Raw genomic sequence first — 288,358 nt, 5'->3', positions numbered from 1 at the left:
ACTCCTTCCTACCGCCTTGTGAAGAAGGTGCCTTGCTCCCCCTTCATGTTCTTCCTGATTGTAAGTTTCCTGAGGCCTCCCCAGCCATGCTGAGTCAACTAAACCTCTTCCCTTTATAAATTACCCAGTCTCGAGCAGTTCTTTATACAAGTATGAAAATGGAGTAATACAACTATAGAGTATTTTTCAAGCTAAAATGACTAAAATGATCAATCAGCAACTAATGTATAGAAGTAATAAAAATATGTGTGGTGATCTATAATACCAAGAAAAATAAAACTTCAATAACAAAACTGAAACTTGAGACTAATTTTTGACAAGGTTTTTCTTGCAATAGGAAATTAAAAACTTAGGAAGAAATGTAAGTATCTCAGACTCCCAAGCACTGTTATTATGAAGTTTGATAGTAAGCCACAAAAATGAGATTAAATTTTTAAACAAACACTGGTTGAGCTACATCAAAATAATATGCTTTTTACAAAGCACTGAACAGAAGTGTGGTTAAGTAGTATGCCCTCAATTAACAGTGTTTATTATTACTAGTTACCTGGCACAGTTCTAGGCATAGACTTATGAGAAATATTCGAGTTAAAATCGCAGAGTCAACTAGAAATCACCTGGGAATTTTGTGAAAATTTAGTCTATCCTAAATTGTATACAGAACCATATCCAAATCATTTTAATTTACATAATCTAAATAATATAAATCATATAAATAATTATGTATTTTAATTCTGTTCAATTATGGAAAATATAATAATCATTTATATTCATTACTACATTCTTTATTAATATTTAACTTGTAGTCCATCTTATTTTTAAAAAATCAATACATTTCTTAAAATAATACATTTTTAAACTTCTAAAGAAGTATTATGTATACATGAGGCTGCAAGTTACATCAGTAATATTTAACTAAATCCTTAATTTAAATAAAATATAAAGATGCCATTCAGGTACATTAAATACATGACACAACTAACACACATGACTAAAAGCAGGAAAGAACAGATATAAATCAAATTAGAAAGCAATAAGTAACCTAAGTGTTATCTTTACAATGCTGAACAGAATAATAGCATACATTTGCAAAAGTCCTACATGTACTACAAAATTGATAATTTCTCTTACAATAGAGAACACAATCAGCGTTTCTCTTTGGGGCTGACTAATTCAAAACAATGTAGCACATTTCTTAAGAAAGTCTCATCATTATGTCTGTCTCATTTGGGCATTTTCCATCTTCACCTTTATTGGTCTTCAAATGCACATTTCTAAATTGAAATTAGACAGCAGCCATCATTATTAAAATATGGATATTTGATATCCCTTCTACCGATAGTCTTTTTTACTTGATTACAATGTATCCAAAGAAAAGCAGAAACAAAAAAAAAAGAACAATTTCTCTCATTTGTAACACAACATGATCTGAGAACTTTATTTAAGTTATTCTGGTCTTTCTTTCAGTGCCATGGTTTTGTTTCCTTAAAGGATTATACATGAACTCTAATTATCAAGACTGTTCCTCTTCAATCTTAGGCACAAAGATTTACCAGTCCTTAAAATAAGATTTATAGCAATAAAGAATTATTTATTTTAGCACATTTTATTTAATTTTTAGGTTTTGGTTTGTTAGTAAAAAGATAGATTGGTATTTGACACTTAAAATTAGAAAAATCAAATCATTATTTATTATACTGGAGATTCTTAAAATTTATTTCCACTGTATTCTCATAATAGGTGATATTTACAGACTCAACAGATTCTTACAGGCATATCTACTTTGATAAAACCAAAAATATTTTATTACAAAAGTATTTCTACCAGCCTTTTGAGATGTACTGGGCATAGGATTAATAAGTTATTTTGCAAAGATGTGAATAAAGAAATTTATTATTTAAAATATCAAAAACATGTTAATGTGCAATAAAAAATAATAGCTCTATCCTAACTTTTTTAAAAGTATGATGTTAGTTTAGAGAAGATTAGCAATTATTACTTACCAATATTGATAATAGAAATCATATATGTTAATTTTTTTCTAGGCATTTCTTCAATAGCAATTCAGTCACCAAATTAGGGCTTCTTAGCCAGAAATGTGAGGTCCTAAGACAATAATATATTCCTTTTAAAACTTCAAAAGTAATCATTTCTTTTCAAATTGTATACAACTTTAAAGGGAAACCACTAGACCGCAACTCATTTTCAGTTTAATTGAAGGGACATTCTCAAAAATCTTAAAAATTTTTTTTCTATTTTCTTTTTTTTTTGAGACGGAGTCTCACTGTCACCCAGGCTGGAGTGCAGTGGCACGATTTCGGCTCACTGCAGGCTCCCGCTCCCTGGGGTTCACGCCATTCTCCTGCCTTAGCCTCCCGAGTAGCTGGGACTACAGGCGCCCGCCACCTCGCGCGGCTAATTTTTTGTATTTTTAGTAGAGACAGGGTTTCACTGTGTTAGCCAGGATGGTCTCAATCTCCTGACCTCGTGATCCGCCCGCCTCGGCCTCCCAAAGTGCTGGGATTACAGGCGTGAGCCACTGCGCCCTGCCCTTTTTTTCTATTTTCAATTGTAGCAAAATATACATAAAATTTACCATCTTAATCATCTTTAAATTACAGCTCAGTGATATTAATTGCATTCATAATGTCCAAACATCACTACCCATCTATCTCCAGAATGCTTTTCATCTTGCCAAAGTGAAACACGATATACATTAAATAATAAATCCCCATTCCCCCATCTTCTGGCAACCACCAGTCTACTTTCTGTCTCTATGGTTTTGATGACTGAAAGTAGCTCACATAAGTGGAATCATACAATATTTGACATTTGCAACTGGCTTATATCACTTAGCATAATGCCCTCAAGGTTCATTCATGTTATAGCATATGTCAGAATTTTCTTCTTTTCTAAGGACTTCATTTATGTCATCTTTATATTTGTTTTTTACATGTCTTCCAGCTTTTTTGTCTCCAGTTTCTGCATTACTGTTTTATTTTGTGTTTGGTTAATTTTTTTCTAGCAAAACATTTAAATTCCTTTCCCATTTATTCCTGTGTATATTCTATAGCTATTTATTTGTGGTTATCATGGGTGTTGCATTTAACATCCTGAAGTTATAAAATTCTAATTTGAATTATACCAGCTTAACATCATTAACATACAAAAACTCTGTTCCATTACATCTCTGTACCTACTCTATTACTAATGTTACAAAATTACATCTTTATGCATTATGTGTTTGAAAACAATAAACCAATCATTTTAAATGTATTAGTTTCTTAAACTGTAAAAACAAAATGTGAAGTTACATACCATTTTTACAATAACAGTAGCTTTTTGACTGATAACTGTTTTTTTAAGTAAAAGTATTATCTTTTAAATTATGTAGAAAACAAAAAATGGAGTCACAAACCATTTTCACAATTCTAGATTTTATAATTGCCCATGTATTTACCTTTACTGAGATCTTTGTTTTTTCATATGGCTACTGGTTACTGTCTAGTGTCCTTTCATTTCAACCTGCAGGATTCCTTTTAGTATTTCTTCCAGAGCAGCCCTAGTAATAATAAACTCACTCAGCCTTTGTTTATCTAGGAATTTTTTTATTCTCCCTCACTTTTGGAGGACAGTTTTGTAAGACATAGGATTCTTGGTGGACAGTTTTTTTTTTCCTTTTAGCACTTGGAATGTATCAGCCCACTGTCTTCTGACCATCAAAATTTCTGATAGGAAATTTATTGATAATTCTGTTGAGGAATCCTTTTATGTGACAAGTTACTTCTCTCTTGCTACTTTTAAGATGCTCTCTTTGGCTTTGGCTTTTGACAATTTGATTAAAATTTGTCTTGATGTGGTTCTTTTTGAGTTTGTCCTAATTAGAGTTTGTTGAGTTTCTTGGATGTTTGCATTTTTCATCAAATTTGGCAAGCTTTTAGACATTATTTCCTTAAATATTCTCTTCCCACTTTTTCTCACTTTTCCTTCTGGGACTCCCATAATGTACATGTTGGTCTGATTGATTGTGCTCAACAGGTCCCTTACACTCTCTTCAGCTTTCCTTAATCTTTTTTCCTTCTGTTACTCAGATTCAATAATATCTATTGTCCTGTATTCAAGTTTATTGAGTCTTCTACATGCCCAAATATTCATTTAAATCCCTCGACTTTTTCATTTTAGTTATTGTACTTTTCACTTCCAGAATTTCTTGTGGCTTCTTTTTCTAGTTTTCTATCCCTTTACTGGTGTTTTTACTTTGTTTATTATTATTTTCTTGACTTTCTCCATGTCTCGCTTTAAGTATCTTCAAGACAGTTATTTTGAAGTCTTTGTGTAATAGATCCATCATCTGGCCCTTTTCACTGACAATTACTGTTAGTTTATTGTTTTTCATTGAATGGGCCACACTCCTGTTTCTTTGCATGCTTTGTGATTTTCTGCTGAAAACTAGACATTTAAATTTATTACCATGATAATTCTAGATATCATATTCTCCACCACCCTCATGGATTTGCTGGATGTGTTTGTGTCTGTGTGTGTGTTGTTTTGTTTTGATTGTTGTAAACTGTTTCTTTGCTGAGAATCAGACTAATGTGTTAAGTATAAGTGTTCTTGCGTCTTTTCTTAGCTTACATCTTTCTTTTGACATGCACAGTGACTTTAATTTCTCTGTATATGTGGTTGTTTTTGAATGTCCTTGTCTTTAATAGCTGGCTCTCATAAAGGGAAAAAGAAAAATGAAGGGAAAGAAAAAGGATATCCTTTAAGTCCTCTGGATGTAACTTTAGCTGGAAGATGAGACGCTTGTAACTAGGTGCAAAAACAACAGCCATTGTCTTGTTGTCTACATTTCTGTGATAAGAAGCAGCCATCAACTATCAGGACACAGATCCCCAGTATTTGGATAACAAGGTTCTTTTGCTTATGATGGCTCTTCCAAGCGGCATGCAAGTTGCCCCAGGAATGAATGCATAGCTTCCTGCCATATGGCATGGGTTGGGAGATGGGTAGTTACTACTGGGCTAAGCACTGAAATTGACTGAAATTAACCTCAATTTGCATCCAAGTTTTTCTTTGTAAGTTGCAAGCCTTTTATAGGCTCCAGAGTTCCCAAAATAGTTACAATAGACAGATTCTGCCACTGCAATTACTGTCTAGGTGAGAAGACAGAATACTGGTGCTTCCTACTCCGCCTTCCTCCCAGAATCCTCCCCTCAGATCTTAAATAATTTTGTGTGCTCTAACTCCTATGTAGATGCTGAGTACATAGTAGGATTTCAATAACTATTTACTGAGCAATTCTTGCTACTCAGCAAGTAAAATAAAATTCTTAATAGAAATTTTATTTACTTTGTCCCAAATTTGTCATTTGTGATAATATTAAATTCCTTTAATGGATGTGCCTAGCACAGTGCTTAATATACTACATATATTACTTATAATCCTCACAAAAATCTGGGGAGATACTTATTATTATTATTTTTTTAATAGATGGAGTTTTGCTCTTGTCACCCAGGCTGGAGTGCAATGGCACATCTTGGCTCACTGCAATCTTTGCCTCCCAGGTTCAAACGATTCTCCTGCCTCAGTCTCCCAAGTAGCTGGGACTACAGGCATGCACCACCACACTTGGCTAATTTTGTATTTTTGTAAGCAAAAACTCGGTTGTATGTAAGAAAAACCAATCCCCCCTGAGGAAGAGAAAGAGCTGAAGTCCTTCAAAAATTGACTGCCTGTTTTTCCGTGGCTAGTGAGCCTTATGTCTTCCTTTCCCAGGCATTGTGAAGACTCTGTTTTTCTAGTTGTGCAGCTGCAAGGTCACTAAACAGATAATCTCAAGTCATAAAACATGTTCCTTGAAGAGTAAGAAATAATGTAATGCATCTCTTAATTGAATAACTGCTTTTGTTTCTTACTTCTGTAATATGCTGCCCCCTGCACAGATCTCCCCCTGCCCCACAAAATGCTTAAAAGGTAACCAGATTCTTTGTTCGGGGCTCAGTCCTTTGGATGTTAATCCGACTGGGTCGGTGCACCTAAATAATTAAACAATTCCTCCTCAACCCCTCGGTCTCTCTGATTCCTTAATTATCCCGCTGCATTTTTAGTAGAGATGGGGTTTCACCATGTTGTCCAGGCTGGTCTCAAACTTCTGACCTCAGGTGATCCACCCGCCTTGGCCTCCCAAAGTGCTGGGATTACAGGCATGAGCCACTGCTCCAAGCCACTTATTATTATTCTTATTTTACTCAGAGAGAAATCAACTACATTTCTCAGGCTTGCACATCTAGTAAAGGTTTTCAAACACAGATCAGAGTTCTTGAATTTAAAATTTTTATTGGAAAGAATCACTATTCCAGGCTGAGATCTCAGGGTATTTCTACATTGTTCTTATTAATGTATCACAAAGTATTTTATAAGGAATAACTTTGCTTTTACCAATAAATTATTTAATTTTATCAACACAGGGAAGATATAACAGAGTAAAACACTTGGAAAATATAATCACTTTATTTTGCCACATCCCACTGATAATATCTGTATGCAACCTTGTCTATAAATCTCTCTTTAGAGTCCTAACCATTTACCAACTGCAAACAGTATTTAGTCTAAATTTGTAACTGAAATTTACAACATAAGTAATGGCTATACCAAAGCCAAGAATCACATTTTAGAGACAATGAATTCCAACTTCCACCTCACAAACACACCAACTACCCAACTTTGTATAAAAAAAGAATCACTATGAGTCATTTACGCATCCAAAATAAGTTTCAAACCTCTATTTTTAAATATTTTTTAAAAAGTCAAGAGTTAAGCCAGGAGACTTTCACTATGTCTGTATTTAGAAAGAATTATTAAATTAAATTTGCTAAAGAGCTGATAAAATTGGTGAATACAATCAGTCACAAACTAGATATTGAGCTTCAGTGGTCATCAAAAAAACCCTATGAACCACATAAACATAGCTGGATGTGTTAACTAATGTTCTTCCCATCATCACATTCATGGCACTTTTTCACCAGACTCTCATTGTATAGAATTTTTTCTCTCATAAAATTAGATATATAATGTTTATAATCAAATATTCTAAATTACTCATCAGCTCAATATGACCTTCTAAGGAATGATGAGTGTCTCAAATGTACTTTGTGTTCTAGACATCTACAAAATTAATCCTTTACAGCTCAGAATTTTTGTATTAATTTATTTAACAGCTATATGGGGAGAAGAAGAAAACATTATCTGTAGACAATTTGAGACACAAATGAAAACTGAACTGAAATTAGAATGGTAGTAAAAAATGATCTAAAAGTCTTCTTAATTCTTAGATTATCTATCAATACCTGTGGAATTTTTAATGTTTGCATAGTACCCAATAAATGAAAAAGTTAAATAAATGTTTTCTTTAAAAGGTTTTATTTATGCGACATTTAAAAAATTGAAAACGGGCTCCTAATGTACAAAGAGATTATTTCCCTTTCTTCTCTTTAGCATACCAGTAGGCATGCTTCTGTCCCAATCCATCTATAACTCTGGACTTGATTTCAACATTAAGCAACAAATTAGATATTTTTAAATATCTCCCCCTAAATGCCTAAGATGCATCTAAAACTTCATGTTCTGCAGCTATAAGTGTTCTTGGGTCTTATGTTCTGCAAAGGGAACTATTGATCTTCACCTTGCTTATAATCCTGCTTCCTTCAACCTTACATATCTCAGTAAATGGTACCAAACCAAGACCCATAATCCAAATTTAATTCTTCTCTTTCTTACAAGCCCCATATCCAAGCACATTGCTAAGATCTGTCAATTTTCACATTAAAATAGATTTGAATTTGCTCAGGCCTCTATCTCCATCTCTGCTACTCTCAAACTGGGCCGACACATTCTCAAATTCTTCAATTGTTTTTCTCTTCTTGTCTTGCACTACTCCACCACCCATTCTTCCTACAACAGCAAGTATGATATTCTTGAAATATACATTAGTTTCTATCACTCATGTCAATGAAGTTGAATACAACACAAACTCCCTACTATGTACTGTGAGGTCCTTTATACTGTGGTCCCTTTCATCCTCTCCAAATTCCTCTCAGCTACTTCCCTCCTCACTCGCTACACACAACCACCCTTTCCTTCTTTCAATTTCTTAAATATGTCAGACCTCTGCTACTTACTGTCTTTTTTATACTAGCTGATTTTCTGCTATTCACTGAAAAACATGCAGAAAACAGGACACTTACCTTAAAAAAAAAGAAGCATCAACAAGCTTGACGGCTAACCTGTCAAGAAATGGTGGAAGATAAAAGACAATGGAATGGCACCTTTAATGTGGTAAAAGAAAATAACTGCCAACATCGAATTCCACAACTAGAGAAAATATTATTCCAAAATGATGGTGAAAAAAGGCATTTTTATACAAAAACTGAAAGAACTTTTTCTTAGCAGACTTGCACTGAAAGACAATCTAAAAGCAGTTTATAAGGCAGAAAGAAAATGAGCTCATCTGGAAATATGAAAATGTAAGATAAAATAAGATGCAATAGGAAGGGTAAATGTGACTAATATTAACTACGTAGAATATGATAATAACATGGAATTTTAAATATATGTAGAATTAAAATGTGGAAAGAGTAAGCCAAAGTACCCTAAGGCATAGTAGCCTAAACACATTAACTAATGGAGTTAGTTAATAACTAACTAGTTAATAAAACACATTAACTAATGGAGTTAATGTGTTTTATTATTTTATTTTATTTTACAATGAGTACATGTGCAAGATACATTGCCTAATGGTAGGGTTTGAGGTAATATGTTTTAAAATCCTAGCATTTCCTGAATGGAACCTAACGATTTCATTCTTAGATAAATATCCAGTACATTTCTTCACCAAAAGACAGGTACAAAAATGTTTACTGCAGCTAATAACCAAATATTGCGAACAATCCAAATTGTAGAATTTCTATTTATTCTCCAATAAATTTAGTTCACTGTCAACAAATCTGGCAGACCCAGGTAAATGTTCCGACTATTTTTTAAAAGTCAAGCAAGGAAGGTTCTATTTTCGTGTCTCCTCTTTGTTTCTTCTCTGTTTATCTCTCTCTGGGCAACAAATCTTCCAATCACAGCTTTCTAAATCCTTGGGAAATATAGATTGCTCCCTGAAATTCCATATTGGTCTTGAAGATGTGATTCTCTCCTACCATAGGTTGGACACTTTTAATTAAATCCAAGCTTCATCTAGGTATGGAATCAGCCAAGTAGGTCTTTGGTTTAAAGAAAAACAAGCTAACAAAACTAAGTACTTTAAAGCACCTTTCTTACAGGAATATATACCGGACACTAGATTGTCTCTATCTAGATCTTGCTCCTGACCAAGGGGATCATAGATTTTTCTGTCCACGTTTGGCCTTAGCTCTTTGAAACCTATATCTATCACAAGGCAGAATTTGATGTCCCTGATCATCTAGTTTATCTCTCAATATTTTCCAATATTTTATTCTTTCTTTCCTTTTTAAAAATATTCTTTTCTTTCCTCCTTTTCCTTCAGTTTTGCCTTACCTCAAATCCCAAAGCCCTGTCAGGCTTGTCATTTACATACTACTTTTTTCCTTTATCTTAAAGTTCCTCATGGGAAATATGTTTATCTTACATAAAATGTACTACTTAAAATTTATGAAAAAATTTTATTTGCATGAGTATATAATCAAGACTCCATTTATGCTTTTTGGTTAAAAAGGCAATACCTTTTTTCCTTCACTAGTTAACACCTGAGTACTAAAGGGTACCAGCAAAAATTGTATTAGTACAAAAGATTGTGCTGGAATGGAATATTTTCCACATGAATACAATGGTAGAAAGCACATTAATAACATTTTCAGTCTGCTGAACTGAGAAGAAAATTGGTACCTTTAAAAGCCCCCAAAAGATTGAAATGTCAGATATACAATATTCTTGCCAATTCCCTTCTCCTCAGTGATTGTAAAATAATATGGGAAAAAAGTGTTGAGGAAAGCAGAATATTTTTGTAGGAGGTACTTTTTAAGCTGCATAGATATTCTAAAAATTCTAAACCACAGGTGGAGACCCCATTTAAGAACCTCTATGTGTAATGAAAAATATTACTGATGATAATGTGTTGCATTTGTCCATAGCCAAGAAGCAGACTAACGCTAAGAGTCGCTGTAGATTGCTATATCTTTGAGAGTATAATTTTGAGCAAGGCTAACCGTATACATAATAATGGCCATATATATATGGTCTATTATATACAAAATATGTATTATATATATAGAAGTTGTCTATTTACATATATATTTGTATAAATAGACAACTAATCAGGAAAAGGAAAAGTGTCTATTTACTTATATATATATGATGAGTTATTTTAATTAAAAAGTTCCCAGTTCTCCTGTTTACTACCCCAACCAATTTGCAGAAACCAGGACTCTCACAGTTTAAATTTTATCTCCTTTGGCTTAATTCAAAAGGGACACTGTCTTTTTTAAAAAAATAAAAGTTTCTGCAGAGTAATTACAATAAACTCTTAGCTTTCTACACCAGACTGTAAAATAAACCAAGAAAATTTTTCAAAGGAAGAGGTTTGATAAGATTGAGTGTGGCAGAATAAATAGAAAAGGTTATAAAAAAAGTAAATGAGGGCTATTGATTGAGAAGAGAATAAAGAAAGGAGAGTTGCCTGATGTCACTAATAACAAACTGCTTACCTCACAGCACTGCTAGCTTGTGCCACTGGGGACAGGCAGGAGGGTGCTCTGACTGAGACTGTAAGAAAAGGAGAAAATTACTAATATGGTTTGGATCTATGTCCCCACCACATGTCATGTCGAATTGTAATCCCCAATGTTGGAGGTGGGCCTGGTGGGAGATGATTGGATCTTGGGGGCAGATTTCTCATGATGGTTTAGCACCATCCCCTTGATGTTCTCATGATAAGTCCTCACAATATCTGGTTATTTAGAAATGTGCAGCACCTCCTCCTTCACTCTTACTCTTGCTCCTGCTCCTGCTGTATAGGACAAGACTTAATGGCTCCCCCTTCACTTCTACCATGATTGGAAGCTTCCTGAGGCCTCCTCAGAAGCCAAGCAGATGCCAGCACCATGCTTCCTGTACAGCCTGTAAAATTGTGAGCCAATTAAACCTCTTTTCTTTATAAATTGCCCAGTCTCAGGCATTTCTTTATAGCAATGTGAGAACAGAATAATACGATTGCTTTTCTGGTTCTATCTAAAAGTAATTTAAAAGACATGTGAAGAATAAAGAAAGATACTGATCCATTTGTACCATTTGTTTTATTGTAAACAGTTCACTCTGTAATTATAGTGACCTTGAGCTGGTTAATTTAATTGTATGAAATTGTTTATTTGTAAAAATAAGAATTAGAATGGTACCTGTTTTCCATCCAAAAATTAAATTATGTGGGACAAATACAGAGTGCACATTCCTAGCACATAGTAGGTGTTCAATAGATGCATGAAGTAATTAATTGAATAATTGGTATAGAAGATTGACTATCTGCTATAACCTATTAATGGTTGGGAAAAAAATTAATGTAGTATGATAGAACAAGCTTTAGATTAGAAATAGAAGGCTTGGTTTTACTCTATTTCATCATTATATAACTCTGTCTGTTTGGGCAAGATAACATCCATTATCAGTTTCTTGATCTGGAAAATAGACCAGATGATCTATATGATCAATTCCGGGTATCACACTATATGTTTCTGATCATACCAAATGTAAAATAGATCTATAAACTGACAAAGTAGACTTAGGAATACTAAAAATAAAATAAAAATACAGAACTTTATAGGAAGGATTAAGAGAGAAGTTAGGAAGGAAAGGTGTGAATCTCCAAGTTAGTTAGTGGAAACTAAAAATTTGAGATTTTAAGAGCAATTACAAAACAGAATTATGGTAGTAAATTAGCATCCAGAAAGAACAACAGAAAATAATTATCATCACAGGTGGCTTCTGTCCTAGGCATGGCTACTTTTGCTCAGAAATCATGTTTCAAATATGTTTAAACTGTTTTCTTAAAAAAAAAAAAAAGAATACTATTAAACAGATGGGTGAAGGATTAATAACCTATGCTTTGGGCCATCTAAATTACAAAGAAAACTAAAACTTATAATTTGTTTCCTACTAGCCACAAAGTCACAGGTACCATATTCAGTTTTCCTTTTACTCATGAGTTGTCTATTTACTTGTAAGTTCAAAATTGTGTTATAACATACTAGTATTAAAAGCTGAAAATGCAAACGGGACATGAAGAAGAGAGCCTGTGAGATAGATTAGGAGTCCAATGTGGCTCCTCCTTTACATATTCTTTTTTCTTCTTCTTTTCACAAAAACCACATCACTACCTTGCTGATCCTATACCACTAACACCAAGGCTTTAGTCAGACAAAGAAAATAGCCATTTTTCTGTGCTCTAATAATTGTTAACCATGCTTTTTACTTAACAAATTGAAGAAACTGGCTGTGGAGTCCCAATTAGGGGAAAAAAGGCTGGCAGGATCAAGGGAAAGCAGAAAGAGAAAGCAGATAAGTTATAAGTCTGCTTTTCTTTATGGTCCAGGATACAAACCCTCCTGCTCAAATAACTGACAATCTTTCTATGCCTAGCTATCACCAGATCCTCAGCTAATAGAAAAATGCAAGTTAGCCTAACTCACTGCAACCTTAGCGTTGTCAGTACTGCACGTAGCACTCTTCAGCACAAGCACCATTCTATAAAATCTCCAGCAAGACTTTGTCTCTTTGTAGTCACCTTCTGTCTTGCTGGCCTGCCCATTGCACCCTAACAACATATTTTCATACTTTCTCTAATAAATCTGCCTTTCTACACCCACACCACTGGCCTGGATTTTTGCTGATCACCTGTGTCACCGGCCTTAGGAGATTCAGAATTGAACCAAGGTTGCAGAGTGTCCTACCTTGGGAAGGAACCCTGGACAATTGGTTACAGTCTTATTGCCACAAGCCAGACCACCAGGTGGCCCATTACTCAAGATAACCATCACAGTCAGATATGCTGTCCTGCGTACCCTACCCCTCACTTGCTTTGCCCAGCCCAACCTGCGTACCCTACCCCTGATGTCAATTCTTATGCTCAGATTAAAAATTTTTTAAAAAATTACTGGTTTTTTTTCCAGAAAGTCAGCTGGAAGAGCTTTGTGCCTCATCTCCATTGTCTCCTTGTGATTGAGCGCAAGACCTGAAATAAAAGCCTTGTCTGGGAAATCTCCTTGGCCTTATGTCAGTTTCCATTACATGGAAAGGTAAAGAGCCTGTGGTCTGTAACAGATTCTCTCATGACCGTGGCAGGACCACAGGACATGGGGAGCATTTTCCTCCCCCATGTCCTAATAAGGGGCAGGCTTATGAGCCAGCAGAACTGCCGGACGTACATGCTTTGCAGCTGACAGGCAGCTACCTAAATCTTTGATTCAGCCTCTCGGCAACTGGAGAGTTTTCCTCTAGCCTCCCAGACACTCCTCACAAAGCTCCAACATGAAAACAGTGCATTTCTTTTCCTCCTGTCCCAAATTTGTTTTGTCTTTCTTTTTTCTTCTTCCTTCCTCCTCCCTTTTATTCACTTTTCATTAACTTCAGGCTCAACCTGAATAGACACCTGTGTAGGACTGGTCAATTGGCACAGCCTGATAGACATCCATGCAGGATGGATTGAAATGGCCCCTCAGTTCAGCTGGTAGGACTCTGTAATCTTTTTAAACCTTCTAGGTACTTTCCCCCTGTTTGCCATACCTTGTGGGGAAGGGAAGCCTGTGAACTTTACTGCCATCTGTCTGTTTGAGCATGAGAGCCTAATCACTCTGGGTATTATCTCTGTGAGGCAACACTTGATAGCACCTGGGTCCAGAGTTTGCCTTGCTCACATCCTGATCCATTTTTCCTTTTTGTGTGTTTAATTCAACACCTCATCCCCCCATGCAGCCCGTTGGGTGGCATGTTGAAAAAAAATGAGAGGCCTTTGCCTATAGTTCCATAAAATGGAGAAAGATGATGTTCTTTTATAATGCTGTTTGGCCCCCAGAACTATGGTACGGTGAGTAGGGTCACCAAAGCCGCTCAGAGAAAGAGAAGCCAGAAACCTGGCAAGCTGGCAAAAGGCTAAGAATTTCTTACCAGCCAGGCTTCTGGCCTCGCTCTCTCCATGCAAACCAGTTGAATGAACAGTAAAAATCACTCTTTGTCTCCTCTGCAAGGTTTTGATTAATGGGAAAAGGGATTTGGGTGACAAGTCTTAGGTTATAGTGCAAACCTGGTGTACTTTGTGCTATAAATTTGTCTGTTTGTGACATTCTGTCATAAAGAGGAGGGTTCTCTAGGATAGAACGCTAGCCTAGGTGCCTTGTAAGCCTGCTGTTCAAGCTGGCCCTGCAGACTGGTTGGTTACAAACTTTGCCTCAGGTCTGTGAAATAAAAACCAGAGGAAGTTTCCCTCCCATCTTGTTTTATGTCTTTGGGAGCTTGACCTTGTGACCTTCTGGGGGTACTCTTTTGGCATCCACCCATCCAGAGAGTGGGAATTTTCAGGTTCATGTCAGGCAGCCAGTCTGAAATGTCCAGGAGTCTGAAATGCAGCAGCGCACTCTTCATCCTGAATGTGTCAAGCCAGTAGGTGAGTTTTATCTTAAAAGGCCTCATCCCTATGGGCCTTTTGTTTATCTTTTGTTATCTTAAGCCCATTTCTGAGAATAGATTCTCATGGACCATGAAGATGCCTCCTCTACCACCTCTCTAGAAATACCTCTTGCTTGTATGTAAAAATCTGGAAAATTAACGTCTGGGCTTTAAATGGCTTGTAGATTGAGTAGCCCTTTTGGCTAAGCACAACATTAAAAGAAAAAGGACCAGACAACCCTACTGAAATTAAGTTCTTTTAGGAAGAAATGTTTAAATCTGTATTTGTTCTGAGGATTCAAGAGAGTTTATTTTGGTGAGCAATCAGAACCAGCAAACCTGACATAGACCATTCCACTTTATTGACACCTGGTCAAATGCCCTGAGATAGTCTCACCACTGCAAATCAGTAACCCCAGAAAGGAAGAAAAGCAATAGCCACCAGGGAAGAAAAGCTCATTTCCCAGCTTAAGTTTTGTTTTCAGATTTATAATAAAGTATCTCCAAGTTATTTTTTATCTATTAATAGTCTAAATTTTCAGCTTCTTTGTTCAGGATGCCACAACTTCTCTCTGTTTCCAAGATATTCTCCTTTTGTGTTTGTGGAGCACAAATCACATGAAACAATTAATCTTTATGGGAAATAAGACAATGGTAAAAAGTGTCCATGCTAAAATTCATGATCACATCAACAAATGTGAAAAAGCCTCCAGAGGGTGTTGACTGGGGGCTGGTATTATTAAGCGGGTCATTTCTGACTATTCAGGGGTTTAAGGAATTGCTGTGCTAACCAGGCACTTTGCTCCCTCGTACACTTACTGTGCAGCATCATTCAGTGTTCACAGGATTGGTGTCTTTAATGACAAACAAGTCAAACTTTACCAACTAGCAAACTCCAAATTCCAGACTAACACAAATTAAATACTGCTATGTTGTAATAACTATAAATCAGTCTCTGAACAAGTATTAGAAATCACAAGTGAATATCAACTCCTTCATGCTCTTTCTTAAATTGTAATTTTGTTCAGTTGAATCACTTTGATATTGGGGGAACCTGCCCCCAAGATTTCAACATAGGTTCTTTCTATTTTCCATAAGTGTCAGCCAGCTGAGAAATAAAGAGAGACAGTACAAAGAGACGAATTTTACAGCTGGGCCACCGGGGGTGACATCACATATTGGTAGGACTGGGATGCCTGCCTGAGGCTCAGACCAGCAAGTTTTTATTAAGGGTTTCAAAAGGGGAGGGGGTGTAAAAACAGAGAGTAGGTACAAAGATCACATGCTTCAAAGGGCAAAAAGCAGAACTACTAATAAGGGTCTAACAAAGATCACATGCTTCTGAGCGAACAGGACAAAGGGCAAAAGCAGAACTACTGATAAGTGTCCAACAAAGATCACAAGGCAAAGGGCAAAAGCAGAACTACTGATAAGGGTTTATGTTCAGTGGTGCATGTATTGTCTTGATAAGCATCTTAAACAACAGAAAACAGGGTTCGAGAGCAGAGAACCGATCTGACCACAAATTTACCAGGGCAGAGTTTCCCAACCCTAGTAAACCTGAGGGTACTGCAGGAGACCAGGGCATATCTCAGTCCTTATCTCAACTGCATAAGACAGACATTCCCAGAGTGGCCATTTGTAGACCTCCCCCCAGGAATGCATTCCTTCCCCAGGGTATTAATATTCCTTGCTAGGAAAAGAATTTAGCGATATCTTCCCTACCTGCACATCCGTTTATAGGCTCTCTGCAAGAAGAAAAATATGGCTCTTTTTGCCCGACCCTGCAGGCAGTCAGACCTTATGGTTGTCTTCCCTTGTTCCCTAAAAATCACTGTTATTCTGTTCTTTTTCAAGTGCACTGTTTCATATTGTTCAAACACACATGTTTTATAATCAATTTGTACAGTTAACACAAGTATCACAGTGGTCCTGTGGTGACGTACATCCTCCACTTATGAAGATAACAGGATTAAGAGATTAAAGTAAAGACAGGCATAAGAAGTTATAAAAGTATTATTTGGGAACTGATAAATGTCCATGAAATCTTCACAATTTATGTTCCTCTGCCATGGCTCCAGCCAGTCCCTCTGTTCGGGGTCCCTGACTTCCCACAACACTTTGACCTGAATTTGAATCCTCCTACAAATAGGCATAAAGCATGATTACAAATTAGAGAAAAATTAAACTTTCTGTAAATAAATTTGAACCTTTTCTTCTTACTTTAAGCCAGTAAGCCTAATTACTACTTTCCAAGGGATCAATGAACATTGATAAAAGCACTACTTAATTGTACCTAGCCAGTTAGCAAAATGATTAATACAATTGGGCAGACCTTCATGTCCACAGCAGAGAGGACTGCTGTCCTTCCTAGTATGTTAGGGATCTCTGTGAACTTGAATAAGTGTGATACACAAATACTGATCACATCTACCTATTCTTGGATTCCTCATCATTGTACCTAAATTCAATAACAGTGATGAAAGACACTAAGATAGGCTATTTTAGTGCATAGGCAAAATATAAGCCAGAAGCAGAGATACATTACAATCCAAATTTTGACACCAAAATTTTTTAAATGGCAGTATTGGTGTAATCTTGATAATGAAATAGAAAGTATGAATTTTAAGTGGTAAAGAATAATTGTCTTCTTAATATAGTGTACCTGAAAAGTAATAAAGACTCAACTATAGCTGTTACATACATTTTGAATAAATGAATAGTATTTCATTTTGATCTTTAGCCTGCCAGAGGCAGGGAACACTGTAGGCATAATTACTATGATGTGTCAATTCTAAAAAGTTAAATATTAGATTTCATACTCTATGTAGGTTGAAAAAAAGTCAATGATATAAAATACTACATAGAATAAAAATCATATTATTTATTTACATACTTTCAAAGAAAATCCTTCAAATGGTAACTTTGTAAAGTTTCTTGTTTGCAGCAACCAAATTAAATACTAATTAAATAATAACCTTCAACAAACTTTTTTATGTTCAACTTTATGAACATCCCTGAGATTTAAATATAAGGAATAGCTTAAGAATGAAGCAAACTCTACTAAAAATGCAAATATGTATATTTAATTTGAAAAACTAGATGGCAATAATAGTACATTTTGACATTGAATACTAAATGATAACTTGGTTGAGTGGCCACATAAAGTCTAAATAAGTAAGATTTTTGTGTTGGTTGCTATGTTGCATTAGAAATATAACATCAGGGGCATAGAAAGGTTTATTCAGGCAAGCAGACTTTCTCATTTGAGGCATCAAACACAATCCTTTACCCAGGTGCTGTGCTTTATGAAATGAGTAAATTAGATAAGAACATAGGCCCAAACTATATAATGAAATGATTGGCAGCCAACACTGAAGAATAATTCTAAATTATTTTCTGCATACAAAAAGCATTTGCTGAGCTTGACAATATTGACTGGCTTTTGCTGTGTTGCAGATGAGACAGCTGAAGGACACTAATGTGAAAGGAGACAGAAAGATTAAAGCAGAATATTTGGAAAAATCACTGTTAGAAAATCTCCTTGAAGCTTCTGTTGTTTTTATATTATTACCAATAATAGTTGACACTATAAATATGGGGATTTCTTTTGAGTTACAGTTTATCTAGAATCTTCAAGGGAAAGTTTTTGCTTTGTGTTGCTTTTACACCCTCCCCACCCCAAGCTGATTGTGTTGTTGTGTCTCTTTCATGCAGTTGGTAGAAACCACTGGGATCTGAACACCCCACAGAAATCCAGGATCCACATGTCACCAATCAAGTAAATGTGTCCTTATGCTTTTATTTACTGTTTTATTTTTATGTGACTACTCATTTATGAGGCATGTCCATTTCCCTGAAATTCAAGGGAACCCAATAGAATCACTATTGTTGGCTTAAATATAAAGGGCATGGGGAAGAAAAATGAATAGAGGAGCTTCGTATGTACAAACCAAAAGAACCTGACTTCGATTCCATAGGTTCTTACTCAGGGACTGGAAGCAATCATTCAGTAGGTTTGTTATTCTCCTCTAAGTGTGTGCAAACTTAGTGGCTAGTCATTTGTGGAGCTTTCTGAGTCATGAGTTCCTCAATTCAATACATTTTCAAAGGCAGCTATGCCCTACAAATAAACGTGATCCATATAAATAGAGAAAAAAAAAAAGAAGGAAATGAAGGCAGGCAGACAGGAAGAAAGGAGGGAGGGAGGGAGGGGAGTGGAGGGAGACAGGAAGAAAGGTACAAAGACACAAAGGCAACAACACAAATAAAAGAGAGAGTATGTGTACTCTGAGACACACTTATAACAAAAGAAAAAAGATGTGGTAGAACATATAAAAAGACCAATGAGGAATTAATTGTTACAATAGAAACATTAAAATAATGACAAAATCTATATGTATTTTTACAAAACACATGTTTTTACAAAATCTATAGGTGCAGGTATTTTACTATGATTCAATCATATAGAAACCACTAAGAATACTTTTAAGTCCTGTACCAAATTGTACATATATCATTCTGCTACAGATTGCACACTCTAAGGAATACAAAAATAAATGAATAAAAGTAGCAAAATAAATGTTTTAATTAAAATATTAATAATACTTTATTATGTAGTATTTCATCTGGTTATTGGATTTTATTTTATTTATCAGAAATAAATGTCTAACCTCTGTGTTACTGATCTCTCTTGAACATCTGAATATTGGCAGATTTCCAAGAGCTGTACCTAGCTGCCAATTGCAGAAATTGACCTTTCCCAGAGGTCTTACTACAAAATTAGTACTGTGAATTCTGTTGTGAATTAGTTCTGTTAAAGTTTTTCTCCATGAAGCTATAAAACAGTTATATTGAAATCAAGTACATTGAATTCCACTCTCAAAAGTGTTATGGACTGCTTATCTTGAGCCCTTCTACATTAATTTTTTAATGATGCATGAAGTAGTTTTTTAAAAAAGAATTTCAACTTTTATTTTAGATTCAGGGGGTACATGTGTAGGTTTGTTACATGGGTATATTGTGTGATGCTGAGATTTGAGATCTGATTGATCCCATCACTCAGGTAGTAAGCATAGTACTCAGTAATTAGTTTTTCAACCCTTGCCCCCTCACTCCTGTCTCCCTAAACAGTTCTAAAACACCCTTAAATACATAGATTGGCTCACAAGAAAATGTTCTGTGCTTAAAAATGGTAATTTGGGGAGATTGATAAGCACTAGGGGGACTTATTGGCTCAGGAAGGATAGGGAGCTTTTTTTTTTTTTTAATGATCACAAACGTGCAAGAAGATATGACACAATACCTTGCTTGTAATGGGGTAAGAATAAGATTGGAAGCCTCACATAATCAGGGGATCTTCAAAATATTTCCCGCTTACAAAAAGAGTCAGACAAACTACAATACAGAAAGGCAACTTTCAAGAAAACCTGTCTGTCTTGGCATTGCCTCTGAGTAGAAGGGAAATGTGTTTCTTTTGAGAATATGACCCCACAAGCTCACACAACTTGGGAAACTAAGTTCATGTTGTTTTTATGACTTTTAGTGTAAAAACTGAGTATTTTAATTTAAGCTGGAATTCTGTTTGCTTTAAATCTGAATACTGGCAGAAGCAAATACAAGTCCAGTCTGGAGAAAAAATTCCAAGTCAGTCCTCTGCGAACTCTGATAGAGTTTCAAGAATAAGCTCACAAACCCAAATTACAATGCACAAAAGATCTGAGGGAAAGCAAAGATGAGAAAGGAATGGAGGTCAAAGAGAAAGAAGGTATTGGTAAAACTCTTTTTAAAAATTATGGTTTAAACAGTAATGATATCATCTAATATATGGGATTAAATTTTTAAGATACAAATTTAAAAATGGGGGGCAGAAGGGGGAGCAGCATGCACTCTAGGAAAGGGATGACTAGAACCAAATATTCTAAGATCCTTATACTTCATGTTCTTTGGGACTAGGATGAGACACCACCAAAAGACACTTTTTAAAGTGTTTAACATCCAAATTATTAGAAAAATAAAATGAGCGTGGAAATAAATTTAGAAAAAGATCAGAAACAATAAAAAATATAAAAGAGAAAAAATAAAAATCACAATATATGATGGTAGAGATCAACTAAATGGATCAAAAAGCATAATTGTATAAATATTAAACTCTGTAAATAAATGGAGAGACAGCCTGGAAGATAAAATGTTAAGACGTCACTGCCAGGAGCGGTGGCTCACACCTGTAATCCCAGCACTTTGGGAGGCCAAAGCGGGCGGATTACCTGAGGTTGGGAGTTCAAGACCAACCTGACCAACATGGAGAAACCCCATCTCTACTAAAAATACAAAATTAGTCAGGCGTGGTGATACATGCCTGCAATCCCAGCTACTCAGGAGGCTGAGGCAAAAGAATCGTTTGAACCCGGGAGGCAGAGGTTTCCGTGAGCCAAGTTCACGCCATTGCACTCCAGCCTGGGCAACAAGAGCGAAACTCCGTCTCAAAAAAAAAACAACAAAAAAAGTCACTTCTCCGGTAGCTTCTCAGCCTTTTGGCTAAGATCAAGTGCCTGGTGGTTTCTGTTTTTAGTTTTTGGTTTTGTTTTGTTCATTTCACAACTACTATTAGAAGAAATGCAATTTTTATCTCCTTGTTAAATTTAAGTATTTTCTTTTCAAAAGGTAAGGGGAAGGAACGATGAGCAGAGTACTTTAGAGAAATACATGTTTTAAATATGCTTTTGCTGTTTACATTTATAATTCTGCTCAGATTCATCTTATTTAATAAAATATATTCATTTCTTAATGTGTTTCCCTCATTGCCATTCTAATTTCACAATATTCTCCAATTTTGTGGAGAATTGTGGAGAACCAGTATTCCACTGGTACCTCTGTAGTCTGAAGTGAATATAGGGATAATCCTTTTTTTGTCTTTCAAAGAATGACATGTATTACTGTTTTCTAGAATATTAAAGATGATTACTTTGCAGATTAATTGCCAGCTATTTCATATTTCCACTGTTTCCAAAAAAGTAAAAGAATAATGTTATTAAAATATATATTTAGATAAATATTATCAGAATAAAATTTTCAAAGCAATAAGATAAAATTTGGGAAGTGAGTATTTCTTTTTGGAAATCTCTATAATTATGATGCATGAATGCTTTCGAATAATTTATGTGAAATCCATTTGGAGTGAGAGGAGAGATAAACATGATTATTTACTGACTCCAAAAAGTAGCAATGTGGTAACATTTGTCATTATGGATGCTTACAGAAAATTCTTTTTTACAAATTTTGTAAAATTTAATAATTTTTATGAACAATTGATTTTTTAATAAATTAAAAATTAATTTTGTGGAAAAATCAATCATTCTGTTAGTACTTTAGGAGTGCATTTCTAATATTTAAGTTTTTCTTCATCTTTTCTCTTAATATATAGGTAACCACAAAATGATGCTTATGATACTTATGTGCATGAGTAATAGAGTGGAGATATTTGCTGCTGTTGTAGGACTTTCTTCTTAGTTCAGCTAAAACCCGGGTTCTGGTCACAAAACAAGGAAAGATTAGGCTCACAGACACTTCGAAGAGTGAAGGGAAATGGAATTTATTGGGCAAAAAGGCAAAAAGAAAATACAACACAGCAAAGTGAGATGAGGTCCTACTAACAGGCTCTCCACCTCACCAACCTGGAATCCCAGATCACCATCCAGGAACAGGAGAGGCCAGGCTCCTCCCCCTGCAAACAACATGAACTTTCAGAGGCTCCACCCACTCCTCCCAATGCACAGGTGGGCATTATTCAGAAAGAATCAGTCGAGAAAGGGTGGGCTTCATCTGGGATGGGTAGTCTGGTTTTTCTGCCTTCAGAATGTTTTAGACTTGAAGGCAGCAGGGTTCTGTTGAAGGGGTAGATGGTGGGGGCCTTGTCTCTATCACTGTCAAGCCATTTTTTCTCATTTCTTCATTTTTTTCTTTCTATACAATATGGTCAATTTATTAATCACTCACCAACTTGTGCACAGCAGCTCTTTTAATAGATTTTAGTCTTATGGAATAAATATTTTCTCTTTTGCATCTATGGGAACTGACAGATTCATAACAACAACAATAATGGTAATAAGAGAAGCTAGTATTTCTTGAGGATTTCCATAGTCCAGATGCTAATAACTATTTCATTCAATACTCACAACGGTCCTATTGTAATGATTATTATGATGATCTCATTATCTAAGTTTACCTGGGTAGTAAGTACAAGAGAAGCTATTTTTATTCCGGGCTATCTTACTTAGAGCTAACATACTTAACCACATTAATATATGTTGTCTCCCAAAGACATCATGAATAAACATCAATTGTGGAGAGCCTCTTATGGACAGCCATAGTCTGTGGTTTAGCAAGACCAGAAAATATATAACCTAGTACTGGATATGGAATACAAATATGATGCACAAATATCTGGAAGCCCAGTTAAGACTTCAGCACCAATGGATACCTTCTACATTTGTTTAGAATTTACATAGACATTACCAATCAATTTCAGATCCAAATTCAAATTGACTTCATTATTTTACAGATTCAAGAACATATATGGAATTCCCTTTTAGGTACTAAAATTCTCTAAGATACCCCATCATAATTTTACTTTCCAAAGGAAGCATAAATTAGACATGTAATAAAAATACATTTTTACTTGACTTCAAACATATTAATAGACAAATTAATGTATGTAAATAGATAGTTACATGCTCATAAGCAGGCCCTAGTGCCTGCTCAGTATACCATCATTTTGACTATGCACACTCTTTCAATTTCTTTTTAGAATCCTTCAAGGACATATAACAGAGCATGAAATTTCAAATAAAATAAATGGATAAACATAGTATTCAATATATGCACACTTAAGGTACCAGAATATTGCTTATTAACTAGTTCAGTGGAGATGTAAAAAATTAGACTAACTGTGACCACTTTTTAAATTTTTTTATTTTCTTAAAAAGGCCAAAAGTGATCTAAGTCATAAGAGTTTGATTTAAATGTGGAATTTTGATGCAGATAACCTACAGCATTTTGTACACAAGTTACCAGTAATTTTTAGTTCATTTGCATATTAACACTTTTGATATTGTTAAATAAAAAGACAGAGACAGAGAAATGTACTCGCTTGTCAAAAGGCTCAGATAGGAAGGATGGAAGTGCTCTGCCCAAATTCAAAAACATCATTGGGACTATTCAAATCCCTGATGGGATCTGGCAAGTTCTGTTATTCTTCAGAACTTTTCTTTTTAGTGAATCCATGTCCTTGAACAAAGAGGGTGTTTGGTGGGAATTCCAAATGAAACAGAAGAATAGAATTTAGTATATCTTCCCAAAGCTCACCCCAAACTATAAAATACTAGGTGGACAGATTACATGAATAGGAATGAAGATAATTTTCTAGCTATTACTTTATTTTATAACTTTAAGTTCTGGGATACATGTGCAGAATGTGCAGGTTTCTTACATAGGTATACATGTGCCATGGTGGTTTGCTGTATCCATCAACCCGTCATCTAGGTTTTAAGCCCTGTATGCATTAGGTATTTGTCCTAATGCTCTCCCTCCCCTTGTCCCTTAACCCCCAACAGGCCCTGGTGTGTGATGTTTCCTTCCCTGTGTCCATGTGTTCTCACTGTTCAACTCCTGCTATGAGTGAGAACATGCAGTGTTTGGTTTTCTGTTCCTGTGTTAGTTTACTGAGAATGATAGTTTCCAGCTTCATCCATGTCCCTGCAAAGGACAAGAACTCATTCTTTTTTATGGCTGTGTGGTATTCCGTGGTGTATATGTGCCACATTTTCTTTATCCAGTCTATCATTGATGGACATTTGGGTTGGTTCCAAGTCTTTGCTATTGTAAATAGTGCTGCAATAAACAAACATGTGCATGTGTCTTTATAGTAGAATGATTTATAATCCTTTGGGTATATACCCAGTAATGGGATTGCTGGGTCAAATGGTATTTCTAGTTCTAGATCCTTGAGTAATTGCCACACTGTCTTCCACAATGGTTTAACTAATTTACACTTTTAACAACAGTGTAAAAGCATTCCTATTTCTCCACATCGTCTCCAGCATCTGTTGTTTCCTGACTTTTAATGATCACTGTTCTACTGGCATGAGATGGTATCTCATTGTGGTATTGATTTGCATTTCTCTATTGACCAGTAATGATGAGCTTTTTTTCATATGTTTATTGGACACATAAATGTCTTCTTTTGAGAAGTGTCTGTTCATATCCTTTGACCACTTTTAGATAGAGTTGTTTGTTTTTTTCTTGTAAATTTGTTTAAGTTCCTTGTAGATTCTGGATATTAGCCCTTTGTCAGATGAATAGATTGCAAAATTTTTCTCCCATTCTCTAGGTTGCCTGTTCACTCTAATGATAGGTGTTTTTTTTTGTTTGTTTTTTTGTTTTTGCTGTGCAGAAGCTCTTTAGTTTAATTAGATCCCATTTGTCAATTTCGGCTTTTGTTGCAATTGCTTTTGGTGTTTTAATTATGAAGTCTCTGCCCATGCCTATGTCCTGAATGGTATTGCCTAGGTTTCTTCTAGGGATTTTATGGTTTTGGGTATTACATTTAAGTCTTTAATACAGCTTGAGTTAATTTTTGTATAAGGTGTAAGGAAGGGGTCTAGTTTCAGTTTTCTGCAAATGGCTAGTCAATATTCCCAGCACCATTTATTAAATAGGGAATACTTACCTCCTTGCTTGTTTTTGTTAGGTTTGTTGAAGATCAGATGGTTGTAGATGTGTGGTGTTATTTCTGAGTCATCTGTTCTGTTCCATTGGTCTGTATATCTGTTTTGGCACCAGGACCATGCTGTTTTGCTTACTGTAGCCTTGTAGTATAGTTTTAAGTTAGGTAGCATGATGCCTCTAGCTTTGTTCTTTTTGCTTAGGATTGTCTTGGCTATTTGGGCTCTTTTTTGATTCCATACAAAATTTAAAGTAGTTTTTTCTAATTTTGAGGAGAATGTCAATGGTAGTTTGATGGGAATACCAATGAATTTACAAATTACTTTACTTTGGGCAGTATGGCCATTTTCATGATATTGATTCTTCTTATCCATGAGGATGGAATGTTTTTCCTTTTGTTTGTACCCTCTCTTATTTCATTGAGCAGTGGTTTATAGTTCTCCTTGAAGAACTACACATCCCTTGTAAGTTGTATTCCTAGGTATTTTATTCTCTTTGTAGCAATTATGAATGTGAGTTCACTTGTGATTTGGTTCTCTGCTTGTCTATTATTGGTGTAAAGGAATGTTTGTGATTTTTGCACACTAATTTTGTCTCCTGATACTTGGCTGACATTGCTTATCAACTTAAGGAGTTTTTAGGCTGAGATGGTGGGGTTTTCTAAATATACAATAATGTCATCTGCAAACAGAGACAATTTGACTCCCTCTCTTCCCATTTGAATGTGCTTTCTTTCTTTCTCTTGTCTGATTGCCCTGGCCAGAACTTCCAATACTATGTGGAATAGGAGTGGTGAGAGACGGCATCCTTGTCTTGTGCCTGTTTTCAAAGGGAATACTTCCAGCTTTTACCCATTCAGTATGATATTGGCTATGAGTTTGTCATAAATAGCTCTTATTATTTTGAGATACGTTCCATCAATACCTAGTTTACTGAGAGTTTTTAGCATGAAAGGGTGTTGAATTTTATCAAAGATTTTATATGCATCTCTTGAGATGATCATGTGGTTTTTGCCATTAGTTCTGTTTATGTGATGGATTACATTTATTGATTTGTGAATGTTGAACCAGCCTTGCATCCCAGAGATGAAGCCAACTTGGTCATGGTGGATAAGCTTTTTGATGTGCTGCTGGATTCAGTTTGCCAGTATTTTACTGAGGATTTTTGCATCGATGTTTATCAGGAATATTGGCCTGAAATTTTATTTTTTCATTGTGTCTCTGCCAGGTTTTGGAAACAGGATGATACTGGCCTCATAAAATAAGTTAGGGAAGAGTCCTTCTTTTTCTGTTGTTTGGAATAGTTTCAGAAAGAATGGTACCAGCTCCTCTTTGCATCTCTGGTAGAACTCACCTGTGAATCCATCTGGTCCTGGGCTTTTTTTGGTTGGTAGGCTATTAGTTACAGCCTCAGTTTCAGAACTCATTATTGGTCTATTCAGGGGTTCGACTTCTTCCTGGTTTAGTCTTGATTTGATTTAGTTGATGTATGTGTCCAAGAGTTTATCGATTTCTTCTAGATTTTCTAGTTTATTTGCATAGAGGTGTTTATAGTATTCTCCGATGGTAGTTTATATTCCTGTGGGATCAGTAGTGATATCCCCTTTATCATATTTTATTGCATCTATTTGATTCTTCTCTGTTTTCTTCTTTTTTAGTTTACCTAGCAGTCTATCTATTTTGTTAATTTTTTCAAAAAACCAGCTCCTGGATTCATTGATTTTTGAAGGGTTTTTTTGTTTCTCTATCTCCTTCAGTTCTTCTCTGATCTTCTTTTTTGTGTTCTGCTAGCTTTTGAATTTATTTGCTTTTGCTTCTCTAGTTCTTTTAATTGTAATGTTAGGGTGCAGATTTTAGATCTTTCCCACTAGAATAACCAATATAGAAAAGAACATAAATGACCTGATGCAGCTGAAAAACACAGGACGAGAACTTCATGAAGCATACACAAAGAAGGGCATTTAGTGTGGTATTTAGTGCTATAAATTTCCCTCTTAACACTGTTTTAGCTGTGTCCCAGAGATTCTGGGATGTTGTCTGTTTGTTCTCCTTGGTTTCAAAGAACTTATTTATTTCTGTTTTAATTTTGTTATTTACTTAGTAGTGATTCAGGAGCACCATTGTTCAGTTTCCATATAGTTGTGTGGTTTTGCATGAGTTTCTTAATCCTTAGTTCTAATGTGATTGCACTACGATCTGAGAGACTGTTTCTTATGAATTCCATTCTTTTGTATTTACTGATGAGTGTTTTACTTCCAATTATGTGGACAATTTTAGAATAAGTGCTATGTAGTGCTGAGAAGAGTGTATATTCTGTTGATTTGGGGTGGAGAGTTCTGTAGATGTCTATTAAGTCTGCTTTGTCTAGAGCTGAGTTCAAGTCCTGAATATCCTTATTAATTTTCTGTCTCGTTGATCTGTCTGATATTGACACTGGGGTGTTAAAGTCTCCCACTATTATTGTGTGGGAGTCTAAGTCTCTTTGTAGGTCTCTAAGAACTTGATTTATGAATCTGGGTGCTCCTGTATTGGGTCCATGCATATTTAGGATAGTTAGCACCTCCTGTTGCATTGATCCCTTATACCAATATGTAATGCCCTTCTCTGTCTTTTTTGATCTTGTTGGTTTAAAGTCTGTTTTATCAGAGACTAGGATTGCAACCCATGCCTATTTTTGCTTTCCATTTGCTTGGTAAATATTCCTCCATCCCTTTATTTTGAGCCTATGTGTGTCTTTGCATGTGAGATGGGTCTCCTGAATACAGCACACCAATGGGTCTTGACTCTGTATCCAATTTGCCAGTCTGTGTCTTTTAATTGGGGTATTTAGCCCATTTATATTTAAGGTTAATATTGTTGTGTGTGAATTTGATCCTGTCATCATGATACTAGCTGGTTATTTTGCACATTGGTTAATGCAATTTCTTCATAGTGCCATTGGTCTTTGCAATTTGGTGTGTTTTTGGAGTAGCTGGTACTGGTTTTTCTTTTCCATATTTAGTGCTTCCTTCAGGAGCTCTTGTAAGGCTGTCCTGTTGGTGACAAAAATCCTTCAGCATTTGCTTGTCTGTAAAGGATTTCATTTTTCCTTCACTTATGAAGCTTTGTTTGGCTGGATATGAAATTCTGGGTTGAAATTTCCTTTCTTTAAGAATGTTGCATATTGGCCCCCCACTCTCTTCTGGCTTGTAGGGTTTCTGTAGAGAGATCCGCTGTTAGTTTGATGAGCTTCCCTTTGTAGGTTACCTGATCTTTCTCTCTGGCTGCCCTTAACATTTTTTCCTTTGTTTCAACCTTGGAGAATCTGATGATTATTTGTCTTGGGATTGTTCTTCTCAAGGAGTATCTTAGTAGTGTTTTCTGGACTTCCTGTATTTGAATGTTGGCCTGTCTTGCTAGGTTGGGGAAGTTCTCCTGGATAATATACTGAAGTGTGTTTTCCGACTTGGTTCCATTCTCCCCATCATTTTCAGGTACACCAATCAATGGAAGGTTTGTTTCTTTCACATTGTCCCATATTTCTTGGAGGCTTTCTTTGTTCCTTTTCATTATTTTTTCTCTAATCTTGTCTTCATGCCTTATTTCATTAAGTTGATCTTCAATCTCTGATATAGTTTGATACCTGTGTATGCTTCATGAAGTTCTCATGCTGTGTTTTTCAGCTGCATCAGGTCATTTATGTTCCTCTCTGTATTGGTTATTCCAGTTATCAGTTCCTGTAACATTTTATCAAGGTTCTTAGCTTCCTTGCATTGGGTTAAAACATGCTTCTTTAGCTCAGAGAAGTTTGTTATTGCTGACCTTCTGAACCCTACTTCTGTCAATTTGTCAAACTCATTCTCTGTCGAGTTTTGTGCCTGTGCTGGAGAGGAGTTGCAATCATTTGGAGAAGAGGCATTCTGGTTTTTGGAATATTCAGCACTTTTGTGTTGGTTTTTCCTCATCTTCATGGATTTATCTACCTTTGATCTTTGATGCTGATGGCTTTTGGATGGGGTGTTTTTGTGGGTATCCTTTTTCTTGCTGCTGATGTTACTGCTTTCTGTTAGCTAGTTTTTCCTCTAAGAGTCAGACCCCTCTTCTGCTGGTCTGATGGAGTTTGCTGGAGGTCCACTCCAGACCCTGTTCACCTGGGTATCACCAGCGGAGGCTATAGGACAGCAAAGATTGCTGCCTGCTCCCTCTCCTGGAAGCCTTGTCCCAGTGGGGCACCTGCCTGATTCCAGCCAGAGCTCTCCTGTATGAGGTGTCTGTCGACCCCTGCTGGGAGGTGTCTCCCAGTCAGGGAGGCACATGGGTCAGGGACCCACTTGAGGAGGCAGTCTGTTCCTTAGCAGAGCTCAAGTGCTTTGCCTGGAGATCCACTGCTCTCTTCAGAGCCGGCAGGCAGGAACACTTCAGTCTGCTGAAGCTGCACCCACAGCCACCCCTTTCCCCAGGTGCTCTGTCCCAGTGAAATGGGAGTTTTATCTATAAGCCTCTAACTGGGGCTGCTGCCTTTCTTTCAGAGATGCCCTGCCCAGTGAGAAGGAATCTAGAGAGGCAGTCTGGTGACAGTCACTTTGCTGCACTGTGGTGAGTTCTGCCCAGTCCAAACTTCCTAGCTTCCTTAACACTGTGGGGGGAAAACCACCTACTGAAGCCTCAGTAATGGTGGATGCTCCTCCCCCAACCAAGCTCAATCGTCCCAGGCCTACTTTAGACTACTGTGCTGGCAGCGAGAACAAGCCAGTGGTTCTTAATTTGCTGGGCTCTGTGGGAGTGGGACCCACTGAGCAAGACCATTTGGCTCCTTGGCTTCAGCCACCTTTCCATGGAAGTAAATGGTTCTGTCTCACTGGGATTCCAGATGCCACTGGGATATGAAAAAAATCCTCCTGCAGGTAGTTCAGTTCCTGCCCAAACAGCCACCAAGTTTTGTGCTTGAATCCCAAGGCCCTGGTGGTGTAGGCACACAAGGGGATCTCCTGGTCTGTGGGTTGTGAAAACCATGGGAAAATTGTAGTGTCTGGGTCAGAAAGCACAGTCCTTCACGCCTTCCTTTGGCAGGGGTAGTGAGGCCCCTGGCTGCTTGCAATTCCCAGGTGAGGCAATGTCCCACCCTGTTTCTGCTCACTCTACATGGGCTGCACCCACTGTCTAACTAGTCCCAATGAGAAGAACCAGGTACCTAAGTTAGAAATGCAGAAATCACTCACTTCTGGATTGGTCTCGCTGGCAGCAGCAGACCGGAGCTGTTCCTATTTTGCCACCTTGCCAGATCCTCAATTTCTACTTCTCCCATAGAAACTAAGTCAACACAAAAATGATCAAGAAACCTCTCTGATTAGAATTTACAGAGATAGAAATTCAAAATAAGTCCTGGTGTCAGGGAAAAATATTTCTCAATCCATTCTCAATGTTCCACAACTCTGTTTTAGCCAGCAACTCTGTAACTGAGTGGACCAAAGTATGACCTGTGTTTGATTCATCATTTGTACTTAATCTAAAGCTCACTATCTGATTTTGATACCCATAAAGGTATGTACCTTTCCCAGATCAGATACATATAGACATAGATTTGAGAATTAATGAAATACTTGAGAATTTGAAATATATATATTTGGAAATTAATTACTTTGATCAAGTTTAAGAAATTTTCCACTTCTGGCTTTTTGAAGCACTAAATCAAAATATTTCCTTCCTCTTGAAATCTTATAGCAATAGATGGATTGTGTTGAGTCAATTGAGATACAAACACAGACACACACACACACACACACACACACACAACTTTCTTCAAAACTAGCTCTTTTCTCAACCCAAGTTCTGACACATCACAAGTTTATGTCTCCCCCTTTACACATCCAGGAATGGAACAGTATCCTACAGGACATGAATGCCTTAAGATCTTATGATATGATAATGATCCCTCAATATAGTACTCCACAGTTCCCTCCAATCAGTTTTCTACTTAGTTTTAGTTATCTTAAATCTTTCTATTTCATTTCTATTTAGTTTCTAAAAACTAAGTAGAAAGATTTAGGCCTCAAAGACCTAAGTTGGCAAATTTCTTAAACTTGGATTCAAGTCACTAATTCTCAAGGTAATCGCAAGGGAACTCCCATGATACTTAGCGTTTTTCAAAAATGACAAAATAGTAACAGTAGAAATAGTAGTAATTTAGCCTTGACCTCTTCTCTCCCTAGCTTACCTCAAGAGTCAGGATTGTTTTTAGACTGACCAATGAGAGTGAATCCTCAATTTTGTTTACATTTTGAACTCATTACCTCACAAGACATCTTCATATTTGCTACAGAACAAATCTGATGTCCTAAGATAGTTTAGTAGTTTTCAACATGTTAGTGGTTTCAAAGAGTTCAATGGGTTCCCTAGAGGTAACTCGGAAATTATCTAAAGAGATAAGAAAAACCAGTTGGGGATTTCTTTACTTCTCCACTCCAGATTCAACCAGAAGAGTGCTTATCTTATCAGTTTTACATATCTACCTTTAGTTTAAGATTTTTGAAGAAAGCACAGTTTAAGAAAACTTAAACATTCTGGCTTTAGATAATGGAACTAAGACACATCAAACGGAACCTTAAATTTTTCACAAGTTGTCAAGTGAAGTTAGGCTTCATAATATTTATCTCTAAAATAAATACATGCAAAAGACACATCTACCTACCTGCTGATTCAGCAAAATGCACCTTAGGGGTAACAAAAGCAAAACAAAATAGTAACTATTTTTAAAGAAGAAACTGCATCCATCTCACCAATAAGACAGAAGGTCAGGCCATTCTATTTTACTATTTTCTTAACAATGTAACTGTTACTGCCCCATTTACCTTAACAGAGTTTTATAGAGAATGCGGAGTTCCTGAATTCCTACCAAAAACCAAACAAAAGAAAACAAAATGAAAAAAGAGCCACGGGTGTTGCAATTTATCATGTCTTTTTCAAAGGAGGATAAAATGAGTCATTTTTATACTATCTGGTCCACAGTGCAAGAAACTTCACTTGTTATCTTGAAATGAAAATGTGTCTCTCTTTTTTTTAACAATCTAATGATATTTTAAAACTTTAATGCCTAGAAGTTACTGGGATTAAATATAACAAAAGTTACACTGAGCCCAAAATGGTTATCAAAAATAATTAATCCTAAGCTGAACATATACTCACCATGTATGTTGAAAAAAGTTATTTTCAAAAACAAAAAAACATGTAATTTAAAAAGACCAAAAAGCAAAATAAGATGAAAACATTTTCAAGATCAATTGAACATAAATGTGTGGGTTTATTTTCAGGCTTTCCTTCCTATTCCATTGGTCTCTGTGTCCATTTTTATGCTAGTACCATACTATTTTGGCTACAATCACTTCATAATATGTTTTAAAAGGGAGTGTGATATCTCCAGCTTTGTTCCTTTTGCTCAAGATTGTTTTTAGCTATTCAGGGTCTTCTGAAGTTCCATACAAGTTTAAGATTATCTTTTCTATTGCTATGAAAAATGACATTGGAATTTTCATAGTGATTGCACTGAAACTGCAGGTTGCTTTAGGTAGTATGGACATTTTCACAATATTAATTCTTCTAATCCATGACCATAGGACATCTTTTCATCAATTTGTGTTTTCTTCATTTTCTTTTATCAGTGTTTTGTAGTTTTTAGTATATGGATCTTTTATCTCCCTGGTTAGATTTATACCTAAGTATTTAAATTGTATTTGGTTGCAATTATAAATGGTATTGTTTTCTTACTTTCCTTTCTTGATAGTTTATTATTGGTGATTACAAATACCAGTGATTCTTGTATGAATGTTGATTTTGTATCCTGCACCTTTACTGAATTCATTTTAATAAATGAATTCATTTTATATATTAATTCATTTTAATAAATTAATTAGTTCTAACAGTATTCATTTTAATAAATGAATTTAGTTCTAATAAATGAATTTAGTATTTTGCAGTCTTTAGGATTTTTCCATCTGTAAGATCATGTAGCCATCAAAGACAAGACAATTTTACCTTTTCTTTTCCCATTAGGATGACTTTTTTTCTTTTTTTTTTTTTTTTTTTGGCTATAATCCCAAAAGCATAGGCAACAAAAGCAAAACATAAAAATAAAAGAAAAGGCAAATGGGGTGACTTCAAACAAAAAGTTCCTGCAGAGCAAAGGAAACAATTAACAAAGTGAAGAGACAACCCACAGAATGGGAGAAATATTTACAAACCATACATCTGATAAGGGGTTAATATCCAAAATATATAAGTGATATGGTTTGGCTGTGTCTCCACCCAAATCTCATCTTGAATTGTAGTTCCCATAATCACCACATGTGGTGGGAGGGACCCAGTGGGAGATAATTGAATCGTGAGGGCAATTTTCCCCATGCTAGTCTCCTGATAGTAAGTTCTTGTGAGAGCTGATGGTTTTATAAGGGGTTTCCCTGTTCACTCAGTTCTCATTCTTCTACCTACTGCTACCATGTGAAGAAAGACCTGTTTGCTTCCCTTTCCACCAAGACTGTAACTTTCCTGAGGCCTCCCCAGCCATGCTGAACTGTGAGTCAATTAAACCTCTTTCCTTTATAAATTACTCAGTCTTGGGTATGTTTTTATTAGCACCATGAGAATAAATTAATACAGTAAAAAACTTAAACAACTTAATAGCAAGAAAGCAAATAACCTGATTCAAAAATGAGCAAAGGATCTGAACAAACACTTCTCAAAAGAAAATATACCAATGGCCAACAGAAATTTGAAAGAATGACCAGCATCACTATTACTAGGGAAATGCAAATTAAAACCACAATGTGATATCACCTCACACTTTTTAGAATGGTTTTTACCAACAAGACAAAAGATAATTGTTGACAGGATGTGGAGAAAAGGGAAACCTTGTACACTGTTGGTGGTAATGTAAATTAGTACAGTCAATATGAAAAATGGCATGAAGATTCCTCAAAAATCTGAAAATAGAACTACGCTATGATCCAATAATCCTACTTCTAGGTATATATCCAAAGGAACTGAAATCAGTTAGTTAAAGCAGTATCTGTACTCCTATGTTCATTGCAGTATTATTGACAACAGCAAAAATGTGGAATCGATCTGTCTCCATCAACAAATGAATGGATAAAGAAAATGTGGTATATGTGAATAGATATACACACACACATACTATATTTATACATACTATAGTATGTATATAGTACATATATGTATATGTATATATTATATATATAGTGTGTGTATATCTAGTCACATATACCACTATATACACATATATAGTGTGTGTATATATGTGTGTGTATATATGAAACAATTATAGTTATATATATGTGTACATATATATATAATACAAATCCACATGTATGTATATGTGCAGGGTACATTTGTAGATGAAATACTATTCAGTCTTTAAAAACAAAGAAATTCCATCATTTGCAACAATGTAGATGAACCTATAGGACATTTTGCTCAGTGAAATAAATCAGGCACAGAAAGACAAATGTCATGTGATCTCACTTACATATGGAATCTAAAAAAATTGAACTTGTAGTAGACAGTAGAATGGTGGTTACCAGAGGATGGGTGGAATGGGGGAGAGGAAATGAGGAGATGATCAAAAGGTACAAATTTGCAGATAGGAGATTAGGTCTTGAGATCCATTAAACAATAGGGTGACTATAGTCAATAATAATGTACTATGTATTTCCAAGTAACTAAAAGTGTAAATTTAAAACATCCTAACATTTTAAAAGATAGGTAAGGGAGATGATGGAGATGTTAATTAGCTTGATTTGATCATTCCACATTTTATACATATATCAAAATATCACATTGAACTCTATAAATATATATAATAATGATTTGTCGATCAGAAATAATAATAAAAATAATTTTTTTAAGTAACAATATTTTCTTGGATTATTCTACTGAAAATACTCTGGATTCAAAAGAGCTCCTATTTTATATATTCTCCATTTTTCTAATAACCTTTCATAATCTTTCCTATTAACTCAAAGGCTCAGAATCACAACTGTTAAATTGCATTATTATTTAGCTCCCTTATGTTCAAATTGATTATGATCATACAGAACTAGGATTAAGAAATGGTTTGTTATCGAAGCAGTAGCCGAGTCTCTCCAGAAGGAGTCTGGGTACACCTGGAGGTATGAGGACATAATTTTAGCAAACTGAGTTTTCTATAAAAATTTTAAATATATGTTTTCATCTCTGAGAGAACCCGAAAATTAAAAGAAGCATATTCTGAATCAGTTGGGTGACTTACAGATTACTGGACATTGCAGTGCCTCAGGTTGAATTTGATTTTAGCAATTGATCTACTACCAGACAATACTTCATTAATTTGTCCAGCTAACGAGAAAAGAACAAAGGAGATTACCACACAGAAGATGCATTTTGTGCTGAATGAAGGCTAATTGACTGCCACAGTGATTTAAAACAGCAAGTGATGACAGAATTGAGACATCACAAGGCACATGTTAAAAGGGGCGTGCTAACTTAAGATAAAACACAAGAAGAGATTTAATTTCAGAAAACAGCATCATGTATCACATCAAATATATATAATTTATTTGCCTGTTTTGGTTTTGTAGTCTTTGTTTGTATTTAATTTCGAAATTTGTTTAGATTTTATAGATTTACCAGAGATTTATAAATGTAAGGGAATCCTAATTAGTTCTGTTTATATATTTTTAAATAAATTACAGTAAAGTAACTTTTGCTATGTCTTTAATAAACCTTCATAAATTTTTCAATGCATAAATAAATATATTATGAAGATTCATAAACTTTTTTCTTTTAAAGAGATTTATCAATAGGTACACATGGATATAAAGATAAAAATAATATTCACTAGGAACTCCAAAAGGGGAAGAATGGAAGAGAGGTTGAGGGTTGAAAAATTACTTGCTGGTATGATATTCACTATTTGGGTGATGGGTACCCTGGAAGCCCAAACCTTGCCATTGTGCAATATATCCAGGTAACAAATCTGCACATGTACCCTGTGAATCTAAAGTAAATGTAGTGATAATAAAGAGGTTTGTGAATTTAATCATGCTTAAGAAACACCATTATAGGTGAATATCTTTTCATACAGGCCACAATATTTTAATCTTTTTCTTACCACGATGAATATAAGATCCATTTTCTTCCCTAAATCTGATAACACATAAAAATTAAATGATAACATTCATCTATAGCTTCTACAGCTTACTGTATGGTATTGACTTTGTGATGCATCAAAATGGTATATGAAGTCTTGCCTCAATACTTCTTTTGAGGTTCTGTGCAATTATCCTGCACTTCAGAGCCTCAGGATGTGGTGTGAAATATATTGAATGCTTGCTATGTGGTAGTCAGTGGAAATTCAACAACGGAAAGATGTAAACACTCCACTGTTAAAAACAACATCTAAGCAGAAAATGTATGAGAATCTGGTGTGGGATGCTGTAAACTGAGTAACCAGAAGTGTTATGCTGGGTAATCGCAGGAAGCACAGGTACAAGTAGCTCCTACTCAAACATAATAGATCACAGAGGACTTCTCATAGAAGATGGCATCTAAGTGTATATACGAAGAATATATGAAAGAGTTAGCCAGGCAAAGGGAGTTTGAATTGAATATGCACATTTAAAAGGACTCTTAAAGAGAAAGTGATCTTCACAGAGGTCTAATATGAAGCGATTATATACTTCCTAAATACCAATATGAAACTTCCTAAATACCAATATGAAATAAAATACCAATACTTCCTAAATACCAATATGAAAGTTCATACCAATATGAACTTTGTTAAGTTCTGGAAATATTTTTGGCTATTATCATTTCAAATACTATGCCAACTTTTTGTATTCTACTACTCCTTTTGTAGTTTCTACTTGATATTTGTCAGATGTTCTCATTCTGTCTTCCTTATCTCATAACTTCACATTCATGTTTTATATCACTCTATAGATTTGTTCGACGTTGTGTGTAATTTCCATACTACCTTATCTCAACACACTAGTTCTGTCTTTAGCTATGGCGAATTTGCTATTTAATTTGCCCACTATATACAGAGCCTTTTAAAATTTCAATACAATTTCTTATTGCTGGGCTGATCTGGTTCTTTGACAAATATGCCTTTTGTTAAAATGTACAACTTTCATATGGTTTTATGATTATTTATATTTTAAAATAACTCTAAACTTAATTATTTGTCACCTCTACAAGATTTATCTAACACCTTAGATTACTGGGGTAAAGGATGAATAATTCTTTGATCTACTATATATCCTATGTCTCTCTCATATTGGCATATTTTTCTATATTTGGTTTGTAATTTTTCAGTTTGGATCTCATTTTAGGGTAGTCTATTTTTGTGAAAGTCCTATATACTCCGGATTGTAATAAATATTCCTGCAGGGAGGTGTGGTGTTTGTTTGGTCAGTGTGAAATCTCACAACCCCAATTATACTGAAATCTTAAGGTCTCCATGGAAACAGAAAAACATATAAAAGGTCATCTACAAAAGAAAGAGAAATGTACAGGCATTATGCTCTTCTCATTCCAACACTATATGATGCAAGACAATGGAGCAATGTCTTTAAAGTTCTGAGAGAAAATTAGTTTGAATATAAAATTCCACATGTAAAACAAAATAAAAATATGTAAACACTCAAAGTTTACTACCAGTTTCACCCTTTTGAAGAATTTTCTTGAAAATTGATTCCCACCAGGCATGGTGGCTCATGCCTGTAATCCCAGCACTTTGGGAGGCTAAGGCAGGTGGCTCAGAAGGTCAAGAGATTGAGACCACCCTGGCCAACATGGTGAAACCCCATCTCCACCAAAAATGCAAAAATTGGCCAGGCATGGTGGCAGGTGCCTGTAGTCCCAGCTACTGAGGAAGCTGAGGCAGGAGAACTGCTTGAACCCCGGAGGCGGAGGTTGCAGATCGTGCCACTATACTCGCCTGGTGACAGAGCAAGACTCTGTCTCAAAAAAAAAAAAAGAGAGAAAGAGAAAAAGGAAAAAAGAAAAGAAATTAGATTCCCATAAATATATATGCAAGGAAGAAGAAAATATGTAGGATACAAGAAACCATGGCATTAAACCAAGACTTCCCATGGAAAAAAATATATTTATAAGAATAAGAGTTTAGCAGCGATCCTGAAAGCAATATCCAAATTAGAACAGAAATACAATAGGTTCCAAGATAGTCTTCAAGCAAAAGGATACGGATATGTTGTGGTCTAGTAATAGTTGTCATTAATAAAGAGATGCATAGTATTCTTGGTATTGTGAAGAAAGCATATATTTCCAGTCAGCAAGGAAAAAAAAATGAAATGCCAAGAAACAGAAATGATTGTAGTAAGGCAAAACAAAAAAGAAGGAAAGCATTCAGAAGTTATGGAGTAACCAAAGCAAGAAAGGATGATGGCCTGAACTGAGAGAGTGGCCTATATGGAGAAAACTCAAGAGAATAATGAGATAGCATCAATAGTTCTGTTATGGGAAAGGGGTCCCAGTCGAGCCCCCAAGAGAGAGTTCCTGGATCTCACCCAGGAAAGAATTCAGGGTGAGTCCACAGTACAAAGTAAAAGCAAGTTTATTAAGAAAATAAAGTGGTGAAAGGACGGCTAATTCACAGACAGAGAGGGACATTCCTGAAAGTAAGAACGCATCTGCCCTAGGTACAATGCATATATATATTATCATGTATATATACATATATATGCATTGGATATATATATGTATATATACATGATAAAAATAGATCTTAGGGAGATGTGCTCTGCTACAAGGGTTTGTGATAAAGGATTAATTTCCTTAATTAATATATTTTGCAAGAATCGATATCATGATCTTTAAAGTAAAATTAGGAATGCCCTTGTTCTCCAGATATCAGGATATCTGGACTCACCCAAGTCTGGGTCTGTTTCAGTAAGCATCATTAATTTGTTTCCTTAACCGTAAACATCTAGAGGCTAGGAATGCCTAATTTTCTGGAATGCGGCCTGGCAGGTCTCAGCCTTGTTTTCCTAGCCCTCACTCAAAGTGGAGTTGCTCTGGTTTGAACGCCTCTGACAGTTCCTAGTGACTGAATGTAGGGATATGGAGGAGTGACAGAAGAGAAATCAAGGACGATGCCAAGTTTCTGATTTTAACAACTAGAAATGATTATTTCATTCATTAAAGAGTATAAAAAGAGGGACATATTTGAAGGAGAAAATATTAAGCTGAGATTTGTTGGTATATCAGTTGTTATTGGCCCTCTTAGCAGCCATGGTAAGCACCTTATTTTGCCCCTATAATTCATTGTTCAAATCACAAAGAAATAACAGTGCACAAAATAAATCTTGGAGGTGGAGAGTAGAAAAGAATGGTCAAGCCTCTGTATTTCATTCCAAAAAGAAGAATAAGATGGTATATGTGTTAGTGCATTTTCTCTATGATCAGAGCTAAAATACATATTATTTCCTCTTGTGTCCTGGCTACAGCAAATAAATTGGTGTTCAACAATACGTATTGTAAAATTAAAATAAAATTTATTATAATAAATAAAATGTATTGCAGAATTAAATGTTGTTCAAATATAACAATTATCATTTTCATACCTTGCTCCTATGAGAGTCTACTTTTCTATTTAAATTTTATAAACCCAATACTATTTTTATAAAAAACTGGGCATGTATAGGGAAGTTTTAATTTTGAGTAGCAAAGGAGAGTACAATAATATAATCAATTGCTGTAATAGTCAAATGTTTTATTCACCTAGAAACGTGCCTGGTTCTTTCTAACCCAACAATTCATACCTGGCCAAAGAAAGTATCTCCTCCTTCCTGTCGTTGGTTTGTTCTTATGAAACTGCCACTCAAATGTAGATATGGTCATGAAAAGCCAGGGACAGAGGAGAAAATTAAGACCCTTTTTCTTATGAAATGAGCTCTTTGATTCTCATCAAATACTGATAGGATTTTTGACTGGTAGCAAAACTGCGTGTACAAACATAGTTATTGCCAACTATACAGGGAGCACCCTACAGACAGTTAGTTCTTTTTCTTATGTCTAGTTATAAAAGTAACATGCCTGAGAACTGGCATGTAAAGGGAGTGCTTGTTTCCTTCTACATGCATATGACGGCATTGCTGGGTATCTTTCCTACTTGGAAGAAGAAAGTTCAGCTCAACAATATTTTATTTTTATAGACCACTTTATTTTTAACCTGCAGCATTCAATTGTGAAAGAAAATTAAATTTGGGGACCCCAAACTCATTTAACCTAAGGGAAATGTCAAGCTGGGAACTGGGTCACTCAAACCTGCTTCCCCCTTTTGGTTCCTAAATGAGATGGCTACAAGACGAAAAGCTACAAGCCTCCCCCATATTTTCCCCACAAGGAAATTCCTAGTGAGCTGTTAAAACTTCACCATGGCAATGCAAATTGATAGCTTATCTTTACAGGTGCAGTCACCCCAGCCAACCAGACACAAATGCACATCTGATTGTTCCCCTACTCCATTTCGTCTGTGTTATCTTATGTAAAATGCAGATTCCCACATTTTCCCTCTGACCCTTTTGTTTGTGTCATCTTATGTAAAAAATGCAGATTCTCTGAGCCAGACAAAGGCATGAATGACTACTTTTCCCTAAGCCCCCTCTTACATGAAAACTGTGTACTTCTCAATATCCTGCCCTTTCCCCTTTAAATTTGGAGCCCTCAAAATCATCTTCAGAGAAAGGCATAGACCTGTCTTCCCAAGTGAGCCCATAACTTTGGCAAATAAATTTCCTAAAATGATTGAGACTTGTCATTTTACTCAATTGACACAATATATCTGCTCAAACAGTATCACATACATGTCTGCAGCAGGTCAGAGAGCACAGTTCTGAATCCTGACTTTTCTACTTGCTGGCTGTGAAACCCAACGCAAACTAACTTGAGCCTTTTGAGCATAAGGTTCCTAATCCATAAAATATAAGGTAACAATCACAGCTTTCCTTGCAGAACCTGAATTAACCTTCAAACTCAACTCTTATTCTACAATCAGCGCCAGTTAGGATAATGAATGTAAACTCAATTTTTTTTTTTTTGTCTTTTGTCTTTACCTGGGAATGTCTGATGCATCTATCTATTCATTTGTAAATCACGCTCTGTTGCCCTTTCTTATCCCAAGCTGCCTCTATGAAAAGTATATTTTTACTAAAATTAAATTTTTTCTTTCCTTAATGGACTTTAGCTTTGAAGCTAAAGGATTTTTTTTTATTTTTTATTTTTTATTTTTTTTTTTTTGAGACAGAGTCTTGCTCTGTCACCCAGGCTGGAGTGCAGTGGCGTGATCTCGGCTCACTGCAAGCTCCGCCTCCTGGGTTCAGGCCATTCTCCTGCCTCAGCCTCCCGAGTAGCTGGGACTACAGGAGCCCGCCACCACGCCCGGCTAATTTTTGTATTTTTAGTAGAGACGGGGTTTCACCGTGTTAACCAGGACGGTATCGATCTCCTGACCTCATGATCTGCCCGCCTCGGCCTCCCGAAGCTAAAGGATTTTAAATGAACTTCCCCAAATCACGTGTAGTTTTACATTCTTGTAGCTTCACTTCCAGAATGTGCTTTGGAATGTTTATGTGAGAGAAGTCTAATATTTGAGATTTGGCTTGTCAGTGTTTAATGTCTGTTAAAAAGTCTAACTATAAAGTAATAAAATAATCTTGTTTTGCTTGCACACTGGCTCTAAATTCCATTCAAAAAAGAGCATCAAGGGCATTTTGAGCAATTAAATACCTGCTGAAGTGTACAGGAGTCCATGATTAGAATTCTATACAACACTTTAGGGTATATCAGTGTGGACATATATGTGTGTGTGTGTGTGTGTGTGTGTGTGTGTGTTTATAAAGCCTCAGTACTTAATAATAGAAGAAATTCACATTTGCATGACAGTTTAAAAAAAGCTTTTACATATAAATATATGTATACATATATGTAGCGCCTCACAGCAATACTGTATAGTTTATCACAAGTAAAATTCGAAATAGAAGTTCAGAAAATCAGGTTTTTCAAAAAACAGAGTTTATGGAGAAGCCAGGACCTGACTGCAGGCACTGTGACTCCAAATCCAAGGCTATTTCCATCTAATATAATTGTAAATTGCTTCGGACACAGGTTGTTTCTAACTACAAATATTTTTATTATTACTTCGATTTTACAGTTAAGAAACTATGGTTCAAATAAGCTAAACTACTTGCTAAAGTCACACACTTACTTTTTAAGGAGAAGCTAGATGGAACCTCAGACTTCAAAAATTTTATTATAGATCTTAATTTCTGCAAGATAGTTACAAAAGTATTTTTTGGTAGTTCTAAAGAAAGATACCTTCATTTATATGATTACCCTCAAATAGTTCAAGAGATATAGTAAATCACTTGATATTCATATTCAATACAGCCACAGACTATATCTCAAAATTCCAAATACCTATAAAATTGCCAACAAATTGGTCATTTTTGTTATGGCGTCACTTTAATTTTATGAGCTGAATTGGAGATGATCAAAAATCAAAATATACTGGAAACAAAAATCTATGAACGGAAGGAAGGGAGGAAGGAAGGAAGGAAGGATGGAAGGAAGGAAGGAAAGAGGGATGGAAGGAAGGAAGGAGGGAAGGAAGGAAGGAAAGGAAAGGAATCAGCACAAACCCTAAACAAAGGGAGACCTCTATTTTTCTCTAACTGAACCTCTATACCCTAGTGTGGATTTATTACCACATTAAGGGCTTTTAAAAGTCAGCAGCTATTGTGAATAGTGCCGCAACGGACACAGGAAGGGGAACATCACACTCTGGGGACTGTTGTGGGGTGGGGGGAGGGGGGAGGGATAGCATTGGGAGATATACCTAATGCTAGGTGACGAGTTAGTGGGTGCAGCGCACCAGCATGGCACATGTATACATATGTAACTAACCTGCACATTGCGCACATGTACCCTAAAACCTAAAGTATAATAATAATAATTAAAAAAAAAAAGTCAGCATCAAGATGTAATTTACTGCCAAGGTTGTTGGTTGTATGCAAATTCAAGTCCAGGAGCATACATGTAAATTATTTCTTGAAGTTTGCCCCGTGTTTCTTGATGAAAGAAGCACACACAACTTGAAAGAGCTATTCCTCACTCTTTAGATCTGTTTTTAATCACCTATATTTTTAGCACTTAGTGCCTTTTCCTATAGTATTTCAGTTTCTAACTAAACATGATAATCTTTAAAATCAGAGAAAGCTATCTATTCCTTTCATACCCAGGAGCTATATTTTATTATCTCCAGAGTTCTTATGCCTTTGTCTACAACATGGACAAATTTATTCTAAAATTTAGTAGTAAGAAAAAAAATGGTACAAAGGCCCACATTCCATGTTTCCTTTCCTTTTTTTCTCTTGTCCAAACAATGAATATCTTACTTAGTCATGCAAATTACAGCAGACTAATAGGCCATGTGCATACACAACAATTGGGATATTCACACATACCACTAACATACCCCAGTCAGGGAGTAAAACAAATATGAAGATGGATAAAATTAAAATTCAGTTTAAATAAGCCACATGGTAGGTAACAAGCACCTGATTTGGAATCAGAAAATGAGAACTCAAGTTTTGGCTTTGATTCTTGCTTCCCATGTTCTCTCTTAGCCCCCCTTCCTTTGCCTGTAAATGAAGAGATTTGTCTAGTACCAAAAGCCCCTGGGATTCCAGTTCAAGGTGGCTGACTAGAGACATCAGACACTTGCCCTTTCCAGAAAGAAGACCCAAAATTACCATTAGTTTATTGTATCTTGAAGAGACCATCTTAGTGAGAACACTAGAGTCCAACAGAGAAGTATGAGAAACACCTGAGGCACAGAATGAGGAGGAAGCTAGCAGCCAGCTCAGCCAAGATTTGCTGGGAGCCCAGACAGGCTCTGTATTATGGGAAAGCAGTAAGTGAGGGAACTTCAGTGGTCCACATGCCCACCACAGACTGCTGCAATCCAAACCATGAGAGAGCTCTTCTACCTACATGAACCCTGACACTAGCATAGGCACTCATTTGGAGACCCCAAATCAGGAGAGCATTACACCAGACAGGAAACTTGAGCTGCTCACTCACATCCTTATGACCTAAGCAGCTGCAGCAGGTGCCATTGTGAGAGCACAGAGATTATTATGAACAACTACATGCTAACAAACTGGAAGACCTAGAGGCAATGGTTACATTCCTGGAAACATACAACCTACCAATATTGAATCACAAAGAACTAGAAAACCTGAACAGACCAACAATGGGTAGCAAGATTGAATCAGTAATAAAAGTCTCCCAACAAAGGAAAGCCCAGGACCAGATGGATTCACTGCGCAATTCTACCAAACATACGGAGAAAAACTAATACCAATCCCACTCAAACTATTCCAAAAAACTGAATAGAAGGGACTTGTCCCTAACTCATTCTATATCCAGCATTACCCTGATACCAAAATTAGATAAGGACACAAGAAATAAAGAAAACCTCAGCCAATATCCCTGATGAACATAGGTACAATGGATCTAGCAAACCAAATCCAAACATCAAAAAGACAATACACCATGAACAAGTAGAACTTGTACTAGAGATGCAAGGATGATTCAACATACACAAATCAATAAGCATGATACATCACATCAACAGAATGAAGGACAAAAACCATATGATCATCTTAATAGATGCAGAAAAAGCATTTGACAAAATTCAACACTGCCGTATGATAAAATCCTTCAACAAACTAGGCAAAGAAGGAACACATTTCAAAAGACCATATATGACAAACCAACAGCTAACATCATACTAAATGGTGAAAAGTTTAAAGTCTTTTCTCTAAGAACTGGAACAAGACAAGGATGCCCACTTTCACTTCTCCTATTCAGCATAGTACTGGAAGCCCTGGCCAGAACTAACAGGCAAAAAATAAAGGAAAGAAGGAAGGAAGGAAGGAAGGCAGGCAGGCAGGCAGGCAGGCAGACAAGGAAGGAAGGAAGGCAAGGAAGGAAAGGAAGGAAGGAAGGAAGACAAGGAAGGAGCGAAGGCAAGGAAGGAAAACAAGCAAGGAAGGAAGACAAGGAAGGAAGGGAGGGAGGAAGGAAGGGAAGAAGGGAGGGAGAGAGGGAGGAAGAAAGGAAGGGAGAGAAGAAAGGAAAGAAGGGAGGGAGGAAGGAAGGAAGGAAAGGAAGGAAGGAAGGAAGGGAGAGAACGAAGGAAAGAAGGGAGAGAAGGAAGGAAGGAACAAAGGAAGGAAGGAAGGGAGAGAAGGAAGGAAGGAAGGGAGAGAAGGAAGGAAGGAAGGGAGAGAAGGAAGGAAGGAAGGAAAGAAAATGTATTCAAATTGAAAACAGGAAGTCAAATTTTCACTCTTTGCAGATGTCATAATCTTATATCTAGGAAAGCCATAATCTTATATCTAGGATTCCACCAGAAAACTCTTACAACTGATGAATAAATTCAGTAAATTAGCAGGATACAAATTTAATACATAAAAATCCGTAAACTTTTGTATGCCAATAATGAAATAACTGAAAAAGAAAGCAATCACATTACAATAGCTACAAAAAATAAAATAAAATACCTACGAATACATTTAACCATGGCGGTGGAATATCTCTAAAATGAAAATTACAGAATACTGATGAAAAAACTGAAGAGGACAAATGAAAAGACATCCCATGCTCATGGATCAGGAGAATATCATTAAAATGACCATATTACCCAAAGCAATCTACAAATGTAATACAATCTCTATAAAAGTATCGACATCATTTTTCACACAAATAGAAAAAAAACCTGAAATGTATATGGAACAAACAAATAGCCTGAATAGCTGAAGCAATCCTTAGCAAAAAGGAACTATATTAAACTATAAAGCTCTGCACAGCAAAAGAAACAAACAGAATGAAGAGACAACGTCTTGAATGGGAAAAGATATTTGCAAAGTACTCATCTGACAAGAGACTAATATCCAGAATATACAATGAACTCAAACATCTCAACAGTGAAAAAAAAAAAGGAAAGAAAAGAAAAGAAATCCCATTAAAAATAGGCAAAGGACGTGAATAGACATTTCTCAAAAGAAGACATACAGATGGCCAACAAGTAAATTTTCAAAATGTTTTAGTCATGAATCATCATGGAAATGCAAGTCAAAACCACAATGAGATATTATCTCACCCCAGTTGGCATAACTATTATTAAAAAACAAAAAAATAACAAGTGAGGATAAGGAGGAAAGGAAGGGGAACTCTTATACACTGTTTGTGCAAATGTAAATTAGTACAATCACTATGGAAAACAGTATGGAGATTTTTCAGAAAACTAAAATTAGAGCTACCATAAGATCTAACAATCCCACTACTGTGTTATCTACCCAAACAAAAATAATCAGTATATCTAAAAGATACCTTTCATCCCTGACAGGTCTGATAAAACATTTTTTTTAAAAAACTAAAAAATTAAAAGAATAAAAAAAAGGATACCCACACTCATATGTTTATGGCAGCACTATTCACAATAACTAAGAGATAGAATCAACTTTAGTGCCCATCAACAGATAAATGGCAAAGAGAGTGTGGTATACATACACAATGAAACACTATTTGGCCATAAATTAGGAATCAAATCATGTCATTTCCAGCAACATGAATGGAACTGGAAGTCATTAAATGAAATAAACCAGGCACAGAAAGACAAATATTGCATGTTCTCACTCATTTATGAGATAAAAACCTTGATCCTGTAGACCCAATCCATACCAGAGACTGGGTAGGGGGTTAGTTGGGAATGGAGAGAGGTTGGTTATGGATACAAACATACAGTTAGTTAGAATAAATAAGTTCTAATGTTTGATTGCAGACCAGAGTGAATATACTTAGCTACAGTATTATGTATATTTCAAGGTAACCAGAAGAAATGAAACGTTACCAACACATAAACACGATAAACACTCAAGTTGATGAATACCTCAAACACCCTGACTTGATCATTACTTAGTCTATGCATGTAACAAACACTCTCATGCACACCATAAATATGTAAATTAGTATATATTTATAAAAGGGAAAAATAATTTATCTGCCTTACTACCTATCCCTCTTTCTCCATTGTTTTCTTCTACTGATACATTATACATATAGAAAATACAATGGCTAAAAAATTATATATGTCATGTTTTTTCTTAAAACCTACAGTAACACTGTATACTTTTGCTATAATATAATGGAAAAAAATAAGAGAAATAAATCTGATTTGCCAAAAAAAAGGGGGGGAGCCCTTATGCTACTAATGAGCTAACAGTCTATTTTCCTTGGTTATTGTGTGTTTCTGTTATTTTGCTGGTTTTTGAAACATGACCCACCACCACCATTTCCTTTGCTCATTGCTAACTATATTTAAGTTAATAGGGTTACAAACATAATGCCTGGTTATAGTTATATTTTTATTTTGGCTTTCCTTACAAAGCTATTGTTTTCCCTTTATCTTTTAATTTCTTTAGGATTTGAAAAGCTGTTAATCTCATATTCTTTTGTCACATTCTATTATAGTTTATTACATCTGACATTACATTCTATTAAACATTCTGGAAGGTACTATTTGTAAACTAAGTAGTTTGTAAATGGAGCTTTTCTTCTGTAGATTACAGTAAATCTGAGATGTGAAAAAGGTAGAATCAGGATATATGTTACAATGAATAGGAAAAGAATTTCAACACATCTTTGAGACACTCTTACAAATCTAGGACTGAATCTATAAATTCATTTTCTTTTTCAAGGAAGAGAGAAATGTGAGATGAAACAAAGAAGAGATCCTCAATGAATAATTAAATTAGCAATGAGTAGAAATTGAAACCACCTTGACTGGACTCTACTTGACAAATATACTTAGTTCATTCAAAATATAAACTGATTTTTTTTTCACAAATCACTGCAGTAAGCAGTAATTTCTCCTCCTGTTGCTAAGATACATTTATGTTACCTGAAGGCAAGCACTTACTTTCTGATTGAGGATATCAAAGGGTTTTATAGAAACTGTTGCTACAAAGAAGATAACTTTGAAAACAGCTGCATAACCACATATGGGCTAATCTTTATGCACAAAGAACATTATGTCACATGGGAGATCATCAGTGATCATCAAGGCATGTTAGACACCAAGATAATGACTTAAAGGCTTGAAGTAACTTGCCTGGGGCTTTTCCAAACCAAAGGACAAGTTACTGATTCCCTTGCTTGGCCTTTAATTTTTGACAATTTATTTCTGCTTCAGAGACTGCTTTGTACTTAACAAGTCCAGGATAAAAAGAACAATTAATGAGTGAATCAGATTGTAAGTAATCTGCACAGGAGAAATGAGCAAGACAAATTTGCTTTTAATTTTGGCCCATGCCAAAATTCTAACAGAATCAAGTTTATAAATGTGTTTCAAAGACCTTAGCAATATGTCATGATGGTGATAGTTCCATAAGACAAAGAACTCACGTATTCATAGAATTCCTGTCATTGAAATCAGCCTTTTCTTAGATTGCCAGAACAATTTGACATTCTGACTTGCATGAATTGAATCATCTACTCTGTCAAGTAAGAATAAAAATTAACTGATTCACTTACAACAAAATTCAACTAATACATTTATGGGTGAAAGCTTTTGTTAGTGGAGCAGGCATGCAGGGAACTCATAAATAAGATGTAGAGAGTCATTTATTTTTCCTATTTGAAGCCTGTAACTTCAAATCATTGCAACAGTATTTGGAATGACTTCTGTTTAAAGAGAAGTACTGTACTTTAAAACAGACAAAACTGCATACTATAATAAAAGCAAAATGGTTTTTGCATATAATGTTCACCAAGCTAAGAGCAGACATGGATAAATCACATGATCTAAACATGTACTTTGGAGGAGGTTTCCCAAAGGAATGAAGAGTGGTCATGACATAAACTGTAAAGAAAATGAGCACAGGAGAAGATGTATCTTGACTACTTTGGACAGAAAAAAAGATGCATTGACATGTAAACATTATGGGTCATAACTCAGTCACTCTGGCAAGGGTGACTTATCTCTGTGTCATGTAGGCCCCACATTCTGTAATCACACTGAAAATGGCAACAGAGAAAAACCCTGTACCATTTCAAAGAGAATATGTATCACGTTTATTGAAACTAAAATAGTCCAGTAATATTTACAAAACCATTATTTAAAAATAACGGGCCGGGCGCAGTGGCTCAAGCCTGTAAACCCAGGACTTCGGGAGGCCGAGGCGGGCAGATCACAAGGTCAGGAGACCGAGACCATCCTGGCTAACATGGTGAAACCCCGTCTCTACTAAAAATACAAAAAATTAGCCAGGCATAGTGGCGGGTGCCTGTAGTCCCAGCTACTCGGGAGGCTGAGGCAGGAGAATGGCGTGAACCCGGGAGGCAGAGAGCTTGCAGTGAGCCGAGATGGCACCACTGCACTCCAGCCTGGGCAACAGAGCAAGACTCCATCTCAAAAAAAAAAATATATATATATATGTATATATATATATACTTATTTGTTTCAACAAATGATACTAGAAAAAGTGGACATCTGAAAATAAGCAAAAAAGTAATAAATATATAGACTTTTTTTTTTTTTTGAGATGAAGTCTCACTCTGTTGCCCAGGCTGGAGTGCAGTGGTGCCATCTCGGCTCATGGCAAGCTCTGCCTCCCGGGTTCACAACATTCTCCTGCCTCAGCCTCCCGAGTAGCTGGGACTACAGGTGCCCATCACCATGCCTGGCTACATTTTTGCATTTTTAGTAGAGACAGGGTTTCACTATGTTAGCCAAGATGGTCTCCATCTCCTGACCTCGTGATCCGCCCGCCTTGGGCTCCCAAAGTGCTGGGATTACAGGCTTAAGCCACCACGCCCGGCCAATATATAGACTTAAATGTAAAATATATAAACTATTAATCTTTTTTAAAATATATAAAAGGAAAACTTCAGGATGTAGCTCTAGGCAAAGTGTTCTTAGTTTCGACACCAAAAGCACAATCTATAAAAGAAAACATTGATAAATTGGATCTCACCAAAATTAAAAACTTCTGCTCTGTGAACATGAAATGATGAAATGACAAGCTGGAGACACAGAGAAAATATTTGCAAACCACATATCTGGCAAAGGACTAGTATTTATAATATATCTTAAAGCTCTCGAAATTCAACAGTAAAAAAAGAATCCAATTAGAATGTTGGAAAAAGATGTGATAGACATTTCACTAAATATGATATACAGGAGGCAAATACGCACATTAAAAAATGTTCCATGTCATCAACCATTAGGAAAATGTAAATGAAAACCACAGTAAGATATTTCTATATACTTATCAGAACAACTAAAAAAAAAGTGATGACAACACCAAATACTACCAAGGATCCAAAGAAACTGAATCACTCACATATTGCTGGTAGAAACATAAAATGGCTCTGCCACTCAGAAAAAAATGTTTATGTAATGGTTAATTTTAGGGGTCAACTTGACTGGATTAAGGGATACCTAGATAGCTGGTAAAGCATTATTTCTGGGTAAAGTCTGTGAGTGTGTTTCTAGAGAAAACTGCTACATGAGTCAGCAGACTGAATAGAAAAGATCTGCCGTTAATGTGGGCAGGCACCATCCAATCAGTTTGGGTCCCACATAGAATGTTGTTTGGACATATGTTTCCTGTCCAAACAACAGGAAAAATATGAATTTGCTCTCTTTCTCTTGAAGCTGGGACAACCTTCTCCTGCCCTTCGACATCAAAAATCTAGATCTAAGTTTTCTGGCCTCTGGACTCTAGGACTTGTGCCAACACCACTCCCTCCAGTTTTCAGGTTTTCAATCTTAGACCAAGAGTTATGGCATCAGCTTCTGACTGAGTGGTTAAGTTAACCGCTGAAGAAGCCAATGCCCTTATACAAAGGCTGGAATGTAACAAAAGCCCACCGAGAGTTTCGCCCAGGCCCTTCCTAGGTCTTGAAGCATGAAAAGATAATGAAGGAATTCTTAACAGGACCCATTTAGGATTAAACAAGTTTTATTGGGGGTCTGAAGAAACTCCCCAGACCTCCACAAACAAGTTTATTGGGGTCTGAAGGAACTCCCCAAACCTCCATGATTTAGCAAGAGACAAGATAAGGGTAATCACCCCAGCACCTAGACCCATTTAGATTAAGTAAATTTACTGAGGCTCCAGAGGAACATCTTCAGGACTCAGATCTTAGTTACAGATTAGAAGTTAACCACTTATGTCTTTTGATGAATGCACACCTACACATAAACATATAGCATAGAGGGTACATAAGCTCTGAAAAACTTTGTAATTTTGAGTTGGTCTGGCAATATTTTCCAAGCCTTCTCCCTATACCCAGATACAGAAATAAACTCCTTTCTTTCCTAGTTCATCTGCATCTTGTTATTGGGTCACGAGAATAAGCAGCACAGTCCTCAGTTTGTCTGGGAAGACCCTGATTAATACAATTTTGAAGTTTCTTATAATATTCAACATTAAATTACTATGTATGCTAAAGGAAATTTGTTTCATACAACAAGCTAAAGTGTTGAAAGTAGCTTTATTTGTAATAGCCAAAAACCGTAAATAACCCAGATGTCCTTCAACAGGTAAATACTTAAACTGTGGTACATTCACGCCATGCAATACTAAATCACAATAAAAGAGAATAAATTATGGAATTGTTGATGAACTCATCAACATGAATGACTCTCCAGTGAAAAAGGTCAATTACAAAAGTGTACATACTATATAATTACACTTATATAAGATTTTTTTTTTAATGACAGAACTTTAGAAATAGAGGGAAGATTAGTGGTTGCCCGGGGTTAGGAATGAGGGAAGGATAAGAGGGAGATGAATGTGTTTATAAAAGGCTAACATGCAGAATTTTTGTGGTGTGAGAATTGTTCAGTATCTTGACTGTGGTGGCAAATACATGAACTTAGATAATAAAATCATATGGAATATAAAACACACTCCCACAAACACGAGTACAAAAAAAACTGAGGAAATCTGAGTAAGACTGGTGGATTGTATAAATGTCAATGTACTTATTGTAATATTATACTATAATTTTGCAAAATGTTACCATTGGGAAAAACTGGGCTAAGTGCACAAATGATTTCTCTGTACTATCTCTTTAAACTACATGTGAATCTACAATTATCTCAATACAAACTAAAATTTCAATTATAAAAATGTAAAAGAGATCAAGAACATGTGATCTAGAGTCAGCTCACTGGAGACAAATCATGGTTTTACTAGTCATGTTATCTTGTCTTTCAATTTCTCTGATAGTAAATAGGTCAGTAATAAAATTGCCAACCTCATAAGACTGCTGTTAGAATTAAATGAGATAATTCACATAAAGGGCTTAACATATTAAATGGTGGCTAATAAGCAATAAATAAAAAATTCTAATGCTTACTATGATTATTTTGTCATTAAAATATTATTACTACATAAAGCATCCTGTGAGGTGGAAAGATAAAAACAACCTGATCTTAAAATCAAACTTTAAGTCAAGTCTGCTTACCATCTGATTGCAGATCTCTTTTGGGGTACGACATTACCAAATATTAAGGGTCTTGTTGAACAGTATTTATGCCTGCTGCTTCACATAATGTCTTTTTTCTTCCTGTGTCAGAATCAGCCTCTATGGAGACATTTTTTTAAATTTTATAGCAAATTGAACATAGCAAATCAACAGCCACTCCCAACCCAAGTCACCTATAGCCACTAATTGTCCTTCACTTTAAATGATCAATGTCAGCCCTTCTGCTTTCCACAACTGCAATATTTAATAAGAATAAGGAGTAAATCACTGTATGTATTTCATACTTATTTACTTCTGCCACCGATTCATCTATTTTATTCAGAATTTAATTTCAACAGCTTTTTTATCATATATAGTTCTATATGTATTTAAGTCATATTTCATCTATTTGATTCCCTAGAAAGTGTCATTTTAGAAAGATTTCTCGATAAATTAAGTTTTCTGAAAAACTCATTTCTTCTTCATGATCTCATTTCTATGTCATCAAGATCTCTGAGGATAATGAGATATAAAGAAATAATATTCAACAGCTATAGGAAATAAAATATGATATTGGACTTATTTAAGTATTATACTTGGTATTCATTGAGGGAGTACATTTTTCATTGCCAAGGAGAGAAAGGATAAACAATTCAATGTTGATGCTGTTCACCAATATTTAAAGCTGATGATGTAAGTGGGAAAGTGATAGCCATGACTATGAGCACCTCAGACAAAGCCAATTACTGCAACACACCAGTCTCTCAAGAGTATAGACCATGAAGGGCTCAGTTTCAAATATAAGAAACATTTTTTATGGCCACAATATGATATAAATATACTGACATCTTTGGGGAAAAAACAGCAGAGAAAAACCAGACAGATTTTGGAATTTACACAAAAAAGACATAATTCTAAAACAGAATGTTTCAAAGTGAATTTTAAAATCAGCAGAAAAGGTATCCTAATTGTAAACTTTAGATATTTCTTTCTGTTATCTCTACTCTCATTCATTTTATTTAGTCCAAGTACATTATTAAATGTTGCAGTTTAAATAAGCCTTGAGAAAGGAAATAGAGTTTCTCAAGGCTGAGAAGTCCCAGGTCAGGCTGCCAGCATGGTCAAATTCTTGGTGAGGGCTTTCTTCCTGCTTTACAGATGGTCGCCTTCTCACTATATTCTCACATGGTGGAGAGCAGAGAGGAAACAAGCTCTCAAGTCTTTTCTTATAAGGACACAATTTGATTTTGACAGCTCTATCCTCAAGACTTAATAATCTCCCAAAGGCTCCAACTAACAAATGGTTGAATAATACCACATGCAAACAATTAAATTAAGGAAGTTACATTTTCTTTGCCAATACTTACTCATCTAAATTTAGGGTACAAAATTAGACTTTAATGCCAAAGGAAATGAAGCATTTTCAAAAGTTCAACTATAAAAATACAAAAAATGTCTAATTGCAATGGCAATATACTGAAACTCAAACATAAAAAATATGGTTTTTAAATAAATTTTTCTTTTTTTAAAAAAAAAGCAAAAAGATTTCCCTAAACTACACACACACATATATATTTTTTAATGAAGAGCTATGATTATGTGGTGTGGTAAATGGAAGGAAACTAAGCAACAGGACATTTTGTAGGATAAACTAGATCTAGAAATTGTGTTGCTGATCAAGAACACTTGCTCTTCCACCTGGAAGTGAGAATGACAAGAGTTGGCTATCCCATTGATCAACCCCACACCTGCCTTTTTTTTTTTTTTTTTTTTGGATGGAGTCTTCATCTATTACCCAGGCTGGAATGCAGTGGTACCATCTCAGCTCACTGCAACTTCCAAAACCTCCACTTCCTGGGCTCAAGCAATTCTTGTGTTGCAGCCACCTGAGTATCTGGGATTACAGGAGTGCACCACCACACCCAGCTAATTTTTGTATTTTTAGTAGAGACAGGGTTTCACCATGTTGGCCAGGCTGGTCTCAAACACCTGACCTCAAGTGACCCACCCACATCGGCCTCCCAAAGTGCTAGGATTACAGGTGTGAGCCACCACGCCTGGCCCCCATTGATCCTTTTTCTATCAAGCAAAGACTCCTGAACCACAGCAATGGACACACTGCCTGTCCTCTCCTCTAAGAGTTTCAGTGCTAATCTTACAGTACCATATACTTCTTGTGTATCTTAGGAACCACTGAGTCTCAATCATTAACTTTCTAACTTTTATTCTTACACTGCTTTATACTTTTGTTAATCTTATCCAATCCCCCTTCTCTCCCTCTGACTTAATCTGTTAGGGCTGCTATAACAATTACCATACACTGGGAGGCTTAAACAACAGATATTTATTTCTTAGAGTTCCAGAATCTGAGCAGTCTCAGGTCAGGCTGCCAGCATGGTCAAGTTCTTGTGAGGGCTTTCATCTTGGTTTACAGATGGCCATCTTCTCACTGTATTCTCACATGGTGGAGAACAGAGAGAGGAAGCAAGCTCCCTTAGGTCTCTTCCTTATAAGGGCACAATCTGATTATGTGGGTTCCACCCTCAAGACTTAATTACCTACCAAAGGCCCCATCTTCAGACTTTGGAGATTAGGGCTACAACATAAGAATTTTTAGAGGAAATAAACATCCAGTTCATGGCAACCTCACAGTCTGCTCTTAAACATTTATGTGGTAAGTATATTCCTGTGGCCCAACCCCTTCTCAGAATGTTATTTTCCCTTTGACTCAAATTAAAACTGACTGTTCTGTGTTTCATATAAATTTTCAAAAATACTACTTTTCTAATTATTTACACAGCAACTCATCTTTCAGTCCTCTCAAATGGAGGTGATGATGATTGTTTTCTTTATTTGGGCTTAGATGACTACTTGCTTTTTAAATAAGCTTAAAAGAGCATCAAAAGTTAACATGTTTATATTAACCTATATGATCATTTAATCAAAGTGATTGAAAAAGTTTGAGTATAAAACTAAATTGTATGAAACTTTTAGTTTCAATAGAATACCTTTGGCTTTAATGGACTTTAAAAAATCTGATAGTGTCTATTTTGTAAGCCAAAAATAAAAGTCTATGGCCTCCCAACCATCAAAATGGACTTCCTCCTAGGCCAGAGCACCCTAAAATTTAACCCTAAAGACTGCATCAGGCCAAGACAGGAAGTTGGAGTCAGACATGCCTAGTTATACCCTCTAGCATTAACATCAACACAGACCTTAAGTCTGATAAGAAACATTTACAACCTATTCCCTCTGAACCCTTTACCTGAAGCCTTCGTCTGCATAAGAACTTTGATCTCCACAATCTCTCATCTTACCCTACACATTTCCTTTCTATTGATCCCAAGTCTTTAGATTAACTCAACCGATTGTCAACCAGGAAATTTTCAAACCTACCAATAACCTGGAAACCATCTCCTCCCAGCTACTTTGAGTCATTCTGCTTTCTGAACTAAGCCAAACCAATATACATTTTAAATGTACTTAATTGATGTCTCTTGTCTCCCAAAAATGTATAAAACCAAGCTATGCCCCAACCAGCTTAGGCACATGTTCTCAGGACCTCTTGAGGGCTCTGTCATAGGTCACTTGTATGCCACTCAGAATAAATATAGGTCATAGGTCACTTATATTTGGCTCAGAATAAATCCTTACAAATATTTTACAGAGTTTGATTCTTTTCATCAACAATAATTTGGTGGCCAAACATGTGGGGCCTCAGAAAACACTTGGGACCCTGAAGAAGTTGCCCAAACTTGGAGCTAAAGTAACATCAGGCGCCCATTGAAAGCCTCCCTAACTTTGACCTTCTCCTCTGGTGGAACTGGTGAGTCCTCCTGAGCCCCAAACTTCCCTTTGATGGTCCTTGATTTATTCTGAGCTAGTTTTTTTTTTTTTCCCTAAGAAGTTGTTGTTTAGGATTCTCATTCTAGTTCACAGATGCATTCTAAAGGGTCTTCTCTATTGCTGTATCTCAATTTGTCTTGTGTGTGCATTTGCATGAGAAATTGAACTGTCATTTTCATATATAAATGAGAGACCGAGTTTTCTAAGCTCTGAAGAGAAAGGGCATTTTGATCCTCCAAGCTGAAAGTCACACCTGAGTGACCAGGGGTCGAGTGGGAGTGTCTGGGGGTTTGACCCCCATGATGCAGCAGTCCTACTGGGAGCCCCCAACAAAATTAGTTTAAAATTGCTTGTCTAGGAATCACAAATAGGAGCTGGTCACTCTGTGCTTTGAGCCCTTCTGGAGGTGCTTAGACCTCTGGAAAGAGAAACTGAAACACACAAGAGGGCAGGAATGACTCAGTGGTCACACATTGTGGAGTCCTACCTACAACCAGCATGCCTTGACCCAGTACACTAAAACCCTAGGCCACAGCTCAGTTACTCCCTTAAGAAAAAGTGGGAAACACTAAGAATGAGGAGAAAAAAAGGGAGAATAACCCTCTTTGGGGCACTCTGTTGGTTTTATGGCACCTCTACTTGCAAGTGTTTGTGTTAAATGTACATATTATGGTCTTTGTGCACATTTACATCAAGGAAAAGGAGGCTTAAGGTCAGCCTGCAACTATAGAGTTCCTAAATTCTCTTTTTCCCTATTTTATTTTCTGCCTGCTATAAATCTGCTGTTACTTTTCTACTGAGATAAAACCCACAGTTTTAATCTTTTTTTTTTTTGCAAGCCTATGAATCTATATGAATATCTTATGGCTAGAGTTCTGAAGTAAAAGCTGTAGGATGATTGTGTGTATGTATGTTTGTGTGTGAGTGTGTGTCTGTGTATGTATGTGTGTATATGCCAACACCAGCTCAGTCGTGAAGATCCTAACCCAGCGGCGCTAGAGGAATTAAAGACACATACACAGAAATATACGGTGTGGAGTGGGAAATCAGGGGTCTCACAGCCTTCAGAGCTGAGAGCCTCAAACAGAGATTTACCCACATATTTATTGACAGCAAGCCAGTGATAAGCATTGTTTCTATAGATTATAGATTTACTAAAAGTATTCCTTATGGGAAACAAAGGGATGGGGTGAAACAAAGGATGGGTCTGGCTAGTTATCTGCAGCAGGAACATGTCCTTAAGGCACAGATCGCTCATACTATTGTTTGTGGTTCAGGAACGCCTTTAAGTGGTTTTCCACCCTGGGTGGGCCAGGTGTTCCTTGCCCTCATTCCAGTAAATTCACAACCTTCAGCATGGGCATCATGGCCATCATGAACATGTCACAGTGCTGCAGAGATTTTGTTTATGGCCAGTTTTGGGGCCAGTTTATGGCCAGATTTGGGGTCCTGTTCCCAACATGTCCCCCTTATTTGTTTTGCAAAGTGATAAAAGCAAAGGCAGCTTTGTCACAGTGAGCTACTTCTCACAGGAGTCAGGATCCGCATCTGCAGACTATACAAAGACAAGCGACAGAGATTCAAAGCACAATCATCATTGAAATCACAGAGCTCCACATGTTTTTATCTATTTTAATGGGTTACTAGCTGCTAATCTGTCTGCAGCTCCTTAAAGCACTCCGGTTCCTGGCATTAAAGTCAGGTGTGCCTGGGATGCTTTAAATATTTGTTCTTTTAATTTTGCAATATCCAAAGACAAAGTTTGTAGAGTGTCCTTCTAGACCAAATAATAACAGTTCCATAGGAATCATTGCGCAGCACCTCTGCCTGCTCTGTAATGCAATCTTCCCAAAGAAGAACATTCATTTTTTCTGGCCAGGTTCAATTTTGTTTACAAATAGGTTTTTGAGGATGGTATGCCTTAATTATAAGAGCAGATTTATTATGGTAAATACTGAGATCAGAAAGCATGTGTAACTGGGTCATAGAGTGATTACATCCAGGCATTATTGCCAGCCAAGATTGATAAATATGCCCAATAGGTATAATTGTTCTCTGTGTCAGCCAGTTTATGGCCAGATTTGGGGGCCTGTTCCCAACATGTGTGTGTATATATATATATACACGGCCTTTATGTTTTTTGGTTTTTATTTCTCTCCTATGACCTTGTTATTCAGAAAGTTTTTCTTAAATAGTTTCTAACAGCCTGAGATTCCTTAAATAAAACAGAGAAGGCACCAGACACTTTTTTAGGGAGAAACTTCTTTTTCTTTATGGAATCCCAAGAGAAAACACACAAGTTTCCTCTCAGATTTTAACCTGCTTGCATTTGTAATGCGTTGTCTGCTTTTTTATACTTGGATGTTTAAAATAAGAAAGAGTGTAGCTTAGACACTTTGAGAAATGTCATCATTAAAAAAAAAGGGAAGGGAAACTGTAAAAGGATGGTCTAGCCTTATAATAATTCTCTATTTGGAGACCCAATACATAGTGTGGGTTCTCTGCAGAGCTCAGAAGTCCAGTTAAAAGATGGAGAGTAAAATTAGAACTACCTGTACAAAAAAATTGGTGTCCTTATACAATCCTATTATAGATTTCTAAATTTTATGTTTAACTTGACAATTACATCCATTTTAATTTCCCTCCAGCTGAGTTTACCTCTGTAATTTGAGATGTAAATTTTGCTATATGATTTTTCACCTAAGAGTTTTTACTTTAATATGCAAATTTAGGGCTACATAGCTGACAACTGCCTAAGGTAGTGAAACAGGTTATGGAGAATCTGGAAGTCTAAAACAGGAAATAAAAAGAGGTTTTATGAGTCTATAAGGTGTACTTCTATCAGCATGCCTAATATGTCTATGTATTTGTGTATTGTATACATAATGTTTCACTACTAAATATATATAAAAGAGCTCTAATTAATTGGCTTAAAGAAAAATAAAAATGCCTAAATAATTCATTAGAAAAAAGACTAAGTCAAATGCTTTTTTAAGTTCATATAACTTAAGTAAAATCTTTAATAAATAAGCTGGCTTTAAAATTATTGCTAAAATAATATTAGAAATGCCTTAAGAATTGTTAGCATTTTTGTTTGCATTTATTGATCAATCAATGGTTTCATACTTATCCTTGGAGAATACTATAAGGTGTCAAAATTTGTCATAAGGGTTATAAAACTATAAACCCAGCCCAAATTAGAATGATCTTTGCTGGTGTAATTTTTAATAAATAAATCATTTAATATTGCTTTAAATGAAAACAGCTAAATCCTGAGTTATTGGTAAAAAAAGTAATACCCTTCTACTTAACCATAAGTCTGTTTATTTAGATAAACACCTGAAATTTGTAGGTTATAAAAATGGTTAACAGCCAGCCATGGTGGCTCATGCCTGTAATCCCAGCACTTTGAGAGGCCGAGGTGGGTGGATTGCCTGAGGTCAAGAGTTTGAGACCAGCCTGACCAACATAGTAAAACCCCATCTCTACTAAAAATACAAAAAATTAGCCAGAACTGGTGGTGAGCACCTGTAATCCCAGCTGCTTGGGAGGCTGAGGCAGGAGAATCACTTGAACTGAGATCGCTTGCAGTGATCATGCCATTGCACTCCAGCCTAGGCAACAAGAGTGAAACTCTGTCTCAAAAAAACTAAATGGTTAACAGGGAGTTAACTTCCATAAATAATCTAGGTAAACTACTAAATGAAGTAATAAAGTAAACATAATAAAATAAATTATTGTAAACAAATTTGCCATATAATTTAGATACTAAGGTTATATTAATAGATATTATTTAAATGTCTGGGTAATTTCCAATTTAAAAATTATAAAAAGCATTTTTTTAAAACGTGTGTTCTTATTGAAAGGTGAATATTTTTGTCTAACTCAAAAGTTATTTAGAGGTTATATACAAAACAAGGTAAAAAGAACCAGGAAATAAGAGGGAGGTAAAGAAAGTTATAGATATAAAGAGGCATTTTTGATAACGAAAGTTAAAAGGAAAGTGATTTTATATGAGAATCCTGTACAATGATTTTTTGCCCTAAAATAAGATGACTGGTTCTTCAACAAGGAGGGATATTTAGGACAAAACAGAGAGTCCAAGCATGTCGTGGATGATCTATGTAAGTCATAAAAAGATTAGTAAAAGAGGTATTTTTTTTAAAAAAGGTAGTATAATTCAGTTGGCTATAATTAAAAGAAATTATCATAGACTTTCTAGAGATGGGTCTTTGATATTAAAAATACACAAATCAAAATGACAGAATTAGTTAAAACAAGATCTTATTAAAAACACTGAGTTACTTTTAATGCAAGAAGTTTTTAATTTTTAAATTCTATAATCTGTTTCTTTTTGACATTATTCAGATTAATATCTCTGGTCTACCCTGCTGCTTCAGCTCCTTTTTTACTTTATTTTATTTTATTTTATTTTATTTTATTTTATTTTATTTTTTGAGGTGGAGTTTCACTCTTTCAGCCTGGAGTGCAATGGTACAATCTCAGCTCACTGCAAACTCCGCCTCCCAGATTCAAGCAATTCTCCTGCCTCAGCCTCCCAAGTAGCTGAGATTACAAGTGGCCACCATGACACCCAGCTAATTTTTGTATTTTTAATAGAGACGGGATTTCACCATGTTGCCCAGCCTGATGTCGAACCCCTGACCTAAGATGACCTGCCCACCTTGGCCTCCCACAATGCTACTAATACAGGTGTAAGCCACCACACCCACCCCTCAGCTCCTCTCTTTTAAAAAGGCCTTGTATGGTAACTCTCCTTCATCTTTGGTTGGCTATTGTAACTTTTTAAAATTAATAATCTAAAGTAAGGGAGATAATATTTTTTGAAAACAGGCAAATTAAATATATTTTAGACCTCTCTTTTTTATTCTGCATACCTGTTATAGCTCTATCTTTATAATATGTCATGTGGAAGTGGTATTTCACTACTGAACTATATGAAAGAGCTAATCAATTGACTTAAAAAAAAAAAAGTAAGTGCTTATTAGACTGGTAGGCTAATAGGGCTAACTCAGATGCCTTTTAATTCACATGACCTTGGCAATATTTGATAAAATTAATTTGGTAAATTTGATCTCAAAATTCTCTCCAATAATTTAAAATCTTAAAAGTCATGTTATGGTAAATTAAGTAATCTTGTTTTTGTATTTTTTCCACCAAGATTTGGGTTACTAAGTTAAAATAGTAGGAGAGTAAAATGTGGTTTTTGGTGAGGTTTATAAAACACAAAGATATCAATTTTGCTAAAAAAATGTATTTTTTTCTAGTTAAGAAACTAAGAATTACTTTAAAATGAAGGAAAAATGATATAGCTAAAACTAAATGGATGAAAAGAAAAATTAAGCCAGGGCAACAATAGTTACCTCTGAGATCTGCAGTTACCAAGAAGGGGGAAGGGCAAAACCAAGTAACTATAAAAAACAGAAGGTATAACGTAAAAGAATTTTTCCATTTTTAAATTGGTATCATCAGCTTCTTGAAAAATCTTTACCATAGTTGATTGTAAAAATAACCACTTTAAGGACAAAATTCTTAATTTTAAATGCTACAGAATTTAAGAGATTGGGTTGATGAAGGACCCACAGCTCAGTATTTAACAGTGACTGATGAGTGTATGTGATCCAAATGCACAGGAGGTTATTCTTGGTTATTCCAACCAGCCTAGTGGACCAGATAAATGCCACTGTAAAATCTGTTTTCCTTGAGAAGGAGACTGCCCTATAAAATTCCAAGTGGAACACCCCATATGAAGCAGTTAATATGCCTCATTTGTGAGCCATGTGGGACTGGCTTTATGAGGACTGGGATATCCTCCCACTGAATATGCCTATTACCCAGGCCATGGTAAATTGGGGGGTTAAGAGGGCCCCTTGTACATGGGTGCCCACCTCCCCCCCCCACCCCATGGGATCATACAACTGTTTGAGAAGCCTTATCAAATTTGCTGTCCCTCATGGGTCCTACAGATGCAACTCCCTGCTGGGAACCCAAACCCTTTTTCACCAGAAAAGGCAAAATATTCTGGGGGGTAGGAAAAAAAAGTTCCTGAGACCAGGACATAAAAATATACATGTTAATAAAATTGTGAAATTTAAGATGTCTGAACAGAGTTTATGTAAGGTGGTTGTAACCCCTTTACCTAAATGTCTTATAAAAATGGGTTTTGTATCCCACAGGGAGATGTTTTGTCTATATAGTACTATAAAACTAAAGGCATGGAAATCTGCCCTTTGAGAAATGTTACTTGGACACACTAAATGGGAACTAGTAAGGTTGCCTGAGCTCACAGAATATAGGGTAGAAGCTGAAGTACAGTACTAGTCAGGACAAATTCTCTACCTCATAGCCCTTTGTGGAGCATGTATTGGAGGTTATGGCAAAAGACTGCAAGTATTTCCCAATGACAACTACTAGATTAGAGAATTTCCACTTGAGGAGTATTTATTATCTTGCTATGGAATGTTAACTGAAGCTACTCCTGTGCTAATGAAAATAACGGTGCCCAAAAGAGCTCCATGATAAAATAAAAATAGTTTACATGGGATCTTGCTACCTAGGAATACAAGGAGTAGACTCATGAGCAGGAAACTTTTTTTTTTCTCCCGAGGACTGTAAGGTTAGCTGAGAGAAAGGAAAAATAGACCCAAAGTCAGGCAAGCACGTTTTTATTAACCTGCCAGCTGCCCCCTTAACAGTCAGAGGAAGCAGCCCCAAGCTTACAGAACAAAGGGGTTTATATTGAGGAGGGGAGTTTGAGGGAGTTCTTTGGTATGGCCACATCCTGGGATTGTTTGCTGGTTAATTTTGCCTCATATCACCTTGAGACATTTATAGTAGCAGCTAGATGAACAGGAACTTACAGGAGGGTGTAGGTAAAGTTTGTTTATGCTTCCCAAGACCTCCCACTGTGCGGTCAGGTTGGTTTGTAATTGGGGTTAGCTTATCGCAGAAAGGCTGATAAGTGAAGTATGCTGGCTTCACTGCAGCGCCTAGATAAGGGCTTAGAAATGTAAAGAGGCTTGGAGGAAGGGTGGGCAGCATGGAGAAGAGTTGCAGAGTATTAGGGGGAGGGGTGGGCAGCACCAAGAAGCTTTCCTGAGGCAGTTTGTCCCTAACAAGGACTGTCTCTAACTATGCAAAGAGCTGCTAAATTCTACAGTGCCTGATAGCAGCTCTCCTGTAACAAGAGCTGTTTAGCACGTAAATGGCAGTTCCAAGGTGAACAAACTCTTGTTTGGAAGGCTGCTGCTCTGATTAAAGAAAGGTCAAAAAACTCTTTTTTTCTTTAGAGTTATTTGGGTGAAGTATATTTTCCATAAGCAAATTTACCTTTCTCTCTGAGTTCTGCAAAAATTTGGATTGTGATTTTATGACAATATAATTATTTGCATAAGTTGAATAAGAGATTTTAAAACAGAACAATTGGAGACACTGATTGTTTTACCAAGACTTTGACCAAAACATCATTTTTAGGTAAAGTTCCAGCAAAGCCAACTTAAAAGAAGCCTATATGGCCAATCAATTCTTGCTGCATTTTATGCAAATAATCAGGCTAAGTATAATAAACCTAAAACTTATTTTGCACACAAATTGCTCTTATTATAATTTCTCTTTAATAGAAAAGGAGGGCTAGAGAAAGAGAAATTGTTTCAAAGATAAAGTGTAACACTTGATACTAGATTTCAGCCCTAACTTTTGTTTGTTTGAGTGCAGATTGAATCATAAATTATTTCTTAGCTACAATAATCTCTAGAAAGTACCTGATTATAATTTTTGTTCATATTTTTAATTGGTGCCCTAATAGAATAGGTTCCTTTTTCTGTTTCTGACACACACATATTCTTTTGATTGTCAAAATATTAATGTTATTTATTTATCCTTGTTTTACTTCCAAGAAAACAAATAATCATTGTATTCTGAAGATCAGAGATTCAAATCTCCCTCATTTGGCATCCCACTATTTAGCAGCATCCCTGCTGCTAAAACCGTATAAGCACCCTCCCTTTGGGCTTAGGGACTGTCACAGAAGAGATGAGTGCATGAGATTGTAAAGCTGGCTTTGAGTAATAGAATTAGGTCAAGGTCCAAATCAAGGAGGGGTACAAAGATGCCTAAACAGCTCACAAAAGAAGAGATTTTTCCATCTAAGCTATTTTGTGGCACTCTTGCATTCAACCCAACCATAAAGAATTTTCTGCTTCCTGTAGAATTAAAAGAAAATATTTATTGGCAGGATAATGATACCTTGTGAGAAAGCCTCCTGGGTATAATACTCCCAGATATGAGTTGTAGAGAGAGACATATTGTTTTAAATGTCTTTTTCGGAACAGTGCTTATGTTTTTGTACAGCTCATTGCTATAAGTCTGTACTAAAACCAAGATTACTGTAGCTCAATGCATAGAAGTTAAGGATAAGTCAGTTTTTGCCTTTAGTTTTTGTTTGTTGGCTTTTTACTTAAAATAATAATTTTAAGAGGTATTAAATGCCTGTCTACATCTATTCCTATCTGGCCTAGAACAATTAATTGGCTAAAAGCCTTTAGACTCTAAGACCCTTGGCCATGGGAAGTCCCACCATATAATAGGATGGACCCAGAGCAGCAGCCATGACACACTAGCAACTTTATGGGACAAAATAAAGATTTGCTGGCCATTGATGTTGTCTCTGGCAAATCTTGCCAGAAGGAGGAGAATGTAACCAAAAATAAAATTCTAAGGCTTCCAACTATCTGAATGAACTTCCTCCTAGTCCAAGGCACTCTAAAATTTAACCCCAAAGACTGGTTTAGACCATGACAGGAAGCTGGGATCAGACATGCCTCATTATATCCTCCAGTATTAACATCAACACAGACCTTAGGTCTGATAAGAAACATTTACAATGCATTCTCTCTGAAGCCTGTTACCTGAAGTCTTCAGCTGCATAATAAGAACTTTCATCTCCACAACCCCTTATTTTAACCCAGATATTTCCTTTCTGTTGATCCCAAGTCTTTAGATTAACTCAACCAATTGTCAACCAGAAAATGTTTAAATCTACCTATAACCTGGAACCCCCACACCCCGCCTTCCCACTTCAAGTTGTCCTGCCTTTCTGAACCTAACCAAACCAGTATACATCCTAAATTTATTTGACTGATGTTTTATGTCTCCCAAAAATGTATAAAACTAACCACCTTCGGCACATGTTCTCAGGATCTCCTGAGGGCTGTGTCACAGGCCATGGTCACTCATATTTGGCTCAGAATAAATCTCTTCAAATATCTTACAGAGTTTGACTCTTTTTGTTGACAATTTGAAAATTAAGAAATTTGCTTTAGCAGTTTAAAAGTTCAAATGGACTAGATACCCTATAAAATACTTTGGGAAACCTTCATTAAAATTAATTCAGATTGTTTGAATCCAGTTGTCAGAATTGTTCAGAATAATTGCCACATTTACATGTTTATCTTTTTATGCACTTTCCTTTTTCTTTTTTCTAGGTTGGTGGGGCAGGGAAAGGCAGAGAAAAGGGATTTTTTTTTTTTTTTTTTCCTGAAACTCAAGTCTTCCTAGCATCATTTTCCTTTTTCTAAAGTATATTCCTAAAAATTTCTCTTAGTGAAGGAGGCTGTTAGTAGTAAATAATATCAGTTTCTGGAGGGGTGATATTCTTGAAATATGCAAGTATTCACCTTCTATCAACATTTCACTTAATAGTTTTAACACTGACTTTTTTATCCATTGCTGAATCAATTCTTTCATAAGAATTTTCAAAAATTGTACTTTTCTAATTACTTACTTTTTCATAATTTTTAGCTGGCATGATTCTTACATATATACACATAAACATGCAATATACATATATATACATATGTGTTTACACACATATACATTTGTATATCTTTTTATATATTTATAGTATATTTATATTTATTATATGTATAGTTTTCTTCATCTTCTGGTGGTATCTACTTCCCAGAAATGCCAATTTTCAGAATAAAGAATTGAATAATAATCTTAATTGAAGACAAAGGAGATAGTAACCTCAAATGAAGACAAATAATTTTTTGTTTATTGGTGTTTTCTCTCTCTCTCTCTCATATCATTAATGAATTTCTTGATTTTTATATATTAAATTCAGATTTCCTTATTCACTAATTAAATGAGTTCATAATGAACCTAGAATTTTCACTCCTTTGTGTCTAAAAGGAAAAGGCTTTTAAAAGACAGCTGATGGTAAGTTTGTTTTGACTAATAAATTATGGAATTTGTAGAAAAGGCCATCTTCCTCAGGTGTATAAACAAATAAGGAATTTATGTTCTGTGCTATAGCCTTTTAGTGAAAACTATTCTTCCTTACTCTTTCATTACATTTCCAAGAGCACTTGGAAATGTTCTATAGTATTAGACTAAAATCTATATCTATATCTACTTTATAGGTAGATTTTGAAAAGTGTATCCTTCTGGGACCAAATACTATACGTAGAATAACATAGAAACAGAACATTTACCAATCATTTGTATACATTCATTAAAAATAATATATTAGAGAAATTATTTATGTTAATGTCCTATACGTAATATAATTAGAATGGTTAATAGAGTTGCAGAGTTTTCCATATTTTTGACTAGGATTATACTCAGCCAATCTCATACTGTTACTATTAAAAGAATCTCTAAGAAACCATCTACATTCTGAAGACTATAGTGTTACATAAATTCTATATTACTTCAGGTCACATATATCTAACCTGTTTCATAACTGGGAAGGAATTGGCCAATTCAGATCAAATCCAGGTGGAGAGTGTAACTAGTAATTAGAGAAAAATTTCTTACCCTCCTCAGTCACATGGAAGCAAGACTGTCCACCATGGACAGTAAGAAAGTATTATTTAAGCAGCTCTGAAATATCACCGACTTACCAGAGAATGTGCTACAGAGTATTTCTTGTTTATGAATTGTAAATGTAAAATCTTTAAAGTAAAACCTTCTGTGCTTGGGTGAACAACATATTTAAAGAAGGAAGTTGGCACATATGCAAAAAACATTCTGTTGTGTATTTATTACTTAAATGGTTATAGTCTTCTTTCCTCAAGAGAATGATATTATTCCTACTGCAAACTATAGTTTGTTGAGAGAGTTCCTCTCCTTAAAGAGTCTCCTCATTCTTTTTAACTGTAGAACATTCTGTTTTTAATTGTATTTATCTTTTCTTTGATTTACAGTTATTTCCTAATATGTTATAGATTTGCCTGACATACTAATAAAGTCCATGTTTTAATCAAAAGACATAGAGTGGCTAAATGGATTTAAAAAAATCCAACTATATGCTGCCTATAAGATATATAAGATACTCATTTTAATTTAAAGACACACATAGGCAGAAAGTAAAGGGAGAGAAAAAGATGTTTCATGCAAATAATAATCAAAAGAGATTAAAAGTGGCTACACTTATATCAGAAAAAAGAATATAAGTCAAATACTGTCACAAGAGATAAAGGTAACTACATGATGGTAAAAGTGTCAATTAATCAGGAGAATACAGCAATTAAAAATATATCTGCACCCAGTGTTAGAGCATCAAAATATATACAGCCAATTTTAACATATATGAAGAAATAGACAACAATACAGTCATAGTAGGGACTTGAATACCCCACATTCAACAACGGGTAGATCATCCAGACAGAAGATCAATAAGAAAGTAACACACCCCAATAACACTATAGACCAAATGAACCTAACAGACATATATAAAACATTCTATCCAACAGCAGCAAAATACACATTTAACTCAAGTGCACAGAGAAAATACTCCAGTTCAGATAATAAGTTATGCCACAGGTTTTACACAATTTAAGAAGACTGAAATTGTATCAAGTATTTTTTCTGACCACAATGGTATAAAACTAGAAACTAATAACAAGAGGATAACCAGAAAATTCACATGTGGAAACTAAGCAACACACTCTTCAGCAACCAAAGAGACAAAGAAGAAATAAAAAGGGAAATTAAAGACATATTGAGACAAATGAAAATGAAAACACAACTACCAAAACTTATGAGTTGCAGCCAAAGTAGTTCTAAGAGGAAAGTTCATATGAATAAATGTCCACATGAAAGGGAAAAAAAACTCAGATAAACAACCTAACATTGCACCTCAAACAACTAGAAAAAGAAAAGCAAACCAAGCCCAAAATTAGTAAAAGGAAGGAAATAACAGAATCAGAGAATAAATAAATTAGAGGCCAGAAAAATAAGAGAAAATATCAATGAAACTAAGAGGTTTTTTTTTTTAATTAAACAAAATAGACAAATTTTAGGCTAGACTAAAAAAAAAAGGAAACACATAAAATCAGTAATGAAAGAGGAGCCATTACAACGGATTCAAAAGAAATCTGAAGGATTACAAGAGACTGCTCTGAATAATTATGTGTCAACAAATTGGATAATAAAATCCTACTTATTATATAATAATAAATAAGACCAATAATAAGTGAGAAGGTTGAATCAGTAGTTAAAAGTCTTCCATCAAAGGAAAGCACAGAATCACATGGATTTACTGCTTAAATCTACTAAAATTATAAAGGAGAATTAATGTGTCTCAAACTCTTCCCAAAAAATGAAGAAGAGGAAACACTTCCAAACTCATTTTATGAGGCCAGCATTTCCTTAATACCAAAGCCAGACAAGGATACTACAAGCAAGAAAATTTCAAGCCAATGCCGCTGATTAGCATAGATGAAAAAAATCTCAAGGAAATACTAGCCAACCAAATTTACCATCACACTCAAAGGATCACACACCATAATCTAGTGGGATTTATCCCTGGGATGCAAGGATAGTTCACTACATATATAAATCAATAATGTTGTACACACATTAACAGAATTAAGGACAAAAATTATATGATTAAATAAATGTAGAAAAGTAATTTGACAAAATTCGGTATCCTTTAGTGATTAAAAAAACTCTCAACAAATTAAGTATAGAAGGAATATAACTCAACACTGTAAAGCATATATGACAAGCCCCCAGATAACATTATACTCGATGAAAAGCTGACGCTTTTCCTCTAATATCAAGAACAAGTCATGCTGCTATGTCTGAATGTTCCCCCAAATTTATGTGATGAAATTTAATTCCCACTGTGGTGGTATTAGGAGGTGTGGCCTTTGGGGAAGTGATTAAGTCAGGAGGGCTCCACCCACGTGAGTGGATTAGTGCCTTAGAAAAGGGCTGGAGGAAACTAATTATGCCTTTTCCATCCCTTCGTCTATGTGAGGACACAGCATTTATCACCTCTGGAGGACTTAGCAAAAAGGCACCATCTTGAAAGAAGACTGGGTCTTCACCAGATACCAAACCTACCAGTGCTTTGATTTTGGACTTCCCATCCTCCAGAAGAGTCAGAAATAAATTAATATTATTTATAACTGCCTAGTTTCACTCAGGTACTTTGTGATAGCAGCACAAACGGATACAAACCCTTGCCACTTCTATTCAACATAATACTGGAAGTCCTTGTCAGAGAAATGAGGCAAGAAAAAGAAATAAAAGCCATCCAAATCAGAGAGAAAGTTGTAAAGTTGTTTCTGTTGGCAAATGAAATGGCCTTATTTATAGAAAAACCTAAGAGCACCACCAAAAAACAGTTAGAATTAATAAATGAATTCAGTAAAGTTGAAGAATATAAAATCAACATATGAAAATAAGTAGTATTTCCAGACAACAACAAACTATCCAAAAAGGAAATCAACAATGCCATTTACAATAGCATCAAAAAATAATAAATACATAGAAGTAAGTTTAACCAAGGAGGTGAAAAATCTCTACACTGAAAACTATAAAGCACTGATGAAAGAAATTGAAGAAGATACAAATAAATGGAAAGATATTTCATACTAATGATTTGGAAGAATTAATATTGTTAAAATGTTCATACACTCAGAGTGATCTACATACAGATTCAATGCAATCTCTATTAAAATTCCAATGTCTCTTTTCAGATAAATAGAAAAACAATCATAAAATTCATATGGAACCACAAAAGACCCCAAATAGCCAAACTTATCTTAAGCAGTAACAATTCTGGAGGTATCATGCTTCCTGATTTCAAAATATAGTTAAAAGTTATAGCTGTCAAAAGAGTACAGTAATGGCATAAAAACAGATACGTAAATCAGTGGAAAAGATTGATCTCAGAAATAAATACACACGTTTATGGTCAATTGATCCTCAACAAGTTGCTAAGAACACATAAGGTTGCTAAGGTCATGGTGTAGCCTATGGGGTGGTAGGAAACACATAATAGAGAAAGAATAGTCTCTTTAACAAATGTTGTTTGGATAACTGAATATATACATGGAGAAAAATGAAATTAGACCCTTATCTCATACCATATATAATAGTCAACTCAAAATGGATTAAAGACTTGAAGGTAAGACCTGAAAACGTAAAATACTAGAATAAATAATTGTGGAAAAGCTTTGTGACACTGGTATGAGCAATGATTTTGTTGGATGTGATCCCAAAAGCACAGACAACAAAGGCAAATAGCCAAGCAGATCGCATCAAATTAAAAAACGTCTACACACCAAAAGAATCAACTAATAGAGTGAAGAGAAAACTTACAAAATGGTAGAATATATTTGCAAACTACACATCTGATACTAATTTACAAAATATATAAGAAACTCAAACAACTCAATAGCAAAGAGAACAAATAATCAACAAGTAAATGGGTAAGTAAAATGTGAAATACACACACACACATGCATACTGTACCATTGTTCAGCTTTAAAAAAGAGAAAAGGATTCCTGCCATTTGTGACAACATGGATAAATCTAGAGGAAATTATGTTAAGTGAAATAAGCCAGGGACAGAAAGACAAATACTGCAAGATCTCACTTATATATGGAGTCTTAAAAACACAAACTTATAAAAGCAGAGTAGAATAGCAGTTGCCAGGGGTTGGGATGGGGTGTGGAGAAAATGGGAAGATGTTGATCCAAGGGTACAATTTCAGTTATGTGGAATGAATAAGTTCTGGAGATCTAATGTATAGCATGGTAACTATAATTAATAATACTGCATTATATACTTGAAAATTGCTAAGCAAGTCAATCGTAAGTGTTCTCACTGCAAAAAATAAACACCAAAAGATTAAGCAAATCATTTTCATTTCACAGTTATGTTTTTGGTTATTCCAAGTATCTATGCCACATTATTTGAATTTAAATGTTTTCTAAAAACTCAAAAATTCATATCTCAAAATAACCTGATTTGAAGTAAAAAATAATTGTCAGTGGTTAATAGAAGCTTCTGTGGTAGTTATCATTGTTCAGGAGAATACAAGTCAATAATACCTAGAATACTATGACATTCTTTTTCATTTAATCTTGCTTCAAGTTTGCAAAATATTAGTATCTTATAATGAGATCATCAGAGGAATTCAATTTAGTTAAAAAAAAGAGATATGAAAATATTCTACCAAAAGTTGTACAAGCCTCAAGCTAGAAGGAGAGTGTTTTGGAGAAAAAAATTATTCCATTGTATTTATAGTAAATGCTGAATAGAAAATGACTTCTCCACATATTCTAGGGATTTAAGATAATTTATCAGCCATGAGATAATCAATAGCATATGGAAGCTCCTAGAACTCTTTAGAAAACATACAAGTACATATATCTAAGAAAGATGATTCATATAAATTGCTACAGTTATAGGTGTCCCTTGGTAGCCATGGGGGATTGGTTCTAGGATACCCCACATATACCAAAATCTGCACATACTCAAGTCCTGCAGTAGGCCCTGCATAGCCTGTGAATATGCAAAAGTTGGCCATTCATATACACAGGCTTCTCATCCCAAGAATACTGTATTTTCTATCCACCTTTGACTGAAGAGACAGAATGGAGTGGGGGTGGGGTGGTCAGTGTGGACACTGAGGGCCAATTATATTTATTGGAAAATGTCTGCTTAGAAGTAGACCTGCACAGTTCACACCCATGTTATTCAAGGGTCAGTTGTAGATTTTAAAGGAGTACAGCCACAAAAATGGGAGATGGAACAGCTCAGAGAAATAATCTGAAGTTCAACAGATAAGTCTCACAGAACAACCAGAAAAATCAAGATGAAGACCTTTAAAAACTATAGGAAAACCTCATTTAAATATAAAAAAATTATTTTATGGATAGGAGGAAAGATTTCTGTTGTTTTTCTGTTTTTACTCTTTAAAAGCACATAAAGCAATAAATTCCATTTTTTCCAATAGCCTATGTATGAAAGAAAAGGACAAGTTTTGCCATTGTGAAACATGGATACATTTTTTTGTGTGTGTCCATGGCTTACATAGCCTATGAATAACTTTGCTGAAATCTTACACTGCAGTAAGTAACCAAAGCACCCCTAACCAGAAATGGTTCAGAATACTCTCATAGATTTTCTCTCACGACAATGTTAATTTGGTTTCTGCTAGGACCTAGAAATGAAGGCTAAATGATGCCTTCCCACAGTATGCAATAATTTTTAAGCAAACCCAGAAATAAAGCAGTCATTTTCACTTTGTATTTATTTTGATTTGGCAAAAGACAAATTCTACATTTTAGTAACAGCCAGGAAGTTCATTCTCTACATCTTTCATTTTCACTAGTCTTCAGAAACTGTTGGATACTTGAAATTTAGAACTTAATGATTTTTCAGTAAGAATATATTCAGGGGAAATCACCTAAACAAACATCATATTTACTCTTAATCACTTTATAATTTTCATTATATAAAAAAACCTTTCCACATCAAATTTACAAGGACATGATTGATTTTAAATATAGTAATTTGGAAAGAAAACTTTCTTCATGTAAGTTTAACTTAGCCCATTATATCTCATTGGCTATGGATGATTTTAGCATTTTCAATAATGCCTGTGATTGGCTTATTTGAGTGAGAACATGCTGTATCCATATAAAGATGAAGCAAATAAATGATATATTTTGAACCAAAATCTGACATTTTTAAGAAAGATATATTCAAGAATCAGCCAGAATACTCCTGTATAAACAAAAATATGCTTTTATTATGCACTTTCTGACAACATATCTAATTTCTTTTAAAATTAACCAAGAAAACTCAGAAAGGGTCTCATACCCTAGGCAAAAATATATTTGATTACTTAAATATGTATATATTGTTCTCACTGAGAAGAGGATGAATGGATCCACACTCACATACATCACACATACCCCAAAAGGGTATGAACATTTTATTACTCACATAATGAGGCTTTCTGGGGAGGATGAGACAGGTTCCCAAGCCTGCCCAAAAATGACATTAGAGGTCAGAGAGAGAAGACTAATTTGAAGTGTTATGGTTAAAAGATGGGGATGGGGTATGGGTTACTGCAAATGTGATTTGCTGGATTTGAACTTCCTGCCAACATAAAAGGAAGGAGCACCTGGGCTTTCTTATCAGATTGTTCAAATGTGGAACAAAAGGAGAAGAGAGAATGGTGAAGCTTGAAAACTGTTAGCAGACAAACATTAAAAATGAAGTTTGACTCTTTATTACAATTCACCCTTGATATCTAACTGATTACTAAAATGTGTCATTTGATTTAAATCAAATGAACTTATTTGAGTAAATCATTGTGACACTCTATAATGCCTATAGTGTGAGGCCAGTAAGAGTGGTGAAAGTTTTGTTGAATGACTGATTAAAGAATCCAGCATTACATATTTGGAAAAGCAAAATGAATGCCTTCATCACTATCAATAATGTCTGAAACTCTTAAGGAGTGTCTTGGTGAGCACTTGTATTGTGATTTTAGCATCTTTATAGACCCATTGAATATTCAATGGGTAGATAAAAGGAAATATAACATTATTATATCCCAACATCAGAGCATCTATGTACATAAAACAAATATTAAATCATGTGAAGGGAGAGATGGACTGCATACAATAATAGTAGAAGACATCAACACCCATTTTCAACAATTGTCAGATCACCCAGAGAGAAAATTAATAAGGGAACATAGAACTTGAACAACACTTTAGAACAAACAGACCTAACAAACATTTAGAGGACCGGGTGTAGTGCTCATATCTGTAATACCAGCACTTTGGGAGGCCAAGGCAGGCAGATCGTTGAGGCTCATGAGTTTGAGACCAGCCTGGGCAACATGGCAAAACCCTGTCTCTAAAAAAATACAAAAATTATCCAGGTGTGGTGGTGCATGCCTATAGTGTCAGCTACTCAGGAGTCTGAGGTGAAAGGACAGCTTGAGCCTGGGAGGCAGAGGTTTCAGTGAGCCAAGATCGCATGACTGCATTTCAGCCTGGGAGACAGGACAGCATGAGACCCCATCTCAAAAAAAGAAAGAAAAATTTAGAAAACATTCATCCATGTGCCACGTTGGTGTGCTGCACCCATTAACTCATCATTTATATTAGGTATATCTCCTAATGCTATCCCTCCCCCCTCCCCCCCACGTTGTGCACATGTACCCTAAAACTTAAAGTATAATTTTTTAAAAAAAGAAAGAAAACATTCATCCAACAACAACAGAATAAATATTCTTCTCACATGCACCTGGAACATACTCCATGATAGACCACATATTAGGGCACAAAACAAGCCTCAAAAAATTAAAGAAGAAATTGTATCAAGTATCCTTACTGACCACAATGGTAGAACAACAGGAGGGCCTTCAGAAATTCACAAATACATGTAAATTAAACAACGTACTCTTGAACATTCAATGGGTAAATGAAGAAATTAAAATGGAAATTTAAAAATACCTTGAGACAAACAAGAATGAAAAAAAATACCAAAATATATGGGATACAGCAAACGCAGTTATAAGAGGAACATTTATAGCAATAAATTTCTACAACAAAAAAGAAATATCTCACATTAACAGCCCAATGTTACAGCTCAATGAACTAGAAAAACAATAACAAACTAAGTCCAAAGTTAGCAAAAGGAAGGAAATAATAAGGATTACAGCATATATAAATGAAATAGAAACTAGAGGCTGGGCACAGTGGCTCATGCCTGTAATCCTAGAACTTTGAGAGGCCAAGGTGAATGGATCACCTGAAGTCAGAAGTTTGAGACTAGCTTGGCCAACATGGTGAAACCCCATCTCTACTAAAAATACAAAAATTAGCCAGGCATAGCAACACATACCTGTAATCCAGCTACTCTGGAGGCTGAGGCAGGAGAATCCCTTGAACCAAGAGATGGAGGTTGCAGTGAGTGGAGATGGCACAACTGCACTCCAGCCTAGGTGACAGAGTGGGACTCCAACTCAAAAAAAAAATGAGACTAGAAAAACAAAGGACAAAGGATTAATGAAAGTAAGAGGTTTTTTTTTTTTTTAAGATAAAATTGACAAAATTTAAGGTAGACTACTAAGGGAAGAAGAGAGGAGACTCAAATAAATAAAATTAGAAATGAAAGGTTAGTCATTACAACTGATACCTCAGAAATACAAAGGACTGTAAGAAACTACTATGAACAATTGTATTCCAATGTATTAGATAACCTAGAAGAAATGAATTCCTAGACAAATACAACCTACCAAGGCTGAATCATTAAGAAATAGAAAATTTGAACATAACAATATTGAGTAAGGAGATTGAATCAGTTATAAAAAGTCTCTCAACACAGAAAAGCCTAGGACCTCAAGGCTTCTTAAGTGAATCTTACCAATCATTTAAAGAAGAATTAATACCAGTCCTTCTCAAGATCTTTCCAAAAATTGCAGAGGAGGAAATATTTCCAAACTTTGTATGAGGCTAACATTACCCTGATATCAAAACCAGACAAGGACATTATAAGAAAATAAATTAGTAGGTCAATACCCTTGATGAACATAGATGCAAAAATTCTCAACAAAACACTACCAAACTGAATTTAACAACATATTAAAAATATCATCCACCATGATCAAGTAGGATTTATATCTTGGATGCAAGGATGCTTCAACATATACAAATCAAAAATTGTGATACCTCACATTAACAGAGTGAAATACAAAAACCATGTGTCCATTTTATCAACTGCAGAAAAATTATTTAATAAAATTCAACATTTTTTCATGATAAAAGCTCTCACCAAATTAGGTATAGAACAAACGTACCTCAACACAATAAAGGCCATTTATGAGCAGCCCACAGCTAAAATTATACTCAAGAATAAAAAATTAAAACCTGCCCCCTAAGATTTGGAAAAAAACAAAGATGCCCATTCTGGCCACTTCTACTCAATATAGTATTGGAAATCCTTCTAAGAGCAATTAGGTAACAAAAAGAAATAAAAGACATCCATTTGTTTGTATCCTCTTTTATTTCCTTGAGCAGTGGTTTGTAGTTCTCCTTGAAGAGGTCCTTCACATCCCTTGTAAGTTGGATTCCTAGGTATTTTATTCTCTTTGAAGCAATTGTGAATGGGAGTTCACTCATGATTTGGCTCTCTGTTTGTCTGTTATTGGTGTATAAGAATGCCAGTGATTTTTGTACATTGATTTTGTATCCTGAGACTTTGCTGAAGTTGCTTATCAGCTTAAGGAGATTTTGGGCTGAGACAATGGGGTTTTCTAGATATACAATCATGTCATCTGCAAACAGGGACAATTTGACTTCCTCTTTTCCTAATTGAATACCCATTATTTCCTTCTCCTGCCTAACTGCCCTGGCCAGAACTTCCAACACTATGTTGAATAGGAGTGGTGAGAGTGGGCATCCCTGTCTTGTCCAGTTTTCAAAGGGAATGCTTCCAGTTTTTGCCCATTCAGTATGATACTGGCTGTGGGTTTGTCATAGATATCTCTTATTATTTTGAGATACATCCCATCAATACCTAATTTCTTGAGAGTTTATAGCATGAAGTGTTGTTGAATTTTGTCAAAGGCCTTTTCTGCATCTATTGAGATAATCATGTGGTTTTTGTCTTTGGTTCTGTTTATCTGATGGATTACATTTATTGATTTGTGTATATTGAACCAGCCTTGCATCCCAGGGATGAAGCCAACTTGATCGTGGTGGATAAGCTTTTTGATGTGCTGCTGGATTTGATTTGCCAGTATTTTATTGAGGATTTTTGCATCAATCTTCATCAAGGATATTGGTCTAAAATTTTCTTTTTTTGTTGTGTCTCTGCCCAGCTTTGGTATCAGGATGATGCTGGCCTCATAAAATGAGTTAGGAAGGATTCCCTCTTTTTCTATTGATTGGAATAGTTTCAGTAGGAATGGTACCAGTTCCTCCTTGTACCTCTGGTAGAATTCGGCCGTGAATCCATCTGGTCCTGGACTCTTTTTGGTTGGTAAGCTATTGATTATTGCCACAATTTCAGATCCTGTTATTGGTCTATTCAGAGATTCAACTTCTTCCTGGTTTAGTCTTGGGAGAGTGTATGTGTCGAGGAATTTATCCATTTCTTCTAGATTTTCTAGTTTATTTGCGTAGAGGTGTTTGTAGTATTCTCTGATGGTAGTTTGTATTTCTGTGGGATCGGTGGTGATATCCCCTTTATCATTTTTTATTGCATCTATTTGATTTTTCTCTCTTTTCTTCTTTATTAGTCTTGCTAGTGGTCTATTGACATCCAAATAGGAAAAGAAGGACTGACATTTTTACTGTTTTCTGACTACATGATTTTATAAAAAACTATGAGACTCCACCAGAAAACTGTTAGAACAAATAAATGAAGACAGTAAAGCTGCAGGATACAAAATCAACATACAAAAATTATGGTACTTCTATACACTGTCAATGAACTATCTGACAAAGAAATCAAGAAAACAATGTCATTCACAATAGTTATGAAAAATAATAAAATACTTTTGTAAATTTAACCAAGAAGATGAAAGACCTGTACACTGAAAACTATAAAACATTGATGAAGGAAATGGAAGAATTCACAAATAAATGGAACAATAGCCCATGTTCATGGATTGGAAGAATTAATATTGCTAAAATGTTTGTACTACCCAAAATGATCTAGAGATTCAATGCAATCTCGATCAAAATTGTAATGTCCACTTTCATAGAAATGGAAAAAAAATCTTAATTGATATAAAATCACACTAAAACACCCAAACAACTGAGACACTTGTGAGAAAAAAGAACAAAGCTGGAGTTAACACACTGTCTGATTTTAAAAGCTGTGATAACTAAAATAGCATGGTATTGGCACAAAAATAGACATAGCTATCAGTGAAACAGAATAGAGAACCCAGAAATGAACCCACACATGTATAGTCAACTGATTTTTAACAAAGGTACCAAGAATATGCAATAGAAAGGCACAGAATCTTCAATCAATGATGTTGGCAAACTGGATTTCCACCTACAGAGGAATAAAACCAGACCGTTATCCATGCAAGATATGAAAAATCACCACAATGGGGGTTAAAAAGGTAAGACAAAAAACTCTGTTACCACTATAAGAAAATGAGAAAACCATATAACACTTGTCTGGGCAACAATTTTTTGGATTTGAACCCCAAATTGAAGGAAACAAAAGCAAAATAGACAAATGAGATGGTATTAAACTAAAAAGCTTCTGCACAGCAATGGAAACAATTAGCAGTGTGCAGAGATAACCTACAGATTGGGAGAAAATACTTGCAAGCCATAAATCCAATAAAGGGTTAATGTGCAAAATATATAAAGAATTCAAGCAACATAATAGGAAAAAAAATTTTTTTAAAATAGGCAAGGGAACTGAATAGACATTTCTCAAAAGAAGGTATACAAATGGCCAACAGATACATGAAACAATGCTCAACATTGCTAAGCAGCAGGGAAATACAAATTAAAATCATAATGAGATGTCATCACATACCTTTCAGAATGGCTTTCTTCAAAAAGACAAAAGATAACAAGTGTTGGTAAGGATATGAAGAAAAGGGGAGCTTTGTACATTATTTGTGGGAATATAAATTAGTACAGCCATTATGAAAAACTGTATGAAGGTACTTCAAACAACTAAAAATAGAATTACAATATGATCAAGCAGTCCCAATTCTGGGTATGTATCCAAAAGATTCAAAATCAATTTATTTAAGAGATATCTGTACCCTTATGTTCATTGTAGCACTTTTCAAAATAGCCAACTTACAGAATCAACCCAAGTATACATCAGAAGAAGAATGGATAAAGAAAATGTGGTATATTCACACAATGGAACATAATTTGGTCTTTAAAAAGAAGGAAATTCTGTCATTTGTAACAAAATGGACAGAATTGAAAGACATTGTGCTAAGTGAAATAAGTTAGGCACAGAAAAGAAATACTGCATGTTTCCACTTATATGTGGATTCTATAACAATTGAACTCATAGAAGCAGAAATTAGATTGGAGGGTAGATTATGATCAAAGTTTACAAAATCTCAGTTAAACAGAAAGAATATGTTTGGTTTTTAGTTCTATTTCACAGCCTGATTAATATCATTAATAATATTGTATAATTCAAAATTGCTGAGAGTAAATTTTAAATGTTCTCACCACAAAAAATGTTAAGTGTTGGAGGTAGTAGATATGTTAACTAGCTTGATTTTATTATTTCTCATTGTATTTATGGATTATAACATCATTTTGAACTTGTCTTACTCCATTTTCTGTTGCTATAACAGAATACTACAGACTGGGTAATTTATAAAGATAAGAAGTGTATTTGGCTCATGGATCTGGAGGCTGGAAAATCCAAGAGCATGGCACTGGCATCTGTTAAAAACCTTCCTGCTTTGTCATAACATGGTGGAAAGGCAAATGAGCACTTGAAACAGACAGAAAAAGAGGGCTGAACCCCCTACTAAGCCACTTCCATGGCAATGGCATTAACACATTCCTTACGGTAGAGTCCTCATGATCTAATGACCTCTTAAAGGCCCCATCTCTTAGTATTATCACAATCGCAATTAAATTTCGACATGAATTTTGAAGGGGTCATTTAAACCATAGCATTACTCTTTAAATTTATAAAATTATACATTTTTAATTTACAAGTTAAAGAATTTAAGATAAGAGAGAGGCCTAGTAAGCAGTGAGGGGCTTGTAACACAGAAAAAAATAACAAAATTATGCAGCTACTTTGAATTTTGTCACTGTATTATCTGACAATTAATATAATGCATTTAAAATGGTAGTAGAGATGGATTTAAGTGCAATAGCGTGCTTTGATGTCTGTACTAATTATTATAAGAAATTAATGTTTATTTATTATGGATTGGAAAGTATTGCCAGTGAGCAGTTCACATGTTTGAATTATTAATATATCTTTGTAAAAATGTGCATTCCTTTTAGAAATGTCAATAATTTCAATCAAATAATTATAAAATATTTATTTATAGATATTTATCTCCTTATGTAGAGAGAACTATATACATTCTTAAATATGAAATTTTCATTTAGAATCAAATCATCATGTTATTTTCCCATTTTTTTGCTAGAATATATAATTATTGTTTTTCAGTAACTGAATAAAAATGTTTTTTATATTATGCAACTATATTTTTTCAGGAAACATCCAATATTTGCTTACTTTTGTATTGAAACTTGAATACATTGATTGCTTTAACTTGATAATTTTCCTTCCAATGATTTACTTAGAGGGTAAAGCAAATATTCAACTGCTTTTGCTATGAGTTAGTGCTTAAGAGGCTCTTAAATTTTTTGGTTGACATCTATGCATTGACTGTGTGATGCCTGATAGAGTCCTGAATGCTGTTTTTCTGATGACTAGATTTGACCTTCAGTGTAATTGGCTCATCATTAATATTCTTTGAATGAGGTGATGTTTCACTGGAAGAAACAGATTGAAATTGAAAACTTGCATGTCCCATTTTGTCACATGTGGGCAAAGCTGCCAATGCGATTCTTTCTACTGTGTTTTAATCTTACAAAGAAATGTTAAAATCGAAGGACAGACCCTATATTCAATGATATTGTCAAAAACAGTGAAATCATAGGCTTTTGTTTTTAATAATACCTCACAAAACATGGAGCATCATTAAGCATAAATGACTGCAGATTTCCTAGATTCTGGCATTGCTATGGGGCTTGAGAATTTTTAAGAGTCCTATAAATTTAAGCAGACAACAGCATCATGTTATATAAAAATTCATCTATGATGGAAAGATGAAACAACAGTTGAAAGCATTAAAATACTTAAAAGCCTGAATATAGTTTTATTGTATCTCAACAAAATATAAATAATTTTTAACTTTTAGTTTTTATGTTTTACTAACATTCCAATCAATTAACAACTATTTATTGAGTGATTACAATGTGTTCAGCACCATTTAGCACTGTAGGGAATACAGAAACATGAGAAATTCATTCATTTAAGAAACATATGAAGCATCTGAGTGCAAGGCTGTGTCCTGTTAATAAATGCTTTGGAAGTACTCCATGCTTTGTAAAATGAAGAGACATAATTCTTTATTTAAGAAACCTACATCCAGCTAGGAAAACATTATAAACAAAATGTTTGTGTACCAAAAATAAACTTATACCTCGAAATACTAACCCCTAATGTAATGGTATTAGGAGATGGGGCGTTTGAAGGGTAATTAGAGCATAAGGGTAGAGACCTCATAAATGGGATTAGTGCCTTCATAAGAGACCTCAGAGGACACTCTAACCCTCTTTCCACCATGTGAGGATACAACAAGAAGATATCAGTCTGTAACCTAGATGAGGACCCTCATAAGAAACTGGTCATGCTGGCATCCTCGTCTTGGACTTCTAGAAGTGTGAGAAGTAAACTTCTGTTGTTTGTAAATCATAAAAAATGATTTCTGTTCTCAAAAAAGTTTAAAGCAATCTTAACTCTCTGGAAAGCAAGGAATTCTGAGAATACAAATTAAAGAGATTCCAGGACCTCACTTTGATTTTATTCTTCCTATTCTATTAATCATTTTTTCTATCTTCCATTTGTAGAAGATGGACAGAGAAGAAACTTACAGAGTGCTGAGCACACTTCTGCATAATGTGTTTTCTAGTCTATAATCATGCTGTGAGTTCATACACTTAAAGTAGGACTCTCACTACTGTTGGTCATTTTTTTCTTTTTTTTTTTTTTTTTTTGGATTTTGCCTTCTTACCTTATTCACCTGAGTCTTTTCGTATGGGAAGAAATGCTATTTGAGAGGTAAAAGATTCTAAATATATGGTTGTAGGAATAATTGTATCATTCATGATGGCTTTGATTTTATCAAATTGGGTAAAAGTCAATGAACCTGATTTCTCTTCTCTATTGTTATTTAGCCTAGCCTACTGAACACTAAGTAAGAAAGATATTTAATATTCTACCTTAAGCTTTCATAAGCATGTATTGCTTAGTATGTAACTCCATTCATCTTAGATCATAGTGACAATATTTCAAATTTCCTTGAAGAACCAACAAATCTGGAAATCTTATTGAGCTATTGGGCTAATCCCTACCTGGAGATACATTTCTTTAGACTTTTTGGTTATATAATTTGCATAAATGTCTGCTACTTGCCACTGACAAAGACTCTGTTTCACCCAAAATATTAGTCAGGCTTCTGAGTCCTTTTTGACTGGGCCTAACCTTGGGCTTTTCTTTTATCTTTGCAGAATCTAGCTTGAGAAGAATCTTACTAAGTCAGTTTAGCAAAAATCCCCCAGTTCAGCAAAAATTCCCCACCCTTGGTATTTGACCACCCTCAATATCCTATTATCCTGGCCTCCCTATAGCAATAATTCTTTCAAATTAGTTTAGCCAGAAATCCCTTATCTTGACATTTCTTTTCAGTAATTTTCCATCCACTGACCTCCACCCTGCTACGTGGTTACAAATCTTCACTTGTTGGAGTTGAGTCCAATCTCTCTCCCCACCAACCACTGCAAGAGCCCCTTGCATTAGCTCCTACAACTATGGCCCCTTCAAATAGTATACCTTTAACAAGTGTCATAAATAATATTTTTGCTTAACACTACCAAAAATTGCTTTTAAAAAAAGAGCCATATGAACAAAAATGACTTAGTGAAGTTTATCCATTTTGCTTTAGCTCTCTTACTTGCATAAAAAATCAAAGGAATAAATTTCTTTAAAGAACTTACCTTTTCCTATTAGGAACTGTGTAATAATTTATTGTGAAAGTAACAAGATTTAAGTCCTTGTATTTTTACATATAAAAAAGCATACATTCTAACACATTAACAGGCAATATCTTTTTATAGCCCAGAAGATAATAACATCAAGGAAATATGACTAACAACTCATAATCAATCATGAAATGAATATTCGCCATTAAGTACCATGGGCTTGTTCATTTTTAGCTTAATGATCATTATTACTTCTACAAAGCATTTTCTAATAGAGCATCCTCTTTTTTTGCATTCCATTTATCTAGATTTATATTTTAAAAGTTGGAACTATGACATAATAGCTTAACTAATTCTGAAATTAAAAATAAGGACAATTAATCAAAAAGAATAACCTTAATTGCCTCAAGAAAGAAACTTGCTAGCTGGGGGATGGGCTTAGGAGGCAATCTTGCTTTTTGCTGTATACACTTTTATATATTTTGAATTTTTTTACCATAGACATATATTCCAAAAAATGATAATTTTATTTTAAAAGATAAGTTTAAAAGATTAAATTTGAAAACAATATATTTTCTCTCTCTGGTATAAGCAATTATTTTAATATTTACAATACTATAAGGAAATAAAAATAATCTCTTATTCTCCTAAAATATTAAACAGTGTTAGGGTTATTAGATTAAGATAATTAATTCATTCATATACTTGATTTCCCAATGGATATATAAAACAAAGAGGAAAGGAAATATTTATTTTGTGCCTGAATCTTTCTGCTTATTAAAGCTTGTTGCCTAAATCTAACACACACACATTACAAAAAGAAAAGGACTTTATAATACTTTAATAGTGATCTGACTATTCTTATTGCCCAAATGACAAAACTCCAGCAAAAAAACAAGATTAAAGAGAACTATAGGAGGAAAAAATAAGAAGTTAAAAGATCAACAAAGGAGATATCTTTGCCTAATAGTTCAAAAAAGAACAGAGAAAGCAGAGTGGAGGAAATTATAAAACCAACATTATGAGAAAAAATTTTCAACATCTCCCCCTTCTATAAAGTGTTCATTTCCCAATGCCGAGCCTCTAGTTTGGCACTGCATTCTATTTTCTCTCATTGATTAAAAAACTAGCATTCTTCCCCATAGCTCTATATACCCTTTACCTCCAACATGGTTTGTTCCCTCTTACTCACCCTTTGCATTAGCATATCAGCATGCTACTATTTCTCTCAGACCTCTCCAACTACTGTCCCATTTCTAAGCTCTCTTACAATAAAACCATTCAAAAGACTTACTCTATTAACTGTCTCCAATTCCTCTCTTGCTAATCTTTCCTGAACTCACCCAGTCAGGTTTCTGTCTCCAACTCTCCACCAAAACAGCTCTTACAAGGCTCACCAATGGCCTCCCTGTTGATCAATTTTACTATAACTTTTAAGTTCTTATAGTATTAATACGCAGCCCCAAAATTCCACTCCTGGGCATTTGTCTAAGAAAAAGAATGTTCACACAAAGACTTGGACACAAATATTTATAACAGCTTACTCACAACAGCCCCAAACTGGATACAACCCAAATGTCTTTTAATGGATAAACAAACTGTGGTATATCCATGCCATGGGATAGTACTCAGCAACAAAGAACTATGGATACACAGTTCTGGATCAATTTTCAGAGAACTATGCTAAGTAAAAAAGCCAATACCAAAGCATACAGGCTGTATGGTTCCACTTACCGAAATTTGTGATTCCACTGTTGAAAAAGGAGGGGTCGGGGTAAGAGTGGAGATGGGTGTGGTTATATAAAAAAGGCACATAAGGAATCCTCTGGTGAGAAAAATGCTCTGTATTTTGACTGTATCAATGTCAATATCCTGATTGTGTTATTATACTATAGTTTTGGAAGTTGCTAATATTGGGGAAAACTGGGGAAAGGATCTCTCCATGTTATTTCTTATGACCACATGTGAATCAATAATTATCTCAAAATTTTAAAAATGAAAAGGAGGTGTGTGTATGTGTGTGTGAGAGAGAGAGAGACCCAAAAAATTAACTTGAATTTTATTTTCTTCTCTTTTAGGGAGAAAATTTGAAATTACACAAATGATACTGGGGAAGTGATTCACCCAGGTGATATGGTAACGGATTGGTGTTCCTCTCACAGTAAGTAAACACGCTTTTCATGAATCCTTGAACTAATTCAAACTCTATTTTCCAAAAAAGGATATAATAAAAAGGCTTCTACTTAAAATATTTAAAAAGGAGAATCTGCCCAACAGGTATGAAGGAGCCTTCCCCAACAACTGCCCAGATAGCCATTTTACAATATTCCCATTGTCCAGGAGGGAAGCAAAAGACATAGTTTGCTTTCAAGAGCTGAAAATGAAAGCTACTTGACCCCAAAAGATCCCATGAACACAACTGGAGATCAGCTCACACCACCATAAACCAAATGCAGGTACAGTGTCTCTGGATGGGCTGGCCCTTCATGGGGCAATGACTGAGGTTTGAACAAAAAGGACCAGGCTCTAAGGTGGTACCCTGGAATTCTGTATGGAGCCACTGAGCTTATATCTGTGTTAATTATGGTTTTTATGTCTTGCATTTTCTGATATTTTGACATCTGGGGTCTTGCTGATCCTGGAGACACTGCCCTTCCCAGAGCTAGCCAATTCCTAAAGATAGTAAAGGAGTCACCTTAAATACATCTTTCCTGCCTAAACCAAAGCCAAAACCCCAACAAACTCCTTTATCTAGCTCTTACGCTTCAAGCCACTATCCCCCTCCTGCAATCACCCAAAGGCCAGGCATCAGGCAACTAGGGGCAGCCTTTGTACTTCACAGCCTAATTAAATTATTCGAATTACCCAATATTAAGTCTGCTTACCCTGCTTTGCCTGTGCTGTGGAAACCACAATAAAGACTCTCGCCCACATTTTCCCCTTACTCCCTCTGACACTTGATTGGCCCTTGTGCTTCCCCATGTGGTCCTGCATGGCATGCCCTGCCTTCAGTTTCTAGCAATCTGTGAGTATAAACTTCTTTCATGACAGTTATTTACATGTGTGTGTGTGTGTGTTCCATACTCCATTACAACAAATGCCTAAAACATTTTAAGGAAATGTCTGACACTGAAAGAATACATTCCTCCTTAAAGTTGTATGTCTCAAGACACTATGCTTGTCTGTACTGGGAAGTGAGTCAATGAGATATTATTAGCAAGATTTTATATACTACAAATGACCATTTAGTCAAAGGAAGTGTTGTATAACATGAAGAGGCCACAGCATCACAGGTAGCAGCAAACAGAACTTTGTTCATTGACTAAATCTATATACATTTGCCTCTGTCTTAACCAGGGTGAGAATTCATGGTCTCTGGTATTAAAAAAAAAAAGTCTCTAATCCCTAAGCCATTCACAGAGCAGATATTACAAAATAGGGTAAAGAAAGCAAACTCCACCTTAAGATCAGTAAAACTAGCATCCACTGATGTTCCAGCTTTAAAACCCATGTACAGAAACCTTTGAGTTCGAGATGATAGCATCTTTTTACCTCAGCTGTCATTCTTAACATTACTTTTTATAACAAATTATCCCATACAAGTCTAACTTTCTGTATTTGATCTATTAAGTACTTGATCTATGAAAATAGCTGGGTTTTCCTTCACTCACTTTTTCTGCATTTAGCTACATTGCCTGTTTAAAGAAACCATCCAGATTTCCTTGATGACCTGAAGAATTTGCACCAATTTGCCATGTCCTCATACTCCACCATAACACAATGGTTCTCAATTCTGGCTGCACATTAGAATTGCTTGAAAGGCCTACAAACACAGGCATCGCAGTCCCAGTCCCAATCAATTAAATCAAAATCTCTATGGGTAGAGGATAGGCATCAGTATTTTTTTTAAGTCTCAAGTGATTTTAGTGCACAATAAAAGTTCAGAACTACTGGAAGAATGAAGCACAAGTTCTCCAACTTGAGAGTACCTAAGAATCAGTGGAAGATGATGATAAAAATGAAAATTCATGGATCTTCCAAATCTAGGATAGATTCTAGTATTCAGATGCTTACCAAGCAATTGCAGGTAATTCTGATGCAGGTGAATGTGATCCTCAGATCACATCAGGGGTTCACTTCCTTAGGAATAGCTATAATGCAAAACTGAAATAAAAGAAAAAACAAAACTAGATCTAAAGATGGCATGCCTTTAATTTACTATTTATTGTAGAGATAATTTCCGCCTCTTTCTCAGTCTAAAATTGTTAATACTAATTAATATGAAAGAAGACTTATACTGCTGGCCATATGATAAACTATACATGTAAATATCTGATTCAATAGACTACCTAAAATTTCTGAAGATTCAGGATAAAGTATTTTTATAAATAATTATTTAGAATACAGTGTTTTCTTATAAATGTAACTTAAGGGTAAAGTATGGAAAATATTAAGAAGTCAAAATAATTGTATTTCTGTCTTCTCTGCTGGTTCCACCTCTTGTCTCAGACCCAATGTTGGAGTCCCACAGGGTTCAATGTCTTAGTCCTCTCTGTCAACACTACCTCCTCTGCTAATGTCATGCCATCCCATAGCTTTAAATATACTATCTTTGTTTATAATGCCTAACTTTATATTTAAGTCTAGTTATCTAACTTGAACTCTAGCCTCCATCTAATAATTATTCAAATTCAGCATGGAGAGACAAAGCAACTACACATCACAATAAAGAGGACAAAAAAAAAAAAAAAAAAGCACCACACAGAGAGAATCCATGAAATCTGCAGAGGGGGTACCTTGATTCTTCAACTAATTATTGATCAGTATATGCACTGGAAGAAAACACCTAAAGGCAGGAAAAATGCCTGGGGTTCAGGTGGGGCTGAAAAAAATCCTGTTTGCAGCAGATATTGAGACAGCCAGATGGAAAAGTCTCCCTGGCAAAACTCTAGCCAGACTATGCACTGGGAGGTATGCACACTGGGGTGGAGCCACAGAAGTTTGCACTGTTTGCAGCCAGGTTGATCCTGGCCCCTCCTCTTCCTGGGTGGAACCTGGGATTCAGTCTGTGAGTCAGGAAGCCCACTGGCAGGAAGCACACTCTCTCACTTCACTAAGAGTCTCTGTTTCCCCTTTTTCTTTCTTTTCACCCAATAAACCCTGCCCTACTCACCCTTTAAATTGTCTGTGAGCCTAAATTTTCATGGCCGTCTGACAAGGACCCTGTCTTTAGAGGAATTAATGAAAAGTCCTGCCACAATAGCACACAAAACCTCATTACTCTTGAAGGGTCTAGTAGAATACTCAAAACAATTTTGCCTCAATAGTAGGGTTAAATTAGCCCAAACAAAATACTGTCCTATTCCACTTAAACTTAAAAGCAAGACCCAGAAGGATCAAAATGTTTCCTGGCAACATAGTTGCATCTGACACAAAGCTCAAGACTACTTACAAGAACAGGAATATATCCAGCAACCAACAAGATCAAATCACTACGTCTAACCCCCAATAAAACATTATATTGTATATAAAAAGTAGAAAAATATGATCCATAATGAAAAAAGAAGTCGATCTACAAAACACAACTCAAAAATGATACCAATGATGTAATTAATAGACAAGGACATTAAAACAGTTATTGTAAGTATATGTCACATATTCATGAAGGTAGAGAAAGATGAATCGGATTAAGATAATATAATTTTTTGAAGACTCAAGTCAAACTTATAGATGAAAACTCACTTGGCTGAAATGAAAAAGATATATATAGGATTAACAGCAGATTAAATATTACAGAAGAAGTGATTACTGAAGTTGAAGACATAGCAATGGAATAATCTAAAATGAAACACAGAAAGAAAAAGAGTGAAAAAAATGAACAAAGCATCAATTACCTATGGGATAAATTACAGCAATATAATATGTAAGAAACTGAAGATCCCTAAATTGAAGAGGGGGGCAGAAACATATGAAGATATGACTAAAAATTTTCCAAATTTGATGAAAGCTATAAATATATCAAAAATCTTAGTCAACTCTAAGCCCAAGGAAAATCAGGAAAACCACACCAAAGCACACTGTAATCAACTTTCTTAAAACCAGTGACAAAAAAATTACAATCTTAAACATAATATGAGAAAAATATACATAATACATACAGAGGGTCAAAAAGAAGACGACTTCATGTCAGAAACAATGCAAACCAAAAGGGGATAGAGCAATATCTTTAAAGTACTGAAAGAAAAAATATCAACCTAAATTTCCATACTTAGTGATGAATTCTTATAGAAGAAAAGAGGGGAGCTCTTGAATACATTACCTCAGCTTTGATCTTAAAAAGAATGACACATTAAGCCAAATTAAGAAACAGAAAGGGAATATAAAGATAAAGCAGAAATCAATGCTTTAGAAAATAAAAAATTATGAAAGAAACCAAAAGATGGCTCTTGGAGAAGATAAATAAAATTAATAAATCTCTAGCCAGAATAATCAGTGAAAAGCAAAAGAAGATACAAATTGGCAATATCAGGAATGAGAGTTGATACAGTTGCTGATGCTACAGATATTAAAAAGAATAATAAGGTAATATTATGACAGCCTTTATAGAATAAACCTAATAATTTGGATTAAATGAAGAAATTTGTTATAAGACACTGACCGCTAATACCAACTCAAGAAGAATAGATGTGTACCTATTAAAGACATTTAACTTGAATTTATAAACTGTCCAAAAACACAAAATCAGTTCTTAACCCAAGTCACTTCACTGTAAATTCTACCAAACATTAAAGGAAGGAATATTATCAATATTACACAGGACTTTCTAGAAAGTGGAAAAGGAGGGAGGACTTACCTAACTCATTTTGGAAGCCAGCATTATGCTGATTCTAAAACCAGGAAAAAAACACATTACAGAAAAATATCTCTCATGAATATGGATGCAAAAACATTTAACAAAATATTACCATATTGGATCCAAAATTTACAACAAGGATAATATATCTGACCAAGTGGGGTTTATCTCAGTAATGCAAGGTTTACCATTATAATTTCAATAGGTAACATTCCATATTAACAGAATAGAAAAGGAAACATATAGACAAAGATTTCTTAGCTTTTTCTTTAAAGAAAATATGGATCAAGTGGAACCTATCAAAATGTAAAACATCTGTTTTTAGAAAGATGCTGTTAAGGGAGTGAAAAGACAGCCCACAAACTAGGAGAAAAGATTAAAAATAATATATATTAAAAATAACTTTTATTCAGAATATTTTTGTTTAAAAGAAAAACCTCTCAAATCTCAGTAATAAGTAACTAAACAATCCTCTACAACAATGGGCAAAAAATTTGAAGACATTTCACCAAAGAAGAGAGAGAAATGGCAAATAAGCATATGAAAAAATGTTCAACCTCATTCATCATTAGGGAAATGCAATTTAAGCCCACAACGAGATACAATAACACACCTATTAAAATATCTAAAATTAAGAAATCTGGCCACACAAAACCTTGTGCTAATGTGGAGCCCTCATCTACTGCTGGTGGAAATGGAGAGTGGTACAACCACCTTGAAAAATAATTTGGCAGTTTCTTAGAAAGTTAAACACCTATCATATGATGCAACTGTTCCACTTTGAGGTATTTTACCCAACAAAAATGTAAGCATATGTCCATACCAACACTTGTAGAACAATATGCATAGGAACTTTATTTGTCATAGCCAAAAAACTTGAAACAAACCAAAATATCTATCAAGAGGTAAATGGATAAACAAATTATAGTATAGCCACACAATGAAATAATGACCAACATTAAAATAGGAAAAATATTGCAACATGGATGAACCTCAAATTAATTATACTGAGTGAAAGAAGCCAGACAAAGAAAGGATGTACTGTAAAAATTTTGTTATATAAAATATTAAAAATGCCCATTAATCTTTAGTTACAAAATGAGACTAGTGGGTAGCCTGTAGAGAAGGTGTGGAGAAGTAGGAGAAAAGGATTGTTAAAGGGCTAATGGGAACTTTTGAAAGAGAGATGTTTATTATTTTTATTTTTGTGATGGCTTCATGAGTATATACGTAGGTCAATCCTTATCTAATTACATGTTTTAAATACATTCAGTTTATTGTAGGTCAGTTATATCTCAATAAGGCAATTATAAAAAGTATGGAGTAGAAAATATAGGAGAAATAGAAATAAAAAATAAGTTTATAATAAAATTTACATGATCAAAACCCACAGTAAATTGTATATGGATTAAACTCAACAATTAAAGGAATATTGATCAAAGAGAAATTAAAGGAATATTGACCAAAGAGAAATTCAGCAATATATGCAGATATACTTTTCATGCATGTCAATGTGAAGAGACCACCAAACAGGCTTTGTGTGAGTAACATGGCTGTTTATTTCACCTGGGTGCAGGCGGGCTGAGTCTGAAAAGAGAGTCAGTGAAGGGAGATAAGCATGGTGCCGTTTTATAGGATTTGGGTAGGTAAAGGAAAATTATAGTCAAAGGGGGTATGTTCTCTGGTGGGCAGGAGTGGGGGTCACAAGGTGCTCAGTGGGGGAGCTTTTTGAGCCAGGATGAGCCAGGAAAATGACTTTCACAAGGTAATGTCATCAGTTAAGGCAAGGACTGGCTATTTACACTTCTTTTGTGGTGGAATGTCATCAGTTAAGGTAGGGCACGGCATTTTCACTTCTTTTGTGATTTTTCAGTTACTTCAGGCCTTCTGGGTATATACATGCAAGTCACAGGGGATGCGATGGCTTGGATTGGGCTTAGAGGCCTGACATTCCTGCCTTCTTATATTAATAAGAAAAATAAAACAAAATAGTGTTGAAGTGTTGGGGTGGTGAAAATTTTTGGGGGGTAGAATGGAGAGAGAATGGGCGATGTTTCTCAGGGCTGCTTCAAGTGGGATTACGGGCAGCGTGGGAACATAGAGTGGGAGAGATTAAGCTGAAGGGAGGTCTTGTGATAAGGGGTGATATTGTGGGGATGTTAGAAGAAACATTTGTCATATAGAATGATTGGTGATGGCCTGGATATGGTTTTGGATGAATTGAGAAACTAAATGGAATAACAGAAGGAGAAAAACAGGTATAAAAGGTCTAAGAATTGGGACGACTCAGGATATCTGATTAGAGAGTGCCTAAGGAGATTCAGCATAGTCCTGCCAGCAAAGATTATTTATTTACTTCAAGAGTTAAGAGTGGCAGTTTGGGGATAGCACCAGGAGATATCAGCTGTGATGGCTTGGAAAAACAGTGTAAACCGGCAGTGTAAACAAGAGCAGGGCATGTATGAGTAGTTGAGAGCGGTGAATAGGAGTATGACTAGACAGAAGATAGTAGGGATGACAAGTTTTTTGGGGGCACAGTCTAAGTTGGTCTGGTGTCTGGAATGAGACTGGGGCCTAATAAAAAGGAGCGTCTATACAGGAGCTTAAATGGGCTGTACCCTGTAGCATTCTGAGGACAGGCCTGAATTCTGAGAAGGGAAAGTGGTAAAAATATTGTCCAGTCCTTTTTAAGTTGGTGGCTGAGCTTGGTGAGGTGTGTTTTTAAAAGACCTTTAGTCCGTTCTACCTTTACTGAAGATTGAGGATGGTAAGGGATATGAAGGTTCCACTGAACACCAAGAGCCTGAGAAACTGCTTGGGTGATTTGACTAGTAAAGGCTCATCTGTTATCAGACTGTATTGAGGTGGGAAGGCTAAACTGAGGAATTATGTCTGACAGAAGGGAAGAAATGACTGTGGTGGGCTCAGACCCTGTAGGAAAGGCCTCTACCTATCCAGTGAAAGTATCTACCTAGACTAAGAGGTATTTTAGTTATCTGACTCAGGGCATGTTGAGTAAAACTAATTTGCTAGTCCTGGGTGGGGCAAATCCTCGAGCTTGATGTGTAGGGAAGGGAGGGGGCCTGAATAATCCCTGAGGAGTAGTAGAATAGCAGATGGAACACTGAGAAGTTATTTCTTTGAGGATAGATTTCCACAATGGAAAGGAAATGAGAGGTTCTAAGAGGCGGGCTAGTGGCTTGTACTATAGCATAACCTGCCTTTGCTGGTGTGTGGCGATTAGGCCTGGTGGAACTGCCATCAATAAGTCAAGCGTGATCAGGGTGAGGAACAGGAAAGAAGGAAATTTGGGGAAATGGGGTGAATGTCAGGTGGATCAGAGAAATATAGTCATGGGGGTCAGGTGTGGTATCAGGAATAATGTGGGAGGCCGATTGAAGTCTGTGCCAGGAACAACAGTAATTATGGGAGACTCAACAAAGAGTGAGTATAGCTGAAGGAGCCGGGAAGCAGAAAGTATATGCGTCAGGTATGAGGAAGAAAATAGATTTTGGAAGTTATGAGAACTGTGGAGAGTGAGTTGAGCATTGTTTGTGATTTTGAGGGTCTCTAAAAGTATTAAAGCAGCGGCAGCCTCCACACAGACATAAGGGCTAGGCTAAAACAGTAAGGTCAAGTTGTTTGGACAGAAAGGCTACAGGGTGTGGTCCTGGCTCTTGTGTAAGAATTCTGACTGCACTAACCATGCCTAGGAAGGAAAGGAGTTGTTGTTTTGTAGAAGGTGCTTGGGTTTGAGAGATCAGTCAGACACAATTGGCAGGGAGAGCACGTGTGTTTTTATGAGAATTATGCCAAGATAGGTAACAGATGAGGAAGAAATTTGGGCTTGATTGAAGTAACGGGGGCTGTCTGTGAAGCTTCACGGCAGTACGGCTTAGGTAATTTGCTGAGCTTGATGGGTGTCAGGGTCAGTCCAAGTGAAAAAGAAGAAAGGCTGGGATTAAGGGTGCAAAGGGATAGTAAAGAAAGCATGTTTGAGATCCAGAACAGAATAATGGGTTGTAGAGACAGGTATTGAAGATAGGAGAGTATATGGGTTTGGCACCATGGGGTGGATAGGCAAAACAATTTGGTTGATAAGGCACAGATCCTGAACTAACCTGTAAGGCTTGTCTGGTTTTAGGACAGGTAAAATGGGGGAATTTTAAGGAGAGTTTATAGGCTTTAAAAGGCCATGCTGTAGTGGGCGAGTGATAACAGGATTTAATCTTTTTAAAGCATGCTGCGGGATGGGATATTGGCATTGAGTGGGGTAAGGGTGATTAGGTTTTAATGAGATGGTAAGGGGTGCATGATCGGTCACCAAGGAGGGAGTAGAGGTATCTTATACTTGTGGGTTAAGGTGGGGGGATACAAGAGGAGGACGCAAAGGAGACTTTGGATTGGGAAGAAGGGCAGCAATGAGATATAGCTGTAGTCCAGGAATAGTCAGGGAAGCAGATAATTTAGTTAAAGTGCCTCAGCCTAATAAGGGAACTGGGCAGGTGGGGATAACTAAAAAGGAGTGCTTAAAAGAGTATTGTCTAAGTTGGCACCAGAGTTAGGGAGTTTTAAGAGGTTTAGAAGCCTGGCCATCAATACCCACAACAGTTATGGAGGCAAGGGAAACAGGCCCTTGAAAAGAAGGTAATGTGGAGTGGGTAGCCTCCATATTGATTAAGAAGGGGACGGGCTTACCTTCCACTGTGAGAGTTACCCGAAGCTTGGCGTCCGTGATGGTCTAGGGGGCTTCTGAGGCGATCGGGCAGTATCAGTCTTCAGCCACTAAGCCAAGAAGATCTGGGAAGGAGTCAGTCAGAGAGCCTTGGGCCAGAGTTCCAGGGGCTCTGGGAGTGGCTGCCAGGTGAGTTGAACAGTCCAATTTTCAGTGGGGTCCCACACAGATGGGACGTGGCTTAGGAGGAATCCTGGGCTGTGGGCATTCCTTGGCCCAGTGGCCAGATTTCCAGCACGTGTAGCAAGCTCCTGTGGGAGGAGGTTCTGGAGGAGTGTCTGGCCACTGCCGTTCAGGTGTTTGGAAGTTCTTGTGTGCTGGAGATGTGGCTGGGGTTTGTCTCACAGGGGAGGCAAGGAATTGCAATTTTTTTCTATTATTGTACACCTTGAAGGCAAGGTTAATTAAATCCTGTTGTGGGGTTTGAGGGCAGAATTTGATTTTTGGAGTTTTATTTAATGTTGGGAGCAGATTGGGTAATAAAATGTATTTTGAGAATAAGACGGCCTTTTGACCTTTTAGGGTGTAGGGCTGTAAAATGTCTCAGGGTTGCTGCCAAACAAGTCATGAACTGGGCTGGATTTTTATATTTGATGAAAAAGAGCCTAAATGCTATCTGATTTGGGATAAAGAAAAAGGAGCATTAACCTTGACTATGCCTTTAGCTCCAGCCACCTTTTTAAGAGTAAATTGCTGGGCAGGTGGGGGAAGGCTAGTCATGGAACAAAACTGTAAGCCAGACCAGGTGTGAGAAGGAGAGGTGATAAAAAGATTATAAGGTGGAGGAGCAGAGGCTGAGGAAGAATTAGGACCTAGCTTGACCTGGCAAGGAGCAGCCTGGGGAGGAGGGGAGAGGTCAGATGGGTCTGTAGAAAAGGAAGATTAGAAAGACTCAGCAACACTTGGGGTTGGTACTGAGGGGACAGGTGGGAGGGAAAGAAGGAAGATTTGGGATGAGTTGCACTGGCACAGAGACTAGGAAGGGACTGATGTGTAAAAGAATGCCTGGACGTTAGGCACCTCAGACCGTTTGCCTATTTTACGACAAGAATTATTTAGATCTTGCAGGATGGAAAAATTCAAAGTGCCATTTTCTGGCTATTTGGAACTACTGTCGAGTTTGTATTGGGGTGAAGCGGCATTGCAGAAGAAAATAAGGCATTTAGGTTTGAGGTCAGGTGTGAGTTGAAGAGGTTTGAAGTTTTTGAGAACCCAGGCCAAGGGAGTAGAAGGAGGAATGGAGGGTGGAAGGTTGCCCATAGTGAGGGAAGCAAGCCTAGAGACAAGAGAGAGTAGAGACATGGAGGGAAGGGGTTTGGGTTCTTACCTTCCAGAAAAGGAGTTGGGGCACAGAGATAAGAGGTCAGGGTGTGGAAATAAGGGATGGGGCACAGAAATAAGGGGTCCTGGCATAGAAATAAGGGGTCGGGGCACAGAAATAAGGGGTCAGGGCATGGAAATAAGGGGTCGGGGCATGGAAATAATGGGTCGGGGCACGGAAATAAGGGATTGGGGCACAGAGATAAGAGGTCAGGGTGTGGAAATAAAGGATTGGAGCACAGAGATATAAGAGGTTGGGGCACAGAAATAAGGGATTGGGGCACAGAGATACGAGGTTGGGGTACTTGCCCCACCTCTAGAAAAGCAGGACTTGCTGCTAAGAGTGAAGGAGAAGGGGTTGAGAGGTACTTGCCCCTCCCCTAGAAAAGCGGTACTTGCCGCTAAGGGTGAAGGAGAAGGGGTTGAGGGGTACTTGCCCCTCCCCCAGAAAAGCAGAGAAGGGACAGAGACAAGGAGAGAAGGGATTGGGGTACTTGCCCCTTCCCCAGAAAAGCGGGACTTGCCGCTAAGGGTGAAGGACCAAGGCAGGTGTCCCTGCGTGGTCTGACACCTTTAAAACATGGGTGAATAATCAGAGAGGTGTCCCTGCCATGATTAAACACCAAGGGAAGACTGCCTTCCCAGTCCATGACCGGTGCCGGAGTTTTGGGTCCACAGATAAAATGTGTCTCCTTTGTCTATCCCAGAAAATGAAAGGAATTGAAATTAAGAGAAGAGAGAAATTGAAGAGTGGAAAGGAGAAAGTGGTTGAGGGACAGTGAGAGAGGTTGGAGAAGAGAGTAAGAAGAGGCCGCTTGCCCGATTTAAAATTGGTGAGATGTTCCTTGGGCTGGTGGGTTTGAGGACTGGAGGTCGTAGGTGGATCTTTTTCATGGGGCAAAGAGCAGGAGAACAGGGGATTGATCTCCCAAGGGAGGTCCCCCGATCCGAGTCACAGCACCAAATTTCATGCGCGTCCGTGTGAAGAGACCACCAAACAGGCTTTGTGTGAGTAACATGGCTGTTTATTTCACCTGGGTGCAGGTGGGCTGAGTCCGAAAAGAGAGTCAGTGAAGGCAGATAAGGGTGGGGCCATTTTATAGGATTTGGGTAGGTAAAGGAAAATTACAGTCAAAGGGGGTTTGTTCTCTGGTGGGCAGGAGTGGGGGGTCACAAGGTGCTCAGTGGGGGAGCTTTTTGAGCCAGGATGAGCCAGGAAAAGGACTTTCACAAGGTAATATCATCAGTTAAGGCAAGGACCGGCCATTTACACTTCTTTTGTGGTGGAATGTCATCAGTTAAGGTAGGGCAGGGCATTTTCACTTCTTTTGTGATTCTTCAGGTACTTCAGGCCATCTGGGCATATACGTGCAAGTCACAGGAGATGCGATGGCTTGTCTTGGGCTCAGAGGCCTGACAATACTGATAAAACAAGATCATAGGAAATTTGAAAGTAGATTAATGAGAAAACATATGGCAGAAAAACACTAAAGCTATATTAATATCTGATAAAAGAGCAAGGAAAATTTTCTTAGAAGTAAAAAGTTCAATGCATTTGATAAAATGTTTATTCCATCATTAAGATATAACAATTATAAAACTATGTATTGTAATAATGATTAAAGTCACATAAAAAGCAAAAGTTAATAGTACTTCAAAAAGAAATTTTCAAATCAACTAGGAAAATGGGGAGAATATTCACCCATTTGGCACATTAATAGACAAAACAAAGATTAAAATCATAGTCAAGATATAAAAATTGAACAACCCAATTAAAATCTTAATCAAATGGTCATACATAGAACACAGCAATCAGTATATTCTTTTCAAACCCACATAAAACATTTATGAAAACTAAACACTTTTTTGGCATTAAAGACTTCAGTGGATTTTACTTATTTAAAATAATGACCATATCTCAACAACAAATACAATTCAAAACAGAAATGTGACTGAAAAAACAATGGCATATACTTAGATTGACATTTGGACCCCACTGCCCAAATACACTGAACCTGAGAAATTACTCTTAGCTCCATGACTTAAGGATTCTGTGCTATTAAAAAGTAGATGCTCCATGACTCAAAGGCATAGTCAGAGGGAAGATGCTAGTGGTACTACCTACCAGTGTTACAAAGGCAAAGGTCTCTAAATCATCCCATAAACTAACTGAGAGTTGACAAAGTTGCCTCTCTAATTACACACATACGCAGAGTGTGCATATGCATTTGAATACATAAGTGCTCATTTAACTTTGTTTTGTCCGTAGAAAAATGCTAGGAAGGAGCATGCATACTCTTACCACCACCTAAAAATTGTTCTGAGCATTGAATCTTCTTGGAGATGGCCCTTTTAAATATAAGTTCCTATTTAAAAAAAAAAAAGGTGCTTCCTAAAATACCTCTGTCTTAGTGTTACAGTAGGTTGTTAGGCAGACATGAGCAGGGCAGGAGAGGACTTCTCCAGAAATGTCAGGCAAATATCAGGTGATGGTTAGACAGTTGTTAAACTGTCTTTCTAAAATGATAACTGGTCACTGCTGGCACCAGGGAAAGACAGTTTCTCAATAGATAGAAAACATCTGAAGCTGTTGATCGGCAGCTTTATGATAAGATCTTAGGAGTTCGGCAAGTGGGGTCAAGCATGTACATTAAGGGGCAAAATGGCAGAAGGCTCAACTGGTAAGGGAAAAACATCTCATGTAAGCACATGCACAACGTCAGTAAACACACTATGCATGTGGCCCCTCCCAAGTGCTGACAGGCCGCTGAGCATGTGGACAGACTGCCACAAGGGAAGAATCAAGGGAGAAGACACACAAACCCCGGAACCATCCCAATGTATAAACACCAACTCAAGGGCCAAACAGGGCAGGGCACTTGACTCTCTCAAGTCACTCACTTGGCTCTCTTCCAAGTGTCCTTTACTCCCTTTTGCTCCTGCTCTAAGACTTTTTAATAAACTTTCACTCCTGCTCTAAAACTTGCCTGAGTCTCTCCCTCTGCCTTACACCTACTTCTGCCCCTCAGCTGAATTATTTCCTCTGAGGAAGCAAGGATGGAGTTTGCTGCAGACTCTTACAGATTCACTGCAAATAACAGATTCACAATGCATTTTAAAATATTAAAAGTTTTTAAGTAGAGTGGTGGTTATGAGACAGTAGGTAGAGTAGTGGGAAACGGGAGATAAAAAGGGGTTGGTTAATAGGTACAAAAATACAGTTAGCTAGGTGGAATAAGATCTAGTGTTTCAGCTGGGTGCAGTGGCTCATGCCTGTAATCCCAGCACCTTGGGAGGCTGAGACAGGAGGATCACTTGAGGTCAGGAGTTCAAGACTAATCTGACCAACATGGTGAGACCCTGTCTCTACTAAAAATACAAAAATTAGCCGAGTATGGTGTCATGCATCTTTAAACCCAGCTACTCAGGAGGCTGAGTCAGGAGAATCGCTTGAACCCAGGAGACAGAAGTTACGGTAAGCTGAGATCATGCCAGCAGTGGGTGCCCACTCCAGCCTGTGTGACAGAGAGAGACTCTATCTCAAAAAATCTACTATTTGGTGGCACAATAGGCTGATATAGTTAACAATAATTTATTGTATATTTCAAAGTAACTAGAAGAATGAAATTGAAATGTTCCTAACACAAAGAAACTATCAATTCTAATTATCCTAATTATCCTGATTTGATCATTACATATTGTGTGCTTGCATCAAAATATTGTTGCAGGATTCTTCCTTAGTTCAGCTAAAAACAGTGTCCTTTTTCACTCCACGGCCATGAAAATGTATACTTGCAGATGGTTTGAAGGGTGAGTAAAGCAGGGTTTTATTGGGTGAAAAGGGGGGGAAAAAAAAGAGGAAACGGGGTCCTCCTCAAGGCCAGAATTCATCTAGAGTGCTTTGTGCCTTGCAGCTTGAATCCCTGGTTCCACCAGGGAAGAGGAGGGTCCAGGCTCCTCCCGGCTGCAAACAGTGCAAACTTCCCAAGGCTTCACCCCAGTGTGCAGGCCGGTTGGAGTTTTTCCTGGTACCCACCCCCCCACCTGGCTGTCTCAATATCACGCATATCCCATTAATATGGAGAACTATTATGTATCCATTAAAAATTAAATTTTTAAAAAAAAGGAAGTACAAAAAAAGTTCTAGGAAGACCTACATTTAACTTCGTTAAAACTAGAATTCCCTAATATCAGACCACAGAGCATATTGTTCACGTAATATCTATTTTATTTGGCTAACTTAGTATTCATAGGACCACATTGTGAAAAACCATGTTTTAGAATTCCTATCTATATTTGGATTGATTTCAATTAAAATCATATTTTTTGCCCCTAAAAACAAGCTAGCCTGGGTCAACTCATATTTCTGGTAGGTTTCCCAGTAGTCTCCTGGCTTTCAGGGAAACATAGTCTGAAACAAAGAAAGGAGAAAGGGAGGAAATTAGGGGAAATATCCTACTAACAGAACGTTTACTAACATTTCATTCTTCCAAGCCTAGTTCAAATACATTATTTCAGTTTCATGCTATAATTACCAAACATTATTATTCTTCTCTGAAAATGTATTCATCAGGAAGAAGTTTCAGCAATAATACCATTTTAAATCCTGACTTGGGTAGATGGGAGCTAGAATTTATTCAACACTAGACTATGCATTTTAGCCCCATTTGACTGCTATTTGCGTTCCGGATGTAACCAGCTGTTTTTTCACATTTTATTAAAAAGATTGCTGAAAAATTAAGCTAGCATTTTTTAATATAATGTGCCACTTTGTACTGTATTATAATAAGATTATCTTAAATATCTCAAAATTTCCACTGTCAGGTCTCCACTATAAATCTAGAGGAGAATCCTTACCTGATATAAAACAAAAAGCACAAGTTAGGTGACACAAATAAATTTTTCCACTCTAAGAAATCTGGTGTTCTCAAGTGGGTAGAAGCCTAGGGGAATAGCAGTTGAATTGGCAAGGCCCTGTCTCTATGTTTTGTGATAACCATTTGGATTTTTTAAAACAAACACACACAACAAAATGTTTATTTTAGAACACTAAGAACAGAGTGATGAAGACAGGGAGTGGAAGCAATGAGCTGCACAAGTTACATCCGAGAAAGGCCCAGGACTGGAGAAGAGATGATCGTAAATAGCTGTCATGTGAAAAAAGGGCAGCCTGGTAGGAGCCCATTGAATGTTAAAATGACTTGAATTGAAAGTGGCAGGTTTACCACTGACAACTGTGTGGTCTTGGACAGATCACTCAATTTCTGAGACTTGGGTTTCTCATTCATAACACAAACATAAAGAAGAGAATATTACTCTAAGAAATTACAAGTGCTGGAAACTTTATATTTTATTTCATTTATTCCCATCTAGTTTCATTCTCACAACAGAGCTGTAATATAGAGATTATCTCCACTATGAAATGTGAAAATGGCAACTCAAATAATTTACCCAAGATGTCAGTGTTACTAAGTAGCGGAGGTAGTATTCAAACCTTCAACTATCATTACTGTCTAGACCAAGGCTCAGCAAGTTGTGTCCCATAAGCTAAACCTGGCCATTGTTTTCGTGTGACTCATGAGTTAAGGAAAGTTGAAAAAAATCATAAGAATAATATTTCATGAATCAGGAAAAATTATATGAAATTCAAAAGTGAGTGTCCATAAATAACATTTTATTGAAATATATTACTGTTCATCCATTTATGTATTGACTATGGCTGCTTTCATGCTACGACAGCAGAATTGAGTAATGTATAGAGACTTTATGGCAGCCTCAAATAATTAGGCTGACTGTAGGCACACTGCCTATAGGTTAGCCCTGCTCCACAAGGAGAAAAAAAAATTACTATTTAGTCCTTTACAGAAAAAGTTAGCCAAGCCTTCCTCTTGACTACATTATAGGGTATTGATACAAGTATCAGATGAGATGATATAAACATAAATTTTACAATCTACAAGGTGCAATACGAATTGGAAGAATAAGCAGGGAATGAGTAATAAGCAGGGAATAGTAACATACAAAAACCAGACAACAGTAACAACAAAAAAGAAATTGTAAAAGAAAAATACCATAGACAGAAAAATTCTTTGTGCCTTGCAGTAAAACTTATTTTTGATTAATAGAATGCTTGGCAACAGACTATTTTCTGAAGATTGGGTTGACTCTGTTATATGCCAGTCAATGAGGTTACCACTATGAGGAAATCCTGCTAAACAATTCCTGCCTAGACAGCACAATATACTAAAGGTAATTTAATCATCCTTTTAACAAAGAAAATTTTGCATTGGCTTAATGATTCTGAACTTCACCTTGTGTTCTCTCAATGAGCTGGTTTAGAAAGGTTAAAAACTACTCCCATCCTTTTGTGATCTGAGAAATGGCCCTTACATATTCTGTGAGAAGTATCACTCCTACTGTTTCTCAATGAATTAGATAAGATCCACCTCCCCACTCCCTCAGTGACTTCCTTGTTTTATAAAACCCCTTTCTCCCTCTCAAGAGATGCTCCTGACCAAAACCACCTTAACATTCCCCTCAGTTTGATTTTTTAGGCAAGTTTCTACCTTACTATAGGCCCCTGACCTCCCTTTGCTTAGAGCATTTGTTTTAGAATACTTGCAATTATAAAAATGTTTCTGTGTCCCTTTGAGATATAAATCTTCTCTCAGCCTCTTGCCTATTTTACAACCCGAGTCTTTTTCAAAGAGCTGTGAACCACTCCTTTGAAATGTAATTATCAATAAAGATGCACTCCTATCTCCCTGTCTCTGTGAAAGGGTACGAACTTGTCTTAGATAAGTGTCAATTAGCAAACACAAATGCCTGATCACATTGATTAACCTCCCTCTAAGGTTATCCAGCACTTTTCCACTAGCTCTCAGTCCACCACCTAAAAACTCAGCCTTTCTCCCCTATTGCAGTAGTTTTGAACAAAGTCTTTCTTGCCTGTTTAATTCCAACCAGTAAATTTCTCTTTAACATTTCTCATCAATGAATATTCTTCTTATTGCAATAGCTTGAATAAAGCCATCTTGTTAGCTGTCTGACCAGTGTTTGGTTTTTCACAACTTCAAGGTCATTGTTATGAAAAGAAATTTTCATTGTACAAAATTGTAGATATAGATTTGAAGAGGTATAAAACATGGAAGCATATCTGCACTTATCCAAAAATAAACCTTAAAAGTTGCCATTTTTAAAAATGAAAACCTAGAATATTATTTTTTTCTCTTGCTATCTGCTCCTTCTACCTATAGCTGAGTACTTTAATTCTGTTGTATTTTCAGCATCCTTTCTGTAATGAAGTTTTGCTGGACTTCAATAAGCCTCTAGTCTCTGGGATTAGTGTAAAAGTAGAAAACTTTCCCTGCAGTAGCTTGGATGACAAAATTTGGGACAAATGCCAAAAAATTCTAATAGCTCCATTTGCTTGAATCACATTTCCTATTCATATGTTAGAGACCCCCTTCAATTATTTAAATTCCTTTTTACAACAGAGGATAATGAAATCCTCCATGAAACGTCAGGAATAGATGCAAATTAGGCTATTGTTAGACACACTTTTTTCTCTTTTAAAAAGGACAAAAGAGTGCTTTCTGTTAATACCTGAGTGGATTGAATTCTCTTCCTCTTGGGCAAACTTAATTACCATGAACACTGTCCTCTGTATAATCAGTTGAAAGGTTAACAGTTTTCTCCTTAGCATTTTAATAAATGACAAGTTAATGAAGTAACTGTTGGCCACCTTCCTCTACCATCTTATCATTATATTCAGTTGAAATATGCTTGAGAAAAAAAAATAGCTAACATTTATTTCTAGGCATTTCTTGTACTTGCCATTAGACTAGAAACCAGTCACCATATACTGCAGCAATTAGCAGAACAGAAAATGAATCCATTTCATGCTAGTTTAATCAGATAACAACTGTAAACCAAAAATAAAAATCTAAATCCACCCAACCATCTGAATGGGCCTCTCTCCTCCATCATGGTCATTCCGAAGTTAACCTGAAAAACTAGTTGAGGCCGTGATGGGAAGGGGGAGTCACACATGCCTCATTACAGCCTCCTTTCTTTTGGAATTCAGGCACTGCGGAACAAGCATTAACATAAACACAGACTTTGATTAATAGCACAGACTCTTTAAGTCTTGCAAGAAACATTTACAGTCTATTCTCTCTGAAGCCTGCTACTTGGAGGCTTCATCTGCATGACAAATGTAACCCAGACATTCCTTTCTACTGATTCAAGGTTTCTAGAGAATAAGGCTTTCAACCAATTGCCAATCAGAAAACCTTTGAATCCACCTATGACCTGGAAGCCCCCACTTCTAGTTGTCCTACCTTTCTGGACCAATCCAATGTACATCTTGCATGTATTAATTTATGTCTTATATCTCCCTAAAATGTATGAAATCAAGTTGTAGCCTAACAACCTTGGGCACATATTCTCAGGAATTCCTGGGAGCTGCGTCATGGGCCACTGGTCACTCATATTTGGCTCAGAATAAGTCTCTTCAAATATTTTACAGGGTTTGACTCTTCATTGATACAGTTCATAAAATTGACAACTCAACATTACCTTTCTGTTTAGCCGTGCTTGCCTTCAGTTTAAAATTTCTTTTTTGTAAATTTCCCTTCTGCTATTCTGACATTTTGTATCTGTGCAAACAGTCCTCAGAAGAAATGGAGCTGTCTCAAAACCTAACTCTCTGAACTAAAAGACTATTTTTTCCTAAATGACCCTATTTTTATTTTTCCAAAGATTTTAACTTATGCACCTTATTTGCCTGGCTTGTTTCCCTTTATGTTATATAAGGTTATTCAGAGGGTAAAAAAAAAAGTTTTAAGTTATCTGGATATGAGAAAAAAAACTCTGCACCTCCTACCTCTGCTACAAAAATATATTCTCAGAATCTAATGACTCATTTCTGAGATACAAATATTTTCTGCCAACAGTTTTCCCATACTTTAATTTTATTAAAATGTCTGTAGGTATAAACTTTTAATTGGTCACCTTGAAAGTCTGTTGTTGAACTTTGCTTTTCAGGAGAAATGACTTGTTGATTGAAACCAAATGACAACACACACATACACACTTCATTTCTTGTTATTTCTATGTCAACATAAATAAAGTTCATCATAAAGGATAGATAGGTTGCTGGGGTTTTGGTGGTGAATTAACTAATGGTCCACATACAATTAGAAGTAATATTTACAGCTATTTTATCTGCAAACAGTTTCTTTTATATAACATATAATGCATAATAACAACTGCGATGATCCTCCGTTCAACAGTCCCCAAGGGAAACCCATTAGCTTAACTTCATCCTAATTACAAGGACTAGAGAGATATATCTCTAGGATATATATATTAGAGCACTTATCCTTAGCAGGTTCATTAATGCCAATACTTTAAAATTTATACTTTATTAGATTATCATACACGGTTCCACTGTGAAAAATGGAGTGGTCATTCTACATTGACACTTTCCTGTTTTTTCACTGTGAATTAGTGAAGTCAAACTAGAAATGAATTTGAGTCTTTCCTTTGCACTTTCAGACTTTAACCCATCTAAATCTTAATTTCCTTAACTGTAAAAGGAAGAAAATAATAATGCCCATTCCATAGAGTTGTAAAGATTTACTTTGCACAACAAATATTTATTGAGCACTTCCATGTTCCAGACATGGTGCAAGGAGCTGTGTGTACAACAGTTACCATACCTAAAGAGATTCCCTGACTTCTTGAAGCCTAAAATCTAGAAGGAGGGTCAGACATTAGGGAAATGGTTATACAAGAAAATATAAAACTATAAATTTGGTGAGTGTTATGACACCCTGTATTAGATGGCTTTTACCTAATGAGGATCCCCTAAAGAAGTGATGTTTGAGCTGAGATAATTTGTATGGTTAGGCCTTAACAATACAGGGGCTAGGAGGAAACAGGATGTGTAAAAGCCCTGTGGCAGGAAGGAACTTAGAAGGATGTGAGACATAGAAGAAAGACAAGGTACTTGAAGTAAAGGAAGTAAGAGAGAGTATAGTGTGAAATGAGGCTGATAGTTAAAGCCTTACCACAAAGGGCCTTTTATGCCTTACCAAGAAGTGTTATGCTAAATGGAATGGAAAGCCATTAACGAGGAAAGATTATCCTGTTAGTAACGTGGAAAATAGGTTGAAGAGCATCCAGACTAGACTTGAATAGATGTGTTGGGAGGCCACAGCAGAAGTCTACTCAAGAAATAATGGAAACTTGTACTAGCATGGTTTTGGCAAAGACAGAGAATGCAGATGAACTGGAGAGGTATTTAGGAGGTCAAATGGAAAGAACCTTATGATAGCCTTGACAGAGAGTATGAGACAGCGAACTCCAACATTTTGGCTAGCTACTTAGATTCTGACTATATCTGTGACACAGAGATAATACAAAAGGCCAGGTTAGGAGACAAGAAGATTATGAATTGAGATTTGATAGGTTAAGTTTGAGATTCCTTTTTTAAATTCAAACATGTTGATTAGACAATTGTTTATATCAAGCAGGAGTTGGTTGGCTATAGAAAGGCTTGGGTGGTACATGTGTACTGTGTTCTGTAAAATAATAAAGGAAGCATTGAGCATGACTGAAGCCATGCCCACAGATAATCTGGAGTTAGAATACAGAGGGCCAAGACTGAGGTTTAAGTAATTCTAATATTTAATGGCCTGATGGAAGAGGATAAGCCTACAAAAATGTCAAAAAAGAATGTCACATCCTGGCTAACACAGTGAAACCTCGTCTCTACTAAAAATACAAAAAATTAGCTGGGCGTGGTGGTGGGTGCCTGTAGTCCCAGCTACTCGGGAGGCTGAGGCAGGAGAATGGCGTGAACCTGGGAGGTGCAGCTTGCAGTGAGCAGAGATTGCACCACTGCACTCCAGCCTGGGTGACAGAGCGAGACTCCATCTCAGTAAATAAATAAATAAATAGAATATGAGAGCAACAGATGAAAGTAAGCAGTGTAGTGCCATGAAAATCCGTTGAGAACAGTATTTTGGGAAGAAGAGATTTACCAACAGAGCTAACTGCTCCTAAAAAGTCAAGTAACATAAACAATGCAAAAATGCTTGTTGGTTTTAGAAACAAGAAAAGCATTGGCTAGGAAAGAGTAGGAGGTAAAGAAATGAATATAGCACACATAGATATTCCCTGGAAAAAAAATTGACTTTCAGAGAGAAAGAGAGTAAAGGTAACAATTGATGAACAATAAGAGGTTGGCTGAAGTTGTTTTTATTTTTGTTTTTTTAAGAGACAAGGTCTCATTCTGTCATTCAGGTAATGCAGTGGCATAATCATAGCTCACTGCAGCCTCAATCTCCTGGGCTCAAGAGATCCTCCCATTTCAGCCTCCCAAGTGAGTAGCTATAACTACAGGCATGCACCACCATGCCCAGCTAATGTGTTTTGTTTTTAATGGGAGATACTTGACCATGTAAGAAGCATTGGGATAAACACAGTTAAGGGGGTAAGAATGAATCTATAAGAAAGAATGTATGTAAATCCTGCAGAAATTGTGATAAAGCAGAAAGAAATGGAATATCGGTACAGAGATTAGCTTCTGAAAAGTAAATTAAGTGACACAAGCAAGTGATGTTTTTCACAATTCCTAGCACATTCAATGGTAGCTATTTTATCAGGGAGGATACTTTTGGTTGCAACTAATCAAAAACTCAGCTCAAACTGGTTTCAACAACAAAAGAAATTTATTAGTACACATTACTAAACATACAGAGTAAACAGGCATCATGCACATTTTAAAATCAGAGTTCCAGGTCCATTTTCTCTGTGATTTTCTTGGTTCTGCCTGTTATCAAATATGAGGTGTGTCAACCCATAAACCATCTCTTAGTGCTGTCTCATCAGGGCCTTCACTCTGATTGGTTCAACTTGAGTTACCTACCCTTTCCTGAAACAATCACTGTGGGCAAGAGATTATTTTAAACTGTGGCAAAAAGAGGATTCATTATGCTAATAGGCTGTTATCAGGCAAGGTTTAGACCTGGGACCAATCTTATCTGAATATCATGGTTGTTGTACAATGAATGGGGCGCTGAAATGGAAGCTGGTAAGATAACCAAAGCTGTCTACCATACCCCATGTAATGAACTATCATGATGGTGACAGGATTTCTCACAATAGTGTTACATCATCAAACTTGTTTTCCTCCCCATTTTTCTCTTTAGGACAGACTGAGAAAAACTCTTCTCAGTTGACTGGGATGACTAGAGGCTGGTAATGACAAGGGACTGAAGTTTTCACTACCATGAGTTGTCACATCTAATGGACTTGACAGCCGGAGTGTTTTTAAACACTAAAGTTAGTATTTGCTACTGAAGCTTTTCCCATAAAACCTCATGGAAATGTAATGCAATGCAGATATTGCATATATTTTCGGTGGTTTCTTTCTCTTATAAACTTGATAATAATTATATTCCCTGGGCAGTCAATTCAGTTCTTGTTGTTTTAAGGAGAGTGTATTAGCTCCTGTAACAGTTTCTCTTACAAGAGTTATGAGAAATAGAACATAAGTAATCAAGATAGAAAAAAGTTCTAATAGAGTACAACTTCTGCACTGATTACACATTGAGTAAATATTCTCATTCTGGTCCTTGCGCAGTAGTTTTACTATGTTTTGCTATTGTTTTCATATTCCAACCAATTTTAAGGGTCCTATCAAAAAATCCCTTGAGGCTGTAGTTTAACACTGAAAAAGGATTTTCATATGTTCCCTGAATATGGTCAGTCAATCATTTCATTACTTTTTTTGTCATGAACACTTCCTTAAGCTATAAGGACTCATGAATGTTTTAGAAGAACAACATGTCAATTTCTCCCTATTCTCAGACATTGCTTGTTTCTATTCTTCATTAATATTTGCTCTACATGAACATCAATTTTCTGTTTCTCCAGCCTAGCTGAGTGTTTCTCAACTCTGCTGCATCTTAGACTCATGTGAAAAATTTTATCCCAAAGAAGGGAAAAGAGGGCAGTGGACAGGAGGAGAGAAGAGAAAAAGAAAACACCAATGCTTGGATCCCACTCCTGGGAGACTAATGATCTGGAGTAAGACACAGGAATGATTGATTCTACGGTGCAGCCAACAGTGAGAATCACTGCCCCAGTTCTCCAAAGACCCTGCTCATGCATTGTATTTTTAGACTTGGACTTTTGCCAGTCATTTGTATTTACCCTTATTCTTACTTCTCTTACCCTTTGAAATATATTTTGAAAGAAGAATAAATCCTCAGATCCTTGCCCATGTGCTCACTTGGCTCCAGAGCCTATAACCGAGTGATATCTAAAAACAGAGTTATCCAAGTAAGAGATTCTTAACTGCCTCTGACATTTATATTTACAAATAATAAATATATCCAACACTAATGCAACAGTCTGTAGTAGTGGTATTTTTATGGCCCATTTATAATTATCACAGAAAATAAGTAATTCTAATAATTCTAGTAATTCTATAAACTGATCCTCATACTTAAATTTTATTTTGATTCCAGGAAAATGGAGAACTATATAAAATTAAATACAAATAATTTCCATTGAAACAAAAAGGCTTTAAGCTTCTTTCATTAGGCCCAAATAGGGTACCACAAATAGATCAAATACCTACATTAGGATAAAGTTAATTCCTAATAATCAACATTAAACATTAAAGTCTATTCCTAATAATGAAGAATTTTAAGAAGTGCTAGGGAAACAGAGGCCAGAATGTATAAATTTAAAAGGTGCATTGGATTTAGGATTGCTAATATAGAATTCAAACAGAACTACAACTGCCCAATAGGTTCTCCTTGCCCACTGCCCAGACAGACCCAATTTATCAAGACAGGGAAATTTAGATAGAGAAAGAGTTCAATTCATGCAGAGCTGGCTGAATGGGAGACTAGAGTTTTATTATTATTCAAATCAGCCTCCCCCAAAATTCAGAGTATAATTCCTAAATATAATTTGATCGGTAGGGGGCAAGGGAGTGGAGAGTGCTAATTGGTCATGTCAGAGATGGAATCGTAGGAAGCAGAAGTGGGTTTTTCTTGCTGTCTTCTGTTCCTAGGTAGGAGAGTAGAACTAGTTGAGCCCGTTTACCAGTCTGGGTGATGCCAGCTGATCCATCAAGTATAGAGTCTGAAAAATATCTCCAGCACCAATGTTAGGTTTCATAATAGTGATTTTATCTGTAGGAGTAATTGGAGAGGTTTGGAGTGTTGCAGTCTCTGACTGCATAACTCCTAAACCATAATATCTAATCTTATGGCTAATTTGTGTCTTACAAAGTCAGTATTATCCCCAGGCAAGAAGGAGTTTTGTTTGGGAAAGAGTTGTTATTATCTTTGTTATAAAGTTAAACTGTTACAGTAGGTAGTCAGGCAGACATGAGCAGGGCAGGAGCAGGAGAGCTCCCCCTCCCCTGGCACCAGGAACGTCAGGTGACCATCAGGTGATGGTCAGGCTGTTGTTAAGTTATCTCTCTGCAATAATAATTGGTCACACCCAGCACCAGGGAAAGGCAGTCTCCCGATAGATAGTAAAACCTGAAACTGGTAATCAGCTTCCTTATAAGATCTCAGGAGTTGGGTGAATGGGCTCAAGCATGTTCATCTAAGAGGCAAAATGGTGGAGTTCAACTGGTATATGACCATATAGGAACACTCAACTGGTAAGGGAAGAATGCCTCAATTGAGCATGTGTACAATTCCAGTAAACACACTGTGCCTGCAGCCCCTCCCAACTGCTGGCAGGCCACTCTGCATGCAGACAGCTCACCCCAAGGAGAGAATCAGGGGAGAAGAGACACAACCGCCTGAAAGCATGCCAACATATTCCCCAAGTCAAAAGGTTCAAACCATACACTTGATTCTCTCAAGTCGCTTGCTTGGCTTTCTTTCAAGTGTACTTTACTTCCCTTCATTCTTGCCCTAAAACTTTTTAATAAACTTTCACTCCATAGGCTGGGAACATTGTAAACATTCCATTTTGGCTCAATGTCAGATTGATCAATGAAAGGTCCATGGTTTAACTAAGATGTTAGTCTGTTTGCCTTCAAGTACTATAAGGGAAAATACAACATAAAAATAAGAAGTTTAATGCTCCCTGTTGAAAACAAAGAAAGAGAACAAACCCCCACCCTTTTCTTAGGATACTTCCTTTACAAAACTTGTACATTCTCTCTTTGTCTCTTTGAAATGTAAGTCTCTTTCAAAAGTTAAATTAACCTCTTGCCAGCTTTACAACACAGGAATGTATTTCTCAAGAACCTGAGAACCATCTCTTTGAAATGCAATTATCCAAAAAGCTAGCACTCATATCTCCCAGTTTTTGTGAAAGGGTATAAACCTAACTTCATTGGCTACCTTGCTCCAAAACTATCTCCTTTCAGAAAAATATGAGTTTTTTTCCTTTAAGCAAAATTAATAAACTAATGCAGATGTTCACTCTACCAGATAAAGTTCAAATGAACCATATGTGACAAATGGTGTTCTGAAGTCCTCTTACTTGAGGACTAGTTATTGTTTATCTTGAGAACATGTATGTAATGGGCTGTATCTACTTGGCTGGAGAAGGGGCTGAGATTTATTTGTCTTTTTGATCACTTAAATGAATTGCATGATGTATGTTATATTCTGGCTTATTAATAATTCTGATTATTTCAGAATAAAATTGTTTTCTTTCTCTTCTGCCTTTGGGGAGAGGTTTTTCTGGGTTGGGAAAAGATTTTGTTTTTAGTCAGTTTCCCCACATCAGTCCCCTTGTGGTGCCTCCTGTACCCAGCCATAGTGAGGGGAGCTGCCCTGTGAGTAAGGGCAAGAGTTTATTTCAAGAGCTCTTATGCTACATGAGTCGCTGGCTCTCATTAGAGGTCTGGCTGCTAACTAAGAATACATAGTCATCCCTCAGTATATTCAGGGGATTGGTTCCAGGACCCCCAAGAATACCACATTCAAGGGTGCTCAAAGCCTAGTATTTGCATATATCCTACACATTCCTGTATACTTTCAATCATCTCTAGATTATTTATAATACTTAATACAATGTAATTGCTATGTAATTGTTATACTGTATGGTTTTATTTGAAATATGTTTATTACTGTATTGTTAGCTTTTTATTTTTTTCTTAGATATTTTCTATTTACAGTTCATTGAATCTCCAGAGGCAGAACCTGTGGATACAGAAAATCTAGTTACACTTCAATTGGTGTTATCTACAGCTGCTCCTTGATTAGATTAAGATTCTGAGCCCTCATCTGAGAAAACTTAGATTATCGTAGGGAATAATGGAGTCTTTCATTCAGTGTTTCAATAAGTCTGGCATATTTATTGAATGTAAATGCTCCAGACAACTGTCCAGGTACTAGAGATAAAATAGTGAATAAAGCAAAGCCTTTGTGTTTAAGAAGTTTGCATTATTCTAAGGAATGAAAGGCAATAAACAACTAAATATCTTGGTTTTCACATTTTAATATTTTTAAAATTGGGATGGCATGGCTGTAATAATCCTGATTATTAGCCAGGCAACAGGAATGAGGTAGTTGTCATTGCCTGCACATATGCCAACTTGGTCATATCTGTTCAGACTGCCATTATGCCAGTTGAATCATGTGTAGTGCTAATACATGTTCTATTTAATTGCTATGTAAAGTGTCTTTTTTATAAGAATACACTAACACACTTGAATTGTCCTTGAAGTGAGAAATTATTGTATAGGTCAAAAAGTATGGAAATAAAGCTGCAAGGAATACATTTGAAGTAGTAAAGAAAATAGTCATCATTGTAAGTGTAACCATAATTCCATATTTTCTTTTTGTTAAATGATAAGCCAGGTGCTTTATGGACTCCAATAAAGGAAAATTACCTCCCTTACAGCTTAGCAGGGCTACTAAGCCATTAGCTCCAGCAGCTGATGGGTTGCAAGCTGAAATATCCTCTGGCAATAGCTGGAACATTCCTTAAGTGACCTTCCTCTGTCCCTTCATTCATCTGACTACCGGAAAGAGAAATGATGCCAACTTGGATTATGAAGGAGGCCACAAACAGCAGAATAACCCAGACCCTGACATCATAGAGCCATTGACAATCTACTAGAAATTTCATGTGAGAAAAATAAACTTCTATCGAGTTTAAGCTACCGTTAGTTGGAGTTTTTTTGCCAATTGCCATCGAATCTAATTCTAACCAGAATGGGAGGATAAAATGAGGCAATAGTATATGCAAAGGTCCTAAGGCAATGTTTCTAGAATCAAAAGACCATTGCAGTTTAAAATTAGCAAACAGGGGAAGAATGCCATGACACTGGAGATTATAACTAGAATCCTGACCGCCAAGACAACAAGAAGGGAATGAGAAATCCCAGAAGGACTGGGAAGGGAATAGAGTCCGTTGTACTTAATATAAATTCACTCTGGATATCCTGTTGGAAACAGGCAGAGAAGGAGGCAAGAGGGTATACAGCGAATCCATTAGGAGTCTACTGCAGTAATCATAGTAAGAAATGACTGGGCACATATTAAGGTGGGGACAAAGGATATGGAGGAGAGTGAATGGATTTGAAATCAGCAAGTTTCTTATCCTCTCAGAGTCTCAATTTTCTCTGCTGTAAGATTGAGATATTAATACACTCTTCCTTACAACATATGTTAACCAAAAATAAAATTCTAAGCCCCCCAACTGACTGGCCAAGAAGAGCCAACAATGAGACTCATTATACACACCTCATTATACTCACCTCTGTTTGGAGTTCAGGCATACTACTGACCACCATTAACATTAAAATAGAGATCCTAAGACTGACAGAAGAGACTCTATAACCATAAGATACCAAATTCCAACCTGACTCTGGTATAGCATAACATGACAGATAGCAGAGTACTTAAAGAAACATATATTTTGAAATGGTCCTGCAAAGCTGTCTCTTGGAGGTGAAATTTTGCATTCTGTAAAGAATCTCCTTCCTTTACTTGGTCTCTCTAGCAGTCTGACACCTTCAATAAGAGACAGTCACGTCTAGTCTCTCTGAAGACAACTACCTGGAGGATTCATCTACGTGACAAGAACCTTGGCTTCCACAACAACCCCCTTACCTTATCTCAAGCTGATTTCAACTCTTCAGGCAGAGCTTAACCCTTTCAACCAATTGCCAATCAGGAAATCTTTGAATCCACCCATGACTTGTAAGTTCCCCCACTTGCAGTTGCCCCACCTTTCTGGACTGAACCAATGAATATCTCACATATTGATATGTCTTATGTCTCCCTAAAACATATAAAACCAAGCTGTAATCCAACTGCCTTGGGCATGTGTGCTCAAGGCTGTGGTCATGGATCATGATCCTTAACCTTTGCAAAATAAACTTTTAAATTCATTGAGACCTGTCTCAGACACCTTTTGCTTTGTGCATATCTGTGAGGATTAAATTAGATAATAACACATGTAAGATGATTATAAGCATCCTTGGCACAGAGAAAGAGATCAATAAATGCTAGCTACTGCCATTGTGATTATAATGACCACCTTGGAAGCAGAAATTACAGGACTTGCTGATGGTTTTTATTAAACATATAATCTGTGTGCTGGGCACTATTCTCTTCACCAGAGGTTGTGCCAAGCTGATCAATTAGCTATAGTCTAGTTAAGCCCATTTGTTTTACTTGTGTCATAGCTTCTGTGTGTATATTCAGCTTTTTATTGACATGTTTGCTACATTCATTTTTTTCAAACATAGCAGGTATGTAATTTATTTCTCAACTCTCAGAACCAAGAGCTGATATATTTATTTCTCTAAATCTATTTAAGTCTGTTCTGAATCTCTACACTGTTGACCAGCACAAAATTCAATTTATTTTCCTCTGGAAGGAACTTCTCTAATGTTATGTAAGAGCTTCAGGGACTTATTTATTCCAAAACATTTACAAGGATTTCTCATCAATTCACATTTGACCACTTCTATGGTCACTGTAAAGCAGGGAGTGCTTCTGTTTAGTTGGGCATTTTAGGCACCATGATCTTTGCAAAGTAGAGGAGTCAGGTCCCTGGTAAGCAGCTTTCAATGCCCTCTGAGGTTCTACTACCTCCCTGTGATGCTGAATAAAAGCAGAGAACTGAACCCCACAAGTCATGTATCCCACATAATTTGATAATATCCCAGATTCTGAGGGTGAATTACCTATTGGCATCCCTTTTTATCTTCTCTATTATAAGCATGACAATCTCATTCCTCAGAGAGTTTACAACAGAGCTCTGAGAACCCAATGGGAGTAATATCGGATAATTATTTAACGCTATGTTGAACAGAAAATAAAAGCACCATTACAAACACATCTGGCAGATATCTGGCTCTTAGAGTTTTGAATCTAAAAATATAGATTGTGCCTTATGAAAACAACGAATAGAAAAGAGCTTCCCCTGACACTTGGCCAAAGATTTTCCTAAAATATGCATCCATTTTTTTCCATAAGTTATTGGGGCACAGGTGGTATTTGGTTACATGAGTAAGTTCTTTAGTGGTGATTTGTGAGATCCTGTTGCACCCAACACCTGAACAGTATACACTGCACCGTATTTGTTGTCTTTTATCCCTTGCCCCCTCCCACTATCCCCCTCAGGTCCCCAAAGTCCATTGTATCATTCTTATGCCTTTGTGTCCTCATAGCTTAGCTCCCGCATATCAGTGAGAACATACAATGTTTGGTTTTTCATTGCTCAGTTACTTCACTTAGAGTAATAGTCTCCAGTCCTATCCAGATCATTGCAAATGCTGTTAATTCATTCCTTTTTATGGCTGAGTAGTATTACATTGTGCGTATATATATGTGTGTGTATATACACATATATATATACCACAGTTTCTTTATCCACTCTTTGATTGGTGGACATTTGGGTTGGTTCCATGATTTTGCAATTGTGAATTGTGCTGCTATAAATATGCATGTGCAAGTATCTTTTTCAAATAATGACTTCTTTTCCTCTGGGTAGATAACCAGCAATGGGATTGCTGGATCAAGTGGTAGTTCTACTTTTAGTTCTTTGAGGAATCTCCACACTCTTTTCCATAGCAGCTGTACTAGTTTACATTTCCACCAGGGGTGTAGAAGTGTTCCCTGATCGTCACATCCATACCAACATCTACTGTTTTTTGATTTTTTGATAATGGCCATTCTTAGAGGAGTAAGGTGGTATTGCATTGTGGTTTTGATTTGCATTTCCTTGATCATTAATGATGTTGAGCATTTTTTCATATGTTTTTAAACCCCCAAACCAGTTAACCCAGAGGGACTTTAAATGGTTCTATTAGGCACTCCTCTCCTCCTCACCTCCTGCTCACTCAGACCTAAATAGCATTTTGGCCTCTGCCCCAGTAATTCACTGAAGCAGCTCCCACAAAGGTAAACAACAATTTAATCCTCCATAATGGGAATAAACCACAAAGCTCTTTACTTTTTCTGGGGAGCAAGAGAGGAAGGTATAAGAACAGCTCAGACCTTGGCTTAATTCTGTAAACAATCTAAATGTGGATAAATAAAATGTGTCACACCCATATAATTAAATGTTACAAAGCTGTGAAAATTAATGAAGTGGAGTTACTAATATCACCTAAGTAAATATCAGAAATATTCTTTCCAAAAAAGAAGAGTCAGGTTGCAAAAAGTAGCATACAGTGTTCATAGCATTTGTGTAAAGTATAGAAGCATGCAAAACAATATTAAATATTATTTAGCAAATCACTCATTTAGGATAAAAATATTAAGACATTTACTTACAGTGTAAAGAAAAGCACATACACACACACAAAAAAAAATCAGGATGCCAGTTACCTCAAAGAAGGAGGTAGAAGACTGCATTCAGAAGTGCTTCATTTTTATGTAATGTATACATGGATTTTAATTATATTATCCTCTTTACCTTTTCAACATGTTTGCAATGATTCATGATAAAGGGAAAAATTAAAGAAACTAAATGTATACCTGTTCTTTTTTAGAAGTCTACACCCTCGGAGTCCCAGGAAAAACCCTTGTTTTCCCCCACAAGCTCAGGGGTGTCTGCTCCCACTGTCTGGCCTCTCCCCACTTCTGGTGCCTACTCTGATCTTAGAGCAGATTTGGGGCCAAACACAGGTTATCACAGCCCAGCTGGGTTTATGCACACTCAGGGCAGCACTGAGATTCTAGCCCCTGCTGTCTCAGCCCCCTGCAGACTTTGAGTGCCAACGAGCGTGGTGGGGGGAAGCTGGGGGAGCACTGAGGGCAGCTCAGCCCCAGCCTGCAGGTGCTTCTTGGTGTGAGCAACCTGAGCACCATGGACAGCAGCAGGAAGCAGACAGGCTCCTGGGCAGAAGGGGGCGGGTCACTGGTGAGGCCCCACCTTCAGGCCAGGGATGGCCTGAAGGCTGGGGGTTGGGCTGCCAGTCCCATGGACCAGAGTGGGGACTTGTGGTGACTTTTCTGAGCCCACTCATGTTTGCACACTAATTGGTGCACACTTCCTCCCCTCTGAGACCCATAAAAACCCCAGGCTCAGCCAGAGCTAGACAGATGATGGGACAACCTGAATGCAGAGAGGAGTCACCCACTCTAGGGCCTCCTCTCTGCTGAGAGCTGCACAATGTGATGACCAGCTGCAGAGAAGAGCTACCCTCTTTGCTGAGAGCTGAACACTGGACTGGACACCCTGACTGCAGAAAGGAGCTGCCCACTGCAGTTCTCCTCTGAGCTGTTTTATCACTCAATAAAGCTCCTCTTCATCTTGTTCAATCTTCCTCTGCGTACCTCATTCTTTCTGGTTGCAGGATAAGAACTTGGGACCTGCAGAATGGTGAGGATAAAAGAGCTGTAACACAAACAGGGCTGAAACATGCCCCTTGCTTGCCACGTTGCAGGCAAAGAGAAGGAGAGAAGAGCTGCAGCCCTTCACGGATCCCAGACCTGAGAACTCCCCAAGCCAGGGCTTGACTTCCTCTTTGGGACCCTGTGGTTCCTGTCATCTCCAAGCTTCCAAGTGACACTGTGTTCCCAAGTGCCAGCCATGGAAGCTGCTTGCAGTGCACCTGGTCCGGCTGCAGCCTCACAGGGAAACAGTCCTGTGCTGGCACCTGGAGCTGGCCGCACCATGGCAGCAGCTGGCACATCTGACCGGGCACTGGCTGGACCCCACACTTGCTCACACATCCCTCATAACTCCATGCCTGGTTTGCAGTCTCCCTTGGAGGCATGGGATCTAGGCTGGTAGTGTGAGCCAAGCACAGCCTGCCAGGTTGAGTGGGTGGAATGAGCCCAGTGGGGCTGGGCAAAACTTGGTCAAAGGTGGCACTGGCCACAGAAGTTTCTGGACAGAAAAGCAACACCCCAAAGATCCCATAACTTCTGTAGGTTTAATCAACCTACATTTAGAGGACATACATGGGAGACTTGAGTAAAGAATTCACAATTGTTCTTCAGCCAAAGCTAACATAAAAGATATATTTGAAATGAAGCAGAGTGTAAGGCAGCTCAGAAACTTACGCATATGTAGTCAGGTTTTATTTTTTAATTTGGGTTTTGAGAAATATTATATCCTGCTCTACCCAATTCAAAAGGTAAGAGAAGATATGCAAGTCTAGCATAATCACAAAGCTATATAGTTTCTGCAGAAACCTCCAGACCTGTACTTAATATGTGTATTTTTATGTATTTTGTGGATATATTTAAGAGAGAGAATGACAGAAAGAGGAAGACAATAAAATAAGAAAATAAGATTTTGGCTTAATCTGAATGGATTGTAAAGAGTTGCCTCTACCACTTGGAAATACTTCAGAATTTAGTCATTTTTATTTTACAAATGATTTGAATTGCTACTTCTGTTATAGTGCCTTAATTTCTCTGTTACTTTTAAGACAAAAAGCTTGCATATCTAAGGTGACCAGTTGTGGGGAAACTATAGTCCGTAAGAGCATTCTTATGAGAATAGTGCTAATAGGCTTAAGTTCTGAGCTAGTGACCCCAAAAGTCAATCTTGCCAACTTCTACTTTTGTGACTTCCAGCTTTTTCAAGTATACATATCCTTTTTTGCTATCAAAAAATTTATTCTTTTCCTCCACAACTACTTTTAATGAAAGTCTTTTAAAAGAATTTTCATTTTATTAATCAGAAGACACCTAAATATAATTTTCAAACAGTGGCTTGGAAAACATATTCCATTTACAGTCATTATTTACCCGTTGATAGTAGACTTGTGGATAGTAGAGTACTATCTATCCTTTTAGGAATGGGCTCCGGATAAAAATGCTCAACTTATTAAATTCAGACTCAACTTACTAGAAAACTTTCTAAAACTCAGTTTTCTTATCTGTAAAAAAAGATGATATATTTTATTGTTTTTTGTAAAGATTAAATGAAAAATTCATGTAAAGTTTTTAGCATAATGTATATAGTACAAGTTGAGCTCTCGCTACATGTTAATTAATGTTTTTTATTAGTATGCATATGGATCTACTGACTATTTGCAATGATATTGATCCCTTTCCACAAAAAAAGTTTGGGAAAAAATCTCTTTAACTAATGAATCCAGTCAGTCCAGGTTACTGAGCAAAGAATATTTAGACCACAATAGCTATAGCATCAAAATAGAGATATTACTATTAAATATCTGTACAGTCTTGGAAGTTATTTGGCTAGCCCATTGAGGATTTCATTTAAATGTTAGTCAACTTAATTAAAATTTGACAACCTTATTGTAAATTTAAGAATAACCCAAAAGATGAGCTGACAATTAAAAGTCTGGGCCAGGCATGGTAGCTCATGCCTGTAATCCCAGCACTTTGGGAGGCCTAGGTGGGTGGATCACCTGATGTCATGAATTTGAGACCAGATTGGCCAACATGGTGAAACCCTGTCTCTACTAAAAAAAATACAAAAATTAGCTGGGTGTGGTGGTGGGTGCCTGTAATCCCAGCTACTTGAAAGGCTGAGGCAGGAGAATGGCTTGAACCTGGGAGGCAGAGGTTACAGTGAGCTGAGATGGCACCATTGCCCTCCAGCCTGGGCAGCAGAGCAAGATTCTACCTCAAAAAAAAAAAAAGTCTGTTTGAAAAATAATCCTCACCATTTATCACACTAGATTATAAATAATTAATCCTCTTAGTAAGAATTACATGTATATATGATAATAACAACCCTTCTTCTTCAGATAAATGTTATTCCTTTGAAAAAATTAAATCTTAAGCATTGTACACATCTTAGGTAAAACATCATGAAGGCAACATAAGAGATGAAGTAGAGAAAAAAAGTAATAAAGAAAAATGGTCATTGTTATGTTTTCTCTTTTAGAACACCACTCACCTCAAAAAGTTGCTTCATCTAATATTTATATACTTTTCATAGTTATTCCCTGTTTTTCTTTATGCTGTTAAATATAGGATTGGTTTGCTTTCTGTTTTTGCTGTTGTTGTTTGGCTTTTTTTCCCATAGCTGTTCCATTTTTTATTTTTGTGATTAAGTTAGAAATATTGTTTATTGACTAGAAGGGTAAAAATGAATAGAGCATAATCACAGATCTAATTATCTGTGGTATTCAGTGACTTTGCAATAAGAATGGCATAAAACTTGGAAAAACAAACTGTTTTGGTATGGACTGCTCACTATAAAACAATTTCCTAGGGCAACAGTGAATTCTTTATCCTTAGAATTAAAAAATAGTGTATATTTATCTTATAACATTATGTTATATCCCTCAAACATATACAATAAAATTTATTTTTAAAAAATTTATATGATTGTGTCTACTAGATGACTATGAATACCAGGAAAGTTGTGGTACACACAATTGAGAAGGAAATGGGTGCCTCCAGTTTCTATAGGTGTAATTAAGAGGTTCCACTGAAACTTTTGTATTAGAAAGCAATAAGCAATTACCTAATATATAATTGTTTATTAAAATACAATTATTACCCATTCTATCCCACTAAAATTGTGCTCCATGAGGGCAAATATTTTTGTCTATAATTTTGTTACCTTAACCTAAACACTTAGAACAGTTCCCAGATCAATAAAAATTTGCTTGAATGAATAAATGAGTGAATTTATTATTGATGTTAGTCAAATTACTGGAATTAACCAAATAATAAAGAATATGATATAAACAATATTACTATGCTTATACCACATGACTGCAGACTAGGAAGAGTTACATTTGAGAAATGGTGAGGCTTGTTATTTTACTTCTTCCTTTGACTTATGACATCCATCAACATCTGTAGAATCCAAAGATTTAACTCACTTTTCATAAATGAGTCATGATTGAGAAAAATGATGTATTCAAAAAAAATCATAAGTTATATTAAATGTAAGTGTTTTGAATTGATTTTTTTGTACTTAGCTAGGTGCTTTGGAGAAATTATTCCATTAACGTGTTATCATTAAACCTATTTTATATATAATTGTAGGAGATGGGTCAGAGTGGTGGGAGAAACTATAGGGAAAGGAGCAGGCCTTCTGAAAGGTTACTAGACTCTGCATAGCTTTGGGGGAGAATAAGCTTAAGGCAGCTGTTCTCCAACCCTGAGGCAGAGGGCAAGGAGTAGGTTCAAGGAAGGGTAGGGGAATTTATCTTAAACAGGTTTGTTTACTTATGTTGACCAGGAGCTGACCTTTGATCATCCATGCTGCATGACTGCTCCCTGAAAGGGGGAATAATGCTAATTACCCGCAGATTGTGTTTACTCCAGGCTTTCAGCATTATGTCTCTAGTGAATAAAAGCAAGCAGCCCCAGCTGTTTGTGACTGCTCATTCTTCAACCACTAGTGCCAGACAGTACCCTAGCTTCTCTTACACTGCATACCTGTGTCTGAGTATTCCTTTCATCCGTCACTCAGCCAGGGTCTGCAGCATGAACCAAGCAGCTGGTGTCCCCTATGAGGAAGTCAGCAACAGATTGCAACAGAACCCTTGAGAACAAAGGTAAAGCGACTGCTGAGTCAATACGTAATGGGAGCCTGCTTGGGATTTCCAAGTTTGAGGGAATTTTCAAGCTAGGGTTTCATCATGGGACAACAGTTATCAGTTCAACAGCAAATATGAAAGCATTGAAACAGCTGCTTAAAGCTAGCGAAGCCTGGGTTTCCCAGGCTCAATTAAGGGACCTAATGCAAACTGTTGTTTCCCATAACCCATGATTCCTGGAAGAAGGCATGCTAGACCTAGAGCTCTGGGAACAAGTGGGCAGAAATCTTAAACAATATCATGCACAAGGGCAATGGGTCCCAGTAACATCTTCAACGTTATGGGCCTTAGGTAGGGCTGCTTTGGCCCCACTCTACACAGAAGAGCCTAAACAGGAAAGGGAGGAGGAACCATCACCTACCTTACTACCTCCTCCTCCTCCTCCCTCAGCCCTGCTGTTACCAGGTAAAGATACAAACGAGGAAACAGAGGTTTTTCCTGAGCCCCCTCCCCCAATAAATTGGAAAAAAGACAAGGGATACACTACAGTTATGGGACTCTGTCTTAGGCAAGCAGCATTAGAAGGGTAGCTCTTGGCCTGCCCAGTGATGCAAGATGAACAAGGCAATCGGGTATATGAACCCATTACTTCCCACACTTTTAAAGAGAAAAGGAAAAGCATTAGAGAAAACGGAGCTGCTAGCCCATTTATGAAAGGATTAATTGAGGCCATAGCAGATAACTTCCATATAACCCCATGGGACTGGTCAGTGCTAGCTAAAACAACTTTAGAGGCCAGTCAATACCTCATCTGGAGGACAGAATATGATAAGTTTTGCAAACAACAAGCCAACCAGAATCAATTGGCTGGCAAAACATAAAGGCTGCAGTGCTCCAGGGGAGGGGTCCGTCTGTTAATATACAACCTCTAATCATGCCTATCCTTGTTAATCTTTGGGAACAGGACCTATTAGCCCAATGGGGTTGGGGGGGGTCACTCTGCAGACCTCTTTCTAATAATAGCCACTGTTTTAATTCCTCCCCTACCCCTAACATGGCTCTCTTAAGATCCCATTTGGGTGGAACAGTGGCTATTAACGGGAGAGAAATTACAACGAGCCCATGAATTAGTTAAGGAACAATTAAAAGCTGGCCATATAAAACCAGCAAACAGCCCTTAGAATTCACCCATTTTTGTCATTCCCAAAAAGTCTGGTAAATGGAGACTTTTGCAAGACTTACATGCTAATAATGCTAATTTTCAACCTATGGGGCCCCTTCAACAGGGGCACCCTTCCCCTGTGGCAATTCCTTGAGATTAGCCTATAGTCATTATCGACTTAAAAAACTGTTTTTCTACTATTCCCCTTGCAAAACAGGACAGAGAAAAATTTGTGTTTCCAATACCAGCTATCAATAGTGAAAGGCCAGCTCGCCAATTTCATTGGAAAGTACTTTCTCAAGGAACGCTGAACAGTCCTATCATGTGTCAGTATCATGTAAATCAGGCTTTGCTTGCCAGTAGAAAAGAATTTCCTAATTGCAAGATCATCCATTATATGGATGACATCTTACTTGCGGTCCCAGTGGAGCCAATACTTTTAAATTTATATGCCTCTGTCAAAAGGAATACACAGTTAAGAGGTTTAATGATAGCACCTGATAAAGAACAGATGTCCTCTCCTTGGAAATATCTTGGATATGTACTAACATCCAGGTCAGTAAGACCTCAAAAGGTTAAACTGAACACTGACAACTTACACACCTTAAATAATTATCAAAAATTACTGGATGATATTAACTGGCTTTGCCCCACCTTGAGCATAACTACTAATAAATTACAGAACCTGTCTTCTATCCTAAAGGTCAATGCAGCCCTAGACTCCCCCAGGTGTTTAACCCCCACTGCAAAAAGGAAAATTGAGGAAATAAAGCAAGCTATTTCTTAGAGGAAACTAGATTGCATAGACCCACAATATTCAGTCCAATTTTTTGTTTTTCCTACTAAATATTCCCCAACAAAATTAATAGGACAGATGGCCCCAGGGCTGCACTTCCTAGAATGGGCTCTTTGCACACACACTGGGACTAAAACACTATCTCCCTATGAGCTAGTTAGTAAAGTCATCTATATAGGCTGCAAATGACAGAATCAATTGCAAGGTTATGACCTTCATGTCATAAAAATACCCTTAAGTAAAAAACAATTCAAAGCAGTCCTGCCCCTATCTCTAGACCTTCAGAGAGTGCTCTCTGATTATGTGGGCCATATAGAACATGGCCTTCCCGCTGACAAATTACTTTAGTTCTTATCTCATACTGCTGTAGTAATGCCTACAAAGGTAGTTTACTCCCCCATATCTAATGCTTTAATGCTTTTCACTGATGGCTCTGGTAAAAATGGAAAAGCAGCTATCTGGTGGAAGCTGCATAACTCCCTCAGTCAATCTGGATTCACTAGCACTCAGAGAGCTGAGGTTGGAGCCCTAATATTAGCCCTGGAAACCTGTCCTGTTCAGCCCATCAATATTGTTAATAACTCTGATTACCCCATTTATTTATTGCAGAACCTTGGAACAGCCCTCATTAAGTCCACTCTTGAGCCCACCCTGTGTGCACTTTTTCTTTGACTTCAGCAATTGCTGGATCAATTAACAAATCCTGTTTGTATCACACACATTTGGGCCCACAGCTCACTGCCTGGCCCACTGCCTTGTGGCAATGATGAAGCAGACCTGCAAGTTATAACATCACTGCTTGACCAAGCCACCCAATTACATCAATTTTTCCACCAAAATTGGAGAAATTTATCTAAACAATTTCAGTTAACCCAAAGACTAGCTAAACAAATTATTTTACAATGCCCAGATTACCAGCTCACAGGCACATCCCCTTCCTCAACAGGTGTTAACCCTAAGGGACTAGAACCTAATCAGTTATGGCAAACAGATGTTACACACATCCCTGAATTTGGAAAACTAAGATATGTACATGTATCCATTGATACCAATTCCCACCTAATTAGCACTCATGCTCTTCCTGGAGAGTCCACCCAATATGTCATTAAACATCTTCTCTTAACTTTTGCATTTATGGGGTGGCCCACAAAAATTAGAACTGATAACAGTCTGGGTTATACCAGCTCAACATTTTCACAATTTTGTCACACATGGGACGTCCCACATTCCATTTTAGCACTTTGCTAAAATCACTCATGATATAAAACCTCTGGTGTTATGGAAAGATGTAAATAGTAATCTATGGTGTGGTCCAAATGATTTGCTAATGTGGGGAAGAGGATATGCTTGTATTCACACACCCTCAGATCCTCTTTGGATTCCAGCACAATGCATCACACCATACCATGGTGTGGCTGGGACCCAACCTGGTACCAAAAATAAAGGAAATAACCCTGCAGGACCCACCACCCCAGATGATGCAGCTTTCTCGGACAACACAGGCCCTGGACACGGTGCTGAAGAAGACAACTCAGGAGGCTGAGTGAATCCTACTCTGGACACAGATACTATTCACTCCAGATAATTTGTTCCTTTCTATGCTTTCTGTTGTACATTGCAACTTTCATAGGGTATTAACCTTTCTTATTCTCTCACTTTGCCTGCAACTCACACCTGCTACCCTCTATTGGGCCCATCTTCTAGATCTCCCTTTCTTCCACCCTGTTACTTGGGCGGACACCCCCCTCCCAGCCTCTAACAATGTGACTGATTGGCTAGGAAGGATCATCATATGCCTGGTGGGGGTCCCTCAGGAATGGCACACATCAGACTGAGGTGCCAAGTAACACTACATATTACTCCTTGATCGGAACATAATATTACTGATTATACTCATGTTTGTCTTATGTTATTTATTAATTCTAGGATGCCAAGCTGGAACACAAGCTGTAACCGCTGCACCTGTCAAACCTGTCTCTGCACACATCTTTACTCTTCAATCAACAAAACCTGATGCAAAAAACAGAAAAGGGGGAGATGTAGGAGATTGGTGAGAGTGGTGGGAGAAACTATAGGGAAAGAGCAGGCCTTCTGAAAGGTTACTAGACTCTGCATAGCTTTGGGGGAGAATAAGCTTAAGGCAGCTGTTCTCCAACCCTGAGGCAGAGGGCAAGGAGTAGGTTCAAGGAAGGGTAGGGGAATTTATCTTAAACAGGTTTGTTTACTTATGTTGACCAGGAGCTGACCTTTGATCATCCATGCTGCATGACTGCTCCCTGAAAGGGGGAATAATGCTAATTACCCGCAGATTGTGTTTACTCCAGGCTTTCAGCATTATGTCTCTAGTGAATAAAAGCAAGCAGCCCCAGCTGTTTGTGACTGCTCATTCTTCAACCACTAGTGCCGGACAGTACCCTAGCTTCTCTTACACTGCATACCCGTGTCTGAGTACTCCTTTCATCCGTCACTCAGCCAGGGTCTGCAGCATGAACCAAGCAGCTGGTGTCCCCTATGAGGAAGTCAGCAACAGATTGCAACAGAACCCTTGAGAACAAAGGTAAAGCGACTGCTGAGTCAATATGTAATGGGAGCCTGCTTGGGATTTCCAAGTTTGAGGGAATTTTCAAGCTAGGGTTTCATCATGGGACAACAGTTATCAGTTCAACAGCAAATATGAAAGCATTGAAACAGCTGCTTAAAGCTAGCGAAGCCTGGGTTTCCCAGGCTCAATTAAGGGACCTAATGCAAACTGTTGTTTCCCATAACCCATGATTCCTGGAAGAAGGCATGCTAGACCTAGAGCTCTGGGAGAAAGTGGGCAGAAATCTTAAACAATATCATGCACAAGGGCAATGGGTCCCAGTAACATCTTCAACGTTATGGGCCTTAGTTAGGGCTGCTTTGGCCCCACTCTACACAGAAGAGCCTAAACAGGAAAGGGAGGAGGAACCATCACCTACCTTACTACCTCCTCTTCTTCCTCCTCCCTCAGCCCTGCTGTTACCAGGTAAAGATACAAACGAGGAAACAGAGGTTTTTCCTGAGCCCCCTCCCCCAATAAATTGGAAAAAAGACAAGGGATACACTACAGTTATGGGACTCTGTCTTAGGCAAGCGCATTAGAAGGGTAGGTAGTTCTTGGCCTGCCCAGTGATGCAAGATGAACAAGGCAATCGGGTATATGAACCCATTACTTCCCACACTTTTAAAGAGAAAAGGAAAAGCATTAGAGAAAACGGAGCTGCTAGCCCATTTATGAAAGGATTAATTGAGGCCATAGCAGATAACTTCCATATAACCCCATGGGACTGGTCAGCACTAGCTAAAACAACTTTAAAGGCCAGTCAATACCTCATCTGGAAGGCAGAATATGATAAGTTTTGCAAACAACAAGCCAACCAGAATCAATTGGCTGGCAAAACATAAAGGCTGCAGTGCTCCAGGGGAGGGGTCCATCTGTTAATATACAACCTTTAATCAGCCCATCCCTGTTAATCTTTGGGAACAGGGCCCATTAGCCCAAGCTGCATGACTGCTCCCTGAAAGGGGGAACAATAATGCTAATTACCCACAGATTGTGTTTGCTTCAGACTTTCAGCATTATGTCTGTATTGAATAAAAGCAAGCAGCTCCAGCTGTTCACACATTTGAATACAGCTGGTTCAGCTGTTCGGGACTGCTCATTCTTCAGCCACTAATGCCAGCCAATCTCCTAGCTGCTTTTATACTGCATACCTGTGTCTGACTACTCCTTTCATCCATTGCTCAGCCAGGGTCTGTGAGAGAGACCCGCCATATAATTAAGCTTATTGGTGGAGCTTGCATACAAATCTTTGTCTAAGACCAAGGTTGATGCTCTTTTCACTGTTTTTTCAAAGAGATTGCTTACTCCACCTGGAGAAAGATATCTACCTATTCTACCACTGGTGATGATCTGGACTAGTCCAACTGGTAGGAAATGCTGTGGTCTTGGAGTGAGGTACTGCATTCTAATTCCAAATAATTTCAAGTTACCATTGGTACTCTCTGAGCTTCAGTTTCCTTATAAAATGAATTTACAATGTTCTGACTACCAACACAGAGGATTGCTGTGCAAAGCAAATAAAATTAAAAATACAAGAAAGTGATTTGTCGATTGTCAAGGAATATTGATGTGTATGAGAACTGTTAGTGGTATTAGCTCTCATCTATATCCATTCATATTGTCAAAAGACAGATCATGTTGAGAGCAATGAGTTTATACCAAATTTTCTGAGGAAATGAAATAGAATCCCAAAGCTCTGAAGTAAGATCACCAAAAGTAAATAATACATAGAATACCAGAAATAGCTGGTATTTTTACTGCACTATTGCCTTTTATATTTAATTGGATTCATTTCTCTGAGTGCATCATCATATAGAACTCACATGATAATACCTTGCATAAAAGAGAAGTTTGTAAAGTTATTTATCATCATTGATTATGCATTAACTTCTTGTTTAAAATTTTCACATTTGAAGTGAAACTCATGTGTACTTACTACCAGGGAATCAACAGAGGTTCCACTTTTTAAAGGAAGTAACTGGATTAGAAATAGAATAAGAATAAAAACAATTTTTCTGTTACTAGAAAACAACTTTTCTTTACTAGCTCTTTTTATGTTCAGCCAAATCAGAGTACAGGTATGGCATCACACAAAGAGTTTGTTAAATCTTTGGATTCTACAAATGTTGACTGATATAAGTCAGAGGAAGAAGTAAAATAACAAGCCTCACTCTTTTTAAACATAACTCTCCCTAATCCTAGTCATGTGGTATAAGCATAGCAGCACATTATTCATAACATATTCTTTATTATCAGACTGTAAGTTCACCAGATCCCTTTCTTTCTATCTCATTCACACATTTGAATACAGACGGTCCCTGACTTATTATATAATGGTTTGACTTACAATTTTTTTAATGTGATGGTGCAAAAGCTATACATACTCAGCATGCTCTTCAGTGTAAGACAGGGTCATGGCTGGATTAAACTCATCATAAATTGATTATATCATTAAGTCAAAAGCACACTTTTGACTTACAATGTTTTCAATTTTTGATGGGGTTATTGGGGTGTAGCACCATTGTAAGTTGAAAAGCATCTGTATTTCAGATGATTGTTTCACTGAATGGGGTAGCAATTTGACAGCCATCCAATCAATTCAATAAAAAGAATGCCTTAATGGCACAAATTAAACTCTTGGATATCAAGAATGAGCAAAGAACTTGATAGTACAAGTGGTTCCTAACTGCAATGGTTCAACTTAATGGCTTTTAAACTTTAGGATAGGCTTATCACAGTATTAAATGCATTTTCAACTTATGACATTTTCAACTTATAATGGGTTCATGGGCATGCAGCCCCATTGTAAGTCTAGCAGCAACTGCATTATATGCATTAATTTTTAAAAATTCCCTATTAATATTGCAAGTGCTAATTAGGCTATCGTAAAGATCTTGTTTTTCTCTAAAAGATTGTATTGGCCTAACCTAATCAGTTCAGACATATCACTGCGCAAGACTACTCGTTTTGCATGTTCATAATCCTAGAAGGTAAATGTCAATCCAGAAAAAGAAAATGATACACAAAAATAATATGAAGCTTAAACCCCAGATAAGCACTAATTGCATTGATTAAAAGCACTAGATAACCTAAGACTATTAAAATAGTGAAATGTTAACTGGACTAGATAAAAACAAAATAATTTAAATGATAAATTAATGATGCTATTCACATAATGGTTTATATCTAATGTTCAGAAGCAAGATGAATAAAATCTACTGTCCAAACAAAGCAAGAAATAATGGGGTTTTAAAGGCTACAGTAAAGTCAATTACTTCAAACAATTCAATATTTTGTTCACTTCCACAAAATTAGAGATTAACCTGGCATTTTCAAACACTTAGTCTTTCCAGTACTAATACTAATTTTTAATCTAAGCGTTGTAATTGACTTCCAGGGCAGGAAATAAAAAAAAAAGAAGAAGAAAGAAATGGGAAAAATAGGAAGGAAGGAAAGAAAGAAAAAATTACCATGAAGTTTAGAGAAGTTAAGTGGAAATATTTTAAAAGTGACATCCAGTTATTTTTAAATTTTAGAATAAAATATGCTAGTTAAATTTACTCTTAGATAATTGCCCCATTATTATTATTCATTTTTATAGGCAAAGTTTAGATATATTTTAGGTATTTTAAAATTGTGTGCATGTAGAGTATTTTCTCTTTTAGGTATTTGTCATACTAGAGTTTCTTCCATAAGAAACCATTAAGGAGGAACCTTTTTTCATGTGTTGGGCAGCAGGTGATTAAGTTTGAGATTTCTGTGAGTAAGGAACTTCATAAAGTGAGCCCCGAAGTTGCCCTGGCTCTCTATGTGTCAAAAATGTCCTGACCTCAGTGTACCAAGCTGGAATCCAAGCATAGCACAATGGTCCCACTGAGCCGAGGAGGCAGAAGAGTCTACAGCAGCAAAACCAGTGGAATTTGCAGGGCAGAGTATTAGAGGCGAAGTCTGCATGGGAGCAGGAAATGTGCTCAGAAGACTATGGAGAATTTAATTTATGACTTTGAGATTGTAGTCATTCTAGTAGGTGTAAAGCGATATTTCATTTTGGTTTTGCTTTGCATTTCTTTATCTCTAATGAGGTCAGACTCTTCCATGTGCCTATTGGATTTGTGTATCTTCCCTAGAGAAATGTCTTCTCAGATCCTTTGCCCATTTAAAAATTTGGATTATTTGTCTTTTTTATTGTTGGGTTATAAGAGTTCTCTCTTCTGGATATGAGGTGCTTATCACATATATGACTTGCGAATATTTTTTCTCAATCCGTGGGTTGTCATTTCACTTTCTTGATAGTATCCTATGAAGCATAAAGTTTTAATTTTGATAAAGGCAATTTTTCTATTTTATTTGATATTCATTCTTTTGGTATCATATCTAAAAATCCATTGCCAAATTTGAGGTCATGAGGAGTACCCCTAATCTTCTAGAATTTAGTTTTCTTAATTTGTTCTAAAAATGTAATAGTGAAATAGAAAGTGTAAAGTGTCTGATCATTAGAGAAATGCAAATCAAAGTCACAATGAGATACCATCTCATGCCAGTCAGATGGCAATCATTAAAAATTCAAGAAACAACAGATGCTGGCAAGGCTGTGGAGAAATAAGAACACTTTTACACTGTTGGTGGAAATGTAAATTATTTCAACCACTATTGAAGACAGTGTGACAATTCCTCAAGGATCTAAAACCAGAAATACTGTTTGACCCAGCAATCGCATTACTGGGTATATACCCAAAGGAATATAAATCATCCTATTATAAAGATATATGCACACATATATTTACTGCAGCACTATTCACAATAGCAAAGACATGGAACCAACCCGAATACCCATCAGTGATAGACTGCATAAAGTAAAGGTGGTACATTTATACCATGGGATACTATGCAGCCATAAAAAGGAATGAGATCATATCCTTTGCAGGGACATTTATGATGCTGGAAGCCATCATCCTCAGCAAACTAACATAGGAACAGAAAACCAAACACTGCATGTTCTCACTCATAAGTGGGAGCTGAACAATGAGGATACATGGACACAGGGAGGGGAACAACACACACCGGGGCCTGCCAGGGAGGGTGAGGGGAGGGAGAGCATCAGGACAAATGGCTAAAGCATGCAGGGCTTAATACCTAGATGGTGGGTTGATAGGTGCAGCAAACCACCATGGCACATATTTACCTATATAACAAACCTGAATGTTCTGCACATGTATCCCAGACATTAAAGTAAAATTAAAAAAAAAAAAAGAAAGAAAGTGAAGGGTCAGCTATAAATCTCCATGAATTGTGTGTTGATTGTTCTATTGTTTTCATGAATGTCCTGTGACATAAATTGCTTCAAACACTGATATCATCAAATTTGGCCTCCTTGGTAGTGATAGCTCCTGAGGCCAGTGTTTGAGATTTGTTCTGACCCCAGGAGGGCTCCTCACAGCTGTATCTATCCCTATTCCTTTCCAGCAGTCTAGCCACACTATGGCTTAGACTACATCTCCAATGAATCTATCAAACCCCCCCCCCCCCCCAATTAATTGCCTTTCACCACAACCTTCACTGCTTTTTTGTTGTAAATGAAATCAGTTTCTTTGGGAAGAGATTCAGAGCTCTCTATGCTAGAGTATGCTTCTCCTCCAGGTAAAATCTTCGAGACGTTGGTCTGGTGTTGTCTGCTGGTAGGCACAATGTCATGCTTCTTTCTAACAGACCCCCACACTTTAGAGCTGAGTACTCAGTGGAGATGGAAGACGTCAGCCCCGGGTCCCCTTGGCTTACCTCTCCTGACCTAGGACTCCTGCCAAAGCAAGAGCAATCAGGATTTAAATATTCTCAGCAGTGTCATGCCCAAGGTTGAACCTACATCTTACGAGCTAGGGTTAGACAAAAAAGAGCACTGGTGAGCCACACTCACCAGGAACTTAGCCTCACCAAAAGTAGGTGAGGGCAGGAGAAGAAAGGCTGTCATCCTGCCCATCTTGGGAAGATAGCCCTCCATTGAGAGATGGGGGTAAACAGAGTCCTGTTCTCTCAGTTATATCTGTCTTGCTGAGCTGGGAGACAAGAAGGGAATGAGTGGATCTTGGTTCAAATATTGCAGATTTACTTTTCTTACCAAGTGTGGTAGATTTTCTTGAGTAAATGCTTCATTTGCTATATGCCCCTAGAACCACTTCCAGAGACTTGAAATGATTCCTTTTAAGATAATTTTCACCCATTTCACTATAGAATAAGTCCATGAAGCTCCTCACACTGTCATGCCAAAAGGGGGAACTATGGGGTTTCTTTTGGGGATAACGAAAATGTTCTAAAATTAGACATAGTAATGATTCCCAAATCTGCAAATACACCAAAACCCATTGAATTTCATACTTTAAAAGAATGAATGTTTTGTATTTAAATTATATCTCAGTAATTCTGCTTCTTAAAAATAAAAGGATATATGAGACTTGCCTAAAAGTGGCTACTAAGGTGTTGAGAATAAAAAAAGAGAGACTAGAAGTTAAGTGGTGCTAAAAGACATTGACACTCCCATCCATCTATAGTGGAAAGACCTCATTATGAGCTTTTTTACTCCCAAGTATCCAGCTAAGACTCCGGAAAGACTAGACCTTGGAAGACTATACCTTAATATATTAATAAAGAAAGGCTTTTTGTAGACTCACTCTTATAAAGTCTAAAATCCAAGTCCTTATAAAAGCTATAGGAGATTGGGTTTGGAGAATGAGTCCCCCTAGTTAGAGGTGCTTGGAAACCATTTTGTGCCCTCCACACAACCACCCTAAGAAAAGACATCTAGCTCACACAGGTTCAAGATGATTAACCAGTAACTGAAGTGCCAATAGAAACAAAAGTCAAAGTTTTACAGTAAAATAACAGAATACAGAATCTTTGTAATATATCTTTAACAATGTCTACTGTATAGTAAGCAAAATTACTGCACTTGTAAAGAAACAAACAAAAAAAGTCACTCATAGTTCAGATGAAAATCAGTCAACAAAAACCAACTCTGAGATGTTGCAAACACAGTATGTAGTAGACAAAGATTTAAAGCAGCTTTTATTAATAAAATGAAAACTTTAAAAGATAATATGTTGGAAGAATTAAAAGCAAATATAGTCAATTGAATAGATAGGGAATATCAGCAGCAAAATAGGAACTATAAATTAAAATCAAACAGAAGTTCTGAAATGAAAAATGCTAAAATAATCTAATGAAATTGGATATATCAGAAGAGCAATGAACTTGAGATTAATGAATAAGAACTATCCCAACTGAAGAACAGAGACAACAAAGGTTGAAGAAACTGAGCAGGCACACGTGGGATAATATCAAGTGGTCTAACAAAACATTGGGTATATGTGTAAGTAAAGTCTTAAAGAGAAGAAAGTGAGAACAGGGCAGGAAAGTCATCTAGAAATAATGGTTGGACATTACATAAATTTGATTTTAAAAAAATCATTGACTTAGGAGAAGCTCAATGAACCCTTATCAAGACACATATAAAGAGAATCATACGATCTTCATTCAAGATGGCCGAATGGGAACAGCTCTGGTCTGCAGCTCCCAGTGTGATTGACGCAGAAGACAGGTTATTTCTGCATTTCCAACTGAGGTACCTGGTTCATCTCATTGGGACTGGTTGGACAGTGGGTGCAGCCCATGGAGAGCAAGCCGAAGCAGGGTGGGGCATCACCTTAGTTGGGAGGTGCAAGGGGTTGAGGGATTTCCCTTTCCTAGCCAAAGAAAGCTGTGACAGAATGTACCTGGAGAAAAAAGGACTTTTCCCTCAGTCTTAGCAACCAGCAGACCAGGAGATTCTCTCCCCTGCTTGGCTCGGCAGGTCCCATGCCCATGGAGACTTGCTCACTGCTAGTGCAGCAGTCTGAGATCGAACTGCGAGGCTGCAGCTGAGTGGGAGGAGGGATGTCCACCATTGCTGGGGCTTGAGTAGGTAAACAAAGTGGCTGGGAAGCCACTAAAGTGGGCAGAGCCCACCACAGCTCAGCAAGGCCTACTGCCTCTACAGATGCCACCTCAGTGGGCAGAGCGTAGCTGAACAAAAGGCAGCAGAAACTTCTGCAGACTTAAATGTCCCTGTCTGAACAGCCCCGAAGACAGTAGTGGTTCTCCCAGCATGGCATGTGAGCTCTGAGAATGGACAGACTACCTCCTCAAGTGGGTCCCTGACCCCGTGTAGCCTAACTGGGAGACATCTCACAGTAGGGGCTGACAGACACCTCATACAGGCAGGTGCCCCTCTGGGACGAAGTTTCCAGAGGAAGGATCAGGCAGCAATATTTGCTGTTCTGCAGTATTTGCTGTTCTGCAGCCTCCACTGGTGACACCCAGGAAAACAGGGTCTGGAGTGGACCTTCAGCAAACTCCAACAGACCTGCAGCTGAGGGACCTGACTGTTAGAAAGAAAACTAACAAAAAAGAAAGGAATAGCATCAACATCAACAAAAAGGACATCCACACCAAAACACCATATGTAGGTCACCAACATCAAAGATCAAAGGTAGACAAAACCACAAAGTTGGGGAGAAACCAGAGCAGAAAAGCTGAAAATTCTAAAAACCAGAGCACCTCTTCTCCTCCAAAGGATTGCAGCTCCTCGCCAGCAACAGAAAAAAGTTGGATGGAGAAGGACTTTGATGAACTGACAGAAGTAGGCTTCAGAAGGTCAGTAATAACAAACTTCTCCAAACTAAAGGAGCATGTTCTAACCCATCGCAAGGAAGCTCAAAACCTTGAAAAAAGGTTAGACAAATGGCTAACTAGAATAAATAGTGTAAAGAAGACCATAAATGACCTGATGGAGCTGAAAACCATGGCAAGAGAACTTCATGACACATATACAAGCTTCAGTGGCTGATTCGATCAAATGGAAGAAAGGATATCAGCAATTGAAGATCAAATTAATGAACTAAAGTGAAAAGACAAATTAAGAGAAAAAAGAGTAAAAAGAAATGAACAAAGCCTCCAAGAAATATGGGGCTATGTGAAAAGACCAAATCTACATTTGATTGCTGTACCTGAAAGTGACGGGGAGAATGGAACCAAGCTGGAAAACACTCTTAAGGATATTATCCAGGAGAACTTCCCCAAACTAGCAAGGCAGGCCAACATTCAAATTCGGGAAATACAGAACACACTGCAAAGATACTCCTCGAGAAGTGCAACTCCAAGAAACATAATTGTCAGGTCAGATCCACCAAGGTTGAAATAAAGGAAAAAGTGTTAAGGGCAGCCAGAGAGAAAGGTTGGGTTACCCACAAATGGAAAACCATCACACTAACAGCAGATTTCTCAGCAGAAACCCTACAAGCCAGGAGAGAGTGGGGGCCAATATTCAAAATTCTTAAAGAAAAGAATTGTCAACCCAGAATTTCATATCCAGCCAAACTAAGCTTCATAAATGAAGGAGAAATAAAATCCTTTACAGACAAGCAAATGCTGAGAGATTTTGTCACCACCAGGCCTGCCTTACAAGAGCTCTTGAAGGAAGCACTAAACATGGAAAGGAACAACTGGTTCCAGCCACTGCAAAAACATGCCAAATTGTAAAGACCATAGATGCTAGGAAGAAACTGTATCAATTAACAGGCACAATAACTAGCTAACATCATAATAACAGGATCAAATTCACACATAACAATATTAACCTTAAATGTAAATGGGCTAAATGCCCCAATTAAAAGGTACAGACTGGCAAACTGGATAAAGGGTTGAGACCCATCAGTGTGCTGTATTCAGGAGACCCATTTCACATGCAGAGACACACATTGGCTCAAAATAAAGGGATGGAGGAAGATCTACCAAGCAAATGGAAAGCAAAAAAAAGCAAGGGTTGCAATCAGAGTCTCTGATAAAACAGATTTTAAACCAACAAAGATCAAAGAGACAAACAAGGCCATTACATAATGGTACAGGGATTAACTCAATAAGAAGAGCTAACTATGCTAAATATGTATGCACCCAATACAGGGGCACTGAAATTAATAAGGCAAGTCCTTAGAGACCTACAAAGAGACTTAGACTCCCACACAATAATAATGGGAGACTTTAACATGCCACTGTCAATATTAGATAGATCAATGAGACAGAAGATTAACAAAGATATTCAGGACTTGAACTCAGCTCTCCACCAAGCAGACCTGATAGACAGCTACAGAACTCTCCACCCCAAATCAACAGAATATACATTCTTCTCAGCACCGCATCACACTGATTCCAAAATTGACCATGTAATTGGAAGTAAAGCACTTCCTAGCAAATGTAAAAGAACAGAAATCACAACAAACTGTCTCTCAGACCACAGTGCAATCAAATTAGAACTCAGGATGAATAAAATCACTCAACACTGCACAAGTACATGGAAACTGAACAACCTGCTCCTGAATGACTACTGGGTACATAACGAAATGAAGGCAGAAATAAAGATGTTCTTTGAAACCAATGAGAAAAAAGACACAACGTACCAGAATCTCTGAGACACATTTAAAACAGTATGTAGAGGGAAATTTATAGCACTAAATGCCCACAAGAGAAAGCAGGAAAGATAAAAAATCAACACCCTAATATCACAATTGAAAGAACTAGAGAAGCAAGAGCAAACAAATTTAAAAGCTAGCAGAAGGCAAGAAATAACTAAGATCAGAGCAGAACTCAAGGAGATAGAGACACAAAAAAAAAACCCTTCAAAAAATCAATGGATCCAGGAGCTGATTTTTTTAAAAAATCAACAAAATTGATAGACCACTAGCTAGACTAATAAAGAAGAAAAGAGAGAAGAATCAAATAGATGCAATAAAATATGATAAAGGGGATATCACCACCAATCCCACAGAAATAAAAACTACCATCAGAGAATACTATAAACACCTCTATGCAAATAAACTAGAAAATATAGAAGAAATGGATAAATTTCTGGACACATGCACCCTCCCAAGACTAAACCAGGAAGAATTTAAATCTCTGAATAGACCAATAACAGACTCTGAAATTGAGGCAATAATTAATAGTTTACCAAACAAAAAAAGTCCAGGACCAGACAGATTCACAGCCAAATTCTACCAGTGGTATAAAGAGGAGCTGGTACCATTCCTTCTGAAACTATTCCAATCAATAGAAAAAGAGGGAATTCTCCCTAACTCATTTTATGAGGCCAGCATCATCCTGATACCAAAGCCTGGCAGAGACACAACAAAAACAGAGAATTTTAGACCAATATCCCTGATGAACAATGATGCAAAAATCTTCAATAAAATACTGGCAAACCAAATCCAGCAGCACATCAAAAAGCTTATCCAGCATGATCCAGCGGGCTTCATCCCTGGGATGCAAGGCTGGTTCAACATAAGCAAATCAATAAACATAATCCATCGCATAAATAGATCCAACAACAAAGACCACATGATTATCTCAATAGATGCAGAAAAGGCATTTGACAAAATTCAACAGCCCTTCATGCTAAAAACACTGAATAAACTAGGTATTGATGGAACGTATCTCACAATAATAAGAGCTATTCATCACAAACCCACAGCCAGTATCATACTGAATGGGCACAAACCAGAAGCATTCCCTTTGAAAACCAGCACAAGAAAAGGATGCCCTCTCTCACCACTCCTATTCAACATAGTGTTGGAAGTTCCGGTTGGGGCAATCAGGCAAGAGAAAGAAATAAAGTGTATTCAATTAGGAAAAGAGGAAGTCAAATTGTCCCCGTTTGCAGATGACATGATTGTATATTTAGAAAACCCCATCGTTTCAGCCCAAAACCTCCTGAAGCTGATAAGCAATTTCAGCAAAGTCTCAGGATACAAAATCAATGTGCAAAAATCACAAGCATTCCTATACACCAGTAACAAACAGAGAGCCAAATCATGAGTGAACTCCTATTCACAATTGCTACAAAGAGAATAAAATACCTAGGAATACAACTGACAAGGGATATGAAGGACCTCTTCAAGGAGAAATGCTCAACAAAATAAGAGGACACAAACAAATGGAAGAATATTCTATGCTCATGGATAGGAAGAATCAATATTGTGAAAATGGCCATACTGCCCAAGGTAATTTATAGATTCAATGCCAACCACATCAAGCTACCAATGACTTTCTTCACAGAATTGGAAAAAAAGTACTTTAAAGTTCATATAGAACCAAAAAAGAGCCTGACTTGCCAAGACAATCCTAAGCAAAAAGAACAAAGCTGGAAGAATCACGCTACCTGACTTCAAACTATACTACAAGGCTACAGTAACCAAATCAGCATGGTACTCATACCCCAACAGAGATATAGACCAATGGAACAGAACAGAGGCCTCAGAAATAACACCACACATCTACAAACATCTGATCTTTGACAAACCAGACAAAAACAAGCAATGGGGAAAGGATTCCCTAGTTAATAAATGGTGCTGGGAAAACTGGCTAGCCATATGTAGAAAGCTGAAACTGGATCACTTCCTTACACCTTACACAAAAATTAATTCAAGATGGATTAAAGGCTTAAATGTTAGACCTAAAACCATAAAAACTCTTGAAGAAAATCTAGGCAATATCATTCAGACCATAGGCATGGGCAAGGACTTTATGACTAAAACACCAAAAGCTATGTCAACAATAGTCAAAATAGACAAATGAGATCCAATTAAATTAAAGAGCTTCTGCACAGCAAAAGAAACTACCATCAGAATGAAGAGACAACCTAAGAATGGGAGAAAATTTTTGCAATCTACCCATCTGACGAAGGGCTAATATCCAGAATCTACAAAGAACTTAAACAAATTTACAAGAAAAAAAACAAACAACCCCATCAAAAAGCTGGCAAAGGATATGAACAGACACTTCTTAAAAGAAGACATTCATGCAGTCAACATGAAAAAATGCTCATCATCACTGGTCATTAGAGAAATGCAAATCAAAACCACAATGAGATACCAGCTCACACCAGTTAGAATGGTGATCATTAAAAAGTCAGGAAATAACAGATGCTGGAGAGGATGTGGAGAAATAGGAATGCTTTTACACTGTTGGTGGGAGTGTAAATTAGTTCAACCATTGTGGAAGACAGTGTGATGATTCCTCAAGGATCTAGAACTAGAAATACCATTAGACTCAGCCATCCCATTACTGGGTATATACCCAAAGGATTATAAATCATGCTACTATAAAGACACATGCACATGTATGTTTATTGCGGCACTATTCACAATAGCAAAGACTTGGAACCATCCAAAATGTCCATCAATGATAGACTGGTTTAAGAAAATGTGGCACACATACACCAGGGAATACTATGCAGCCATAAAAAAGGATGAGTTCATATCCTTTGCAGGGACATGGATGAAGTTGGAAACCATCGTTCTGAGCAAACTATCACAACGACAGAAAACCAAATACCGCATGTTCTCACTCATAGGTGGGAATTGAACAATAAGAACACTTGGACACAGGGCAGGGAGCATCACACACAGGGGCCTGTCAGGGAGTAGGGGTTGGGGAAGGGATAGCATTAGGAGAAACACCTAATGTAAATGACCAGTTGATGGGTGCAGCAAACCAACATGGCACACATATACCTATGTAACAAACCTGCACATTGTGCACATGTACCCTAGAACTTAAGGTATTAAAAAAAAAAAGAAATACTTAAGTATAATTCCAATGAAATACATACAAGATCTAAGTGAGGGAAACTACAACCTCTGATGAAACAAATCAAAGAATAAGTAAATAAATGGAGAGATATTTTAAGTTCATGGATAGGAAGATTCAGTACTGTCAAGGTTTGCGTTCTTTCCAACTTGATCTATAGATTTAATGCAATCCCAATAAAAATCCCAGCAATTAAAAAGAAAAGAGAGAGGATCATACAATGCATATCTGAGGGTAATCACTGAAAAACAAAGGTAAAGTAATCATCTTAAAAGCAACCAGAGGGGAAAAAAATACTACCCACAGGACAGTAATGAGAAGAATAACTGTCAACTCCTTATCAGAAGATAATGAAAAATCATGTTTATAGTGCTAAAAAACTTTTAAGCAAAAATAATAGCTTTGAAAGAAAAGTTTATGAAGCCCGAATAACAAAAGGTATTTTAAAAATAGTACAAACAATGGGATTGGTAAATGATATACTGTTGTAAGCTTTTTAAATGTAGGAAATGTGATATAAAAATATGATGTATGAGGTGTGAAAATGTGAAGAAAAAACTGTCAGGTATAAAATAGAAAGTGAAAAGTGTAGGATGAAAAACCAATAAACTTGGACATATTAAAGATAAATATTATTAGCCCTAGAGAAACCATTACAATTTAACAAAATTAATAGCTTAAAAATCACAAATATTAAAATAAAACAATAAAATATTCCACTGAGACAAAAGAGTCAGAAAATGAACAAAATAAGGAACAAAATACAGAAGAAAAAAGCAGAAAGCAAACATATGAAAAAATAATCAGAATGTACATTCAAAACCAATCATAGCAATAAGAACATTAAACATAAATGAACTAAACACTCCAAGATTATGTCTTGATAAAACAAGCAAGATGTTTGAATGGTTCTTTTCAAGAGATTCACTTTAAACACAAAGACACAACTAGATTGAAAGTAAAATTATATAAAAAGATGTACCATTTAATCATTAAGTATAAGAAAGTTGTCATGGCTATATTATTAGGTTGGTGCAAAAGTTTTTTTGGTTGGTGCAAAATGGTTTTTACCATTGAAAGTAATGGCAAAACTACTAAATGAGAACATGACTTTTAATGGCAAAAACCACAATTACTTTTGCACTCACCTAATAGTATTAGACAAAATAGATTTCAAGGCAAAGTATTATCACAGATAAAGGATATACTGACCAAAGAAATAACTTATCAGAAAGACAATCATGACAATTCTGTATGTGTATAAAAACAGAGCTTCAAATTTCAAGAAGCAAAAACACAATAGACTAAAAATTATAAGGGGAAATACTAAAATTCTCAATGAGAATTGGAGATTTTAAAAATCCTTTCCATTTTCTTGCCCTTTCCAGCTTCTAGGGGCTGCCTGCATTTCTTGGCTCACAGATCCCTTCCATCTTCAAAGTTAGCAATCCCATCCCTCCAATCTCTGCTTTTCTTCTCACATCTCTTTCACTCTGATGTTCTGCCTCATTCTTCTAAAGGACCTTTGCGATAACATTGAGCCTACCCTAATAATCCAAGAAAATCCCTATATTTTCAAGTAAACTGATTAATTTTATCTGCAACCTCAATTCCCCCTTGCCAGGTAACATAACACAATTACAGGTTGCAGGGATTAGGGTGTGGGCACCTTCGGTCGGCCATTATTCTGCCTTTTCCTGACTTTCTAGATGGCTTTAAAAAGAAATTCCTGAAAACTGAGAAAATTCATTTCTCCTTGAGTAAAGAGAATCTGTTAGATCATCTAATATTTTAACTTATTTTGCAATATGATCCCGAAAACTTTCTAAAACTCACTCATATAGCCCAACTTAATGGTCAGCTTTATTTATTCAAATTGCCAGTCCTTCCTCTTTAGAGTCCTGTTCATTAGAGAATGTGCAGAAAACCGCATTATTAGAAGCTCTTAACAAAGATTAGCCAGGCTATGAAAATTAACATTTGTTCTATTTTTGAGGACTCCATTCTATTCCTGGAAATACATATATTTAAAATCTAAATGTATATATGTACATTTGGGGACATCTATCAGGGTGGTTCACATATGGATGTTTTAGTATATATTGGCTTATTTTCTCATTCTCTCACATATTATATTTTATCTTTTATTCTCTTCTTTTCTCCATTCTCTCATTTTCTCTTTGTCACCTGCTGCTTCTCTTTCCCTCTATACATAATGCAAAAATATACTACAATTGTCAATACTTGTAAAAGTAATTACATAGTTTTAATATTCAGACCTGTTTCTACAAAGTACCTGGCTTCAGTGTTGGAAAATAGTTCAATAAAAATTATTATAAAACCATTTTTTTAATTAACTGAACCTAAATATTTTTACTTAAGAATACTAAGAACTTAAATATTTCACTTAAGAACATTTAGCTGACAGTTAACTAGTTATGACTATATATTTAACAGCGATTATTACAGCATTCTGCATTCCATTGAACAATAGAGGTGGAAAGAGGTGTAGCTGCCTGTCTGTGATTATCAGCTAAGTCTCATATAAACCTTGTTCCTGCACTATTTTTTAAATTCTATTTTCAATTTTTCTTTCTTTCTCTTTCTTTCTTTCTTTTTCTCTTTCTTTCTTTCTTCCTTCCTTCCTTTCTTTCTTTCTCTCTCTTTCTGTTTTTTTCAAGCAGAAGATAAAATCATTTGCATCTAGTCTAAACCATCGTTTCTCTTAAATATCTATGTTTCTCTTCAGGGATATATATTTCTTTATGAAACTGTTTTTGGGGAAGTTATGGTTATTTGGCAGTTTGTTATACAAGACCTCATAAACTACTACAGCCTTAGTAAAGAGCATCATGGCAGAAGTCAATTTATCTCTAATTGTACCTCAAATTTTTATTTTAAAATAAATGAAACCATTTGGTTAATAAACTCATTTATATTTGTCAGCACTTTCTGAACTTCTGCACTCTGTGGAATATATTTCTATAACAGCCCCTATTGTTTTAAAATACGAATAAATCATTTGCAGATTTGCATGAAAATCCAAGTAAAATTAAAAATGAATTGGCTTGTCCATGAAAACCATGATTATTCAAATTATACCTGGATTTCAGTGAGCATAAACAAATTACAGAATTCTAGCATGTCTTTCATTTTTAAATCCAGGGTAGATAAATTTCTCTAGGCATTTAAATTCCTTCATTAAACTGATTATGACTAGGGTTTACTACATTCAGTTTCTATCTGTGCTAGCTGTGCTAACTGTTAGGAATATCAAAATGAAGGTGTTTTAGCTATAGTAGGAGCACTGTGGGAGAGCAAAGCACATAGAAGGCGGACTCAGCACAACCTGGAAATTTTGGGTGTCTTCCAAGCTCCAGAGTCATGAACCCAGCTGCCTACTCAAAATTCCACCTGGACACATCTTTCTTCAGACTGTGTGCCTTCTTAAGTGTCTTCTATTTCGGAGATTGGCATTAATACCTGTCCACTTGCACAAGCTAGAAACCTGGGCATAACTTCTGACTCTTCCCCACTCAGCCAAAGTCTAGTCAATTACCACTCCCTGATGATTCTGTCTCTTAAACCATCTCACGCCTCTGCCAGCACCACAGGCCACACTTCTGCCATCCCTTGCTTGGACTTCTAAAGCAGTCTTCAAACTGCTCTCACTGTATCTACTCTTACCCCTTCTATTCTCTGCACCCTCACAACTCAGCACACTTGTCATTTTGTCTTCAACATCTGTCTTCCTAGCTAGACTAAGAAGGTCCATGAGGGGAAGAGCCATGTAGATCTTTTGACATGGTAGTACCAATAGCTTGCATGTTACTTGGTACAAAGCGGTGTGAATTAAATATATGTTAAATGAATAAATGAAAGGCTGACAGACAAGGGACAACAAACACATAAAATAGAGTAAGGGAAAAAAGAAGAATGTGAGCAAAGACTGTGGAAAGCTCAATAGCACAATGTGTTCAGTGAACCACAAGTAGTTCAACTGTACCTAGTTTTAATACACATACACAGCAAAGAATCCTTTTTAGAGGTAAGTAGGATTAATTCATGAACTTTAAGCACAGGCATTGGCCTAAATCATTTTAAATAGGGAGGCAGTAATACAGTCTTATTTGCATTTTTGATAAATAATGACAGCAACAGAGAGGAGAATGATTTAAAGGTAGGTTAGTTAGAATGCTTTTAATTGCAAATTCAGCTAGAATAAGCTTAAGTAAAAAGAGATTTACTACAAGGATATTGGAATTTCTCATAGAAGTCAATCATAGCTAAATGGCTGGGCTATAAGAATTTTCTGAAACCTGGATTGTGTTCTGTTCCTCTCTGTACATCAACTTTAAGGATATTACTTCGATCCACTAATATTAATTTCATCAGGTCATTTATCAGGAAAAGATACTGATAATGCATTTTAATAGTATAAAGAGAATCTGAATGAAGAGAACACCTGACAAAATCATTCTGAAGAAGGTCATTTCTACAGGAGTACTGTAAGAGTTTTTACAAGACTGTCATTAAAGGAAGGTACTATTCTGATAAAGAGCAGTTATCAGTGTTATCTTTTAGTAACTAAGCCTTACTGAAAGAAGAGACATGGGATAGAGAAAAGAACTAAATAAAGATAGGCTTTATCTGCCTCACAATTTTGCCTGGAACTAGCCCTAGTTAGGAAGAGATCTGCATTTCCTCTGAAGCCAATGGCAAGATGGAAAAAGAGGAAAGAGGGAAAGAGGCTACTTCAAATCAGTTTTATACAGGGAAAACAGCTCCTGCAAAATTCTACTGCTTATGTATTCAATAAATAATTCTTGTAAAATATATATTTCAGTGATACATTTCTGGGTTGCTATAACTGCTGCTATCATAGACAATGTGAGAAGGTTTGATTTGGTCTTTTTCACCCATTTTTTCCTCATTTGACTTACTAGAGTAATCATTGTCACACGAGGCCTCTCATTTAGGCCAATTATGATTATTTCTTCCCAGTTTTAGAATCACAGTAAGCAATCAACATTTGAAAGATTAAGGAAAGTTACATAAATAAGACTGAAAAAAAGGCTCATATATTTAGCTACTAGCCTGTTTTGCCGAATTTCAGTTAGAAAAATTCAGCCAAGAGAATGCATTTGGCAGCTTGTATAGAGATTTCTCAAGAGGGCATCTAAATGAGATGTTGCAATTCTTGCTACATGTAGTTTATCATTAAACAAACGTGGTAAATGTTATTGCAAAAGCAGAGATAAAGTTTAATTTTTTAAAAAATGAAAGAATGAGCTGGTCTTAAAGTCTGTATCAAAATTCATGGAAAATAATCTGAGTGTGTCTTTTTGAACGAACTACTCAGAAGATGACTGAAATACAGTTGAATAAAAGGGATACAGAAGTATAAATACAGCATATTATCTTAAAGAAAAATGAAAACTGTAGCAATATGCTAATGTGTTACCTACCTCCCTGAGTTCTGGGGTTCTGAGTACTTTTTAAACTTTTTCACACTCATTTGGAGTATCATTTCCAAATAGTTTGCCATAGAACTAAAATACATTTTTAAATTAACTTGCACAGTAAACTAGGAATTCAGCCAAAGGGAACTGAAAATTTAGATTTATAGTAATCAGGAAGTTGATCCTTGAACAGGATAGATTTGGCTCTTGGACAGGAAAGCTATCTCCTTGACCATATGGATTTCCACTGGCCTTACAGAAATACTTGTGCTTTGATCTGGCATAGGTATCTTTTCCAACTAGCTGGACTCTTATCTTCTGAACCTAACACCCTAGAATTTTCAGTATAGATAGAAAATCTGACTAAACATGTAACTACCTAAATTGGTTTACTGAAATTTTGATAGACTCTGCCCATGTAGATAATCCTTGGCTACTGAGTTGATAATGAAGTTTTAAATCACTTATCTGTGAGACCCTGGACACAGGGCTGTCTGTAAACTCTTCCACGGAGTTCCAATGGCCTCATTAGTTCCATTGACCTTCACAGATATTATAAATTTGAGAAGCCAGTGGGAGAAAGTGGCAATAACTAGAATAAGAGTAATAGGTGACATTAATCCATGTTACTATGTGATGGATGTTACCATGAGCCCTTCACCCAGGTTACCTTAATTAACCCCATAGCAATGTTGTGTCAAATATACTGAGTTATCACCACATGGCATATGAGAAAAATGAAACTTAGAGGGGTAAAATAAATTTTCCAAGGTTACACAGCTACGAAAGCTGAGTAGGGATTTGATTTTAGAGCATGTGTAAAAACCTGTACCTGACCATTTCCTGAAAATAGGGCTACTGCAAAAACCAGGAGTGGAACTCATCTAATTCGAATGAATGATCTACCTATGACTCTCTAGACAAGTCACAGAATTTACTCAGTGCTCAGTTCACTCTTCTGTAAAATGAAGATGTTGGATTTCATGTCCTACAGGGCCTCTCTGAGCTCTCAAATTACGTGCCCATAAAATATACTAGTTAGTTTACTATTAGTAGGAGGAGCTTTAAAATCACTGTAGGGAGTCCAAGATTTGCCACTGACTTTTTATGACTGGCAGTGGTGAGCCATTTAACCTCTCCAGTTATTTGCCTCACTTCAAAGGTTATTTTTAATATATATGTCAGTGCTTCACAAAGTGCAATATAGCATAGAAATACAAAGTACTATGCCATCATCTAAAATAAGATTACTTCATAGCATCAGAATTATGGATTTAAAATATTATGCTGAATTGGCTTCTCACTCTTTTTCCCCTTTTACTTAGAACATCTGGTCTGCAATATTTTAAGATAATGCTTATTTGTAGTAGATTTAAACAAAGAGAGGAAGAGAGGTAAAGAGAGAGTTTCCAATTTTCCACTTACATATGAGAAAGGTGGGGTGTCCAAAGAAGACACATAGCCCTATACAGGGGGAGAAGGTGTCCATTACTAACATATTAAGTAAACTTCAGTGAGGAAAAGCAGTGGAAAATAATCTATATACCTTGGCTCTTTTGCAGTTTGACAAAGTTAATGATTAAAATCTCCTAGATTTTCCACTACAGTATCCCCAGGGTGTCTATTTACCTTGATTGATATTATTTTATCTCTTTTGGGCCAAAGATAATAGCCCCTTGCTTCTATGTAGAGATTAATAATTGATTAATTCATAGTCAGGAGTCTTCGTAAAAAGGAAACCAATTACTTTTGGCTACCACTTTTACATGGTCACCTACAGGAGAGAGGAGGTGCTGCAAGACTTTCTGGTAGAAAAATGAAGAGGGTCCTGGTACTACTGCTTGCTGTGGCATTTGGACATGCTTTAGAGAGAGGTAAGATTTCTTTTGTTGTGACCATTTACAGGAATTCTTACTAGTTTAATTTTATATTATCACTTAAAAAATGAAATAAAAAGTAAGAAACAGAAGAACTGGTGAATATGATGGGGAGAGGGTTAAGGACCAGAGAGGCATTAATCAGAGCTCCATGATGCCATGTAATGTTGAATTGGAATTGACAAAAAAAATCAACACAAGAATCTTGTTAAAGAAAGTAAATGGAATGATATAATTTGTCAATTATCTCTCCCTCCTTTGTTGATAAGCAAGACCTAGAGGGAATGATTTAAAAGTAGACATTTGCTAATTGTTACAAGATAATGCAAATAAAGACTGTGATCCACCATTAAGCATTTATTCAGACTTCAAATATTTATTACCATTGAGAGTGTAATATACCATGCCAACGATGCATGACGTCAACTTAGAGATTTCTTTGATCCCCTTAGAGGAATCCTATACATGCAATATTTGAAAATGCATTGTATTTTTAAAAATATCTCTCACATAAAATGTTTCTATAGCTATGAAACACAACCACAAATAAGATAATTCAGTTATATTTTTCATTGAAATTATTCTTCAGATGGTGTATTCATCTTTGGGCAATGTTTAAAAATTTTTTTACATGATAAAGACTGAGATTATGTGAAGTATACAACTTTATGAATTCTACAGCTGGGAAACTTTTCATCATTAGCTTCAATTTACTTTTCTGGCTGATTCTTTAATGTTCACAAGGGACATCTGCATTTATCCTGCTTTGTAAAATTAAGGTTTTCATTTAGTGCTGTCAGTTAACAGCCTCACCTAATTCGTACACTATTATTCATAATAGTAATGTATTTTACCAGTGGAATAAAATGTGTGTTCCCAAGAATTATCAGTTATTAACTGTAACATGAATAACCTTACTCTTGACTTATTCTTCTTCTTACATTTACTTTTCCTTGATCTTACTTTCATCATTCAAATTATTTTAACTCGTCTTACCCATCAATTCTTAAGTAAGCTATGTGTCCTTAGGTAAGACTATAAAGTCTTTCCCAGACAGCATAGGGTATAAAAAAGCAACATAAATTGTGTCCCTTATAAGACCTCTGAATAGGCCATGTTCCAAGAAATCCCTTTAAGTCTTATTCTTTTGGCCAAGGATTTGCTGGGGCAGATCTGATCCTGAAAAATCTTACTGAAGCAGGTTCAGATTAGGATCTTCAAACACAGAAGGTCCAATAATGGCTAGGAATTGGAATTATATATGGAGGCCATAACCAGGAGCATGAATCACCATCTTAGACTGCTGACTCAATAGGTGTACATTGGCTTCACCTCAAAGAATGAAAGTGTCCTTTGGAGAATAACAGAGCATTCTGCAATCTCTATTTCAACATTCTCAGCAGTCCTCAGATTCTGATGAAATGGATACTAAAAACCTCCAGTCAGTCCCCTAGAAGATCTAAACTTCATTCTTATAACCCATGTGCCATATGCCAGATGATATCTTCAGACATACATAATACACTTGTAAGCATTAACATTCAATATTTGGGGGGAGTAGTCCTGATCTATCAATTCTCTATTCTCTAATACCTGATCATGACCCAAAGACCAAGTCAGCAGTTTACTTAGAAGCTAGCTGTGTTCTCTCCTGGCAGGAAGTTACAAAGTGTACAGATTAAGGGAGTTCTGAGAACTCTTATGTTCTGAGTAGCCTTGTATTGTGGGGGATTGGTTTGGATTGCAGTTTTCTCTGCCTGTTATAGTTCTAGAGAGCTGACCACCCACAGCACCTGTTTCAAAATATATTTCAAAATATATTTAAGCACCTGTTTCAAAATATATTACACTTAAGACTTACCTTGAAAAGAAGTTTCTGTGGCCAAACATATTTAAGAAATGAGCCATACTTTATCCCTTCTTGGTGGTTTCACAATCCATGCCTTTGTTGTCCTAAAGGTTCTGAGAAACACTACAGGAAAGAAATCTTAACTCAGAGTATCTAAACATATTGACCCTTTTCTACAATGTCTATACCTGTGGAACTGTTCTTTGGAAACCTTGGTTCTAAAATGGATACTGTTACAGATGAACCTTTACTGGACAGGTTCCAATTAAGCCAGCCCTCTCCTATCAAACAGCATTGGGAATCTTGTTCCCAAGCCACTGGGTACATCTTGGAGAAAAGAGCATACCAAATCTGCTAAATCTGGTTAGTGTCATAAGAAAATGTCCACTTTTGCTACCCTATGAGAAGCAACAAGGCAGTATTTCCCAGTTGCCTACAAGTAGCTTCTTCCCCTAGGACTGAAATGGATGAAATACTAATATACAACATACCTTTCCCTCTTCCCTTCCAAAGAAACCAAGTAACAAAGACCGGTGACACAGCTATAAAATTTTTTTTTTTTAACTTGCAGATAGAAAAGTTACCTTAATGACCAGGAAACATTATAAAAATTGATTTTTAAAATTAAACTACACCAAAAAAATATCAGTTTTAAGTTACTCACTGTTAACAGAGCACTCAAAATATTTTTTGCATTTTTTTCTTTTCTTTTTTTCAAGTTTTCTTTTTTATTATTGTTATACTTTAAGTTCTAGGGTACATGTGCACAATGTGCAGGTTTGATACATATGTATATATGTGCCATGTTGGTTTGCTGACACCCATTAACTCATCATTTACATTAGGTATTTCTCCTAATGCTATCCCTCCCCCTGCTCCCCACCCCATGACAGGCCCCAGGCTATGATGTTCCCCACCCTGTGACCAAGTGTTCTCATTGTTCAATTCCCAACTATGAGTGAGAACATGTAGTGTTTGGTTTTCTGTCCTTGTGATAGTTTGCTCAGAATGATGGTTTCCAGCTTCATCCATGTCCCTGCAAAAGACATGAACTCATCCCTTTTTTATGGCTGCATAGTATTCCCTGGTGTATATGTGCCACATTTTCTTAATCCGGTCTATCATTGATGCACATTTGGGTTGGTTCCAAGTCTTTGCTATTGTGAATAGTGCCACAATAAACATACATGTGCATGTGTCTTTATAGTAGCATGATTTAAAATCCTTTGGGTATATACCCAGTAATGAGATGGCTGAGTCAAATGGTATTTCTAGTTCTAGATCCTTGAGGAATAGTCACACTGTCTTCCACAATGGTTGAACAAGTTTACACTCCAACCAACAGTGTAAAAGTGTTCCTGTGTCTCCACATCCTCTCCAGCATCTGTTGTTTCCTGACTTTTTAATCATCGCTATTCTAACTGGTGTGAGATGGTATCTCACTGTGGTTTTGATTTGCATTTCTCTGATGACCAGTGATGATGAGCATTTTTTCATGTGTCTGTTGGCTGCATAAATGTCTTCTTTTGAGAAGTGTCTGTTCATATCCTTTGCCCACTTTTTGATGGGGTTGTTTGCTTTTTTCTCATACATTTGTTTAAGTTCTTTGTAGGTTCTGGATATTAGCCCTTTGTCAGGTGGGTAGATTGCAAAAATTTTCTCCCATTCTGTAGGTTGCCTGTTCACTCTGATGGTAGTTTCTTTTGCCGTGCAGAAGCTCTTTAGTTTAATTAGATCCCATTTGTCAATTTTGGCTTTTGTTGCCATTGCTTTTGGTGTTTTAGTCATGAAGTCCTTGTCCATGCCTATGTCCTGAATGGTACTGCCTAGGTTTTCTTCTAGGGTTTTTATGGTTTTAGGTCTAACATTTAAGTCTTTAATCCATCTTGAATTAATTTTTGTATAAGGTGTAAGGAAGGGATCCAGTTTCAGCTTTCTACATATGGCTAGCCAGTTTTCCCAGCACCATTTATTAAATAGGGAATCCTTTCTCCATTTCTTGTTTTTGTCAGGTTTGTCAAAGATCAGCGGGTCGTGACACAGCTACAAAATTATTAAGGTAATCATGCCAACAGGAAATAAACCACTGCAGTTGATAAGAGCTGTTGGCAAAAACAGGTTTTTATTATGAACATTTTCCTTTTTGCTTTAAGCATTTCATTCACAGCATTTTTTTTTATTAAACATGATATAAAAGTGCAAGAAGAAAGTTCCCTTTGGGTTGGTTGGTGAGCTACACTTTTCCTTCTCTTCCTTCCCTGTCAAAACAGCCCTACACAACAGCTGAAGTCATACAGCTCTCATCATTGAGAGCAATGTTAACCTCCCTGAAAATCAATAGCAATGTTTCATCTTACTGATATCAGGTGCAATGCCACATATGCAGTCACCATTATGTAATATAAGGAGAAGTGTGCACACTCTGAAAAACACCACCAGCTTAATCTATTTAGGATAGGAGAAAATGAAGAAACCTCTAAAAGGAATTGATGATGCCCTTCCCCAAGATTTTTGGCCACCTAACTTCTTCATTCTACCCATTGTTTCTTCTCTCTCTCTCTCCTATTTTTCTCATTCATTCTGATCTGACCACACTGGCCTCCACATTATCTCATACTCTAAGTCCTTTGCACCCCAGGGCTTTGCATTAGTTCTTCTCTATTCCTAGAACATTGATTGTCCAGATATTCTCATAGCTCCTTTCCTCACCTTCTTCAGGCATCTACTCCAGGTCTATTTATAGAGGGGGCTTCCCTAGCCAACCTACCACAAATAACACCTACCAGTCCATTATCTTCTATCCCCTTATTTGGATTTATTTTTTCTTCTTAGCACCTAGTACCTTACCTTATCACTGGTTGTTCATTTGCTTATTGTAACAAATGTAGAATGTAAGCTTTGTGAAATTAAGAACTTTTGTTATTTCCTGTAATTCCCATTTATAGAACATTACTTGGCATTTAGTAGGTGTTCAAAAAATTATTGTGTAATATTACAAAATTGGGATTTTGGATATGTACATCTACCATCAGACTCAGATTCCTTAAAGATTGGTGGCTTTAGAGTTTTCTTTCATATGATGCCATGCTCCCAGGAGATAGCTGATGTGTCTGTGTGTGTTTGTGTGTGTGTGTGTGTGTGTGTGTAGATAGATATGTACATATATATATACTCATATGTATAACAATGATCACGAACTAACTGGATTTACCTAATAATAATAATAATAATAACTGACAGCAATATTCTGTTTCCTGAGGATACAATTATCTTCATTTTACAAATAAAACTGAGGAAGAACAGAGAGGATAAGCAACTTGCCAGCGGTCTCACTATTACCCAGGGTAGCAGGAATTCAAATCCAGGTGGTCTGTATCCAAAGCCTCTATCTTAAATCATGATAAAATACAGCCTCCTATGGATGTTTTCTTTGGCCCTCATGGTTTGGGCCAACGAAGTTTCTTTAAGTCTGTCTTTAAAGTCTCATTTAACTTGTCAACATTTTAAAACCTGGAGATTCCACATAAAAATCTAGATTTCTAGCTTATCTGGAAACACAGGAATGTGTGGTAATAAGGACCAAATTTTCACATGGCAATGATGAACTGGAGGTGAATTGTCACTCCTCCTTTTGGACTAAACCCTCAGTTTTCACCACTGGGCATTTAATGCTTTCTTCCCTTGGATCAAATGTAAGTTGTGTGGTTCCTAGATCCTATGAGCATTTGGGTTTGCTAACCTGGGTGTCATGGTAAAGTAGTAACTTGAGGTTTAACACTACCTAAAGAAAATAATATTAACAAATGATTGTATCTTTACATTTAAAATAGGCAAAATAATTAGTTACCAGCCATTTTTATTCTCTATAAATGAAATCATATACGAATTGTTTAAATATGTTTACATTTAACAAATTGTGTTTTTCATCCTAGAGAAGTGAAACTTACATAACTTTTTTTGAAAGCTGATTTAGAAAGATTTATTGGAATATACAAGGAGTGTTATGTAGTTATACATATCTTTCACATTCATATCTGCTGATGCAGCTGAATTCCTATGTGAGTTTTATTTTATTTTTTTTTTATATAAACTTTAAGTTCTGGGATACACGTGCAGAACCTGCAGGTTTGTTACATAGGTATACATGTTCCATGGTGGTTTGCTCCACCCATCAACCCACCATCTACAGTAGGTGTTTCTCCTAATGCTATTCCTCCCCTAGCCCACAACCCCCCGACAGGCCCCAGTGTGTGACGTTCCCCTCCCTGTGTCCATGTGTTCTCACTGTTCAACTCCCATTTATGAGTGAAAATATTTTTATATGGAAATAACTGTGATATTGTCATCCATTAAAAAATACAATAGCAAGAGCACAGTCTTAGAATAACACATTTCAGTCTTCAAATTTTACTACACGAAAGTAAATTTGTTATTTTGATATTATCAGTTCTGCTGCAAATGTTAGGTAATAATTGGTTTTAAAATGAAAATACTTTTATTTGACAATTACATACTAGATTTTTAAAAATATACATAACAAAATACATGGTTGGATTGTTGACTAGGCTAACATTGAAGTGAGTGTTCCTTTTAAGTTTTCTTAGCAAATATGTCTAAGGAATTATATCCTGTGGCAATTAGAATGTAATATCTAGTATATATCCTGTAGAAAACATTGGCATTCCATTTTCCATCTACATGATACTGCAAAGCTCATTATTAATTTATTTGTTTAAAAGGCTCTCTTTAGCCTTACTAAGACAAATGAAGTGCTATAAAAGTGTTTAAAGCAATGTATATCACAATGGTTAACACAAAATAGCATTGAGTACTTGATAGTGAAATTTCCCATTTAAATTACAGTTCTTACAAGTGTCCAATAATAAGCCTTCAGTTTTTTACTGGGATTTAATAAGAAAATTAGAAAATTATATTCCATTCATGAAAAAAAATCTTGCTAACACATCACTATAGCAGACAAGCACCATAAAACTCTTTTGGCCATACTAAAAATTAATATACAAATATCTACTTTTTACAATTTTAAAAACATAAATTACTAATCTTTGAAATAGAAATTTTCCTATACAAGATAATGCAATCTGTTGGACTTAAAATGCATTTAAATGACTCGGGGGATCTGTTTGACAAAAACATGTGTGATGACAGAGACATAAATAATGATACACGTCCAATATATCCTCTCCATTAGATTGCATAATTTGATTTCGGTTTATACAGCATAACTTCAGTAGTCATTAAGATGTGTATTTTGTTAGGAAACAGTGAAAGGAAATCACCCATGTACAGTGTTTTCTGGTTTAAAATGTACTGTTTTTTAATTGGCAAATTATAATTATATACATTTCTGGGGCACAATGGAATAGTTTGATATCTATATGTAATGGGGAATGATAAAATCATCAATGAACTCCTCTGCCATCTCACTGCTTATCATTTTTTCTGAGGCATTTGAAATTTACTCAAGTTATTTTGAAATATAAAATACATGATTAACTATAGTCACCCTGACGCAAAATAGATCTCAAAACATTCCTCCCATCTAACTGAAATTTTGCACTATTTTCCCAGCAGCTCCTCATTCCCTCCTTCCTCTTCTCCCTGCAGCCTCTAGTAACCATCATTTTACTCTTCTGTGAGTTTGACTTTTTCAGATTCCATATATGATATAATGTACTATTTTTCTTTCTGTACCTGGCTTATTTTACTTAACATAATGTTCTCCAAGATCACCCATGTTGTCACAAATGACAGAATTCCCTTCCTTCTCTTTTTAAGGCTGAATAGTATTCAACTGTGTAAATACATCACATTTTCTTTATCCATTAACCTGTTGATGGACACTTAGGTTGTTTCAGCATCTCAGTAGCTGTGAATAATGCTACAGTAAACATGGGAGGGCAGACATCCCTTCAACCTATTAACTTATATTTCTTTGGATATATACCCAGAAGTGGTATTGTTCAATCATACAGTAGTTCTATTTTTAGTTTCTTGAGAAACATCCATACTGTTTTCCATAATGTCTGTACTAATGTATATTTCCACCAACAGTGGAAAAGAGTTCCCTTTTCTCCACATTCTTGCCAATGCTTATCTTTCAATCTTTCTGGCAATAGCCACTCTAACAGGTGTGAGGTGATATCTCATTGTGGTTTTAATTTGCATCTCCTTTATGATTCCTGATGCTGAACATTTTTTATAAACCTGTTGGCCATTTGTATGTTTTCTTCTGAGAAATGTCTGTTTGGGTTCTTTGCTAATGTTTTAAATGGGTTATTGGTTTTCTTGTTATCGAGTTGTTTGTGTTCCTTACATATTTTGTATATTAACCTGTTATCAGATATGTGGTTTGCAAATATTTTCTCCCACTCTGTGGGTTGTCTCTTCACTTTGTTAATTTTTCCTTTGCTGTGCAGTAGCCTTTTAGTATGATGCAATCCCATTTGTCTATTTTTGCTTTTGTTGCCTGTGATTTCAGGGTCATGTCCAAAAAACTCATTGCCTAGACCAACATCATAGAGCTTTTCCCCTATGTTTTCTTGTATTAGTTTAACAGCTTCAGGTCTTACATTTAAGCCTTTAATCCATTTTGAGTTGATGTTTTCTCAAGTTTTAATTGAGATAGATCATACATGGCTAGCCAGGGAGGCAGAATCACCACCACTTACTGTTTATATCACCTTATCAAAGGAGTGTCATGTGGAACTATGACTGTGCCATCCCTTGTTGAATGATTGATACTTTCTTCAGATTTTATAATACTTGCTTAATGAAGTGACTTTTATGGGAATGTCCAGAATTGTGCCAGGCATCCAGGACCTGAAAATTTAGACATGATCTTTGCCCTGAAAGAACTTTCATGGAAAATAAAGACAATTTTGCTTAAAGGAAATATTAGTATATGCCTCCTTTATAAGATCTATTAGCAAACGTCTAGTGAGTATTACTTCAAGTCTCTGTCACTACTAAGACCAAAGCGCCTGAGTCTTTTGACCAATCTGCTTACCTTTCTATTTTCCTGTGCCAAACCCTGCAAGCTTTTTTATTTAAAAAAAAAAAAAAAGGGCCGGGGAGAAGATGAAGAATAAGAATGACTTATTTCCAGGACTGATAGTCAAAGATAAAGATTTTTAGACAGGCATGAATAATAATGAATCTTTCGATACCATAAAAAGAATATCACTAAATTTCAATAGAGTAATTCTCTAACTCATGGACAAAATATGCTCAAAAAGTTATATGTTATTTAGAAGTTAAAGTACAATTTTTCATAGAACTAATTTAAATACGAGATGAAGTTCTTAAAATGATGCATAAAAATAGGTAGTAAACACGGGATGTAAACTGTGAGAACCACAAACCTCATAAAATTTTTGTGAAGATTAAAGCAGGTAATACACATCAAATATTTAGAACAGTACCACCAAATTGTTGGCACTCAAATTTTAATTGTTATCATGATATTATTATTATTTATACTTATATTGCTGTAGAACCTAAGTGCTTCAGTGTATTCTAAGCTTCCAAATTAAATGCAGGGGATATCACCTTTACCCATCCCAAAAGTGGAAGAGGCAAACCTCCTCCTCTATCTTTACCCCTACAAAAGCAATTACAGATGAGGAGGTAACCAACCCACAAAAGGAAAGAGAGGTGGGATGAGATGCATGGAGGAAAAATGCTTCCTCTAGGACTTTGGTAAGTGTCACAAAGGACAGGCTACCACCCGAGGTGAACCCAAGGACATTAGTTTGAGTGAGTCTGTGATGCTGTCTCCTATTGCAGTTGCAGTTTCTGAGTAATTAACCCATTGACTATATATCTTTTGCTGTTTTCGTTTGTGTTTGAATTTTCAAAGTCTGAAAGGACGCTCAATTTGTTGCACTGATATCATCCTAAGAGGTACAGTTAACTTCTAGATTAGTTTATCTATAGATGTCATGTGGGTCTCTGGGTTTAGTATTAAAAGGGTTGAATTTCTTTTCATTGACTCAAGCTCAAACTTTTTCATTGGCAATATTTTTAGTGATATAGAAATCTCTTATAACCAGATCAGCTTCCTAAACCAGCTCAATAATGTTTACTATTTAAGTCAATTCACTACTGTGAAATCAACAATATCATGCCTGACTAGTTTGAATAAACACTGCAAACCATATTCTTAAAAGATAAATTTATTTTAAAAAATACTAACAAATATACTGAGCTTTTCTGACATGGATGAGTCTGTCAGTGCAGAATAGAAATAAAAATGCCAAAGAAATGAAATTGTGAAAATATAAAATGCCCAACAGAGCTGTTAAAGCCCATGATTCTCCAGAACACAATAGGAAAACAGTAACTTGAGATAGTTCCTAGCATCCTGTATGAGCACTTATTTATGTCAATGATATTTAGGATCCATTAATGTTCTTGGTATACGAATAACTGCTCTAGGGAGCCAAATTAGGTTTTAGTGAAAGACTAGTAATAGTGAAGGCATCCAAATACCTACTTTAATAAACTTTGTAACAAAACAGTATCTTATTAGCTACCCCCATTACAACGAAAGTTACATGAGGGCAAGGATGTGTCTATTTTAGGCTCCATTGTATGTTCAAATTCAATACTGAACCCAATGCCTGGCACAAAGTAAGCCTCAAAAAATATCTGTTACGTGTATGAATGAATATTGCCAACTCTGTTGGCAGAGGTAAGGTGACTGAAGCAGCAAAGATTTCCTGAAAATAAATCACACTGGCTTTCAAAAGTTCAGAATTAAACAAGACTTACCAGAATGTTTCACAATATAGATAAAAAGTGGAACATGCTATCGCAGAAAGCAAAAATTCTGTTAGGGAAATTTGTAAACACTTAGTACTGTGGGGGGTCACTTCATGTGAAAGTGATTTCATCAGAGTCACTAAGATTATGCCAATATTTACTAGGGCCATATCAAAGTCCAAATCACCTTCTTTATAACCAAATGGTACATTTGAAAACAGAGCATATAATTTTACAGTTCATTTGAGACAGGATTTAACTATATGAATTGGAGTGAGCTCAACTGGTTTTACACCAAAAACATTTATTAAGCAGTATTCCACAGAATGGGGAATCAATTAGTAATAATCACATTGCAAATTAACTTTAGTATTTATTTGCTGTATTTGAAAATTGAGACAATGATTGACATACATTGGCTTTGTCTTGTAAGCTAGATATCTTCTCTTCGGGCAAATGAATTTATAAAATTATTTTATCAGAAGTACATTTTGGGTAGCTCACCTGAAAGATCATGGTGCAACAGCTTCCTCTACAGGTTATTTTTATATTTTAATTCTGAGCTTTCTCAATATTCCTGTTGAGCTTCCTCCCTTGCTTCCTGTTATGCCCAAGGCTGAATGTTCCAGCAAAAATAGTTTCAAAACCACTTTAAGCCTTATTCAGTCCATCTAGTTTCCCACTTTTCTCTCATCAGTTCGCATTCTAACTAAAGCAGTATATAATGCCCATGAATTCTAAAGTGCTGTGTGCAAACACAAATAGTTAATTAAATTCAAACTATTTAATGGCATAGCATGCAGTGCCCAGTTATACTACCTTCACATGCACACTCACATTGCCATCATATATGAAATGAAACTTTACATTTTTAGTGAAATGAGAAATCAGAATCTGGAAGGTTAGAAACAAAATATTTCTCAAAATGCTCATTGGGGGTACCCCATCTGAGTACAGGATTTCACTTTGCATGTTATTGAATGGTCACAAGAGAAGTACTAATAAAAATAACCTCTTCCATTTTGTAGGGGGGAATTTAAACAAACTTACCTCCTATTTATTATAAGGAAAAGAAGTTCTTATTAGGGCTATTTTGTGTATGTCTTAAAATACAGTAAGCCTTGGGAAAAAATATTCCTTATAATCTCTCGCTATTTTTAAAAGAGACTAGATTATAATCCCCAGCAAGAGATCTTATAGATGATGAGGATACATTGTACTAAATTCAGGGATCTTTACAATATATGGTTATTTAAATCTATTTTGATATTTACAATGATAAAACAAACTCACCTCTTCAAAAGGCTGCTTTCATTTCAGTTATAAAATAGACACAGTTGGAATAAAGATTTCTTACTAGAATCTACTGCCATATAACTGCCAGCCATTTCTCCTAGCTCTGCTTTAGGAGCAAACTAAAACAACTCTTGACATCGTAAGTACAGCTCATCACCACATGAGGACAATTCTAGCCCTAATTATTCTTCTCTGTGTTCTAGTCTTCAATTCCATAAAATACCATTAATGATTAATGAAAGTTTTCTGCCTTGCTTAACCTTTTGAACATGTCACAATATCCAGCCTTGTAAACTAATCAATACATTTCAGAAAATGTACGAGATGTAAAGGTTCTCAGACATAACAGAGGTTTGTTGCAAGTGGCTTTTTTGGTTCCACTGACAATTAGCTTTATCAACTCTACTGCCTTGTCCTAGTTGCCAGAATAACATCAGATTCAGGATTCAGGTATGTGGGTTCTTTTCCACCTTCTGTGTGGTTTTGAGGGTGTTTGAGTAGGTCTCTTGTTAAAAAGTGCTGCTGAAGAATGTCTTTTTCTCACAATTATCAAATCTGACTTTTCTCACCTCAAAAATATTTTGGGGGGTATCCATCCAAAAAAGTACATGCTGTGACTGCTTCCTCTACAGGCAATCTGACATTAAACAGGTGACATTAATCTGATGAGTCCTAAAGAGAATATTTTAAAAAAAAAGAATACAACCCTTTCAAGACTGTATCTAATCACCACCACCTCCACTGCAAGCCATCAAATAGAAATTTCCACCCAGGCATATGTTTACACTGTCTTCCATAAAATTGTAACTGTTAGAGAGGAGAGGAAATCTTTGGGATTAAAGCCTGACAGCAGTTACCATCATATCACCTGAGATGACTTTCCTAACCTTTAAAGTGAGAAGGATAAACCACTAAAAGTTAAAGCCACTTAAAACAGAGTAGGCAATTTATATACTTCCTACATCTTTTTCCGAAGATATAACATCACAGGAGGGAAATTTCCTGGGCTTATTTGCATAATGATGAGTCAGGTTAGGAGAACACTGACTGACTTTGATGTGTCCGCCCTATTACATATGTGATAGACATGTTAAACAAGAGGGTCTCATGATTAGTAACTAGCTCTTCCCTGTAGCGTGAATGAACTCAAGAGCAGGTACTGTGATTTTTCTGTTTTTTCTCAAATACCAATGTCATTTCATCATGAGAATGGCTAGTTACATTTAATAGTCAAAAATATTTTCATTCATTGAAAGTTGAAGCTACTCCCCCATTCAGGCCTGTTTCAGTTCTGTTGCCTATGGTGGGAAAGGGAGACACAGATACCTGCCTCTTGCCTCCTTTCCCTATTCTCTTTTCCTCCTTCCTCTTACTCTCTAGGCTGCTTCTAGCTCCTCCACGGCTAACACAGGAAAGGAGATGCTAGTAAGAGAGATAGCAGCAGGAAAAACTCAACTCAATGGACAAAAAATTCAATGGGCAGCATGGTGAGCCAAGGTTGTCTCCTCTGGTTACCAAGATGTGCAAAGCTGCTGTTTTCTCTTACTGTGTTCTTCGGTGATCCCTCTCCCTTGTTATTCCTGGAGATCTCTCATATGCGGCTGGCACCTCAAGACTCCCCTCTGGGCCCCTGGTTTTCAAATTGCCTACCTCCACACAGAGACCCAACTGTTGGCAGTCCACTGCTCTGTAGATAGCGCTTTGTTGGGGGTAGAGCTGGGACTGGGGGAAATATATTTAAGACAACTCCTGGCCAGCTCACTGTCTTGCTTGAGCTACATCAGGTCTGCAGGTCACATGACAGCTTCCCACCCAGTCCTCTGCTTTGTTTTCCAGGCCACTTAGCAAGCCCATTACCCTCTAGATTTCTCCAGCCTGAATCAGACACCTGTCCATTACACCCCAAACTCCAAGAGCTCCCTGTCAAGCGCTGAGTGGTTTCTTGAAGCCCTTGTCACTATATGAAAGTGAAAGGAAACACTTCCCACCATTCCCCAGACTCACCACACTTTGTCTAAAATATTCTTTGCCTGATTTCCACCTTGTCCCCAGCTGAATTCCTAGCCTTCTGTTAGACAGCCAGGAGCCGAGTAGCCGAGCATGGGTGGCAGCACTAACTCTCCTGTACCTCTTTTAAAGTCCTGCATTAGTGGCGCCAGCCCCTCACCTTGGAGTGGAGACAGTCTCCAATTATTTGTTGTTCTGTTTTTCTTTTCAGGCCTTAGGTAAAACTGAGACAATAAAAGAAGGAAGGGAGGAAGCAGGGTGGGAAGGAAGGAGGGAAGGAGAAAAATTCTTATTTGGGTATCATTATAAAGATAGGACCTAACAGTTGCCATATCAATAGCTTCTGACTCACTAGTTGACATGTATCATTTGAGTCACCTACGTTCAGTATTAGTTTACTCTCCTTTTGTTCTGCTGGTGACTAAAATATAACAGAATGTCATAAAATTGTGGCCTGTTATGACAGAAGAGCTAGAAAGGCCCCCAAAATATGAAATTGCATATAGACGTTGAGAAAATATGACTTTCATTGTAGGCCATGTGGAAGATCACTTTATACATGTACGTGTAACATAATATTCGTCAAAAGGGGACACATACAAATTTTTCTATTTCTGCCTCCTAGGCCGGGATTATGAAAAGAATAAAGTCTGCAAGGAATTCTCCCATCTGGGAAAGGAGGACTTCACATCTCTGTAAGTGTGCAGTAGCCACTCACTCTCTTGGTGATTTGATCTTGAACAAAACTGAGTGTGAGGTAACTTTGACTCAGCATGGAGGTTAATCCTTAATCCTTGCCAAGAGTAAGAGGACAGAGCCCCAGGCCCAAGGCAGGCACAGGAGTCAAGCAAATTAAGGACATCCAGAGATTCCAGATGACCTCTGGTTACCACAGTCTAAGAATTTGTCACCAGTAAGTTTATGAATGACTTCAAAGATAATACGTAAAGCATAGCTTTCTAAGGTCATTAAAATGCAATTGTACATTCTAGGAATCTGGGAAACCAAGGCAATGAGGTACAGAGCAAGTACATTTGGGGAGGCTTAAGGAGGACAACACCAGACTGGTTTGATGGAAGCCCTAAGTTCAATTTCTACTGCTTTCCAAGATAAATTTGCCTAGAACAAAAACTGCTTTTTAAATTAAACCTCATTTTTTTCATTAGCCACATAAAGAAGTAAATGTGTATAATATTTCATTTAAACATTGAACAGGTTTCATATTTTAATGTGCCAAAATGTAAAAAGAAAGTTTCAGTTCTGGCTGGGCACGGTGGTTCATGCCTGTAATCCCAGCACTTTGGGAGGACAAGGAGGGTGGATCACGAAGTCCAAAGATCTAGACCATCCTGGCCAACATGATGAAACCCTGTCTCTACTAAAAATACAAAAATTAGCCGGGCGTAGTGGTGCACACCTGTAGTCCCAGCTACTCGGGAGGCTGAGGCAGGAGAATTGCTTGAACCTGGGAGGCGGAGAGTGCAGTGAGCTGAGATCACACCACTGCACTCCAGCCTGGGCGACAGAGCAAGACTCCGTCTCAAAAAAAAAAAAAACCTTCCAGTTCTAATTGATATATTGTCTTATTTTCCCCTCAGGTCACTAGTCCTGTACAGTAGAAAATTTCCCAGTGGCACGTTTGAACAGGTCAGCCAACTTGTGAAGGAAGTTGTCTCCTTGACCGAAGCCTGCTGTGTGGAAGGGGCTGACCCTGACTGCTATGACACCAGGGTAGGTTTCTGTGGCTGGCCGTCTCTGTGGCAGCTCAGAGAAGGAAGCCAAAATAGGCCTTTATACCATGTGTTGAAAAAATTTTAGACAGCAACTCCATTTACTCCTAGTTTGGGGGAAATATGAAGCCTGTTGTCTTTACAGCCTGGTTTATTCTAACATAATGAGTCAATATTACCCATTATTCCTACAAGGTTCAAATGAGAAAACTGGATCATAGAGTAATTTAGTGATTTATTAAATATACATTGCTAGCAAGAAGCCATTATAAAATATAAATCCAGATATGACTCTAAAACCTAAGTTTTTATCACCTTACATTTGATCTTCTCAAATATCAGCCCATGGATCATTATTCTAAGTGAAGTAACTCAGGAATGAAAACCCAAATATCATATGTTCTCACTCATAAGTGGGAGCTAAGCTATGAGGATTTAAAGGCATAAGAAGGATACAATGGACTTTGGGAACTTGGAGAGAAGGGTGAAGGGGGTGAGGGATAAAAAACTATACATTAGGTACACTGTACATGGCTCCGGTGATAGGTACACCAGAATCTCAGAAATCACCCCTAAAGAACTTAGCCATGTAACCAAAAACAAAACAGTTTTGTTCCCCCAAAACTATTGAAATTAAATATATATGTATATATACATTTTATATATTATATAATTATATATATATATATATATATATATATATAAGCTCATGAACCTCTTGAAAGAATCCTAAAACATTATGTATAGCTTAAAAACCTGATCATAGCTTTATCCTCTTTTATCATCATGCCATGACTGGTACCAAGTGCTCCAGAATAATTTAGTGTTGGTTTCAAATTTGGGAGAAGGATTCAAAAGTTGCCCTGTATGCACATAACTAAATTCTAGGTTTCTCCCCTATAGCACTTATGCAAAAATTAAAATGCTGAAATGACATGTTCAGACAGTAGCTGAAAAGGGTTAAATCTAAGGAGTTTCAGCAATTTATTAATGCAGTCATCAGGCCTGATGCAAATGACATTTAGATGCATTTTGATAAAGGCTTTTACAGACAGATTTGTCTCACTGTTCAAGCCTTCAGCAGATATCATACAGAAACAATGCTCCAAAGATCTGATTAGAATAGATTCTACACAATGAATATTCTTACCCATTAATTGCTTTACCTGTCCCTTATCTATTTTTTCAGAATTTTATAATCGTTTTCTTCCACCAAGTTCATAAATATATTTTATTTCAACCTAAACTCTGTACCACCTTAAAATAAGAAAGCATCAAATCATCAACATAACAGAGCACATTTTTATTTTATTTCATATATTTGCTAATACATCCCTTGATCAGAGATATGATCTGTCTCTACAATCCTGGAGCATAAGAAAACAGATATGACACTGATATTTTTTGCATGATATATTTCTCTTTCTCCTGCTTGTTCAAAACATCTTTGAAAAGTGTTCTGACATTTTGTCAACTTTTTTTACTTGAAAGAAGATAACTTTAAAAAGGCAAAAAGAAGGGTTGCCAGGGAAATGAATGGAAAGGAAAAAGATGGACTTGAAAAGAGAGATAAGATGAAAAAGAGTCTAATTTTTAAGTTCTCCGAATCTGATGAAAGGATGGTATGGAAGACGGTGAGAAGTTAGTTTACATAAGTAATTCATCACGTTGCCATTCTTCACTGGTAGAAAAGATTTTTAGAAATTTTACCTTAAAAAGATGACTAACTTGTAAATTAAGTATAAGAACGTCAAAGTACTGTTTCCCATATAAATCCCAAAGTAATTTTTTCCATGATGACTATTTCTATTCTTTTTTCCTCTATGGTGACTCTATTTTAGATTTTAATTTCAAATATGAAATTTTTCCAAAAAGAACATTTTGATGCTACGATTGTTTTTGATGGTGCTTAGTCTGCTCACAGGTATCAGTGTATCATTGTTGAAGCAGTAAATGCAGGCACATCAGTGGTTTTCAACCTACACTGCACCTGCATATAAATCTTGGAGCTTGGGAAAAACAGATTTTCAGGCCCTATTTTTGACCTACTGAAACAGAATTTGTGTGTTGTGCAACCAAAGCGTTTTTTATTTTATGCACTCTATGAGTAATTCTGATGCAAAAGCAGGTTCAAGAATCGTTAGGTAAGAGAATGCAAACAATGTAGAAAGTTAAAGGAACCAGCAACCAAGAGTCTACTCATTTCACAAAGGGAGGGAAGGAGAGCTCATTTAATAAACAGAGGGAGGTCCTCCTCACTCTTATTGGGGCATTTGCAGCAGAAAGCAGGTGGGAGATGATGACAGAATCACCAGTGGAGCTTTTTCAAATGACCCTCTCATCCTCAGAGATGTTAATATCCCCATGGAGGAACACTAGGCTAGAGAATACAATTCTAATGGCTCTAATCAGATAAACACTGTCCATTTGTTATTCGAAGTTCTATTTTTGTTCTACTCTGAGGAGTCATACTTGCCGATAATCATACAACTTGTCATGTTAAAAAATCACCTCATGGAGCCCTTGGCATGAATACATAGTTATAAATGAGAATTTTCTAATTATAGGCTAAGATATTATATTAAATGGAGGTCTAAGAGCCTGGAAATTTACATATATATATGAGTTTCCTTTTTCCTTCTCCTCCAGACCTCAGCACTGTCTGCCAAGTCCTGTGAAAGTAAGTCTCCATTCCCCGTTCACCCAGGCACTGCTGAGTGCTGCACCAAAGAGGGCCTGGAACGAAAGCTCTGCATGGCTGCTCTGAAGCACCAGCCACAGGAATTCCCTACCTACGTGGAACCCACAAATGATGAAATCTGTGAGGCGTTCAGGAAAGATCCAAAGGAATATGCTAATCAGTGAGTGCTTTCATCATAAATAGAACTTTAGGACCTAAGTATCAGAAATGACTCTAATCTAACCCCCTACTCTGTGGAAACACCTCTTCTACAGCAACCTGAACAAATTCTGGTAACTTGACTGTCATCCGAGACAGCCCATCTTCCCTTTGGTGCTGAGTTTTGTGATTGCCCTTCTCAGAGATAAAATCAATTTTCCCAAACTCTTACTAACCCTAATCCTATTATCTGAACCAGAATCACTTGAGTATCCTGTCCACATGATATATTTTCAAATATTTCATAGCCCCTGTGGTGATTTCCCTGATGCTAAGGATCATTGCGTATGTCATATGTTAGAAGCAATTTTATTGCTGTACACGTTTTAAATACTTAATTTCCAGTAAAGCATAAAAAATAAACAGCTTCTCTCTTCACTCCTATACATCCCAGAAACATGTGACGTGTACGTGTAAATATGACACATCTACTACATCAAGTAAACACGCAACCTTGAAATTTTTATTGTTTAACATGCATAAGGGGCCAGATTATACACTGATTCTTTATGTTAGTCTTGGAAGGTCACAAAAATGAACAAAACTGGGGGAAAATACATTTATTAAAGTAAGAAATAAATACATATTCAAAAACCAGAAGCAATGTCATTCAAAGTGGTCACAAATTGTAAAAATTAGTAGGATTGCTCATTCCTGTCAATTTTCAAAGAGGATTTTGCCCAGAATTTCAGTCCCTTTTAGATCCATAAGGATATCTATTCCCAGAAATAGAAATTATTTCTTCCAAAAAATAAGTAATCTACACATAATAATTATCTAAAATAATAAACTGAGATAGATAAGGAAAAATTAATCTAGCAATTACATTCATTTTAATTAATTCAATTAGCAGTTTAATTAACAAGCAGATACCATGGGTGATGCACCTGACTAGACATTAAGTGAATAAAGGGACAAATGGCCCCTCCTCTCACACAAACCACATAGAAATTTGTAAATCTATTTTTAATGAATATACTGATTAATAGTGGCCAGTATTATAACCTTTTCTCTAAATTCTTAGTGTTTTTTAGATATTAAAACTATAAATTAATGTAACATATATCCTTTCTCCATCAAAATACTTACTAAAAAGTAGGTTTTGGGGGCCAAGCATGGTGGCTCACATCTGTAATCCTAGCACTTTGAGAGGCTGAGGTGGGAGGATCACTTGAGCCCAGGAGTTCGAGACCAACCTAGGCCAATTAGTGAGACCTAATTTCTACAAGAAATTAAAAAATTAGATGAGCATGGTGGCATGCACCTGTAGTCCCAGCTACTCAGGAAGCTGAAGCAGGAGGATCACTTGAGTGACCTCAGGTGGTTGAAGCTGACCCCAGGAGGTTGAGACTGCAGTGAGCTATGATTATACCATGTACTCCAGCCTAGATGACAGGGCAAGACACTGTTTCAAATAAAAAAGTAGATTTTGTTTATTCACAAATTTTTTGACCAATTCTATTTTTTCCTCCACAGATTTATGTGGGAATATTCCACTAATTATGGACAAGCTCCTCTGTCACTTTTAGTCAGTTACACCAAGAGTTATCTTTCTATGGTAGGGTCCTGCTGTACCTCTGCAAGCCCAACTGTATGCTTTTTGAAAGAGGTATGTCCCATTTTACTTATTATATGTTTACGTTTTTTTCTTCTAATAGCATTCCTTTTAGATAATGGTAGAAATTGAGATTTTGCAATCAGTAAAAGTTTCTAAAATGCCTCCCTTGCATCTTCTTAATTGGAAAATAAATGTAATACCTCTGGAAAAGTAATATCAATAAGTTCCTTTCACCAGTGTTCAGTTTCCTATTCATTAAAAAATCATGAAATTAATAGTCCCTATTTTTGCCATTTATACAGTATTCAATGAATCTTGACCATCTAATGAGATTCTTTCACTTGTTTTCTAGAGACTCCAGCTTAAACATTTATCACTTCTCACCACTCTGTCAAATAGAGTCTGCTCACAATATGCTGCTTATGGGGAGAAGAAATCAAGGCTCAGGTAAAGATTAAGTGCTATTGTCATATTTAGATGTTTGGTTCTGCACTGTCTATCCATAATATTAGGGTTTTGAAAGATATAAAATAGACTTTTCAGCTTCAATAATCTTCAAAAATCTGGCCAAATTCTTGTTTTCTTTTCTCTATACAGATTATGAAAAACAAGGAAAAATTTTATGTCATAAAACATGAGATTTGCTTTTAATCAATCTTTTCCATATAGTTGACCACTAGAAAATATTTTTTCAGTGTTCATATTAGCATATGTTACACAAAAAAGCAAAACAAAAACAAGCAAAAAAACCACAACCTTTTTGTTTATTACCTATTACTTGCTTTGCCCAATTTTTCTTGGAATGAGACATCTGAATTCTTACTTGTTGTATGAAGACTTGTGCTATACAGTATATATCTCTTGCCCTTCATTAATTTATTCTCATGAGTTATCTACCTTTGTATTAGTCTATTTTCACTCCACTGATAAAGACATACCTGAAACTGGGGAATTTACAAAAGCAAGAGGTTTAATTGGACTAACAGTTCCACATGGCTGGGGAGGCCTCACAATCATGGTGGAAGGCAAGGAGGAGCAAGTCACATCTTACGTGGATGGCAGCAGGCAAAGAGAGAGCTTATGCAGAGAAACTCCTGTTTTTAAAACAATCAGATCTCATGAGACTCATTCACTATCATGAGAATAGCACAGGAAAGACCCGCCCCAATAATTTAATCACCTCCCACTGGGTTCTTCCTACGACATGTGGAAATTGTGGGAGTTATAATTCAAGATGAGATTTGTGTGGGGACACAGCCAAACCATATCATCCCACCGCTGGCACTTCCCAAATCTCATGTCCTCACATTTCAAAACTAATCATGCCTTCCCAACAGTCCCCCAAAGTCTTAACTCACTTCAGCATTAACTCAAAAGTCCACAGTACAATGTCTCATCCAAGACAAGGCAAGTCCCTTCTGCCTATGAGCCTGTAAAATCAAAAGCAAGCTAGTTACTTCCTAGATACAATGGGGGTACAGGCATTGGGTAAATGCAGCCATTACAAATGAGAAAAATTGGCCAAAACAAAGGGGCTACAGGCCCCATGCAAGTTCAAAATTCAGTGGGGCAGTCAAATCTTAAAGGTCCAAAATGATTGCCTTTGACTCCATGTCTCATATCCAGCTCATGCTGATGCAACAGGCATATTTCCATGGTCTTGGGCAGCCCCACCTCTGTGGCTTTGCAGGGTACAGCCTCCCTCCCAGCTGCTTTCAAAGGCTGGCATTGAGCATCTGTGGCTTTTCCAGGTGCACAGTGCAAGCTGTCAGTAGATCTACCATTCTGGGGTCTGGAGAACGGTGGCCCTCTTCTCATAGCTCCACAAGGCAGTGCCCCAGTAGGGACTCTATTTGGAGGCTCCACCCCCACATTTCCCTTCTGCACTGCCATAGCAGAGGTTCTCCATGAGAGCCCTGCCCCTGCAGCAAACCTCTGCCTGGACGTCCAAGTGTTTCCATACAACCTCTGAAATCTAGGCAGAAGTTCCCAAACCCCAATTCTTGACTTCTGTGTACCCACAGGCTCAACACCACATGAAAGCTGCCAAGGCTTGAGGCTTGCACTCTCTGAAGCCATGCCCCGAGCTCTACATTGGCCCCTTTCAGCCACGGCTGGAGCAGCTGGAACGCAGGGCACCAAATCCCTAGACTGCGCACATCACGGGAACCCTGAGCCTGGTCCAAGAAACCACTTTTTCCTCCTAGGTCTCCAGGCCTGTAACGGGATGGGCTGCTGTGAAGGCTTCTGACATGCCTTGGATACATTTTACCCCATTGTATTGGGGATTAACATTCAGCTCCTTGTTACTTATGCAAATTTCTATAGCCAGCTTGAATTTCTCCTCAGAAAATGGGCTTTTCTTTTCTATCACATTGTCTGGCTGCAAATTTTCTGAACTTTTATGCTCTGCTTCCCTTTTGAAACTGAATGCCTTTAACAGCATTCAATTCACCTCTTGAATGCTTTGCTGCTTAGAAATTCCTTCTGTCAGATATCCTAAATCATTTTCCTCAAGTTCAAAGTTCCACAAATCTCCAGGGCTGGGGCAAAATGTCACCAGTCTCTTTGCTAATACATAATAAGAGTCACCTTTGCTCCAGTTCCCAAAAAGCTCCTCATTTCCATCTGAGACCACCTTAGCCTGGACCTTATTGTCCATATCACTATTAGCATTTTGGACAAAGCCATTCAACAAGTCTCTAGGAAGTTTCAAACTTTCCCACATTTTCCTGTCTTCTTCTGAGCCCTCCAAACTGTTCCAACCTCTGCCTGTTACCCAGTATATACCCAGTTCCAAAGTCACTTCCACACTTTTGGGTATCTTTTCAGCAGCACCCCACTCCTGATACCAATTTACTGTATTAATCTGTTTTCATGCTGCTGATAAAGACATACCTGAGACTGGGCAATTTACAAACACAGAGGTTTAATTGGACTCACAGTTTCACATGGCTAGGGAGGCCTCACAATCATGATGGAAGGCAGGGAGGAGCAAATCATATCTTACATGGATGGTGGCAGGCAAACAGAGAGCTTGTGCAGAGAAACTCCTGTTTTCAAAACCATCAGATCTTGTGAGACTCATTCACTATCATGAGAACAGCTCAGGAAAGACCCACCCCCATGATCAATCACCTCCCACTAGGTTTCTCCCACCACATGTGGGAATTGTGTAAGTTACAATTAAAGATGAGATTTGTGTGGGGACATAGCCAAACCATATCAACCTTATATTTGCAACCTTCACTTTGATTTTTGTATGACTACTGTTAACTTGTATTTTAATTTTGATAGTTTCTATGTTGCACTTCTCTCATACTTTCTCAAACATCTAGATTTGCCAACTTTTTTTCCCTCTGTACTTACAGTCTCTTTGATTCCTTCTACTATCCCCACAAGCTTTTTTCCTCTAATGGTAATCAAAGAACATCCTGCCAGCTATGCATAATAAGCTTCCATAATGGGAATAGAAACTACTTTCTTGGCCAGGTGCGGTGGCTCACACCTGTAATCCCAGCACTTTGGGAGACTGAGGTGGGTGGATCATGAGGTCAGGAGATCGAGATCATCCTGGCTAACATGATGAAACCCCTTCTCTACTAAAAATACAAAAAAAAAAAAGAAAAAATTAGCTAGGCACGGTGGTGGGTGCTTGTTGTCCCAGGTACTTGGGAGGCTGAGGCAGGAGAATGGCATGAACCCGGGAGGCAGAGCTTGCAGTGAGCCAAGATTGCGCCACTGCACTCCAGCCTGGGGCAACAGAGCGATACTCCATCTCAAAAAAAAAAAAAAGAAACTGCTTTCTTGAGTACTTTAAATATAATAGTCCCTCAGAACTACTTGAATACTCAGTGACAGTTTCTCTAGTCCTTTCTTTAGTTTTCCTTTTACATAGAGATAGTAGTTTGACAGGTAGAACAGAGGGAATTTATAATATAAAGCCACCATATATATTACTTATATAATCATTAAGTGATACTTGTATTCATGTCCAGAAATGTACTTCAAGGAAATAGCATTTGCTATGAACAGATTTAGCTATAAAATGTTGCTACCACTTTTTTACATTAAAAAACTAGATATTTTCTAAATGTTCCAAGTTAATTATCACATATACATATTCTTTTTAAAGGCTACATAATATTCTACTGTATGTATATACCAAATTTTCTTTATTCATCTGTCAATGGACAATTGGATTGCTTCTGCCTCTTGGTTATTACATAATATATTGTTAAAATTATATAATAAAGAAATATTTAATGAAAACTATAAAACATTGCTAAAAGAAATCTAAAAAGACGGAAATAAATGAAAAGCTATCACATGCTTGTGGTTTGGAAGTCCTAACACTGTTTAAATGAGAGCAATCTAGAGACTTGATGCAATCCCTATCAAAATCCTAATGCCATTTTTGCAGAAATAGAAGAAAACATCCTAAAATACTCAAGAGACCCCAAGTAGCCAAAATAATCTTGAAAAAAGAACAGAATTGGAGGTCTAACACTTTTGATTTTGAAACATTCTACGAAGCAACAGTAATTAAGACAGTGTGATGCTGGCATGAAGACAGATATGTAGACCAATGAAACAGACTAAAGAGTCCAGAAATAAACTTTTGCATATATGGCCAAATGATTTTCAGCAAGGGTGCCAAGATTACACAATGGGGTTAAAAGATAGTTTCTTCAACAAATGGTGCTGGGGAAATCACATATCTCCATGCAAAAGAATGAGGTTGGAACTTTATATAATGTATAAAAATGAATTCAAAAGTGGATTGAAGGCCCAAATGTTAAGACCTAAAGCTATAATACTCCCAGAAGAAAACATAGGAGAAAAGCTTTCAGGATATTTGATTTGGCAATGATTTCTTGAATATGACACCAAAGTACAGGCAACAAAAGCATAAATAAACAAATGGAACTACAACAAACGTTAAAACTTCTACATTTCAAGTGACACAATTAACAGAGCGAAAAGGCAGCCTACGGAATGGGAGAAAATATTTGCAAATCATGTATCCAATAAGCGTTTAATATTCAGAATATACAAGGAACTTCTATAACTCAACAACAAAAAAACAAGTAGCTTAATTAAACTAGGGGTAAAAGACTTGAATAAACAATTATCGAAAGAAAATATACTAATGTCCAATAAACATATGAAAAGATGCTCAATGTCACTAACCTTAAGATACATGCAAATCAAGTCTACCGCCATACCACTCTGAACATGCCCAATCTTGTCTGATCTCAGAAGCTGAGCAGGGTCAGGCCTAGTTAGTATAATAATTGGATGGGGGAAATGCAAACCATAGCTACAGTGAGGTATCACCTTATACCCATTAGGATAATCACTATCAAAAGAACAGAAATTGGCAAATGTTAGCAAAGATGTGTAGAAATTGGAATGCTTGTACACTGTTGGTAGGAATGTAAAGTGGTGCAATCATTATGGAAAACAGTATGGAAGTCCCTTAAAACATTAAAAATAGAATTAACATGTAATCCATCAATTCTACTTCTGGGTATATATCTTAAAAATTCAAAGCGGGATCTCAAAGAGATTTGCACTTCCATGTTCACTGCAGAATTATTCACAATAACCAAGAGGTGGAAGCGACCCATATGTCCATCAACAGATGAATGGATGAAGACAATGTAGTATATACATACAATGGAATGTTATGTAGCCTGAAAAAAGAAGAAAATCCTGTCACATGCTACAAGGATGAACCTTGAGGACTTTCATTATGCTAAGTGAAATATGCCAGTCTGAAAAGGACAAATACTGTACAATTCCACTCATATGAAGTATTTAAAGTAATCAAAATCATAAAGACAGAAAATAGAAAGGTGGTTGCCAAGGGATGGGAGGATGAGTGAGGGGAAGTGGGAGCAGAGCAAATCAGTGTTTAATGAGTATAGAGTTTTAGTTTTGCATGAGAAAAATTTCTAGAGATCTGTTGCAAAGCAATGTAAATATACTTAAATACTGAATGTATACCTTAAAAATGGTCAAGATAGTAAATTTAATGTCATTTTCACCCCAATTTTTTAAAATAATATTTAATCATATTCATGATATATTAGGAATATTAATATTGAAAAAATATTTAATGTTATTCCTGGTATATTAAGTGAAAAAGGCAAATATGAGAATAGTATAGCATACCATTCACACATAAGATACTGAAAGGTTACACACCCAAAATGTGAACATTTATTAACTCTGTGGTGTAAAGCTACAGGTCTCTATAGTTTCTAAAAGAATTTATAAAACACACTTTTACAATTCTGTGAGAGGCCACAAAAATACAACATTGGCCTTATGAATAGAGAGAAAGAGACATTTGTGACGTCTTCATTGATGCTTTAGATCTAACATTTTAAAGGAGTGCTTTCACTATGTATATCTGGCAAGAAGAGAAGCTGCATTTAGGTACTGAAAATTTGAAAAGATTCATTAGGGATCTCTTGATCTTGAGTCTGTGGCTTGGGTACATGAGATCTATCGCATGGCAGATGTGTTCCCATGCATCTCTTGAGGCCAAGGAGTTGAAACTGTGATATTATTTCTCCAAATAGTGTGTTCATCACGAAACCAAGAAAACTGAGAATGTTGATAAGCTAACAAATTTATTTTTAACTGTTTAGCAATCTCATAAAGTTAGCCCAAAAAGTGCCTACTGCTGATCTGGAGGATGTTTTGCCACTAGCTGAAGATATTACTAACATCCTCTCCAAATGCTGTGAGTCTGCCTCTGAAGATTGCATGGCCAAAGAGGTAAGACAAGCTTTATTATCATTATCACCATGTGCCAGGTATTGTGTGCCAAGTACTGAGTGGCAGGTACTCTTCTAAGCTCTATTTCATATGCATTATCCTAACGGATGCTCACATGTATCCTATGAAATATAAATAATTCTTAACATCACTGTACAAGTGAGAAAACAGAAGATTGGCAAGGGTCAATAATTTGTTACCACATATCTAGTAAGTGGCAAAGTCCATATGCAAAGACAAGATTATCTGATTCCCAAGACCTTATGCTACTTGCACTGTATGGTATTCATTACCACATATGGTCATTTAAATTTAATTATAATTAAAGTTAAACATATATGTTTAAGTTGAATGTGATTTAAAATTCAGTTCTTCAGTTACACTAACCACATTTCAGATGCACAATGGTATTGGGCAGTGCAAATATAGATCATTTTCACTATTGCATAAAGTTCCATTAGGCAGCACTTCAACCATTATACTAGTAGAAGCTACGACTGTTTTTATTATACTTTTTATAATTTGATGCCCATCTCAAATTTTTTTTACCATTTTTCATTCTCATAATCCTTTAAAAATATTTAAATGTGAATAATTGCTTTAGCTGAAGGTCAGTCTCCAAGATCTTGTCAATCTCTGTAGTAATAGATACATTGTGTTGCCTTGTCTTTTTCCATTAAAAACGCATGTCTGTATTAATAGATGTTTTTCTATAAGGATTTATAATGGCTAAATAGGACTCTGTTGCCTATATCCATGTTGTGTATTACATCTATCTACCTAGACACACCATATTTTTATTTTACTAATCTTCTATTGTATTTAGGTTGTGTTGATTTTTTAAAAATATTTTAGGCAATATTGCACTTAATAGCCTTATAGTTGTTGTCGTTTTATCTATAATTATTTTGAGTATAAATTCTTAAAAATAGAATTGTACATTTTTAAGACTTTCAGTACATATTGACAAATTGCCTTTCCAAATATTGTACCAATTTTCTTTCTGAGAGTATTCATACTGACTTTCACAAATGTGATGCCAAAGCTTGTAAGCCTATGTAATTCTTATTTTTAATTAGACTATCAGGAAACTAACAATGCACAAACTAACCATTCGTTTTGTAGCTGCCTGAACACACAGTGAAACTCTGTGACAATTTATCCACAAAGAATTCTAAGTTTGAAGACTGTTGTCAAGAAAAAACAGCCATGGACGTTTTTGTGTGCACTTACTTCATGCCAGCTGCCCAACTTCCCGAGCTTCCAGATGTGGAGTTGCCCACAAACAAAGATGTGTGTGATCCAGGAAACACCAAAGTCATGGATAAGTAAGTAGAGGTGATGTGAAAACGTGTTCCCATTTTAAGTTCATCTGGACAAAAGTGGGGGCCAGCCAGATGGAGGGAAGGTATGCTATCACTCATTTCAAACATAGGCAAAGTACTACCTTTATGCTTTTCATGGACTTTAAGTATTTGTTAATTAATTGTAAATGACTAAAATTTTTAAAACACCATAATCAATTGAGTGTGATAGAAAGATTTTGGGTAGGGAGAAAGGAGCTTAGAGTTCCTAATTGTGCCTCTTCTGATTCCTGTGCATGGCCAAAAGAAGTGACTTGACAATTCTGAACTTCAGCCAATTGTTAATTAATTTGAAAATGTTAATACTTGCCTTACTTAGCACACAGATTGCTAATGAGAAATGCATGTAGAAATGTAAGTGAAAGTAAATGTGAAAACATATATTTGTATACAATGCTGAACACATGTAAAATATGTCATGCAACCAGAAATGTTTATAATATTATTAACTAGTTGTATCATATTACTTCTGGTTCAAAGTCACAAATCAAAAGCCTAAAGTATACTAAACTTTTGGAAAATAAGCATTTGATACAAATAAAAGAGATAGCAAGCACAGAATATTTTTTTCTTAGCATTATCAATATTCATTTTCATTAAATTTAAAAAGATATTTAATGCAAAGAAATGGTAAACTGTTATCTTGTTTTATCCAACCAAAAAAAAAAGTAAGTTAAATATACCATGGTTTGAATAGATGTGTATGCATAATCATGGCATAAAAATATTTCACAAATAATTTGAAGCAGCAGGTTGAAATATCAATTAGCAATATCAAATGGCAGAAGTTACATAGGACTGAAACTTTAATTTACATTTTTCTAAATGTGTATTGTTTTTATAAGTGCATAGACAGCAGTGGGATAAGACATAACGAAAGAATTTACACAAACCTATTTTCACAGAAAAGCCTTTTGAAGTACCCACTTGATACTTTATAGAGGTTCAATTGTATTATGCTTGCACAAAGATAGTTCCTTATACATTTGAAGTAGATATGTTTACATATAATATATTTAAATGTTTATTACACGCAAAGCTTTAATTCAGTATTGACTAGTCACAATAGCAAGTATTAACAGCTTGTATCTCAATGAAAGTATTTTATAATCCAAAGCCTGTTGATTTAGAGTCAGTCTGAGCTAAATCTCTTCTGTCTAATTAACACGCAGAAACCAGGTGCTCTGCCTTTATGATAGATATTTCACATTTTAAATTGTAGGCCAGGCACGGTGGCTCATCCCTTTAATCCCAGCACTTTGGCAGGCCAAGTCAGGCAGATTGCTTGAGGTCAGAAGTTCCAGACCACCCTGGCCAACATAGTGAAACCCCGTCTCCACTAAAAATACAAAAATTAGCCGGGCATGGTGGTGGGCGCCTATAATCCCAGCTACTCAGGAGGCTGAGGCATGAGAATCGCTTGAACCCAGAAGGCAGAGGTTACAGTGAGCCAAGATGGTGCCACTTCACTCCAACCTGGGCGACAGAGGGAGACTCTGTCACCAAAAATAGATAAATAAATAAATAAAAAGGAAATATATAACACATGTCTCCTTTTCTCCCTCATGCTAGGTATACATTTGAACTAAGCAGAAGGACTCATCTTCCAGAAGTATTCCTCAGTAAAGTACTTGAGCCAACCCTAAAAAGCCTTGGTGAATGCTGTGATGTTGAAGACTCAACTACCTGTTTTAATGCTAAGGTATATTTGCTAGATTTTCTTTATCAAGCACATAGATCAAGGGTTGGAAAATTATAGTTCATGGGCCAAAACTTGCTCACTGCCTACTTTTGTATGGCCTACAAACTAAGAATAGAAAAATGGTTTTACATTTTTACATTGTTGGGAAAAAAGCAAAAGAACATCAGTATCTCACGACCCATGAAAATTATTCAAAATTCAAATTTCAGTGTTCATACATTAACTTCCACTGGGACACAGTCATCCTCATTGTTTCTGCAAAGCTTACAACTGCTTCTGTACAGAGTTGAGTAGTTGCAACAAAGACCACATATGGCCTGCAAACCCTAAAATTATTATCCAGCCTTGAAAATATTTGCCAATGCTTAATGTAGATAATACTCATACTGATACAATATTTGGAATTTTGATTTAATGGCCTAATGGGACAATGTTTCAAGACAAATAATTTTGTTATGCAATTATTGTTTTCTTACAGGGCCCTCTATTAAAGAAGGAACTATCTTCTTTCATTGACAAGGGACAAGAACTATGTGCAGATTATTCAGAAAATACATTTACTGAGTACAAGAAAAAGTAAGAAACTTGTTCTGGCTGTATCCTCCAAATTTATCAATAATATTTTCTTAGTACTATGAATTGAAAGCATAGTTGAACACTTAAGCTTGTCTTCAGTGAACAACAACAAAAGGAGGTTCAATTAGGAGTTTTTTAAAGTAGTCAGAATCTCATAGAGTGGAATAATAGACACTGGAGACCCCAAAAGGTGGGAGGGTAGGAGAGGGGTGAAGGATAAGGAATTCCCTATTGGATACAATGTACACTATTTGGGTGATGATTATACTAAAAACCTAGACTTCGCCACTATGCAATACATCCATGTAACAAAAATGCACTTGTACCCCCTAAATCATTTTATTTTTTAAAAAGTAGTTCGAATCTAACATCTGTATAAGAAGAAGCTAAGTTTTTCTGGGGGAAAAATGTCATGTGTAGCAAGTGGGTGGCCAATTAAAACAGCCATAAAAATATAGATTACAAAATCTATCTGCAGGAACTTGAGTCAAAATGGAAAAATGAGCACATAGCTTAGCAACATTCTTACCCCAGAATTTTCTGTAGATATTGCTGTACAAAATTGAGGACCTATAAAACTGCTAAAAGTGTTATTTAACTTCATGGCATATTGCCTGGCAAGAAGACCCAAACTTTCAATCAAGCATACTGTCAGCTATCACCAGCATATATTCCCTATAAATTAGAAATAGAAATGTTAACTACCAATAATGTTATATAATAGTCATTTTTCTCAATTAAGAGAAGGAAAAAGCATTTCTCTATAAATAGATATTAACAGTAAAATAATAGGCCATAATAAGGTAAGAAGTGGTACTGCGTTCTTGGGGAAAGTCTCCACTGAGAAAACCATGTCAGTTTTCCTAACATTAGTAAATTTCTCAGATCCTATTCCCTCCACCCCAACATTTTTTTTTTTGCCTCCTCTGAGTCTCTTCTTGCCTTATTTGTGCCCCCCGGCAGCTCAAACCTACTTGTTTCGACAATGATTTTATGAACTAACTGGTCCCCCTTACCCTTTTGTCCCTTCCCAGCATCCACCCTTGCCAAGCCCAACTCTAGATTAATTTGAGTCTCCTTACCTCCCATTGCCCACCACTGGGCTGGCAAGCATTTCCTGAAGAAAGTCATAAAACCAGGCTGAGTTGTTCATTATGGGAGTGGAGAGACACCGAGATCATTGATTGTACAAATTGAAAGAATCAGGAGATATCAAGTCCTATCACCATCCTGAAAGAGAGATGGAGAGTTCGTTTTCAGTAGAGCTAAAAATAAGAGCCAAAGTTTCCTTACTCCCGTATCAGTGTTTTCCAACATAGTGAGTTGAGAAGTAGATAAATTGAGGGTGAAATTATATATATTATGAGAGGAAAAAAAGGCATTAAGGTGGTATGAGGTCCTGTAAAGGAAATATTATTTAAGGAATTTGAAATTTAAAACTGAAGAGAAGGTGAAAGGTTAGGAAAAAATAGAAGAGCTACACTTCCATGTTGAAATAATGAGCAAATGAAAAAAGACTAGACTTCCAATTCAGCAGCGATTTTTATGTTTACTTTTATGATCTCGAAGAGGCATGTTTCACTTTCTGATCTCAAATTGACTATTCTATACTACAGGTATAGAATTTTTTTGAGACAGGCAAGTATTTCTATTTTCATTTTTATTGTAAAAGATCTGAAGTGGCTGTTATTTTGCATTAGAAATTTGTATAAAATAAATACATGTAGTAAGACCTTACATTTAAATGGTTTTTCAGACTGGCAGAGCGACTAAGAGCAAAATTGCCTGATGCCACACCCACGGAACTGGCAAAGCTGGTTAACAAGCGCTCAGACTTTGCCTCCAACTGCTGTTCCATAAACTCACCTCCTCTTTACTGTGATTCAGAGGTAGGAAAATGTAACCCTCCACTTAACAAGGCAGAATCTTTTAAGAACATATGCACTCCAATCTACTCATTTCTTTCCTGTTATTGAGATGCCATTATGTGACAGGCTTTTCCTGGTGTTATTGTAACTTGGCTGTCTTTGCAACAAAAGTAAGAAACATAACTGTTTTCATGCTATGCTCATTTAAAAGCAAGTTGAGGTAGTCGTAAAACAGGAAATTTTATACTTTTTTTAAGAAACAAAAGAGTCTGTGAATACAGGCAACAAAGTATGTGTAGTGTTTTACAAATTGTGAGTTGTAACCTAGTAACAGCCTATTTAAATGAAAAAGAGAATAAGAATACAGTGAGAACATCAGAGTTCATTACCTTCACATAGTGAAGGTAAATAGTATTTCATGTATCTGTATGTGTGTTTATGTAGATATATACATATGCATATATAGGTAGGTAGATTGATAAAAAGAAATACTTTAGAAAAATGGGGTCATATCATACCTTCTATTAATATGTTAATTGCAAAAATATTATTTAACTTTGTTTTAATATGACATAAGAAAAAAATGCAACTGAAGAATTTCTAAAGGTCACATAAATGTTTCGTTACTATAAGAGTTATTTTCTAAAAACTAAAAAATGATTTTAAAGAATATTAAAATTTTAGTCATTTTTTATTACAAATTTCTTTTTTAGACACTATCAGTTGGCACCAAACTCTGAAAGCTAAAGATATTAGAAGTCATATATATATTATATATTATATATTATATATAATATATAATATATATAATATATATTATATATAATATATATATTATATATTATATATTATATATAATATATATATAATATATATAATATATATTTTATATATATATAAGTTTCCCTCCCTACTCCCCTCAATTTTGGATAGTTCTTGAATTCATCTTTCTTTAAATGTCCCTTCCCCTCCTCCCTGTCTCCCCTTTTTCTTCCTTCCCCTCCAGCTTCCTGGTTCAGGTCCAATATTGTTAACAGTAAAATAACCCCTTCCCCTATTCCCCTCCTCCTTTCTCTCTTTCCCCTTCTCTCTCGTAAATGTATTTGCATAGTTGCCAGATCATTTATTTCTTAGTTTGTGCAAAACACGGGCAGTTCTGGCCAGACCTTTTTGTTTTCTCTGATAGTATTAATAGATGAATTAGTGTTTATCTAATCACCACATGTGAGGCCTATTGGTTTTCTCCCATAAACCACAGTGTTAGGTTGGTATCTTGTAGTCTGCCCATCTTTATATAGACTGAAGGTGTGAGAGAGGGGAGGAGACCTCAGGTAGGTTGTGTGGGCCCATTGTTAGTAGACCTGAGCTATGCTTCGACTTCTGAGATTTCAAGTGTCTTATGCTAAGATTTCTTTCACCAAGTCAGTATCTGCCCTATTCTCATGGTGAGGGGTGTGTTTTGCTGGCCTTTTTCAGAAAATGTCAGCCCATATGTTCACATCCTCCATTTTACCTGTTACTCTCCAGCAAGCATTTCATTTTTTTAGAAGAGTCAAAAGATAAAAACAACACTTCATTTCACTTTACTGCTTAATTTGGAGACATCAGTAATAACTCCAAGAATTGTGTTTTCTTGCCCACTCTATTTCTGAAATATAGAGGCAGGGTTAGGAACAATTCTATGCCATACCAAATGATACTTAGGTTAAATGATTTCACACCAATTAGAAGCCCTTAAACCCTTTTTTTTGGAGATGAAGTCTCGTTCTGTCACTCAGGCTGGAGTGCAGTGGTGAGATCTCGGCTCACTGAAAACTTCACCTCCTGGGATCAAGTGATTCTCCTGCCTCAGCCTCCCGAGTAGCTGGGATTATAGGTGCCCGCCACCATGCCCAGCTAATTTTTGTATTTTTAGTAGAGACAGGGTTTCACCATGTTGGCCAGGCTGGTCTGGAACTCCTGACCTCAAGTGATCCGCCCGCCTCGGCCTCCCAAAGTGCTGAGATTACAGGTGTGAGCCACTGCGCCCTGCCAGAAGCCCCTTTCTATAAGTGAAATAATTTAAGAATTTATCTGAAGTTTTGTTCATTTATCAGCCACGAAAGCAATAAAGTCCAGTTTCTATTAGACTGCATTTAAAAATATCCAAGAACTTAATTTTTAAAAAAGCACGTCACAAAAGTATAAATGTTCAAAGAAAACTATAAAGATCATCTAGTGTAATTTCTCACTCAGTTAATTCCTTCCAGAGGTGCATTCAGCCTCCATTTAAATTTCTATAGTCAATTTATCTACTCCTAGGAGCAGAAATGGAAATGGCCTATTTCATTGCCAGGTAGCTGCATTATGAGAACATTCTTCTATAAATTAAGCTGTGATATTCCCTTTGTAATTTCTCCTGCAATCACCCTGGCTTTCTCTATCAACTAGAAAATGTCTATTCTCTGTTCGCAATAGCAGCTCTTTTATACTTGAAGTGACTTTTTAAAAATTAAGCTGTGTAAAGTATTTTTTTAAAGTCTTGGGCTATGCATTCCAAATTTCTTAATATTCATATTTTAGTAAAGTTTTATTTGTTTTGTTTTGTTTTGTTTTATTTTATTGTACAGTGCCTAAGTAAAAAGTCTTAGTTTGACAAATGGAGCTACATCTTTTTCTAATTTCTTCCTTATAACCTTAGGGATTCTGGTTTCTTTTCTAATTTCCATATTTACACTCTGGTCCCAAACCTATTTGCTAATCTTGTCTGTAACAATTTATAAAGTCAGGATTCCAGATGAAGAGAGTATGGTAGAATAAAAGCCTTTTCTTTAAATTCTCCTGACAAATACGCCATCTTAATCTTTCATTAAAATTCAAACTACTGTTCATGTCCTTCACCCACTTTTTGATGGGGTTGTTTGATTTTTTCTTGTAAATTTGCTTGAGTTCATTGTAGATTCTGGATATTAGCCCTTTGTCAGATGAGTAGGTTGCAAAAATTTTCTCCCATTTTGTAGGTTGCCTGTTCACTCTGATGGTAGTTTCTTTTGCTGTGCAGAAGCTCTTGAGTTTAATTAGATCCCATTTGTCAATTTTGGCTTTTGCACATTGCGCACATGTACCATAAAACCTAAAGTATAATAATAATAATAATAATAATAATAATAAAAATTCAAACTACTTAAGATTCTCAACATAAAAACAGAAGAAGCTGGATTGTCAGAGTATTTTGGTCATTGTGGGCATTAAAACATTTTTAGCATAAAATAATTAATTAAATTGAACAGTTCTTTCCTTTCATACCAAGTTGCTTTTGGTAACCTAAATTTAGTTTCAATTTAGGTGGCCTTAACCTAGAAAAATAAAATCACCTTACATAGAAGTTGTTTGCTACCAGAAAAATTTGCTCTGAGAGTCTGTTATTATGAAAGAAGAAGAAAACAGTCTAAATGTCTTTTAGATTCTATAAGAAATATCACTTTTGAAACCCTTCTCTGTCCCTTTGTTATCTGTCTATACAGATATGCACTGTCCTGCCTGACACCATACAAGACAAACTGAACTTTAAGCGCAAATTCATGCTTCCTAAAAGCCCCTGGTTTTTCATTTCTTTGAGCTGGTTTTCAATACATTTTTCATTATAACATATTGCCATTCAAATCATTACAATGATGAGAAGACAGGTTTGTAGCTCTCTCTCTTCTTGCTTTATTGACAGTAAATTTATAGCAGCTGAGTAGCCTATCTTTCAGTAATTGCTAAAGTAGAGTGAGATGAATGGAGTTGTTGAGGTACTTGTGCACATTTATTATTCAGAGCACTCAGAGATTAAATCCTCTGCTATTTCAATTAGCCTTCTGATTGCCTTTGTAAACTGATCTCATAGCTAGGTAGGCAAGCTCACCCCTCCTTTCTGACTTTACATTAGTGCAACATCTGTTTGAACAGCATTCTCTTTAATTTCCAGTGCCTAATGTGAATGTCCCATTTGTCCTATAATATTTGGATCCTAATTTGTGAGATCTCCTTGTCATACATTTTCTTGAAAAAACTTTTCCTTAAAAGTAATATCCATCTACTCCTTTCACTGCAAGTCACTTATATCCATGGATCAGTCTCTACTTGTCATTCCAAATATACTTGGCACAACTACTGGAAGACTGGGAAAAGGGGCTTCTGAACCATACTTACTGTTTCATTACATGGGTATCTACCCCTATCCTCACCCAATCTTGAAATGATCAGGAAATAGAACAATCAATGTCATTTTCTTTTGGCTTTACCATGGCACTCTTAGAACTGGTTCATTTGTTTATGCCAAAAAAGGCCCATTTGCCTGCAGAAAAACCTATAGTTACAAAATTAGACTTGAAATCTTTTTTCTCTTTCTACCATCATTCAGGCAGGGCATCCCTTTGCGTTCTTCTGAGAACTCATTACTATGCTTCCTTTAAAATGTTTCAACAGACTGCTAGTGAGCATCAGATATGATTTCCCAAAGTATTCCAAAAGTCATCGTAATATGCTGGAATTGATCACTAAAATCTTGAAAACACAGAGACAAATACAAATAGCCAAGTGGAAGCCGGGCAAAGAGGAGACTGACAAGTAGTGTGAGATACTGTCTACTCCCCACCACCTGTCTTTCTTGTATCAGGAAAAACTAGTATAGTCACTGTAGTTTGTTTTATCTCTCGGTATAACTTGATTTTATAATCCTCAGTGTCATAGCTATCATTGATTAAGCCATTGCTATATGTTAAGCAGAAATATTAATAGCCTGGCATGTATATATTTATAGAATAACCCAAAACAATTCTAGATGTTAATTAATATTTTAATTCCCCCTTTTACAGATGGATTGAATAAAACTTACAGAGGTTATATGATGTTAGGAAAATCTAAATTTATTCTGTATTAGTCTGTTACTCTCCCTCAATGTCCTTGTCATAGACTTCAGCCCTAACTTATCTAGTCATGACAAAAGCAAACTATTCATAGAAGACTATTGACTGAAAATCCAAAATTATTGTTAAGTAGCAAAAATGATACCAGGTTGGTAATATCGCTGTGAATTTTAACCATCTCACTTCCTTGGACTCTTCCTCCATTAGATATACTCTCTTCTTTTGTGTCAACATTTTTGCCAGCTCTGTCTAATTTGTATTAAAGTTACTCTTCTTCTTATCTCAAAAAATAATAAATAAGGCACTTTAGACACCTCCCTAGCTATATTTCTTTCTCCTCCCTTACAGCCAAGATTCTTGCAAGAATACCATATACTCCAACTCCTCACACCTCTTATTAATTCCTCAACCCTTTGCAGTCTGGCTTTTGATGGTACCATATGACTATCAACAAAGGCACGCCAACAATATGCTTCTTGTTAAATCTAATAAACATTTTTCAATTCTTACCAGATTTCTCCACAAAACAGTTGATACCCGTAAGTATTCCTTCCTTCTTGAAACAATTTACTTAGCACCTGTATTATTTTCTACTTTTTGTCTTTCTATGATTCCTCTCTTCTTGTTCTATTTCATATTGTCCTCTTCCTTTACCTGTCTCTTAAATTTGTTTCCAGAGTTTTTTCCTTGCTCTTCATTTCCATGGCACTACATTTTCTCAACTGTTTTCATCAATGCTTATGCTTTTAATCTCCAAATCTCTACCTCCAACCAAGATCTCTCCCTCAGCATTAGGATTTTATCCAACTGTCTAGGACTCTCTTCTCCCCCAATATCTTGTCCCATAAGAAACTGAAAATCAACACGGACAAAATATTTTTCCTATAACCTGCTCTTAGGTTTTTTGAGTTTATGAATATTATCATCATTTACCCATTGCCCCACGATGAAAATTTAGTGACTCTTTTTATTTCTCCTTCTCTTTTTCCATATGCACCAAATAGAATTCCAAATCCCATCAATTCTAATTCTGCAACATCTCTCAATCTCCCACCCACATTCTTCTACATTCTTGGTATTTAGTTTCAGGCAATCTTTCACCTGGTTTATAGCCTGTCCATTGGTCTCCCACCTCCAGTCTGCCCACAGTGCTTCACATTCCAATCCCATCTCTATACTGAGGTCAAATCAACCTTTTTAAAACACAAAAATGGTTAATACTCTTCTCTAATAGTTCTCATTGCTTCCAAATTAAAGTACTTTTTTTTTTTTTTTTTAACAAAATAGAGGTATTTTGGAACTTGATTTCTTCTCCAAGTAGTAACTTGCTATCATCACTTGTTGTGCCTCCTGCTTGGGTTCTCCTGAACTACTTGCAGTTTTCCAAACACATTAAACTTGTTTTTACCTCAAGGCCTTTGCACATAATGACTCCACCTGCTTGCCCTATTTCTCATCAGGCTTGCCTTGGCTGAATCGTTCATCAGGCTTTAGAGTTCAAGTTAGAAGACATCTCCTCCTCTGAGAATTCTTCCCTGGCACTCAAACTTCTCTGTTGTCGCATAACATTCTATTTGCATCCAATAATTAGCACTTATTAAACTCTACTGCCATTTTTTCTTGTCTACTTTTCCCAGCAGACTGTAAGCCCTTCAAGGGCAGAGATGATGTAAAGCTAAATAAATGCAAAGGGTGGCTAATAAAAAATTGCAATGTGACATTGCATCTTGGCAAGAATCCACTCCTCTAACCAAGGTTTCAAGATTTTGTATACCTTCTGCATGATCTAGTACCCTACAAATTAAATACTTCATAAGTTATATAACATTCTTTTTTCATTATCAGATTGATGCTGAATTGAAGAATATCCTGTAGTCCTGAAGCATGTTTATTAACTTTGGTAAGTATATTTTTTAAATGCAGGACCAAAGGATACAGCATTGTAGGATGTATTTTAAATATCAAAGAATGGGAAGGAGACTTTAGTAAATTTATTCTTATCTGTTCAAACTCATTTTACAGATGAGAATATTAAGCACCGAGAAAAGTTAAAGAGCTTACACTTACACAAGAGCAGCCAACTTCTGATATATTTAAGACTAGAATCCAGGTTTACTGGTCCCCTGCCTTGTGCTTCATCCATCATAATCTCACATGTAACATAATGACAGCATAAAGAACATTTAAAGGATTCTGATGCACTTCAATAGGAAGAACTCTGAGTTTAAAGACAGGGCTCATCAAGTCTTAAAAATAACACAGCAAGGACCTTAGGAGGAAAGGAACATTCTTATTCAAATGAAAACAATACTGTTGAAATATTATTACTTGCTTTTTTCAGTTACTATATTTTCACCTATTAAAAAAATGCCAGATGAAGATATTAAGAACATAAAATAGTTTATTCTGACATAAGTTCACATCTTGAACTGAAGGTGACCTGAACTCTGCACATTTCAACAAAAATATTTTTTCTCCAGATTCAACTGTATTTATGCTAAAGATATTATGCCTGAGACTTTTGATACAAACTTGTTTGGATCTCAGTTCTTAGCTGAACTGAGGCTTTTCAATAATGTCAATGTTTATTTTGCTGACTTACTGACAACTCTGCCCAAAATAATGTGGAAACAAAAGCCTTCCAATCCGTTGATTAATAATATTAAATCATTTCACCATATTCAGCTTTTCAACTATTAATTATTTAAATCTTCTGAAGCTGTAAAAAAGAAAATTAACACTCTGAGAACCAGTACAAGGGGGATGGTCAAGAAAACTCATATTTGAAATCACCCAACCTAAATTAGAATCCCCACTCTAACTATCTGTCTGTGAGTTTGAGCAAGTTATCTATCCTGTCTAAAGATGAGTTTCCTTTCATGTAAAATGAAAATTTCAATATCTCCCTCACAGTGTTGTTAGAATGATTGAGGTGATGTATATCAAATATCTAAAAAGTAGTAAAAATGAATATTAGCAGTAATACTAGTAAAGTTGTTTCACTGATGCTCCTACTACTACTGATATGAATCTAAACTAAAAAGTTTTCCTGCCCATATATTTTTGTGCTCTGGTATAAAAATATCATGTCCCAAAGATAGAGTAAGTTCTCTAAATAATTTTCCAAGGAATAAAAATCAAAATGCAAGTTATTTGAAGTATAAATATTCTAGAGTTAAAATAGTTTCTGATCTCTGTTGCTGCTAAATTATTACATCTTCCCCCCATTTGAATGAACCTACTTTCCCTTTATCTCAATCAACATATAATAATCTCCAAAGAGTTAAAATCCCAATATGCAACAGTGACCTCACCTCTCATCCTTCAAGATTTCTTAAGCTTTAATTAAGAGTCAGGGTTATTTGGAAAGCTATATGATAACTTTGATTTTGAATATGTTTTTTGCTGGGCTATGTTATTATTCAGAACTCAGAGTGCATTTCTTTAGTGGTGTATGTTTTTAGGCTTTGGGAAAACTAATTAAAATAGAAGATATCCTAAGATAAGTAAGGAGGAAGTAATAATTTGATGGATTTCAAGAGATTTATTTTCAGAACAAATTTCAGAAGTATCTTTTTTTTTTTTTTTTTTTGAGATGGAGTCTCGCTCTGTCACCCAGGCTGGAGTGCAGTGGCGAGATCTTATCTCGCTGCAAGCTCCGCCTCCCAGGTTCACGACATTCTCCTGCCTCAGCCTCCCGAGGAGCTGGGACTACTGGCGCCCACCACCACGCCCAGCTATTTTTTTTTTTTTTTTTTTTTTTGTATTTTTAGTAGAGACGGAGTTTCACTGTGTTAGCCAGGATGGTCTCCATCTCCTGACCTCGTGATCCGCCCGCCTCGGCCTGCCGAAGTGCTGGGATTACAGGCATGAGCCACTGCGCCTGGCCCAGAAGTATTTTTAATGCTAACTCGATCAAGAGATAAACTTGGTTTGTCAGTGACAAACTAATGAAGATTCTAATATACTGATTCTTCTGGTTCATGGTCATTATCTTCATCTGATAAGATGAAGAAATGAAATTTCTTATCATTTCTCCTGTGTTAGTCTACATTTTTCTCTGGTCTTTAATCCTTTGATTTCTGTACCACTCAACTGTTTGGCTACCCAAATACATTTTGATCATCTGGATGGATTATTCACATATTCACATATTCCTTCCCAAAATTATTCACATATCCCTTCCATGGATTTTGGTAACATGCATTGAGTGTTTTGAGCTCAATTTTATCCACTGCTTGTTTATCACCATTGCGTTCTGCAATGATGAAGGCCTACCAATGCTCAATTATTTCTGGAATAGTTACATGGCTTTGAAAAAGCAAATTATACCTTGTTCACAAGGTTATAGGTCTGAGGTACTTGATATCCAGAAATAATGAGACCACAACTTTACCACTTATCTTAGGTTTCCAGAACACAACCAACTCATTGCAGTTCCTGGGTTCCAGGGAGAATTTTGTAGCTGTATTGGATGATTGTGAAGTCATCCAACTATCAGCAGCATTGCCCCCAAAATAACAATCCTAGTCATGAGTTGCTCTAAATCCAGGTCTTAACGTAATGATTTCAGAGTAAGTGCTGAGTACTTTCCCTCAGATAGATCAGTCTTTTCATCATATATTAAATTATTCAAGTAGAAAATATCCATTTTCTTCCCTTGTTGTAACAGGTGATCTGCAGAAGTGGCACATTGTTTAGAGTGAAGCAGTTCCTAAAACCATTAAGCCAGCTTTGGTTGGCTATGTGTTTCATTTCCATTTAAGCCTACCCATCTCTAGTTAGGGATTTGACTCACTCATAGAAGTTGAAGCCTTTTGTCTCAAGGTATTCCGATCCCTAATAATACCTACAATTCATGTCTTCCAGTCAACAGTTTCACGCTATTTCACTCTCAATTCGAGTCTTATTGAAAACTTCAATTCTCATCTTGACAGTTATTGGTCTCCTTGATCAATCTTTTTCTTCAAGCCTTCAAGCTCCAAATTGATTGTGGCCACACTTGCATGCACTTTTGGAGACAGAATCTCTGTCTCTTCCCCCCCACCCCACCCACACCAAGATGGAGTCTCACTCTGTCACCCAGTCTGGAGTGCAGTGGGGCAATCTGGGCTCACTGCAAGCTCCGCCTCCCAGGTTCACGCCATTTTCCTGCCTCAGCCTCCCGAGTAGCTGGGACTACAGGTGCCCGCCACCACACCCGGCTAATTTTTTGTATTTTTAGTAGAGATGGGGTTTCACCATGTTAGCCAGGATGGTCTCCATCTCCTGACCTTGTGATCCGCCCGCCTCAGCCTCCCAAAGTGCTGGGATTACAGGCCTGAGCCACCGTGCCCAGCAAATCTCTGTCTCTTAATTATCTCACAAAGCCAGGTATTTTTTGTTGTTAGCTTTGGAAGCAAGTAGCAGTCCCTCTGGGTTGCCAAAAACATAAATGAGTTGCCCACAGTGTACAATCAGATTGGGTGAAAATATTTTAGATACCAGAATCACACCCAGCACAGAGAGTTGCTCACACTGTGAGAGAAACATAGGAACTGAGGCTGTGAGAGAACAGATTCGTGTCTCTTATTGCACCCTCACTCCAAAGCATAAACTCGTTGAAGACAATGAAACATGGAATTTTTTATACTGTGCAAATAGAACTATGACATAACTATATTATATTGTCTTGGAAGAGGGAAAAAGTTAAGGGAGACAAATTGGCCCTAATACAAAGTAGAAGATGATTTGATAAAAATTCACACTCAGTGTTTTGCTAAAACTGCTCAACTATTGTCTCAATTCCATGATTGGGGGCCTCATTATGCCACTGGTTGACAGTTTTGCCTTGGCCATAATTGTTATTACCATAGAGCAAAAAGTCACATTCATCACCAGTTAAAAATATAATTAAAAAACAGTGCACAATGTACAATGTACCCTGGTGTATGGCATATAAAGCCATCACTATTGGTATTGGGACTGTCTTAACATTTTTTTCTTATTCTGGACCTGTGAGATGGGCCATAGTGGATATATGGGTCATCCTAGACAGAGTCATTTTTGGCATAAATATTAAAATAGCATGAGGTTATATGTGTCTGTTAAGCAATATTATGGTTGTTGCCCATTAGCTCTGTTTTTCTAACATAAAATTCATTTCATTATTCTCATAGACCTAGAGTTGGAGCCACCCAGGGGAATGATCTCTGATGACCTAACCTAAGCAAAACCACTGAGCTTCTGGGAAGACAACTAGGATACTTTCTACTTTTTCCAGCTACAATGTCTTCATACAATGATAAGTATGATGATTTGCTATCAAAATAAATCGAAATATAATGCAAACCATAAATATGACTGAGAATTATGTGGCTCTTCACAATGTTGATCTTTAGAACTATTCCTGTGTCTTTCACAAAAATGCTACAGTAGGCAATCTCATAAGGCCTGTTTTTGTCTAGATCTCTGCTGTTTCCTTCTAAAAGACTCAACACTAAGCATCCACTTTACAATTCCCAGTATGCTAAACTCCAATCCCTGATTGATTCTCAGGCTTAGTAGGTACCATTAAGAAAAAGTTAGGCTGGGCGCAGAGGCTCATGCCTGTAACCCCAGCACTTTGGGAGGCCAAGGCGGGCAGATCACAAGATCAGGAGTTCAAGACCAGCCTGGCCAATATGGTGAAACCCTGTCTTTACTAAAAATACAAAAATTAGCTGGATGTGGTGGCATGCACCTGTAGTTCCTGCTACTCGGGAGGCTGAGGCAGGATAATTGCTTGAACCTGGGAGGTGGAGATTATAGTGAGGGATATCACGCTACTGCACTCCAGCCTAGGCAACAGAGCAAGACTCTGTCTCAAAAAAAGAAAAGAAAAGAAAAAAAAGAAAAGAAAAAGTTAGACAGCCTTCCACTATAAAGCCTAGAATATCTCACTTTATAAAAACTAACAGCCAAAAACCAACAACAGTAACAAAAATATTCCTGAAACTACCTTCATGCGTCCAGCCACAAGTTGCTTGGAATTAATTAAATAGTATCTGTCTTGCAAAAAGAAAATCTTTGTAGCTTGAAAAAGTTTACTTTTACAAAAAACTCCTGAGAGAAATTTATAGAGACAAAGTTCTAAAAACATGATTTTTCTGCTTAATTCAATATACCACATATAAAAACATATACAACATTCTATGTGCCCTTTTTGCCCAGGGAAAAATGAAAATGTTCTCTCTATTCTGCTTTAAAGGAAAGTTCACATGTTCAGAGTAAATACCTCTCTGAAACTACTAAAAAACATGCAACCTTCTATATGTAGAGTTAATTGCATCAGGGAATTTGAATTCACCTCATGTTAGATGTAGAGTTATACAATAGATGAAGCAATTTTATGGCATATATAATTTGAGTCAAATTAACTAACATACCTGTCACTCCTCAAAATTCTAAGTCCCATGAAGGAGGATTTCATTAAGTGAGCCAAGGTCAAGTGACAATGCCTTTAGCTGCCAGGAACTGGGAAATAAAATGCCTGCCCCTTGCAGCTTCTACATAGAAGGTGCAGCCCTACCTTTCACAAAGATTTCAAAATGAGAAATAAACCTCAAACAGAGAAGTTCTTTGGGTGACAGAAAGTCAAAAAGCAATAAACTATCTGCTAATATTTAGGCAGCATTTTAGATTTTTAAGAAATTCTCTTTCAAAAATTACCTTACTGAAGCTTCAAACAACTCTGAGAAGTAGGTATCATCGCATTGATAAGACACAAGGAGACTGAGACTCCAAAAATGTGAATCAGTGGCTCCAGGTCACAGAGTTAGCAAATAACAAAACAAGGCCTTAGTTTTCAATTGCAGCATTCCATGGAAGGTGGATGGACATACCTGATGAATGTGTTCCCTGATCAAATTAGTTTTACCATCAGTATAGTATATCTCTTCTTTGAAGAGTCACAGTGTGCTGTATGTAATTCAGTGCTTGCAGATTTATTTAAGTGCTAACCCCTTTTCCTTTGACTATTTCCCAGAATTATTCTCTATAAAATTAATTTTGGAAAATTCTTTTCTTATTTGAAAAATTACATTTATAAATCATTCATTAACTACTGCAAACTGGTCCCTTTTGGTAAAGTATTTTCATGCTTGACCTGATGGAACTGGGTGTTTTTTTGTCACGAAGTAGTCAATAAATATACAATTCACTGAAGTAGGGTTTTCATAGTTCCCATGGATATATTTTTCAGCACACTCTAAACACATTTCGCCATTTTTTCTTATATTAAGAATCGCTGACAGAAATATTGTAATTTTAGTAAAAGAGTTTTAATGTTAGATCTAATATGCATAATGATGTAATTTGTTCCATTTCCTAGGAAGCAGAGCTCTTTTGATAATATATTGCCAAATTTTATGCCTGCTTCCTAAGTGCTGCTCAACATTAAAGAGATGCTTTTGAATATCCATCTACTGTCAACCATAGCTGATCTCACTAGATAATTTCCTTTATATAAGAAGTCCTCAATATTTTACACCTTACATATCATCTTCATCCGAAAACCTGGGTCCTCACCATGATTGAAAATAAACAAACAAACAAACATGCTGTAATTTTGTATTAGTCTGTTTTCACGCTGCTGAACAAGACATACCCAAGACTGGGCAATTTACAAAGGAAAGAGGTTTAATGGAGAACTCAGTTCCACATGGTTGGGGAGGCCTCACAATCATGGCAGAAGGCAAACAGGAGCAACTCACATCTTATGTGGATGACAGCAGGCAAAGAGAGCTTGTGCAGGAAAATTCTCCCTTATAATAACCATCATATCTCTTGAGACTTACTCACTATCATGAGAACAGCACAGGAAAGACTTGCCTCCATGATTCAATTACCTCCCACTCGGTCCCTCCCACAACACGTGGGAGTTCAAGATGAGATTTAGGTGGGGACACAGAGCCAAATCAGATCATTCCACCCCTGGGCTCTCCCAAAACTCATGTCCTCACATTTCAAAACCAATCATGCCTTCCCAACAGTCCCCCAAATGTTAACTCATTTTAGCATTAACTCAAAAGTCCATAGTCTAAAGTCTCATCCAAGACAAGGCAAGTCTCTTCTACCTATGAGCCTTTAAAATCAAAAGCAAGTTAGTTACTTCCTAGAAACAATGCAGGTACAGGCATTGAATAAATGCAGCCATTCCAAATGGGAGACATTGGCCAAAACAAATGGGCTGCAGTAATCTGAAATCCAATGGGGAAATCAAATCTTAAAGCTCCAAAATGATCTCCATTGACTCCATGTCTCACATCCAGGTCACGCTGATGCAAGAGGTGGGTTCCCATGGTCTTGAGCAGCTTCAGCCCTGTGACTTGGCAGGGTATGAACTCCCTCCTGACTGCTTTCATAGGCTGCTGTTGAGTGTCTGCAGCTTTTCCAGGCACATGGTGCAAGCATTCTGCACCATGGTGGATCTAGCATTCTGCAATCTGGTGGACCGTGGCCCTCTACTCACAGCTCCACTAGGCAGTGCCCCAGTAGGGACTCAGTGTGAGGCCTCCAACCCACATTTCCCTTCCACACTGCTCTAGCAGAGGTTTTCCATGAGGGCCCTGCCCCTGCAGCAAACTTTTGCCTTGGCATCCAGGTATTTCCATACATCTTCTGAAATCTAGGCAGAGTTTTCCAAATCTCAATTTTTGATTTCTGTGTACCTACAAGCTCAACACCACATGGAAGCTGCCAATGCTTGGGGCTTCCACCCTCTGAAGCAACATCCTGAGCTGTACCTTGGCCCCTTTCAGTTATGGCTAGAGTGGCTTGGATGCAGGGCACCAAGTCCCTAGACTGAACACACAGCACATGGAGCCTGAGCCTGGCCCACGAAACCATTTTCTCCTAGGCTTCTGGGCCTATGATGGGAGGGGCTGCCATGAAGACCTCTGACATGGCCTGGAGACATTTTCCCCATTGTCTTGGAGAGATTAACATTTGGCTCCTCATTACTTATGCAAATTTTATGCAGCCAGCTTCAATATCTCCTCAGAAAATGGGCTTTTCTTTTCTATCACATTGTCAGGCTGCAAATTTCCTGAACTTTTATACTTTCTTCCCTTATGAAACTGAATGCCTTTAGCAGCACCCAAGTCACCTCTTGAATGCTTTGCTGCTTAGAAATTTCTTCCACCAGATACCCTAAATCATCTCTCTCAAGTTCAAAGTTCCACAAATCTCTAGGGCAGGGGCAAAATGCCACCAGTCTCTTGCTGAAACATAACAAGTCATCTTTGCTCCAGTTCCCAACAAGTTCCTTATCTCCATTTGAGACCACCTCAGCCTGGACCCTATTGTCCATATGGCTGACAAGCTTCTGGTCAAGGCCATTCAACAAGTTTCTAGGAAGTTTCAAACTTCCAACATTTTTCTGTCTTCTTCTGACCCCTCCAAACTGTTTCAACCCCTGCCTGTTATCCAGTTCCAAACTTGCTTCCAGATATTCGGGTATCTTTTCAGCAGTGCCCCACTCTACTGGTACCAATTTACTGTATTAGTCTGTTTCCATGCTGCTGATCAATACGTACCCAAGACTGGGCAACCTCACAGTTCCATGTGGTGGGGGAAGCCTCACATTAATGACAGAAGGAAAGGAGGAGCAAGTCACATCTTACGTGGATGGCAGCATGCAAAGAGAGCTTGTGCGGGAAAACTCTCCCTTATAATAACCTTCAGATATCATGAGACTTACTATCATGAGAACAGCATGGGAAAGACCTGGCCTCATGATTCAATTACCTCCCACTGGGTCCCTCCCACAACACACGGGAAGTCAAGATGAGATTTTGGTGGGGACACAGCCAAACCATATCAAATTTGTTTCTAAGAATGATGTTTACAAGTTCTATCAGTTAGGATTCTCCAAGGAAACAGAAACAACAGGAGATAAAGAGATTTATTTTAAGAAATTGCTTATGCAGTTGTGAAGCTGGCAAGTCTGAAATAGTCTAGAAACACAGGCAGGATTCCTTTTTTTTTTTTAGACGGAGTCTTGCTCTGTCACCCAGGCTGGAGTGCAGTGGCATGATCTCAGCTCACTACAACCTCTGCCTCCTGGGTTCAAGCTATTCTTCTGCCTCAGCCTCCCGAGTAGCTGGGACTACAGGTGTGCACCACCACACCCAGCTAATTTTTTTGTATTTTTAATAGAGATGGAGTGTCACCATATTGGCCAGGCTGGTCTTGAACTCCTGAGCTCATGATCCGCCTGCCATGGCCTCCCAAAGTGCTGGGATTACAGGCATGAGCCACCACACCCAGCCCACTGGCAGGATTTCTATGTTGCAGTGTTGAGGTTGAATTCTTCTTTTCTGGAAAAACCTGATTTTCCTCTTAAGGCTTTCAACTGGATGACATTCACTCACATTATCACATTATCAATGGTTAGCTCCTTTACTTAAGGTCAACTTATGGTAAATGTTAATCACATGTGCAAAATCTCTTTCCAGCAATGTCTAGGCAAATGTTTCACCAAACAAATGATTACCATAACCTAGACAAATTGGCAGATAAAATTTAACTGTCTCACAAACCTTCTCTTGTCGTTTATAAGGTCTAAAGTCTTTCAAGTTGCAGTATTGACTTCCTGTGTTTCTCTGGATTCCGAGATCATCCCACAAGTAGTTTTTATATATCACCTGGGAACCATCACCTTAAATGGTCTTCACGGAATTAGAGTATTAATATCTCACCTGGAAATTCTAAAGAAACAAAGCTTCTTTTTATGACGATTTTAATTTAAAAACATAACAAGTGAAAGGCCTTTCTAATTAATGTGTCATTTAATTCTTAGCAATAGGCCCTAATGAAGCAAGAATTTGATCAGCTTGAGAGTTTACCCAATTTCCGTTTGGAGATAAATAGCTCAAATAGGAAGGATTAGAAGGTTGTTTTTACATCTCTGGTCTCCCTGGTGTGCACTTCTCAACCCAACACAGAGGTCTCACCCTTCCCCAACCTATAAATGTGATTCCCAACACTAGCTGCATCTTAGAATTATATGAAGAGTTTTGGAAAAAATACCAGTGCCCAGGCAGCCCCTCAGAGATTCAGATTTAAGCTATCTTGAGTGAAACCTGCCCTGCAACCAAACCTGCCAATCACTGCTTTAGAAGCTTGGTGCCCTCACCCAAATTAGAAAGGGAAAAGCATTTTAGATTAACTGATTAAACACGTTGGCCACATAACTAATGAAACTGTAGCAAGTGTAAATTTCTAACATTGTATTATCTCAGTCTGGCACTGCATTTTGAGTATTTTTGTCCTTAATTATAAAATAAACTCTTATCTCCCACTAAACAAATCTCAGTCATGGATAATCAGGTCAAAAGACTGTCTTTCCCAGAGGCTATTTTATCCTTGTCCACTTCTTCCAGGATCTGAAATATTCTTTTCTCTCTATTAGGCCAAGAAAGCATCTAATTGTTTCTTCCATGACAACCACGACCACAAGGCTACTAGTTTCATAACTAATGCATTCTGGCAAGTTCTAGTTCGCAATTAACAATAGTAGTACCTATTGCCCATCCATAGATAAGGCACTTGGGATTCATACATTGCTTCTACTCAAGTAAGAAAGTTTCTAACAATGGATTGACTGTCTATGTCTATTCTCTTCAATATCAAAAGCATATGAGTAGATTGCAAAAATTTTCTCCCATTCTGGAGGTTGCCTGTTCACTCTGATGGTAGTTTCTTTTGCTGTGCAGAAGCTCTTTACTTTAATTAGATCCCATTTGTCAATTTTGGCTTTTGTTGCCATTGCTTTTGGTGTTTTAGACATGAAGTCCTTGCCCATGCCTATGTCCTAAATGGTATTGCCTAGGTTTTCTTGTAGTGTTTTTATGGTTTTAGGTTGAACATTTAAGTCTTTAATCCACCTTGAATTAATTTTTGTATAAGGTGTAAGGAAGGGATCCACTTTCAGCTTTCTACATATGGCTAGCCAGTTTTCCCAGCACCATTTATTAAATAGGGAATCTTTTCCCCATTTCTTCTTTTTGTCAGGTTTGTCAAAGATCAGATGGTTGTAGATATGCGGCATTATTTCTGAGGGCTCTGTTCTGTTCCATTGGTCTATATCTCTGTTTTAGTACCAGTACCACACTGTTTTGGTTACTGTAGCCTTGTAGTATATTTTGAAGTCAGGTAGCATGATGCCTCCAGCTTTGTTCTTTTGGCTTAGGATTGACTTGGCAATGTGGGCTCTTTTTTGCTTCCATATGAACTTTAAAGTAGTTTTTTCCAATTCTGTGAAGAAAGTCATTGGTAGTTTGATGGGGATGACATTGAATCTATAAATTACCTTGGACAGTATGGCCATTTTCATGATATTGATTCTTCCTGCCCATGAGCACGGAATGTTCTTCCATTTGTTTGTATCCTCTTTTATTTCATTGAGCAGTGGTTTGTAGTTCTCTTTGAAGAGGTCCTTCACGTCCCTTGTAAGTTGGATTCCTAGGTATTTTATTCTCTTTGAAGCAATTGTGAATGGGAGTTCCCTCATGATTTGGCTCTCTGTTTGTCTGTTATTGGTGTATAAGAATGCTTGTGATTTTTGCACATTGATTTTGTATCCTGAGACTTTGCTGAAGTTGCCTATCAGCTGAAGGAGATTTTGGGCTGAGGCGATGGGGTTGTCTAGATATACAATCATGTCATCTGCAAACAGGGACAATTTGACTTCCTCTTTTCCTAATTGAATACCCTTTATTTCCTTCTCCTGCCTATTGCCCTGGCCAGAACTTCCAACACTATGTTGAATGGGAGTGGTGAGAGAGGGCATCCCTGTCTTGTGCCAGTTTTCAAAGGGAATGCTTCCAGTTTTTGTCCATTTAGTATGATATTGGCTGTGGGTTTGTCATAGATAGCTCTATTTTGAGATACGTCCCATCAATACCTAATTTATTGAGAGTTTTTAGCATGAAGCGTTGTTGAATTTTGTCAAAGGCCTTTTCTGCATCTATTGAGATAATCATATGGTTTTGGTCATTGGTTCTGTTCATATGCTGGATTATGTTTATTGATTTGCGTATGTTGAACCAGCCTTGCATCCCAAGGATGAAGCCCATTTGGTCACGGTGGATAAACTTTTTGACGTGCTGCTGGATTCAGTTTAATGAACTCCAACAAATTTACAAGAAAAAAACAAACAACCCCATCAAAAAGTGGGTGAAGGATATGAACAGACACTTCTGAAAAGAAGACATTTATGCAGCCAAAAGACACATGAAAAAATGCTCATCATCACTGGCCATCAGAGAAATGCAAATCAAAACCACAATGAGATACCATCTCACACCAGTTAGAATGGTGATCATTAAAAAGTCAGGAAACAACAGGTGTTGGACAGGATGTGGAGAAATGGGAACACTTTAACACTGTTGGTGGGACTGTAAACTAGTTCAACCATTGTGGAAGTCAGTGTGGCAATTCCTCAGGGATCTAGAACTAGAAATACCATTTGACCCAGCAATCCTATTACTGGGTATATACCCAAAGGATTATAAATCATGCTGCTATAAAGACACATGCACACGCATGTTTATTGCAGCACTATTCACAATAGCAAAGAGTTGGAACCAACCCAGATGTCCAACAATGATAGACTTGATTAAGAAAATGTGGCACATATACACCATGGAATACTATGCAGCCATAAAAAAGAATGAGTTCATGTCCTTTGTAGGGACATGGATGAAGCCGGAAACCATCATTCTCAGCAAACTATCGCAAGGACAAAAAACCAAACACTGCATGTTCTCACTCATAGGTGGGAATTGAACAATGAGAACACATGGACACAGGAAGGAGAACATCACACACCGGGGACTGTTGTGGGGTGGGCGATGGGAGCAGGGATAGCATTTGGAGATATACCTAATGTTAAATGACGAGTTACTGGGTGCAGCACAGCAACATGGCACATTTATACATATGTAACTAACCTGCACATTGTGCACATGTACCCTAAAACTTAAAGTATAACAATAAAAAAAAGAATAAAGTGAAATGTAGACAAGTGAAAAAAAAAGTATAAATCGTTGCATGTGTTGTATGCTGCACCTCATGCATGAAAAGCCTCAAAAGAAATGCCTATTTCAGAGAAAAACCTTTGCTTCCACCTTGTGGATGACATGTCTAATTGCAGACATTTTGCACATGACTGTGCAAAAATAGATTCTTTAATCAGATCTTAATTAAATTAATACAAAATCATCTGGGATATGCTTACTTTGTGCTATAGCTGTAGAGCAACATGAAAAGCAGTTAACAATTTTATTCTCAGAGATTTTAACAATTATGCCAATTTGGCAACTTTGTACACACAGAACAAAATCATCCACCCAAATTTTTCATTTAGTTCCTGAGAATGTTTAAAAATATGAGAAGAAATATCTCTTAAAATAGCACTAGTTTTGGAGTACGAGTATCTACTCAATATTAAACTCCTGCTAAATTTAAGGAAAGGAAAAAATGTGCAAAACAGATAGTAATAGTCATTTTTTATACACTTTACTACTTTTCAAAGGACTTTCCTATCTATTTTCTCATCTAATCTTCATCAAAATCACATGAGGCTGATAACCCAGGTCTATTACATGTAATTTACAGATAGAATAGGTTCAGTGAGATGGACACACTAATAAGGGCACACATGAGCAAACAGCAAAGACTGATTTAACAACAGAGAGCATTTATTGGGAACTTTTAAGTGCAGCTCTTACTGCTTTGTAACTGAGTCACTTATCTATTGCTTAGTAACATGCCACCCAGAAAAAAACAGCTTAAAACAATAACAATCATTAACTGTGCTCACAAATCTGGGGGTTGAGTGGGCTCAGAGTTTCTCATGCAGTTGCAGCCACACAGTGGCTGGAGCTTGGGCCAGGCCATCTTGAAAGGTTTTCTACTCATGTAATTTGGCAGTTGGGCTGGAAGAAATCAAACATCTGGGGTCCGGAATAGATGGGCTCCTTGAGCATCTCTCTCTAAGTGGTCTCTTCAGGTGGTCTCTCCACATGGCAGCCTCAGGGCAGCCAGATTTTTCACGTGGTGGCTGAAAAGTCCTAGACTGAGTTTTCCAACAAGACAATGGCAGAAGTTACCCTTTTTAGTCGACCCTCAGAAGTCAGGCAACTTCCTTTCTACCATATTAAATTAATCAAAGAAATGCAAAGACCCATTTAAGTTCAACAAGAGGAGAAATAGGCTGCGATTTTTGATGAGTATAGTATCAAATACTTTGCAGATGTTTTAAAATAATCACATATACATTATCTTCAGTAGTCTCCATGAGATAGGTACTGCGATTATCTTTATATTATGGATGAGGAAGTTGAGGAACAGCATGGTCAGATAATCTCCCATGGTCAATAGCTAGTAAGTTTCAGTGGTAGAATTTAATTCCAGATAATTTGACCCTGCAACATTACATATATATACACATATGTATACATATACACACATATGTATACATATACACACATATGTATACATATACACACATATGTATACATATACACATATATGTATACATATACACATATATGTATACATATACACATATATGTATACATATACACATATATGTATACATATACACATATATGTATACATATACACATATATGTATACATATATATATACATTATTTATTTATTGAGATAGCAAGACAAGATAATTCCCTTGACCCCCTTGGTGGGCAGGAACTGGAGTGGCTCGTTTCACTCAGCCTGCCTCTGGCCACTCCTCGTAAAAGGGAGTGTGCAAATGAGCGGGGGAACTGGAGGTAATGAACGCTGAAACTGGCCAGTCACTCCTGTCTGGCAGGAGCAGGCTCTGTTCAAGCCCCACAGCAGCATCCAAGTGTGTTACAACCAATGCTTTTTCAGCTCTGCCATCCAGGGGTGGTCAAGTGCCAACCAACTCAGCAGAGGGCCTGGGTGGCAGCCCCTGCCCTCTCGGCACCCAGGTTCTTGTCTGGCATCCAGGAAGAATCAGGTCATACGAATGGATTGAAGGGTAGTGTAGGCATGAAGGGTAGTGTAGGCAGGGGATTTTATTGGGTAATGGAAATGGCTCTCAGCGGGATGGGGAATTCCAAGGAGATGGTGCGGGAAGAAGGTGATCTTTCCCTGAAGCCCGGCTAGGGGCCAGGTCCCTCATCTGAAGTCAGCCACATCTATCTGTAGTTTCCAATGCTCAGTTGCTTCTCTGCTCACCATTCAGCTGCTTGTATTCTCAGCGCTCAGCCACTTGTGTTGATCTGCCAGCTGAAATCTTTTTATGGGCACAGGATAGGGGTGTGGCAGGCCAAAATGCAACATTTAGGCGGAAAAACAGGGTCAGCTGTTTTCACTTAGGGCCTTGGTTCCAGGTTTAAGGGTGGGGTTTAGCCAGGAGCGCAGCCCATCTGTATCAATAGGGTCTCACTCTGTCACCCAGGATGGGGTCCAGTTAAGTGATCATGGCTCACTGCAGCCTCAATCTTCTGGGCTTAAGCAATTCTCCCAACTCAGCCTCCTTAGTAGCTGGGATTGCAGGTACATACCACCTCACTCAGTTAATTTTTTATGTTTTGTAGAGGCAGGGTCCCACTATGTTGCCCAAGCTATTCTCAAATTCCTGGCCTCAAGCAATCCTCCCACCTAACCTCCCAAAGTGCTGGGATTACAGGCTTCAGTCACCGCACCTAGCACACTATATATTCTTAACCTCTATGCATACTCTCTTGAGGTTGAAATTGGTAACTGGATATATACTGACAATTCTGAAGGGTATTTTGCTATCAATCACAATTATCAGGTAAAAAAATTAAAAAGTCTTTATTTCTATTTCCTTTTATCCTAATTTTACAAGAAAATTATATCTAGCCAGGGTATGTTTTGCAGAATATACCTTTTAAATAAACATTTATTGAGCATCTAGTCAGCATTTACAAAGCACAGTCCCTATCATCAAAGGAACTTCCGCTCAAGTACAGAAGACAGACACATGCACTAATAAAGTTAGGAAATGAATGACCCAGGTAGAGAGAAGGGTATCACTGAGGATGAGCTGAGAGGAAAACTGGTCGGTGGCAGGTCTGCAGTTTGAATATTGGCACAGGCTCTTTAACATGAAATGGTGCTCTCTGCTATTAAGTTAGTTAGCACCAGGGCAGATTACCTTGTAAGGCTTCTTGTACTATGCAGGGAGTTGCCATCTGTCATCTCTCCTTTTTCATCTCACCAGCCAACACAGCTTTCCTGAAATTCTATCTGGAAGTTGAAGCTTAGAAGGACAATGAGAACAATACATCATTCATTGATTTCTCATTGAAAAGTCACTATAAGTTGTTTGGGTTCATTTTCTTTTATTATTTATTTTTGCTTACTTTAGTGATTGGTGGAGAGTTGACACATCAAATAATAAATAAAACAAATCATGATGCCACATCTAAACCACCAGGTTCTGGACAAACAGGGAGGAGGCAGGATATGTCTTCCAAGGCCTACAACAACCAGCTCTGGACTCCCTTTTGTACTTTTAGGAATTCTCTCCCTCAAACTCTCCTCAAGGTTTCCAGTGTTCTGATAACAATGATAATAATTCCTTATTTTTATATTTCAATGCATTTTTAATTTTATTACTGCATTTGATATACTTATTCAATCCCCAAAATTGACTAATACCCAAAAGTGATTTAATTTAATATTATCTTTCCAAGAAATATTTTTTTAAAAAAAAACATATTGGCTGAAAGTGGAGGCCAAGGGACTCAATATGTTACAAGTTTTAGAGATACATGGATAGGGAAAAAGATTTTAAACAGTTGACTCTCCAGAAAATAGCATGTGGAAGTGTCCTCTCAGATTCTTTGTGAAGCCAGTCAACTCTGTAACCTTACCCACTACTTACTTAATGGCCCCAACCTTAAACAAAACCACCTCACTATCCTCCAATGCACTGCTCTTAAAAATGTAAGATATTGACCCAAATTTATAGAAATATGTTAAAAAATGAGATCACTGACCATGTTCCTAAAAGCCAAACTTTTAGGGCAAAAAAATGAGACCAAAGACCATTTACAGGGGTGACATTCAAAATACAGTACTTAACAATTGGCATGCATAGGGCCTGAGTAGTCAGAATAGGACGCTGGCCAATAGGACATGGCCAAGAACAACTGGCAACTAGCTGAGACATATGGAAGAGGGCTGCATCTGAATATTTCCTGGCCATTGTGGAATGGAGTACCTGAGGAAGTTGGGAAAAGCCTTGGAGAAGAAGGGGCACCGAAAAACAGAATAAGAGGGTCAAAGATAAACTTTATTCATCTGGATGCCAGAATTGCATGCAAACTTCCAGCAACTGAACAGACCTCCTCTCTAAGCAGACGAGACTGCTTCTCAGCAAAACTCTAGGCATGAGGGGTGGTCAAGAGGCAGTTATTTGTGGAGGATGTAGATAGTGTTTAGACATGCGGGCTGAGGTCTGTACATGCATATGTATGTGATCCCACAGAACTGGGCAGAGTTGGGGTTGGGAAGGAAGAGGGACAGGCATGGACTGAAAGGTGGTTCTCCTCATGCTGCCAAGTTCTATTTTAGAGGTCAGAGGAATATTATTTAAAGCTAAACCTTAATTTTCAGGTTATTTTAAAGGAATATTTGCCAACTTAGGAAGATAGAACATGTTTTATTTATTTAACAGCTTGTCAGCTAGATTTCAAAGGTTTCAATATTTAGACACATGCTATGTGGACCTCCATTTGTACTCTTATGCATAGGCCTGCAGTTTCAGTGTCAGGTATTTATTTTACAGGTACTGAAATGGATCAAGTAAGTGACTTCTCTTACTTCTCTTTCTCCTTCTACACAACAGCAATATACAGCCTTATCCAAACAGGTTTAACAACAAATTGTACCCAGGTGTATTAGTTTATTCTCATGCTGCTAATAAAAGACATTCCTGAGACTGGGTAATTTATAAAGGAAAGAGATTTAATGGACTCACAGCTCCACATGGCTGGGAAGGCCTCACAATCATGGCAGAAGGTGAAGGAAGAGCAAAGTCACATCTTACACGGTGGCAGGCAAAAGAGTTTGTACAGAGACAACTCCTATTTATAAAATCATCAGATCTCATCAGACTTATTCACTACCATGAGAACAGTATGGGGGAAACTTCCCCCATGACACATGAGGATTATTATAATTCAAGGTGAGATTTGGGTGGGGACACAGCCAAACCATATGCCCCGGTGTTTCAGGATGGTGACTTAAAACAAACTACTGGCTCTCTCCTCCAAAGTCAAGTCTAGAAAAACTGTAAGTATGAGAGGAAACTAGCAATAACTTAAGAAACTAATAGCCATAACAACAATAATTATGAGAACCCTTGAGGTGTCTGAAAGCTGAAGCATTCCTTAAAGGCCGCCTTGAACTTGGGAACACTGTGAAGAAAGGAGATTGAATTATAGTGGATTCATGCTGGGGCAGAGAAAGCTGAAGAAAACCTTCTGCAATCTGCCCTTGCTTTTGAAAGCCCTTGCTTTTGAAAAAGTATAAAAGATAAAGAAGTCATAAAAGATAGTCCGAGTAAGTGAAAAGACTGTCAGTCCATGCTCTTGGAGTAAATGACTTGCTATCATAAAAGTATCGATTCTCTCCAAATTTATAAATAAATTAAATGCAATTCCCATTAAAATGCCAGATGAAATTTTTTAGTCACTCAGCATTCTTATTAAAAATTTTATGTAGAAACATAAAAGACTACAATAAAATCTGCCACAAAAATGAGTAACGTGTGGTAATGTGTTTAACCAAATACCAAGACATAATACAAAGCCATACAAATAAGTAATATATAATATACCAGTAAATAAACAGAATAAAGTAGAAATCCAGGAATGTATGGGAAATTAAAACACTATAGTGATAGTGTCAGAAAAAATGTGAAAACGTTGTATTCTTTTTTTTTTTTTTGAGATGGAGTTTCACTCTTGTTGCCCAGGCTGGAGTGCAACGGCGTGATCTCAGCTCACTGTAAACTCTGCCTCCCAAGTTCAAGTGATTTTTCTGCCTCAGCCTCCCAAGTAGCTGGGATTATAGGCATGCACCACCAAGCCCGGCTAATTTTGTATTTTTAGTAGAGACAAGGTTTCACCCCCTGTCACCATGTTGGTCAGGCTGGTCTCAAACTCCTAGCCTCAGATGATCTGCCAGCCTCAGCCTCCCAAAGTGCTAGAATGACAGGCAAGAGCCACCACTCCTGGCCATATTCTTTTGTAGATAGTATTGAGTTTTTCTACCATGTGGAAAAAAATTAAACTGGAACCCTATCAAACAGCACATGCAAAGGCAGGCTACAAATAAAGACTTAAAAATGAAAGCTAAATCTCTGGAGTTAAAAAAAATGTAGGTAAATGTATTTGGAATATGAAAGTAGGAACAGCCTACCTAAGAAAAATTCAAAAAGGACAAATCATAAGGCAAAATATTGATGAATTTTATTATCAAATTTAGGAGTTCTGTTCAACAAAAGACATCATGAATAAAGTTCACAGACGTGTGCAAGTAGGGATAATATATTTACAATTCTAAAACTGACAAGGCATTAAAGTTGAGAAAATACAACAAAATCCACAAACGAAAAAGAAAAGATAAAAATGCGTGAAGCACAGGAGATTTTCGGGATGGTAAAACTATTCTGTATGATACTATAATGGTGGACAAATGGCATTATGCATTTGTCAAAACCTGTAAAACTGTACAACACAAAAAGTAAACCTTAATCTATACAATTTTAAGAACATTATTTAGGAGGTTGAGGATTCCAGGAAAGAATGAAAGCTGTGGCAAGAAAATCTAACGGTTTTGCATATGCATGAAACAACCTGATTGAAAGACTTGGAAGAAAAGGCATTTATCTACATACCTTTAGAAATTAGTGGAGTCTGTAAGACTAGAGGCAAAAGGAACTGCACATAAGCACTACAATCCAGGTAATAAAGTTCCTTCCCATGGGACTATGTGTTAACAATTCTGATACTACTATCCATGTATACTGGAATTGAACAATTAAGTAAGTGAGTGAAGGGCAGATAGTGGGAGCCAGATTTCTCACTGTGGGAGTAGGAATTTACAAATAAACAAGGGGAGGAGGCTGGAATGGTCCATGTAGTAATGAATTCGAGTTAAGAACATCAGTAAGAACTTATGTTTAATTTAAGATAGATACAGGTGGTTACATATAGAAATATTTACAGATATGTGTACACACACATATACTTCTTTGCTCTGTCAGCTGAGAGGGCCAAAGACACAATACCCAAAGAGCAATGAACATGCCTGGCACCCACACCCAGATCTTTGTTTCTAATATCACGTGCCAATAGCAAGAACTAGCGATCTGTGAAGAGTTTAGGACTATAGGAGGAAATATACATAATAAGCCTACACCATCTTGTAGTGTCAGACCCAATGCAAATTGCTCAGAAAATACACACACACACACACACACACACAAAACTAGGGCATGTCAAAGGGACACAAAAGCCAACTTAAAGAGCTCCAATGACCAAAGCTGGAACAACTTGACCGTAAAATAAAGTAGTATTGGATTATAATCCAACATATAAAATAAATGTCCATAAAGCAGTCCATATTAATAGAAATAAATTATCGTACACATTAATAAATGGAAGAGAAGAGACAAAACTCCCCTGCAAAAGAATTATAAATGAATTATGTAGATACTCTCACTTAAAGAAAGAGGAACATAACTCCCCCTCCTTAAGTGTGGACTTTGTATAGTGACTTTCTTCTAAAGAGTAAAGCATAGAAAGAGATGAATAAAGAGAAACTTTACAGTGGGAAAACACTAGTTTGGTCAGGTGATCAAGGTTGACATCAAGAGGCACACATCGGGCCAGGGGCTGTGGCTGATGCCTGTAACCCCAGCACTTTGGGAGGCTGAGGCGGGCAGATCACGAGGTCAGGAGATCAAGACCATCCTGGCTAACACGGTGAAACCCCGTCTCTACTAAAAATACAAAAAATTAGCTGGGCATGGTGGCGGGCACCTGTAGTCCCAGCTACTCGGGAGGCTGAGGCAGGAGAATAGCATAAACCTGGGAGGCGGAGCTGGCAGTAAGCCGAGATCGCACCACTGCACTCCAGCCTGGGCTACAGAGTGAGACTCCGTCTCAAAAAAAAAAAAAGAAAAAAAATGGCATACATCATGTAGATAGTATGTACCTTTCGTATGATCATGAAAATGGCACTTTACTAAGGTGGTCTTCCTCCCCAAAATCAGTACACTCAGTTTAGTGATAAGAGAAACATCAGAAAAATCTCAATAGAGGGACATTTTACAAGATACCTGACCAGTACTCCTCAAAACTGTCAAGGTCACCAAAAACAAGGAAAGTCTGAGAAACCATCACATTCAAGAGGAGCTTGAGGAGACATAACAACTAAATGTAATGTGGTGTTCTGGGTGGCCTCCTGGTACAGGAAAATTACTTTAGGTAAAACTAAGAAAATCTGAATATACTGTGGTTCAGTAATTGTAACAAATGTACCATACTAACATAAGATGTTAATAACAGGGGAGAATATAGGGAGGGGATGGAGAATACAAGAATTCTCTGAACAATCTGCTCAATTTTTCTGTAAATCTACTACTATTCTAAAAAGTAATGTCTGTTAATAAAATATCGCAATTCATAGATGAGGAAATCTGCTATGGTCTGAATGTTTGTATCCTCTCGAATTTCATGTTAAAACCAGTGTGATATTAGGAGGTGGGGCCTTTGGAAAGTGATTAGGTCATGAGGACAGAGCTCTCGTGAATGGGATTAGTGCCCTTATAAAAGAAGCTCCAAAGAGCCGCCTTATAAGATGCCTTATGAAGATGCCATCTATGAACCAGGAAGTGAGCCCTCACCTGACACTGAATCTGCTAGCACCTCGATCCCGGACTTATTAGCCTTTAGAGCTGTGAGAAATAAATTTCTTTTTTCGTAAGCTACCTGATTTATGGTATTTTGTTATAGCAAAACCTAAAAGCTTATTAGCATATAAAGAGATAAACTCACTAATGTTCAGGGAAATGCTAATTGAAACAATAATAAGTTAACACTTTACCTCTGTGAGACTGAATAAACATGGAAATCTGGGAAATGCCAAGTGTTGGTGAAGATATGGAGATAAAGGAACCCTTGCTCACTACTGGTTAGAGTGCAACCTGAAGTATGTATGTGCTCTGGAGAGGAATCTAGAGGCCCTTAGTCGATTACATACATACATAACTCTCACCCTACAATTCTGCACCTGGATATGTATATAGCCTAGGAAAGTCTCACAAGGGTTCACAAGAAAACATGTAGGAAGATGCTATTGTAGTGTTGTTTCTAGAGACAGAGTCAAACATAAACTGGGTTTCCAGCCCTAGAATAATATGTATCTAGAATGTGAGAGATGCAGACCATTAAATATACACAGATTAAAAACAGCAGATGTATATAAAGCAGCATGGCTCAATCTTAAAATCATAGTGCTGACAAAAAATGCAATCATTTGTTATGCAATACCATGTACGTATATTAAAAATACATACATGCAAAACAAAATTAATATTTAACAAGAATACATACAATGCAATTATACACAAGAACACATAGTATGCTTACAGGTAGAGGAAAGTGGAGAATGAGGAATGGGAATAAATTAAACAAGAGAAGAGCCTTACATGGAACAAAGATGATAACATACATGAACTGAAGAGTATTATAAATGTAATTAAACTAACCTCCTGCACTTGATCCAATAAAAAGAAAATATTCTAACTCAGATATAGAAATGGGCTCTGAAACCTCAAAATGCTATGCTGGGACTTTATGACTTCACTCTTGTATGAGGAACCTTAGGTCTACACTTCCCATGGCTTATTCCAAGAACTCCTATGGTCTGGGATAACAGCTGAGCAAGGTGAAGAGGGTCTTATGTGGCCCCAAGGAATCTCCAGTGTATACCCTCCAGGGTTCCAATGCCCATGACTCCTTGGCACAGGTACAACCTGTCACAAGGCATCACTCTCAGAAACCAGTTTTGACTATGGTCAACTGTCCAGGGACCAGAAAGCCAAGGACAAGGCTGGGACTTAGCATTCTTTTTGCTGTTGAAAAGTAGCCTATTCCATTATTTACTCTTGGGATGTCAACCAATTCTAGCCATTTTTGAGAAGGAAAAGGGATAATAGCTCCACCTACCTTAGACTAATTTTAGTCCTTGCTATTATACCATAGCCCCCACATAGGACAGAGCAAAGGCACATTTGAAACTTTTGGGGGAAATCCTGCTCTTTCCAAGACATTAAAGAACTACTCTCTAAGGAACAGAATTAGTTCCAAATGGTCAAAATGAAGGCTGGTTCAAGAGGGATGTTATCTGATTCATGGTACCACAGAGCTAAGCCTAGACTTAGATAGCTTCACAATCTCTAACTAACAAAGAAAGTCACTATAAAATGATAAAGGGGTCAATTTAGCAAGATGATATAACAATTTTTCATATATATGCACCAAACACTGGAGTACCCAGATATATGAAGCAAATAATTGTAGAGCTAAAGAGTGAAACAGGCCTCAATAAAATAACAGTCCGATCTTCCATACAGATGGAAGAAACATTGAACTTAATCTGCACTGCATACCAAATGAATCTAATAGATATTTACAGAATATTTCATCCAATGGCTGCCGAATACACCTGCTTTTCCCCAGCACATAGATCATTCTCAAAGATAGATCATATGTTAGGTCAAAAAACAAGTCTTAAAACATTTTAAAAATGAAATAATATAAAGCATCTTCTGTGACCACAATGGAATGAAACTGGAGATTAATAACAGAAATTTTAGAAACTATACAAATATGTAGAAATTAAACAATATGCTCCTGAATAACTAGTGGGTCAATGAAGAAATTAAGAACACAATTGAAGAATTTCTTGAAACAAATGATAATGGAAACATGACATACCAAAACCTACGGGATAAAGCAAAAGCAGTACTAAGAAGGAAGTTTATATCTATTAGTGCCTACATCAAAAAATAAAAAGATTTAAATAAACAATCTAAGAATGTGTCTTGAAGAACTAGAAAAGCAAGAGCAAAGCAAACCCAAAATTAATAGAAGAAAAAAAAATCAAAACAGTAAGAAATGAAATTGAAATAAAAAAATACAAAAGATCAATGAAACAAAAAGTTGGTTTTTTGAAAAATTAAACAAAATTGATAAACCTTTAGCCAGACTAAGAACAAATGAAAGAAGATCCAAATAATAAGATCAGAAATGAAAAAGGAAACATTACAACTGATACCACAGAAATTTAAAGGATCATCAGTGGCTACTATGAGCAACTATATTTCAATGAATTGGAAAACCTAGAAAAAATGAACAAATTCCTAGACACATACAACCTACCAAGATTGAGCCAGGGAGAAATCCAAAACCTGAACAAACCCATAACAAGTAATAAGATCAATGCCATATTAAAAAAGTCTCCCAGTAAAGAAAAGCCCAGGACCTGATGGCTTCACTGCTGAGTTCTACCACACATATAAACCACTAATACCAATCTTATTCAAACTATACAAAAAAATAGAGAGAATACTTCAAAATCATTCTATGAGGCCGGTGTTATCCTGACACTAAAACTGAAGACACATCAAAAAAAGAAAACTACAGGGCAATATTTCTGATGAAGATTGATGCAAAAATCCTCAACAAAATATTAGCAAACAGAATTTAACATACATTAGAAAGATTATTCATCAGGACCAAGCGGGATTTATCCCTAGGACATGAGGATGGTTCAACGTATGCAAATCAATCAATGTGATACATCATCATATCAACATAATGAGGGGTAAAAAAAAAACCTTACGATTATCTCAATTCATTCTGAAAAAGCATTTGATAAAATTTAACATCCCTTCATGATAAAAACCCTCAAATAACTGGGTATAGTAAGAACATACTTCAACATAATAAAAGCCATATATGACAGATCTACAGCTAGTATCATACTGAATGGGGAAAAACTGAAAGTCTTTCCTCTAAAAACTGGAACATGACAAGGATGCCCACTTTCACCACTGTTATTCAATATAGTACTGGAAGTCCTAGCAATGGCAATCAGATGAGGGAAAAAATTAAAGGGCATTCAAATTGGAATGAAAGAAGTCAAATTATTCTTGTTTGCAGATGATATGCTCTTATATTTGGAAAAGACTCCACCAAAAAACTATTAGAACAGATAAACAAATTCAGTAAAGTTGCAGGATATAAAAATCGGCACACAAAAATTAGTAGCATTTCCATATGCCAACAGTGAGCCCATAATTCCATTTACAACAGTCACAAATAAAATTAAAACCTAGGAATTCACTTAATCAAAGAAGTGAAAGAGCTCTATAACAAAAACTATAAAGCACTGATGAAAGAAATTGAAGAGGACACCAAAAAACAGAAAAGTAGTCCATGTTTATGAATTGGAAGAATCAATGTTGTTAAAATGTCCATACTACCCAGAGCAATCTACAGATTCAATGCAATCTCTATCAAAATATCAATGACATTCTTCGCAGAAATAGAAAATACAATCCCAAAATTTATATGGAACCACAAAAGATCCAGAATAGCCAAAGCTATCCTAAGCAAAAATAATTAAACTGAAGAAATCACATTATACGACTTCAAATTATATGACAGAACTATTTTAACCAAAACAGCATGGTACTGGCATTAAAAAAACAGCCACATAGAGCAATGGAACAGAATAGAGAACCCAGAAACAAATCTGCATACCAACAGTGAATAATTTTCGACAAAGGTCCCCAAAACATAAACTGTGCAAAAGACATTCTCTTCAATAAATAGTGTGGGAAAACTGGATATCCATACGCAGAAGAATGAAACTATGCCCCTATCTCTGGCCATATACTAAAATCAAATCAAAATAGATTAAAGACTTAAATCTAAGACCTCAAACTATGAAACTGCTATTAGAAAACATTGTGGAAAATCTCCAGGATATTGGTCTGGGCAAAAGTTTCTTGAGCAACAACACCCCACAAGCAGAGGCAACCAAAGAAAAATGGACAAATGGGATCACATCAAGTTGAAAAGCTTCTGTACAGCAAAGAAAACAATCAACAAAGTGAATAGAAAACCCACGGAATGGGAGAAAATATTTGCAACCTGTCCATCTGACAAGGGATTACTAACCAGAATATATAAGGAACTCAAACAACTTTATAGGAAAAAAAAAATCTAATAATTTGATTAAAAAATAGGCAAAAGATTTGAATAGACATTTCTCAAAAGATGACACAAAAATGGCAAACAAGCATATGCTCAATACCATTGCTCATCAGAGAAATGCAAATCAAAATTACAATGAGATATCTCATCCCAGTTAAAATGGCTTATATCCAAATGACAGGTGATAACGAATGCTGGCAAGGATGTGGAGAAAAGGGAAACCTCATACACTGTTGGTGGGAATGTACATTAGTACAACCACTATGAAGAACAGCTTGGAGGTTCCTCAAAAAACTAAAAATAGAGCTAATATATGATCCAGCGATCCCACTTCTGGGTATATATTCAAACGAGATGAAATCAGTATATCAAAAAGGTACCTGTACTCCCATGTTTACCACAGCCCTCCTCACAATAGCCAAGATTTGGAAGCAACTTAAGTGTCCATCAACAGATGAATGGATAAAGATAATGTGGGGGGAGGGGCCAAGATGGCCAAATACAAACAGCTCCGATCTGCAGCTCCCAGCAAGACCAACACAGAAGGCAGTGATTTCTGCATTTCCAACTGATGTACCCAGTTTATCTCATTGGGACTGGTTAGGCAGTGGGTGAGACCCATAGAGAGAGAGCAGAAGAAGGCTGGAGCATCACTTCACCCGGGAAGTTCAGGGAGCCAGGGGACCTCCGTCCCCCAGCCAGAGGAAGTAGTGAGGGACTGTGCTACCTGTCCGGGTACTACGCATTTCCCACGGATTTTTGCAATCTCTGTGGATCAGGAGATTCTCTCGTGAGCTAGACCACCAGGGCCCTGGGTTTCAAGAACAAAACTGGGCAGCTGTTTGGGCAGACACTGAGCTGCCAGAGTTTTTTCATACTCCAGCAGCATCTGGAACTCCAGTGAGACAGGAGAGTCACCCACTCCCCTGGATACAGGGCTGAAGCCAGGGAGCCAAGCAGTCTTGCTCAACGGGTCCCATTCCCACAGAGTCCAAAAAGCTAAGAACCATTGGCTTAAAATTCTCACTGCCAGCACAACAGTCTGGAGTCAGCCTGGGATGATGGAGTTTGGTGGGGGGAGGGGTGTCTGCCATTACTGTTGCTTTAGTAGGCGGTTTTCCCCTGACAGTGCTAGGGAGACCGGGAGGTTTGTACTGGATGAAATTTAGTGTGGTGCAGCAAAGCAGCTGTGGCCAGACTGCTTATCTAGATTCCTCCTCACTGGGCAGGGCATCTCTGCAGGAAATGCAGCAGCCCCAGTCAGGGGCTTACAGATAAAACTCTCAGCTCCCTGGCAAAAGGCAACCGCGGGGAGGGACAGCTGCAGTTTCAAGTTCAGCCGACTTAATCTTTCCTACCTGCCTGTTCTGAAGAGAGAAGCTGATCCTGACAAGGTGAATGCTCCCAGCACAGCACACAAGCTCTGCTAAGGGACAGACTGCCTCCTCACGCAGGTCCCTGACCCCCAGGGCCTCCTGACTGGGAAAGACCTCCCAACAGGGTTGAAGAGACACTTCCTACAGGAGAGCTCTGACTGGCATCAGGCTGGTGATCCTCTGGGATGAAGCTTCCAGAGGAAGGAGGAGGCAGCAATCTTTGCTGTTCTGCAGTCTCCACTGGTGATAACCAGACAAACAGAGTCTGGAGTGGACCTCCAGCAAACTGCAACAAACCTGCAGAAGAGAAGGCTGACTGTTAGAAGAAAAACTAACAAACAGAAAGCAACAACAACAACATCAACAAAAAAGTCCCCCCCTACAAAAACCCCATCCAAAGGTCAGTGGCCTCAAAGATCAGAGATAGATAAATCCACAAAGGTGAGGAAAAACCAGCACAAAAACTCTGAAAATTCCAAAATCTGGAATGCCTTTTCACTTCCAAATGATTGCAGTGCCTCTCCTGCAAGGGTGCAGAACTAGACAAAGGATGAGATGGATGAATTGACAGAAGTAGGCTTCAGAAGGTAGGTAATAACAAACTCTTCTGAGCTAAAAGAGCATGTTCTAACCCAATGCAAATAAGCTAAGAACATTGATAAAAGGTTACAGGAGCTGCTAACTAGAATAACCAATTTAGAGAGGAACATAAATGACCTGATGGAGCTGAAAAACACAGCACAAGAACTTCGTGAAGCATAGATAAGTATCGATAGCCAAATCAATCAAGCAGAAGAAAGGATATCAGAGCTTGAAGACCACCTTGCTGAAATAAAGCATGCAGACAAGATTAGAGAAAAAAGAATAAAAAGCAATGAACAAAGCCTCCCAGAAATATGGAACTATGTAAAAAGACTGAACCTATGATTGAATGGAGTACCTGAAAGAGACAGGAAGAATGGAACCAAGTTGGAAAACACACTTCAGGATATCATCCAGGAGAAGTTCCCCAATGTAGCAAGACAGGCCAATGTTCATGTTCAGGAAATACAGAGAACACCACTAGATACTGCACAAGAAGATCAACTCCAAGACACATAATCATCAGATTCTCCAAGGTCAAAATGAAGGAAAAAATGTTAAGGGCAGAAAGAGAGAAAGGTCAGGTCACCTACAAAGGGAAGCCCATCAGACTAACAGTGGATCTCTCAGCAGAAACCCTATAAGCCAGAAGAAAGTGGGGGCCAATATTCAACATTCTTAAAAAAAAAACAATTTTCAACCCAGAATTTCATATCCAGCCAAACTAAGCTTCATAAGCAAAGGAGAAATAAAATCCTTTTCAGACAAGAAAATGCTAAGGGATTTCATCACCACCAGGCCTGCCTTACAAGATCTCCTGAAGGACGCTCTAAATATGGAAAGGAAAAACTGGTACCAGCCACTGCAAAAACACACCAAAATATAAAGACCAATGACACTATGAAGAACTTGCATCAACTAGTGTGCAAAATAACCAACTAGCATCATGATGACAGGATCAAATTCACACATAACAATATTAACTTTAAATTTAAATGGGCTAAATGCCCCAATTAAAAGACACACACTGGCAAATTGGATAAACAATCAAGACCCAACAGTGTGCTGTATTCAGGAGACCCGTCTCACATGCAAAGACACAAATAGGCTCAAATAAAGGTATGGAGGAAAATTCACCAAGCAAACGCAAAGTAAAAAAAAAAAAAAAAAAAAAAAATGCAGAGGTTGCAGTCCTAGTCTTCCTAGTCTCTGATAAAACAGACTTTTTTTTTTTTTTTTTTTGAGACGGAGTCTCACTCTGTTGCCCAGGCTGGAGTGGAGTGGCACAATCTCTGCAACCTCCGCCTCCCAGGTTCAAGCAATTCTCCTGCCTCAGCCTCTTGAGTAGCTGGGATTACAGGTGCCCACCACCATACCTGGCTAATTTTTGTATTTTTAGTAGAGACAGGGTTTCATTATGTTGGCTAGGCTGGTCTCAAACTCCTGACCTCAAGTAATCCACCCGCCTCAGCCTCCCAAAGTGTCAGGATTACAGGCATGAGCCACCATGCCTGGTCTAAAACAGACTTTAAACCAAAAAAGGATTTAAAAAAAGACAAAGAAGGTCATTACATTATGGTAAAGGGATCCATGCAACAAGAAGAGATAAATATCCTAAATATATATGCACCCATTACAGGAGGACCCACATTCATAAAACAAGTTCTTAGAGACCTATAGAGAGACTTAGACTACTTAGAGTACCACATGATAATAGTGTGAGACTTTCACACCCCACTGTCAATATTAGACAGATCAATGAGAGACAGAATTAACAAGGATATTTAGGACTTGAACTCAGCTCTGGATCAAGTGGACCTAATAGACATCTACAGAACTTTCCAACTCAAATCAAGAGAATATACATTCTTCTCAGTGCCATATGGCACTTATTCTAAAATTGACCACATAGTTGGAAGCAAAACACTCCTCAGGAAATGCAAAATAACTGAAATCATAACAAACAGTCTCTCAGACCACAGTGCAATCAAATTAGAACTCAGGATTAAGAAACTCACTTAAAAGTTTACAACTACTTGGCAATTGAACAACCTGTTCCTGAATGACTCCTGGTAAAAAATGAAATTAAGGCAGAAATAAATAAGTTCCTTGAAACCAATAAGAACAAAGAGACAACATACACAAATCCCTGGGACATGGATAAAGCAGTGTTAAGAGGGAAATTTATAGCACTAAATGCCCACATCAGAAAGCTAGAAAGATGTCAAATCAACACACTAACATAACAATTAAAAGAGCTAGAGAAGCAAGAGCAAACAAATCCAAAAGCTCGTGGTAGACAAGAAATAACTAACATCAGAGCAGAACTGAAGGAGACAGAGACACAAAAAACCCTTCAAAAAGTCAGTGAATCCAGGAGCTGGTTTTTGAAAAATTGACAAAATAGATAGACTGCTAGCTAGATTAACTAAGAAGAAAAGATAGAAGAATCAAATAGACTCAATAAAAAAATGATAAAGGGGATATCACCACTAACCCCACAGAAATACAAACTACCATCAGAGAACACTACAAACACCTCTATGCAAGTAAACTAGAAAATCTAGAAGAAATGAATACATTCCTGGACACATGCACCCTCCCAAGACTAAATGAGGAAGAAACCGAATCCCTGAATAGACCAATAACAAATTATGAAATTGAGGCAGTAATTAATAGTCTACCAACCAAAAAAAAAAAGCCCAGAACCGGACAGATTCACAGCCAAATTCTACCAGAGGTACAATGAGGAGCTGGTACCATTCCTTCTGAAATGATTCCAAATAATTGAAAAGGAGGGACTCCTCGCTAACTTTTGTTATGAGGCCGGCATCATCCTGATACCAAAACCTGGCAGAGACACAACAAATAAAGAAAACTTCAGGCCAATATCCCAGATAAACATTGAGGCAAAAATCCTCAATAAAATACTGGCAAACCGATTCCAGCAGCACATCGAAAATCTTATCCACCATGATCAAGTCAGCTTCATCCCTGGGATGCAAGGCTGGTTCCACATACACAAATCAATAAAAGCAATCCATCACATAAACAGAACCAATGACAAACACCACATTATCATCTCAGTAGATACAGAAAAGGCCTTGGATAAAATTCAACATCCTTCATGTTAAAAACTCTCAATAAACTAGGTATTAATGAAACACATCTCAAAATAATAAGAGCTATTTATGACAAACCCACAGCCAATATCATACTGAATGGGCAAAAACTGGAAGCATTCTCTTTGAAAACTGGCACAAGACAAGAATCCCCTCTCTCACCACTCCTGTTCAACATAGTGTTGGAAGTTCTGGCCAGGGCAATCAGGCAAAAGAAAGAAATAAAGGGTATTCAAATAGGAAATGAGAAAGTCAAATCGTCTCTGTTTGCAGATAACATAATTTTATATTTAGAAAACCCCATCATCTTAGCCCAAAAACTCCGTAAGCTGATAAGCAATTTCAGCAAAGTCTCAGGATACAAAGTCAATGTGCAAAAATCACATGCATTCCTTTACAACAATAGACAAGCAGAGAGCCAAATCATGAATGAACTTCCATTCACAATTGCTATAAATTTAATAAAATACCTAGGAATACAACTTACAAGGGACGTGAAGGACCTCTTCAAGGAGAACTACAAACCACTGCTCTCAAGGAAATAAGAGAGGACACAAATAAGTGGAAAAACATTCCATCCTCATGGATAGTAAGAATCAATACCATGAAAATGGCCTTACTGCCCAAAGTAATTTATAGATTCAATGCTATTCCCATCAAGCTACCATTGACATTCTTCACAGAATTAGAAAAATCTACTTTAAATTTCACGTGGAACTAAAAAGAGCCTTTATAGTCAAGACAATCCTAAGCAAAAGAACAAAGCTGGAGGCATCACACTACCTAATTTCAAATTATACTACAAGGCTACAGTAACCAAAACAGTATAGTACTGGTATCAAAACAGACATATAGACCAATGGAATAGAACATAGACCTCAGAAATAACAGCACACATCTAAAACCATCTAATCTTTGACAAACTGAAAAAATAAAACAACAACAAGTAATGGGGAAAAGATTCCCTATTTAATAAATGGTGTTAGGAAAATTGACTAGCCATATCCAGAAAACCAAAACTGGACCCCATCCTTACACCTGATACAAAAATTAACTCAAGATAGATTGAAGACTTAAATGTAAAACCCAAAACCACAAAAACCCTAGAAGAAATTCTAGGCAATACCATTCAGGACATAGGCATGGGCAAAGACTTCATGACTAAAACACCAAAAGCAATTGCAACAAAAGCCAAAATTGACAAATGGGATCTAATTAAACTAAAGAGCTTCTGTACAGCAAAATAAACTATCATCAGACTGAACAGGCAACCTACAGAATGGGAAAAATTTTGCAATCTCCCCATGTGACAAAGGGCTAATATCCAGAATCTACAGGGAAGTTAAACAAATTTACAAGAAAAAAAAAATGACCCCATCAAAAAGTGGGCAAAGGATATGAACAGACACTTCTCAAAAGAAGATATTTATTTGGCAAGCAAACATATGAAAAAAAAATCACAGTGAGATACTACCTCACACCAGTCAGAATGGCAATCATTAAAAAGTCAAGAAACAATAGATGCTGGAGAGGATGTGGAGAAACAGGAACACTTTTACACACTGTTGGTGGGAATGTAAATTAGTTCAACCATTGGGAAGACTATGTGGCAATTCCTCAAGGATCCAGAACCAGAAATATCATTTGACCCAACAATCCCATAACTGGGTATATACCCAAGGGAATATAAATTATTCTACTATAAAGACACAGTCACACATATGTTTATTGAAGCACTATTTACAATAGCAAAGACATGGAAACACCCAAATGCCCACCAATGATAGACTGGGTAAAGAAAATGTGGTACATATACCCCATGGAATACTATTCAGTCATAAAAAAGAATGAGTTCATGTCCTTTGCAGAGACATGGATGAAACTGGAAACCATCATTCTCAGCAAACTAACACAGGAACAGGAAACCAAACACTGCACGTTCTCACTCATAAACAGGAGCTGAACAATGAGAACACATGCACACAGGGAGGGGCCTGTCGGACGGTTGAGGGCAAGGGGAGGGAGAGCATTAGGACAAATACCTAATGCATGTGAGGCTTAAAACCTAGATGACCGGTTGATAGGTGCAGCAAATCATCATGGCACATGTATACCTATGTAACAAACCTGCACATTCTGCACATATATCCTGGGACTTAAAGTAAAATAAAATAAATTTTTTAAAAAAAGGAAATGTGGTACATATACACAGTGCTATGGTATTCAGCCATAAAAAAGTATGATATCTTGTCATTTGCAACAACATGGATAGAACTGGAGATCTTTATGTTAAATGAAATAAGCCAGACACAGAAAGAAAAACACTGTGTGTTTTCACTTATTTGTGGGTCTAAAAAATTAAAATACTCAAACTTATGGATATAGAGAATAGAAGAATGGTTTACCAGAGGCTGGGAATGGTAGTGAGGCATTGGCAGGGGGCTGGGAATGGTTAATGGGTACAAAAAGTAGAAAGAATGAATAAGACCTGCTATTTGATAGCACAGCAGAGTGACTATAATGATAGTCAATAATAACTTAATTGTGCATTTCAAGATAACTCAGTGTGTAATTAGATTGTTTGTAACACAAAGGAGAAATGCTTGAAAGGATGGATCCTCCATTCTTCATGATGTGATGATTTCACATTGCATGCCTGTATCAAAACATCTCATATATACCATAAACATATACACCTACTATGTATGCAAAAATTTTTTTTAAATTAGAATAAAAAATATCTAACTACAACCCATTCTTAGTTATTCTAATAGCTTGAAATTATTTACTATGTGCCAAACATTGTTCTAAACACTTCAACTGCCGTACATCATATTCACACACACCGAAAAAAACTGTAAGATAGCTACAATAATTACACTGGTTTTATCTTAGGAAACTAACACATACAGAGATTAAGTGATTGGCTACAAGTTAAATGATGGTGGTGGATCTCAACTAGATCCTGCTCTATCTCTGTCTATGAGGCATAGTGGTTAAAGAAAAGCAGCCTCTCTAAATGATGGTCAAAGTTGTAATGGAGGAAATTGTTCTTGCTTCGGTCAGAAAGACATTTTTCTACTTATGTATCCAAACAGGCAGCCAGATTCCTTTTGTGTATTTTTGTTTGGATTTAAAAGTTGTAATGCTTGCCTGCCTGCCTTCCTTCCTTCTTTCTTTCTATCTTTCTTTCTTTCTCTTATTGTCATTTTAAAATTACTGCAAGTATATTGAAATTTTTCACTATGCTTACAATCCTGCAAAATTGAAGATGATGACAAATGAGTACAGCGAAGATGGCAAGGTGCTTGATGGTGGTTTCCACCTATGAGAATATCTTGGAGAAGCATATCTACAGCATATAAAAAAGGGTTGAAAAACCAAGAAATTCTCTAAAAATCTCCATATGGGACATTTTAGAAATCATCCAAGAAAAAAAAAAAGGACTGCTTTTTCCTGAGAGGAGCCCATGTTTGTCTCTGCCCCAGTTTCCCTGCTGTCTTTCAAAAGAACACAGCCAAACAGTTCTTACTTCCTAAGATACATTGTTTTAAGAAAGAATCTAACAAATGTGACTAAGAAGGACCCACCATTTTAAGTAACGGACCATTTCACGTATAGATACAACAAACCAGTTCTTAAGAATATTTAAAAGTGTATTATGGTAGATCTTATATGCAATTTGATATGCAAAATAAATTTATCAAAAATAGAAATAAAAATATGTTTTTGAAATCAGCTTCTTTAAAATTTGTTACAAAACTCCTTTACTACTGTGGCAATAATGGCATGAAGTATACTTTATACAATATATACTTGATTATTTACAGTCTACTCATCTTTTTTATAAACTATTTTTTAAAAAAATACCGAACAGTATTCTACTGCCATCCAGCCTACTTCTAGTACATCACAAGTTATTATGTGCCCAAGAAATTGAAATTTATTCTAGTACTAGCCTAACATAAATAGATTAAGAATTACTTTTATCTTATAGGCCTTTTCGGAGGTTATGAGGCATCTTTCAGTGAATAAGAATGAGCAATATTAGCAGAGATATTTCCTAATGTTGACTCAATAAGGGGATAGCTATACTCTTTTCTGGTTTCCTCAACACCCCTGGCAGCCTCAGGTCTTGGAGTGCTCCTAGAGTCACTAGGTTCTTGTTTTCATCCCTGTTAGTATCTAAGGATACAGCATCAAGAAACATCCTATATCTTTTATGCTTAGATGCTAACAGGAATGTAAACAAGAACCTAGCAACTTTAGGAGCACTCTGAGTGTAGGTATATAAGTATAGGTATAATTATAAGTACAGGTATATAAACATAAATGTATATAAATATGGATATACAGATGTATGTTCCTATTACATACAAACATTTTCCTTTCCACTAATATAATCAAGACTTGACTGCCAAAATAAAAAGTTGAATGATATATGTGTGCTGAAAGCCTCAAAATACTTCAGGCAAATACTTTGATTTTGGATTCCATTAACTGAAAGAACCTTTTCTTTCCTATTTATGGAGTACCAGAGGAAAAGAACACTGAACCAAAACTGAAGAGATGAGTTTTACTCCCAGTTTTGCCTCCATTATATTTATTGTGTGACCTTGGAGAAGCCAAGGTGTTCAAACTCAAACGCTCTCATCTGCAAAATGTTGGCAATAGACTAGAGAACCTTCACAATCCCTATTCACCCCATATTCTTTGTATTCTCTTTCTTTGTGTGTGTGTGTGTGTGTTTATGCTGCTCAATATGCAATATCTGAAACTGCTTTTGAAAACGTAAATTACTCAATTGACCCACTAGGTGGTAGCAAATTTCTGGTTACTGTATGATTGCAGCCTTCCAACCACTTTCATAACCTTCTAAATTCTGCCATCAAGAAGTTAGTGAAAAGGACTTTGCCTTGTTTGTCAAAAATCATGAGTTTTACTCCCAGCTCTGCCATTTACTACTTGCATGATCTTGGGCAAATGAGTATTGCAGGGTTTTTGATTTCCCACCATAAAATCAAAGGGAGTCTTGCAGATCTAAAACTTTTTGCATATTGTTACCATAATAAAAAACACATTTAAACAGTAATGTTCTCCTTTTTACTTTGAGCCATTCAAACAGTCTGAATGTGACACAAAGAAAAATTCCATTTTCTATCAAGTAATTAATATTTTTTAGTTTCCTCATCTAAAAATTGGGGGAAATAATAGTATCCATCCCTTAAAGGGTACTGTACTGATTGAATAAGATCACACAAATACAGCAGTTAATAAATGTTAGCAACTATTTTGGGCAGTGGGTATTTTTTTAATTATTATGATTTTGTCCCTTGCCATTTGGATGCCCTCAGATCATTCACCACTCCTCTCTCCTAATAATTGTATACATAAGCCAGTGGCTATGGACTGGTTCAGAGACTGCACAGAACAGCCATGGGCCCAGAAATACTTCATGGAATCCTCTCTAGTCTAAGATGCTGTAAAAATTTTCAGATCCTTGATCCATAAGTCCAGAAGGAACCTAGGTCTTTTGATTTAATCCATCTTTGCTAAAATTTCTTGACAGGGCCATCTAAGAGCCCTCTGAGCTGGATTTGCAGCCTGTGTTCACTTAGATTCCCCTAAAGAGAGGAGAGTCAGCCTGAAGGCCTCCAGGTAAACATAGTGGGCTTCCGATCTTAGCAAAAATCTACACAGACCAGTAACTCTTAAAGCTACCTAACCTAGATTGCAGAAGCCAAAGTATTTGGTTCCTTCTTTAATTGGCTCTGTTTAATTACAACAGTTATCAGTTATATTGCTTCAATTAAAAATATTGCTACATATTATCTGAACACAGTAGCCATGTTCTCTTAAGTATTTTTTAAATCCCTGAAGACCTGAAATACCAAGGAGGCCAGAGGCAAGAGGCACCAAGTCATTGAGGTAAATAAAATTCCTAGGCTCCACCCTCCTCCTCTGCCCTCATTAGCTATCATCACTTTTGAAAATATTTAATATGATAACTTAGCAGAATTAAGGTAAAAAAGCAGAGTAAAAACTAATTATAGTTATTACAAGGAACCATTCCTTTACTTGCCCCATGCCTTTCTTCCAAAAACTACACCACATTTCTCCATTTTCTTTTTCTTAAATAATTTATTGTTTAGCATTTATTTAGAAGTAGTATAGGCGCTTTCTGATACTTTATTTTGTGCAACAGGGTGAGCTCAATCAAAATATTAGTGCTGATAAGGAGCTGTGAGTCAGAGAATATGGCCCAAGCCAGGGCAAATGCAGCAGATGATGCAGCCCAGACACTCCAGAGCAGAGCAGATCATAAGAAACCAGAACCAGGAATGAGTGGGGTCTAGAAACACTCCCAAACCCTTTATCCTTAGATGCTAACAGAGATGAAAACAAGAACCTAGACACTTTAGGAGCACTCCGAGACCGCAGGCTGCCAGAAAAGAGTATGGCTACCCCGTTAATGAGTCAGTGTTAGGAAATCTGTCTGCTTACACCACTGGTTCTTGTTCACTGAAAGATGCCTCAGGACTTCCAAAAAGGCTAATAAAATTAAAGTAGTACTTGAATGCACATCCCACATTTAGAAATAGGAATGAATACAAAATTGGAGAAAGGGGGAAAGGGAAATGAAAAAGGCTGACTTCCAATTATGTATTCTTTAGCTCAGGGAATATTCTGCAGACACAAACCAACTATCACTAGCAACACTGTGAGCTCACTGAGGACAGACACCAAAGCTGGGCTACCCTTTCTATCACCAGTGACCAGTCTGGTACCTGCCACATATATGCTCTCAAGGAATGTTTGCCTTCGTTACTGCTGTTGTGGATGATGCAATTGAGTATATACCAAGGTGAAAGCTTGTGATATTGTCCTGCTTCTAAATGACCAAAGTGCATGGTTCTGACCTTTAACCCTCTCCTAATCTTCAAGCTGAACATGCATGTGAGCATGTGAAAGTTTAACCACTCCAAATAGGAAGTAAGACCAGGGTGCAGACTTTAAAGGGATGTAAACTCCCTGTGTGCCTATTACAGTTGGTGGCTCCTAACACCCTGAACACCCTTCCAGCTAATGATGAGTTTATAGAATTGCTTTGTAAACATGGTCCAATAGGCTGGAAGCCAGGAGATCTATACCCTAAGCCTAGTGTTGTCACCTGCTAGCTGTATAATCTGAAGCAAGTCACTTAACTCTATTTGCTTTTCTTTTTTTATAAGTTAGGTCAATTGCCTCTAATGTTCATTTCAGGGACAATATTCTGATTCTAAGCTGGTCATAAAGAAGAGAAAATTGGATTTAACAGGGCCAACTAGTGTTCCTGATCTTTATAAATTCCCACACAGTCTTTGCCTTGCCCTAATCCACATACTTTGCAGTGTGTGAACAACTAAACTGCTTACAGGAGGATTAACTGGTAACATAAATGCAAGGAGTATTCCACCAAATTACATGTAATCATCTTTTTGTGTATTTTAGGGCAGGAGTAAACTCTTGCCATTTCAACACATGCTAAATTGGTTAGCTAACAGCCTAAGAAAAAAATTTAAAATAACTTTAAGTGAAGCTATAAAATATAAGAATTGTATGCTTCATCCAATAAACCTTATATGCAATGGCCTTTAAGTTTACTACAGATGTCACATGAAATAATGAGGAAATTAGCAAATGTTGACAGATTAAACCATCAGTAGACAGCTGATTGGAAAAATGGGCCAATGGAGGTAGAATTCTGTTTGCAGATACTCAGTTTGCAGCCCTGTGCCACTGAAAGTTATGGCAAATTGTGTCACTGAGTTGATAATAGCTCAACTCTTTAATATGAGATTTTCAAGCAGGCTAGAAAGGGGCAGGGGCAGGGGATAATGAGTTTGGGAGCTAAGGCAGCCCTCGGAGAGGCTGCTAAGAAGTTAACTTTAATCTCCAAAAAATCAATCCCGTTGGAATCACCTTTCCACCACGATACTCAGTGTTGTCCATGAAACTTATCACAAAAGTCCTTCAGTTCAAAGCACATCACTTTCCAATCTAATAAAAAATTTTCTATTCAATTCCTGTGTGGAGTAAGATGAGGAAAGCACATTCTACCTTATCTCTCCCACTGAATGTAACTGAAAACCTATACAGAATGCATGAAGTAGACATCTGAAGACTCTGAAAAGTAAATAGCAGCAGGCAGATAAGTGATGAAGACCAAATTTAAAGTACCCTAACCACTCATGTGTGTACCATGTTTTCCACTGATGTCCTCTGGCCTAAACTCTAACCAGCCTAAAAACCAGAAGTAGGCATCACTGAAAACAGAAAGCGCTCTAGGGGAAGCCCCGTAGTTTAGACTTGAGAAGTGGGCAAGGGGTCACTTGGCAGGGGATGCTGCGAGTATCTAAAATTCTGAGGAATTAGAAACGTTCTCTCCCCTTGGGGGAGCTCAGATCCCAAAACCTAAGAGGGTGGGGTAAGCCCCATTGTTTTCTTCCTTCTCTATCATTCTACTACTTAGCCACAGCACTGGTACAATCATAAGAAGTGCCAGGCAGAACAGATTAAATAAAAGTCCAGCTTTCTGGAAGCAAGACTGAAAAGGGGAGCTTCAGGGAACTGGAAAGTAATGGAGACATCATGGAGAGAACGCGAGAAAAGCACCCAATAAAGTTGGTTCTGAACTCCTAGGCTCATCTCCAAACTATACATGCATGGATCTGCCCTAATCAGCATACCAAAGACTCTGAAAACTAAGCTAAAAGTTAAATCACTGCTCAGGTCTTAGACTGGCCACTGAATAGTTATACACATGGGTCTGGTCCAAATAACACTGCAAAGACTTTGAAAATAGAAACAAAAGAAGAGATATCATAACAGACCATGGAGGTACTAAAAGAAAAATTAGGAAATACTATTAAGTACTCTATGCACATACATTTTAAAATACAAATAAAATAGACCAATTGCTTGAAATCCACAACTACTTAAACTCATTCAAGATGAAATAGAAAATGGGAAGAGTCTCATAAGTATTAAGGGAATTAATTTTGTAGTTTGAAACATTCCAAACAGAAATTTCCAGCCCCAGATGGTTTCACTGGTGAATTCTACCAAACATTAAAAGAAAAAAATTGCACATATTCCACACAATCTTTTCCAAAATTTTCCACCTTACTTTATGAGGCCAGCCTTACTCTAATACCAAAACCAGACAAGGATAATAGAATAAAACTACAAGCCAATATTGCTCATGAACATAGATACAAAAATCTTCAATAAAATATTAGCAAATTGAGTATATATATATACCATGACCAAGTGGAGTTTATTCTAGGAGTGCAAAGGATAATTTTAATATCAGTCAATACATTAGGTTGGTGCAAATTTTGCCATTAAAAGTAATGGCAAAAAGGCGATTACTTTTGCACCAATCTAACAGTTCACCACATGTAAGAAAAACTAAAACTCTACAGAAGAAAGACCAAAAATTCAATCAATTAATGCAGAAAAAAGCATTTGACAAATTCAATTCAATTCATGATCCAAAAATCTCAGAAAACTAAAAATAGAAGGAAACTTTCTCAATGTAATACTACTAACATCATATTTAATTGTGAAGGGCTGAATGCTTTCCTCCTCATAATGAGAACAAGGCAAGGGTACAACTCTTACCACTCCTATGCAACACTGTACTGGAAGTCATAGTCAGTGCAATAGGGTGCAAAAAAGGAATAAAATGCATACAGATTTGAAAGAAAGAAATAAAACTTTTCCTATTTGCAGATGATATGATTGTCTATGTAGAAAATAAAACCTCCCAGAACTGTGTGTTCAACAAAGTTGTAGTATACAAGGTCAATGTACAAATATCAATCATATTTCTATATACTAGTGATGAACAACTGAAAAGCAACTTTTTAAAAATACCATTTACATTAACTTAAAAAAGTTATGTGTGAGTTTAACAAAAGATGTACAGGATCTATAGGGTAAAAATTACAAATGCTGCTTAAAGAAAGCAAGTAAGACTTGAAAATTGAGAGATATACTATGTTCATTGATGGGAAAACTCAATGTACTAAAGATGTCACTTCTCTCAAATTGATCTACTCATACAATGCTATTTCAATCAAAATCCCACAAGATATTTTGTTGATACAAACAATCGGATCCTATAATTTATGTAGAAAAGCAAAGGAATTAGAATCACCCAAACAATTTTAAAGGAGAATAAAGTTGCAGGACTCACATTGCCTGTTTTTAAAACTTCTTATAAAGTGACAGTCATCAAGACAGTGTGTCATTGGCAAAGAGACAGACATATCAATCAAGGGAAAAAAATGAAGAGTCCAAAAATAGACACACACAAATATGACCAGTTGATTTTTAACAAAGACGTAAAGACAAGTCAATGGGGAAAATAGTTGTTAAGCAAATGGCATTGGAACAATTCCATACCTATAAGCAAAAAAAAAAAAAAAAAAAAATCATTACCTAAATTTCATACCTTATGTGTTAATTAACACAAAATGGATCATACATCTAAATGTAAAATGTAAAATGATAAAACTTTTAAAAGCAAACATATAGGGTTAGAATTCATAGGCGTGTACACCAAAAAAGTCAATTTTACTACATGCTTATTTTAAAAATAGAATTTTTTAAAACCCAACTCATCCTCTGATTCATGTTCATTGCTATAGACAATAGGTAGCAAAAGATCACATAAGCCTTTTAAAAGGATGACAATGAGATAGTAAAATTTTAACTAAATTTAAATTTTTGACTCCAGAAAAATTTCCTAATGAATAAAAATACCAACTTTTGCTATAAGCCTGGTTGGTTATTTCTCCTCAGTTCACACCATTGCACTATGCTTACAAATTTGTGGTCTTGCTGAAGATGTCTGTTATGAGTTTAAGGGCATGGGTAGAGGAAAGCCAGTGTCAAGAAAAGTGTGCTAGCTTATATTCAATAGGCTAAAAGTTTCAGGTGTACCACCATAACTTAATCTCTAATCCACTCAGACTTATCTACGCCCCCTGTAGGGAACATCACTAAAGAACAGAAAAGGTACAAAGAGAAAGATGAGGCATCAAAAAAATGAAAAGCACAATGTGGCAGATAGTAGGTATATTAGTTTTCCATTGCCGCTCTAACAAATTATCAAACTGAAAGGCTTAAAACAACACAATGTATTCTCTCACCTTTATGTAGCTCAAGGGCCTGACACAGGTCTCACTGGCTAAAATCAAGTTGTCAGCAGGACTACCTTCCATTCTGGAAGCTCTAGGGAAGAATAGGCTCTAAGTAGGGAATAGCTCTGATGGAAAGGAACCAGGAGAAAGAGAGACAATGAGAAAGAGAGAGAGTGAATGTTGAAGAGACGTTGGAGAGGCAGGAGAGAGGGAATAATAGAGCAAAGCTGAAAAGTTGGGAAGGTGAGAAGAGATGGGTCCAGAGTATAAGCAGAGGGATTTTTGGTGACAGAGGGGTGACCATACCTTTTTCACACTAATGAGAGATGAGGAGGAAAGGATGAGCACAAATATAGGTAGGATTATTTTAGCATGGTGATTGGAAATTGAGGGAATTTTGTAATGATTAAAGTAACTATGTGTCCTAGCTTGTCTGGAACAATCCTAGTCAATGCTCATTGTCTTGGTATAAAGTTATAAGAGCATCCCCTTTGACTCTCAAAGCTGTCTCAGTCTAGATGAGAAATTGTATGGTCACCTAACTTAGAGTGATTTTGTTTTTCCTCAGTAGCATTGGAGGTGGGATGTGGGCACAGATTTTAGGAATATGAAAAGGTATGAAATACTGGCTGTGGAGAACAGGAGAGCAAGCTGACCAGAGCAAAAGAGGATATAAGGCAGCATTACAGGCCCAAGGGATTTGGGACTTCGAGTTTTTAAAGGCACCATTTTATATCTGTCACTGTACAATAACCCTCTAAGACCTGCAATAATGTGCCTACTTACAAGTAAGGAAGCTGACTCAGAGAGGTCATATAACTTGTTCAAGGACACAGTAATAAGAGGTAGATCTTGGATTCAAAACCAGGTCTTTCTGATTCCAAGATGTGCGTACTTAATCACTACACTTTATTGTCATGGGGCCTCTGGGGGTTTTAGATAGTTTGAAGTGCTACCTGTCCTCTTGACTACCATGCTATATTGTCTATATTTTCTACATTTGTGATATAGAGTTGTCATTGCTTCAATTATACACATACATCTTTATATTCCAAATCTGTAAATTACACTTTTGGAAAAGACTTCTTTCATACCATGTGAAAATTTGAAAACAAAGCTAAGAGAATGAAGACCCTTGGGTATAAATTATTGCTTTGTGCTCTCAGCTGAATTATTACAACACACTGGTATGAGGAAAGGTCACTAGTAACATGTTACTAATAATAATTATCACAGGGCAGTTTGCATATGACTTATTTTGAAAAAAAGAATTAGAGATTCAAAATCATCTTTACATGTGTACAATGGGAGGAAGGCATGATCCCTGTAAGTCTAAAAACCAAGACAAATTTTCTCCTTGCCTTCTCCTAATGCCAGATTTATCAATGATTGTAAAACGCTTACCACTTTCAAATTGCTGTTATATGCAAGGAGGAAAAGGGGAAATATTGATCTGGATTCTTTGAAGTGTTTAAGAAAAAAACAACCTGGAACATCAAAGCTTTATTGGTATTTTGTGTTGCTGAAAATAAATTTTCTATCACATTTTGGATAGAAGGAGCTGGGCTTTTAGAGTAAACATTTTCATGAGCCTTTGCTTATGCAAAGGTAATAGAAGATTCTGTTCTGAAATGCTGAATTTGTAATAAAAGAAATCTAACTACTCCAAAAAGCAATGTAAAAGGCTATTTTCTGTGGTCACAGCCAGCATTTCTGAAAGATTATCATGGGGTTAACTGGTTTGGTTTCTCTTGGACAGCAAGAATAAAGTTAAAATGAGCTTTTCTCAATAAGAAAAGTGAATAAATCCTAGAAACTTAGTTGAGGGCTGAGGAATGACTGATAGATTTTAGGAATTGGATTTCTACTTTTCTGCATTGTAATTACCTTCTGTTTCCATAAACTTTCTGTTTATTCAACAGGTTTTTAATAAACTTGTACTATGTGCCAAGCAATATTGCACTGCATGGAGAGTAGTTATGAGATAGCAGGGTGGGAAAAATGGTGGGGAAGCTGGGCAAAGCCACAGCCAGTTGATGGTAAGTTCTATCTGTGGATTCCCAGGACTTGTGAAGGAGTCTGCACTGTGTGACTTCACATATGATAAAGACCCAGATGATAATAATTTGGGCATTGAAAGGAAGCCGAATCTAAGAAGCTAGTAGGCCCTTGTATTATGTCTATAACATGAATTTAATTCTCAAACTATCAGCTATATTACCTTCAGTAAGAGACAAAAAGATAGCATCAGAAATACTGCTCAGGGAATTGAGCTTAAATTTCATTTATGTGTATTGCATACATGAATGCCATCATTTATCATGAGTGCTTACTGTGGAAGACAGGTTGAGATTCACTGGTACCTCTGTTCACCAGGAATACCAGGTAAACTAACATGGAACAACAGTGATATGTCAATGTAATTTATAGATATTCTCTATCTGACAGAATCCTAGATTATATTTCTCTTTAGCTATAGACAGATGGAGATGTTTTTATTTTCAACACAAGGGTACCCCTTGTAAATAGTTCTTCAATCTATCCTATTTGATCATAGTTATATGATTAATCAAGTAATTATTCTTGAAGAACTGAAATTATGTAAGAATAATTTTAGTTATTAAGGTATTTTTCCATCCATTATTTTCTTTCTAAAGTTTTCTCCAATAATGAAATTATGTTCATTTTATTCCATATAAATCAATAATTATTGCTTTTCTGTGTTTCCTGATTACATTTATCACGTTAAGATGCACTTCCAAATTCAGTTTAGGCTTACATTTAATCATATGTAATGCACTTATCTGGTTTTCTAACCACACAGGCTATCAAATGGACTTTTAATCAAACCTGATGCTTATGAAGTTTTTGACCTAAAACATAAGGTTATAGGCATCTGGCTAATATTAATGAGATACATAGAACTTATAAAAACAAAATAAAACCATTTCTACTTTAAGTCACATATAAGTAAGTTTTCTTTTGCTTATGTGTAAAATTTCTCCTTAGTTTCAAATTTGCCTTAAACATCTCCAGTACCTTTTTCTGTTCTGTGTCAGATTCCTAAAATTCATCAGTTAGTTTGGCCTACTATGGCAGTCATACAAAATGGCCTCCCAAAGATGTCCACATTCTAATCATGGAAACTTGTAAATATACTGAGTTACATGGCAAAAGGAATTAAGGTTGTGAATCAGCTGACCTTAAAATAGGGAAATTATTTTGGTTTATCTGGGTGGGTCCAATATGATTACAATATGATTATCAAATGTAGTTGAGAATTTAAGAAAGATAAGGACTAAGATATATTGGAAATCGGGTGGAGGCCACTTGTGATGTTATCCAGACCACTTCAGTTGAATGGTGGGGGTGGAAACCAGATGGTAGTGGTTAGAGGTGTAGTCACAATTGAGGAAACAAGTAGAAAACTTTTAAATATATTGTCCTTAAAAGTGGAAGAAGGAAGCCGGGGAGAGGCAATGTTACTGTCTTCGAAGATGGAGAAAAGGGACCATGAGCCAAGGAATGTGAATGTCCTCTAAAAGCTGGAAAAGACAGCTTCAACTATTCTTCAACCTCTCCCAGTTAAAAACAAAAGTCCCTCCTCAATCCTATGTGTCATACCAATTATTACCCCGTTTTTTTCCTCTCTTTTATAGAAAAATCTACTGGAAGTTTTCTACTTGGTTCTTCAATTCTGACTACACCTCTAACCACTGCCATCTGGTTTCCACCCCCACCATTCAACTAAAGTGGCCCTGATAACATCACAAGTGGCCTCCACCCCATTTCCAATATATCTTAGTCCTTATCTTTCTTAATTCTCAACTACATTTGATAATATTGGTGTTGCTGCCCTTCTCAATACTTTCTTCCATAACCCCCAGGACACCTCATTCTAAGTTTCTGGTTACTATTCGGTGTCCTTTGTGAACTTCTCTTTTATCCATCCCTTATCATAAGTGTTCTTCAAGGTTCTGCAGTAAGACCTTTTATGCTCACACTTTACGAACCCTTCCTACATAATCTCATCTACTCACATGGCATCAATTACTATCGTCACGCTAATGGCTTCCAAGTATATGTCTCCAGCTAGATTTCTTTCATAGTTTTTAGATCAAAATGCCCACATCTTTTTAAATATTATGAAAACCTCAAACTCAACACATCCAAAACTAAACTTATCTTTTTCAAAATGTTTGTCCCAACTTCAGTGTAGTACTCAATACCAGTAAATGGCATGAATATTCACTAGTTTCCCTGTCCAAAAAATTGGGAGTAATCCTTGACTCTTTCTTCTCCCTCTTCCTCTATATTGAATCAGTTCTACTTTGAAAACATTGCTCAAATTAGTTCACTTCTTATCATTCCCATTGAACTACCCTAATTCTATTCATTATCATTTCTCATCTATATATTAGAACGACTCTCTAGAAAGAAGCTGCAAACACCAGCTAAAAGTATGCCAGGGATATACCTGCCTTGCTTCCCCTTAAGGGTGGCCTACCTAAAAATAAAGGTGACACAAAGGAAAGCAGAACAGAGAAGTAAAAAGGAAGCAGATGCCTCCTATAGCACATGAACCCCCTGGGTAAGCCATGCCTGAAGCCACATTTCTCCCTGGAACTTTCCAGTTATCTGAGCCACTGCATTTCATTTTTGGTTTTGATTTTTAAAGTTTACTGGATTTCCATAACTTTCAATTTGTAAGTCCTGCCTGACTTATAAAATTATTTGACTAGGATATAATCTACCTTTTACCCTCAGTTCCTAGCACAGTGCCTGGCCATGTGTACATGTACTGAATGTATTGAATGAATGATGTATATAAAACAGTTTCCATTCAACTTTACATTCACACCAACAATGTGCTTTAATTCGCTCAAGAATTAAACATATTTCAAACATATATTATGGATCAGGCACTAGTTAGATGCTTGGAATACAGTCCTGAAGAAAACATACAAAAGTCTTACTCTAATGAAGTTTAGATTTAGTATGTCAAAAAATAAAAAGTAAAGAATTAAGGTGTGCTAGTTGGTACAGGATATCTTACTATTTTTCCATGAATCTTAGGAAAGCTGCTTGGATTTTATGCAGCAAAATATTATGCCTGAATCAAAGAAATCCTCCAGTGTTTGTCTCTCAGCATAAGATATTTATATGAAAGAATTGAGGACACGGTATCCCCTAAAAATTAGGTCCAAACAAACTCCAGGCCTTAAAATTCCATTAGAAACAAATTATTATTATAGAGTACTAAGGATTCCGGTCACAGAAACTCACTCAGTTCACTGACCCTTTAGCTCACTATTCAAGGAACCATCAAAAAGAAAAAAAAAAAATGTTACTTGGAGTTATTCATACCTGGAGCTGAATACTGGAATCAAATAAAAGCTGTGTCCTCTTGGGAAAGTTTCTTGAACTGAACTTCCTAAACACCATTTCCTCATTTGTAGAAGAAGGACTAGTAATACCTAATTCTCTAGGCTTGTTCTATAATACCTAATTCACTAGGCTTGTTCTATAATACCTAATTCACTAGGCTTGTTCTATAATACCTAATTCACTAGGCTTGTTCTATAATACCTAATTCACTAGGCTTGTTCTATAATACCTAATTCACTAGGCTTGTTCTATAATACCTAATTCACTAGGCTTGTTCTATAATACCTAATTCACTAGGCTTGTTCTATAATACCTAATTCACTAGGCTTGTTCTATAATACCTAATTCACTAGGCTTGTTCTATAATACCTAATTCACTAGGCTTGTTTTGTTCACTTAAAAATTAGCCAGAGATCATTAAATTTTGGTTAAATGAATAAATGTTAATACAAATATTAAATGAGATGATATATTTGAAAGCATTTGTAGCTATAATGTGCTATCTAAATGTTAGTTGCTTTTGGTATTGTCGTTATTATTATTATTCCAGTGAGAGCCAGGGTTGTGGGAAAGTTGATAAGACAGTACTGGAAAGAGAAGGAAGTATGAGAACAGACTTGAAATGTGTCAAAGGAGAGTGGGCAAGGCTGCAATAAGCAACATTTCTAAGTAAAGTACTTTCTAAGTAGAGGGAGTTTGTTTTCACTGTTTCCAGTCTCTGGGCTCCCCTTCTTTGGTGCCCTAATCTACCAGGCACAGTGGCTCATGCCTGTAATCCCAGCACTTTGGGAGGCCGAGACAGGCGGATTGCTTGAGCCCAGGAGTTTGAAATCAACCTGGCCAACATGGCAAAACCATTTTAAAAATTAGCTGGGTATGATGTCACACATCTGTAGTCCCAGCTACTGGGGAGACTGAGGTGGGAGGATTGCTTGGAACCAGGGAGGTTGAGGTTACAGTGAGCTGTGATGGCACCACTGTGCTCCAGCCTGGATGATAGAAGGAGACTGTCTCAAAACAAACAAACAAGAAAACCCTAATCCCACACCCTGTTTAAGAACCAAAATTACCTCTTCACTCAACCACACCACACTTTCCTCAAAGGCTGGTTTTAGAAAAGAATCTGATTAAGTGATAATATTATAATGTGGAAATGGCTATTTTTGTGCCTGCCACTTTGGGTTGCATCTTTTTTTCCCTGTGACTGTCACCTCCTCTTTAGTTACCCCTTAAGGCTGAAGTCCACCATGACAGTAGTGGTCACTGGCTGACATTTTTCTTTTTTGTTTTGCATTTTCCAATTTTTCTATAATAAATTGGAATATAATGAAAGGAGAAATACTATTTTAAAAAATAGATTTTTTAAAAAGCTATTCCAATAAGCAAGTAGCTTCCTTTATCTCCTTTGCTATCGGCTGCCACCTTAGCCTTCTAATGATCTGCATGAGTTTCCCTATAGTGACCATTCTCTATTTCTTGGAAAACTAAATTGAGCACATTTGAAATCTAGATATTCTAAACCTCAACTAACTTGTTTGCCCACCCCAGCTTTTGGAAATTTAGAACAGATCCTTAATGGTTTTTTGTCTTGTCTTATGGAGTTTTCAAAGTAAAGACTTGAGTTTGGGCAAAAATTCTATTTAAGTAATATCTTGGGATTCAAGGAAGAAGAAATTATCAGGAGAAAAGAAGCGTAAAGATACATACAGACCTTGGTTCTGCCATCTCTGAACCACTTTCCCAATTAACCTACTTAGCTTTATTACATAGAAATTTTATCATTTTCATTTAAATGGGTAGTTTACTATTAAAATGTAATGCATAGTCCAATAAATCTTAACATAATAAACATCATGCATATAATTAGCTATATTGACTTAATTTTTTGTCATTTTAATTGAAACAAACATTATTATACATTATCTGAATTGTATAAATTCCTGATATTGCATAGCTCTTGTTCATAATCTTCAAAAGAGGAAGTAATATTGGTCATGGATATAAGATCTTTAGGATAACTGAGGCCACACTAAGGATGGGGAGTGGACAGAGAAGTGGGTCAGACTTAGGAAGGAGAGCCCTGTGAGCCATTGACAGTGGAAGCATGCATTAATTCTAATAGTCAGAGACCTATAGGAGGTCAAAACTCAGTTCAGAGCATGTGAGGGATCATAGCAAACAGGAGAGTCTATGAATCAGAGGTTAAAAACATGGGCAGAGTTTGGATACAGGTCCTGGGTAAACTCAGCTAGCAGAGCCTTTCTATTTGCCAGATTCCTGACACCCCGTGAGTTTCTATATGTTCTTATTGAAATAGAGAGCGACCAGCATGATAAGTCTAGGTCTGAAGAAGGGAGTATGTAATCACAAGTGTACAGATGAGAGAAGAAAGGGTAGAAAATTAAAGTTTTGGAAGAGGGGCAGATATACAAGATAAAGTTCTCTTAAGTCAAAAAGGACCAAGATAAAAAACTAAAATGTCCAGTGTTTGAATTTGTGGATGGAATAGTCTGAGTATTATTGTGAGTCTCACCGTCCCCATTTCCCCATTGTACATTATTCTTAGACTTAACAGACTATAAGTGTATTTAAGTATTTTTTAAAAACTTAAGAGAAAGGTAAGAAAAACTACCTTTCCTACAAGAAAACAAATGCTCTACTAACAAACACGTATTTTCCTGAAGGCTTTTTAAAAGACTTAATGTTTAGCCACAAACACACCTAGAATAGTTGTATAAGGGGATTGTATTAAACTCTCTTCATCTCAGAAAAATACAACCCCAGGGGTTCACCAGTACCTAAGTGAGACAGATATATTCTTTGGAACTAAAACTTTGCTATGCTGAAAAGAAGAAGCAATCTTGCCCTGGAATGATCAAGAGGAAACAGAACACTGAGATCCTATTACCTGAAAAGGCCCCAGAAAGCTTGAAGTGCCACTGCCCACAGATTTTTTAAGTTTGGTCAAGAACTCCTCAAAGGCAATATGATTCTAAAAATAAAACAACGATCAATTAGGTCTTCTGAAAACTATTACTTTTAAAACATGTAAAAAAAAAAAAAGAATGAAATCTAATTCTTTGTTTCCACACTGAAACAAAATCTACTTGCCTTTTCAGCTTGTTTGATCCATTTTTCTCTCAATAAAATGATGAGGAAGATACTTATACAAGTAGAAATTAAGGCTTTTATAAAAATAGAAATAGAATGGTGATATTGCATGTCATCTTATGTGCTACTTTGTGTATCTCAGCAAACTATGATAATCTCATAATGGAAGACAACATGTGAAAATGCTAACAAGGGGAAACAGTGACAAGTCTACTCAGGAAGCTGGATTTTCAATTTGAAAATTTGTAAAAGAAGCAAACATGGCCGGGCGCGGTGGCTCACGCCTGTAATCCCAGCACTTTGGGAGGCTGAGGCGGGCGGATCACGAGGTCAGGAGATCAAGACCATCCTGGCTAACACAGTGAAACCCCGTCTCTACTAAAAATACAAAAAATTAGCCGGGCATAGTGGCGGGTGCCTGTAGTCCCAGCTACTCGGGAGGCTGAGGCAGGAGAATGGCGTGAACCCAGGAGGCGGAGCTTGCAGTGAGCCGAGATTGCGCCACGGCACTCCAGCCTGGGCGACAGAGTGAGACTCCGTCTCAAAAAAAAAAAAAAAAAAAAAGAAGCAAACATGGGTTGATATGAATTTGGAGTTGAAAGCAACATATTAAAATGGAGAAAACTATTCTAGAACAAGTAATGGGAAGCCTACCAATGGCCTGCTAATCTGACAAGCAACTTAGATTTTGGGGTGGTATTGGACAAATGCTTACAATTAATTAACTCCTGAAAATCCCTGGAAACCAACTGACAAACTTGCCATTTCAAAGACAAACTCTTGACCTTTGGCACAGTTCTTTTTAATACCAGTGGTGTGGAAGTAACAAGACAAGGGGTAGTTCCCACAGCTACTTAGTAAAGTTTGTCTCCTTCTGGGAGTCTGGAGATCAGAATTTCAACAGTGGTGGGACTTTTGACTACTCATTTACCCTCTCTGGGTCTGAATTTCCTCCTCAGAGAATAAGAGTGTGATACAAACAGTTAACTGCCCCAGTATTTCTTTTAGTAACAAAACCTTCAAATGTTACTAGGCACAAGAATGCCCAGCTAGAGACTATCTTTCCAGCCTTCCTCATAGCTAAGAGTGGCCATGGGCTAGCAAGAATGATATTGTAATTTTTATTTCATTTCCTTAAAGACAAAGCCACTTGACTTGGACTCTCCCCTGTCCCACTGGCTAGGAAATGGCCATAACTGGAGCCACCACCTATACCCAGGAATGAGAGCCTGGTGTTGAGGATATCAGAGCCCCCCACGAGCGCAGGATCCTGACAGACATTGCTGAACAGAGATGCCCATCAGCCCTCCACTACTTAATTCTGGACTTTTACATGAAGAGAAGAAAAAATACTTCTTTCTTACTCAAACTGCTTTAGTTACATTAGCTTAGCATGAACCCTACACAGAAGGTCCTACACAAACTACCTCTGAAGTATGTTCCAGTTCTGACTGTTCGTAAATGGAAGAAACAGAAGTTTTGCCTTACGACTGAAACAAAAAGAATAAACCTTGCTATTCTGCCAGTGATGATCACAAAAGCCCATGTTAAGGCTTAAGATCAATTTTTAAATGATAGCCTTTTCTTCTTTTTCTCAGCATCTCAGACTTACAGGCCCCATCATTCTATCTTTTAATTGCTCTGTTAATCACTTTCAATATACTTCTACTTCATTATCATGCGGTATGACAATAGATTACCTTCATTATAAAGGCTATCTTCAAATTCCCACAGGCATTTAGTAAAGTTTCATTATCCTCAGACATAATCCTATGAGAAGATTAGATCACTTAAAGTAGTTTTCTGCCTATCAGCATAAAGCAGCCAGGAAGGGCTTGCAGTTGAGTGAGGTTTGAAAGCTGAAATCCTGCAGCTCACATGGGAGAGCCAGAAGGAGCTCTGGGAGAATCACCTTAAGTTGACTCAACATCGCTGTTGCTTATGCAAGTCATTTCTCAACATGAACGTAAAAAATGCTGTCATCGGCCAAGCACAGTGGCTCATGCCTGCAATCCCAGCACTTTGAGAGGCTGAGTTGGGCAGATTGCTTAAGCCTAAGAGGCCAGCCTGGGCAACATGGTGAAATCCCATCTCTACAAAAAAAAAATTGGCCAAGTGTGGTGGTGTGCACCTGTAGTCCCAGTCTCTCGAGAGGCTGAAGCAGGAGGATTGTATGAGCCAGGGAGGTCCAGGCTGCAGTAAGCCAAGATCACACCTCTGCACTCCAGCCTGGGTGACAAAGTGAGACCCCGTCTCAAAAAAAAAAAAAAAATAGCTAACAACAATAACAAAAGTCGTTCTCGTCATTTTGTAAAAGCCCAAACTTAAATACTTAAGTTTACAGAAATTTTACAGTTATGCACAAGTTGTCTCTTTACTATTCAACATTTTACTAGCAATTTTTTCAATTGAAGCCTAATGTAAAGTCTCAGGAATCTGAAAAGATCAAGAGTTATTTGACTAAACTGAATTCTTTGTGCAAATTTAAACTTTGATGTCTAAAGAAGAAAAATACATTATGAATGACAAATGGATTCAGAAGCATAGAAAATTTCCCAAGAGAGCATTTTGTACAAGAAAGAGATCTGGACCTCTCAAAGGCCAGCTAAATGTCCTCTATGAACATGGGGTAGGGAGAGCTGATATCTACGGGGAAAACTAAAGATATGCCAAAAATGAAAGTGGAGAGATCCAATATGTTGTACCACCTACTAATCCATCTCCCACATTGAAGCCAGGGCAATCATTTAAAATCACAAATATGATTATTTCCACTCCCCTGCTTAAAATTCATAAATGGTTTGCCATGGCCCTTAGAAAAAATGTACGAAATGCTAAGTTCACCTAAAGTGTATTATGTGCTCGAACCCTAATTACCCTTCTGAGATCACATCAAACCGTTATCCCCACTCCTCTTTCCAGGCTAGGCATGTCTGCCCAAAATGTCACATGTTGAAGTTCTGACTCCTCAGAATGTGACCTTATTTGGAAATAGAGCTATGTCAGATGTCATTTGTTAAGATGAGGTCCTTCTAGAGTAGAGTGAGCCCTTAATTCACTAGTGTCCTTATGAAAGGTGGAAACTTAGACCTAGGCTTATACAAGGAGGATGCCACATGAGGATGCAGGCAGAAATGGGGATGATGTTTCAACAAGCCAAAGGGACCAAGGATTGCCAGCAAATCACCAGAAGCTAGGGGAGAGGCATGAAACATTCTTCCTCATAGCCCTCAGGAGGAACAAACCCAGCTGACACCTTGATCTTGGACCTCTATCCTTCAAAACTGTGAGGCAATAAATTTCTGTTGTTTTAAACCACCCAGTTTTCTGTACTTTGTTACAGCAGCCCTAGGAAAATAATGCAATGGGATTCTCTCAACTCTTCATATGGACCTTTGCCCATGATGTTCCCTTTATCTAATAGAGCAACTTCCCTCGTCTTTTCCTAGCTAAGACAGCCTTAAGTGTTGCTTTAAACAACATTTTCTCTAGAGTGAGACCTTCTTTAACCTCCCATACTAGGTAAGATCTATCTTCTCCTCCATACTACATTTACCCCATACTTCACAGGACCTCACACTTCTTCAAAGCCCTAGTTTCTTCTGAACTCTTTCATTATTGGCTTAATGTCTATCTTCTGCATTTGACTGTAAACCTAGGCTGGGACTGTGTCTGGATCATTCATGTCTATGTTCTCTGTGCCTAGACCAGCAGCTGGTACATAATTTGTGCTCAAGAAACATTCATTGACTGGCTTCCTTCATTTTAACTTGGACGCCTCTGTTTCCAAATATTGTTTCAAAGATCTCACATCCTTAGTAATAATTCCCACCAAAATATTTCTGCCCTCATGTATATATTCATGTGCCTGAAGGCAGCCTCATATTTCTATAATTCGTTGTTGTCATACCTAACATTTTATTCCATTCCACCACACATCTGTATAAGCAATAATATTTGTAAATGTACTAGTCTCCAGGAATGTTTTTGAATTGAGTCCTATATTACTGAAAAGAATCTTAATTATTTGGCAAGCTGACATCCTAGTAAAGTTCTATCTGCCCAGCAAGACAGATGAGAGAAATCGTGTGAGAGAGGACACTAAAGCAATGAAGCTCTTTTTATAAAACAAACACTTGTTTAACCCTTATTTCCTGATATGAAAACTTCTGGTGAGGTACTGAAGTGAGGGGTTTGGTGAAAACTATCTAGAATCTATAGAATAGCGAAAGTTAATCTCAAAACATCAATATCTGTATCTATCCATATGCCTGCCTATCTATGTATATTTGTAAAAAGACAAAAAGAACAAATGGTTTGGGATAGGTTATTTGTACCTGTCTGGTTAATTTTAACTTAGTCTGATTTTTTATTCTAAAGAATTGCACCAATTTTTGAAAAGAGTCTGTTTAAATAGACTGACTCAGAAACATCTCTGTCATGGAGCTCTTGGTGAGTATGTTTGCTGAGTAGAAACATTTTGATTTATCCTAGAGAAAAAATTCTGAATAAATATAAATTTGACAAATATTTTCCTAAGAGGATAATAGCTGGAGACACTACATTACTTATTATGTTTTCAGACAGCTTCTGCTGGTCACAGAAGAATTAAAAGGTGGTAAGTCCATTTTGATTTCCATCATACAGTGGCATACAATATGATAAGGTCTACTACTCTTGGGTATGAGAAGACCAAGGTGACTAAATTTGCCCTAGTCTTCATTTAGTAAATATTTCTTCGGCATTTATTCCATGTCAGCTATTGCAGTAAATGCTGTTAATGCAAGGTGAGTAAAAATAATAGTAACAGCAAGAATCACTGATTTTTATCACCAGTTCATTATGTGCCAGGCACTATACTAAATGCTTTAAATACATCATCTCCTTTCATCCTCACCATAGCCCTGTGACAAAAGTACTATTATTGTCCTCATTTTATGGGGAATGTAAATCTCAGAGAGACCTGAGATTTTTTGTAAAATTGACCTTGTAATTTTTACAAGGTCATAGAGCTAGGATTTAAGTACAGCTCTGTTTTACTCCAATGCCAAAGTTCCCACCCAATACTACTTTAATTGTACTACTTCACAATATAGCATGGCTCAATCACTAAAATTCTTTCCCCAAATCCATAAAATTCAATTTGAGATTTTGACCTAAGAAAGATAATGTAGAAGTGGGCTTGAGAAATGGGATTTAATTCCACAGTAATACAGAAATGGCATTAAGTAATCTTTTCTTAGAATGAGTTTATGGACCATTTCACATAAACTCTCCAAGTTCAAAAGTCAGGATTATAGTAATTTTGGCATGACTCAAGTGACTAAAGAAAAACAGAATTGAAAGAAAGGGCTTTCAGAAGCTCAAGTCTAGTGTGTGTTTATGAGTGTGCGTGTGCATGCAAAATGAAAATAATATAGAAAAGAGAGCTGGAGTTTTGAATCAATAAATAAATCCATTCTGGTTTTTAGTCACTAAAGCAAAAACAAAAACAAAAAAAGTTGAGTCTGCATACATTTTTTGGTAAGGGAGAATCCAAAGCTTTCCTGAGTTCTCCAAAAAGATTTTGACCCAAAATTATGAGCTAAAAGTGGGAAAAAAACATTTTTCAAGAATCCAAAGAGGAGGTAGTGTACAAATGTAACTATTAGTTGAACTCAGAATTCTGGAAATCATTGGAGAATGACTGTAAAGTACAGAATAATTGGCTGCCAATCCTGTGTATCCCTGACATGTGTCATTTTGGTATTTTATCTGTCAGGCCTCTTCCCCACCATTGATCTTTCCTTCTGTGAATTTAATACTCCTGGCCTCTCCCTGCCTCCCCCATTCATTTAGTTCCAGATACTTAGAAAGACAACCTGATCAGTGAATTTGGGAGAGTAACTGTGAATGGAAGCTTCCAGGAAACATGCTCCCCTCTGCAGCTTGGGAAGAATTTACACTTGGAGCAGGAAACTCCTGCCCTATTCTAGTGCAAATGAAGCTGAATAGATGCCCTACAAATTCTAGACACAGCATCAGGGGGTCAACTTATCCAGAGACATAGTCAAATTATCTAGTTTTATTAGTAATTAAGGTCATTTTTGAGGCCTCTATATACTGACCCTTTTCTTTCTGTTCTTCACTTATTCTGAAACTGAATGTAGATGCAGTGTATTATTTATCAGACCTTTTCAAAGAATCCAAAACTCTACATAAATACATAACAAGCTGGCAAAGAGAATGCAAAAGAAAATGTTTCTCCTTGGCATATTCTGGAAGTAAACAACTAGAAGCAGATAGAGAGGACTTACAAAAGCCCAGACAGGTGACAAGAAGAAATTTTCTAGCCCTAAATCTTCAGCCATGGAAACATTTGATAGAAGAGAATTCAAATTAACATTGAGGCAGTAAGTGGGGACAATTTTGACTAATAGAAGAAAGTCTTCTAGGTATTGTTCAGATATTTTATTTTCTAGCCATCCCATCTTTTATCTTTCATTTTCTTTTCTCACCATTATAACTTAAGCAGGAATTGTACAAGGCATGTGTTTTGCTCACGTCTTATTCCAGAGAGCATAATGGACCAAGGGCTCCAGCTTGGAAATCTGTTCCAGGGTTGGAAATCTGTTCCAGGGTTTGCTTCAAGGCTACTCCTCTCACAGGCTGCTCCAGCCAGTGACTGAGTGTAGCAGTGATACTAAGGCAGATCCCATTCCAGAGAAACACCGGACTTTTTTTTGGCCAGCTTTGTATTGAGGATTTCCTGGTGGCTTTGCTAAAACTGTGTGGCACTCCACCCAACATTCACTCGCACTCTCTCTGTCTGTTTGTCTGTCTGTCTCTCTCTCTTTCATTCTGGGTTAGACGTGCATAGTGATCAGGTGGTTCTCCTATTTCCTTCACACAGGCATGTTCCCCTAATAGAGTTTATATGTTTAATCTCATCCTGGTATCTGCTTCTTGGAGGACCCTGAGGGAAAGTTTTACAGATAGCACAAATAGAATTCATTTATATCGGAAAAGAGCCAGAGTGACCAGCATTTATACAACTTTATAAAATGATAAAAGAACAGTTCGCTAAAGCTTTAGAAGATAGTTAATACAGCTCAATAGCCAATGCAGGGTGGTCCTGTACTTTAAAGGAAATATGTTGTGCAATGTCAGAAAGAAATAACAGCACTTTGATTTGTCAGAACTGTTACTGACTGTCTAGCAAGCATGAGTATGGGAGAAGGATTGGCATGGGGTTTAGTTGAGAATGAATCATAGGTACAAATCCAAAACAAAGAAAGAACACAGCGACTTTCCTAGTCACACTGACCATGAGTTTTATCAGCACCACTTAAAAAAGTGATTGGTGATTAGCACTAGAAATGCATTATTTGGCTTTATTCAGTGGGTTTCCAGAGTGTAGAGTAGAGTGTTGTAGAACAAGAAATAACACCCCTTACAGATTGGTGCCTCAACAAGATATATTCTTGTTTACGTGGTACTCTTCCAAAATAAATCTGAGCCTTGCCAATCCCCTCCATTACATCATACCTAAGAGACAAGTGGAAGTACAGAATTTTGCACCTGCTCTGTGGTGCATTGTTAAGCAGACTCTAGAGCTGCGCTGTCCAATACTGTAGCCACTAGCAACATGTAGCTATTTAAATTTAAATTATAGGCCGGGTGCTGTGGCTTAGGTCTGTAATCCCAGCACTTCGGGGGGCTGATGTGGGCAGATCACTTGGGGCCAGGAGTTTGAGACCAGCCTGGCCAACATGGTGAAACCCTGTCTCTACTAAAAGTACAAAAATTATCTGGTTGTGGTGGTGGATGGCTGTAATCCCACCTACTCGGGAGGCTGAGGCAGGAGAATCGCTTGAACCCAGGAGGCAGAGGTTGCAATGAACTGAGATCACGCCACTACACTGCAGCCTGGGCGACAGAGTGAGACTCTGTCTCAAAAAAATAAATAAAATAAACAAATAATAAAAAAAAGAAAAGAAATTTAAATTATTTAAATTTGAGCAAAATTTAAAATTCAGTTCCTCACTGCACTGTCCACATTGCAAATGCTAAGCAGCTATATATGACTAGTGGTTTCTGCATTAGACAGTGCAAATATAGAATATTTTCATCATCAAAAAAGATTTTTTTTTGGAGACAGAGTCTCGCTCTGTCACCCAGGCTGGAGTGCAAGTGACACAATCTCAGCTCACTGCAACTGCAACCTCTGCCTCCCGGGTTCAAGTGATTCTCCAGCCTCAGCCTCCTGAGTAGCTGGGATTACAGGCACGCGCAACCACACTGGGCTAATTTTTGTATTTTTAGTAGAGATGAGGTTTCGCCATGTTGGTCAGGCTGGTCTCAAACTCCTGACCTTGTGATCCCCCCTCCTTGGCCTCCCAAAGTGCTGGGATTACAGGTGTGAGCCACTGTGCCTGGCTCAAAAAAAAAAAATTTAAATAGTCCTGTCCTGGAGGAATTCTCTTGGGGCAGAATAGTAATCTGACTTCTTAAAGTGATTCTGTCACCTCTGGTGTGGAGAGAGAGTGTAAGGTCACTGTTCCAGCACAGTTCCTTCTCACATCTACTAAAGAGGCATAAAGATTGTGCCACTGTTTTTAGGAGCCACTGAGGAAGGCTCAGTTTCTTCTGGGATAATGATTAGTAACCAATAAGTTTCATTGAAATCTTTAGTTTATTTAATTTTTTTCCCCATGCATTGCTTCATGAGATTAAGTTTTAGGACAATGGAAACTCCAGGTAAGTAAGCAATGGGCTGGCAAAGGGATGAACCAACCCTATTTGGAAAACCACATGGACATGGGAATCAGCATAATGTTTAGTCTGTCTTAGAAGAAGCACAGCTTGGAAGACTCCTGTAGCTAGAGGAAGAAACTGAGCTTCAAGTGAGGAGTGGAGAGGCGGCCTAGCCTACTCTTTAGAGACACCCTGGTCTGAAAGCGTTTAGGTGTGCAGATGCTGTTGAGCTTACAACAGAAAATTAGCATCTCAAGAACAGGGAATATTTCTGCCAGAATTGTTGATTCTGCTGGGGAAAAAAATGCAGTCACTGACAAATCCAACTAAGAAACTCCAAGCCTTTCCTGCCGATATCTAGATGATCAGGGAGAGCTGCGGGTGGCCGGATGACTGAGAGAGCACACCACATAGGAAGAGATGCTGGACGGGAGAACAGAGAGCCACAGAACTGCACTTAGAATATCTAAGACCCATGTTTCTATAGGTCTTATACTGGTACATTCTTCATACTCCCATGACTTTGATGATTCCATGGACTTCAAATCAGTTTGATTCCATGGTTCCTGATGCATTTCTTGGCCTTTACTAAGACACTTCATTCCTGATTTGGCTTAGGTTTATTTCCTGCTGCATTTTTTCCCTTAAAAACAGGGCATGTCTGCCCACTAACACCTTGTCCTGTGATTGCCATTCCCCTACTCACACTCTTCTCCATATTCTCAGCTCCAGACTGATCTACTCTCTTTCTTCTACCAAGTCAGACTTGCTCACACTGGTACCAATAAGTTCTGCCTCTCAATCCAGAATTATGGATGGGACAGGATACATTTTCTAAGAATAGATCAATATATACAGTTTACCTTCCAGAGGATTGATTAAGAATTCTTTGGATTTCTCAGCTTCATTTGTTATTTCAATCTTTCATTAAATTAACCATGCATTTATTCATTCAATCATTGAGTAAACATTTATTGAGGATACATGATGCACCCAGACACTGGTTTAGCACTGGAGATACAGTGGTGAACAAGACAAACAAATGTCCTGAATATAGCTGTTTACATTGTAGTGGGGAAAGACAGATCATACACAAAAGAAAAGTAAATTGAATTATTTCCAATAGTAGCAATTGTTATTTGAAAATAAGGTGGAGTAATGAGATGCACGATACTGGGGGAAGTGATCAATTTAAATACATTGATCAATTATGTTCTCTTAGAGTAGGTGAAAAATCGAGCAGGAACATGAATGTTGGAAAAAAGTCCCTCATGTAAAGGTCTAGGAGAAGACCTGCCCAGGCTGAGAGAACAGCAAGTGTACAGGCCCAAAGGTGTGAGTGAGCTTAGCATGTTCAAGGGAAAAGGACAAGTGTGGCTGGAACAGAATGAGGAGAGACTGAAAGGAGAAAAAAAAAATGGAGAGTTAACATCATGAGGTTCTATCAAACAGTTTGAATTTGATTCTAATTGTAAAGGAAGATCACTGAAGGGTTTGGAATAGCGTAGCAATGTTATTTAACTTCAGTGTTATAAAGAGTTCTCTAGGCAGTATATAGAATTTACATCAGTCAGGGTCCCAGCAAGAAAAAGAGGCACACTCAAAAAGGGCTTAACTAAAGAGAGATCAATGAAGGGACTACATGTGGAGGCATGGGTAGGATTAAGGAACCCAACAAGGGTTAGTGAAGTACCCAGAGCAACAGAGAAGAGCTGCTACCCCAAAGCCTGAAGGGACAAATAGAAGAAAAAGGAGTATGTAAGCCTTGGGAGAGCTGAAGCAAGAGAAGACGACCCGACAAGAGCTGTTATCTATGGAGATACACAACCACTGCCACACTGTGGAAGGGAAGATGGGGCAAAAGAAATACCCCTTTCCGGCTGGGCGCGGTGGCTCACGCCTGTAATCCCAGCTCTTAGGGAGGCCAAGAAGGGCGGATCACGAGGTCAGGAGATCGAGACCATCCTGGCTAATACAGTGAAACCCCATCTCTACTAAAAATACAAAAAAAAAATTAGCCGGGCGAGGTGGCGGGCGCCTGTAGTCCCAGCTACTCGGGAGGCTGAGGCAGGAGAATAGCGTGAACCTGAGAGACGGAGCTTGCAGTGAGCCAAGACTGTGCCACTGCACTCCAGCCTGGGCAACAGAGCGAGACTCCATCTCGAAAAAAAAAAAATAACCCTTTCCCTTCTTTCTCCCTCCAACCTTCTACTGGGACTCAACTTTCTGGACCTTCAACCTTCTACTGGGACTCTCAACCATCAAGGCAAGAGAGTCAGGCAAGTGGACCCAGATAACTCCTTTCATAATCGTCAGCTACCAAATGGTCACAACAGGGCAAAAAAGGATAGGGAATGAAATGGAGGTGAGGAAGGAAGCAAAGAGAACAGATTAAATCAGATTAAAACAGAACAGAGTAAATCTGTGAGATTTAGAGGAGCAAGAGTAAATCTGTGAGAAACAAGTGAGAACATAGCATGGAAAATAAACTTACAGTATAATATAAAAAAGATTTTCCAGGCTGGGCTCGGTGGCTCATGCCTATAATCCCACACTTTGGGAGGCCAAGGCAAGTGGATCACGAGGTCAGGAGATAGAGACCATCCTGGCCAACATGGTGAAACTCCATCTCTGCTAAAATACAAAAAAAAAAAAAATTAGCTGGGTGTGGTGGCATGCGCCTGTAGTCCCAGCTACTCGGGAGGCTGAAGCAGGGGAATCACTTGAACCTGGGAGGCAGAGGTTGCAGTGAGCCAAGATTGCACCACTGCACTCCAGCCTGGTGACAAAGCGAGTCTCCATCTCAAAAAAAAAAAAAAATTCCAATATTAACCATCATTTTCTTAAAATTCAGGGGTGAAGAGAAGTTTATAAATATTGTGTTTACCTACTGTATTAAGGTGACCTCATTCCACTTAAAGAAGATAGTGCTTATGAAAAATGACCTCAGTATCTTTTGAGATGAATAAAGAAAGAACCAGTTATGTAAAAATTGTAAAATTAAAAAAAACAAAAAGCAGGTCATATGACAAAAACCTACTTTATCTTCTTAGTTTGTTCCCCCACGGTATTTGTGCTGGCTTCTCTAGCTCTTAAATAAATACTCTCCCAGGTAGAAATATGAATGATAAATGATTGTGGGCAAACATTTAAACTATGTTTTCATGAGAAGCAAACATTAACTTCAAGAAGAATGTTCTCATAACCATAGTGCCTGAAACCCAGTTTTTCTCCAACTTTTATAACATCTTACTCTTTTCTCCACTCTTTACCTTCTGGGACAGTGAACCATGGAAAACTAACAATATAACAAGAAGATTTTATTAAAACAGAAAAAAAGTTAGAAATTCCTTTAGCATTGTAATAATCAGACTGTGTGATTCAAACAATCTTAGCAATGTTAGGTAAGGCTGAAAAAGGGGACAAGGAATCCTTTAGCACAACGATGATTAGGAATCTTGATAATGAAGGAGCCCATCTTAGAAGTAGAAAGATTTTCTTGCCTTTTCTTTGTTTTCTTTTTATTATCCCCCTTCACCTTTGCACAAGGTTTGAGCTCTTTCCACCCTACCATCCAAAAGGTAAGATTAAAACAAATGCTGGGGTGCTAGGTAGTGGGGGGAAAAAAGCAAGGCAATGGGGACAGAACTGAAAATTAAGAGACAAAAGTGGTATCTGTTTCTGTCCATGAGAGAGTAAGGCAGTCTGAATTACCCTCCAAACCACTATAAAACTGAACAAAATACAAGAAACAACTATTTTCAGATATTGGACAACAGGCAGTAAAATCATAATGTTCCTGAATAATTGGGGAAGGGGAGGAAGGAACTAGATGAACCTTACCCACGCCCAAGTGATGAGGGAAGGAAGAACCTAAAGGGTGTCCAGCAATCTCACTGTGTTGAACAGACACAGTTAAAGTTCAGGAAGATCAGAGTTGCTAGAATTTTTAAGGCAATGATTCTGACAGTACAAAACTACATAGAGAAAGAACTTTAGAAATCTGTGTAAGGGTCACCTTGAGTTTTGGCTAAGGAGATATCTGCCCATTTATAAGGTAAAATCCCAGGAGGACAGACAAGAATAATTTCTGCAGAAAAAGCAATTACCATGAAACTGAAAGATCAACAGTTTCTGGAGCTAAGACAGCCAAGAACAGTTTGAATTCCTTCCAGCCAGAATGGAGAGATTTCTCTGAATACACAAGGTATTCAGTAGACTGTAGAAGGCTCAGACCTTGAAAGTGGGAAAAATTTGTCTTGAGAATAAAATATACTCTATACCCATCTAAGATAAAAGACCTTAAAAACAAGCTTTGAGATGATCAAACTAACCCACAAGTGACTTACCTGTCTTCAGGCAAAATTCAAAAATTATTAAATTAACACAAAAACATCCACCACTTAACAATATAAAATTCAGAAGCCTAGCAGTTAGATTTTTTTTAGAAATACAGAGAAGCAGAAAAATATGACAAATGGCCAGAAGAAGAACCAGTTAATCAAAAACATACCCCAAAATAATAGAGATTTTATTAGGAGATTGAAAGCTTAAGATGATATACATTTCCTCCACATACTTAAGGATGCAAAGGGGAGGAAAATGAACACAATAATAAAAGAAATGAAAGGCGTACAAAAAACCAAATGCAATATCTAGAAATGAAAATTATAATCATGAAAATGAAAAAGTGACTAGAATCAAGTAACATTAAACACTGTAGAAAGAAAAATCAGCGAACTTGGGGCCATAGACTTATCCAAATTAAGCATAAATATAAAAAGATTTGAAAATTGACAGAAACTAAATGGCCTGTAGAATAACAATGAATAGTTTAACATAGACATAACAGGAGTCTGCAGGAAGCAGCGAAGGGGCAGAAAAATTATTTGAAGGAAAAATAGTGGTCAGATGTATTCTAAATTTTCTGAGATCTTTCACCAAACAGATCCAAGAAATTTAATGACAAACAAGATAAATATAAAGAAAATCACATAAAGATATAGTATGACCAAATTACTGAACACAAGCATTAAAGGGAAAAATTTTAAAGCAACTAGAGGCAAACACACACACACACACGCACACACACACATATATATATATACACACACACAAAAGAATAAAGCAGAATGTCCATAGACTTCCTGTCAGAAACTATGCAAGCCAGAGGACATATGCTATTGACACAGAGTCTGTATCCAGTGAAAATATTCTTGAGGGATAGAAAAGAAAAATAAGAATTTTATCAGGAAAGTAAAAAGCAGAGATAATCCATTAAATAAACCCATTAAATAAATTATTCCTGGAAGTAAAATAGAACCATAACATTATTAATCATTATTAATATTAAATAATTGTAAATATTAAATAAAGCAGGAAAAATGAAAACAGAGACAACAAATAGTAAAATGATAGATTTAAACTTGACCATATCATATTACATGTCAATAGTCTAAATAGTTTAATTAAAAGGCAGAGATCATCAGACTGGATTGTAACAAGACCTAAGACTCAACTGTATATTGTTTTCAAGAAACCTATTTTCAAGATAAAGACTCAAGTAGTTTAAAACTTAAAGGATAGAAGAATGATAAAGCAGGAAGATATTAATCATAAGAAAGCTGGAGTGGCTACATTATCATCAAACAAAGTAAACATTATAAAAAGGAATATTTTGAGGTCGAAGTTGGACATTTTATAATGATAAAGAGTTCAATTCACAAGAAAGATATAATGAAGCTAAAACCTAGAGTTTCAAAATTTTTAAAAAAGCAACACTTGACACAATGAAGCAAGACAAATCCAAAATTGTAGGTGGAGACAACAATACTCTCAATAGTTATTCAAATAATTTAACAGAAAATCAATTAGGATATGGAATACTTGAGCTAACTGATCTTCACAGATCCTTCCACATAGTAACATCAAGAAATGCATTTTCTTCAGGTACATATGAATTTACATCAAAATAGGCCAAATGCCATGCCATTAAAAACTAGCTTCAACAAATTTAAAGGAATTAAAATCATACCACATATATTACCTTATCACAATCAAATTAAATTAGAAATCGACAATAGAAAAACATCTACAAAATCTCCAAATATTTGGAAGTTAAACTTTTAAGTTTGGTCAAGGAAGAAATCACAAGAAGATTAGAAAATATTTTAAATGAAGATTAAAAACATAACATACTGAAACCTGTGGGAGGCAGTTAAAGCAGTGCTTATAGAGGAATATACAGCTTTAAATGGTTATATTAGAAAGATCTTAAATAAATGACCTAACCATTACCCTTTAACAAGCTGAAAAAAATAAGAACAAATTAAATCCAAAGCAAGTAGAAGAAAGAAAACAGTAAAGAATGAAAATCAAGAAATTAGAAAATTACAAAACCAATATAGAAAATTTAGAAAAAACCCAAAGGTAATTGTTGGAAAACAAAAATTAATGAAATTGATAAACTTCTGGCTAGACTTAACAAGAAAAAAAAAGAGGCCAGGCGCAGTGGCTCACAACTGTAATCTCAGCACTTTGGGAGTCTGACGTGGGAGGATTGCTTGAGCCCAGGAGTTCCAGACAGACTGGGCAACATGACAAAACCCTGTCTCTACAAAAAATACAAAAATTAGCTGGGCATGGTGGTGCACGCCTGTATTCCCAGCTACTCAGAAGACTGAAGCAGGAGAATCACTTGAGCCTGGGAGTTTGGGGCTTCAGTGAGCCATGATTGTACCACTGCACTCTAGCCTGGGCAACAGCACAAGATCTTAAAGAGAAACAAAGAAAGAAAGAGGGAAAGAAAGAGAGAGAGAAAGAAAGAGGAAAAGAGAGAGAGGAAGAGAGAAAGAGAGGAAGAGAGGAAGAAAGGGAGAGAGAAACAAATGACCAAGAATTAAATAGAATACATTACTACAAATTCTCCAGATATTAAATAGATAGAAAGAAAATATTGCAAAAAAAAAAAAAAGTCGCCAAAAATGACAACTTAAATGAAATGGGCAAATTTCTTAAAATTCATAAACTACCAAAAACTAACTGTGAAGAAATTTTTAAAAACTCAGTAGCCCTAATTCTATTAAAGAAATTGAGTGCATCATTCAAAATCTTCCCACAAAGAAAACTCTAGGACTAATGGCATTACTGGTAAATTTTTTAATCATTTACAGAAAAAAATAATACCACTCTCACACATATTTTTTTCAGAAAAGAGAAGGATAAAGATGAACTCCCAAATCACCATAATAGGCCAGAATAACCTTAATACCAAAACCAGACTAACACATTCCCAAAAAAGGAAAATACATGTCAATATCCCTCAGAAACCTACAAGCAGCAATTTTTAACATCCAAAATCTGGAAATACACAGTGACAATAAGATATCAGGACCAAGTAGGGTTTATTCCAAGAAAGCAAGGTTGATTTAACATTAAAAATCATTAGCTGTAATCCATATTAACAGAATTTTTAAAAACCAATATAATCATTTCAATAGATACAGAGAAGTCACTGATAAATTTTAATATTCTTGTTTTTTTAACTCTCAGCAAACTAGGAATAGAAGGGAACATTTTTCAGCCTGAAAATATCTGTGAAAAAGCAACAGCCTACATTGTACTTAATGATAAATGACCAAATGCTTTGCCACTAAGATCAGGAGGAAGATGGGAATGAATGTTCACTGCTACTTCTACTGAAACTTGTAAACTTGTAATGGAAGTTTTAACCAGTGCAAAAGGCAAGGAGAAAAAAAGGCTTACAATTTGAAGAAAGGTAAAACTCTTTTTTAGGACAACATAATCATGTCAATTTTCTAGATTCCTTAGAAATCTTTTTTTAAAAAGCTAATATGGAAGTAATAGTCTAGTTTAGCAAGGTTAATACACAGAAATCAATTGCATTTCTATATACTAGCAACAGCAATTGGAAATTGTAATTTAAGAACAATTCCACTTATAGTAGCACCAGAAACATGAAAAACTGAGGAATAAATTTAACAAATATGTGCAAGACCTGTTTAATGAAAATAACAAAACATTATTAAAAGAAATTAAAGAAGACCAAAAGAAACTGTGACATATACCATGTTTGTAAATTAGAAAACTCAATAATATTTAGATAACAAATAATTCTGCCCAAATTAATCTAGAATGTTGTAATTGTTCTGTCCTCTTACAAGTCACCAGAGTGACCTTTCTAAATTGCAAATTTGATCATGTAATTCATCTACTAAAAACTCTATTATGGTTCCCCAGAGCTTATAGGATAAAGTCTAAACTCATGATAATAGCATACAAAGCCCTCCATGATGTGAGATCTGAGCCAGACTGCTGCTTGCTATTTTTTCTTTTTTCCTTTTTTTTTTTTTTTTTTTTGAGACAAAGTCTCGCTCTGTCACCCAGGCTGAAGTGTAATGGTGCAATCTCGGCTCACTGCAAACTCCGCCTCCCAGGCTCAAGCTATTCTTCTGCCTCAGCCTCCCAAGTAGCTGAAACTGCAGGCACCCACCACCATGCCTGACTACGGACTGCTGCTTTCTACAATGCTCTCTGACTGAAACGTCTACCTTTATCCCCCTGGTGAACTCCTTTTTAACCAAGATTCAGCTTTGACTCTGCTCCAAGAAGACATTTCTGATGTACCAAAGATTTCATCACTGCCTCTTTTAAGCCTACAAGGATCCATGTTACCTGTTTTCAACCAATATTGTCATAATTCATTTTATATTGAATATCTCCCCAGGAAAGACTGTGGGCTTTTTTTGAGGCTCTACCTTGGGGGCAATGACTGTGTTTCATTCATTCATTTTGGTTTCTCCAGTGTTAGCACCATACCTGGCCACACAGTAGGCACTCAAATATTTTTTGAATGAATTATCATATGATTGACTGACTGGATGAAAGAGAACTGGAGTCCTCCAAAAATGAAACACACAAACAGAATGAATTTTACAGAAGAATAGGATACCTTCTCTAAAGTTAGTGAAGATAAATATGAAAAAGGACTTTTCATAACAGGAAGAATTATTAAACATTTTTATTCTGGCTCCCTTTTCATTCTGGCATTGTTTCTAATCTAAAGCATCTCTGAGGAAATTATGTTTGACCACAAGCCCCACAAACTATTTCTAGTTTCCCATAGTAAGTCCAAAAGAGAATTTTTAAGTCATATGTCATCTATAGTCTCACCCTAACTCCATCTTCAAATTTCCCTTCCTCTTTTACTCTCTCTTCCATACTAGACAAATGAAAATATTTATAACAGTTGAATAAAGAACCCAGTGCCAGAACCTCTGCCTGGCCCAGGGAAATTTGCCTGCTTCCTTTCCATCATTCACACGAAGTATTAATAGCATACCTACCTCCCCACCCTCAAGAAGCAGTTCTGCCCTTTCTAGAACCTGATTCTCCTGCATTTTCTTGACCTGCAAGTTTGGGTGAGTGCATGTTCCTTTGCTAACATTTCAGGGATTCCTGAGAACACACTGGCCTAACTCTTCTACACAGAAAAGTTCGGGAACCCCACAAAAACTAATTTCCTTGTGGTGTCTGGGGACAAATACATTTGTGCTACATTATTTTAAACATTTAATCATTTTAAAATACCATTTTGAAACGAAGTCTAATCTATAGAGAGCTATGCAAAAGATATGACAAAGCTAAAATGAAGGCAGGAAAACACTTGGGAGAATTCCGAAAGTTCTTGTTTTAACTCAGGCAGAGGAGGCTGGCAAAAGTGAACATCAGGCAGAGCTTGCCTACTGGAAGAGCTTGTCTTCTCCTTTCCTATCCTGATGCCCTCTCCTCATGCTGCCGTCTCCCTCCCCACCCTCTCAGCCAGCTTCCAGGAAATGATCTACTCTTTCTTTACATTAAAAGTCTACCTAAATGTGTAATAAGAATGGATGAATTTCCTTTGCTAGGGATTTGCCTTTTATCAGAGGACAAAGGTCTTCCAACCCCACTTTGTCGAATTACACCCCCCAAAAAATATTTTTCTGGAATAAGCAAACTCGGTGGGAGAGGGAGGTATTACTTATTACTTCCTCTATGGAAGAATTGGAGAACGCAAAGCTGATGGGGAAACATTCCCAGCCAACACGAAAGAAGTACTCAGGGCCGTTTCAGCAGAGGCTAAGGTGCCATCTTCAATGTTCTACTGGAGATTCAGCACTGGCCTTGTTAACTTAAGCTCACACATTGAGAGAGAAACTAACAGATTAAGGAACAGAGGCAGTATAGGTGTTGACTTCCCTTCCCCTTACTGTCAACTAACACTCCAAGATCTTTTCTGTCACACTCTCAAAGAGCTGCTTTCTACTGCTTCTCCTCGAATGTGAGATGTTACTCCTTCCTTCTTAAGTGTGTTCACATTCCTTTGCTCCCTGTTTTAAATTTTCCTCTTTGTCTTTTCACCTCAGCTTGACAATAACATAGGTCTTTGTCAAGGATGCTTAAATTCTATTGTTGTCTCCTAAATTATTACCTCTCCATTCAACTTAATGCCAACAACAAACTCCTAAAGGAAGAAAAATTTGAGTGCATTAACTACATTCAATAAATCTTACAGTGCCATAAAGAAAACCACAGCAAGAACAACCTAATTTCCAGGACCTAAGATTTTACAAATCATTTTGACAGCTGCCACTGCCAAGTTTACTATTTAGTGTTAACCATGTGCAACTTTTTCTTGAATAATCCAGGAGTGAACTTCTGGGAAGAAATGGCCTGGCAGAATATTAGGCCTACTGAAAGCTTGTGAGCTCGCCCTTCCTGCAGTACCCCTGACTAGCATAACTAAAATTATAAGTAAAGAGAAACAAGGCAGAATGTGTTTTTAATCAGAACACAATTTTAATCACAATTACTGATCGACTGTTCAATAATTCCTTTATTTGATGAAGTGAGGAATATTATAGTTAGGAAAAGGAAAAAACTATAAAGAATACTGAAATACTTTAAACTTAAAGGAAGTTAATAAGACCTTTCAAAGTCTCAATGCCACATTTTAATTTGTGAAGCAAAAACTGAGCTTTGGCAGAGTAATAAGTGTCAGAAAAGTGGCTGACCACGTGAACCCAAAGTGCCCACCATGCACCTAAGCCGTAACACAGCCGGGACTCAGATACCAGATGAGTAAAGCAGATGTTACAGGAATTCATTTGCCTATCGAACTGAGGATTATCTTGAGAAAGAATGCTCTGTTGCCAGGAAAGTGAGAATCAATGACACAAACTTTATTTAAAGAAAATGGTTCTTTCCCAGGGAGGTATCTGGAGGCAACAAAAAAAAAAAAAAAAAAAAGAAAAAAGAAGAAAAGAAAGAAAATGTTTCAATGTCAGAAAGAAAAGCAGTATCGAGTAACTCACAAAGCCTATCCTCAGATAACCCCTGACCTAGTTCTCGGGGCCTGATGTCTAATTCCCAGAGTTACCTGTACAAAACTAAGTCACCATGAGGCCCAGTCATGTTAACAGGGGCTAGGACCCCAAAATAACTAGAAAACATCTGTTCTCAAGGTCTCTTTTTGCTCCATTCTAAGCTCCCCACAAAAGGCAGTCTCTCTAAAATGCATTCCCAAAGGCATCTGAAACTTCTTGGCCCATTTTCTCTCTCCTTCCAGATTGCTTCCACCAGCAACTCTCTTCCCTTTCCAGTGTGAACTCAGTCACCCTGTCTAGATTCTCCATGTTTCTTTATCCACTCATTTCCTCCATTGACTCAGCAAAGTACGGGCTATAGTCTAGTCCAGAGCTTTCCAACTGGCACATAGGGTGACCAACTTGTCCTGGTTTACCTAGGATTTCCCTAGTTTTAGCAATGAAAATTTCACATCTCAGAGAAACCTTCAGTTCTGGGTAAACCCTACTGCTATACCATGAATGGGTCAAGATACTGATAGCTTCAGCTCTGGGGATGGCTGAAGAACAGAACTTGTGATAGCTGAAGTTCCTGGATCATTTCTAGCCATAGGGGGCCACATCCATTTACCCAAATGGCCTATACAAATATCATTGTTTTCTATCTGTCATGATGTGAAAATTTATGAAGCATTGGTCTAGACAATTTCCTTTTCATTTAGTTTAACTAGTATAGTTAGTTAGAGGGGATGGATAGAAAATGTGGCAAAGTAACGTCTTTTCTTTTTCCTTAGTCCACCTAGTAAGAGACTGTAGATTAAAAAAGAAACTGAGATGCACAGCGCAAAGTTGCTTCTTTTTTCTTGGGCTGGGGTTTCAGCACAGTGCTGTGCCATCACTGTCTGACTTTGTGAGGGGTCAGGAGAGAGCAGTGCTCATTCAGCACCTGGAACCACCAGAGGCACCACTGTACTCCATAGCAAACACTATAGTATTACAGGCTGCAACGCCTTGATAAGAAGTGGGAAGCAAGACTAGAGCTTCAGGGTGCATCAAGGACTCTTAGTGTACCAGGTCACAAGGGTGACAACAATCATAAGATCATTTAATGAGTGCCTAGTATGTAGCAAGTCTTTATACTAACAACTTGACGAAATTATCTCATTTGACGCTTTCCCAAGCTCTGTTTTATAGACAAGGAAACTAAGACTCAGTGAGATTAAAAAACTTGCAAACATCACCCGTGGATATAGGAAAGAGCCAAAATTCAAACACAAGTCACCCTCTGGAGTTGCTGCCAGCACCAATGGCAGTCACATACTTATCTTAATTGTCACAGGATGAGAAAACTCATATGTCACAACTGGATTCAGGCATGAACAGTTCCATTAAAAATAACCACAGGATGCTGGGCGTGGTGGCTCATGCCTGCAATCCCAGCACTTTGGGAGGCCAAGGTGGGTGGATCATAAGATCAGGAGATAAAGATCATCCTGGCCAACATGGTGAAACCCCGTCTCTACTAAAAATACAAAAATTAGCCAGGCATGGTGGCATGTGCCTGTAGTCCCAGCTACTCAGGAGGCTGAGGCAGGAGAATTGCATGAATCCGGGAGGTGAAGGTTGCAGTGAGCTGAGATCGTGCCATTGCACTTCAGCCTGGGCAACAAGCGAGACTCAGTCTCAAAAAAAAAAAAAAAAAAGTAAAAAAGAAAAAGAAATAACCACAGGAGACAGTGAAAGGAGCTACAAGTTACAAGTTCCACAATCTCAGGTAAGTGCCAAGAGCCAGAGAAATTTTGTGTGATTTTTACTTATTATAACTCTAGCCTTGCCACCAGGCTGATGTGGTGAGGAAAACATACAATACTGGCAAAAGAGGCAAGCTCAAGTAGTGGATTTTGTAGGCAACTCATAATATTCCTTCCTACTTTACAAATTCCAAAAATTCCATTGCTGATCCTTAAACCCTTTAGATTAAACTTGGATTCACTTGATTCTCCCTGGCAATGCTCATACAAGGTGGTCTTTGATTATGTATGCATCTCCATGAGGGATGTAGGATATGTCCTGGAGGTCAAGAGGAAATAAAAAGGAGAAAATGATCACCCTAGAGGGACACAAAACTTGCCAAGATAATCTTTGTGTTTAGCTTATTGTTTGTTTTGTTTGTGTATTTTCGGTTGGTTTGTTGTTTCCTGAGTCTAGCCTTATAATTAAATATGAATTTGGGTATGAATTTGTGACTATCTGAGCATATTTTCCCCAAATATTAAGAAAATGTTATCCAATAGAGTGTCCTGTTTTGTGTTGTTTCTTAATCAACTCAGGGTAAAAGTGGCATCAAAGAGATGAAACTTAAATAGTTGATCTAGTTGAAATGTTTTGAACATATCAAAGTTTGTGGGAAGAAGAGAATACTATTTTTTGACGTTGCAACTGCTCTTGAAAATTAAATCCACTGCATTAAGTAGGATATTGTCTTGGCTACTTTATCAAAGACCAAAACAACATTGGCCTAAATGCGATGAAAAAATTATTTTTATTTTGTATAAACATTCAAACTGATAAAGGGCAGGAAACTCTGCTCAACCAAGCTGTCTAGGAAACTCTGGTTTCTTTTATCTTATTGCTCCAGCACTCGGTAGAGTCCTCTATGGGGGCAAGCAGATCCACCACCACCAAGTCCATGATCCAGACAGCCAGGAAGGAGTAACTGGGATGAAGGAAGCAGATGCTCAATCCTTGGTAGAGCTAGTCCCAGGTGTGACACAAGAGTCATATATGCATGTCCCTTTGGCCAAAGCTTAATCATATGGCCATGCCTAGATGCAAGGAAAGTTCGGAAGTGTACCCTCCAATCGGATGGCCATTGGTATAGCCAGAACTCTTTAACTATGGAGTAAAGGGACAATGACCATTTGGAAACAATTATAGCTCTAGAATCAGTCTAACTGTAGGTAGAAGCGTAAGACTAGCAGTGATAAATTTATATATTAAAAATAAAAGAGAGTAGCAGTGGCTATAGTAGAAAGAACACCAGCCAAGAAATCAGAACCCTAGGTGTAGGTTGCTTTGGTATTAACTAGAAATGTGGTCCCGGGCCACTTATTTTACTTCTTCTAAACCTCAACTTCTTCAACTGTGAAACTTTGACTGAAGGATCTATAAAAAGTAATCAAAAGGAGTAGTCTATGGCTCTAACCTTTCTAAGTAACATTGACGCATTAATATTTAAATAAGATTCCAGATTTTTACAGACTAAACTATAGAAATTATGTAAGAATAGGCTATACTATACTTCTGGCCCATTTTCTACATTATTAATATTTTACGATGATGTCTCAACAGATCAACCTTAGTCTTGTACATTTTTTTTCATGTCATCAGGCCCAAGCTATAGCAGTGGGTGTTATGATTTCTCTACTGGTTCCTTCAACTCTCAGAGCATTTCCTACACTAAGGTTCCCCTCTGGACACTATGGTCTAGGGCTGACTTTTGGATGTTCTGCATTAATGTTTTGTGCCATTTTAACCATTTTCATGTGTACAATTAGTGACATTAGTACATTCACATTGTTATGCAACCATCACTACCATCCATCCCCAGAACTTTTCATTATCCCACACTGAAACTCTATACTCATTAAACAATAACTCCCATGCCACTTTTCCCCCACTCCCTAACAAGTACCACTCTACTTTCTGTCTTTATGAATTTGACTACTCTAGGTACTTCATATAAGTGGAATCATGGAGTACAGTCATATGCCACATAATGACATTTCAGCCAGTGACTGACAGTGTATACTAAGGTGGTCCCATAAGATTATAATACCATATTTCTATTGTATCTTTTCTATGTTTAGATATGTACAGATATACAAATAATTACCATCGTGTTACAATTCCTTACTGTATTCAGTAGTAACAAGCTGTGCAGTTTTGTGGCCTAGAAGCAATAGGCTATACCATATAGCCTAGGTGTATAGTAGGCTATACCATCTAGGTTTGTGTAAGTCCACGTGATGAAATTTGCATAATGATGCAATTGCCTAATGCTGCATTTTGCAAAATGTATCCCCCGTTGTTAACACATGACTGTGTTTGTTCTTTTGTGACTGACTTATTGTACTTAGCATAATAGATTCAATGTTCATCTATGTTGTAGCATGTGTCAGAATTTTCTTCCCTTTTTAAATTTTTGATTTTAACTTTATTTTATTTTTCATTGTAACAAAGAACCCACAGCATAAAATTTACATTTTAACCTTGTTTAATTGTACTGTTCAGTAGTGTTAAGTAAATTCACATTGTTGTGAAACGTATCTCCAGAATTATTCATCTTGTAGAACTAAAACTCTATTCTCATTAAACAACCATTTCCCTTTCCCTCCTCCCCACAGACCCTGGTAACCACAAATCTATTTTTTGTTTCTATAAATTTGATTACTTTATTTTATTTTATTTTATTTTATTTTATTTTATTTATTTATTTTGAGATGGAGTCTCACTCTATTGCCCAGGCTGGAGTGCAATGGCACAATCTCGGCTCACTGCAACTTCTGCCTCCCGGGTTCAAGCGATTCTCCTGCCTCAGCCTCCCGAGTAGCTGGGATTACAGGTGCACACCACCATGCCTGCTATTTTTTTGTATTTTTAGTAGAGACAGGGTTTCATCATGTTGGCCAGGCTGAAATTTGATTACTTTAGATATCTCATATAAATGGAGTCATATTATACTGGCCTTTTTGTAACTGACTAATTTCACTTAGCATAATGTTTTCAAGATTAATCCATGTTATAGCATGTGACGCGCTTTCCTTCCTTTTTAAGGCTGAATAACATTCCATTATATGAATATACCACATTTTTCTCCATTCTTCCATTGATGAATAATTGGTTTGCTTCCACCTCTTGGCTGTTGAGAATAATGCTACAATGAATATGGGTGTGCAAATATATCTTTGAGACTCTACTTTGAACTCTTTTAGATATATATCCAGAAGTGAGATTGCTGGATCATATGGTAGTTCATGATGTCAATTTTCAGCTCAATAAAATTTTAACTGCTTCACAAAAATCTTCTACACTCAACTAATTGACAAAGTTTTTAATCAAGTTTTAATGTCAGAATTCTACAATCCAAGCCAGAATGGCTAAACATTCATATGGATACTCTTAACATTAATAAAATATGATGATTGATTCTATAATAAAATATAACATTTATAGAAAGTATCATGAATGTCCAAAATGATGAAATATTATATCAACAGGAAGACCAAGGCCTGTAGTTCAGCTGAGCAGGATCAAGAATCTGGACAAAAAAGAATGACAAATGCAGGAGATCATTGTATCCAGAATCATGAATTACACAGAAGAAGCTCTTTATTATAGGGATTAAACATTATACATTTGTCATTGCTGGTAAAGACATTAATGGAAGGCTTTTGCCTCTGCGTCTGTTGATGGACCTGACTGCACTGGTGTAGGTCAGCAGGACTGGAATCTGAAAGAAAGACTGAATGAATCTGAAAGAAAGCAGGGATGATCAAGGACAGGCTAGGAAGTACACAGATCGACTGAAACACTCATCTGTCTCTCATTGCATCTAACTTCAACGACACAGGTGACCTGCAGAAAAAGCTGGTACCCTTTGCCAGAGCTGTACTTACCCACCTGGGCCAGAAATGGAAGAAGTGAAGGACACGATTGAGCAGGGGGCAAAAGAGCTGTGGGCCCAACTGTCACTTGATGTCAATGATAAGCGAGAAATTACCTTTGACTTCTTCTACCACACCTCATGTCCAATTCCACAGCAAATCCTTTTAGAGATACCTGCAAAGTGTGTTCAGAATCTGAACCTCCATGCTACCACCCTAGTCAAAACCACCATTCATTATCTCTCACCTAGATTTTGCAATCATCTCTTTAATAGTCTTTCTACTTCTTCCATGACCCCAATACTCTCTTGTCAAAACATCAATCAAAGTGACTACGCTAAAACATAAAGTAGATTTTGCTTTTCCTCTGCTCAAAACCCATCTCTCTGTTGGGGAAAACCATAGTACTCAAAATGGACTCCCAAGTCCTGGCCCTGCTCATTTCTCTGACTTCACTTCTTTGCATTTATGGAGATACCCAAAGTGTATCTGAATTTCTCTCCCCTTCACTACCTGCACTGTAGCAACCTGGGCCTCCATGCTTCTCCCAAGTCTTTGCCCTTGAAGTTTCTTCTGGCTGGACCCTTCTTCCCATGTTCATTCACATGTCTCCTTTCTCCCTTTCTTCAGATCTCCACTCAGTAACAGCTTCTCACTGAGGCCATCCTGACCACTCTACTTAAAATAGCAAACGACTATGTCTCCCACCACCTGACACTCCTTATCCCCTCTCTCTGCTTTATTTTTCTTCATATCAATATTTGATATCCTTTGCATTTTAATTATTATATTTCTCACCTCTATAGAATGTAAGCTCAACGAGGACGTGAATTTGATGGATGGAGTGAAGATCTGTTTTGTTCACTACTATGTTCTTAACATATGTAGCAATAAATGTGTGTGAAATAAATAAATCAATGAATGAATACTGGTATTATTTCATGTATTGCTATCTTCCTACAAACTCCTGGAATACTTATCTTACCCTTAAATGACTCCATATTCCAGAACTGGCTACAGAAGGCTCTGGGTGAAAACTTAATGGCATTGAACTTTATAAGATGACAAATAACTGCCTGAGGTTTCTATTGATTTTTGTCTTAACTGTGGGATGAGGGATATTACATTTTCTGAGCAAAAGAAGGCCTTGAAAGGAAATTGAGAATTAGAAAAGAAGTTGTTTCTTGGTTAAAACAATCTTTCTAGTTATCTCTGCTTTTAATCTTGTTTCATGTGGTACTTTACCTCCCCTTAAAACTATTCTTGGATCAGGCATCCTCTCCCTTGTGAATGTAATCATCTCAAACATCAATGAGAAACAGAAGAAAAATATGCATATTTTACTTAGAAAATTCCCAGAATTATCTTATGACCAAACAGTAATTAGATTATCCTGTTTTTAATGCTGTTTCTCAGGATAGAAAATACAGAATTGCATCATTAGGCAATTTGCCATGTACAGCATCCAGCATAGTTTGATACCCATTGACAGGTTTCATGGATTTTTTTCTGTAGTGATCACTAAGGCTATTTATTATGTTTTATATTTAATAATGTGTTGCAACTATGGCAAATAAAAGAAATAGAGTCCTTTCTTGCTGGGAGATAACAATATTAAGTGAAACAGAAACTAATAATAAAAATAATACATTGTTAAGTGTCCAATAAGTTTATTTGGTGTGTCTACTTAACCAAAAAACATTTTTCGTTATTCCTCCCATTTATTTGATAGTTAAACTCCCTTTTAAAATCAAGAGATCTAGCATTTCTAGTAATCTAAAAGGTAATCTAATTTTTTCACCCTATGCCTAAAATTTCAATATCTCCATTTATAACCTATTCTGCTTCAGAACAAACTGAATTTTATTTTTTATTTTTTATTTTTATTTTTTTGGGGAGGATGGAGTCTCGCTCTATCACCCAGGCTGGAGTGCAGTGGCGCAATCTCGGCTCACTGCAAGCTCCACCTCCCGGGTTCACGCCATTCTCCTGCCTCAGCTTCCCAAGTAGCTGGGACTACAGGTGCCCGCCAGCACGCCCAGCTAATTTTTTTGTATTTTTTTAGTAGAGACGGGATTTCATCATGTTAGGCAGGATGGTCTCGATCTCCTGACCTCGTGATCCGCCCGCCTTGGCCTCCCAAAGTGTTGGGATTACAGGCGTGAGCCACCGTGCCTAGCCAACAAACTGAATTTTAAAGCAATTTTAGTTCAAAGGATCAAATTTAGCCCAATTGTTCTTTTAAGGGAAGAAATTCATTTTGGCTACTAACTAGGATGTAGTTTCAATAAATACAAGTAATGTGTGAAGTGATTTTAAAATGCTAAGATTAAATGTTTACTCCTGTGATGGTTACAAGTGAAATTCAGTGACTCGGCAGGTGCGGTGACTCACGCCTGTAATCCCAACACTTTGGGAGGCCGAGGCCGATGGATCACTTGAGGTCAGAAGTTCAAGACCAGACTGGCCAACATAGTGAAACCTCGTCTCTATTCTACTAAAAATACAAAAATTAGATGGGCTTGGTGGCATCCGCCTGTAGTTCCAGCTACTCGGGAGGCTGAGGCAGGAGAACAATTGAGCCTGGGAGGCGGAGGTTGCAGTGAGCCAAGATCACGCCACTGCATTCCAGCCTGGGCGACAGAGCGAGACTCCATCTCCAGCAAACAAAGAACAAAAAGAAATTCAGTGACTAGATGGTCTATGTATTACTGGTTAGAGATCAACTGTTCTTTAAATTTAATTTGCATGTCTAGGTACAAGTTCTATTGATAAAGCTGCTTATTTAAAAAGAATTATATGGTAGCACATTCTCATTAATTATCTAATTTGGTCACAGTGTGTCCAGAATTGGTTCCTTCCGGTGGGTTCTTGGTCTCACTGACTTCAAGAATGAAGCTGCGGTCCCTCGCAGTGAGTGTTACAGTTCTTAAAGATGGTTTGTCCACAGTTTGTTCCTTCAGATGTTCAGATGTGTCCGGAGTTTCTTCCGGTGGATTCGTGGTCTCGCTCGGCTTCAGGAGTGAAGCCGCAGACCTTCACAGTGAGTGTTACAGCTCTTAAAGGTAATGCGGACCCAAAGAGTGAGCAGCAGCAAGATGTATTGTGAAGAACGAAAGAACAAAGCTTCCACAGCATGGAAGGGGACGTGAGTGGGTTGCTGCTGCTGGGGGTGGCTGGCATTTAGTCCCTTATTTGGCCCTGCCCACGTCCTGCTGATTAGTCCGTTTTTACAGAGTGCTGATTGGTGTGTTTAAAAACCTTCAGCTAGACGCAGAGCACTGATTGGCGCATTTTTACAGAGTGCTGATTGGTGTGTTTACAAACCTTTAGCTAGACAGAAAAGTTCTCCAAGTCTCCACCTGACCCAGAAGCCCAGCCGGCTTCACCTCTCAACAGCATGGCTCAAAATTAATTTAAACCCAATTAACACTGTGATTTTTTAAGTTTATTCAATATTTCAGATAAACTATTTCAAACTTAGGAGTCTTAAAAGAATGTGTAAAGATAGCTTCAAATTACTCATTCATCACTTGTTTATGCCAGCATTTATTTGAAACAATATTTATTGCCAAGTCAGGGTTTTCTCTACCTATGCAACAGCATATTTTTTATTAACAGCTCCTGTCACTTAATAGATAGAATAAATATTAAATTTTAATATCATCAGAAGAAAAATAAAGAATCTAGGACTACCAAAAAAAATGGTTTGTCCCAAAATCCAGTATACATTTTTGTTTTTGATTACCTATACTATTTCCTTTCCCCATAGATCTTCTCATTAAATATTCACTGTAATGAAATGTTACCTTTCATGGAGTTAGTTTTCATAGAGCTAGACACCTAACCCTCCAAGGATAGTCAGGAGTGGTGGAGTAGAGCAGTACAACTTTGGAATCAAACTCTCTCCCTAATTCCTAATGGGAATTTTAAAAGACATTTAAAAACTCCTAAACCTTAATTTTCTCATCTCCAAAATGAACTTCATAATGACTTACACCCAAAAGATTTTAGCACAATACTCTCCAAAGGATGTGGCATATGGTAGACATTCACTAAATACTGGTTTCTCTTGTGTAGTAAGCTTCTTTTAATTTTTACGATTTTAAGATTTGGGGTTTTTCTAAAATTTGACATAAATACTTTTCCATCAATTTTATGATTGTATCTTGATTCCAGACAGAGAGGATCTATAGTGAGTAAAGTGAAGCATCTGGGATGCAAGATTTAAGGAGGCATACATTCTCAGGGTCACATGATTTGAGAAAGGTCCTGAAATTTGGTTAGAGGAGAGTTTCCTGGAGTGTTTCACAAACTGTCATCTCTTCCTTTTTCCCAGGCAGCTCATGGTTTCCAGCCCCTGCGGTGATGCCCCAATCATTTCTAATATTACCAGGCATATGCCCTGGTTCCTCAAAGTTTAATGTGCAGACCAGTAGCAGAAACATCATCTGGGCACTTGTTAGAAATGCAGAATCATAAGGCTGGGCACGGTGGCTCATACGTGTAATCCCTGCAGTTTGGGTGGGAGGATCACTAGAGCCCCAGAGTTCGAGCCCAGCCTGGGCATCATGGCAAAACACTGTCTCCACAAAAAATATAAAAAGTAGCCAGGTGTGGTGGCATGTGCCTGTAGTCCCAGCTAGTCGGGAGGCTGAGGTGGGAAGATCACCTGAGCCTGGGGAGATCAAGGCTGCAGTGAGCCGTGATAGTGCTAACAAGACTCTATCTCAAAAAGAATTATCTTTGGGTGGTATTTCCTGTTTGGGCTCAGGAAATACCACCTCAAAATATTTCTCTTTGGCATATTGATTATTTAAAGCTGGTTATTCTGAGAAACTGCAGATATAGAAATGGCTCTGAAAAGCTGCCCTTTGTAAAATCAATTTACATCCTTGAAATAAATTTTTTTTAGTAAAGATATCTGTATCAGAAAGAGACCTTCTCCTTTTATCACCCAAGAGACTTTTATTTCCGTATTTTTATACCATATATTTCCTCCCCTCACCCTCCTATAACTTGTCTTTACCACCTGCCAAAAGCTCCAAGCCCTTATTCCTTTTGATAGCTCAAGATGCCATAGAAGCATCAATCATCTGACCCTTCTTCAAGTCTCATATTTTTGTGGGTCTCCTGTATAAATGTATATAATTATATATGGTTTTTCTCCTGTTAATCTTTTTCATGTCAATTTAATTCATAGACTAGCAAGAACTTGGGAGGGTAAAGAGAAGCCTTTTTTTTTCTTCTCTACAAAGCCTTTAAAAAAAAATGTTGTAGCCTCATCTCAGCTATGTTACTGAAAGTTAAAGGGAAAGACCTTGGGTTTACTTTGGGCCTAGAATGTTAAAAGGAAAATGGTGCCCTAAGCTCACTATAGAACAGGGGAAATAATGACTGAGAGTTTTTCTGAGATGTGCAAGATTTCCCTCCAAGACCAACCTTGAAAGACTAAGGTTTTATTTTCTTTAAGAGGAGTAATTGTCCCTTTAACCTTACTACTATAATACCAGGGCTAGAATGGTGAGGGATGTAAAGAGGCTGTTCCTTGTCACCATAGCCCCCAGGGAGGAGATCACAGATCCAAGAATATTAACGACATTACCCAGAGAAAATGACATTTCAGAACACCTACTCAAAGTTTCAGAGCCATTTCTGCACATTCCAACTGCTAGCTACTCCTCAGCTATGAATCTGGATAAACAAAATTCTGTAGATTTGAATAACTGATTCTTCAATCTTTATAAAACAGGTTTTTAAAAAGTGGAAAACAGTCAAAAGATATTCTATACAAATAAAATCTGGTTTCAGAATAAGACGCTTACTCATCCTAGGTAAATAGCTCCTTCAAGGTTAAATGCTTCCCTAAATTGAACTAACTTTTGAAAATCTCACATGTCCCTCCTGTCCTTGAAACTGTTTTGACTCAAGGGAGTATTTGATTCCTTAGGAGTGCTCCACATTTTGATTCTTGATTCGATATGAACTTAAGCTAAATATTTAAACTTGACATAAATATTTAAGTTCGACCCTCAAATATTGTATGTACACAAAAGTAAAGTGTTCAACCTATTAAAAGGAATTCATCTTGGGTAGTTGTAAAGATTACAGAAAATTTAAATTTTCTTTTTTGTGTACTTCTATGCACTCAAATTCTCTGTAAGCCGTATATGTTATTTTCATACAAACAAGTATATAGTTATTTTATATACAAGTAGTTTCTCTGGCCAAGCCTACAGCCATCATAGATTTTGTTGCTTCCTATGATCCAGAAAGTTAAGCAATATTAATTGGTTTTTACTGTGTTTTAGATACAATCCTAGGAACTAGGATGAAATAAACAAAAATAACATAGCTCCAGTTCTTAAAGAACTTATGGTCTAGGAGAGACAGATATTCATTAAAACATTACTGTTCAGCCTGTGCTATTAGTGAGGTACCATGGCGTGCTATGGAAATTCAGGGACAATGCCTATGTCAGTTTGGGTAACTTAGGGAAGTCCTGAGGAACAAATTTGAGCAGAAAAGCAAGTACCGAACATTCCAGATAAAGAGAAGAAAGAGCATGAAAGACACCTTCACTGTCTAATTTTTCAGCCAGCCTGATTTTAAAGCACATTATCCTAATTAACTGGTTAGTCCATGTCAAATCTCTGAGAGTTATTTCTGTTAACAGTAAATTTGGTTGATTAGATTTTGATGTTAATGAGAACCTTGTGCTAATTTGATGGCTTACCAAAAGAATGTGCACAAAGAAACTAGGGTAAAGAACCCTAGAATACTTTAATCCTAGCCCATAAGGGCATTCCAAGACAGGTAGTCATAGGAATTTATTCAACAGCTAATTATGGCAATTTATTTTCCACAGGTCCTGAGAGCAAGATTTTGGGGGGCATCCTAAGGAAGGCAATTTGTTTTATGCAGCCTGTCCATTCCCAAACACAACACACACAGCCATACCCTCTCCCCATTACCAACATCACCCAACATACACATACAACATTTAACTTCATGGGAAGCAATAGAAGGAAAATTAACTAGTCAACATCAACCAACTTTCCAAACAACTCAAAATTGTGCCCCATTATCTATTGGTAGAATAGCTTTGGTTACCCCTTTCTTTATTCATTTATTCAGCAAACACCTACCAGGTACTAGGGATGCAAATCTGACTGAGACATGGTGTTTGCTCTCAAGAACGGTGCAAATCAAAGAGCATGTGGCACAGTACAAGTACAGTGATAGATGGACAGAGTGGTCAGAGAGTGTTAGGAGCACACATAAAGTGCATTAAGTCATCCCAGGAGGGGATTATCCTGAAAAGTGGTCTGGTTCTCTTGGAAACTGCAAAGAACTACAAATAGCTCAGTATGGCTGAAGCAAAGGGCGAATGTGAAGGGGTAGCAGACAATAAAGCTGAAATTATAGGAAGAAATGGGGTCATGAAAGGCTGTGTGTACTAAATGAAAGAGTTTGAACTTTATCCTTGAAAGCTGTGGGGAGCTATTTAAGGACTTTAAACAAGAAAATGGCGTGATTTAAAAGATCAACATCACAGCAGTGTGGAGAACAGATTGGAATGGGCCCATACTAGGAGGAGGAGATATAGTTAGGGGGAGATTGCAGGAATCTAGAGCCTTTAATGAGTTCAAATTAGGGTGGTTGCTGTGAAAACAAGCAGGAGGGGAAGAATTTAAGAGATAGTAAGGAACAAGATCTTCACAACTAAGTGTTACCAAGGATACCTCCTCCAGCTTCCAGCTCTGAGATATTCAGTGTATGGGGAGAAAAATCACCAGGAAAGTACTAATCTCAGAGCAGTTTTCAGTTGGAGTAAGGTGGAAGGAATGTTCATACAAGGCAGTGAAGATGTAAGGTAGCTTGTTGGTGATAGCCTATGAGTTCTGGAGGGCACAAGGGGAAGTTCTGAAAGATCAGATGGGCTGCTTGATGGATCAGGTTGAGAGAGATGCAGAGCAATTTGGAAATTAGCATTCAAATAAAGACAGGTTATCTAGAAGTCTTGAACAGGGACATGGGCTTGATGTATCAACCTCTAATGCTTGCAGTATGTGATACAGTCATGTTAATCTAACTTACTTGACCATGAAATTTTTTACTTCATAATGTATTCCTAGAACATCAAAAGGAGTTCATAAAATATAATGAGCTCTTTGATTAAAGTAGGTAATATTGGGGCTCAGAACACAATAACCCAAAGTACAACACCTCTGCATGCTGAGCATTTTGAACTGAAGGACCTTAGTAGCAATGTCTTTCTGACCTTCTCCCACCCTCCTGTCTCTTGCCCCTTTTTTCCCCCTGAAGTGATTCACAGAAACCAGAATTCCCCTCCCCTAATGCAGGTCATAGAAAGTCGAACTCCTCTTCCCCAAGGCAGGCTGTAAAACCTAGAAAGGTCACTGTCTGACCTTCTCCCTTCTCCTTACTAACCCTTATGTGACAAGTGCCCTGTCCTAAACACAGAGAAAAGGAATGCCACACACAGAGGCCAAGAAGAATCAGAACAGACAGTCCCTCCTGGGTTTCCCCACTCAGTCTCTTACCATTAGATGATACCCTTTTGTCCAATCACATTTCTACATGGCTGTTCATTCTTCACTGAACCTAATCATAGAAACACACAGTTTTCCCTGGGTCTTTGAGCCTTCATTTATGAAGGCTTACATGTCATGTGAAACTTGGATTAAATAAATTGGCTGTGCTTTTCTCTTGTTGATTTTTTATGAAAGTGTTCCTTGTGATGCATGAAAAAAAACATATCCCACTTTTCTGCCCCTACAGTAGGCAAAAAATGGTCTTTAGGATAAATTATTTGCTTCAGGAAATTATCAAAAAACTTGTATTTGTGTCATTTTAGTGCTTAATAGTGAACACGTTAGAGGGATCAAATATGTTTTGTTTTATTGAAAAGAGAAAAGGAAAACACAAAGGAAATGATCAAGATGGAGGTCTAGCCCAGCACACAGCTCCCCATACTCCATGCCCAGAGGCTTCCGCTCACATCATCCAGTCCAGGCCAAGTAATTTTTGCCCACACAGTGTTCTAGACCCCTCCCTGATTGGCATCATCCTTTTAGTTTTCTCAAAGGAAACTGAAACTAGAAAGGCAGGTTTAAATTTAGACTGAGTGGATTTCTTGAGGTTTTGCACCTGAAGATGGCGGTGAAATTCAACCTCCAGCTCCAATTCCCAGTCTGAATACCGCCTCTCTCTTCCCATCCTTAGCTCCATCCAAATCACCAGGGCAGCAACCTGGTTCTTTTCTTAAAAAAAAAAAAAAAAAAAAAAAAAAAGGTGTACAATCAGGGCCTAGAAGTGGGCTTGTGGGCTCAGCTGTGTTTGGGTGGAGAATTCCAGAGCCAATATATCCAAAACACAGTTTAGATGTCAGGTGCTGGAAGGCAAGGGGATGAGAGGTTGGGGTGAACTATAATGGATAGAGACAGGGGTTTTACTCAGCACATCCTGTTGGCCACACAGACTCCTCAATCTCAGGAAAGGACCACAGCTAGAGGAGGGTCAGAGTGAGGTCTGCTAAAGCACAGGACTCAGAGCAGGAGCCTCTTGCCTAGGTCTAAGTGTGGAGGGGCACTCAGAAGTGAGAAAGAGCAAAGTTACTTCCTTACCATATACAGAATTCACCGTCAAGCCATAAAGCATCACAGTCATAATTTCCAACACCACGTCTTGAAGCTTCAGTGGCCCACCTTTCAATTATATATTTTTCTGTAAATAAAGATAACAGTTCAGTTCTTTGGATCAATCTGAGCCCCAGTGGAAAGCAAAAGGAAGGCACACTCAGCCCTGAGAACTAAAAGTGAAATTTTAAGCCTCACAATTGACTGAACAGAGCCCCTCTTGGCCAAGGGGACCCCAGAGTAAGCTTGAAAACTGAGTTCTCGACCAAGAAGAGATGGGGCATCAGACATGTCTCCTTATAACCCCCTCCCTCGCTAATTGCCAAGACACTTTCTTCACTAAGGGCTAAATCAAAACCAGCTCTTTGAAAAGACTATACACTGATACCAGCAATTGCCTGATGAAGGCCCTCCATTTTGCAGTTTCAACAAAACAACTACCAGCGGCCGGGCACGGTGGCTCACGCCTGTAATCCCAGCACTTTGGGAGGCCAAGAAGGGTGGATCACCTGAGATTAGGAGTTCCAGAGCACCCTGGCCAACATGGCAAAACCCCGTCTCTCCTAAAAATACTAAAATTTAGCCGGGCGTGGTGGTGCACGTCTGTAGTCCCAGCTACTCAGGAGGCTGAGGTAGGAAAATTGCTTGAACCTGGGAGGCGGAGGTTGCAGTGAGCAGAGATCGCACCATCTCACTCCAGTCTGGGCCACAGAGCGAGACTCTGTCTAATTAAAAAAAAAAAAAAAAAAGGCTAGGCATGGTGGCTCATGCCTGTAATTCCAGCACTTTCAGAGGCCGAGGCAGGGGGATCACCTGAGGTCAGGAGTTTGAGACCAGCCAGGCCAACATGGCAAAACCCCATCTGTATTAAAAATTAAAAAACTTAGCCGGGTGTGGTGGCATGCTCCTTTAGTCCCAGCTACTTGGGAGGCTGAGGCAGGAGAATTGCTTGAACCTGGAGGCGGAGGCTGCAGTGAGCCCTTCACTCCAGGCTGGGCCACAGAGTGAGACTCCATCTCAAAAAAAAACACAGCAAAAACTACCAGCGTTTCTTCCTCATAAGAGATTACTGGCCATGGAGTGTTTCTGGCAAGTCCACAGTGGATGCATAGTGAGGGGTTTCATGTCCTCTGCTTCACCTTTTGACATCAGAGGACTGAGAACTCTAACCTCACATCATGCTAACATGCTGCTTTTTTGAACTTGAGTCCTACGGAGAGGCATGAATCTCAATTGCACATGCGCACATTTCTCCGCTCATAAATATTTACGACTCTTCCTATAGCGTATTAAATATGTATCTTTGGCCACCTTGCTCAGCATAAATTCCTGTTCCCTTTGCCCCTCCGTCGAAGTGTATGTTTCCAGCTTCTGGCCAGAGGCTATGCTTTCTAGCCTGTGAGATTGGCCACCCAGCAAGCTGCAGCCCTTTATGAGAAATAAAGCTCTCCTGTCCAAATTTAAGAAACTCATCATTCTTCAGTTGACAGCCCAGAGCTTAAGAGAATTTAGTGAAGGGACTACTTCTGAAGGGGTGGGTAGGTTAAGGGAACCTATAGAAAATGTGGATGCACTCAGGGTTTAGAAAAAGGAGGGAGCCGTTACCACCCCAGCCTGAGGGGATAAGGAGAGGAACTGATGGTGTTTGAGTCCAGTGACAGTAGCACAAAAACTTTGTGCCAAATACAGTTTTAAGGCACAAAGACAGGAAAGGAGCAGGTGAAGAAAAACCCCAGCTCCTTCTTCCTTAGGTCCTCTGACTCTCTGAATCCACTCAGAAGCCAGAAGGGTAGTGGACCCAGGAATTGTAAGTAATAGGGTCACTCCACCAGAAGTACTCACAATAAGCAGGGCAGAGAAGGAAACAGAATAAATCATGAATCTGGGAAGGGGAAAAAGGGAGAATAATCAAGCTCCCTTTTATTATTAGCTTGCTCTCTAACATCTCTAGGAATGTGGATGCAGCACAGTCAAATCCTAGTCAAAAGAAGCACCATTCACAGAGTGAAGAAGCGCCCTTCAGTCCTGTAATTGACTCTTCTGTTTTTAAAATTAAGTTTAATCATTGATTATCTTTTTTCTTTTTCTTTTTTTTTCTAGAAACAGGATCCATATAATATTGACCTGCCCAGTGGGAAAGACCTTCAGTAAATTAGTCACAGAATTTTGTATTGGCCTTTGTCTGAAAAGGAAATGTATCTGAATACCAAATAAGTCCCCAGAAATTTTCTAAAAACATCAGGTAAGTGTTTGCTGCCATTTCTGGAGGGAAATTTTTCCATAAATATAAACTAACTTTACTCCCAAATTGTATTCTGACTTCTCTTTTAACTAACTAGAGTATAATTAAATGTCTTGAAGTTCAGATTTAGGGAAAATACAAAATACTCTCTTAATTCTGACTTTTTGTTGCTGTTGTTGTACAGCGAAGTTGACAATATGCTGCCTATTCTTTCCAAAGGCATTGAAAGCTGTAGTCAAACTCTGTCCAAACTTTCTTTTAATTATCTCATGAGGTACGTTGGTAAACAAGATGAAAATAATGTGTCCTAATGTAACTTTGATGATTTTATTTCTAATTTATATTTACAGAAATCTTCTAATTACTCACTCCCTTGCCTCAGTTGGCTGAAATTTTAGTAGAGGCAGAATCTTCTGTCTTCTGGAAGTTTTGCTCCATAGCCAGAAAATTTCCCACCACCCTCTCCATTTTTAACAGACATGTGTTCTATTTCTTTGCCTTAACTCTGTAAACTAAAAATAAAATCCTAAGCCCTTCAACCAACTGAATCAACCCTCATTTTATGCATTTAGAAAGTGTTAGAAATTAAGATGGTATATTAATAAAAGTCAGTGTAATTCAGTGGAGATAAAGAATGCTGGGGCATCAGAAAGGATTTTTATGAAAGTAAAGTAGGCATTAAAGTAGGCTTTGAAGAATGAAAGGAGTAAACATGTAGTGACAGAGGTACCTCAATACTTCAAGGGCATGAAAGTGCAAAAGCAAAGGCCTTGAGATAGGAATGCATGTAACGTATTTAAATAGTTGCATGTTTAGAACACATAGCACCTACAATGCAATAGACAGAGAGAAAACTCATAATGAGTTTATTTGGCAGTGGCTAGCTGGTAATAGTTTAAATGTAACATGATCAAGGTTGGGCTTCAGATCTACCAATTTGGCAGCAATGCATGGTATGCATTGGAGGGAAAGAGCTCGCATGGAGGGGAAACCATGAGAAAATTCTTAGAATGTTTGTAAAGACATGACAATTGCTTGAACTTGGCAATTAGTTGGCTGTGGAGAGTTAAATCGAGAAAAACATCAAAGATGTTTGGGATTTTTTTAGCTTAATAAATTTGGAAAAGAGTAGTATGATCAGCAGAAACCACAACATGGGAAGAAGAAAAAATTTAGAGAAAAAGATTAGCTAGTTTTAGATTTTTTTTATATACCTGAGCATGAATATATCTGACAAGTAGGGAGCTTGCAAGTGGGACCAAGGCTGAGGACAGATATTGACTCATCTACTCAAGAATGATTTATTACTAACCTCTTCAGGAATCATAGTCATCTTGTCACCATTGTATGTCTAGCATCTAGCAGATTCCTGATTTACAGCAGCCTCTTGATACAGACTTATTGAATGAATGCTAGGCAGTGGGCTTACAATGGTGAAGGAGATACAGACCATGCTTTCAGTAAGTTCAGTCTAGATTTGAGAGTTATCATGGTAGAAGTTATGACTGAAGCTATAAGAAAAAACACAATTGCCTAGATTTCTTTGCCCAACCACTAACTTTTCCCCCAAAACAAAACAAAATCATAATAAATAAGAACAAATGGGCTGGGTGTGGTGGCTCACACCTGTAATTCCAGCACTTTGGGAGGCCCAGGCTGGCAAATCACAAGGTCAGGAGTTTGAGACCAGCCTGGCCAATATGGTGAAACCCCATTTCTACAAAAAATATAAAAATTAGCTGGGCGTGGTAGAAGGCACCTTTAGTCCCAGCTACTCAGGAGGCTGAGGCAGGAGAATCGCTTTAACCCGGGAGGCAGAGGTTGCAGTGAGCTGAGATTGCACCACTGAACTCCAGCCCAGATGACAGAGCAAGACTCCATCTCAAAAAAAAAAGAACAAATGGGGTCGGGGGGAGAAGAAAAAGGGGAGCTGTAGAATAAATAATTATAAAAAGAAAGAAAACAAAGTAACCAAATTTCATAGAAACCAAAGTAAGAGAAAATTTCCCTAATGTCATAGAGGTAAAGAGTATCCGAATTTCACATAGGATGAAAATACAAACAAGTAATTTGATTTGGCAACATCAGGTCTATGATGCTTTTTAGGAGTTAAACAGTCGGGGCAGAAACCATATAGCAAGAACTTAAGAAAACTGGAGGCACCGTAGGAACAAAAGCAATGAATGCAGTATAAACTTTTTAAAAAGGGTGACAGAAATTGGAAAAGAAAAAACAATACAGTAATTCTGGAGATTCTTAATTACTGAATTAAAGTAACTCATAATTATGTACGACTGACTAATATTATTCTTTGGTTGGTCCCTGTTTAGTTATTTCACAGTCTATGTCAGCTAAATCTCTGCTCCTAATCATGGTACTTTCTCAAAAACTTTCCTTGGTCATCACCTCTTAAACTTGCCTTAGACTTGTTTATTTGCTCCAGCTCGAGTGCCAAACTTATGCTTTAAGGCATTATCTTCTAGGTCCCTTCCTTATAATATATGTATTCTATGCTCCAAGTGAATTAATAGCTTTTTATCTACTCCTTTCAAAAAAAAAAATCTTTCTGATCTCAATAACTCTGTTCATATACTTCTCTCCAATTATACTTCATTATTCCTGCAACCTTGCCTTCCACATAAGTCGACTAATCCTTGGAAGCCTCTATTAGTCTCCTTGACCCCGTCTTTCTCTCTTTTAAGCAGAAAGAAGCAAACACCAAAATAGTGAAATACAGAGGCAAATAGGTATAGAAACAGCAAGATTTTTCAAAATTTTAAAATAAACATATAATCTGAACAACTCTATGCTAAAAATAATAATAATCTAGATTAAAGATCCATTCACAGTATCAATATTAACTGGAACTAACCTTATATGGAATGCCCAAGAACCTTATGAAGCAGGTATTTCATGTTCATTGTTAGATAATTTAACATCTATAATTTTAATGTCATCTCAACTGAAACTCCAATCAAAATTTTTACCACTATTCTGAGATTTTTCAAATTCTTCCTTTTGCCTCACAATTATATGTGTCTTTATTCCCCCTCCTAAACCTCCCATTCCTAGCCTCCTAATGATTACTTATCCATCATTAGGAGGACAAGCAATCTCTTTTCCATTTTTTAAATTCCTCAGAACACCTAACACAATGCCTTTTATGATAGATGCTTAAAGAAATACATATTGAAGAAAGAAAGGAAAGAGACTGTGAAGGTATATTTTTCATTTTCCATGAATTTGTCCAAGGAAGAGTTCTTATTCTTAAAACAAATGAATAAAGTGACGCATCAATTTTGAAGAGCTTCTCAATTTCTTTTCTTTTTCTATAATTTTTAATGTTATAATCAATTATACCTTAAGCTGATTAAAACACTAATAAAGATTTGGCATATTTAGAACACATATCACTGAATTTTATTTCACTGTTTTATATTAATTTCTAACCCAGTTTACATTTGTATTCTCATGCACCAGCTATTGTCGTGTAATACAAGCTTCTGAGAAATGTGTCAGCTTTTGAGAAATGTATCATTTAAAAAGTTGTATACGTTTCTGTTCCTCCTCCTTTTCACAAAAAAAAAAAATCACATACCTTTATTTTGTTTCTAAATTACTCATCAGTGTCTGTTTAAGTAGTGTTTGACACACGCAATGCATCTGGCAAATTACTAGTTTGTGCAAAGTCCAAATATCTCCTCGACAGAAATAGAATCAGGATATTCACAAAAATTATTAAATGATATGAAGATGGTATCTATTCTATGAAAATCTGAAATTCTCAGGACATATATGAGCTCATACACTAATCAAATATAAGAACCCAAAATTGGCCTTATGAGGACAGAGGAAGTTTAAGTGACTTTCTTACTGTCATAAGGAAGTTGGTGAAAGAAAAGACACCAGACTCAATCAACCAATCAGTTATTTATTAACTGCACATACCTTTTGTTCTTATCATTTGTACAATTACTTATGGTAGGATAAATTTGAACAGAGTCATATGGAAGAGTCAGACCTGCACAAAACTATGAGGTCAGTAATTTTTTCCTTTCTTTCACAAATTTCTCTTCAGTGAAATATCAGTTCCCCACTTTTTGGATCCGTTACCTTGGAAACACTACTTAACCTCTGAGAGCTTGTTGTCATACTGTGTATTGGAGATAATGCCTATTCATAAAGCTGTGGATGTGAGTCCTTGTCTAGTGGCCAAACCATAGCTGATGAAGAACATTTTTTCTTCCTTGCTTTCTTAAGACAATATGGTTTCCTAGTCTGTAACAGCCTGTTATATCAAAGAAGCAAAAAATTTCAAGACCCTGACGCAAATGACAGATGAATAAAACGTACACTGACACACAGATATTCTGTTTTGCCAGTTTTGCTGAGAGTCTGACCACCTACACACCAAGAGAGGCTTGTCACTGCTGCCTGCCCCATCAGCTCGGGAGGCTTGCATTTATTCATTAAGTTTAGTTAACAAAAGCTTGAGTGTAATTGACATTGTGGACTTCCTGAGTAAAAAGCACACATCAAAGGCTCTTCTTAAGACCACATGAGTAAACAAACTTAACTATATAACTTCCCCACCTCCCATTGTTTACTACTCTAATCTATTTAACTAAAGGTAGTGGGTCCATTACCGAAGTCATGTGAAAACAGCCTTCCAAAAGGATTTCGTGGCTATCATAACTAATATTTTTGCCTAATATTTCCCTTTAATATTTCTGCCACTATCCTGAGTGAATCCCAACACTCAACCTAACTTATTCGTTGGCAAAACTAATTTACACCATCTTTAAAAGAAACTTTTGAAGTTATTTTGTAATTATAAATATTTTAAATATACAAAAATATACATAATATAAATAACATAAATATTTTATAAATATAAATATTTTTATCAAATAAAAATTATGTTTGACTATATAAAATAAATATTGGATGGGTCATTTATTTGCACACTAATATAAAGGTGAAATTTAGCTTATCTGGTATTCATACAGGAAGCATTGTCAAATACAATATGGTGTTTGGCTTCTTTGGTCTAAAAACTAATAAAAAGTAGGTGCTAAAGGAAATTTCTCAGTAGAAAGGCACCAAGGACTACAAAGTCCACTGCTAATGTCTCCACATTTAAAACAAAAGGTCAACTTCTTAGAAATTATATGCTTGGTTTATCTTCCACTTTCCTTTCCCTCAAAACTAAAAGTCTTTTAGCACATGTACCACCCCTAGAATTTCTGGTAAACCAGCACCAGTCTGAAGATCACATTCTCATCAAAGGGTGAAAAGAAAGGAAATTTGAACCAGCCTAAGAAGGACCCTACCTGGTGCTGCTAACCATCAAGACTGCTGTTCATACAGCAAAAAAAGGATGAACTCATCACAACTGAGTCAAGAAAGCACCACCCCCTCCAGGGTCATGGGCCATAGTCCCAGGGGAAAACCCTACCAAACTAAAGCTAAGAAAAATTTGACTCTTTCATCTGTTCTATTACTCTTTCTTCTTTCCTCACTCTGTTGCTGACCATCTAGTTATTAATATAACCAAGTCAATTTTACCTCAAACTATTACATTTAATGCTTGCCTTGTTATACTCTGTGGGGACTTGCCAAGTCAAAGACAGCTCTCTACTTCAGAAAAGTACCTCTGTCCCTCCTGACTCTCCTCAGACTGGGCATTAGTAAATTAGGACCATTTAATCCTGGGAAATTTTGATAAAGAGTCCAGTGTCAACCAAGAGTCTTGCTCCCCAATGTAGAGCTTTCATGCCATAGTTGGTCCAACATTCTGTGGACCACTAAAGAGCAAGGATGGACTGCCCCAACCAGTTTTTGTAATTTCCTAAAATCATATTTCATTTTACCAGAGGATCATGGTAGTTAAAGACTTAAAACAAACTTTGGGAATTAAGACAGGATACCAAGATGCAAATGCCTGGTTGGAATGGATCAAATATTCCATCCACATGTTAAACAAAAGCAATTATTATGCTTGTGCACATGGCAGGCCAGAGGCCCAGATTGTCCCCTTTCCACTAAGGTGGTCTTCCAGTTGACCAGGCATGGGCTACATGGTAGCTCCTTTCCAGGATTCTACAGCCTGGAGTAATAAGTCATGCCAAGCTCCCTCTACTATATCCCGAAGTCCGGCACCCTGTGGGTCAGGCCCTGAGGGCATCCAGTCTCTGTCTCCCAACACTAAGTTCACTTCATGTCTATCACGACAGGGAGGAAACTTAGCGTTCCTTGGAGACCAGAAGGGATGCAGTGAGCTTAAGAATTTTCAAGAGTTTATCAATCAGTCAGCCCTTGTTAATCCTCTAGCGGATGTGTGGTGGTATTGTGGTGGATCTTTACTGGGCATTCTGCCGAATAACTTAAGTGGCTTTAGTCCGGTTGGCTATCCCTTTTACCCTGGCATTTCATCAACCAGAGGGAGGAAAAATAAGACATCATAAAGCTAGAGAAGCCCCTTATGGGTCTTTTGACTCTCACATCTATTTAGAAACAACTAGAGTCCCATGGGGAATACAAGATCAATTTAAAGCTTGAAATCAAATAGCTGCAGGATTTCAGTCAATATTTTGGTGGGTGACACTTAATAAAAATGTAAATTGGATAAACTACATCTATTACAACCAATAGCAATGAGCTTTCCATGAGTTAAAAACTCATGTCAGCCCCAGCCCTGGGGCTACCCGACCTGACAAAACCCTTTACACTCTATGTGTCAGAAAGAGAAAAAATGGCAGTTGGAGTTTTAACCCAGACTGTGGGGCCCTGGCCAAGGCCAGTGGCCTATCTCTCCAAACAACTAGACAGGGTTTACAAAGGCTGGCCCCTATGTCTAAGGGCCCTGGCAGCAACAGCCCTGTTAGCACAAGAAGCAGATAAACTAACACTTGGGCAAAACCTGAATACAAAGGCCTCCCATGCTATGGTAACTTTGATGAATACCAAAGGACATCACTGGCTGACAAATGCTAGATTAACCAAGTACCAAAGCTTGCTATGTGAAAATCCACACATAACCACTGAAGTTTGCAATACCCTAAACCCCACCACTTTGCTTCTCATATCAGAGAATCCAGCTGAACATAACTGTATAGAGGTATTGGACTCAGTTTATTCTAGTGGGCCCAACCTCTGAGACCATCCTTGAACATCAGTAGACTGTGAGCTGTATGTGGGCAGAAGCAGCTTCGCCAACCCCTGCAAAGGGACTCTGAAGAAGATGACTAGCCCTGCTCCAGTCACATCTGGAAGCTGACTGGTCCATGCACAGCCCAAGCATGGGAAAACTCATTGTGGTACTCATTTTCCTTAAAATTTGGACTTGTACAGTAAGGACTTCAACTGACCTTCCTCAGACGGAGGACTATTCCCAGTGTATACATCAAGTCACTAAGGTAGGACAAAAAGTTTCTACAGTCCTATTATTTTATGATTATTATAAGTGTACTGGGAATCTAAAAAGAACTTGTTTGTATAATGCTATTCTATACAAGGTATGTAGCCCAGGAAATGACCAACCTGATGTGTGTTATGACCCATCAAGCCTCCAATGACCACAGTTTTTGAAATAAGGTTAAGGACTAAGGACTGGTGGGGGCTCATAAATGATACAAGTAAAGTGTTAGACAAAACAAAAGAAAAAGGGGTGCCCAAAAAAGTCACCTTGAAGTTTGATGCCTGTGCTGTCATTAATAGTAATAAGTTAGGAATAGGATATTGTTCTCTTAATTAGGAAAGAGGCTATATGGCAGAAAATAAGTACATTTCTTATGAATTAGGATTGTGTGGAAATGAATGTGGATACTGGTCTTGTGTCATTTAGGCTACTTGGATAAAAAATGAAAAGGATACTGTCTACCTTCAGAAAGGGAAAAGTGGCCCTTCCTGTACCATTGGTCAGTGTAACCCCTTAGAACTAGTAATAACCAACCGCCTTGATCCTCACTGGAAAAAAGGGGAGCATGTAACCCTAGGAACTGATGGGTCTGGACTGGATCCTTGAGCAAATATCGTGGTTTGAGGAGAGGTTTATAAATGCTCTCCTGAGCCAGTATTTCAAACCTTCTATGAAGAACTGAATGTGCCAGTAATAGAAATTCCAGGAAAAACAAGAAATTTGTTTTTGCAATTAGCCAAGCCTGTAGCCCAGTCTCTCAATATCACTTCATGTTATGTATGTGGAGGAACTGTAATGGGAGATCATTGGCCACAGAAAGCCCGAGAATTAGTACCTACAGACCCATTTCATGATGAATTCCCAGCTCAAAAGAATCACCTTGATAACTTCTGGGTCCTAAAATCCTCAATCATTAGACAATACTGTATAGCAAGAGTGGGGAAGGACTTCACCCTTCCTGTGGGGAGACTCAGCTGCCTTGGGCAAAAACTGTATAATAGTACTACAAAAGCAGCCACCTAGTGGAGTTCATACCACACTAAGAAAAATCCCTTTAGTAAATTTGCAAAGTTGCAAACCATGTGGATCCACCCAGAGTCCCACTGGCACTAGACAGCCCCCACTGGATTATACTGGTTATGTGGGCATAGAGCTTACACCAAATAATCTGGCCAGTGGGCAGGTAGTTGTGTTATTGTCACTATTAAACCATCTTTCTTCCTACTGCCCATAAAGACAGGTGAACTCCTGCGCTTCCCTGTCTATGCTTCCTGTGAAAAAAGAGAAGCATAGCTATAGGCAATTGGAAAGATGATGAATGGCCCCTGAGAGAATCATACAATATTATGGGCCTGGTACTTGGGCACAGGATGGCTTATGGGGATACTGGACCCCCATTTACATGCTCAACTGAATCATACAGCTACAAGCTGTCTTAGAAATAATCACTAATAAGACCGGCAGAGCCTTGACTATTCTGGCCCAGCAAGAAACTCAGATGAGAAATGCTATCTATCCAAATAGATTGACTCTCGACTACTTGCTAGCAGCTGAAGGAGGGGTCTGTAGGAAATTTAACCTTACTAATTGCTGTCTACACATAGTTGATCAAGGGCAAGTAGTTGAAGACATAGTTAGATATATGACAAAACTGGCACATGTAGCTGTGCAAGTGTGGCATGGATTTGGTCCTGGGTTCATGTTTGGAAAATGGTTTCCAGCACTAAGAGGATTTAAAACTCTTATAATAGTAGTCGTAGTAGTAATAGGAACCTGCTTACTGCTCACTTGTTTGCCACCTCTACTTCTTCAAATGATAAAAAGCTTCATCGCTACCTTGTTCACCGAAATGCTTTAGCACAAGTGTACTATATGAATCACTATTGATCTGTCTTGCAAGAAGACATGGCTAGTGAGAATGAAAGTGAGGACTCCCACTAATGAGTGAAGTTCTCAAAGAGGGGGAATAAGGGAGGAGACCACCCCTCATATTGACTTATGCCCAATTTCTGCCTCCAAAGAAAGAAGAAGTAAAAACTAAAAGGCAGAAATGAAATCCACAGGCAGACAGCCCAGCACCACACCATGGGCCTGGTAGTTAAAGATCAACCCCTGACCTAATCAGTTATGTTATATATAGATTATATACATTGTATGGAAAAGCACTGTGAAAATCCCTGTCCTGTTCTGTTCCATTCTAATTACTGGTGCATGCAGCCCCCAGTCATGTACACCCTGCTTGCTCAATTGATCACGATCCTCTCATGCAGACCTCCTTAGAGTTGTAAGCCCTTAAGAGGGACAGGAATGGCTCACTCGGGGAGCTTGGTTTTTGAGACATGAGTCTTGCTGATGCTTCCAGCAGAATAAAGCCCTTCCTTCTTTAAATCGGTGTCTGAAGGGTTTTGTCTGTGGCTCATCCTGCTACATCATGTCTCCCTAAAATGTGTAAGACTAAGCCATGCCCCCACCACCTTGGGCACATGTCATCAGGACTTCCTGAGGCTGTGTCATGGGTGTGTGACCTCAACCTTGGTAAAATAAACTTTCTAAATTAACTGAGACCCACCTCAAATTTGGGGGGTTCACAATATACACATCTTAGAGTCTTGATTCCAAAGCAAAACTCAGGTGTATACACAGACAGACAGACAGACAAAAACTCAAACACATATTTGTTAATACAAAAATAAAACTGTAAAATATTTAGAGAGATTTACTCTGAGCCAGTATGAGTGACCATGGCCCAGGAACAGTCTCAAGAGGTCCTGAGAAAGTATGCCTAAGGTGGTCAGGTTACAGTTTGAAGTTTACTAATTTTAGGGAGACAGGAGTTACAGGCAAAGACATAAATCAATACATGGAAGGTTTACATTGGTTCAACCTTATGAGGTGAATTATCTTGAAGCAGGGAAGTGAGGGTAGTTACAGGTCATAGGTGGATTCAAAGATTTTTCTGATTGGCAATTGGTTGTAAAAGTAAAACTTTGTCTAAAGACTTTAAGTCAGCAGGAAGAAATGCTTGAGTTAAGAGGCACTGCAGATGCCAAAGCTCTTATGTAGATGAAGCCTCATAGGTAATAGCCGTCAGAGAGAATAGATGATAAATGTCTCTTTTCAAACCTTAAATGCATCACACCCTCATTTTATCTTTCCTAGATCTGGGAAAAGGCCAGAAAGGGAGGCTTGGCTGCTTTAATGGAGATTCTCTACAGATGCAAATCTCCCCATGCAAACAAAGATGGCTTTGCAGGGCCATTTCAAATCATGTCCAATAAATATATTTTGGGGTAAAATATTTTTATTTCTTCCAGGGTTTACTATCTGTCATGTGATGCTATAGCAGAGTCAGGCTGGAATTCAGTATCTTATTGCCACAAGGAGTCTCTTTTGTCAGTCTTATAATCTGTATTTTAATGTTAATGCTGGCCAGTTGTGCCTAAACTTCAAAAGGGAGGGAACATAAAAGGTATATCTGACCTCCTGTTCCTTCATGACTGAGAATTCAGTTTTTCAGATTTCTCTGGGGTCCCCTTGTCCAAAAGAGGGTCCGTTCAGTCAGTTGGGGGCTTAGGATTTTATTTGTAATTTACATAGTTTATATATAAATATTTATATATAATAAATGTTATTTATAATATATAAATGTTATATATAATAAATGTTATTTATAATATATAAATGTTATATATTTATATATTACAAGTATATATTTATATATTATAAATAACATTATAATAAATGTTATATTATAATAAATGTTATTTATAATATATAAATATTTATATATAATAAATAAAAATATAATATATATTATATATAACATGTATAATATACTTCCACCACTTTGGACTTTTCCTAAAACCTCAAGAGAAAACTTCATTATTTGGTAGATCATGTTTTTTCTGAATCACATACATTCTAAACCTACAATATGAAATCATTACTGGATATTTTCTAATTTAGTTCATTGTTCTGAATCTCAGTTTTTTAACTATCAAGTAAGAAAATTAATTGTCAAGTGTCTTCACAATTTTGTCTGTTATAAAGGTATAAGTAATTTATCACAATTTCTCAGTTGTCTGTGCTGGTCTGAAAAAAAAAGGCTAGATTATTGACCCAATCATAATTTAAACCAATATTTCCAAAGCCTTTCTAAGTTGTTGTTGTTTTGGTCAAGTTGTTATTATATAAAATAGCTGGTTTAGTTTTGTTATTGGAAAGGGGTCCCAATCCAGGCCCCAAGAGAGGGTTCTTGGCAAGAAAGAATTCAGGGCAAGTCCTTAAAGTGAAAGTGAGTTTACTAGGAAAGTAAAGGAATAAAAGAATGGCTACTCCATAGAGCAGCCCCAAGAACTGCTGGTTGCCCATTTTTATAGTTATTTCTTGATTATATGCTAAACAAGGGGTGGATTATTCATGCCTCGCCTTTTTAGACCATATAGGGTAACTTCCTGATGTTGCCATGGCATTTGTAAACTGTCATGGTGCTCGTGGGAGTGTAGCTGTGAGG

The 288,358-nt window shown here is 37.1% G+C and overlaps 1 protein-coding gene across 1 annotated transcript; it reads left to right on the top strand.

The window, feature by feature from the left end:
- Positions 1-148,201: 148,201 nt before the first annotated feature.
- GC (GC vitamin D binding protein) lies at positions 148,202-284,451 on the top strand. Its single transcript, XM_054554775.2, has 15 exons — positions 148,202-148,320; positions 162,888-162,957; positions 163,861-163,993; positions 166,642-166,853; positions 168,368-168,500; positions 168,802-168,896; positions 175,112-175,241; positions 176,367-176,569; positions 178,178-178,307; positions 178,786-178,883; positions 180,640-180,772; positions 276,284-276,330; positions 276,610-276,699; positions 280,504-280,618; positions 284,272-284,451. Exons 1-15 carry the CDS (start codon positions 148,263-148,265, stop codon positions 284,449-284,451), a joined length of 1,827 nt encoding a protein of 608 aa, XP_054410750.2. The 5' UTR covers positions 148,202-148,262.
- The last annotated feature ends 3,907 nt before the right edge of the window (positions 284,452-288,358 follow it).

This window comes from Pongo abelii, chromosome 3, assembly GCF_028885655.2.
Source record: "Pongo abelii isolate AG06213 chromosome 3, NHGRI_mPonAbe1-v2.0_pri, whole genome shotgun sequence".
NCBI classification, from domain to species: Eukaryota; Metazoa; Chordata; class Mammalia; order Primates; family Hominidae; genus Pongo; species Pongo abelii.
The sequence above is the reverse complement of the archived record's forward strand: the minus strand, read 5'-3'. Positions and strand labels throughout refer to the sequence as shown.

Coding starts and splice junctions, on each gene's coding strand:
- GC (XM_054554775.2), top strand. CDS start 148,263: ATGAAGAGGGTCCTGGTACTACTGCTTGCTGTGGCATTTGGACATGCT. Junction 168,501..168,801: donor CTGTATGCTTTTTGAAAGAG/GTATGTCCCATT, acceptor CTTGTTTTCTAG/AGACTCCAGCTTAAACATTT. Junction 178,884..180,639: donor TTTACTGAGTACAAGAAAAA/GTAAGAAACTTG, acceptor ATGGTTTTTCAG/ACTGGCAGAGCGACTAAGAG.